The 288358-nt window shown below is 41.4% G+C and overlaps 4 protein-coding genes across 8 annotated transcripts; 3 read left to right on the top strand and 1 right to left on the bottom strand.

The window, feature by feature from the left end:
- Window positions 1–17709: 17709 nt before the first annotated feature.
- TPT1 (tumor protein, translationally-controlled 1) lies at window positions 17710–21445 on the top strand. Of its 3 annotated transcripts, none has more exons than XM_079721754.1 (6): window positions 17710–17850; window positions 18117–18190; window positions 18721–18911; window positions 19289–19394; window positions 20195–20311; window positions 21236–21445. In XM_079721754.1, exons 1-6 carry the CDS (start codon window positions 17823–17825, stop codon window positions 21236–21238), a joined length of 519 nt encoding a protein of 172 aa, XP_079577880.1. In that variant the 5' UTR covers window positions 17710–17822; the 3' UTR covers window positions 21239–21445. The 3 variants fall into 3 exon arrangements, with proteins under 3 accessions (XP_079577880.1, XP_079577881.1, XP_079577879.1); XM_079721755.1 differs by having other exon boundaries at window positions 20195–20315; XM_079721753.1 differs by having other exon boundaries at window positions 21206–21301.
- A 58437-nt stretch (window positions 21446–79882) lies between these two features.
- On the bottom strand, window positions 79883–234477 carry GTF2F2 (general transcription factor IIF subunit 2; the record flags this gene model as incomplete). Of its 3 annotated transcripts, XM_079722059.1 has the most annotated exons (8): window positions 79883–81269; window positions 96172–96315; window positions 110171–110270; window positions 151598–151679; window positions 208595–208739; window positions 209989–210007; window positions 220676–220749; window positions 234412–234477. In XM_079722059.1, the coding sequence occupies 8 exons, from the start codon at window positions 234475–234477 to the stop codon at window positions 81150–81152; spliced, it is 750 nt and encodes a 249-aa protein (XP_079578185.1). In that variant the 3' UTR covers window positions 79883–81149. The 3 variants fall into 3 exon arrangements, with proteins under 3 accessions (XP_079578185.1, XP_079578186.1, XP_079578187.1); XM_079722060.1 differs by lacking the exons at window positions 209989–210007; window positions 220676–220749; XM_079722061.1 differs by lacking the exons at window positions 151598–151679; window positions 208595–208739; window positions 209989–210007.
- LOC307065237 (SIN3-HDAC complex-associated factor) lies at window positions 166611–167335 on the top strand (the record flags this gene model as incomplete). The annotated part of the gene is made up of 1 exon (XM_079722062.1): window positions 166611–167335. The coding sequence occupies one exon, from the start codon at window positions 166611–166613 to the stop codon at window positions 167274–167276; it is 666 nt and encodes a 221-aa protein (XP_079578188.1). The 3' UTR covers window positions 167277–167335.
- Window positions 175030–175809, top strand: KCTD4 (potassium channel tetramerization domain containing 4; the record flags this gene model as incomplete). Its single annotated transcript, XM_079722058.1, has 1 exon — window positions 175030–175809. One exon carries the CDS (start codon window positions 175030–175032, stop codon window positions 175807–175809), a length of 780 nt encoding a protein of 259 aa, XP_079578184.1.
- Window positions 234478–288358: the final 53881 nt, after the last annotated feature.

The following is a 288358-nucleotide window of genomic DNA, read 5'->3' as shown; positions in this document are numbered from 1 at the left end:
GTGGGATCCTCCCGGACCGGGGCACAAACCCGTGTCCCCTGCATCGGCAGGCAAACTCTCAACCACTGCGCCACCAGGGAAGCCCTGGCAGGTGGATTCTTAACCACTGCACCACCAGGGAAGTCCCCCTATTTAGTTTTATATTTCCAGATCCCAACACAGGGCTTGGCATATGGTAAGTAAGTGGTTCTCAAAATCTTTGGTCTTCAGATCCGTTTACACTTTTTTAAAAGTACCTTTTTACTTTGAAATAATTCTAGATTTATAGAAGAATAGAAAGATAGTACAAAGAGTTCCCATATAACCTTCACCCAGCTTTCCCTAATGTTAACATCTCATGTAACCACAATACATTTACCAAAGCTAAGAAATTAAATTGATCCAATACTATTAATTAAACTATGGATTTTGTTTGGATTTCATCAGTTTTCCCACTAATGTGCTTTTTCTGTTCCAAGATACAATATGCATTGAATTTAACTCTTTACACTTTTAAAAATTATTGAGGGAAACAAACTGTGGTTACCAAAGGGGAGAGGGAAGGAGGGAGGGACAAATTAGGGGTATGGGATTAACAGGTACAAACTAATATGTATAAAATAGATAAGGAACAAGGATATACTGTATAGCACAGGGAATTATAGCCATTATCTTGTAATAGTCTATAATGGAGTATAATGTGCAAAAATACTGAATCACTATGCTGTACACCTGAAAGTAATATGATACTGTAAATTAACTATTAGATTAAAAAAAGTATTGAGGACTCTGAATGCCTTTGTTTATGCAGATTATATCTTTGGATATTTACTATATTAGATGTTGAAATTTTAAAATATGTAGTTGAATAAAATATATTAAATAAAATACATTAAATACATTAAGATAAAATACATTCAATAGAATACATTAACTAAAAGTATTAAAATAACAGGACTTCCCTGGTGGTCCAGTGGTTAGGACTCTGTGCTTCCACTGCAGGGGGTGTGGGTTTGATCTCTGGTCGGGGGACTAAGACCCCATAAGCTGCGGGGCAACTAAGGCCGTGTGCCGCAACTACAGAGCCCATGCACTACGAAAGATCCTGCGTGTCACAACCAAGACCCAACACAGCCGAAAAATAAATATTAAAAAAGAATTATTAAAAAAAAAAAGTGAAGTGCAATAAAACAAGGTGTGCCTGTACTTCTATTTCAAAAAGAAAAAAAGACTCCGTGCTCCCAATGCAGGGGGCCCGGGTTCCATCCCTGGTCAGGGAACTAGATCCCACACGCCACAACTAAGAGCCCACACGCTGCAACTAAAAGATTCCACATGCCGCAACTAAAAAAATCCTGCATGCCACAACTAAGACCCGGCACACCAAATAAATAAATATTTTTTAAAAATAACAATAATAAGCCCATTACATGTTAAGATAGATAGTATTTTATGAATAATAACTATATTTTCCAAAACAGAAGTTAGTGAGAAAAGAGGCATTATTTTACATTTTTTTTCCAAATACCTTTAACAGCTGAGTTCATACCTGCTTTTGCATTAAATCTATTCCAAATATCACACATCATGTAGCCTCTGAAAAACTCTATGGAACATTGTGAGAATATGAGAATGAAAAAAGCAAATAACAGCTTGGCATTATTATGAAAATAGTTTTGGTGTATTAGACTCCTGAAAAGATCTTGGGGACCACACCTTGAGAGCCACTGTGGTAGACACATAGCATGCTTAAAATGTTAATTAAAATGTTCATAGGTGCAGAGCCTTCTTTTTCTTGGTCTGGCTAATTTCTTTCAGACTCTGGGCCTGTGGGGCAAGGATTAAATGTGAATTTGTATGAGAGCTTGTGGGTGAGGCTCCCATCACCATGTTGTAACTTCCCAAAGCACACCAAGGAAAGGATCTATATTCTCTGAACAGGATGCATTCCTTCTACAGCCAAGCAAAGGTCTCTAAGCAACTGGAAACACAAGCAGGTGTCCAAAAGAATAAAGGATAAGAATCACAGATCTGACCTAAGACCACCCATGCCCTATCTCAAAAGCTGACCTCTGCTTGTTTCCAACCTCTGTCACCCCAGGCTCACACTTAGTAGGTTCATGGCCACCTGGAGCAGACCTGTCCCCAAGAACAAAAATATCCATCCCCCCGACCACTCCCAGACTATGTAGCACAGTCACCCTAGGCCTCCTCCCTGACCACAGGCCCAGGGATGGGTACCAACTAGCTCCCTTCTCATCCCACATGCATTCTTATTCAAACCAATTCAAATTAAAGTGGCAAGTCAAATTTCTTCAGATATGGCACTAGCTACCCTAACTTCACAGACATCCTGTAAGGCAGCGGTCCCCGACCTTTTTGGCACCAGGGACCGCTTTGGTGGAAGACACTTTTTCCACGGGGGGCTGGGGGAGTGGGGTGACAGTTCAGGCGGTAATGGGAGTGGTGGGGAGCAACGGGGAGCGGCAGAGGAAGCTTCGCTTGCTCACCCGCTGCTCGGCCCCGTTCCTAACAGGCCGAGGACTGGTACTGGTCGGCGGCCCAGGGGTTGGGGGCCCCTGCTGGAAGGGACCAAAAGGCATAGTCTGTTTGCCGTGGGAATCGTCTTGCCCCGCCTCTCCCTCCACTCACCCACTTGGTGAGTTTGGAAGGATACCCTGGACATATGCGGTCCAACCCCTTCCTCTTTTTCTTCCTCTTGGGGCCTGGCCTACCACTCTTCTCTATGTACTGTGGTTTAGAGGCAAGTTGGCCTCATTTTGGGGTTAAGTATTAGGAAGTCTCTCTCCCACAGATAGAATCTCTGACCTCCAACTGGGCCTTTGTCAGCAATAAAGGTGACATTTTGGTCTCCACTTGCTGACTCCTTGATTTTATATCTTAATTGATGCTGAACCCCAATGAGGTAGAAAGGCATCATCACTGTGCCCCCTCAAAGACCCCAACATGGTCACATAGGTAAATATTAGCAAATTCTAGGTCCCTGCTAAAAGACAGTTATGAAAGGTAGTCTAAAAGTTATAAACTTGCTTTGAGTGTTATCTTCACAGGTGTTTTTTTTTTTTTTTTTTTTTTTTTTTTTGCGGTACGCGGGCCTCTCACTGCTGTGGCCTCTCCCGTTGCGGAGCACAGGCTCCGGACGCGCAGGCTCAGCGGCCATGGCTCACGGGCCCAGCTGCTCCGCGGCATGTGGGATCTTCGCGGACCGGGGCACGAACCCACGCCCCCTGCATCGGCAGGCGGACTCTCAACCACTGCGCCACCAGGGAAGCCCTTTCAGACAGTTTTGATATTCTTTAAAGAAATGAATTGATTTTTTTAAAAAATTATTTATTTATTTTTGGCTGTATTGGGTCTTCATTGCTGCGCGCGGGTTTTCTCTAGTTGCGGAGAGCGGGGGCTACTCTTCATTGCGGTGTGCAGGCTTCTCATTGCGAGGGCTTCTCTTCTTGCGGAGCACGGGCTCTAGACACACCAGCTTCAGTAGTTGAGGCTCTCACGGGCTCTAGAGCTCAGGCTCAGTAGTTGTGGCGCACGGGCTTAGTTGCTCCACGGCACGTGGGATCTTCCCGGACCAGGGCTCGAACTTGTGTCCCCTGCATTGGCAGGCGGATTCTTAACTACTGTGCCACCAGGGAAGCCCGGCTTGTGGGATATTAGTTCTGTGACCAGGGACTGAACCCGCACCCTCGGCAGTGAAAGCGCAGAGTCCTAACCGCTGGACCGCCAGGGAATTCCAATTGCTATTTTGATTGACTTTTATCTGAGTTAGATGCTGTCAGCAGCATTCTGACCTTCCCCTACAGTGAGGCTTAGGACACTATTACAATTTGCATGTTTAATCTCCTGTCTGCCCCCCTTTTCCTTCAGAGCAAGGACTCTGTCCTGTTCATGTGGTCCATCTAGCAGGTAGCTGCCTGCCATGCACAGAGTAATTGCTCCATATACACGTGCTGAATGAACAAATAAAAAATTAATACTGCTTGAGTCTCCCCAAAAGCTCGCATGCTAATAATTTTTTTTTCCTCTTGGAAAAGAACCACCTTTGGGAAAAGACTTTAACAAATCGTCTTGTAATAAGAGTGAGGGACATGGAAAGAAGGAGAAAGACATGGTTAAGCTGCCTCTGCCTGAGAAAACAAGAGGGATTTGTCTCTCTCGCTCTCTTTTTTCTTCTGACGGGGAAAGTGGGGGATTGGGGTGGAGAAGAGAGAAGGGCCAGGAACTGGTCTGGCTGGGGGATGAGGGAAGTCGGAGTGGGTGGCTAAGGATATTTTAACAACAGAGACCCACAGAGTGCAGTCTGAAGCTGCAGTGCTGGGAGGTCATGCACTCTTTTTCTCCCCTACATTTTGCCAGTGACTATGAGGATGATATACACATCACCAGAAATCTTGGGGAGGGCTTTGGATTTCCTCAGAGGGTACGTGCCAACCTTATCTGGGTTTCCTGGGGACAGGGGATCCCAGCAGACATATGTGTTACAGAAACAATACGTGTGGTACGTTGCTTGAAGAATATTCTGTCCATTGCAGATCATACAATAATTTTATCTCTGAATGAGTCCAGACCTCAGAAAGCTGAGAGGCGGGATCCCCTTGTTCCACCTGCTAGTATAATTATTTCTACTGAATTGAGTTTGAACATAAGGACTGCACTGAAGGAGGCTATAAGAAATAAGCCATAGGGAATTCCCTGGCGGTCCAGTGGTTAGGACTCCGTGCTTTCACTGCTGGGGCCGGTTTCGATTCCTGGTTGGGGAACTAAGATCCTGCAGGCCACGTGGTGTGGCAAAAAAACAAACAAACAAATGAAAACCGTATGAATAACCCATTACTACATGTACTGATTTACTGTAGGGATATTTACTGATGAGGACTCATGGGAGAAATGCCTTGTGTGTCTCATTATTGGACGCTTTAAAAAAAAAAAAGGTTTTTCCTAGAAAAAATGATTTTTTTAATACAAAAACAATGGTGGAAGGACTTCCCTGGTGGCGCAGTGGTTAAGAATCTGCCTGCCAATGCAGGGGACACAGGTTCGAGCCCTGGTCCGGGAAGATCCCACATGCCACGGAGCAACTAAGTCCGTGCGTCACAACTACTGAGCCTGCACTCTAGAGCCCGCGAGCCACAACTACTGGGCCCACGTGCCAAAACTAATGAAGCCGGCGCGCCTAGAGCCCATGCTCCTCAACAAGAAAAACCACCGCAACGAAGAGTAGCCCCTGCTCGCCGCAACTAGAGAAAGACCGTGAGCAGCAAGGAAGACCCAACACAGCCAAAAAAAGATAAATAAATAATTAATTTTAAAAAATGATGGTGGATCTTATAACTAATTAGATTCTCCCTCCATCCTGTTTTTGGTTGCTAAAAGCTCCTGACCAAATTTTGAGGCCACCTCTGATGACTGTGCAGAGCTTGATGGCTGACACTCAGTTTGATAGCATCCTTACCCCTGGCTTCATCTTACTGTCTTACTCTCATTTTCTGTTTGCACTTATTGCCGCATTCATTTTTAAAGGTGCTGTGTGCTACACAGAACTCTACAAACTGCTACTGGTAATTTTTCAAGCAGGGCAAAGTGTAAGGAAAAGAAATGAATCTACTCTCCAAGTTATATTATCTCTAATTCCCACGCCAGTGTGCTCTCGGCTTGAAAGAATGGAAAGCCAAAGATAAGCTATCTTCCTCCTGCAGCGTGTTAACAAGCCTCCACCCACCCCTCCCTCACTGCTCCCTAATAAGTACTTGCTGCTGTTTTATTTTTTTTAATTAATGTATTTATTTTTGGCTGTGTTGGGTCTTCGTTGCTGCGCACGGGCTTTCTCTAGTTGCGGCGAGTGGGGGCTGCTCTTCGTTGCGATGCGTGGGCTTCTCATTGCAGTGGCTTCTCTTGTTGCGGAGCATGGGCTCCAGGTGCATGGGTTCAGTAGTTGTGGCGCACGGGCTTAGTTGCTCCGCGGCATGTGGGATCTTCCCGGATCAGGGCTCGAACCCATGTTCTCTGCATCGGCAGGCGGATTCTTAACCACTGCACCATCAGGGAAGCCCCTTGCTGCCGTTTTTTAGTCAAGTAATTTATGGGTCAATTTTTTGGATCAAAATCAGGCTAGCACATGCACACACGCACGCACCCACACTCACACACACACGCTCTATGCTTATTAAGTGATCTGAAAACGCACTGTCTCTCGCTGCACGATTCAGGAATAGAGAGCCCATAGCTCTTCTAGGTACATATGCTTCTTATTTCTGTAATGCATTTTCGTTATACACTGTCTATAAATAATATAAGAATTTCCCCCATACTTTAAATAAATAATACAAATGTATTATTATGTTTGGTATCTAGGAGACAAAGAATGTTTTAGAAATTAAATGTGAAATTGTATGTGAAAACATCCTTGTGATACATTACAATCCAAGCATCACAATGAGCACCGAAGCTCCCCTTAACCATGTTTTTCTGCCACCCCGATGCCTCCCAAAGTTAGCCACTGTTATCAGTTTGCTGCATATCCTCCTGGACTGTCATCTACACTTTTGCAAATACATGCACGTATCTATAGCAACGTGCTGGGTATATTATGTGCGCCTGGGTGTTAAATGTGCATTCTGCTGCACATGTCCTGCTGTTCTACCACTTGCATTTTTCCCTGAATAGTATGTCTTAGAGCAGTTTTCCTGCTTCAAGGGAAGAGCTCTTTTCTAGGTTAACTTATCCAAACAGCTTCCTCTAGCCACTAGCTGCTGTTCTTCCATCTTTATCTTTTGTCAATGGCACTGCCAAGAACCTAAATTGCAGGTCATAAAGGGATTCAGAAAAGCTGATTACACAAATGTGACTACCTCATAGGGTTGCTGCGCTGGAATATAAGACTAAACCTATATTAGTTACTATTATTAGTCTTGATCTGAGATCCATTCTTTCTTTTTTTTTTTTTTTTTTTGCAGTACACGGGCCTCTCACTGTTGTGGCCTCTTCCGTTGCGGAGCACAGGCTGCGGACGCGCAGGCTCAACGGCCATGGGTCACGGGCCCAGCCGCTCTGCGGCATGTGGGATCTTCCCGGACCGGGGCACGAACCCGCATCCCCTGCATCGGCAGGCAGACTCTCAACCACTGCGCCACCAGGGAAGCCCTGAGATCCATTCTTTGACCAGTTATTGACTGGGTGTCTACACTGTTCTAGGCACTGGGGATACATCCGTGAGCAAAAAGGGCAAGCTCTATTGCTCTGGTGTCCTGAGGGCAGGCAGAAGATAAAAACCAATTAAAAGAAATAGTATGTTGGTTGTTGATAAGTGCTACAGGGAAAAATTAGAGAGAAAAGAAGAATGGGGATTTCCAAGAGGAGATAAGAGATTACAATTTTAAACATGGTGGCCTTTGGAAGGCCTGTGGAGAAGGTGACAATCTCAGCCCAATTGTACCTTTAATTTGTGTAGACAGTTAGTTAGTAGCTTCTTTTTCAGCGAGAGATAAAAAGAGTAAGTGAGGCATTTTCAGCAATCTCTTTCTCATCATTCAGCCCTCCCAAGGTTGGCTCACCCTCCAAACCTTGACTGTTGAGCAATTCTCTTCTGAGGGGTCAGGATGATCATACTCTGTCAGCCTGCAGACAGCAAGCTCCAAAACCACTTAGCTGTTTTCTCCTTCTGGCTTCCTTTATCAGGCACTTGTACTTTTAAAAGATATCAAGTTGCTTCTCTTGACCATTATTTTGAAAAACTCTCTTATTAAAATGCCTTAAGACAGAGATTCTCAGCCTTGGCTGCATACTGGCATTACCTGGAGAGCTTTACAAAATTCTGATACCTGTGTCCCACTCACAGAGAACCTAATTTCTTTGATCTGGAGAATAGCCTGGGCATCAGGATTTTTAAAAGTTTTCCAGGGCTTCCCTGGTGGCACAGTGGTTAAGAATCTGCCTGCCAATGCAGGGGACACAGGTTCGAGTCCTGGTCCAGGAAGATCCCACATGCCGCGGAGCAACTAAGCCCATGTGCCACAACTACTGAGCCTGCGCTCTAGAGCCCGCGAGCCACAACTACTGAGCCCGTGTGCCACAACTACTAGGCCTGTGTGCCTAGAGCCCGTGCTCTGCAGCACAAAGCCACTGCCATGAGAAGCCCGCACACCACAATGAAGAGTAGCCCCCACTCACTGCAACTAGAGAAAGCCCACGCACAGCAATGAAGACCCAACACAGCCAAAAATAAATAAACAAGAAATAAATAAATTTAAAAAAAAGTTTTCCAAGTGATTCTTTTTTTAAATTTATTTATTTATATTTATTTATTTCTTTATTTCTCATCACAGAATTGTAACGAGAAAGACTACTTGGAAGTGTATTTCCTCATCAACATAGAACTACTTGTTACAAATCTAATTCTCGTCATTTTGGGACAGTTTTTGAGAATGGTGTCAACTTCTATACCTATACTAAAGGATATACAATATAGGGTAGGACAAAAATGGACCAATAAAAAATTATATATTCATGGTCATATATATTTCTATAAATATGTTTACATTGTATATATAACTTATGTATAGGAATATACATGATATATTTATTTTATTTTTATAATATTTCTATTTTACATTACATACATTTATAGTTTTATATCATATATATTTCAGGTTAATATATTTTAAATATATTTATATTTTATTAACATAATATATATTCCTATATACATTTCTATAATTTTAGTTCTTGGACTTTTGAATACATTTTTACATATCTGATATTTCAAATAGCAATAAATTGCTCTAAAAGCAGTTATAAATTACTATGCCTTAGTGTGCCCTATGAGCTCTAAAGAAAAAATTAATTTCTTTTCATTGTTAACATTCCAGTGACCCCAGCTAAGGCAGCCTTGAAAAATTACAGTTGCCATGCCAACAGCTTAATGAAGAGGTCTACTATTGTTTTCTTCCCTGTTTGTCTCAACTATGTGATAAATTTCAATATGAATTAGACCAGCTAAATACTGTCTCCGAAACATCCTGTTTTGGATTTTCACTTTTTTTTCATTGCTGCCCTTCTAATACAAGTGTTGGGTTAATTCATTCTAAAAAGCTTGAATTCTGGTGTCAGAATTCAGAGTATCTAGCCATATTCAAGCATTTATTCATTTGTTTATTCAACCAGAAGGACCCCATTGGGAGCCAGAAGTCCATAAAGCTGGATCCCTCCCCTCTGCTATCCACTGGCTGTTTGTCCTTGGGCAAATCACTCGTCCTATCTGTGCCAAGTATAAAAATGCCAAGAAACCCAAACTACAAAGTTTTTTTAAAGATCCAAAGCAAAAATGAGAAAAATAAGGACAACATAATGTATTTTTCACAGAATTAAGTGTATTCAATTTAGAGGATCACCCATTACTTAGAGACTATGCCCTTTGATTCATGAAATGGCAATTGTAGACCACAGTTGTGTTTATACTTTTAATGGCTTTATTGGCAAACTTATATGGAGACTCAAATTTCTTGGAAATTTTTTTTTTTTTTTGGCTGTGCTGTGCAGCTTGTGGGATCTTAGTTCTCCGACCAGGGAATGAACCCGGGCCATGGCAGAGAAAGTGCCGAGTCCTGGCACTGGACCTCCAGGGAATCCCCTGGAAATGTTATTGGTACATAAACTCCCAAAGTTTGGGAAGCACTGCACTATAATATTTTAATTTAATTATAAAAGTAACACATATACATGTTAAAGATTCAAAGAGTACTACTGGGTATAAAATTAAAAATAAAACTCTAACCCTTCTCCACATTAATCCCGATCACAGTCCCCATAGTAATCACTATTAATACTTTAATATGAAACACCTGAAAAGTTTTATACACGTGCAAAGAGATATTCTTTTCCTAAAAGGGATACTGATACTATTTATACTACTCTGTAACTTGCTTTGTTCTCATAATGAGATTTTACTACCTTCAGGCCCTTTATTTCAAAATCCTAAATTTTCTTTGATATTCTAAAATGGTATTGGAAAAAAAAATGGTATTGGATTCCTACTATGTGCTGAATTCCATGACTTATTATGGGGAGGGATGGGCAGACGGGCAGGATGCACCAGGAAAGGAGAGGCCATGTAATGAAAAGAGGAGTAAGCCGGACAACAAGTCAGTGATCTGGAAGGGAGACAGCAATAAGTATGGAAATAACTCTACTATTTGTTTATTCATTTGTTCACTCATTCATTCATTCATGATGACAAAGTACTTCTACATCCAATGTTAATTCTGTGACACAAGATGGAGAAACTGAGGGAAAAGTCAGCCACTATTTCATAGCCATTAAATTTTTCTCTGACTTGGGGCTTCCCTGGTGGCGCAGCGGTTGAGAGTCTGCCTGCCAGTACAGGGGACACGGGTTTGAGCCCTGGTCTGGGAGGATCCCACATGCCGTGGAGCAACTGGGCCCGTGAGCCACAGCAACTGAGCCTGCGCGTCTGGAGCCTGTGCTCCGCAACGGGAGAAAGCCCTCGCACAGAAATGAAGACCCAAAACACAGCCAAAAATAAAAATAAATAAATAAATTTAAAGGTCATGTGAAGTTCTTTAAAACAAAAAAAAATTTTTTTTTCCTCTGACTTAATTCTGTGCTTTCTCCTCCCGTATGCCACAGAACACGGAAGTGCCAAAATGGCTATGTTTGAGACTGCTCATTCTTCCAACTCCCTATCCATTTTCCAACCAGCATAAAGAATATATTTCCTAGCCACCCTTGGAGCTGAGGGCTCTGTGATTAGGTTCTGGAAATAAGATAAAAGAAGTGAGTGATATGTGCAACTGCTGGGTCAGGCCCCAAAGGGCAGGAGTAGACCCTCCGATTTCTGCTTATTCCTTTCTTACTGGAATGTGGATACAGACGATGTGGTTACCTGAAGGGGGTATTGGTGGGGAGGGGGAAGGACCTCTGGAAGGAGATAAAGGAGGATAAAGTAGACTTCAATTTTATCTGTAATTTTTTTTTAATTTACTTTTGGCTGTGTTAGGTCTTCGTTGCTGTGCGCAGGCTTTCTCTAGTTGCGGAGAACGGGGGCTACTCTTTGTTGCGGTGCGCGGGCTTCTTATTGCAGTGGCTTCTCTTGTTGCGGAGCATGGGCTCTAGGCGCGCGGGCTTCAGTAGTTGTGGCTCGCGGGCTCTACAGCACGGGCTCAGTAGTTGTGGCGCACGGGCTTAGTTGCTCTGCGGCATGTGGGATCTTCCCGGATGAGGGATTGAACCCATGTGCCCTGCATTGGTAGGTGGATTCTTAACCACTGTGCCACCAGGGAAGCCCTGTAATATTTTTATTAAAAAAAAAAAACTTTAAGCAAATATGAAAAAATGTTAGCAGTTATTTATTGTGGTTGGTGGGTACCTGAATATATATTTTAAAAGATTTTTTGTGCATCTCTGTGTTTCCCAATTTTTGGATGTATAATTTAAAAATAAATTATAGTACATTCATCAGTTGGAATATTTATAATAATTTTAGATGGCATTTTAGATGAAGAGCTACTGATATGGGAAAATATTCATAATAAATGAAAAATACTTGAACAATTTTCTGATAGACGTAAGAGAGATTTAGAATGGGAAAGCTGGAGTTACCTACCCAGCTCACTGATTAGCCTAATAATCTTTTACTAGAGATATTCAAAAATTCAGTCTAAAAGTAATTAAAAGTAGTCCCAAAGAAGAGATCTTTGAAGTGGGACAATTTTTATTTTAATTTTTATTTGTTTATTTATATTTTGGCCACGCTGCACGGCATGCAGCATCTTAGTTCCCTGACCAGGGACTGAACCCGTGGCCCCTGCATTGGAAGGGCAGAGTCTTAACCACTGGATCGCCAGGGAAGTCCCCCAACCAAGAGATCTTTGAACTGGCTTGTTCATAGATCTCTCCTCTTAGAGTAAGCCTAAAGCAAAACAGACCAATGCCCTAAAGTCTTATGATGGAGAAGTTGCTTTAACATCAGCGGGATCCCACACACCCCCTTTTCATAAATCTACAAACTGAGAATATTAAGACGTCAATACTAGTTATCGGTGGCTTCTTCTATGGTTTATAAATACTCTATAATGTGTATTATTATTTTTATAATCAGAAAAACATCCTATTTTTCAAAGCTAAAAGAAATTTTCAAACATCTGAAAACATCTTAGATTCTAGTGATCACTTTACATTCATCAAAAACACCAATGGGGGGCTTCCCTGGTGGCGCAGTGGTTGAGAGTCCGCCTGCCAATGCAGGGGACACGGGTTCGTGCCCCGGTCCGGGAAGATCCCACATGCTGCGGAGCGGCTAGGCCCGTGAGCCATGGCCGCTGGGCCTGCGCATCTGGAGCCTGTGCTCCACAACGGGAGAGGCCACAACAGTGAGAGGCCCGCGTACTGCAAAAAAACAAAAAAAACAAACAAAAAAACACCAATGGAAGTTACATTAGTTATGTTGCTTGGTTTCACTTAAGAGGATAGGAACCTGTACTCTGAGCTAGGCCTACATGTTCCTAGGAGCTGGCCTTGGTATTCTCCTGTTGAGCATAAACATCTCACAGAACATAAGGCCGCAAGAACCTTGTCCAAAAGGGCAACAGAGTCAAAAATAAGTGTTCACTGAATCTTGGGGTGCATTCCACTAAAAGATGCTGCCAAGAAATAGATTTGAAAAGAAAATTTGCCTAAATCAATGATTTCAAACCTCTTGGGCCGAGAGTCATGTGAAGAAATACGTCTTACATTGAGATCCAGTGCATATATACATGTATAAATCTAAGACAAAAGTTTCATGAAACAATACTCATCTTTACCACATGTGAGTCTATGTTCTTTTTTATCCTATTTCATTTTTAATAAAGTTAGTCACTATTCACTAAATTCTCAGTTTGAAAAGCACTGTGATACCAGGTTTTGGATATACAGTATGCTAAATCCAATTAATCAACTGAGTTGGAATTAGACTTAATCTAATTAAGAGAAATGAAGAAAACGTCATCTGTTCCACTCATTGATCAATAATTATTAAGTCAGGCCCTGTTCTGGTTCCTGGGGTTCAGCAGTTAACAAAATGACATCCCTCACCTCATAGAGCTTACATTACAGAGCTCTGCTGCCCAGTAAAGTTACTAGCCATGGATACCTAAATTTAAATTAATTAAAGTGAAATAGAAATAAACATTCAGCTCTATAGTCACACTAGCCATAGTTCAAGTGCACATAGCCACTTGTGGCCTAGTGGCTACGGTGTTGGACAGAGCAGATACAGAACATTTCCTTGTCCAATAAAGTTCTTTTGGACAGCTCCACTCTAAAGCAAAGAACCTTGCCTTGTAACTTGACTAAAGCAATGATTTGTTAGCAGAGTATGAAGACGAGCAAAAAAGAGCAATAAGAATTCTTTAACACATCTCCAAAGGAAGGGGTTCAGACCACACACAAGAACAGTCCAGCTTGGCTGGTTCATTCCTAATCACCTTCTGTCACAACCATATGCTGCATTCCAACCCCCTCTGCTTAATTCCTTATTGATCAAACCACGTTTTCTGAAACATAACTACTTTCTACACTACACCTAACCAGCGAGGAATTTCTCATCCTAAATTAACAGTATTCTGGCAAATCAATCTGTTATGAGCTTGAACCTGACCCCCAGTGAGCAAAGTGGACACTTCTAGGCTGAGAACCAGACCCTTTGCACTGTGGGTACAACAGGGGCTTCTAGCTGCCTCTATTCATCCCTAGTAATAAAATCCTGATTTTATTCCTAGGGTGGTAATGAGCCTATCTCAATGAACAAGCAGACTACAGTTTGCTGCCGTCCTTGTAATTGCTCAGTGGGGCTTCTAGAATAGCTCTTTAGAAGGTAGATAGAATGCACCCCTACGGTCCTTCCCCTCTTCTGGCTGTCTGCAAGATGGATGTGATGGCTGGAATTCCAGCATCTATTACAGATCTCACGGATGATGGAGAAGAAAGGAAGATCCTGGGTTTGCGATGCCCATGAAGCCACCACGGCTTCATAGCTTCCGTCTGACTGCATCCCCCATCAATGAAAAAATGCTGCCCGCTATATCAGTAAACAAAGGATGCTGCAGCCATCAAGCCACTACAGCCACCTTGGACGGTGAGCCTAGAGGGAACTCAGGATGGAGACAAACGGGCTGCCCGATGCCAAGCCCTCAGTCACTGCAGCCCTCCACCCCCGCTCTCCCTCCCCAGTGATACACCCTGAGGAGACTCAGGATGAGAAAGCAGAGGATACTGGCCCCAGAGAGCTGAGGAGCATGTCAAAGGAATGATTTCAGTGAGCCCAGACTCTTGCATCTTCCCATACATAGAAAAGCGCTATATTCCTTAACTTGAGATCCACGGCTTCTTTAATTAACAGAAATCTACCCGGGTCTTTGTTGCGAAAACTCCTTATATCCTGGCTCCTCCCTTACCTCTTCAGAGCAGTCCCTCAGAGCTGTCTGAGAGGCTGTGTCCCAGGCTTAAGTCCTCAGTTTTGTTCGCCAAATAAAACCTAATTCTCAGCTATTAGATGATGTATTTTTTTTCAGTCGACACCCTTGAATTTCTTTTTATAAGGGAGAATAAACCCTTATGTGTTTAAGCCATGTAGTCAATCCCTAACTGATAAAATGGAGAGCCCTCCTGAGCTGCTTTTCTCATGTGAGGACTTGTGTGTGAAGAGACCAGAAGACATTGTCTTTGAAATCTCTTTAATTGTAAGAGATATCAAGTCATATTCAGCTGTGAAATCTAGGACAATCTTAGATTTTGTTAGAAATCAATGACTGTAAGGAAAGAAATGTAATAAAAATATTCAAATGATCCCTAAGTAAAAGCCAATCAGCCTGGATAAATGCAATTTTGTCAGTGGCTTGCAAGCAGTGACTATTTTCCCCTCAACTATTGGTATCACTGGTGTTCTAAGTAGATATTTTCAAGGTACAGCACAGATTTCCTAGACCACAAGATGCAGTTTATGAAATACCCTAAAATTTAAATCAGATTTTCCTAAGATTTTATTTTTAGGATGTCTAGTCACAGAATTATCGTGAGCTATCAAATATGAACCTGAGACAGAAATCTTTTAAGGACACAAGTTAAATTCTTTCAGGGATCCACTATGAGTGTTGTGATTAAATAGAAGAATGTCTTTAGTACAGTATCTATCAACTAAATCCTCCAAATACTTCCAAATAACAGAGGGTTAATGGAATAGTTTCAGGAATATTTTGAAAAGTATTAAAATTTGGGGAGAATTATGCACCCAAATTCAACTAATATTTACTGATAACCTATTGAGGATGCTAGGCATTTTTTTTTAATCTTATTTAACTCCCCAAAACCCTTTTTTTTTTTTTTGGCAGTACGCGGGCCTCTCACTGTTGTGGCCTCTCCCGTTGCGGAGCACAGGCTCCAGACGCGCAGGCCCAGCGGCCATGGCTCACGGGCCCAGCCGCTCCGCGGCATGTGGGATCTTCCCGGACCGGGGCACGAACCCGTGTCCCCTGCATCGGCAGGCAGACTCTCAACCACTGCGCCACCAGGGAAGCCCCCCCAAACCCTTTTAACTCACAAAAATTCCATTTTATACTTAGGCTTAGGGAGGCTGACTTTCCCAAGGTCACAGGACTAGTACCAGATAAAGCCAAGATTTCAACCTAGGGTGCTTTGATTGTAACTTCAGTACTCTTTTTCACTGTAGCTATCTTATAAAACTTGAAAAAAAGCTTTTAACTGAACATAAAACTGGAGAGGAGTTGAGGGAATAATGTTTGACGGTACTGCATGGGTGATGGGAAGATTTCTGAATAATTTGAAAATGTTAAAGTTGAGGAAAACAATTAAATTGTGATATGCCTGGGATAATAATGTTCCATTCACACATCCCAGAAATAAGAGGTTTGAGCGATCCTTAGTCGACCACCTCTCAGAAGACGTCCATTTGTTTTCAGATCCCCTTCATCCCAGTTTTAGCTTCCTTCCAGTCATCCGGTGACTCCTGGGGTGTCCAGTACAGCCCCACACCCCATCTTCCAGGGAGGATCCCGTTTCCCGGCTCTTTTTCATCTTGACTTCTCCATCAATCTCAATTCACTGTCTCGTGCCCTGCTCTTTCACAAAGGTTGCTCTCTCTTATTGTGTGGAATGCTTTATTGTTGGATCTGGGGTACATTGTTAATGTGTTGTAATTGCCTGTTTTTGATTTACTAGAATGAAATTTTCTGTGCGGGTAGGACTGGATTTAACTTGTTCACAATTGGGACCTCTTGCAAAACCCAGTGCTAGGGACACAGTAGAGCACAAATATAGTTGTGGAACGGAACAAGCTCTCCGGTTTCATACTGGTATATATCTTTGCCTTTAAACCAAAGACGTGACTAAACCAGGCTTTTTTGTTTTTGTTTTTTTTTTTTTTTTTGCGGTACGCGGGCCTCCCACTGCTGTGGTCTCTCCCGTTGCGGAGCACAGGCTCCGGACGCGCAGGCTCAGCGGCCATGGCTCACGGGCCCAGCCGCTCCGCGGCATGTGGGATCCTCCCGGACCGGGGCACGAACCCGTGTCCCCTGCATCGGCAGGTGAACTCTCAACCACTGCGCCCCCAGGGAAGCCCTTTTTTTTTTTTTTTTTAAATACCGAGTAATTGGGTCTAAAGTCCGAATAAAATTTCGGCCGGTGGGAAGCTCCTACCTTTTATATTTAACCCTCTAGCGCCTGGGTTATAACTTCGACTTCACCTTAAAGTGACAACATACCCTTTTTTCAAACAAAGGACCTAATTCTAAACCAAGTGCAAAACAGAAACATGAAGATTTTATGGCTGTCTTAGGAACCGCAAACTTCCAAATACGGGACCAAACTGAGAGATGGGAAACCTGTGCAAACTCCCTTGACACCTTCCTTCCTCTTCAAGTCCCTTCCCACAGACTCTACGCCCCCCACGATTATTCCCAGGGGGCAGGCGGGACGACCTGGATCCCACAACTCGGACTCGGCTCTGCCCCACAAAGGCGTCAGAAAACTCGAGGTGGGGCAGCCCTGGGGGCAAACGCTGAAAAGTTCTCCGAGGCTCTCAGAGCTTACAGAGGCTGATCGTAAGCCCAGTCCCCTGACCGCATCCTCGTGGACAGCCTCGCGGTATCCAGACCTCGAGGGGACCCTCCGTAAATGCAAAGTTCTTTACAACAGCGGACACTTTTGCTCCCAGAAAGGGTGGGAGTTTGCGCTGGGCGAAGCCTGGGGCGGAAACTTGAAGAGACTTCATCTAAGCCTCACCTAGGCCCAGCACCTTCTAGGGCCACCCTGAAGTGTCGGGACGGGCAGGGCCCCAGGCGCCGCTTCCACCACTAAGGGCCCGGGAGCCCCTTCCTCCTCCCTCCGCCGCGCGCTCCTCCCCCTCCATCCCCCCCTCTCCAAGCCCTCAGACATTTTCCCTCTGCCCCCTCCTCTCCCCTCCCCTCCCCACCCCGCCTCCTCTCCCTCGGCCGCCCCGGATCCCAGCGGAACGCGCAGCACTGTATCCCGGGGCCAAGTTCCCGGATGCTCGCCTGTCCTCCCCTCGGCCCGCGCAGTGGCCCTGCCCACCGCGTGGCTCTGCGTGCCACGTCACCGCTTGCGGCGCTTCCGGAGGCGCAGCGGGAGATGACGTAGGGGGACGTGCCCTCTATATGAGGTTGGGGAGCGGCAGAATCGGCCTTTTCCGCCCGCTCCCCCCTCCCCCCGAGCGCCGCTCCGGCTGCACCGCGCTCGCTCTGAGCTCCGTGCTCCTAAGCTAGTGCCACCGTTGTCTCCCTCCAGTCGCCATCATGATCATCTACCGGGACCTCATCAGCCGTGAGTCGGGACTGCACTGCCCCTAACGCCGCGCACGGGGGACGGGGGTGTGCGTGGGGACGGGGAGGCGGCCGCCGTCGCCGTGTCGTGGGCCTGGGGGATGCCGGCGCCTTCCTGGGAGCGAGAAGGGTCGGTGCTTGGGGCGCGCGTCGGGGTTTCGAGCGCCCGGGGAGGGGCGGGGGCCGCGTGCGGCCGGCCGGCGCGGGAAATGGCGCCCGCTCGGGCCTCGGGCGTACCGTGACCGGCGGATATATGTCCCCGAACAGATGATGAGATGTTCTCCGACATCTACAAGATCCGGGAGGTCGCGGACGGGCTGTGTCTGGAGGTGGAGGGGAAGGTGAGTCGACTGGGTCGCGGCGCGGGGCTGGGTAGGCTCGGGTTTCCGCCGCTCCCCCGCCCGGGGGTTGTGCAATCCTCGCCGTTGCCTCCTGGCGGAGGAGACGCTCTTTCCGGGCTCGGGTTTTTCTAGAAAAGTGGAGGCGGAGCTGAGCCTGGAAATAGGTCCGCCGCTTCGGCGCCCATCCTCCTCCCAGGCGGTGCGGGACAGGTTGTCTCCGGTTTGGGAGCCCCAAGTCCTTCAACGTTTGCCTTATCCCTACTTGCTCTTCAACCCGACAGTCCACGCAAAACTTCCACTGGGTTGTAAATGACCCCCTTTTCGTTCCGGTCAACAAAGAACTGTTGAGCTGAGGTGTTTCAGGAAATCGATTTTAGAATTTTTTCTCCCATAATGTGTTCATGGTGTTCGACAAGATCTAAACGTTTGGTGGAAGGATGACGGGTACGTGAGGTGCCAGTATAGATTTTTTGGATGCGTTTATGGTAAAGTCGAGGATGTGGTAGCAACTAAACTTTTTCTTAATGCAGATGGTCAGTAGGACAGAGGGTAACATTGATGACTCGCTCATTGGTGGAAATGCCTCCGCTGAAGGCCCCGAGGGCGAAGGTACCGAAGGCACAGTAATCACTGGTGTGGATATTGTCATGAACCATCACTTGCAGGAAACCAGCTTCACAAAAGAAGCCTACAAGAAGTACATCAAAGATTACATGAAGTCGTAAGTGATCCCGGCACACCCCAGTCGAGGTCTGAAAATCCTTTAGGATTTAGGGGTTGGCTAACTGAGATTTTTAGCGGCAGGCGTGCTTGTCAGAGGTCTTTTTATTAATGAGCTCAGAAGGGTGGTTGTTTTTCTATAAGTAAAATAATGTGAGCATACTGGAGCATGTGGTTTGGTTTTACCTTTTTAGATGAAATTCCAAGTTAGAAACAGTCTTGTTGATTAAAACATCCCTCCTGTGAACTAGTAATTTCTTGGTTGCGTGCGCCACGTTATTTTGCTCAGTGACAGCTGGTTTCAGTTTGTAATTTTTTACTTAATGAAAATATACTTTGCTCAGAACTGAATAACCTATCAATAAAATGTTGTTTTAGAATCAAAGGGAAGCTTGAAGAACAGAGACCAGAAAGAGTAAAACCTTTTATGACAGGGGCTGCAGAACAAATCAAGCATATCCTTGCTAATTTCAAAAACTATCAGGTAAATAACTTAAATATTTGGACCGAAGGATTGTACAATTTTAACTGAGCAAATAATGAGTTGCTTGATGAATCTCTGATGTAATTAAGCTGTGGTTATTTTCTCGGTCTTTTGAACAGTTTAAATACTTCATAGATTGAACTCCAGTAGTCTAGGCTGTAGGAAGTAGCTTTCTCTGCTCCCAAGCATGTTTCCAGATCTTGTCTTCTGGTTCCAGAATCTTATCTGTACTCAGATAACATTTCCCAGTTCTTTCTCTTGAATTGCTTGTTAACTCCTAAGTAGTCTTCCAGTTTTCTCTTTGCAATTCCAATGTGTCTTGTAGCCACTGAAGCCCTTTCTGATCTGAGCTTGTCCTATTGAGAAACTTCAGTGACCTTCCTTTACCCCTAAAAAAAAAAACGAACACAACCTGGCTCTTTAATTTTTTGGTTTTCATACATCCTCTGGCTATAAGATAATTTCTCATGTGATATGCTCTCGTTGCTAGCTTTATGTTCCCTGTGCTTGACTATGTAAAAAGCCTTGTTTGTAGGGTTTGGAAATGGATGTGTGGGGCTGAGTAAGTTTCCTGAAAGCCTCCTGTCCCTGGATTGCTCTGTACTTTTATTTGGTTATTATTAGTACTTTGAGTGAACTGAAGTTTGATTAGTGAGCATTTTTTCTCCTAGGCATCAGAGCCTTTAGTTGCTGAAATCCCTTGATTTAAATAGCGGTGTTCTGAATCATCCTTTGATTTATTGTTTTGATACAACACATCCGTGTGTAATCTAATTCTGAGTATTTGTTTGCTTCTTAAGTTCTTTATTGGTGAAAACATGAATCCAGATGGCATGGTTGCTCTGCTGGACTACCGTGAGGATGGTGTGACCCCATATATGATTTTCTTTAAGGATGGTCTAGAAATGGAAAAATGTGTAAGTATAAAGAAGTGGGTTGAATCATTAATGTAAAAATGGAGATATGCTAGGCATAATCCTTGTTTTGCCACTAGGATAGTTAGAATGGATCCTACAGTATTTTAAACTGAGGCTCTAGGTCTTATTTCTCTTAGGTACATAAAGAGGGTGTTTCACATGTAAAAGATTTTTATGGTACAGAAAGGCTTTTAGAGTCTTTATCTGCAGAAAACTTATAGGTGACATTACAAAGCATAGCTTAAATACTGAGCTCTAGAGATCAGAGATAACACTCTATGTTTATCTTCCCTATAGAAATGGCTTGTTGAAATCAGACTGCCTTTCTCTTCCTATTTTGCTGCACATATACATGAGTATTAAAACCTTTTTGTAAAGAAACCGTTCACCCTTATTTACTGATAATTGGCAGCTGGTCCTGAAAGCCTTGATGTTACTAGCTTCTAGTAAATACAGTTTAGAGTTGGCTGCTGATCCAATATGCCAATTGCTTTACTAAAATTAAATGAATGTCTGCTGTGCAAGGAATTGCTAGAGGCGATATAGAAATGAAGGCATTCATTATCCTAGCTTTCAGGGGCTTCTATGTAAATTAGGAGTAAGATAAATTTAAGGCTACACTAAACAGGATTGGGGCAGCAATGAACAAAAATGTCTAAAGGGACTCAAAGAATGTGTGAGGCTTTTGTTAGAACAAAGTGAGTGGAACTTTCTCAGAATGAGACATTTCTGCATCCGCTGATAGACCTTGAACAATCTGCTGTTGTTCTTTTGGTTTGCACTAGGATGCAAAAGAAAAATCCCTGCGCTTTCTGTCTGTCTTTGTGGCAGCCCAGATTGAATAGGGGAATACATTTGCAGCCTAGAAATGTTAAATATTTTCATATTGGAAAGGTGTTAATGGGGTCTTCCTTGTTTTTACAGTAACAAATTTGGCTGTTTGGATCTATCACCTGCTCGTCATAACTGGCTGGCTGCTGCTTTTCATCCACACAACACCAGGACTTAGACAAATGGGACTGATGTCATCTTGAGCTCTTCGTTTTGATGTTGATTTGTTTGGAGCGGAGGCATTGTTTTTGAGGAAAAACATGTCATGTAGGTTGTCTAAAAATAAAATGCATTTAAACTCAATTGAGAGAATGCCTCTTAGTTTAATATGTAATATCTAAATCCATCCTGTGTAGCCTTCCTGGAGAAGCTAGAACCTGGTTGTAGACCACTACTAGAAAGCATAAGACCATCTTCAGATAACTTCTGCAATGAAAACCACTTCCGGGACTTGGAATATAAACAAGAATCAACAGTAATTGAGTTGAAATAAAGGGGAAGACCATGCTCATAGCAGTGCCAACATTTGAAGTGGATGTCTTACACATTACATCACCTACAAATGGAAGTAGTTAACTCTGGAAGAAATTACCAAAAGAATAAAAAGAGACTTAACACAGTTGGAAGCAAAGTATTGTCTCAGCTTATTTACAAAGCAAGTAGAGCCAAGTTCTAGAGAAATCTAGACGTCTCCTGGAATACTTGTGTCAAACTTCTTGGAACAGGGTTGGCAAACTGGCTTGTCCTACCACCTGTTTTTGTGTGACTAAGGTGGTGCTTACATTTTTAAGTGGTTCAAAATAGCTAATGGGATGTGAAAAAATACAAAATCTAAGTTTGTGTCTAGTTTTATTGCAGCACTGCCATGCCCCTTTGTTTATGTATTGACTGGCTCTGACACTGCAAGAGCAGAGATTAGTGACACATCTAAGGGCCTGCAAGCCCTAAAATAACCATGTGGCCCCCTACAGGAAAGGTTTGCTGGCCCGTTTTAAAGATGAAATTACAGATGGAGTGTGGGATAGTTGGTGGGCAGAGGAAAAGCAGGTGCTAGTCAAATTGTATCTGAAAAGGCTGTGGGTATCAGAACAAGGGTATGAAAATGCATCTATTTGACATGCCTGGAGCAGTTACTGTCTGCTAAGGTTTCAAATACAGATGCAAGAAAAAAGTGTCCTTGCGCTTTCTGTCTGTGGCAGTCCAGATTGAATGGGGGAATACAGGAAAAAAAAAATCGCAATTCACAAATAACAGTAAAAGCCTCCAAGATTCCAAAGAATTCATAAGAGTTTACAAGAAAAATACTGGAAAATTATTCCCCTACACCCTTGCCTTCTGATTTCACTTTTTAAAAGCATAAGGGTTAAGTCTAAAGGCAAGCCAGTGATTCTTTTATGTGAACCCAGGGTGCAGCCAGTGACTTCAACAAGAGACCGAAGTGTGGTTCAGAGCCTGAGACAAATGCTAATCAGGTTGGTAGTGCCCCCTGGTGACTGGGGAAAGCATACCCAAATACTGGAAACTGCAGTCATGCTGAGGGTGGTTTTGAGCACCAGTGATCTAGGAGGCCACTTGCCTGCCTCTGAAACATACTATCGGCAGAGAATTTTCAGGCAGTGATCAGTGCTGTGAAGGTGAGGACAATCTGGTAGTGGGAGAAGTCTTGAGGTAATGTAAGCTGCAGCCTGATTTAGTGAGCTCGTGTGGAAAAGACTGGAAGAACAGGAATAGCAAGGCAGAGGCTTTATATAGGAAGCAAGTTCAGGTAGTTGCCTAAGAATGCTTATTTTGGATCTTTTTCTAGTTAACTCCCAGTTAGAGCCAGGTTAAGATATCTTGTGCAAGAATAACAGGTGGTGAGTACTTTCTGTGCATATCAGAAGGCATGTGTTTGTATCACTGCTGCCTAGTTTGAAACAAGTACATTCCTAGTGGACTTGAAGCTCTGGGCTACGTGTATGTAAAACAGGTGGAGAAAGGACTCTTACATTATTGTCTAGGGAGGCTTTTGAAATGTGATAACTTGAATAGGAAGCTGAAAGCAAGGAAGGAGTTTATGTGGATATCTGGGGGCAGAGTATTACAGGCAAAAGAGCAAATGTAGTGTCTGAAGTTGTGTGGTTGACATGTTCAGGTGAAAAGGTGGCCAGTGTGGCTGGACCCAAGATGGCAAGAGGAAAAGCTGAGGTAAGTACAGGAAAAGTGGAAACCAGATCAGGCAGGGAAGCCGCCAGAGGGCTTTGGAACAGAAGGGTGACATGATCTGACCTAACTGTAAAAGCAAAGAGAACAATGATGTATACTATTTTTAGGTGAGAGATGACAGTGGCTTAGTCTAGGGTGATACTTGAGGTGGCTGGAAATTAGAGAACAGGACTTGCAGATGTGTTGAATGAGGTGAAAGAATGGATTTAAGGGTGATGCCAAGTGTTTTGTCCTGAGCATCTGGAAGAAAGGAGTTAACACTGAGATGGGGAAGACGGAGGATAGGAAATCAAGAGTTCAGTTTTGGATAAGCTAAATGGAGATGCTGGGGCTTCCCTGGTGGCGCAGTGGTTGAGGGTCCGCCTGCCGATGCAGGGGACTCGGGTTCGTGCCCTGGTCCGGGAGGATCCCACATGCCGCGGAGCGGCTGGGCCCGTGAGCCGTGGCCGCTGAGCCTGCGCGTCCGGAGCCTGTGCTCCGCAACGGGAGAGGCCACAACAGGGAGAGGCCCGCGTACCGGAAAAAAAAAAAAAATTTGAGATGCTGACTCTTGACTGAAGTGAACTAGGTAAGCAGTCAGGAGGAGAATTGGAGAATTTAAGAGATACAGGTTTCCCCAGCATCTGAAAAAACAAACCTTCCTATGAAACCTTTCTTAAGCTGAAATGGTATAAATCAAAGAAGCAATTACCTTAGGACACATCTTGCTTAATGGATACACAAAATAAACTGAGATAAGCACAGATGCTCACAGACACAGCTCAGAGCTATGGTAGCTTGATACAGATGCTGAGTGTAGTTCTGGGGAAGCTGCTTGGGGTGCACGCTGCCTTTGAGGCCTCACTGCAAAAGAAATGCTGAATGCTGTTTTCAATTTTCTCCCTTTTTTTGTAAAAGGAAAAATTCTCTTCGGGTTTCTTTTTTTTTTTTTCTGTGGTACGCGGGCCTCTCACTGCTGTGGCCTCTCCCGTTGCGGAGCACAGGCTCGGGACGTGCAGGCTCAGCAGCTATGGCTCACGGGCCCAGCCGCTCCACAGCATGTGGGATCTTCCCGGACCAGGGCACGAACCCGTGTCCCCTGCATCGGCAGGCAGACTCTCAACCACCGCGCCACCAGGGAAGCCCTCGGATTTCTTTTGATTAGCGGGATCAAGTACTAGTTTAGGTAGGTCTTTTGTAAAAGCGAAGTGGTGTAAAGTGAAGAATATCTGCTGGGAAGATATAATGCATGATACCTGAAGCTAGAACAGTGAGGTCACCTAGGCAGGATGGACTCAGCCCTCCAACATGGATTGGTCAGCGCGATGAACCCACAGAGTGATTAAGAGGGAACCGCCCCTGAGGTAGGAAAACCAAGGGAGAGGCCTGGAGGTCAAGTGGGCAGCATTTTAGGAAGGAGCAAGCAAGTCCACAGGGTTACCTGTTGTAAACAGGTCAAGTAAGATGAGCACTGAGAAAATGGTGGACTCGACAGGTGTTTGGTTTGAGTTGTAGGGAAGAAAGCCTGATTAAGATCGGCTGAAGAGAACAGCAAACTCACAGGCAGCATATTGTCCATGAAATGTCATGATGCAAGATACATGTGCATCTGCTTAAGCAATAGTGTAAATGACTCATTTGAACCATTAGACATTTTTTTTCTTAAAATCTAATCAGATCACTAGTAAATAGTGCATGGACAGTAAATTCCATCTGAACTGCAGGTTTTATCCAAGAACTCTACAAACTATACTGGTAAAATTGCAAGAAGAGTAGCAAAAGCCTCAACCAACTTGAAAAAATCCTGACAACAAAGCCTCCTTGTAAAGTTCTGAGCATCTGTGTGTGCATGTGCTTGGGGCTGTGACCTGGGCTACCAGCCAGGATACTCTCAGTAAAATGGAATTTAAGCCAGAGGGACTTGAACTAATAGAGACTACATCTTAGTGACTGGTGACTTGCACTTAGTAGGTCATACTATACAACTCTTAATTCTATGGTAAAAGTCTGGCTAACGACCCCCTCATGGGCCACAAACATTCCTGTAAAAGCTCATTTTGCAGCCATTGGTGAGTGTTTCCAGAGACTTTGTCCATAAAAACTGAGGGCCCAACTTGCTGGTTTTTGGGTAGATTATGGTCCTCTGGGGCTATGGACCATACTTAAAAATCACTTCATTGAAAAAGTTTTCTTTTGCTACTGCATAAAACTGTGAGCTACTTCTTTGGATATTTGGTTCTTTTGGTAACATTTAATATTGCATTATTCCAAAGGAAAAGTCCTTGACTGAAATACTTTAACACACGCAAGTAAAGGATGCTTTACACCTTTCATTGTATTAATTAAGTTTTGGGGTTTTTTTGGCTGTGAATTTAAAAATCTTAAAGGAGGGACTTACCCCGGCAGTCCAGTGGTTAAGAGTCCGTGCTCCCACTGCAGTGGGCGCGGGTTCGATCCCTGGTCTAGGAACTCAGTTCCCACAGGGCGTGCAGCATGGCCAAAAAAAAAAAAAAAAAAAAAAAAGTAAAGGAAAAGCACTCCTGTGTGTCTCCTTTACACTCAGTACTCCACTTCTGGTCACCAAATGTGTGTATGTTTTTCCCCTCACCAAGCAGTTCTGCAACACCACCTGGGTGTCCTACCATTCAACTCAGTTCTGACACTATCTACCTGGAGAGATACCTTGCACCACTCAGCAAGTGGGATCTTAGTTCCCCCACCAGGGATCGAGCCCGCGCCCCCTGCATTGGAAGCATGGAGTCTGGACCACCAGGGAAGTCCCTCTAAAGTCGGCTGTTATGACAGCCATCTCAAATAGGATAGGTTCTTTAAACTTAGAGTTTGCAGATGAAGTTAAAAATGATAATAATGCTGCTAGTTTATATTTATCCTACTGAAGTCCTCCAAGTCCATCCCTTAGTTCAGCGGTGGTATGTTGGACTGCATGCTTGTTGGCTGTCCAAAGCAGATTTCCACTACTGTGGAAAACATGCGGGCATGTTTTCAACTACCAGCACGTTCCAGTTTGTTTGAGAGCTTGTACATTGTGGATTTGTGCTACTATACGTGGTTTCGTACATTTAAGATTTAAGATTTCTCCTTATGCTGAGCCCTGACAGCCTCAAGTGGATGTGGTTTTTGCAGGAGTCCACACAATTCAGTGAGAAAATTGCCAGCTATGAGGCTGGGTGGGGATTCTTTCCAAAGTAATGTCTTGCTCAATGATTCCCTCAATGTGACCTCCCCCCTCCCACTCCAGGATACACTTGACATCTGCTTTCATTTATAAATGCACGGTGCTCTTTTCTGAGCTTTGAGGTCGAGTGGGGACCAGGAGACTGGGGGATGGGGGAGACACCATATGCAGTGCTTCTGCATGTGTGAGTCACCATTTAGGAGAAATGAGAATTCAAACACTAGGTGACTCACTTGAGGGGTTCTCTGGGAGAGGACACAGACCACAATTGCCAGTCAAAAGATAACAGTATTTTCCTTGAAAAACTAAAAATAGGGCTACCATGTGATACAGCAATCCCACTCCTGGTCACATATCCAGAGAAAACCATAATTCAAAAAGATACATGCACCCCAATGTTCATTGCAGCACAATACGATGGCCAAGACATGGAAACAACCTAAATGTCCATCAACGGATGAATGGATAAAGAAGATGTGGTACATGTATACAATGGAGGACTTCCCTGGTGGCGTAGTGGTTAAGAATCCGCCTGCCAATGCAGGGGACACGGGTTCAATCCCTGGTCTGGGAAGATCCCACATGCCACGGAGCAACTAAGCCCATGCACCACAACTACTGAGCCTGTGCTCTAGAGCCCGTGAGCCACAATTACTGAGCCCACATGCCACAACTACTGAAGCCTGCGCACCTAGAGCCTGTGCTCCACAACAAGAGAAGCCACCACAATGAGAAGCCCGCACACCACAACGAAGAGTAGCCCACGCTCGCTGCAAATAGAGAAAGCCTGTGCGCAGCAATGAAGACCCAATGCAGCCAAACATAAATAAATAAAATAATTTATATATATACAATGGAATATTACTCAGCCATAAAAAAGAACAAAATAATGCCATTTGCAGCAACGTGGATGGACCTAGAGATTGTCATACTGAGTAAAATAAGTCAGAGAAAGACAAATATATGATAGCGCTTATATATGGAATCTAAAAAAAATGGTACAAATGAACTTATTTGCAAAACAGAAATAGAATCACAGATATAGAAAGCAAACTTATGGTTACCAAGGGGGAAAGTCGGGGGGAGGGATAAATTGGGAGATTGGGATTGACATATATACACCATACAAAATAGATAACTAGTAAGGACCTACTGTATAGCACAGGGAACTCTACTTAATACTCTGTAATGACCTATATGGGAATAGAATCTAAAAAAGAGTGGATATATGTATATGGATAACTGATTCACTTTGCTGTACAGTAGAAACTAACACAACATTGTAAATCAGCTATACTCCAGTAAAAATTAATTTTAAAAAATGATAAAGATTACAGTATTTTAAATAGCCTCATAGACCTACTAGACGTCATTCAGTCCTGAGTTTCTAACATTTAGTATGACACTAGAAATCCAGTCATGTACTTGGCCATTTTCTTCATGTGTAGAGACAGCAGGAAACCCTAGTTCATTATCAAACGCAGCTTGCTATGGCCTCATCTACAGTGCAGGGTTATAAAATTATTCCACCAAGTTCATAACCTTCCATTCCCTGAGCAGCTGGTAGAAATTTGGCAAATCACAGAGAGTTGGTATTTGGTGGACATCTATTCAAAACAGAGCTATACATGTAATTTCCTTCTCCTTGAGTACATTAATTTGGAAGTCTCCCTCAAGAACCTCCAGTTTTTGAGTCAAATACCCAAACTGATATTCAACCCAGGGGGAAAAACTGGCAAGTGAAAGGGGGACAATTATTGCACATGAAGTTAAAAAGAAAACATACGGGACTTCCCTGGTGGTGCAAGGGTTAAGAATCCGCCTGCCAATGCAGGGCACACGGGTTCGAGCCCTGGTCCGGGAAGATCCCACATGCCGCGGAGCAACTAAGCCCGCGTGCCACAGCTACTGAACCTGCACTCTAGAGCCAATGAGCCACAACTACTGAGCCCATGCACCTAGAGCCCGTGCTCTGCAACAAGAGAAGCCACTGCAATGAGAAGCCCGCGCACCGCGACGAAGAGTAGCCCTCGCTCGCCGCAGTTAGAGAAAGCCTGTGCGCAGCAATTAAGACCCAACGCAAAGATAAATAAATAAATAAATTTTTTTTAAAAAAGAAAGAAAACATACGCCTCTTTTGACTACCTCAGGGAGGTGAGATAATGTTTATCAACAGATGGCAAGTATAAAACTGGAAGCCAAGTCAACTCAACTCTTGGTCTGATGCATTATAATGTCTTTCTCCATCACCGGGCAAGCACCCCATCCTGCCTAAGCCTCCTCCATTGTGTTAACTCCACATGGATGGATTCTGTCAAGTGGAACACGGGCTGGGTGGCAGTACCCTTGTTGGCTGCCGTAATATCAGCGGGACGGTAAATACCAACTGCTGGCATCTATTAAAAGCAGAAGTGACTAAGCTTTTGAAAATTGGTTAAGTAATGTGCCACCTGTTCTCTGCTCCACAGACAAGGGGGGAGGAGGACTGGGCGTGAATGTGGGAGCAGCAGAGATTTTAGCATCCCAAGAGCCATGTGGAGGCTTGTTTTTCGGAGGGAGTTACTAAACCCTATGGTTTATGGGGATGAGAGGTGTGCAGAACCCCTTGCAGCTACTGCTAGGCTTCGTCTGTCAATATCCTCTGGTAATTTTGCTGAATATTCTCTTCTATCCCCTCAGGATGCCTGAAGCTCTTTCCCACTCCCCCTACCCGGTCTGCCTGCATTCATGCCTGGGCGGAAGGGAGAGGGGAGTATACTGTCAGAGGCTGGTAATCGGTGGCAAGCGGAGCTGGTCAGGAGAAATGGAGGCGGCTTGTTGGCCCCAGTGAATTTTGTTCTCTTGTGCAGATAATAGGCAGCTGACCAACATATAATCAAATTTGCTCCTGTGGACTGAAAGTGCAAATGTGAGCTCTGACTAGGTGGATTTTGACATGTGCCTCTTCTCCAAGGGAGAAATGTGAGAATAGCTGTAGACTCTCACAAGGAACAGGAGGGTTTTAGAGGTTGAGCACACTCTACCGGCCTTCACATCCCAGACACAGATTTTTGGTTTTTTCTAAATCACGGCTAAGGCCCGTGAGCACACAACCCAGGAATGACCCATTTGACGGAATGACCAATAGGGAATTTCAATAGGGTTATTCACCAAGAGGGTGTATCCAAATTGCCAGCTGGCCACTGTGCATTTACTCTTTCTACTTTGTATCTGGGTGTAGAACTTGGGATGGTGCAAATGGAAAGCTGTTTTTTTTTAAGGAACACACCATTTCCTTCAACATAAAGCTTTAAGGAAATTCTGTACAAAACCCTTCATAGCTGGGCCACTTGCTTACCTGTTCAAGCTTACCTGCCTCTCCTTCCCATCTGCCCTCAGCTGCCAGGGGGAACGCAGGTGACGTGACTCTGACTCTTTGCACGGAAGTCTGGTTCTTTTCTACAGGACTGCGCTGCGTTTCATCTTGGAAGAGCTTACTGATTTCTGCATCCACCCTCTTCCGCTTTACTGAAGTCACTGAATTCCTTTTCTTTGCGTCACTGTTATTCCTGAAAGCAAGGAGGGGGGTTTTGTCAGTCTTCCTTCTTTGCCGACGGCATTCCGTATGGATTTGCTGATGGAGTAAATAGTGAGTTTTCACGAGTCCCTGAAGTACTCTGAACCACACTTCCCTGTGCTGCTCCTGTTCTCAAATGCAGTCTCTAATTCTGGAAAAGTGGGTAACCAGACAAGAATGTTTGGTCTGAAAGAGAGCAGTATCTTCTACCTGAAGTGCTTTCCGCATGAGTCACTTGTCCTGGCAGTTTGCTAGTTGAGTCAAAGGCTGAGGTACCTAATCGCAAAGAATGCAAAATGCTTCTCTTCTGCCTTAATGGTGAAATGATTCTTTTCAGAGCACCTCATGTCTGTAAATGCTTAGCTTTCTCTAGGGTCTAGAGTTAACTGTAATGCTTTTTGCATTTGCTACTGCATGAATGGCTTTTTCTTATCCTACTCTAGATTCCAAAGTTATGTCCAATGTGCGATTCCATGGTGGGAGATGTGGCATTTTGCTGAGTCTTGGAAAAATGTAACACCCTTGTCTCATCCCTGGTCGCGCTTCAGAATTACCTGGTATGATTTTTAAAAATACAGATGGAATTCTTTGCACACCACATTACAGACAGAGGAGTTTTTATATGTTAAGTTAGAAACTGTAAAGAATCTGAGACTTTACCCTATTTTCAAGCTAACAAGTTAGCCTACCATAGTTCCATATACCTTTTATGAGAAGACATAAGAGCTCTAGGTCAGAGATAACCTCACAGCAAAAACAGCAGCCAGAGCAGCATCTTGCATTGGGTCCCACCTCCACCCCCCACAGGGTGACATACTGAGGGCCAGATGCTTCCTGCACTTGCAGTGGGGAGCACTACAGCAGAGGAACCCTGAAATTAGGAAACTTTGAGCTTACAAGGCTGCTAACACATCTGCCCATCCTTCCTTCTGGATAAGCACATTATTCATGTACCTGGAATGTAGGCAAATCTCTGGGGAAAGAGGGAACGTATCTCTGGTTTATTGCTCTGAGGTGTCTCTGAGGAGGTACATCTCTAAATCTCTTCAAAGGGATACCTTATCTCTAGCTTCCAAGGATGTGTGTTATTTAAATATATCCTTTGCAAATTTGAAGATAATTCAAATAAATGGAAAGATATCTCATGCTCTTGGATTGGAAGAATTAATATCGCTGAAATGGCCATACTACCCAAGGCAATCTACAGATTTAATGCAATCCCTATCAAATTACCTATGACATTTTCACAGAACTAGAATATATAATCCTAAAATTTATACGGAATCATAAAAGACCCAGAATTGCTAAAGCAATCCTGTGGGAAAAGAATAAAGCTGGAGGTATAACCCTCCCAGACTTAAGACAATACTACAAAGCTACAGTAATAAAAACAGCATGGTATTGGTACAAAAACACATGGATCAATGGAACAGAATAAAATATCCAGACATAAACCCACACACTTATGGTCAATTAATCTTTGATAAAGGAGGCAAGAATATACAATGGAGAAAAGAGTCTCTTCAGCAAGTGGTGATGGGAAAGCTGGACAGCTGCATGCAAATCAATGAAGTTAGAACACTCCCACACACCACACACAAAAATAAACGAAAAATGGCTTAAAGTTTAAATATAAGACATGACACCATAAAACTCCTAGAAGAGAATATAGGCAAAACATTCTCTGGCATAAAATTGTAACAATGTTTTCTTAGGTCAGTCTCCTAAGGCAATAGAAATAAAAGCAAAAGTAAACAAGTGGGACCTAATCAAATTTAAAAGCTTTTGCACAGCAAAGAAAATCATAAACAAAACACAAAGACAACCTACAGACTGGGAGAAAATATTTGCAAACTATGCAACAGACAAGGGATTTTAATTTCCTAAATATACAAACAGCTCATATAACTCAATAGTAAAAAAAAACCAAACAACCCAATCAAAAAATGGGCATAAGAGGGCTTCCCTGGTGGCGCAGTGGTTGGGAGTCCGCCTGCCGATGCAGGGGACGCGGGTTCGTGCCCCGGTCTGGGAGGATCCCACACGCCGCGGAGCGGCTGGGCCCGTGAGCCATGGCCGTTGGGCCTGCGCGTCCGGAGCCTGTGCTCCGCAATGGGAGAGGCCACAACAGTGAGAGGCCCACATACCGCCAAAAAAAAAAAAAAAAAAAGGGCATAAGACTGAAATAGACATTTCTCCAAAGAAGACATAGAGGTGGCCAATAGGCACATGAAAAAATGCTCAACATCACTGATTATTACAGAAATGCAAATCAAAACTATGGTGATGTATCACCTGATGCCGGTCAGAATGGCCATCATTAAAAAGTCTACAGGGACTTCCCTGGTGGCGCAGTGGTTAAGAATCTGCCTGCCAATGCAGGGGACATGGGTTCGAGCCCTGGTCCAGGAAGATCCCACGTGCTGCAGACCAACTAAGCCTGTGTGCCACAACTACTGAGCCTGCATGTCGCAAGTACTGAAGCCCGTGTGCCTAGAGTCCATGCTCTGCAACAGGAGAAGCCACCTCAGTGAGAAGCTCATGCACCACAATGAAGAGTTGCCCCTGCTTGCCGCAACTAGAGAAAGCCCATGTGCAGCAATGAAGACCCAACGCAGCCAAAAAATAATATAAATAAATAAAGAAAGAAAGAAAGAAAGAAATAAGAAAACTAATTTCTACCTTTTATAATAAATGCTGGAGAGGGTGTTGAGAAAAGAGAACCCTCCTATACTGCTGGTGGGAATGTAAAAAATTGGTGCAGCCACTATGGAGAACAGTATGGAGTTTCCTTAAAAATCTAAAAATAGAGTTACCATATGGTCCAACAATCCCACTCCAGGGCATATATCCAGAGAAAACTCTAATTTGAAAAGATACATGCACTCAATGTTCATAGCAGGACTACTTACAATAGCCAAGACACGGAAACAACCTAAATGTCCATCCACAGATGAATGGATAAAGAAGATGTGGTGTACACACACACACACATACACACACACACACAAATGGAATACTACTCAGCCATAAAAAAGAATGAAATAATGCCATTTGCAGCAACATGGATGGACCTAGAGATTATCATACTGAATGAATTCAGACAGAGAAAGACAAATATTGTATGATATCATTTATAGGAGGATTCTAAAAACTATTATAACTGAACTTATATACAAAACAGAAACAGCCTCAGAGACATAGAAAACAAACTTATGGTTACCAAAGGGGAAAGGGGAGGAGGAGGGATAAATGAGAAGTCTGGGATTAGCATATACACACTACTATATATAAAACAGATAAACAACAAGGTCCTACTGTATAGCACAGGGAACTATATTCTGTAATTGTAATAAACCATAATGGAAAAGAATATGAAAAAGAAGAAAAAAAATATGAATCACTTTGCTGTACACCTGAAACTAACACAACACTGTAAATCAACTATATTTCAATTAAAAAAAAAACCCCACCAAATATGCCCTTTTGTCAGAAGACCCAGACCATACAGGAATATGAGAAATTCATGGACACCTCCTAGAGAAATGGAAATAAAAACAAAAATAAACAAATGGGACCTAATGAAACTTAAAAGCTTTTGCACAGCAAAGGAGACCATAAACAAGACCAAAAGTCAACCCTCAGAATGGGAGAAAATATTTGCAAATGAAGCAACTGACAAAGGATTAATCTCCAAAATTTACAAGCAGCTCATGCAGCTCAATATCAAAAAACAAACAACCCAATCCAAAAATGGGCAGAAGACCTAAATAGACATTTCTCCAAAGAAGATATACAGACTGTCAACAAACACATGAAAGAATGCTCAACATCATTAATCATTAGAGAAATGTAAATCAAAAGTACAATGAGATATCATCTCACACCGGTCAGAATGGCCATCATCAAAAAATCTACAAACAATAAATGCTGGAAAGTGTGTGGAGAAAAGGGAACCCTCTTGCACTGTTGGTGGGAATGTAAACTGATACAGCCACTATGGAGAACAGTATGGAGGTTCGTTAAAAAACTACAAATAGAACTACCATATGACCCAGCAATCCCACTACTGGGCATATACCTTGAGAAAACCATAATTCAAGAACAGTCATGTACCAAAATATTCATTGCAGTTCTATATACAATAGCCAGGACATGGAAGCAACCTAAGTGTCCATCAACAGATGAATGGATAAAGAAGATGTGGCACATATATACAATGGTATATTACTCAGCCATAAAAAGAAACAAAATTGGGTTATTTGTAGTGAGGTGGACGGACCAAGAGTCTGTCATACAGAGTGAAGTAAGTCAGAAAGAGAAAAACAAATACCGTATGCTAACACATATATATGGAATCTAAGAAAGAAAAAAAAAAAAAGGTCATGAAGAACCTAGGGGCTAGACGGGAATAAAGACACAGACCTACTAGAGAATGGACTTGAGGATATGGGGAGGGGAAGGGTAAGCTGTGACAAAGTGAGAGAGTGGCATGGACATATATACACTACCAAACGTAAAATAGATAGCTAGTGGGAAGCAGCCACGTAGCCCAGGGAGATTAGCTCAGTGCTTTGTGACCACCTAGGGGGTGGGATAGGGAGGGTAGGAGGGAGGGAGATGCAAGAAGGAAGAGATATGGGAATATATGTATATATATAACTGATTCACTTTGTTATAAAGCAGAAACTAACACACCATTGTAAAGCAATTATACTCCAATAAAGATGTTAAAAAAATAAAAAAATAAAGAAATTCATGGAAAATTGTTTTCCAACATTGCAAACCAATAAGAAAAAGAACAGCAATCCTATAGAAAAATGAGCAAGGGGTATAATCAGAGAGTTCACAGAAAAGAGACTCCAGCTCACTCAGAATACAAGAAATACAAGTTAAAATTGCACTGTTATAATTTCTTTTTTTTTTTGCGGTAGGCGGGCCTCTCACTGCTGTGGCCTCTCCCCCTGCGGAGCATAGGCTCCAGAGCACAGGCTCAGCGGCCATGGCTCACAGGCCCAGCCGCTCCGCGGCATGTGGGATCCTCCCAGACCGGGGCACGAACCCGCGTCCCCTGCATCGGCAGGCGGACTCCCAACCACTGCGCCACCAGGGAAGCCCCCTGTTATAATTTCTGATCTATTGAATTGCAAAGATAAAACACTTTGCTACCCCTCTGTTGTGGAGGCTACGGGGAAACAAGCACCCCCAGACATCACGTCACAAATGCATGTAACCACTGACCAGGTCCTTCCACTTCTAGGAATTTAATCTATTTATATAATCACTGAAAATGAACAAATGTGTACAGAAAGCTGTTCTCTGAAGTATCATTTGTGATAGCAATGGAGGGCTGTTTGAATAAATTATGGTACTGTCTCAGTCTATTTGGGCTGCTATAACAAAGTACCATAAACTGGGTGGCTTGAACAACACAGTTGTTTCTTATAGTTCTGGAGGCTGGAGCATATTTGGGTTCTGGTGAGGGCTGACTTCCTGGTTTGTAGACGGCCAGCTTCTCACTGTGTCCTCACATGGTGGAAGGGGTGAGAGAGCTCTCTAGGGTCTCTTCTTATAAGGGCACTAATCCCATTCATGAAGGCTCCACCCTTATGACCTAATCACTTCCCAAAGGCCCACTTCTAATACCATCACATTGGAGGTTAGGATTTCAACATATGAATTTTGGGGACACACAAACATTTATCCATAGCAGGTGTTATGTATATTGAAATATTCTGTATATTGAAATATTATGCAGCCATAAGAATGAAGAACTCTTTGTGTACTGCTATGAAATAATCACCACAAAATATTTTTATGGGAAAAAGCAAAGTGAAGAATAGTGTGTTCAGGAAAAAAAAAAAGCTTATTTGCTAGTATGGGCATAGAAGGTCTCTAAAGGATACACAAAGATAGAAAATCTCTGGAAGGAAACTGGAAACACTCCAGAAAGGAGGCTCTTCACTGTGTACATTTTGTAATTTTTGAATAATGTGAATGTGTTACCTACTCATTAAATGAATTCAGTTTTTTACAATGCCGAGCCCCATACCAAACCTACTGAATCAGAATGTCTACATTTTAAAAGTCCCTCTGGAGATTCTGCCACCAGTTAGGGGTTAAGGAATCACTCTTGTCGCAGGAACTATGGGCAGGAAATGACTTCATTAGATAACCAAATAGGAAACAACCAACACAGCTGGTTCACAGTTCCCACCCTCTTGCTGGAACAAAATATAAAGCACCAGAGTGGAAAGAAGCCTCAAAAGTCAACAAATGCTCCTGCCCAATGCTCAGGGCTCTCAACCTACAGCCCTCTTGACCAAGGTGCCCTGAGAGCTTTGCATTTCTGCAGGGGGCTTGGCTTCATTTTCCACAAGCTATGTTAATGTGATAATATTTTTTTGGGGGGGGCCTCTCACTATTGTGGCCTCTCCCGTTGTGGAGCACAGGCTCTGGACGCACAGGCTCAGCGGTCATGGCTTACGGGCCCAGCCGCTCCGCAGCATGTGGGATCTTCCTGGACCGGGGCACGAACCCGTGTCCCCCGCATCAGCAGGCGGACTCTCAACCACTGCACCACCAGGGAAGCCCCGATAATATTTTAATGAAGCCTAAACTTACATTTGGAGCGGGGTGCGGTTAACAATATCACACAGGTGACTCATTTTGAGCTTTCTACCAGCTGAAACTCCTAAGTCTTTCTTCATGACTGCCACTGCAAGCCAGGTATGCCCCACACAGACACGGGTGCAGCTGGGTTTTGGCTGCACATGCAGGAACTGACATTGTGATACTATTTTCTCACTTTGAACACCAGATGTTTCAGCATCTGATTTGTGCTGTACACAGTTTCCTTCTTAATTCTTTTTTCTTTTTTTGAAATTCCATTTTAGCTCTGCTAAAATAAATGAAAGATGATACCGTCTTGCATCCATTTGGCAAACATAAGAAAAAAGTCATTACTTCAAATTCTGGAAGAAAGCATGTAGGATGAATGCGGTGGTGACGTTTTGAAATCTGGGTTCTAATTAAAGCCCCACCACTTACTAACTGTGAGAACTGCCACATCTTAACTTCTCTAGGCCTTAGTATCTTCATCTAGAAAAGGGAGACTAATACCTTGTTGGCTGGTTCAGCAAATGGAGGCTGTCATAGGAGTCTTTTTACCATAAGAAATTCTTAAATTCTGGTCTCTACTGTGAATCAGGTGCGAAATACAGGATGCCCATTCACATTCTCTTTTATGTAGCCCTGAGAAAATGTTTCAAGAATTGTTTTAGCTCATATGCATACTGCCTGGTCACGCCCTCAATCCCTATTTTCACTCAAAATCTCCTTGCCATCACACATTTAGTGGTTTGGGAGATGGCTGGCAACACAGTTCTGTGGAGTAAACCCTGGATGGGGAGCCATGAGTCCTGGCTCTGGTGCTGACCCAGATCCTCAAGACCACAGAGCCATCATCCAAAATGAGATGATTAGGTCATTTCCATCTTCTATACATTTGTACTTCCTGACCCTTTAGAGCCTTTGCTTCTTTATTAAAACTTGTCTGAACCACTCCGAGATTCTCACTCAGGGTTAACAAGTAGTTAGATGTCACTTTAAAATGGGTGAGCCTGGGACTTCCCTGGTGGTTCAGTGGTTAAGACTTTGCGGTTCCAACACAGGGGCCCCGGGTTTGATCCCTGGTCAGGGAACTAAGACCACACATGCTGTGCAGTGCAGCCAAAAAAAAAAAAAATGCAAACTTGATGCCAGTCTTGAAGGCTAGTGCCTTTGCTCTTGGCCTGGTTCTAGGAGAAGCGCTGGAAAGGTGCATGAAAGGCCCATACATGCTGTTGCACCTGGGGCTGGAGACCCCAGATCAAAGCTCTTCTTGCAGACGCCCGGACTGGGAGGGGGGTGGAAAATATGTGTCCAAGGACTGATGGAATAAAATTCATATTCTGTGGCAAGAGGAGAAATTTTTTTTTGTTTTTGTTTTTTGCGGTACGTGGGCCTCTCACTGTTGTGGCCTCTCCCGTTGCGGAGCACAGGCTCCGGACGCACAGGCTCAGCGGCCATGGCTCACGGGCCCAGATGCTCCGCAGCATGTGGGATCTTCCCGGACCGGGGCAGGAACCCGTGTCCCGTGCATCGGCAGCGGACTCTCAACCCCTGCGCCACCAGGGAAGCCCGAGGAGAAATATTTAAGCATAAAAATTCTTCTCTGCCCTTTGGCCTCTTCTCTTCCCCCTACTGTGCATTCTGTGTCTGCATTATGCATTGACCAAACCTCTCCCATCGGCAGAAATACCTGCTCAACCATAAAGAAAAACGTTCTCCTAGCATTGACGACTTCTTAAAGATAACATTCCTTCTTGAGCTTATGGGGGGTGGGTCATGACCCACCAAAATGGCGATTAGATCTAGATTGTGCAAACTGTCAATAATACGTCATTTGATGCACAGCCCTCTCTCTCAAAAAGCTTATATAAACTGCATCTTGACTTCTGATGGGCAGAACAGTTCTCAGAGCTTTCTGAGAATCTCTTTCCAGGTTATAATCCTCTAATTTGGCTCGAATAAAATTTTCCAATTCTTTCTTAGATCGACTGATTAATTTTTGTCGACGTGGAGAATGAACACCTAGTTGGATAACGCTAAAGACATCTAAGGCGACAAATACAGTTGTCCTCTCCCTTCTGAGAATCTGAGATCTAAGGAGACCCAGGCTTAGAGTGCTGCGGGAAGAGGGATTTATGATAGGAAAAAGCAGGAATTTCCTAACTTCCACCAGGCTATCAGGCACTGACATGACTTGCTAACAAGGTTTTATGGGATGATTAATGTGGCAAAGCTGGATATCATTGTGGAAAGTTTTTCACATGTCCCTTCATAGAGGCAAGGGGCTGCGTGAAAGCACGCGGTGACAGGTGGGGCCTTTCAGCCTGTGGTTGATGGATTCTCCAGGCCTCATGATGGGTTACAGAGTATTGTTTCCTTCCTCTTCATGCTTGGGTCCTCGAAATAGATGTTCTCACTTCACTCTGTCCTGATATTCTTGGAACCTGCCTCCCTCCCCCCAAAGTTCTCACTGAAGCCAAAAATTGGACCAACCTCACTTATTTCCTGTCTATCACAGGCAGATCTTTTTTTATAGTCCTTCTTAGAGAGAAAAGATGACTCCAGACTTCAATATGGCTGGGTTGAAAATGTTTCAGAGTTGGAACATGTGGTAAATTGAATGAACGAAGGCCCCAATGGCCCATCAGGACCCCTGCCCTTGGCAATGTGACTCAGTAGCTCCTGTCATCAAGAGATGAAGTCTAGGGTCTTCCCTGGTGGTCAGTGGCAAAGAACCCACCTGTCAATGCAGGAGATTCGGGTTTGATCCCTGGTCGAGGAATGAAGATCCCACCTGTCTCAGGGCAACTAAGCCCTCGTGCCTCAACTACAGAGCCCACGCGCTCTGAAGCCCATGCCACAACTAGAGAGAAGCCCACGTGCTGCCACGAACAGCCCACGTGCCACAACAACAAAAGGATCCGATCCCGCGTGCCGCAGTGAAGATCCCGCATGCCACAATGAAGACCCAATGCAGCCAAAAATAAAAATAAATAAAATAAATATTTAAAAACAACCTCTTTGTTAAAAGAAAGAGAGAGATGAAGTCTATTGGCCGTCCCTCCACCTGCAGCCTTGTGACTTGCTTTGACCATGAGAATGTGGCAGAAGCATCAGTGTGACAGTTCTAAGTTTAAGCTTCCAGAGACCTTGAGCATTTCTGCTCTCTGGGCACACTGCCTCCACCAGCATGGTCCTGGGCTAGCTGCTGGAAGATGAGAGACCAAGTAGAGTAGAGGTGAGTCATTCCAGCTGAGATCATCCTAGAACAGCCAGTTGACCTGCCCGCTGATGCAGATGCACGAGAAAACCTGGCCAGAATGAAACAAGACCAGAACTGACCAGCTAAGCTCAGCCTAAACTGCTGATCCACAAAAGCTTAAGCTAAGCAAATGGTAGTTGTTTTAAGCCACTAAGTTTTGGGTTAGTTTATTATGCAGCCTTATTTTGGTAATAATTAACCATTTCAGGAGAAGACAAAGGAATGGTTCCGATAATTAGAACTATGATTCCCACATTTATACCACCAGCCACATCTTCTCCCTTGAATTTCAGACCCATATATCCAACCACTTACCCAACAATAATACCCCCAAATTTATTCCTCCTATGGCCACAGCCTTCCCTATCTCAACAAATGAATAACAACTCCATCTTTCCAGTGGTTCAGGCTGATACCTTGGCCTCATCTTTGACTTTTCTTTCTTTCACATTCTATGTCCAGTTTATTAGCAAATCCCATGGGCTCTACCTTCAAAATACATCGAGAATCTGTCTACTTTTCACTGCTTCCATGGTTACCACCTTGATCTGGGCCCTCACCATCTCTTGACTGAATTATTATAGCAGCATGCTGACTGACTTCTCCGCTTCCAGATTGGCCAATCTACAGTCTAATCTTAACACTCGTCAGAGTGACCTTTCTAGAACAAGTCAGATGATGCCTCTTCTTTGCTCAGAATCCTCCAGTGGCTCCACATCTCTCTCAGAGTAAAAAGCCAAAGTCTTTACAGTGTCCTGGGAAGTCCTTCAGGAGCTGGACCCTCACTACCTTGATGACCTCATCTCCTTCTCTATCTTGATTACTACACTCTTCCCACACCAAATATCCCTAATGCAATTTGGGACATACTTATACTAAAAAATTGTTCCTCTTTTATCTGAAATTCAAATTTAACTGGGTATCCTGTACTTTACCTGGCAACCTTAACCAGGCATGCTTCCCCTTGAGTCTTTGCGCTGGCTGTTTCCTCTGCTCAAATGCTTTCCCAGACGGCCACAGGGCTCATCTCTGACCACCTTTAAGTCTCTGCTCAAAGGTCATTTTGTCAAAATCAGAAAGGTCTTCCCTGACGAGCACACTTAAACCTACACCCACACCCTGGTATGTCCAGCCCCCTTCTTTGCTTTATTTTTCTCCACAGAACTCATCATCATCTATCTTACTTGCTAATTTATCACCAAGAGAGCTTGGCTGGGCTCTATTTTAGTTTGCTCACTGTTGCATCCTGAGTGTTCAGAACAGTGTCTGGCATTTAGCAGGTAGGTGCTCCATGCATGTTTGTCATAGGATTAAAAGAATGACAGGATATACTACACATACTGTGCTGAATGTGGCCTGGACAAGCTTCTTTTTTTTTTTTTTTTTTGCGGTACGCGGGCCTCTCACTGTTATGGCCTCTCCCCTTGCAGAGCACAGGCTCCGGACGTGCAGGCTCAGCGGCCATGGCTCACGGGCCCAGCTGCTCCGTGGCATGTGGGATCTTCCCGGACTGGGGCACGAACCTGTGTCCCCTGCATCGGCAGGCGGACTCTCAACCACTGCGCCACCAGGGAAGCCCCAAGCTTCTTTTTAAAGAAGTCAAAGTATTTCATAGCATAGCTTAAATTGTTGATTAATTAATGATTATAGCAAAAAAATCAGTCCCTTGCTCCACCTCATTCCTCCCTACTCGCTACTTTCTGCTCATACTGTTCCTTCTTCTTTTTTTAAATCCTTATTTCTAAATAACTTGCTTCAACTATTATTTCTTTCTCTTTCTTTGGCTGCACCACACGGCTTGAAGGATCTTAGTTACCCGACCAGGGATTGAACCCACACCCTTGGCAGTGAAAGTGCCGAGTCCCAACCACTGGACCACCAGGGAATTCCCTCAACTATTGATTCTTGATTTTTCAGTGTCAGAGTTTAGGTATTACTTTTTGACTTTCTCCTTGGAAGATGAGGATTCGCTTTCTTGCTGTCCCTCACTCCCATCTCTCCTCTCCTCCGAGCCCTGTCGCTTCTCCCTCTCCATCCTCCCATACAATTATCTCACAATTTAGTTAAATTAACAATCATGACAGGACTATGTATTTTTCCAAATGGAGCCATCTGTTTTTTAATTTTTTAAATTTTTGTTGGAGTTAATAACTCTCATATTCCCTGCTTTGTTTTCTAGCTACTCATCACTAATCCATTCCCTAAGCTCTCTGCAAGAAATGTAAATTTCCTCTCAAAACTTGAAGTGCTCCAGCAACCTACTAGGCCCACTTTTTAATTTTCTTGGAGGGCTCCCTCATGGAGCCCGTTTTCTTCCCGCTCCAATCCACACTGGTATCCACGCCTGTTGCCTGTGGTCACATGGAGACCTCTCTGCTCAGCCTGCATTCCCTTCACTACTCACCGAAATTCCGTCTTGGTGAAGCAGCTCTCTAATGGCTTATTGGGAGGTTAAATTTTTTTGGGACTTTGCTTGTATAAAATATCCTTATTCTCCTATCACACTTGATTGATAATTTGGCTAAGTATGGACTTGCAGATTAGGAAGAATAATCAGTCAGATTTTTGACATTGTCCAAAATCCACTGTTGGGAATTCCCTGGTGGTCCAGTGGTTAGGACTCTGTATTTCACTGCTGAGGGCCTGGGTTCGAGCCCTGGTCGGGGATCTAAGATCCCACAAGCTGCACAGCGTGGCCACAATAGAAAAATAAAGTCAAAAATCCATTGTCTTCTAGCTTCCAGTGTTGCTACTGAGAAGTCTGCTATTCTAATCGTCAGTTCTTTGCACGACTTGCTTGTTTATTTATTTATTTATTTATTTATTTATTTATTTTGCGGTACGCGGGCCTCTCCCTGTTGTGGCCTCTCCCATTGCGGAGCACAGGCTCCGGATGGGCAGGCTCAGCGGCCATGGCTCACGGGCTCAGCCACTCCGCGGCATGTGGGATCTTCCCGGACCGGGGCACGAACCCGTGTCCCCTGCTTCGGCAGGCGGACTCTCAACCACTGAGCCACCAGGGAAGCCCCGACTTGCTTATTTTTGTCTCTGGAAGTTCTTAGAATTTTCTCTTTGTTACTGGTGTTCTTAACTTCCTTGGTATATGTCGTTGTAAATGACTGACAGTCATTTCCACTTAGATATATGTTTTTAATTTCTTAGGGATTTTCTTGAAAAAAAATAGTATTTTCTTTCCATCCTCTCAGTTCTTACTTTCTGGATTTTTTATTATTCAAATGTTGGGTCTCCGGGGCATACTTCTTGGGAATGAAATTCAGTGTAACCTGGATGTCACACAGCTAACAGTGCCTCCGGGGAGGTTCACATACAAGGCATCAGGAGGCTACGGCATGAGAGCAGCACAGGCCAGTACCTCACTGCTTCTAGTTCAGGACTTGAATATGAAGAGACCACCTTGTTAGCATGTGGCTGGGTGTTGAGAGTCTGCAGGTAACACTGGGGTGGTGGGTGAGAAAAAAAGCACACAGAAGCTTATGAGAACATAAGCTAGGGGACATTAGAATGTCTTCCTCAGATTGGTACCATGTTTATGGATTGAAACACATTTTTACATAGTTTATTTAATTTACATAATTTATTTCACATAATATGGGTCAAAGTCTCGAAATCTTGGCTGCCCTCGAAGAGTGGTGAACCTGGACCCAGGCAAACTAGTCACGGTTTTCAGTCCTCAAGAAGATAATCTTGTTTTCTATGCTAAAAGGACTATTTTTTTTTTTTTTTTTTTTTTTGGCTGTGTCGAGTCTTAGTTGCGGCTCACAGGATCTTCTTTGTGGCATGCGGGATCTTTCGTTGCAGCGTGTGGGCTTCTCTCTAGTTGTGGCACATGGGCTCTAGAGTTTGTGGGCTCAGTAGTTGTGGCAATGGGCTTAGTCTCCCTGCAGCGTGTGGGATCTTAGTTCCCCAACCAGGGATCAAACCCACGTCCTGTGCATTGGAAGGCAGATTCTTAAACACCACAAGTTTCTTAACACCAGGGAAGTTCCCAAGGGCTGTTTGCTTTTTACTGATCATGTTTTTGCCTTGGGAATGTGTCTGTACCCGCTTCTCAGTGTGCTCTGTGCAGTCACACAAGCTGTGTATTGTGGTGCCAGGCAGCGAGGCCTGGAGGAGGGTGTCTGTTATTATATAACATCACGGTGCACTGTTAGGCACACAGCCCAAAACCTGTCACCTACTCCATATGGGAGTTATTACACAGTGATGGTTCCCTGCAGTGTCTTGTTACATTAGTCTTTCCTTTCATTTCTTAGATTTCTTTAAATAATTTCCCTTATGTATAAATAATTTCTTAAAAAAATTTAAAAGTAGCTATAATCTTCCAGATTATAGCAGGAAGTTAGCGTTAGAAGAAGAAAGCTTCAATTCCCCCCCACCCCCCGCTTATTTTGTTCTTCATTTGTTTAATAGCAGCCTAGACTTTAATCTGAATATATAGTACAAGGTTCTGGGTGCACTGCAGGAGTCTGAAACCAATAGCCCTGTCATTAAATGGCTATTTTAAGTCCCGCTTACCCTTGCCACTCACACTCCTTCCACATTTCCACACCCTGGGCAAACCAGAAGTTTCTTTTTTTTTTTTTTTTTTTTTTTTTGCGGTACTCGGGCCTCTCACTGCGGTGGCCTGTCCCATTGCGGAGCACAGGCTCCGGACGCGCAGGCTCAGCGGCCATAGCTCACGGGTCCAGCCGCTCCGCGGCATGTGGGATCTTCCCGGACCGGGCCACGAACCCGTGTCCCTTGCATTGTCAGGCGGACTCTCAACCACTGCGCCACTGGGGAAGCCCCCCAGAAGTTTCTTAAAGCCAACTTCTAATTAGTGAGCACGCTCTCTCTTTTCCTCTCCTTCTCTCCTTTCCCCAATAATCTAATGTAAACTATCAGACAAAAATCTTGTTTTGCATTGTTCCAACTCTAGTCCAGTGCTGCGCAAACTGTCTGTGGTAAAGGGCTGATTTCTTTACATTTCTAATCGGTCGTAAACTGGTAACTTTGTAAAATATAATAAACGTGAATTAGTAGAAAAGTGAATTTAAAAATCTAAAGGAAAAGCACTCCTGTGTGTCTCCTTTACACTCAGTACTCTACTTCGCTTCTGACACGCCTGGTCACGAAATGTCTGTAGGTTTTTCCCCTTACAAGCAGTTCTGCAACACCAGCTGGGTGTCCTACCATTCAATTTGGTTCTGACACTATCTACCTGGAGAGAGCATCAGATTCCAAAGGCTAAGGGCTCAGTCCTACAAGACTGCTCCCCCCACCACTTCAGGTGGCAATCACAGGTTCAGGCTACTGACTGGCTATAAATCAGAGGTTCTGATCACCCCCTCCATGGGTTTGATTAATTTGTTGGAGCAGCTTACAGGCCTCAGGAGAATATCTTACTCTCTAGATTACCAGTTTGCTAGAAAAGGATATACGGTCACTGCTCCATATCCACAGCTTCCACATTCACAGTTTCAAACCAGCTTCAGATCAAAAGAAAAAAATTCCACAAAGTTCCAAAAAGCAAAACTTGAACTTGCAGCATGCTGGCAACTATTTACATGGCATTTACATTATATTTACAACTATTTACACAGCTTTTACATTGTTTTAGGTATTAAAAGTGATCTAGAAGTGATTGAAAGTATATGGGAGCAGATAGCCTCATCCACCAGAGGGCAGACAGCAGAAGCAAGAAGAACTACAATTCTGCAGCCTGTGGAAGGAAAACCACATTCACAGAAAAGGCAGAGGACTTTGTATGAGATGAAGGAACAAGATAAAACCTCAGAAAAACAACTAAATGAAGTGGAGATAGGCAACCTTCCAGAAAAAGAATTCAGAATAATGATAGTGAAGATGATCCAGGACCTTGGAAAAAGAATGGAGGCAAAGATTGAGAAGATGCAAGAAATGTTTAACAAACACCTAGAAGAATTAAAGAACAAACAAACAGAGATGAACAATACAATAACTGAAATGAAAACTACACTAGAAGGAATCAATAGCAGAATAACTGAGGCAGAAGAACGGATAAGTGACCTGGAAGACAGAATAGTGGAATTCACTGCCACAGAACAGAATAAAGAAAAAAGAATGAAAAGAAATGAAGACAGCCTAAGAGACCTCTGGGACAACATTAAACACAACAACGTTCTCATTATAGGGGTCCCAGAAGGAGAAGAGAGAGAGAAAGGACCCAAGAAAATATTTGAAGAGATTACAGTCGAAAACTTCCCTAACACGGGAAAGGAAATAGGCACCCAAGTCCAGGAAGTGCAGAGAGTCCCAGGCAGGATAAACCCAAGGAGAAACATGCCGAGACAAATAGTAATCAAACTGACAAAAATTAAAGACAAAGAAAAATTATTGAAAGCAACAAGGGAAAAATGTCAAATAACATACCAGGGAACTCCCATAAGGTTAACAGCTGATTTCTCAATAGAAACTCTACAAGCCAGAAGGGAGAGGCATGATATATTTAAAGTGACGAAAGGGAAGAACCTACAACCAAGATTACTCTACCCGGCAAGGATCTCATTCAGTTTTTTTTTTTTTTTTTTTTTTTTTTTTTGCGGTACGCGGGCCTCTCACTGCTGCGGCCTCTCCCGCTGCGGAGCACAGGCTCCGGACGCTCAAGCTCAGCGGCCATGGCTCAAGGGCCCAGCCACTCCGCGGCATGTGGGATCCTCCCGAACCGGGGCACGAACCCGTGTCCCCCGCATCGGCAGGCGGACTCCCAACCACTGCGCCACCAGGGAAGCCCCTCTCATTCAGTTTTGATGGAGAAATCAAAAGCTTTACAGACAAGCAAAAGCTAAGAGAATTCAGCACCACCAAACCAGCTCTACAAGAAATGCTAAAGGAACTTCTCTAAGTGGGAAACACAAGAGAAGAAAAGGACCTACAAAAACAAACCCATAACAATTAAGAAAATGGTCATAGGAACATACATATCGATAATTACCTTAAACATGAATGGATTAAATGCTCCAACCAAAAGACACAGGCTCGCTGAATGGATACAAAAAAAAAGACCCATCTATATGCTGTCTACAAGAGACCCACTTCAGACCTAGGGACACATACAGACTGAAAGTGAGGGGATGGAAAAAGATATTCCATGCAAATGGAAATCAAAAGAAAGTTGGAGGGCTTCCCTAATGGCGCAGTGGTTGAGAGTCCGCCTGCCGATGCAGGGGACACGGGTTCGTGCCCCGGTCCGGGAAGATCCCACATGCCGCGGAGTGGCTGGTCCCGTGAGCTATGGCTGCTGGGCCTGCGTGTCTGGAGCCTGTGCTCCGCAACGGGAGAGACCACAGCAGTGAGAGGGCCGCGTACCGCAAAAAAAAAAAAAAAAAAAGAAAGTTGGAGTAGCAATACTCATATCAGATAAAATAGACTTTAAAGAATGTTATAAGAGACAAGGAAGGACACTACATAATGATCAAGGAATCAATACAAGAAGAAGATATAACAATTATAAATATATATGCACCTGACATAGGAGCACCTCAATACATAAGGCAACTGCTAACAGCTATAAAAGAGGAAATCAACAGTAACACAGTAATAGTGGGGGACTTTAACACCTCACTCACACCAATGGAGAGATAATCTAAAATGAAAATTAATAAGGAAACACAAACTTTAAATGACACAAGAGACCAGATAGATTTAGTTGATATTTATAGGACATTCCATACAAAAGCTGCATATTGCACTTTCTTCTCAAGTGCACACGGAACATTCTCCAGGATAGATCACATCTTGGGTCACAAATAAAGCCTCAGTAAATTTAAGAAAATTGAAATCATATCAAGCATCTTTTCTGACCACAACACTATGAGATTAGAAATCAATTACAGGGGAAAAAACGTAAAAAACACAAAAACATGGAGGCTAAACACTACACTACTAAATAACCAAGAGATCACTGGAGAAATTAAAGAGGAAATCAAAAAATACCTAGATACAAATGACCATGAAAACACAACAATCCAAAACCTATGGGATGGAGCAAAAGCAGTTCTAAGAGGGAAGTTTATAGCAATACAAGACTACCTCAAGAAATAAGAAAAATCTCAAATAAACAATCTAACCTTACACTTAAAGGAACTAGCGAAAGAAGAACAAACAAAACCCAAAGTTAGCAGAAGGAAAGAAATCATAAAGATCAGAGCAGAAATAAATGAAATAGAAACAAAGAAAACAATAGCAAAGATCAATAAAACTAAAAGCTGGTTCTTTGAGAAGATAAACAAAATTGATAGACCATTAGCCAGATTCATCAGGAAAAAGAGGGAGAGGACTTAAATCAATAAACTTAGAAATGAAAAAGGAGAAGTTACAACAGACACCGCAGAAATACAAAGCATCCTAAGAGACTATTACAAGCAACTCTATGCCAATAAAATGGACAACCTGGAAGAAATGGACAAATTCTTAGAAAGGTATAACCTTCCAAGACTGAACCAGGAAGAAATAGAAAATATGAACAGACCAATCACAAGTAATGAAATTGAAACTGTGATTAAAAAACTTCCAACAAACAAAAGTCCAGGACCAGATGGCTTCACAGGTGAATTCTATCAAACATTTAGAGAAAAGCTATTCCCCATCCCTCTCAAACTCTTCCAAAATATAGCAGAGGGAGGAACTCTCCAAAACTCATTCTATGAGGCCACCATCACCTTGATACCAAAACCAGACAAAGATACTATAAAAAAAGAAAATTACAGACCAATATCACTGATGAATATAGATGCAAAAATCCTCAACAAAATACTAGCAAACAGAATCCAACAACACATTAAAAGGATCATACACCATGATCAAGTGGGATTTATCCCAGGGATGCAAGAATTCTTCAATATATTCAAATAAATCAATGTGATACACCACATTAACAAATTAAAGAATAAAAGCCATACGATCATCTCAGTAGATGCAGAAAAAGCTTTTGACAAAATTCAACACCCATTTATGACAAAAACTCTCCAGAAAGTGGACATAGAGGGAACCTACCTGAACATAATAAAGGCCATATATGACAAACCCACAGCAAACATCATTCTCAATGGTGAAAAACTGAAACCATTTCCTCTAAGATCAGGAACAAGACAAGGATGTCCACTCTCACCACTATTATTCAACATAGTTTTGGAAGTCCTGGCCATGGCAATCAGAGAAGAAAAAGAAATAAAAGGAATACAAATTGGAAAAGAAGAAGTAAAACTGTCACTGTTTGCAGGTGACTTGATACTATACATAGATAATCCTAAAGATGCCACCAGAAAACTACTAGAGCTAATCAATGAACTTGGTAAAGTTGCAGGATACAAAATTAATGCACAGAAATCTCTGGCATTCCTATACACTAATGATGAAAAATCTGAAAGAGAAATTAAGGAAACACTCCCATTTACCACTGCAACAAAAAGAATAAGATACCTAGGAATAAACCTACCTAGGGAGACAAAAGACCTGTATGCAAAAAACTATAAGACACTGATGAAAGAAATTAAAGATGAGAAAAACCATGTTCTTGGATTGGAAGAATCAATATTGTGAAAATGACTATATTACCCAAAGCAATCTACAGAGTAAATGCAATCCCCATCAAATTACCAATGGCATTTTTTACAGAACTTGTACAAAAAAATCTTAAAATTTGTATGGAGACACAAAAGACCCCGAATAGCCAAAGCAGTCTTGAGGGAAAAAAACAGAGCTGGAGGAATCAGACTCCCTGACTTCAGACTACACTACAAAGCTACAGTAATCAAGACAGTATGGTACTGTCACAAAACCAGAAATATAGATCAATGGAACAAGACAGAAAACCCAGAGGTAAACCCACGTACCTATGGTCAACTAATCTATGACAAAGGAGGCAAGGGTATACAATGGAGAAAAGACAGTCTCTTCAATAAGTGGTGCTGGGAAAACTGGACAGCTACATGTAAAAGAATGAAATTAGAACACTCCCTAACACCATACACAATAAACTCAAAATGGATTAGAGACCTAAATATAAGACTGGACACTATAAAACTCTTAGAGGAAAACATAGGAAAAACTCTCTTTGACATAAATCACAGCAAGATTTTTTTTGATCCACTGCCTAGGGTAAAGGAAATAAAAACAAAAATAAACAAATGGGACCTAATGAAACTTAATAGCTTTTGCACAGCAAAGGAAACTACAAACAAGACGAAAAGACAGCACTCAGAATGGGGGAAAATATTTGCAAACGAATCAACAGACAAAGGATTAATCTCCAAAATATATAAACAGCTCATGCAGCTCAATATTAAAAAAACAAACAACCCGGGCTTCCCTGGTGGCGCAGAGGTTGAGAGTCCGCCTGCCGATGCAGGGGACGCGGGTTCGTGCCCCGGTCTGGGAGGATCCCACGTGCCGCGGAGCGGCTGGGCCCGTGAGCTATGGCCGCTGAGCCTGCGCGTCCGGAGCCTGTGCTCCGCAACGGGAAAGGCCACAACAGTGAGAGGCCCACATACCACAAAAAAAAAAAAAAAAAAAAAAAACAAACAAACAAAAAAAAACAACCCAATCAAAAAATAGGCAGAAGATCTAAATAGACATTTCTCCAAAGAAGACATACAGATGGCCAAGAAGCACATGAAAAGCTGCTCAACATCACTAATTTTTAGAGGAACGCAAACCAAAACTACAATGAGGTATCACCTCACACCAGTTAGAATGGGCATCATCAGAAAATCTACAAACAATAAATGCTGGAGAGGTTGTGGAGAAAAGGGAACCCTCTTGCACTGTTGGTGGGAATGTAAATTGATACAGCCACTATGGAGAACAGTATGGAGGTTCCTTAAAAAACTAAAAATAGAATTACCATATGACCCAGCAATCCCTCTACTGGGCATATACCCAGATAAAACCATGATTCAAAAAGACACATGTACCACAATGTTCACTGCACCACTATTTACAATAGCCGGGTCATGGAAGCAACCTAAATGCCCATTGACAGACAAATAGATAAAGAAGATGTGGTACATATATACAACGGAATATTACTCAGCCATAAAAAGGAATGAAATTGGGTCATTTGTAGAGACGTGGATGGATCTAGAGACTGTCATACAGAGTGAAGTAAGTCAGAAAGAGAAAAACAAATATCGTATATTAACGCATATATGTGGAACCTAGAAAAACGGTAAAGATGAACTGGTTTGCAAGGCAGAAATAGAGACACAGATGTAGAGAACAAACATATGGACACCAAGGAGGGAGGGGGGGTGTTGGTGGGATGAATTGGGAGATTGGGATTGACATATATACACTAATATGTATAAAATGCATAACTAATAAGAATCTTCTGTATAAAAATATAAATAAAATTAAATTAAAAAGAATAAAGTATGGGAGGATGTGTGTACGTTATACTGGGTTGGCCAAAAGGTTCATTCACTTTTTTCCGTAAGATGGCTCTAGTAGCAGTTAGATGTCTTTAACTTCATTCGAAACAATTTTGTTAGATTGTATGTGAGAGCTGTCATATCAGCATGCATTTAAAAGAATACATCAAAATTTGTGAAATTTTGTGTAGTCATTTTAATATTGAAGATGGAAGAAAATAAAGCAACTTTTTCGGCATATTATGCTTTATTTATTTCAAGAAAGGTAAAAACGCAACTGAAACGCAAAAAACATTTGTGCAGTGTATGGAGAAGGTGCTGTGACTGATTGAACATGTCAAAAGTGGTTTGTGAAGTTTTGCACTAGAGATTTCTCGCTGGATGATGCTCCACAGTCAGGAGCAAATGTCAAATCAAGACATTAATTGAGAACAATCAGCGTTATACCACACAGGAGATAGGTGACATACTCAAAATATACAAATCAAGCGTTGAAAATCATTTGCACCAGCTTGGTTATGTGAGTCTCTTTGATGTTTGTGTTCCACGTAAGTTAAGCGAAAAAAACCTTCTTGACCATATTTCTCCATGCGATTCTCTACTTAAACGTAATGAAAACGTTACATTTTAAAAACAAATTGTGACGGGAGATGAAAAGTGGATACTGTACAATCATGTGGAATGGAAGAGATTGTGGGGCAAGTGAAATGAACCACCACCAAGCACACCAAAGGCCGGTCTTCATCCAAAGTCATGTTGTGTATATGGTGGGACTGGGAGTCCTCTTTTATGAGCTCCTTCTGGAAAACCAAATGATGAATTCCAACAAGACTGCTCCCAATTAGAGCAACTGAAAGCAGCACTCGACGAAAAGCGTCCAGAATTAGTCAACAGAAAACGCATAATCTTCCATCAGGATAGTGCAAGACCGCATGTCTCTTTCACGACCACAAAAACTGTTACAGCTTGGCCGGGAAGTTCTGATTCATCCGCCGTATTCACCAGACATTGCACCTTCAGATTTCCATTTACTTAGGTCTTTACAAAATTCTCTTAATAGAAAAAATTTCAATTCCCTGGAAGACTGTAAAAGGCACCTGGAACAGTTCTTTGCTCAAAAAGATGAAAAGTTTTGGGAAGATGGAATTATGAAGTTGCCTGAAAAATGGCAGAAGGTAGTGGAACAAAAGGGTCAATATGTTGTTCAATAAAGTTCTTGGTGAAAATGAAAAATGTGTGTTTTTACTTAAAAACCGAAGGCACTTTTTGCCCAACCCAATATATAAATACAGGTCATTTTATATAAGGGGCTTGAGCATCCATGTATTTTGGTATTCAAGGGGAATTCTGGTACCAATCTCCCACGGATACTGAGAGAAGACTGTAATTTGGAAACAGCTGGATGGAAGAGATGCATAGGGCAAGGTACGTGGGAAGGGGCACAGAGCTTCCATGCCCTCTTCGGGTGCACCACCTCCCAGCAAGTGGATGTGTTCGCAACCTGGAAGCTTTTGGAACCCCTGTCCTTTTGGGCTTTTATGGAGGCTTCATTACATAGGCATAATTGATTGCATCATTGGCCACTGGTGACCGAACTCAACCTCCAGTCCCTCTTCTATCCCTGGTGGTCTGGGGGTGGGGGCAGGCTGAAAGTTCCAACCCTCTAATTGCATGTTTTTTTCTCCCCTGGCAACTAGCCCCTATCCTGTGGGACTTTACAAAAGTCATTTCCATTAACATAAAGTCAGGTGTGGTTGAAACGGACTTGTCATGAATACAAAAAACACAGTTGGAGAATTCCCTGATGGCCCAGGGGTTAGGACTCTGCACTTTCACTGCTGAAGGTGTAGGTTCAATCCCTGGTCGAGGAACTAACGTCCCCCAAGCCCCGCATGGTGGCCAAAACTGAACAAACAAAACAACAACAACAACAAACCACTAAAACACAGTTCACCTTTATCCTCTGGAGCTATTTTGGGAGCTGTTGAACAAAAGATGCCCCTAATGCTCTCATCACTTAGCAAATTACAAAGGTTTAAGAATCTATGTGGTGGAGGGCTTCCCTGGTGGCGCTGCGGTTAAGAATCCGCCTGCCAATGCAGGGGACACAGGTTCGAGCCCTCGTCCCACATGCCACGGAGCAAGTAAGCCCGTGTGCCACAACTACTGAGCCTGAGCTCTAGAGCCCGCGAGCCACTAATGAGCCTACATGCCACAACTACTGAAGCCTGCGCACCTAGAGCCCGTGCTCCGCAACAAGAGAAGCCACCGTAATGAGAAGCCCGCGCACCGCAATGAAGAGTAGCCCCCGCTCACCGCAACTAGAGAAAGCCCGCGCGCAGCAATGAAGACCCAACACAGACAAAAATAAATTAAAAAAAAAAATCTATGTGGTGGAACTTGTGGTTTGGACGTCCCCCTGCCGATCAGCCTAGAGCAGGTTCTAAGATCGCTGTTCAGAACCACACCCATGGCGCTGGAGGAGCACAGATTCTGTCTGATGGCCGGGTGCCCCTGGGAAGTGCCTTAGCCAGAGACCCACTACCTGCACCCCAAGGCCGTTGCCTCTTCCCGGTCCACGTATCCAAAGCCAGTGCCACCTCTGCTGTCTGCAAAGAGGAGGGGAGCTGGGACCCGAAGGCACTGAGCTTTCCCCTTGCCCTGAATGCGTGTTTCCGGGCTGAGAGCGTGAGGACGTCGGGGAAGGAGGCACAGGCAGAGGCGGAGGCGGAGGCGTGCGGCGGGGGTCCCGGGGGACCACAGCAGTCTGCGCACCACTGCTGTTAAGCAGAAGACAAATGCTGCTCAGGAGACGCCCCCACCCTTTAGCCTCTTCTGTACTGCCTTTTCCTAGCAGAATGTACTGGAACTTGTCCAGATTTAAAAAATGGCGGACTTCCCTGGTGGCGCAGTGGTTAAGATCCAACTGCCAATGCAAGCAAGAGACACGGGTTCGAGCCCTGGTCCGGGAAGATCCCACACGCCGCGGAGCAACTAAGCCCGTGCGCCACAACTACTGAGCCTGTGAGCCACAACTACTGAAGCCCACGCGCCTAGAGCCCGTGCTCCGCAACGAGAAGCCACCGCAATGAGAAGCTCGTGCACCTCACCGAACAGTAGCCCTCGCTCGCCTCAACTAGAGAAAGTCCGCGTGCAGCAACGAAGACTCAACACAGACAAAAAAGAGTCAATCATCAGCATTATCCACCTTCTCCTCCTCCTCCACCCCGTTTCCGGGGACTCTGATCCGCAGCGGCTTCTCCTGATTACAGAGTGTGGGGCACAGCCGCTGCAGTGCTTGTATAAGCCAAACGGCTGATCTCTTAGGCTCGGGAGAATGAAAATGAACTCCTGACAGACAGTCGGGCTTGCAGCACAAGCCGCTTAACGGCCCTGCCTCTCGCCTCTCTCCCGCGAGTCCGCGTATGGGAGATGTCGCCGGGAGGGGGCGCCTGTTGCGCGGCTGCGGCTCTGAGATGTATGGAAGCGTCGCTACGTCCCTGTTGGGAGCGGTTCAGGGCAATAAAAAGAATAAAGGTCAGGAGGAAAACCACAATGAAGAGCATCTTTTTGATATAGTCAAGTCTCCTTCAGAACCAGGACTAAGCAGACATTTTTATAGCCTGCTGGAGAAGAGCCCGGACTTGGCCTGTTGCTTAGCAACGTAAAGTTAAAGTGTTAATAAAAACCATTAAGGTGAACATTTACAAAGGCAGGTGGTCCAAAGTAAATGGATGCCACTCATCTCATAATTGAAATGCTTGAAGGCTAAGTGGAGACAGAGTAGATTTTGCTTCCAATACCTCTCTGCAGAAAGCTACCAAACATTCCCTTGGGAATGAATGGAAATGGAGCTGTTGGTACATTAAGTTCAGTCTAACTCTGTTCTTAATTTATGGTGTGGGCATTCTAAGACGGCCAAAGTGGTTAGCATGTTTATTATGAATTTGTTCTTTCCGAAGATATTAAGTATTGTACAGAGCCCACGTGCATCACCACGGAATTGTCTTTATGTAAAGCTCTTCATACCTACAACTGTTATCACCCTTTTATATCTTGTAACTATATTTTGCCCTATTCCTGCTCTTTCCTACCCCCTCAAAAAAGGCAAAGGCAGGAAAGATGATGACTTGGTAGGGGTGCAGGTTGGGGAAGGAAAACAAACTGATAGTTAATACCTGAAATCTTGTGCCAGGGGCTTCTGAAACCAGCAAAAGTGAAACTAAAAGAGAAGTTGAGTCAACCATTGCTATTCTATCTCTCAAGAAAAATTTAATAAACTTTGAAACCAGTTCTCCAAGACTTCCCTGGAGAATTAGACTGGGCAATGGATTGTTATGATTTTATTAAAATTTGTACAGCTGATAACTGTAACCCATTCGTCGCACCATTAAGGTACAGATAAATGTGAGAAGGAATGAAAAATATCTGCAACTGGTTAAAAAAAAGGTACGTAGGTAAAAATTTTCTTTTTGGGGAAATCACACTCCCTGCTGCTGCATCCATAATATATGTATAGAAAATGGACTTGGATTAAATCCACATGTATGTGGCCAAGGTACTTAAGGGCCCAGAAATGCACGGGTGGTGTAGTTCACAAAAAGGCCACCAGAGGGCGCCCAAGCTTGCTTCCTACAAAACTGCAAGTTGCACTTCAAAGGACAGACTAAGCCCATGGAAGTTCAACACTTAGAGGTCTCCTTCCTGGAAAGTGGTGTGGAGAAGTAGGGCTGATAACCTCAGGACCATCAGTAGGAACTGGAAGATGGCTGGGCTAATGCTCACTGGTGGATGAGAAAGTCTGGACCTTGTTTTCAGTTGTGGTTTGCTGCCACTTGGTAGGAATTTCTCTCTCCCCTCCCTCTCAACTTGTCCACCTCCAAGGGTACTTACAGCAATGGTGGACAATGACAATCCCAGGAAAGGTGTAATTACAGCCTAATGGATATATAGGTATGAATGAGGGGATGTGTACATCTACAGAGGAGAACAGTGAGTGAAATCAGCTCTACCTAATCAGGAGAACTTTGTCATATTCTAAAAGTTAAAAGTTTTGAATGAATACAGGGATTCCTTTCATTTTCAAATACACATCGGAATCTATTTTGTCTTGTTTACTGTGACTCACTGTATTACCTATTGCTGTGTTACAAATAACCCCCAAATTTAGCATTTTAAAACAACAATAAACGTTTATTATCTTGCAGTTTCTATAGGTCAAGGATTCAGGTGTGATAGCTAGATAGTTTTAGCTTGGGGCCTCTCATGAAATTGTTGTTGTCAAGATATGAGCTGAATCTGCAATCATCCGAATGTCTGACTAGGCTTGAGGATCCACTTCCAAGAAGCTCACTCTCATGGCTGTTGGTAGGAGGCTTTAATTCCTTGCCCTGTGGATCTCATCACAGGGCTATTTTGAGTGTCTCGACAACAGGCAGCTGGTTTTCCCCACAGTGAGATCCAACAGAAAGTAAGGTAGAAGCCACAATATCTTTTGTGGCCTAACTTTGGAAGTCATACACCATTATTTCCTCAACATCCTAAAGGCTACACAAGTTAGCCTTATACAATGTGGGAGGGGACTGACTATCCAAGGGTGTGAATACCAGGAGGTCATAGGAGAGCCTCTTGGAGGCTGGCTACCACTCTGTTTTCCTTTTTTTAATTGTTAAAAAATAATTATTTATTTATGGCTGTGTTGGGTCTTCATTGCGGTGCACTGGCTTCTCATTGTGGTGGCTTCTCTTGTTGCAGAGCACGGGCTCTATGCATGCAGGCTTCAGTAGTTGTGGCACGCAGGCTCAGCAGTCGTGGCTCGCAGGCTCTAGGGTGCAGGCTCAGTAGTTGTGGCGCACGGGCTTAGTTGCTCCGCGGCATGTGGGATCTTCCCGGACCAGGGCTTGAACCTGTGTCCCCTGCATTGGCAGGTGGATTCTTAACCACTGCACCACCAGGGAAGCCCCTCACTTTGTTTTCAAAATGCATATTTAAACATCCTTTCAAATGCACATTTTACACGTTTAATGTTACTATTCCTGTTTTTAAAATGTGTATTTAAACAAATTTTTTAAAAATTAATTAATTTATTTATTTTTGGCTGCATTTGGTCTTCATTGTTGCACACGGGCTTTCTTTAGTGGCAGCGAGTGTGGGCTACTCTTCATTGCGGTGCATGGGCTTCTCATTGCAATAGCTTCTCTTGTTGCAAAGCACAGGCTCTAGGCATGCGGGCTTCAGTAGTTGTGGCACATGGGCTCAGTAGTTGTGGCTCGCAGGTTCCAGAGCACAGGCTCAGTAGTTGTGGCGCATGGGCTTAGCTGCTCCACGGCATGTGGGATCCTCCCGGACCAGGGCTCGAACCGGTGTCTCCTGCATTAGCAGGTGGATACGTAACCTCTGTGCCACAAGGGAAGCCCTAAACAAATTTTTAAATGTATACCAGTTTATTTTCCTATGAGTACAAAGACCTCCCTCCTCTGTGGATCAGAAAACGATTTCTAAAGGGGTGTGTGTTGGGTGTGTATGTGTGTCCTATCATATATATATATATATATATATATATATATATATATATATATATATATATATATATATATATATATATATATATATGATGTCTCACAACTGTAAAAACGGATGCGTTAGGGAGAAGTTGTCTACTTTCTGGATGGGAATGCTCTCGTTGCTTTCTGCATGCAGACTTTCTAGAAAATGACAAGTTATATTAAACAGTAAAATTCAATAAAGTCATTCAGGGAGTTACTGGATCACTTTGCTTCATAATTAACAATCCCAAGACTTTTCTTGTATGACATGACACTAGCCATCCCTGAATAGTACCTGGAATGATTCTTATGTTCTCTTTTCACAAATGATGGCTCTAAGGCAGAGAAGTTCTAAGCAACCTCAGAACTGGAGAATGGCTGAGAACTCAGTTCTAATTCACAGCGACCTTGGATGACATTAAAAAGTTAAGGGAGAAAGGCTCTGACAATCACTCAGCAGACAGCCTCCACTTCTGTCAACAACATAGGCAGTGCCCAAGCATCAGACAGCTCTGTCACCGACCCCAGCACAATACGGTGCTACAACAATTCCAGTAGAGTAGCCCTCAGCTTCAGAAACATACCTGAGTGCAATGCCCTTTGCATGGAGCTTTGGTGGGAAAGGGCCTGAAAGGGTAATGCCAAGCCAAGAACTTTTCTTTGTGTCAAGAAAGTCAAGCTTAACAAACAGCCAGGGAATCTGGCTGTTTCTTTTGAGGATAAAGAATAAGGCTGAATAGAGGCTAAAAGCAAGGTTAACTCTCTCAACATTAAGATCCTACAATTTCTATATAAGACCTGAACAAAGATCCTTCAGTGGGGAAGGGAGGTAAGCCAAGCTCCACCAAAACCATCCACCTCTTGTGGTTAGGAGCATATGACTTTTGGAGTTAGAGAGACCTGAGTTTAATTCTCCCTTCACTTCGCACTGGCTGCCTGACCCTGGATGCTTTATTTAACCTCTCTAAGGCTAACTGTATCCCTCTGAAACATGGAGATAATATTTACTTTCCTAGTTAGTTGTGAGGTTATCTACCTATCTATCTACCTATCTGAAACATAACATGACATTACATAGGATTTTTCTCTTTAAAAAACTGGATAAACTCTGGGGAAAATCAGGGCAGTGGGAATGTGTGATGTCCCATATTTAGGTCCTCCACATGCTGGCATTTCAAGATCCCCAGAACCATGGCCAGGTTCCCAACCTGCTCGCCACAAAGCAAAGTCTGTTAGTTGAAAGTCCTGCCCACACACACAGAGCTCCAAATCAAACATGCAATTCCCTTGTTTAAAAAATGTGAATAAGCAAGAATCATCAAGAAAGCCTTTGGCACAAAATAAGGACAAACTTCACAAGAAACAGAAAACAGACATAATTCAAGGGACAGAAAAGAACCATAACAAACAGCAATACCCTCTAATTAGTGTCCTAAGAGAAAGTCACAAAGGTAGAGCATCTGTGAAAGAAGAACACGATGCTATGAAATTCGAAAAATCAAAGAACAGAGTTTTTGGAGATGGAAAAATAGTGATTAAAACATCTTCTTAATTGAAGGATTGGAAAATAAAGATGAGTGATGAGAGAACTCCCAGGAGGGCAGAGGGATAATCTAGTTTGGAGAAAGATGACTGATGGTTCCAGATGGGAAAGAGGAATTCTATGGAATTATTAGCATGACTGAGAACTTGAAAACACTTGAGGGTTAAGATAGAGAGGGGAACAAAAAAGGCAATCTTAAACTCCAGGAAAACAAAAAGCTGTAGAAGGCATGGTCTAGATAAAGAGATTGGGAAGCAGGAGGTAGGCATGGTGCGGGAACTGCTGCTTTTCCTCCCAGGTCCTCTGTGCTAGTTGATCTTTTAACCACACACATAGTGGTTTGATGTCAATATTTATAGCTACATCAAGACGTAATTTTTTTGTGTGTGTGTGGTACACGGGCCTCTCACTGTTGTGGCCTCTCCCGTTGCGGAGCACAGGCTCCGGACGCGCAGGCTCAGCGGCCGTGGCTCACGGGCCCAGACGCTCCGCGGCATGTGGGATCTTCCCAGACCGGGGCACGAACCCGTGTCCCCTGCATTGGCAGGCGGACCCTCAACCACTGTGCCACCAGGGAAGCCCAAGACGTAATTTTTTAAAGGAGTTAAGTGTTCATAGTTGTATGGGTTGAAATAAGGAGAAGCTGATTCCTTCATGCAGGAGTTGATTCTACAGCAAGATTCTAAAGCAAAATAAAAATATGGGGCTCCCCTGGTGGCGCAGTGGTTGAGAGTCCGCCTGCCGATGCAGGGGATGCAGGTTCGTGCCCCAGTCCGGGAAGATCCTATGTGCCACGGAGCGGCTGGGCCCATGAGCCATGGCCTCTGAGCCTGCACGTCCAGAGCCTGTGCTCCGCAACGGTAGAGACCACAACAGTGAGAGGCCCGCGTACCGAAAAAAAAAGAAAAAAAGAACAGGCAGCCAGGAATGGGAAGATTGTGAGCACATCCAAACTCTGAGAAGAAAATGTAAAAAGTAAAAACCTGACCTTCAATAGGTAGAAATAAACCTATTTCTGGTTATCAGAAAAGGAAGAGAAAGCTCACTGCATGGAAATTTGAAGTGAAGGTGGGTAAACAGGGGTTGGAGGGATTGGTGATCCTAGTCTTTATGGAAACCTGGCTCCTCATGAACTTTTGTAGCAGATTTGCAAACTGTTTACATGGGGGCCCCTGAAGTATGAGTAGAATCAGGATGGAAGTCAGGTCTGGACACACCACCACTGTGACTGCCAGATCCTCCTAGAGACGCTGGCCCCTTATTCAAGGATGGCGCCTTCTAAAATGGGTGTGGCCACACCACACAAGGATCTGTGGGCAAGGATGTTCAGTGCAGTATTGTTTATAAAGTAAAGCAGAACAAAATGAAACCCAAGCCTGGAACACCTAAAAGAGGCAAAACATTTAAATAACTTATGGTACATCCTTATCATAAATCCTATGAGGCGGTTAAAAGGAGGCTAAGCTTTATAAACGAATATGGAAAGATGTCCACTATACATTAAGTAAAAAAGGCAACTTGCAGAAGAGTATACACACTGAGTCTATTTGTGTTAAACATATGTACATATACACCTACAAAATGTACTTTTATAAGTACATTTGAAAAAAAAACTAGTTAGTAAAATAAACTGCCTGAGGTCTCTCACTTTTGTCATCAATTTCTCTGGGGAGTGAAGCAGGGAGTCAGGGAAACAAGCAGGTCAGGTTAAAGGCCAGAGAGGAAAAGCAAGAAAGGCCAGGGAGGTCTGGAGGGTGAACCAGAAAGAACTGGCAGAGAGCCTGGCAGTGAAGCACAGTGGTCAGTGAGGAAGAGCAGATGGAAAAGGATCCCCAGGACCAATCTGTCCTGAGGGAGGCCACCAGCACTACGGGACCCAAACCTATTTGTTCACCTTCCACGGGGAGCTTGTTCAAATCCAGAGGCATTACCAGCACCCGCGGCAGTGGTTCTCTGTTGTCCTGCCTGGTGAGACCTTCCCGGGGTGCTGAGCTGGCAGTGGACGACAGTAACAGTCACCCCTCACCCCGTGTACTGAGCATGTAATCATAATAACTGCTGCCACTTAGTTGATACCAATGCCTATTATTTGTTAAGCTCTACTATGTACTGCGAGCATTAGCTCATTTTCTCCTCAATGCTACATGACGGAAGCAATATCACTATTATGCGGACAGGCCTAGAGAGGGTAGGTAAGTGGCCATGGGTCACACAGCTACATAGGAAGAAGCAGGGCTCAGAATTAGGGACCAAATGTTAACCTCTATGAAAACACTTAAGTACTATCTACTTATTTCATAGACGATCTTTTTTCTGCCTCTCTTCACGTTTCTATACTTCCTCAGTTTTCTACAAGGGACATGCATACTTAAAAAAAAATTAAAGTAGACAAAGTGAGAGAGTGGCATGGACATATATACACTACCAAACGTAAAATAGATAGCTAGTGGGAAGCAGCTGCATAGCACAGGGAGATCAGCTCGGTGCTTCGTGACCACCTGGATGGGTGGGATAGGGAGGGTGGGAGGGAGGGAGACGCAAGAGGGAGGGGATATGGGGATATATGTATACGTATAGCTGATTCACTTTGTTATACAGCAGAAGCTAACACTACTGTAAAGCAATTATACTCCAATAAAGATGTAAAAAAAAAAAGTAGGGATTCCCTGGAGGTCCAGTAGTTAGGAATTGGCGCTTTCACTGTTGGGCCCCGGGTTTGATCGCTGGTCGGGGAACTAAGATCCTGAAAGCCACACGGCGTGGCCAGAGAAAAAGGTTATTATAAAACATTGGCTATATTCTCTGTGCTGTACAATATACCCTTGTAGCTCATTTTATACACAGTAGTTTGTACCTCTTAGTTCCCTAATCCTATCTTGCCTCTCCTGGGGCATAGGTTCTTGATTGGCAGGGGTGAGGAATCAGTTTAAAAATTAAATTATTCCCAGTAACTTCCAATCAGAGGGGTTCTGAGTGGGAAGATGCTCCAGGCAGCTGGGCGCAGGGACTCACGTGATGCTGAGGGAGCAGCTGGGGACCCGTGGGAGGGGGAGGGCTGCGGGGAGGGACACTGGGGCAGGAGGGGAGTAGAAGCTGGGGTCAGACGCTGAAGGAGAAAGCTCTGATGAGCTAGATACAGACACAGGGACCAGGAAGGGAGCCGAAGGGAGAGAGGAGGGGCTCTGTCCAGGCCTTGGGCCCGGCTGGACGCTGGACCACAGCCAGCGGCTGCTCATGATGCCTGGCTCGGCCCCTCTGCCCCAGGCTGCCCACTGGCTGCTGGCTGGATTCCTTCAGGTCAGGGACTGATGGGCAGGCAGCTGGGAAGGACTCACCTCCCTTTGGAGGGTCTCAGTTTCTTCCAACAGAGGGAAGAATTAACCTTCTACAGAGCTGTTGGGCACGGAGACAAGAGCTAAACTGGAGTTTCACATTTTAACCTGCCCAAGACTCCCAGTACCCTCTCACCCAAGGAAACGCAGCAGCTCCAGTTCCTCAAGTCGAGTTAAGGGAGACAAAGGTTTGTCCTTCCCAGAAACCCATCAGGAATGCTCTGGAGCTGAAGTGGGCTATACGGATACGAGTGTGCCCGTCACTGCTGGACACAGCTTTGGCACGTGGCATGAAGCAGGGGCCATTTCCGAAGAACAGTGGGGGAACGTTTCCACTCCCTTTCCACCCGGCCCGGGCTTCCTGCATCTCTACATGAAAACATCATCACCGTCAACCACCACCGCCGATCCGATGGCGTCGGTTTCCTGCCAAACTCCTCCGGTCTCTCTCCTCTGCTCACCTCCTCCACTTCCAGCAACTGTCACCTCCGTGTCACTGCTGCCTCCAGACCTCCAGTCTCTAGTGCCACACCTTCAACTTCAATGCCCTGACTGCAGCCTGGTGTCATCAAGTCCAGATGGGAATCGCCAATGCTTTTCTCTACCAATCCGTAGCAAGTAAAGAAAAAAATCCAAAATCGGGGCTTCCCTGGTGGTGCAGTGGTTGAGAGTCCGCCTGCCGATGCAGGGGACACGGGTTCGTGCCCCGGTCTGGGAAGATCCCACATGCCGCGGAGCGGCTGGGCCCGGGAGCCATGGCCGCTGAGCCTGCGCGTCCGGAGCCTGTGCTCCGCAACGGGAGAGGTCGCAACAGTGAGAGGCCCGTGTACCGCAAAAAAAAAAAAAAAAAAAAAAAAAAAAAAAGCCAAAATCGTTATTTCATCTTGGATCTTTCTTCTCCCTCATCCCCCATATGTTACTAACTCTGGTTATTTCTTTCTTCAGAACATCTCTGTTCTACTCCTTATCCATTTCCATCTTAGTTCTCAACTTTATCTGTTTATTCATTTAACAAGTCTTTATGAAATGTCTCGTGTGCCAAGCACTGTGCCAGAGAAGGGTCAAACACTGATTCCAAATGCCAACCTGGTAGGAGGACCCGCATGTGGCCTTCTCACCCAGCAGCCTGGGGTCTCCCTCTTCCACCTCCCCCCACCGCTGACCCACCAGGCCAGGCAGTCTGAGCTTCAAGAGCAGTTCTGTTCACACAAATTCTTGCCCAGGGCCTACGAGTCTTAGCAGTGCCACTACTTCACAATTCTTGTATCTCCCTAAAACCTGTTACTCTGGAACCATTTCTTGAGGAAGGAAATTTAAAACATCAGCAAGAAGAATTCTCCTGAGTCTCCTTGGGCATGTTTGCCAGCAGAGTGATACCAGGGAAGAAGAGGTCAGGGCTCTAAAAGCATGGAAATTTGAGAAAGAAGACACAGGGGACAAGCTCAGCACTTGTACTGAATCCGTCTCAGAATGCAGTGAGCTGGAGTGCATGAACTTAGTTCCTTATTGATAAGCCTCCAATAAATTATAACACTGTGGAATGAGTGTTCAAGAAACGGGCCTATAGGGAATTCCCTGGTGGTCTAGTGGTTAGGGCTCCGCGCTTGCTTCCACTGCAGGGCACGGGTTCAATCTCTGGTCGGGGAACTAAGTTCCCACATGCTGTGCAGTGCAGCCAAAAAAAAAAAAAAAAAAAAACCCCAAAACGGGCCTATAAACTACATTATTACACTGCTGCATTTCTATCCTTTATATTTGGGTCCATGGGGCAGATTCATTCTATTTTTTGCTTAAGCCAGTTTGACTTTCTGTCATTTGCAACTCAAAGAGCCCACACTAATAAAAAGAATTAACATTTACATATTCTTTGACAGACTATGGTTTTACCCTTACAGGAAACAACGTAAGGTAGGCACTTTGTTGTACCCTTTATAAGGAAGAAATGTAAATGCAGAGATAGAGGCTGTCCCCAAACAGGTGAAATTTGAGCCAGAGTTCCTGCCCCAGAGCCTCTGATCTTTTCTATTGAACCCCCTTCTCTCATCTGTGCGGGAAGTTTTTTAAGTGGTCTCAAACGTTTTCTGAGGATGGGTGTGGTTCACATTACTTACACATGATAAACTGAAGCAGTGCAATTTGGAGCTATGTTTTCATTGATTTTTTTTTAAATGATAGTGCTTTTTAAAAAATATATATTTATTTATTTTGCCTGCGCCGGGTCTTAGTTGCAGCCCACGGGATCCTCGTTGCCACATGCGGGCTCTTAGTTGCGGCGTGCGGGATCTAGTTCCCCGACCAGGGATTGAACCCGGGCCCCCTGCACTGGGAGCACGGAGTCTTAACCACCAGGGAAGTCCCTTCACTGATCATTAATTTGAATATTCCCACAGTCTGATTTCTTTAGGTCCTTTTAATTTCTTTCAAATTCTGGACAATGGGGCCTGACATAAACGGCAAAATGCGAGACCCCAGACTTCCCTTTACACAGGTTTAGTCAAAGCCTTAAAGGAATCGCTAACTTCTCAGCCAGGACACTTCCTTTCTCCTTTCCCACTCGAGAGGCATGAGCTATTTCTGCCCCTATTATCAAGTCTCTCTGCAGCCAAGTGAGGGGATGGTGTCAGGGGCCAGGAAAACTAGAGGAGGCTCCTGCAGGCCTGACGGAGCTTCTAAATTTCCTCTGTCAGGGGTCAGCGGCTGACTCCACTGCTGGCTGGATCACGCTCATTTCCACCATCCCGAGCTCCGAGGTCAGTCCGAGTGTTTTCAGCCCGCCTGCTGGAATTGCTATTCAACCCAGTTTAGATTAATTTGGCAAGTCAGTCCTCATGAGCTGTGGCTTCACCACCCTCTTCAAGCCCAAAGTAGATCATGTAGGTGTAGCCTCTGCTTTGATAAATAACAGAGTTGTGCACTCAGTTCATGATGAAGCGGCAAACTGTTTTCAAGATATGGTTTGTTCATCATTAAAACAAACATGATCTGGAGATAGGTTCTCATATCAAGCTCGTTCAAGGTGTGAGAAGCCGACCACTGCACCAAAACAAAGATGTGTCCAGACTCCTTGTTACCCAACTAGGTGAGGGTCTCCCCTGTTCAGAGGCGTCTACATCTCCCTGTGTGTCACCAAAGCGAGTGACGGCACCAACCCAGTGAGAACTCCGAGCATCACACACTTTCTATTTTCCACCACTGTGGACCCCAAAGCGTGCAGGGCTTAAGGGTACACCTGAAAGTGCCTGCCTTCCAGGGAGGGACCATGAAGAGGCATTTTCTCCATCTATTCTTACTTAGTGCTCTTATCTCCTGAGATGTACAGAGCAGACACTGAAGGAAACGAGGGACCTAAAATCCCAAATGACTGGTGTTTTGGAGGGTGAGTTTGTGCACAGCACACTGGGTGGGGCGGGGACAAGTGCCTCCTCCTTCCATTGTTTACACTGGGACACTCACGCCAAGGAGGGACTTGATAGGAAAACTGACAGGAGGTGTGGGATCCAGGCCTGGACAGACTGGCTTGCCCACTCTGGTAGCCCTGCTGGGGCGAGTGGAGGTGAGGGGAGACCTGGTCTTGGGGCACCTGAACCCACAGGGTTCTACACCAGTTAGCGAGGCTTGAGGGCCAGTCAATATTTACCTTTGTTTTATCCCAAACTGGAGTTAATATTTGGCCTGTTTGATGAAAACAATTGCCATCATCCAATATTGGATTTCCTAGGTCTTCTGCTTTTCATCCCTGTTAATGGTTTTGGCCATTAACAGGGATGAAAAGTGCAGGTTACCTTTATCATTTAGTGACACTATCTCTGGAAACAGATTCAACAATAAACATTTTTGAACATATACTATGTGGCAGACACTGAGACACACGAGCTACAAACTCTCAGGTGACCCTCCAGTCCCGGTTGGAAGTATTCTCATCTTTGGACTTCAGATGAGAGCAGGGAGGCCTCATGAGGTGTCCACGTCATACGGTCAGTGTGGATTCACCCTCAGGTTCTCAGGGTAGGCTGTGTGGGGTGTGATGCATACATAATGGATACCACGCACTTTTTCAGGAAAGCTGGAAACTCTCCTACAAGCCCTTCACGGTCGGGAAAACACAACCTCCCTTATTTGTTCTGGGGTTGGAAATTTTGACGAGCGCAGCTGCTTCCAGATCTGGCTTCCCGTCAGAAGTAACTGTGGAGGGGCTTCCCTGGTGGCACACTGGTTAAGAACCCGCCTGCCAATGCAGGGGACTCGGGTTTGAACCATGGTCCAGGAAGATCCCACATGCCATGGAGCAGCTAAGCCCATGCGCCACACTACTGAGCCCACGTGCCACAACTATTGAAGCCCGGGCGCCCTAGAGCCTTAGAGCCTGTGCTCTGTAGCAAGAGAGGCCACCACAGTGAGAAGCCCGCACACCACAACTAGAGAAAGCCCACGCGCAGCAACGAACATCAATGCAGCCAAAAATTAAAAAAAATAAAAAATAAAAAAAGAAGTAACTGTGGAACCTCATTAAAATACAGAGCCAGGGCCCCACTCCAGGGATGTTTCAGTTCTTGGGTGGCGCCCAGCAGTCTGCATTCTGCACACCCGCTCCCGCCACAATGATTTTGATGACTAGGGAGGTTCAAGAGTCCTGGGGCTGCAGAGACCACGGCGCTGGGGACGGTTCACCTCTCTGTGCTTTTCTGTGTCTGTAGAACGGGGACAGAAAGGGCTGTTAAGCTGTAAGAGATGCTAAAAGTGCCTTTTCGGTGCACACTAGCAGTGTGTAAATACAGGTATCACCCCAACCTTCTCAGAACTGGAAATCAAATATTTTAAAACTTTTGCTAATAGTATGTGTGAAATGGTCCTTTATTAGCTGAATCTGCACATAAGCATGTCACCCTTCTCTTCTATCGGTTGAGTAGTCTCTGTTCTTCTGTCTTTACAGGGGAATCCCAGGAATTTAAAGCCGGAAGGCCCTTTTCTCGTAATTCTCACCGTTACCTGAGCTTCATTGGTGCATCTTTTCCCAGTGCCCTTTCTCTTCAGCTGTGGGACTCCAGGCACAGACTCTCACCAGAGAGGAATACACTGGAGCAGAACCCCAGGATTCTTCTATCCCCAGACGTGCATTCCTGAGTGACTCTGTTGGGAGGGCACCACGGTCACCTTCGGGGGTGCTCGGCTAGCAGAACCGCTTCCTTGGGAAGCCCTCCTGTCCCCGCACTGGCGGGGGCTCTGTGGACACACGCTTCCCTCCACTGGTCAGATTAGGAGCCGGCAGCAATCAGATTCTTGCAGGAAAGCTGGAGATGGGACCCGGAGTTAGAGTCAGTCAGCTGTGGGAAGCCGGGCTGAAAAGTCATGGAGAAGTGAGGCTGGAGCGGAAGATAAAGCAAAGTGCGTGCTGCAGTTCTGGGGGAACGTGGACCTCTGGAGCGAGGGAAGCCTGAAGAGCGCAGGACAGAGGCAAACCAACGGCAAAGACCACACGGCCCCTAAGCAGGAGGGAAGAAGGGCCAGTTCCCCGGAGGACTGTCCTTCCTGCCTTGGAGCCAACTTGAGTGGATTTCTCCTTCTTACAACTAAAGAGCCCCGGGTAGGACGGAGTTGAGTAAGGACTGGGTGACAGATATCTGAGTATTTCCGGGAGCGGGCAAGATGTGCAGAAGCAGGGGGGCCCGCAGTGGGGGGCAGGTGATGCTGTGAAGCCAAGTAGCGAATGGTCTTTTCCCAGAACACACATGCCTGTTAGTGCCTGCCATCCTGTCCACAGTGGGACATGGATGTGTACAACTCAGCGTGTGTGCTGTAGCTGGGGCTGTACCATGTGCAGAAGCTGTGAGGGAGAATAAACCCCGTCCCAGTCTCGGGATGGGCAGGAGTGACGGGCAAGCCCGGCCAGGCCCACGGCTTAGACATACGGAAACCTAACACCAGACGGGACGCTGGAGATCATCCTGGCCAACTGCTCACCAGGTACAGATGCCCTCTTCTGTTGATCAGTCTCCCTCCAGCCACTTGCCCTAAACCACAAGTTTCTCTGGCCCAGAATACTAGTGATAGCAAACACCTAAAAGCATCTGGCAAAAATAAGTATTAGATATGATGGAGAATGTGAAACCCCAATTCTAACTTCCTGGCCTCTCTCCTTGTTCTTTTTTAGCAGATAATACCCCAGCCTCGACTGACATACTCAGTATTTTCATGAGGAAATCAACTACTTGGGCCCAACAGAAAAGTGTTTTTAAAAATGTTATTTAAGATAATGCTGGGTTTTTTTTAAAGATATTTAGTTTTGGCTGCGTTGGGTCTTCGTTGCTGCGCGCGGGATTTCTCTAGTTGCGGCGAGCGGGGGCTACTCTTTGTTGTGGTGCGCGGGCTTCTCATTGAAGTGGCTTCTCCTGTTGTGGAGCATGGGTTCTAGGCATGTGGCCTTCAGTAGTTGCGGCACGTGGGGTCAGTAGTTGTGGCTCGCGGGCTCTAGAGCGCAGGCTCAGTAGTTGTGGCTCGGAGGCTCTATAGCACAGGCTCAGTAGTTGTGGCTCGCAGGCTCTAGAGCACAGGCTCAGTAGCTGTGGCGCACGGGCTTAGCTGCTCTACGGCATGTGGGATCTTCCTGGACCAGGGCTCAAACCCATGTCCCCTGCATTGGCAGGCGGATACTTAACCACTGCGCCACCAGGGAAGTCCAATAATGCTGTTTTTCTTTCCTGTCCTTTCCCAGTTGATTACCTGGTAACCATCTGCAACAGCATTTAACTCGAGACATCCACATGCAGAGGTATTCTCATTTCAATGTACTAAGCTTGCAGGCAAAGGTTTGTGGGCTTTCAGATGAATCTTTGTGTAGGTGGTTAACAGAATGCAATCTCAGTGCTGACTGACTGATGCTGTTAAGGTTTCACTTGCCAATGCTATCTGAAGGTGATTAATAAGAGTTTTATTTTCTGAGAGGATATAAAGCTTGGTGAGTAATAAGGACTCTACCTCCAGAAGCTGCATCTGAACAGGTCCATTTGCCTGGGCTCACTGCAAGGCTGGCCTGCACCCAGCAAGCGAGGGGGCCCTCGTGCTCCTCTTAGACCCTTGGCTCCATGCAGGGATCAGGCTGCTCACCCGGAGGCATGAGACGTGAGAAGGTGGATGGTGCAGGGCCGGCAACATTAGCAAGAGCTTCAGCTCAAGCTGACTCGAGTTCTAGCCTCAGCTTTTCCACAGTCCCACGGTGACATGCTTGAGAACTTATCTTGGTTTACTCTGCTTTAAAAACAGCACATCTCGGGCTTCCCTGGTGGCGCAGTGGTTGAGAGTCCGCCTGCCGATGCAGGGGACACGGGTTCGTGCCCCGGTGCGGGAAGATCCCACATGCCGCGGAGCGACTGGGCCCGTGAGCCATGGCCGCTGAGCCTGCGCGTCCGGAGCCTGTGCTCCGCAACGGGAGAGGCCACAACAGTGAGAGGCCCGCGTACCACAAAAAACAAAAAACAAAAAACAAAAAAAACACAGCACATCTCTTACCTCCTCTACTACAGTAGGAAATAATTGTTCAAAATTGCTTTCTCATACATTCAGCAAATCAAAGAAGCGAGGGGTTTCTCCTTCCTCAGTGACACTCATCTTCCAAATTTATTGTGCGTGTATAAATGACTCACCCACTGCTGACTTTTTGTGGAGCCTCTCCCAGTGGACTTACTTCAAGGCTTTCATCGTTGCACATACTGGGCACTTTCTTCCTTTTCGGAGATGGAACTGACCTCTGTTAATCCTAAGAGAATTTGTCAAGGCAACAGAGAAGGCCTCTCTCAAACACTCTAAAAGGGTACTGACCCACTTCTCATGTCCTTCCCTGACGGAAGCGATCCACAGACCCCCGGGCTTGCAGTGCAGGATGAGGATGGAGCCTCATTCGGCTCCCCCAACCCAGCAGCTAGGGTGGCACCTAGGACGCAGCAGGTGAAATTCAATAATTGTCTGAAGTGCAGTTAGCCTCTCTCCCACATTTAGTCCTCTAGGGAGAGGTTCTTCCTTGATGGCTGGACTTGACGTATTCTCTAACCCTATTGTCCAGTGGGGTAGAAATGAAGTAGGGTGTATCGTTGTAAGTTAGTCTATTTCATAAAAGGCATGCTCTCCTTTTAAAATATAGGTGGTGTAATATATATACATACATATATATAAAAACACATATTCAAATATTCAAGTCAGTAATATACTCACTCTCATTATAAAAATACAGCCATCCCTCGGTATCCAGAGGATTGATTCCAAGAGCATCCTCGGATACCAAAATCTGTGGGTGCTCAAGTCCCTGATAAACAATGGCGCAGTACAATGCATACTGACAGAGAGGACTGCCTGTACACACAGAAAGAGAAACCTTCCCCTTACCCTTCTCCCTGTTCTAGTCTCCTCCCTAGAGGCAGCTCTGTTAGAGTTCGGTGTGTTTCCTGACTTTTCCTTGTTTATATACGTGTGCTCATGTAGAAATACATACTTTGTTTTGCTTTTATTAACAGAAATGGGACCTTACTATTCACACTGATTTGAAACTTGCTTATTACACTCAAGAATACTGAACTCTTTCCATGGCAGTATACATTCTTGTATCTTTTTTTTTTTTTCCCCCCGGTACGCGGGCCTCTCACTGTTGTGGCCTCTCCCGTTGCAGAGCAGGCTCCGGACGCGCAGGCTCAGAGGCCATGGCTCACAGGCCCAGCTGCTCCGTGGCATGTGGGATCTTCCCGGATCGGGGCATGAACCCGTGTCCCCTGCATCGTCAGGTGGACTCTCAACCACTGCGCCACCAGGGAAGCCCCTGTATCTCATTTTTTAACTGCAGCAGACATTCCATAATATGGATGAGTCATTGTTTAACCTTTCCCTATTGATGGTTATTTTTTCCCAGTTTTCATCCAGTTTAATTTTCTAAAGCCAGGTGTATTGAGGTATAGTTTATATGCAGACAAATTCACCCTTTTAAATGTGCAGATTATGTTTGAACAAACACAGTCATGTAACCGCCACCACGATCAGGAGTTCCATTACCGCAAAAGTTCCCTTGTGTCTCTTTGTAGTAAACCCGTTCACGCACCCTCAACCCCAGGCAAATACTGACCTGTTTTTATCCCCATAGCTTTGCTGTTTCCAGAATGTCATACAGTCAGAATCATACAGTATGTAGCCCCCCAAGTCTGGCTTCTTTCACTTGGCACAAGGCATTGGAGATTCATCCAAATGGCTGTATCATTCGGTCCTTTACTTTCATTGCTGAGTTGTATTCCACTGCATGCCTATACTACAGTTTATCTAGGCACAAGTTGGTGGACATTTGGGTGGTTTTCAGTTTCTGGCAATTAGAATTAAATCTGCTTAAACATTTGTGTACAGCTGTTTGTGTGCATGTATTATTTTCATTTCTCCTGGGCAGATACCTAGGAGTGGGATTGCTGGGTTGTATGGTGGTATGTTTAGCTTTACAAAAAAAATGTCAAACTACTTTTCAACGTACCTGTATACTTCTGCATTCCCATGAGCGATTCTCACGTGTGAGAGTTCTGGTTGCTCTGCATGCTCATCGGCACTTGGTACTGTCAGGTTTCTAAAATGTTAGCCATCTTTGTAGGTATGTAACATTACCTTGTTGTGGTTTTAATTTGCATTTCCCTAATGACCAACGATGTTGAGCAGCTTTTCATGTGCTTCTTTGACCATCCATAGCTTCTCGGTGAGGTGTATGTGTACATCTATTGCCCATTTTTAAGTTGGGTTGTTTTGTTATTATTGAATTGAGAGATCTTTATACAGTCTAGATACAAGTCTTTTATTTGTATTTTATAAACATATTCTCCTGTATAGAATTTTTAAAGTCTCCCTTTCAACATCACTGATGAGAGATCATTACTTATTTCTGAAGTGCTATCAGCAGTTTCATGCTATATTGCTCTCTCTTTGGAGATCCACATGTGACAAATGTTAATTGAACGTATGGCTGAATGAATGCTCACCAGTGTCTCAGCTGAGTCCCGGGGGGAATCGGGCAGTACGCTGACTTAAGGAAGGGACTCATTTGAGAACTCTTTTGGTAGCTACCATTCCATCGTACGTAAAGCCCATCTTCTCTGTTTCCACCGAATTAACAAAGATTCCTTAACAGTGTATCAAACAGCTCTGACACAGCTGTATTCCTCTGTTCCCATCCTCCGTTCTTCAACCCCTATGTTCACTCCTCATGGGGTGAGCATGCCAGGCTGTGCTTGCTTCTGGAAAGCCCAGATGTTTTTTGACTTTATTATTTTTAACTGAAATATGTCTGACATAAAATCACTGTGTTAAGGTATACAACATGACTTGATAATTTATATACTGTGATATAATTGCCATTGTAGTGATAGTTAGCTCCTCTATCACATAATTACTCCTTTTTCTGGCTGGTATAATTAAGATCTAGTCTCTTTGCAAGTTTGATGATTATTAATACAACAGTGTTGCCTATACTCATATCAGCTCTCTAGGACTTATTTACTACTAGTTGCAAGTCTGTACCCTTAAACAGCATCTCTCCTACCCCATCCCCACAGCCCCTGGTAACCACCATTTTTCTGTTTTTAGGAGTTTAGCTTTTTTACGTTCCACATGTACGTGATATCATACACTACTTGTCCTTCTCTGACTTATCTCATTTAGCATAATGCCCTCCAGGTCCATCCATGTTGTTGCAAATGGTAGGATCTCCTTTTTCTCATGGCTGAACAATATCCCATTGCATACATATGCACTACGTCTTCTCTATCCATTCATCCATTGATGGGCACTTAGGCTGTTTCCATATCTTAGCTATTGTGAATAATGCTGCAATAAACATGGGGGTGCACATATCTCTTTGATATCCTGTTTTCATTTTCTTTGGGTATATACACCCAGAAGTGGGATTGCTGGATCATATGGCAAATCTATTTTTAACTTTTTGAGGAACCTTGGTATTGTTTTCCATAGTGGCTGAACCAATTTATATTTCTACCAACAGTATACAAGAGGTCCCTTTTCTCCACATTCTCACCAACACTTCTCATCTCGTCTTTCTTGAGGACAGTCCTTCTAACAGGTGTGAGGTGAAAGCTCACTGTGGTTTTGATCTGCATTTCCCTGATGATTAGTGATGCTGAGTATTTTTTCTTGTATCTGTTGGCCATCTGGATGTCTTCTTCCAGCTTCTCCAGATTTTTCACCTGCAAATGGTTAAGTCAGGCCAAGCAACAACCAGTGGCTGGCTAGTCGTCACTAACTGAGGAGAAGGATAAGTAAAGAAAGCTCTATTTCAGCCTCAGATCTTAGCTAGGTCCTCCAGTCCAGCTAGGAATTAGTGGGCCTCCAAACGAAATCATTTGACCCCTTTAGCTCTTATTCCCTATTTATCTTTTTTTTTTTTTTTTGCGGTACGCGGGCCTCTCACTGTTGTGGCCTCTCCTGTTGCGGAGCACAGGCTCTGGACGCGCAGGCTCAGCGGCCATGGCTCACGGGCCCAGCCGCTCCGTGGCATGTGGGATCTTCCCGGACCGGGGCACGAACCCGTGTCCCCTGCATCGGCAGGTGGACTCTCAACCACTGCACCACCAGGGAAGCCCCCTATTTATCTTTATTGATTAGTTTGCAGTGGTGAGGGGCAAATGATTGGAACCTCAAACCTCTAACACATAATTCACTAAGGTTGGTTTGGACTGCTACTTTAATAGGCCCACACTAAAGAAATGTGTTCAGGAATAAATCAATGTGAAAAGCATGCTACAAATAAGGGAGCAACTGCGTCGTCTGCATCATTTTGAGCTTGTGTGTACAACCAAAGGAGGCGAGCCCTGCCTAAATCCTCATCCATTCCACCTGGGCCCAGGGTGCGATCACCTGACCTCCAAGTTCTGCCATGAGACTGAGGCTGGACTCAGCTTGTCCAGCTACACTCCTCTGTTACTGAGCCATATCTGTAAGAACACTGAAGGGGTGTGTGGGTTCTCACTCCAACTACCTCGTGAACGAAGGCTGCTCCAAATGTCCTTACACTTGTTCTTTCTGTATTTCCTGCCTCTTGACTTTTATTAAACTCCTAGACCCTTCAAAACCCACTTCAGATATCAAGTCCTCTAAGAAGGCTTTCCTGATTCCTCAAAGACGTAATCAATCATTTCATGCTCCGTACTACCTCTGTATTTTACATATTTTGTACATGACAAAGTTGATACTTATAAAGTACTTTCTATGTGTTATGCAGTGTTCCAAGTACTTTACATATATTGACTCATTTAATTTTCATCACATTCTATTCAGTAAATACTCTTAATATTCCTATTTTGCAGATGAGGAAACTGAGGAACAGAAGGTAAACAACTTGCTGTAAGTCACAGGCTTTGAATCCGGTAGCTCTTAAAACATTTTGCCATGTATTTCTACTGCTGCACTTACTACACTATATTGCCATGTATTTGTTTCCAAGTCCTCTTCAACACTGTGAGTTTTTTAAAGCAAGGACCTGTCTCATTTGCTCAGCTCTGTACCTGCAGTCTTATGCTGAGGAACTTCCTTTGTGCTCACTAGGCCATGGCAGAGACCCTCAACTGTGACCGACCAAGTCAGCATCTTTCTCATGAGCCTGGGATTGGACATTCACTGGGCAGTCGAGAATGTAAGCAAATCAAATGCACTGGCCACCTGCATTCATTCTGGGAAATACCTCATCTGAATCTAGAGCAAAAAAAGGAACTTCATCCCACAAGTAAGAAACTCTAGAACCTGAACAAGAATTGGAAATAAATCTCTGAAGACAAAACAAATCAGAAGAGACTTTGCTGCCCATTAGTTAGAAGTCAAACACAACTTATATGTCAATTATATCTCAATAATAATAATAAGAACAAAGCAAACAAAAACCTCCCAAACATGGGCAGGTGAATTACAGCTTTGGGTAATCAGCAGCGCAGCACCCATTATCAACACAGGACAGTTACTAAGAGCCTGCACTGCAGAGTGCTGCTCTGGGATTTGAATCTGGCAATGCCTCTGACTGCTGTATGACCTTGGTCAGGCTTGTTAACCTCTCAGTGCCTGGAATTCTACATCTATATAACAAGGGTGATAAGAGAACCCATGCTGTTGTAGGGTTGTTAGGATTACATGAGTTATAGGAGTCGAACGCTTAGCACAGTGCCTGGCACATAGTAGGAGTCCAATAAACACAAGCTATTCTTCCTGCTTATGTAGTAAGGTAGGCAGAGAACTGGTGGCATGTAAGGCACATTATCACAAACACCACCTTTACCCCTGGAGCCTGGCATACAGTGGGCAGTCAGTGGGTTTTCACTGAATGAATGAACGAATAAACAGCTATAGTGGTTGGTAGCCTTTTCTTCAAGGATAAATTAGAATAGCAAAAAGAAGTAATGCTTAAATGTCACGAGGACTAGCCCAGTAAGCACTTTAGTATTCTATTAACAAGACTGATGTATTACAGACATCCACTGTATGTGTTCATAATAATGATTCTTAGGCATTGTATAAATCCTTTTGTGTCTTAGGAATTATCAATGGTTATTTTCAAAGGAGTTTAAAAATTAAGTATATACTACTGCATCCAGATGCTTTAGAAATTGGAAATCCACGTAGAGCATAAATGGCAACATGAATTAACTGGAATATCCTGATGGATTGTAACACTTAGTTCACACTTCTGTGCCCACATGGTGTTATAATCCGTCTACATTCTCTATTTCCAACTAGACTGTGAATGCCTATAATGCCTAGCACTCTTATATCCACAGCGCCTGGGATATATTCATGGTCAATTAATACTTGCCAAATAAACAGCCACTATGTTCCATAACCCCACCAGATTAAAGTTTTTAGTCCAGCAACATACTCTTTTGGTGTACTTACATTTACAAAACAGTTAAAAACTCTTATCTTCTTAATACCTTTTAAATACAAATTTCAACATTTAAAAATATGGTATACCTTAAGAAATCATTCTTTTTTTTAAAAAAAACCAAACTTAAAAAAAATTTATTTTATTTTTTATTTTTGGCCACGTTGTGCAGCATGCAGGATCTTAGTTCCCCGACCAGGGATCGAACCTGTGCCCCCTGCAGTGGAAGCACGAAGCCCTAACCACTGGACCACCAGGGAATTCCCAAGAAATCATTCTTTAAAACCCTAAAATTTAAGACTAAATGACTTGACAGAATTTAGTTTAAACTGGAAGCTAGAGTATTGAAAAAGTCCTTTTTAATTTAGATGATTTCTAACAAAATCAGATAAAAGCTGTTAATTTTCTGTTTTTTTTTAAATTAAAAAAATTTTTTAACCATTGATAATTAACCAATTATCAGTAACCAATTATTGATAATTATCAATTAACCACTGATAATTCCTAAGACACAAAAGTATAGTTGCTTTTAATTTTCTTATATTAAACCATTAAAGACTTATACTGCTGTCTGTCAGATGTTACATCATACTATTGGATAATCAATGGTGGTACCTGCTCAAAGGAAAGGAAGTAGGAAGAAGAAAGGACGGGAGTATGTGGAGAAAACTAATGTTAAAAAGTGACCTCTGCTCCCTCCTCTTACACACTATGAAAATGATATTAGGCTCAGGAACCTGCTCTGGACTCACACAGCAATGAAAACTGAACCAAAAAGATACCCAGCTTACCACCTCCTGGACTGTCACGCAAATGCCAGGGAAAATGGCCAATGCATTGGCCATCAGCTAGTGCCTCGTCCTCCTGTCACATTCCACTGCCATCCTGAACTCCTATGCAGGTCTAAGAGTCCACTCTAAAGCTGCATACCCTACCTGGGTGCTTGAAGTGTAATAGGGATTAAAATGTCAGCAAAAGGAGCTTGACTTTAAAGGAGGGAATGTAATCTTCATCCTGTGGGTAAGGGAGGTTTGGGTGTCTGGATTCAAGCAGGGATGCCAGAGACAATTTGGCTGCCGTTTTGATAGCCCTTTTCCTGGTATGGAGATAAGACTGGGGGGAGGGGGGGCATGTGTGGGCTTCTGGGAAAGTATACTCTGGTATTCACTTTACCCCAAGGGTAGAATTCCCCTAAAGAGGGATCAGTACTCATGATAATATGTTGGGCAGGAAATGGTTCTATAAAATGGACATTATCTACCTCTTACTTAGCACTAATTCTTTTTTTTAATTCAGTTTTCTTTTTATTTAAAAAACAAATGGTGCCCAGTTCCTCCAAGACCTTATAACCCAGGAGAGATCTGATTGCATCTGCTGAAGTGTGTCATTACTGAACTGCTGCAATATGCCTCTCTATGTGTAATACCTGGTCATTACACTACATATCTCTAGATCGTTTATGTAGTTACATGAGCCCGTGTTACCTACAAAATTAAGCAAAGTTTTAATAATAAAAAAGAAGCATTTAGTCAATAGCATAAAATATCTGTAAGAGGGAGTGGTTAACAAGCTTATTAATAAGGTTAATAAGCACATTAATAAAGTTAATATGTTTATGCTCATCAAGTTAACCGCTTGATGATACTGACGGTGTTTACTGTAGAGCAGAAGGACATCTAGTGATTAGACCTAAGAATATGTTGAATCATTAGTTTCTTTTCATTTCAGAGACATAGAAATGGATTTTAAACTAGAAAGAACCTGACTATCTCTTAGGCAAGAGTAACTGAACAAATACTGTACATGTCATTTCAATGTCTCTGTATAATACGTGTTCATTTTTAGTTTATAAAGAGGTTATAAAAATAAAATGACAAAACACTATATTAACTGATGTAACAGTGTTTATATAAGGTATACTTCTAAAATTAAAAAAAATAAAAATTATGTCTTAGCACTAATTCTGAGGATTAAATGAGATAATATTTTAGAGCATTTAGGCCAGGCACTGTTTACTCTTATTATCACTAATATGTACGAACAATGATGAAAACAGCTTCAAAGAAAATGTATTCACAGACCATTAGGAACAAATGCAACTCTGCAGAAATCCAGGAGAGCTGCTTCTGTTACAACAGAGCAAAACCTGTTTACTTTTTAAAGATATATCACTTTAGATGTTACTGTGGCAACATGTGATTTCAAAGCTTTCCACTGCCCAGCAACTATAATCTTATTACATTCTGTCAGTTAAAATATCCCCAAAGTGGGTGCACTAGTTGAGTTTAACAATCTCATTTGTTACATATGGCCTTCCTGTCCTCTTACGATGTGACATCTTACCAGATGTGTATCTCCCTTATCAGCCTTCCTCTCTCTCCATCTCACAGTGGTTATAAGGGTTTAGGATGTTTGGCTGCCAAAACCATGTTTATCAGGGCAAGAGAATCCTGGAATAAAAGAAAAAGGGAACCCAGGTGGAAGGGAGAGTCTCCTCCACGGCCAATAGCTGTATTTTTGTACTAAATAAGAAAGCAATTTCAAAAAAATTAATCAGGAACGGCACCAGTCAACCACCTAGATTAGCTATCCTACTGAATAGATAACAAGTTGTTTAAGAGACACAAGCAGATACTATCAGGTGTGATGAGGTACAAGGTCACTAAAACAAGCTAAAGAAACGAGGTTTGCAGAAAATACCAAAGCACAGCTTCAAACGAGACAAAGTTCTGCCCTGGAAACTCTACCAGCAGCCAGCAAGTTCAATCTGGCAGGTGTTGTCACCACAAAAACAAAAGACAGAGGTAGAGGAGACACAGGTCTGTTTCAGGGCAGTACCATACCTCCAGAAAGACAAGGTTTGGGGGGAAGGTATATACTATGAACAAAGCTCATGACAGGTGTCCAGAATTCTCAGCTCTATACGGATTTATCACTCCATTGTCCATCTGCTTTCTGACACCGAGGCTTAAGTAACTAGGAACTGAAAGGTAATGGGGATACAACATTTGGTTCCTGCGCCACAACAAGGCAGGATAAGACAACTGGAGGTGGGGGAGGAAATGGGACCACCCTCCTCAATCAATTTTATTTTACGGTGGGAATGCAAGGACAAAATTTTTCTTAATGCAGTGGTACCCAGCCTCAGCATTCCGGTGCTCTGCTGCTAAAAATCAAATAATACAGGAAAATATTTATCTCAGTGGATAGATTATTTCCTTGATTTGCTTTAATTACATAACATTAACAAATTTTGGCATTTGCTGCTTCCTGGTTGCAGCTGACAAAATTAACAAGTAAAAAAGACGCTTTTCATTGTGTTTAGTTTGCTAAAGCTTCTTTGGTTCTGGTGGTCTTGTTCATGGGTATGCTTTTGGATTGCCTAATATATAACATTTTGTACTAGAAAGACTTTAACCATGGACATGTATTGCTTTTATTTTAAATTAATTAAAGAGAAAAAGAAGCACTTTCATTCCCCAGGGACTGGCATCAACCTTTCTGTCTGTACCTATCAGCCTCACCCCTACAACCCGCATCTAGTCTGTAAACAGCAAGAGTCAGTGCACGCCCGCCGAGGATGCAGGAAAAGCTGGAGGGCAAAGTCAGTCTTTGAGAAACTTATAATCTGGGTGGGGGATAAATACCTTGAACCGGAAAAGTATTTAATTTCTAATGATTTTATTCTTTTTTTTTTTTGTGGCCACACCATGGGGCTCGTGGGATCTTAGTTCCCCGACCAGGGATCGAATCTGGGCCCTCAGCAGTGAAAGTGCAGAGTCCTAACCACTGTACGGCCAGGGAATTCCCAATTTCTAATTATTTTAAAAGAAGAAAGAAAGAAAGACTAATTGACTGTGATTTTTTCCATTTCTCATGTCACTATCGCTAGGGTAAAATAAGCTAATGATGAAGACAGCTATCTTAGTACAAACATAAATGCTATCCTTTCATTAATGTATGTGAACATGAAACACAGCCACCTGTTAAAAAAAAAAAGACAGCTTTGTTTTTCGACAATTTCAGAATAAGGAACTCTTTTTAATTCCTTTTGAGAGTTTCTGTAGTTGACTACTTTTTTCCTGCTATGCCATTCAGTTTGGATCTGTATTACCTCAGCTCCTCAGAGAGAAACAAGTACAGGGAGTCCTCATTTAGAAAACATTTCCTAATTTTACATTTTAAAAGTTAATATTTAAAAAGAAAAACCTTCTTCAACTCCCAACCCCATCATGAATAATCTGATAAAGTACATAAATAAATGTGTTCTTTTTCCTCAAAAATCACTTAAGCAACTTGACAAGAATTATTGCTTAAAAAATTTACCTAGAGAGAAAAAAAAAAATTTACCTAGAGAAATTAAAGTACCAGTCATTTTCCCCCTATAACAGATGGTGCTCAAGGATTCACATATCAAGGCCGTTTGCTTAGCACAACACCCTTTAGTTGTTCTGTTGGCAGGCAGGCTTCGAGTCTTCTTAATCACTCTTTTCTTCTACTTGATAATGTCTGTACTCTGGCTTCAGCTCCCATGTGTTTTTGTGGATCCCTTTTACATTTTGAATACCAATTTCTTTTAAGATTTCCTTCAGGTACGACTGAAAAACAAAAACAAAATAACCTTGACGGATGAGATTATGAATGCAGGAAACAAGATTTAAAATAAAATGATACACCAAACCACATTTTTATTAGTAATAAAAATTATGATCCTGAAAGCTCAACAAGATTTCTCTATAAAGAAGTTCAATAAAATGCTGTTTTGATTCCATGCATACAATACATGAAAACTGTATTATATATATGATCATTTGCATTAAAGGAGTTGGAAGTCCTGAAAGCCAGCAACCTTGAGAGCTAAAAAAAAAAAAAAAAGAAGAAAAAAAAGTCTAGATGAAAATACACTAGAAAATTTGCTGGTGCTGAATTCATTAAGATTACACAGCATACCAAGTGTAATCTGTCCTTGAGTTAGTTCAGTGGCATCACGGAGTTCACAGTCAGATAGGGTTATTCTTGGATTGGAAACAGTTGTTTCAGAAGCAGGAGCATATATTAAAAAAATGACATATATCTTTGGGACATTAATATTCTATGAAGCAAGCACATGATAGGTATCCAGAATTCTCAGTTCTAAGATGAGTTCTCAAACTTGCTATTGGGCCACTTATTTTTCTTCTGGGGGCTGCAGCTTTCTTGTGCTTGGCTCCATCAAAGGAAAGAGGTGAGTGATGATGGAGGGCAGAACACTGCATTATGGTATTTCGGGCACCTGAAAATTCAGTATTACCCAAATGCTTACTACAGTCATGAAAATGATGGTTATGACAAATGTAATATCAAACCCCACCTTTGCTTGCCAATGCCCAAGGTGAAAAAGCATTTCACTATAAACTGATCAATACAAATTACAGTACTTCCTTCTTGGGGAAGACAGAAAAGCTAATCATTTAAAACGGACTTTTTTTCTTCTTTTTTTGCTGCAGAACAAACCAACCCAACAATAATTTTTATGTGTATGCTTCAAAGAACCAGTTACAGGTACATTACAGTGACTCATCCCATGGATGGAAGATGTAATATTATGTAAATTTTTAAAATTTACTGAAATGAGGCACTAATTAGAAAAATGGCTGATAAGCTCTTACCTTGATAATGTTTAAGGCAGTGCCTTTCTCAAGTGTGGTGCTAGACTATCTGCATCAGAATCTCATGGGGAGCCTGTGAGATAAGTCTCATTTTAGAGCTAGTGAATCAAAATCTCCGGAGCCAGGCACGGGACTATGCATTTCACAAGCCCCCAGGAGCCTGATTCAACTACACTAAAATCCACAGCATCTGCTTAAGGGACTCTTCTGGCTCTAACAGTCTGGCACCTTTGGGTCCTCGAAGTGTTACTTAGTTTTCTCAGCCTCACTGTTGCTGAAAAGTATGCGTGAATCAACGTCACCTAACACCACCTTACACAGACTGGTATAATGCTCTACAGCTGATAAAGTACTTCCATTTAGGGCCACCTGTTTAGCACTGGTCCCTCAAACAGCCCTGGATGGCTCAGCTCTCGCTGGAGCAGCCTCCCCATCCCGGCAGCCAGGTCCCAGCAGGTGGCAGCAATGAACCGAAGGAGGCCTGGGTTTCCCCAGGAGAAGGCCTGCTTGCCTCCCACACCTTCTGCAGCTGGCTTCACCGAAGGACCCACCCGTAATGAGTAAGCGAATTACTCAGGTGAGCTTCAGACAGCCAGGTAATGTGCACGCCTGCCATCTGCTACTTTAGATTGCATCGAAAAAAATGGGACACTGTTCGTAAACTACTTTCTAATTAAACAGGATTCATAAGTGGAAAATGATGGGTTGGGCTTTGATTTTCAGTTTAGGTGCCATGAATGACTTCTTTGTAAAATTCCAAAGAATGGTTTATTGTGAGAATGGCCAGACCCTGGGCACAAACAATCATGCAACTGTGGATGCACTGTGATGGGTCAAAAATGAACAGAGCAAATGCCAGGAGCATGGTGGCTGCCTGACAGACGCTCTTCACTTCAAGTCTAGCAGGGTCATTTATAATCTGGATACAGAAGATGAAAAGCCTAGAAAGGGTTAAACACAAAATATTAAGAAAGTCTTAAGGGTACAAATTCAGTTGTCTTCATGTATAGCCCACTCTCACTTTATTAAACTATCAATAGTAAAATAAGGTTATGGAGTATTTGTTTTTTATAAAGATGTCACTCTTTTTTCTTTTTTAACAATAAGAATGCAATGAGACAGTCACAGTCTGTCAATCTGTCATGTAACAAGATGGGATTAAGGTCACGATATCTAGCATGGTACAGAAATCTTTTGGGGAGGGAGGGGCAAACTTCTGAAGTTTGAGAATGTTCCAAACTGCAACCTAAGACCATTCTACTATAACTAAATGAATTAACTTGGCACAAAGCATTTGCAGAGAAAGTGGTAGTAATAGTAGAGAAAAACAAGGTCAGAAAATCCTTGAAGGAAAGACATAGGTAGAGAACAGTGAGATTATGTCATTTCCCTGTTTAAAAATTTTCTCTGACTTCCCATTTGGCCTACAGGTTAAATTCCAAATTCTTTCACAGGCATCCACCCTGGTCTGTCTTTGCCCTTTGGCCTCTTTCCCTAATACCTCCCCATACGCGCACGTGCCATTTCTGCGTCTGCGTGTTCTTGGTTTTTTTCCACATGCCCTACCCTTTCCCTGTAATGCGCATCCCTTTCTCTCAGATCTGAACCCCTCATCCTTTCCGACTCAGCACAAATGTCACTTTCTCAGAGAAACTTTCCCTAACGGTCCTACCTCTCAGATCTATATTTCACACTGTACCTACTTCAGGGAGAGCCCTCAACTGTACTATAACTTTGTGTACATGTCTATCTCTCCCATCAAACCCTGTGCTCCCACTGCAGGGTCCGACTGCACATCAGAGCTGCAGCGCACTGATGCTGAGTGAACTGGGTGTGCTTGAGAGTAAGGAGCTAAGAGGGTTTTGGAGGGTGTGGTTGGTTGTGGGGAGATCACTTAGAAGGCCCAAAGGAATAAACCTCTAATTCTAGTTGTTTACATTTTTCATCTCATTAACATATAGGGCAACGACCCGGTTTGAGAAATAAAAATTGATTAAACTGTATTACCTGAATCTGAATGACATTTACTACTAAAATCTGTATTACAGTGTTAAAATATTATTTGAAACAAAGCCAACTGAGGTGGAGTTTTTTTTTTTTTTTTTTCTTTTTTTGTGGTACGCAGGCCTCTCACTGTTGTGGCCTCTCCCGTTGCGGAGCACAGGCTCTGGACGCGCAGGCTCAGCGGCCATGGCTCATGGGCCCAGCCACTCCGCGGCATGTGGGATCTTCCCGGACAGGGGCACGAACCCATGTCCCCTGCATCGGCAGGAGGACTCTCAACCACCGCACCACCAGGGAAGCCCGAGGTGGAGATTTTAAAGGTTTTAGCAGGATTGAAGATTAATTGGTAATCTAACTTTCCTTTTAAAAAATGTATACCTTCACACTAATATTTATTCTAGTATCAGGCTGAGTGGCACACAGTCTGCTGTCATCCTCAAAGAGTTCACAGTTTAAGATCAGGGTGTTAAATGGGGGAAACAAAGGCATATAAGCAGGCAATCATAAACTAAAACAGAAGCACAGTAATAGGACAAACACGCAGCACATTATGGGAGCACTTGGAAGGGGCACCTAACCCAGCTGGAGTCAAGATATTAGGTTCTTTGAGGGTGTACATTTGATCATTTGAACTGAAAGGCGAGTCTGTGCAGGGATCAAGGGAAACTAGTTCTCCTCTTACTAATTCTAAACATTGATTTTGCAATTTAATCTTTTGCCTCATCACTTGTATTTTAAACACCAGATTCCAGAACTGAGTAGATCACCTTTATGTCACATAGGATTGGAAAGATTTCTCATTACCAACTGTGGGCAGTTCTGCAGAACAAGATCTGAAATAATAAACTAGCTCAGGTCCAGCAATTCTTCATCAAAGAGATGTGTGGGAGGGTATTTACAGCAAGCCTGAATGCAGAGAAAAAGGGGATAGAACATTACAGCTTCCTTGCAAGGGAAAGGCAAAGCACATACTGGAGCAGAGAGGTCTAGTGAGTAGGAGGTGCTGTGCATGTGTGGATCAAGACAAAATTGTGGTGGCCAAAAAGATGGAAATTCACAGATCAAATTCCTGGTTTCTCCCCCAAGATCAAGACAAACCTATGTAGTAGAGTCACAAGGCACAGTAGCCTACTATTTTAGCCTCTCTTCTTCTCCCTCCTTACCAGCTTCCACCCCTGCCATTTTTCATATCATCTTTTCCTCTACAGCTCTGCCAGCCAAATGGAAAATTTATCTGCATTTCATTTTATCGGGAATTTTAGTGTTAAGCATTAACATACATACATAATAAACTAACTATAACTAAATTCCTAGAAGTTGATTAAAAAAACATGTATCTTTTATTTTATTTTATTTTATTTTTGCGGTATGTGGGCCTCTCACTGTTGTGGCCTCTCCCGTTGCGGAGCACAGGCTCCGGATGCGCAGGCTCAGTGGCCATGGCTCACGGGCCCAGCCGCTCCGCGGCATGTGGGATCCTCCCAGACCGGGGCACGAACCCGTGTCCCCTGCATCGGCAGGCGGACTCTCAACCACTGCGCCACCAGGGAAGCCCAAAAAACATATATCTTTGACAGAGAGCTGATCACCAAATAATAATGCTTTAGATAAGCTAAAGATATAACCCTACTAGACTTATCATCACAAAATCTTCCCAAAAAGGTTGGAATAAATGTGCATCATGTAAATCAATACCAAAGATGGCACTGGTTAACAAAGTCACCAGAGGGAAACTGCTATCTGCTTTTTATAAAGTGACCCAGGAGGCAAGGGCATTCATGATCAGTTATGTGATAATTTCAAACAAAGTATCACTTCATATTTATGTGATTTTCATGTGACTGTGACTCCTTTAAACAAGGTTAACAGAACAGAGGACTTACTGATGAAGATGTTAGTGGCTCCAAGGCACAAAATTCTTTCATTAAAAAAATAAACAAACTGCACATTATACATAAGCTGTGAACCAATGCATTCCTTTAGACAGAACTGTGAACAGGACAGGGAAGATGATACTGAGGGCATCTCTGGAACATGGGCCATCTCAGCACTTTTCTCCTCTTTTCCTTCTGGTTTCACCTCTGTTTTTATACTAGTCTCCACCCTGTCCTCCTCTCAGGGTCCCACAGGCTGCATTCCTCCCTTTGTAAAACTCAAAGAAGCAGAGAGATGATCGGTAATGAAATGGCCAAGCCACAAACTCTACCCACCCCCAGCCCTAGTTTATGGCTTAATCCAAATTCTAAAGAAGAAATTTATTACTGCATTAATATTCATGTGCTGGTAAATCATCTTACTTTTAGTTAACACTTCATCTGTCCAGCAGTGGCAAATGATTCACATACTTCCATATTTCAGATAAAGTGTACTTCCTTTGGGCCAAAACTTTTAATTTTAACTATATGTTTAAAGACATGCTTTCTAAACTGTATTAGTTTATTTGTATGCTAAACATAACTTAACCTTGGAATACTGCAAGGTATTCCAAGGCTGGGATATGATGGCTTCCAACTGGGGGAAAAAAACATACATATATTCATATAGTTAATGTTAAAAATGTTAATTAGGAAAATACAATCAAAGATACCTAAAACTTAATAAAGATGAAAAAAATTCCTATTGAAATATAAATATAAATTCTTGCATTTAGAACCATGGAAACTACCTATTAGTGCATCTGGTGTGACAAGTAGTTTAGAATGTACAAAAAATAAGAAGATATCAATTGGCAGAGTTATTATTAGTCCACTTGAAAATATTGCTAGAAATTAAATGGCAAGCAAAGAGATTCTTTAGGTATATATTTTACCATAAAGAATTTTTAGAAAATTAGCTAGTATTCTCAACAATGAAGCATTATTCACCCTTAAAATACTTGAAATAGATAGTAAAGTTTTACTTTAAGGCAATAGTAGATAAAAGGTTTGCTGGCTAAGGATTAAAAAAAGGATTGATGACAATCTGGCAGTTCCTCAGATTAAACAGAGTTACCAAGTGACCCAGCAATTCTACTCCCAAGAGAAATAAAATATATGTTCACACAAAAACCTGTATATAATGTTCATAGCAGCTTTATTACAGTAGCCAAAAAGTGGAAACAACCATCTATGGGTGAATGGATAAACAAAACGTTGTATATCCACATAATGGTACACTATTTGGCAATAAAAAAGAAGAAAATACTGATACATGCCAGTACATGGATGAAATTTGAAAACATTATGCCTAAATAAAAGAAGCCAGTCATAAGAGACCACATATTATATGATTCCATTTATATGAAACATCCAGAATAGGCAAATCTTTAGAGACAAAAAATAGATTAGTGGTTCTCTAGGGCTGGAGAGGGGGTGGGTGCATAAGGGAGTAATTGCTAATAGGTATGGAGTTTCTTTGTGGGGTGGTGAAAATATTCTAAAATTGCTTGTGGCAATGGTTGTACAGCTATGTGAATATATGAAAATCCACTGAACTGTAACTTAAAAAAAAGTCTAACTTGTACTGAAAATAAGGTTTTAAATTGATGGGGAAAAAAGAAGACCTCTCCAGCTCATAACAAATTAAGATAACACCATTTTTTATTCCCAAATTACCATGGATAAACTAACATTTCCAATTAACAGCGGATATCCTCTGGTATCTCAATTCCCCTGCTGAGTTAGAGAAACCAGGAGGCTTCAAACACTTATCTAAATACACAGTGTAATGTTTTCTCTTATACAGAGACCAATGAGAAGAACATGACTTCTTCCCCAAGATAATTCCCATAAGGATGGCAAGCTTAAACAAGTCCTTCCTTCTAGCTTGCTCAGGGACTAAACAAAGAAATCAGGAGAAAGCAGTTAATGAGCTTAAACATTTACTTTTCCCTCCCTTTAAAATTAAATGGGACTGGAGGGTAGAGAAAGAGATTTTATGAATAATGACATTTTTCAGAATAAATATAAATTGTGTGGCCTACTGTTTAATTAAAAACTCTATGTAAATTCTGTATGTAAATAATGCCCAATTTTGCTTACTGGGAGCCTATGTCAAATATTGCTTTTACCTTCGTAATATCTCATGTAAAATATGGACTCAATTGGTTATGTTAGTAAATTCACCCCCAGTTTTACCCCATGCAGAAATAAGGTAAAAAAGAAAAAACAGTAAAAAGGCTAAAACAAACCGTACAATAAATTAAAAGAGAAAACGTTACTATTTCATAATAAACTTATTAGTAGTAAATCTATTAGTTATTAGAACCTTCTACTCATAAGGAAAGCATTAAAATTTCATAAGTGTGTTTAACTTTTATATTCAACATAGTTAATAATTTATTTTAGTATGACATTTCATATTTTAAAACTTTTAATTAAGGCTCAAATTCACAAGTAAATAATCATTTTTTAGCACCACATTCTAACCAACTAAGTTAACCGGCCACTGCAAATAATTATTTTTTAAAATGGAAGTCTCAGGACTTCCCTGGTGGTCCAGTGGTTAAGAATCTGCCTTCCAATGCAGCAGACATCGGTTCGATCCCTGGTCGGGGAACTAAGGCCCCACATGCCGCGGGGCAGCTAAGCCTACACGCCGCAACTACTGAGCCCGTGCACCACAACTAGAGAGAAGCCCGCACATTGCAACAAAGAGCTGACGCAGCAAAAAAAAAAAAAAAAGTCTCACAGACAGCTGTCACTAGCTAATATGCTCTGCTGGGAAATTGGTGGTCTTCTTAGTTTTGGTAGTACCATTCAAAAATCAAAACTTCCAGTTACAAGAGACATGAGGAGAGAATGGAAAGGAAATATGTGAACAGAAAGGAAATGATAAAGATTCAGGGGAAAAGAAGAAAAAGGAATCATGTAAAAAAGGGAAAGCATATGTCAGAACAAGACATTACAATAAAAACAGCATTATTTAGTAGTACATTTGGGAATGAACTTCAAACACTTAAAAAAAACCCATTTTGGGAACTTCCCTGGTGACGCAGTGGTTAAGAATCCGCCTGCCAATGCAGGGGACACAGGTTCGAGCCTTGGTCCGGGAAGATCCCACATGCCGTGGAGCAACTAAGCCCATGTGTCACAACTACTCAGCCTGTGCTCTAGAGCCTGTGAGCCACAACTACTGAGCCTGCGTGCCACAACTACTGAAGCCCGTGCGCCTAGAGCCTGTGCTCCACAACAAGAGAACCCACTGCAATGAGAAGCCCGCACACCGCGATGAAGAGGAGCCCTCGCTCACCGCAACTAGAGGAAGCCCGCGTGCAGCAACAGAAGACTCAACACAGCCAATAAATAAATAAATAAATAAAAATAAATTCATTAAAAAATAAATTTTAAAACCCATTTTTACTTTGTATTAGAAACTGAATGAGCTAAGATAAAGCTTAGATTCCATTCTCTATGTACTTAGCTTAGGTTAACGATGATTCTTTTTTTTAAGTTGGTTTCTACTTTTTAATGATACAATTTTTAAAAATTGATTAATTAATCAATTAATTTTTACTTTTGGCTGCATTGGGTCTTTGTTGCTGCATGCGGGCTTTCTCTAGTTAGGGCAAGCAGGGGCTACTCTTATAGTTGCGGTGTGTGGGCTTCACTGTGATGGCTTCTCTTGTTGCGGAGCACGGGCTCTAAGCGTGCTGCAGGCTTCAGTAGTCGTGGCTCGCGGGCTCTGGAGCGCAAGCTCAGTAGTTGTGGCGTACGGGCTTAGTTGCTCCGCAGCATGTGTGATCTTCCCAGACCAGGGCTCGAACCCGTGTCCCTGCATTGGAAGGCGGATTCTTAACCACTGAGCCACCAGGGAAGCCTAGTGATTCTTAATAACACAGACATTTGAAAGCAGTCTGCCTGAGAAATTAGCTTCCCCCCTGCTCATTAAAAAGGGGCTCCTAGGGCTTCCCTGGTGGCGCAGTGGTTGAAAGTCCGCCTGCCGATGCAGGGGACATGGGTTCGTGCCCCGGTCTGGGAAGATCCCACATGCCGCGGAGCAGCTGGGCCCGTGAGCCATGGCTGCTGAGCCTGCGCGTCCGGAGCCTGTGCTCCGCAACGGGAGAGGCCACAACAGCGAGAGGCCTGCGTACAGCAAAAAAAAAAAAAAAAAAAAAGGGGCTCCTAAAAAAAAAAAATAAAGGGGGCTCCTATTGTCAGAAAAACATTTTCTTTGCTTGTCTTTGGTTGTATACACATGTCTGAATAGAAGAGGCAATGTGGTAAGAGATGCCTTCAAGCCACTAGGCAACCTCCTTCTCTGGGACTATAACTTAGACTAGATTATCTCTAGGGTTACTTTTATCTTTTAAGATCCTGAGCCAGAGATATATAACATATATATGATATATATGTACCGTAATGTGTAATATAGATATCATGAAGAGGAAACAGGAGTACAGATGTCTGACTTGAGCAACTTGGGGAATGGTGGTGTCACTGCAATGGGGAAGTCTGGGGGGTCGGGGTTGGAAGGGTGTAGAAATCAAGAGTTCTGTTTTCAACAAACTAAATTTGAGATAACAATCAAACGATTATGACTCATCAGGTGCTACTTCTGTACCAAGCAGTGTGGCACAGGGTGTGAGAGGCAGTGGGCTCGGTTGATGGACTTCTGTACCCTTGGCTCAGGAATGAGCATACAACCCCTACCAGGGCAATTAAAATCCTCCCTGAGCTTCTGCTGGAATCATCAGGACAGATACTGTCTTTCTGCTTTGAGGCTGCTAGCTGTGAGGTGCTTCAGGAGGCCACTTTGGTTACCACATGGCAAGATCCTGCCTAAGCACACAGAATGATGAGGAGATATGTGGAGAGATGGGGAGGGACAGTTCTAACTAAGTAATATTAGTAGCTGCATCTAGCCATGTCTAAAGCAAGATGCATTCCTGAACTTCCCAGCTACAGGAGCCTATAAATTCTATTTTTGTTTAAGCTAGTTTGAGCTGAGTTTCTCTTTCTTGCAGCTGAAAGAGTCCCTACCAATTCACAGATCTATAGGAGCATATATTTGTAAATAAAATTTTATTTTTTTGACAGGAGAAATGCTCAGTATATCAAATTCCCTAGCTATTTTATCCTTTAAAAAAGCATATCTTGGGCTTCCCTGGTGGCGCAGTGGTTGAGAGTCCGCCTGCCAATGCAGGGGATGCGGGTTCATGCCCCGGTCTGGGAAGATCCCACGTGCCGCGGAGCGGCTGGGCCCATGAGCCATGGCCGCTGAGCCTGCGCGTCCAGAGCCTGTGCTCTGCAACGGGAGAGGCCACAGCAGTGAGAGGCCCGCATACCGAAGGAAAAAAAAAAAAAAAAAAGCATATCTTCTTGTATCTTACTGATGCCAAATTTCACTTATTTCTGTTCAAGCATTTATTTAGGCCTGTCTGGAAACAAACTGAGGATTATGTTAACACTACCTTATTGCTGCATCGGTTTTATTGAAAGCTTACTTTGGGCAAATAAACAAGTCTGTTCAGCATTATTTAGTGCTGGGCAATTTGAAGTGTGGGCACCAAGCTGCTTCACAATCAAAGCCATGCAAATCTCTGCCTCATTTTTCTTGTTGATTTGAACTTACTTTATAAAAGCATGCAAATTGTTCAATTACATACACTGAATTAAAAAGTAAATGGTCCACTGGGTCGACATGATTAGGGCTGCTGATTTAGAAGGGGTCATCAATAATTAAAGATAAACTTCCCTGAATCTTGACGTGAAATTGAGTGGATTTAGAGCATAAGGAAATGAAGAGGTTCAGTTATAATTAGAGCTGATTTTCGACAACACTTCTAATAGGAATGGATGTTTAGAGAAACACTGGGAAATGGGTGCTGTGTTAAGAGAACAGTATGCTAGGGCTCAAAGTGGTCTTGGCAGTTTGGTGTTTCAAAGGGAGCAATTATATACAGTTCCTAATGGTTTGTATTTTTGAAGGAAATGATATTATGCTTCTATTTTACAGATATAATAAAATATGAAGAAAGACTAGACATAACACATTCAAGGTGAAAGAGCAAAGACTGCCAGGAGAGAAATAATAGGCTTCCTCTGATAGTTTACTTTAGAGAGGGGGAAAAAAAGTCAAAATTTAAACTGCATAAAAACACTTCTTGAAATGGATACCGTGTTTCCAACTTTTCATCAGTTACCAGAGCCTGGCATTTTAATAAAACTGGCGTATTTGCCCTTAATGAGTAACTTTAATTCTTTGGTTGCTTATGCAAATCACACACCGGCGAATGAGAGAAAAAGGCTAGCCCTTTAAGGGCAGTTTCTCTAATCAATAATTTTGCTTGTAGAAGTGAAGGTTTTTAGGAAGAAGAATATAGAAGGGAAGGAACTGGAAAAACAAGAAAATACTTCAGATTCACTCAGAATGTCAAAAATGACATTCTAAAGGTCAGAAAGCAGATGGTAACTTAAGAATATAGTAGTAGTGTTAATAACAAAGAGGATGTATTAAAGCAATACACTTCATGGTTAGAAACTTGGTATCAGAAGTGGCATTGGGGGCCATCAGAAAACGAGAGCAGAGGGCTTCCCTGGTGACGCAGTGGTTAAGAATCCGCCTGCCCATGCAGGGGACACGGGTTCGAGCCGTGGTCCAGGAAGGTCTCACATGCCGCGGAGCAACTAAGCCGGTGTGCCACAACTACTGAGCCTGCGCTCTAGAGCCCACGAGCCACAACTGCTGAGCCCATGTGCCACAACTACTGGAATCCGTGCACTCTAGAGCCCACATGCCACAAATACTGAGCCCGTGGGCCCCTAGAGCCCATGCTCTGTAACAAGAGAAGCCACCGCAATGAGAAACCTATACACCACAACGAAGACCCAACAAAGCCAAAAATAAATTAATTAAAAAAAGAAAACAAGAGCATGTCATTAAATGCATATACTAAAGAACTGATTAACACAAAGAAGATCTCTTTTCTTCCCTTTTCCACAGGGCTCAAAAATTTGTTTACTAATACTATTAATAATAGTAAAATACTTTGCTGTTGACAAATGCAACTTTCATAAACATTAATTATTATAAGGATCCTGTAAACTAGATATTTTAAAAACATATTTACAAAGTATAATATGATAAACATTTAATTTGAATATATTGGTAAATTTTATATTAAGAATGTCATATATTAAGTAAATTAAATATTAAATTATATAATGTATTAAACATTAAATGCATTTAAATACCTAGGACTCTTTGGCTAAATGGCAGGGCTGGGACTTGAACTGAGATCCTATTACTTCCAGTCCCGTGCTCTTTCCATCATACCAGGAAATCTCTTTCCTGGATCACTGACCTTCATGCTACACTGGGTTCCTTCATTCTCTTGGTATTGCTCAGACTAAAATCAAATTAATAAGGGTATATTCATGACCATTAGTACAGACTGACTTATGCCCTGTGAACCTTTTAAAGGGGATAGTTACCTACACAGAGGAGAGCTGGGCTCTGGCCACTTTCTTTCTAGGTCAAGGGGCTTTGCCAACTCAGTTCAAATGTGAGTGGGAGGTGGAGAGGAGGAGATGAAATAGGAGAAAGAGAGAATCACAAATGGAGAGCTGGAAGGGCTCACAAGGATTATCCAGTCCAACTCCTCAATTTTAGCAATGGAAGTGACTTCTCTAGATCCTACTGAGGTAAATGGCAGGACAGGACTGGAATCCATGCTGACCACTTCCTGTCCTCTCCTCCCCTCTATGCAAGGATAACGGTAGCTCTGGCATTCCATGCTTTCTTGAGATGGCTCTTTCTACCCTGCTCCTGCCATAAATGACATGAGGCCTGTCAAAATCCATCTGAGGAAAATATGGTGGTCCTTAAATACAGAGGATGGGCCATCTCCTGATTCTTAAGTCAATTACTGAGTTGCTACTATGTTTGTGTTGTGGAATGTATGAATATTTAGGGATATGAATAATATACAAACCTGCCTTCAAAAACTTTACGCTTGCCGAGGTAATTTAGTCCCTAAATAATAAAACTATTATAAAATAATTGTTTCTAGATCAGTGGTTCTCAAGCTCTTTGAGGTTCCCAGGCTCTCTACGAGAATCTGATATAAACTATAAATCTGCTCCCCAGAAAAATCCACACGTTTTTGTACATATTCAGGGGGTTGCTGGATCTCCTAAAGCCCATCTACTGACCATGAATTAAGAAGCTCTGTTATAAGAGATTCACTGAGTTCCACCACGTAAAAATTATCTGAAGAACAAAGATTGAGAGAAATACTAGTTATCCCTTTTCTTTGATGCAAAATGAGTAAATTTTAAAAATGTCATCCCATGTTAAGGGCAAAGAAAGTGCTTTCCCTAGTATCATCTGAAAGGCCCTCTACAAACACTTATTTTCCCATATCTAATTTTGTGTGTGTGTGTGTGTGTGTGTGTGTGTGTGCGTGTGCGTTATTCTATGAGAATATATTGTTTGCATCCAGAATTTCTGGAATGGCCTTTTCATGTATATATAAAATACAAAGGTAAACTTCATTAAAACCAGAAGAAACAGAGCTTAGCTTATGAATTATTCTATTTCAAATTTTTTAATCTAGCTTGGAATGCTGTTTCTAAGGCTTTGATGCTGAAGGGAGCAAAGTCATTAAGATGAGTTGATAATACTGCCGGCACGAGCACTTTCCTCCTCTCTGGTAAAAAAAAAAAAACAACGAAGTACTTAGGTCTTTCGGAATTCAAATTTCTTTCTTAATGAAAAAATGAAAGGATGAAATATAACAGTAAAGAAATCTCTACAGAAATGGGAAGCTGTACCATCAATACTGAAGTTTCAGAAATAATTTCCTAAAGCTTTGAAAAATCAGAAAAAAATTATACCAAGCCGTTTATGTTAAAATATTTTACAAAACTAGTTATCTCGTTACATATTCTGAAGCAAATAAATGAAGCAGTTAGAATTAACATATTCTTGAGTATCCTGGCAAAGTGGACAAAATGATAAAGCAAAGTGGGTAAGAGGACAAAAGTAAGGGGGTTTCCATCTAATTTTTAAAAACCTGTAAAGTAAAATACTTTAAGTAAAATACTTAAAATACTAAAATACTTAAATACTTAAAATACTAAAATATAATTCAATTTGATACTTTGCCAACCTCAGGTGTGAGAAAGTTAAATGGAAGGAAATGTGACCCAAGGCTGGAGAAAGGGTTTAGATCCCTTACTTGTTACCAACATTTTAAATGGATTAGAAACACAAATTATTAGCAGATTGGCAAGAGAATGGAGAAGTGATTAAAAAATGATTATAGAACAAACAAAAACTTTCTAAAACATCAATTTATTAAAATTTTCCTTGAAAAGGGAGAATAGCCCAATGCAATCATAATCTCAACAAGCATTGTGAGGCAGTACAGCTCAAGTTTAAAAAAAAAAAATCCACAGAGAACAGTTCACAAGAGAGGGATAAACGTTCACCGTGAAAGACTCATACAACTCTTCAAGTTGAGCTTTTTTGGAGGGAGGTAAGAGAACAAAAGAAAGACTAGAAATGATATAAACAAAGAGACTTCAGGCTTAAAGTCAAGGATCAGTCAAAAGGAGGACAAATCCACATTTTCTTCATAGGGAACTACTGATATTAAATGTATTTAAAATTGAAAACAATGAAGCTGAGGTAAAAAAACAAAATGAAGGAAAGAAGGAAGGAAGGATAAAAGGGAGGGAAGGAGGGAGGGAGGAAGGGAGGGAGGGGACAAAGGCTACATTGAGACATCTTTTCCGTGTTGAAACAAAGCCTGACATCAGCATAGGTGCAAGTGAACTTATTCATTTACAATACACTTCTCTTCAGTAAAGCTGTATTAACGAAGCAGGACGTATTTAAAGGATCAATGTGAGCGTATACATACCACAGGCTGTTTTGTGATGTCCACCAAGTCCTTGAGATTATAATACTGATGTTTCTCAAAGGCCGAAAACAACATGTCTAAAACGTGTTGTTTATCAGCTCGAGCTCGTTTCCCATCTTCTTTCTTTTTCCTTTCATATTCAATCTATGTGCAAAAAGCAAAAAAACACGAAGGCATTAATTCAACATGCTCACTCTGAAACACAGGCACTCTCTTTTCAGTCCTCTACGTGACTATTAGATTTTAAGCTGCAAAGCAGCAGGTCAAAGAGTGGTGGTTCAATACCTGGGGTCCTCACTGCTCTCAGGACTCCTCAGACCTTTAAGGCTCCAAGAAGGTATTAAAGCCCATCTGTAAACCGTTTTCATTATTCCCTAAAGCTTTACATAATGTGTCCATTTCCTCCCCAAAAGCCTTTCTTTACCGAAATTATATCAATTCAGCATGGCCACCAGTGAGCTCATGTTGATCACAAAGTCTAATTTGCAGTTCTTTGTTTTTGATTACCCAAAATTCAGTAAAATAGTTTATCTGCTACATGCAGTTTGGTAGGCAATATCTTTCAAAATTGGAGTTTTTCAGGGCAGGAAGAGGGTTGAGGGGCAGGCAGATCACAGAACAGGTTCTCTGGGGATGAAAAGTTTGGGAAACATTGGTAAAAAGGAAAGCACATGGGAGGTGACAGGAGGCCTTTTCTCCTCCCAACTGTGTGACCTCTTTGAACTTGCTTCTTCTGTAAAATGAAGTAAGCAGTGACACGAAGAGAGCGTATAAACTCTCTCCTAGTGTTACCGTCCAGAGACGTGTGCATTTGTAAAAAAATTACCTTTTTATTGAAAACGTGCAACTTACTTGCATTCACGTCAGTTGATTAAGCTTTTAACTTTTTTTTAAAGAAAAACTTTATTTTGATAAAGCCTCAGGAACTATTTGTTATAGGACATGTATATAAACTGCAGCAGCCCACCTGGTAAATACAGCATCAGCAGGGGGGGTGAAAGCTGCCAAGAGAACAATCTTCTGTGCATCTCTATAATCTAGAGACTAGCTTCAAAGACAGTGAAATACGTTTCAAAATGTACAACTAAATAAGGCACAAATTCCAGCTTCATAGAGTTAGGCTTATTCTCTGGATTTTAACAATAGAGATGTAAAAAGATAAAGTCTAATTTCTACTGATGTCAAGACTAAAAATGTATCAGAGACTTTCAAATTAGAGGCAAGAAGTAACTCTGACAACAAGTATCTGTCTTTCAATTAGATAAAATTAGGAGCTATACAAGGAGAAAGGATTAAATTGAATGTCTTAATTTTTATGATATGTACATCTTGGGAGTAAAACTCAAAGTCCATTCATCTCCTCAACAGATTAAGCATAGATTAGGTGCTTGGTATTGCACCAAAATATGGGGCAAATAAGACACTCTCTTTCAAAAGGTATCCCTTTCTTAGGGCTTGTGTATTAAAATGTATAGACAGGGCCATGAGCATTTTAAATGTAGTAATAGTAGTAATGTAGTAATAGAGAGCACAGAGCTACCTAGAACAAGATCATGATGCTGAAAAAAAGCGCAAATGCATGGCACAGACTGTATTGTTGGGGAGGAATGAAATCTAGCTAGTCTCAAGATTTTCTGGGTGGAAACAGCCTGAAAGAAAACAACTGTGGGCAGCTACAAAGGATTTGTTAAAGAGCAGAGTGACTAGAAGAGCTAGAAGCAAGACTGGAGAGGGGAGAGACCAGAGAAACCCATGACCAAGGGGGAAATCCACGCCTTCTCAATTTGAGGAAGATGGAAGAACAGATGAAAAAAAAATGCACTTAAGGAAGAAGGCAGAATTACAGATTCTGCCCCAATTCTGAGAGGAAGGAGGCTGCAGAGATAGCCAGGACCAACAGAGATCTACCTGAGGGCCACTCAAGGAAGAATTTTCTTTCTCTCGGGTCAAAAGAAGGATAGAAAGAACTAAGACAGTGGCTGTATGATGGAGAAAGAAATCATGACAGACCAGGACAAAACCCACAAATCCAAACAGTCATTGGATTAAAAAGAAGAATGAGATCATGGAATGCCTTAAGGGATTAATCTTTAAGCCTTGCTTTGCTGACCAAGGTCTCAAATATGTCATTATTTCCCCCTGTTTACATTTGTACTTAGTTTGCATCCTGACATTTCCTTCCACAGTTGCACTGTATTTGAAAGGGTTTGCTTTGTCCACTGTGATGGACAGTGTAGAAAGGAGGGCCTGGTAAAAGAGTATGAAAGTCTGGACCACGGGATGAAGATGTTAGAGCCCTTTACTCTGACCAAGTGGGGGATAAGAGAAACTTAACTTGGTACCTAGAAAATAGAGGGAGATAGAATCAGACTAAGGAGGAGTGGGGAAAGCCTATTCCCTTCCCGCAGGCTTGAGTGGGATGTGGGATCTCATTTAGGGAAAGGCCATTGGTCCTCAAGAAAAACAAGACAAAGAAGTGGGGACCTAGCAAAAGACCAGTGCTAGGCTTTTGTACTCTCAGTATGGAGCTACAGTTGTATGATATTCTGTCTTCTCTTCTGTCCCAGCTTTAATTTATGCTGAAAGAAGATGGAAAAAATTAAATTAAGGAAATAGGAAACAGAAGTTATGGTATATTCAGCTTCCACCTTTAGCCATCTCTTCCTTGTGTAAAATGACTCGAGGGCTTCCCTGGTGGCGCAGTGGTTGAGAGTCCGCCTGCTGATGCAGGGGACAAGGGTTCGTGCCCAGGTCCGGGAAGATCCCACATGCCGCGGAGCGGCTGGGCCCGTGAGCCATGGCCGCTGAGCCTGCGTGTCTGGAGCCTGTGCTCCACAACGGGAGAGGCCACAACAGTGAGGGGCCCGCGTACCGGGAAAAAAAAAAAAAAAAAGACTCGAGAAGCTAGGAAGATGAACAAGAAAAATGTTTTCAAGTAAAGAAACGTGCTGGTAAAGCAAGATGGCCCAGTTCAGAGAGGGCATACATTCTAGCTGGCAGTGGAGAGAAAAACTTAAGTGTTTGTTATCAAGTTGTCCCAACCCTAAAGCCATATGTCAGACCCAAAAGGACTGAAGAAAATAATTTAGAATAAATTAGAAAGAAACTTCAAATAAGGGACTTCCCTGGTGATCCAGTGGTTAAGTATCCGTCTTGCAACACAGGGTACGCCAGTTCGATCCCTGGTCGGGGAACTAAGATCCCACATGCCTCGGGGCAACTAAGCCCATGCACCGCAATTACTGAGCCCACGCGCTCTGGAGCCCTCGCGCCACAAGTAGAGAGAAGCCTGTGTGCTGCAACGAAAAATCCTGCGTGCCACAACCAAGACCCGCCAAATAATAATATAAACAAATAGATATTAAAAAAAATACTGAGGATAAGATTAAGAGTCAGATTAGGTTGTGATTTGTAATGTTAATGAGTAGTGAGAAAAGTACCAATTCTACACAGAAATTTCTTTTTAGTTCTTGGTTTACATGTTTCAATCTCAAAACACTGCATTTAACATTGCTGCTTTCCTTCTTTAAATTGCAGAGAAAACAGACTAGACTTGTATGCTTGTCTTTCTGTGTTAACCACGTCTATCAATGGCTCAATAACCCAGGGGACAGTGCAGCCTAACTTTACTTTTGACTAGTGAAATAAAAACACTGAAAAGCGCACCTGAAACTAACACAACATTGTAAATCAACCATACTTCAATCAATCAATCAAATATTTGCAAAAGAAAAAAAAAACACTTAGAAGTGTAATCTGAAAACCCAGACATATATCTCTTTAATGCCCTCAGGGCCTGTACTATAGGATAACCTACAGAAAAGATTGTTTTAAAACAAAATTTCTGCAGTACAGCATTATTTAAATCTTTTTTTGATAATGTCCAAGATAGGCTCATAACCCAAATTCTGCTCTGTGGTATCAGGTAGTTCCAATATATGTGTAATTATAAAAAGGGACTGAAATTACTTCCATGATCATTTAGTTACTAATAACTGTTATACTCAGGACAAAACTAAGATCCCTGAGGTAACTTTTCTTTTTTAAGCCAAACTGTGTAGAAATGGCAATCTTAATATTGCACTTACAACTTTGTACTACAAATAAAATTAACTCTACAAATAAGCTACAAATGATATGAACTAGTCTGTTTAGGAGAAGACTACTGTTTTGAGATAATGCTATTTCTTCTCATTTTAGCTCTTTTCCCTTTGGGCATTTTGTTTTGTACTGGCATTATAAGGAAATGACACTCAAAGCAGTCATTTCTAACTTCTTAGCAGCTACCACAAAATATCAGTAGGAGAGGTACTGGACTAGAAATAGCTTTTATATTATATGAATTTTAATTACTGATCTTATATCTGCCCCCAATGACCACAGACTACAGTGTAACCAGCTGCATAGAAATAAATGTCAATTCAGAAAGAACATGAAATTTAATCTCCAGTTACAAATGTTTACAATCCAAAAAATCCATCATATACAATTTTACTTTCAAAATAAAAAACAAATTATTCAAGATTAAAACGCCACCAAATGTTGAAAATCCATTGTGGATGTGGTATAGAGCTGTTCAACCATCATCACTGAAACAATAATCACTGACTAAGATTATAAATGCCACCCACTGCCAATTAAAACATTATAATACAGATGTCTGTAAATTTCTAGATTGTTGTTTGCAGAAATACTTTGATTGCTTTGTCAAGGCAGTCTTTGTGGAGGCTTTTATTTTAACTTTTAAAGTGAGCATGACAGCCTTGAATATCATGGTTTGCATTTTAAATCCTTATGAAAGACTCCCTCCCCCCCAATGCTCCTGTTTCTGCTTAGTGTGTTGTTATCTCTTGGGAGGAAATTAGTTCTTTAGAGTTGATCAGTCCTTGGTGTGCAAATTCAAATGAACGAAGCATGTATCCTTATACTACACTATATACTACAGTAGGCAAATACTGCCGAAAGGCCTTTAGATACAGTCCTGCAGGCATCCATTTTAATCAGCAAAATTCCAAATTTATACAGATACCTGAAAACAAAACAAAAAGCCAAGCCAAACCGCCCCCCCACTGCCAACAACCCTAGCTCTGAAGACTAACACAGTTGGTTGCCACACAGAAGGAAACAGAGTATGCATAAAATAAATTTTCTTTTTAAGTTCCTGGGGGTTTACTTCAAGATTTTATGTAATAGTTCTATTACCTCCAACAGTAGTTTTCTAGTTCAATTTTTCCAATTCTCTATCATTTGCAGACTAAGAGCTCTTGCCAGGAAAAAAAAGGGGAAGAGAAATCTTTTTTCAAGCTGGGGTGGGTGGGGCACAGAGGGGGATTGATGATAACAGAGACAAGAAGATACTAAACCTTTTTAAAAGCCTTAGGTTTAGTGGAAAGAGACTTCCTGGTCTCCCCCGGGCATCATTTTTGCTCCCTACCCCAACAGGAGATGGCAGACAGAGCTATAAAAAATGCCTATAACTGTGGATCAGTGGCGGAATGCTAGAATTACCTAGGGAGCTTAAAAATTTAAGAGAGTTGGCCTCCACAGTAGATCAATACAATCAATCTCTGGAGGTATTTTTCTTTTTAAAAGCTTCCCAGGTGATTCTAGTGTACAGCCAGCATTGAGAACGACTGTCTAGACAACAGAAGACACAAATCCTTATGAGAAAAGGGATTCCTTATGAGAAAGGTCATATGATGGAGACTGCATATAAGAATACTGTGACATTTACACAGGCTGGATGATGATGTCCACACGTCAACCAGAACACACATACACAAGCACCCTTCTTTGCAATCAGGGATGAAGGGAGTTGAAAGGAATCTTACACATCAGCCGACTCTGTATTTTGATTATACAACTCTATCAGTAAAAAAAATATTTTTTTTCCCTCGCCACGCAGCTTGCGGGATCTTAGCTCCCTGACCAGGAACGGAAGCCAGGCCCTCAGCAGTGAAAGCGCTGAGTCCTACCCACTGGACCACCGGGGAATTCCCAATCAGTAAAAAATGTAAAGCATGAACTATATGAATATCTATTTGTAAATTGTTAAAAAATGTACTTCTGTATTAATATGCACAGTTATCTTTATAAAGCATACAAGAAAAATTTAAAGAGATGAAATAAAAACATTTTAGGAATAAGTTTTAATTTAATTCGTCAAAATTACAAAACACTTTTTTTTGTTTTGCTCTCATAATACAGTGGATCCGTCTTCATGTTCTGGATGCTTAGTCTTTAAATGAATTGCAAACTGCGATGGCTTTGAACCAGCAACAGCTAATACACCTTACGGTATAACACAAAGGTCAAGGGTCACTATGTCAAATTATTTCCAATAAGCCTTCAGCTCCCAGCCTTGGTGGCGGTGGTGGCGACAGCAGGGGACTGTAGGCCACACTTCCGAGACCCCCCTGCCAGCCTGTTCTCAGCTGGGGCTCTGCCAATGGAAGAAGGAAGCAGGAGGAAGGGCGGTTTTCTTCTCTTGTGCTGTGGAAGCACCTCTGGAAGCGGCAGCTTCCTCATCTCTGGCAACCTCAGCCCTTCCATTTTTGTTATTCCATTCTGTAAACCATTTGTAACCAGTTTCCTACTTTAAGTCCCTTTCGGCTTGAAATATCTGGAGTTGTTTCTGTGTCCATGATAGACACTAACTGAATCATCATTAAAGACAGGGGATCACAAGCCATATTTAGAATGATAATTTCCTTTTCGGGAGGGCCAAGTTCTTGTCAGATTTGATCACGTCATCACTGTTTCTACCTCACAAAGTTACTGATAAAAGAGATTTTTTTTTTTGGCCGTGCCACACCGCTCACGGGATCTTAGTTCCCCGACCTGGGATCGAACCTTGGGTGCACAGCAGTGAAAGTACCGAGTCTTAACCAGTGGACCACCAGGGAATTCCAAGAGATCGTTTTAGAAGAGAAGTGTCAGTTTTGCCACTTTCATGTTGATATATATTTGCTTCATTAGTATTATCTTTAATCTACAGTTTCTTTGTTGGAATCTTTTTAAGCCATTTATTCACCTTTTGAGATTGTATTTAGTTAATAATAGATACTATAATCTGTAAATCCTTAAATTTAGCACCAAACCTAAAATGCTGAAAACAAAAGCGTGAGGCGCTGAAAGCACCAATGCCAACCCCTCTGTGTTGTACTATTTCTTTCTCTCTTTCTTTCTTTTTTTTTGGCCACACCATGTGGCATGCGGGATCTTAGTTCCCCGATCAGGGATCGAAACTGTGTCCCCTGCAATGGAAGCTTGGAGTCTTAACCACTGGACCGCCAGGGAAGTCCTTGTGTTGTACCACTTCTACTCTTCTAATGAAAAATGACTGATTAGCACAGGGACTGCATAAAGGTACCAAGGTCAATACACATTGTAAATATTTTTAGAGCTCAATTTCTTTCCTTTATTAGGTAAAAACCAAGAAAAATATAAGTTCCAAACTCACCCCCTCCCCCAATGGGCCCTCTTGTAAATCCTATTTTGACAGCCATTATTTTTCACAGTTTGTTTTTGCTACATGAAAGGATGAGGGATGGGGAATGTGATGTTCAAATGTTTACAAAATGCAGGATTAAACAAATTCCTAGAGGTTCCCAACTTTAGTATATTAAATGCAGTGTCAATATTGAAGGGGAAGGATATAATCAGAATCTACAAGTTCTTTTAACACACAATTCTTTTTACACAACTGTTTTTTTCAAGGAGATTCTCATAACATTAGTGTTTCAAAAAACTTTCCCTGGAAAAAGTTTCAGAAACTTAATGATGATCTAATAAGGCAGAGGAAAGGCCACGAAGGGAGAAACCTGACAGGTCACATCCTAGTAAAGGGTGAGTTTTCATGGCCAAGCTTTCAAGTAAGGACTATTCTAAGAGATAATGCTACTAATATAATTCTTTTTGGCTCCCAAAATGCTTTCTGAATGACAAGAATGGTAGGTATCGTATCCCAGATAGTTTGTGAACCAAAGAGATAAATTTGAATTTAATGCTTAGAAAAGCTCTATGTACAAAGTAGGAATTCAAATATTTGGAGATGATCATATATACCAAATGTAAATTTACCTAGGTGTCATAGGTGAGTGAAAATGTTTCTGGGGGTAAATGCAAAGTGGTTTCTTTCTGATCAAATGTATGTATGGATATTCTTTTACAAATACATATGCCATTTCCACCCCCTTTAAAATTTTTTGTACAAAAATTTCCCCCCTTATTTCTATCCTGAAAATTGCATTAAAAAACCTCAACTGTTAAAATGAAATACTGGGCTTCATGTTTATATAGCACCACCTGGCAAAAGTTTGAGAACATTTCAACCTCATATTGAATTTAAAACTGAACATCATAAACACACCTAAGGAGACAAAAGACCTGTATGCAGAAAACTGTAAGACACTGATGAAAGAAATTAAAGATGATACAAACAGATGGAAACAGATATACCATGCTCTTGGATTGGAAGAAACAACATTGTGAAAATGACTATACTACCCAGAGCAATCTACAGATTCAATGCAATCCCTATCAAACTACCAATGGCATTTTTTCACAGAAGTAGAACAAAAAATTTCACAATTTGTATGGAAACCCAAAAGACCTCGAATAGCCAAAGCAATCTTGAGAAAGAAAAACAGAGCTGGAGGAATCAGGTTCCCAGACTTCAGACTATACTACAAAGCTACAGTAATCAAGACAGTATGGTACTGGCACAAAACCAGAAATATACATCAACAGAATAGGATAGAAAGCCCAGAGATAAACCCACACACCAACGGTCACCTTATCTTTGATAAAGGAGACAAGAATATACAATGGAGAAAAGACAGCCTCTTCAATAAATGGTGCTGGGAAAACTGGACAGCTATATGTAAAAGAATGAAATTAGAACACTCCCCAGCACCATACACAAAAATAAACTCAAAATGGATTAAAGATCTAAATGGAAGGCCAGACACTATAAAACTCTTAGAGGAAAACACAGGCAGAACACTCTTTGACATAAATCACAGCAAGATCCTTTTTGACCCACCTCCTAGAGAAATGGAAATAAAAACAAAAATAAACAAATGGGACCTAATGAAGCTTAAAAGCTTTTGCACAGGGGCTTCCCTGGTGGCGCAGTGGTTCATAGTCCGCCTGCCGATGCAGGGGACACGGGTTCGTGCCCCGGTCTGGGAAGATCCCACATGCCGCAGAGCGGCTAGGCCCGTGAGCCATGGCCGCTGGGCCTGTGCATCCGGAGCCTGTGCTCCGCAACGGGAGAGGCCACAACAGTGAGAGGCCTGCGTACCGCCAAAAAAAAAAAAAAAAAAAAAAAGCGCTTTTGCACAGCAAAGGAAACCAAAAACAAGATGAAAAGACAACCCTCAGAATGTGAAAAAATACTTGCAAATGAAGCAACTGACAAAGGATTAATCTCCAAAATTTACAAGTAGCTCATGCAGCTCAGTGTCAAAAAAACAAACAACCCAATCCAAAAATGGGCAGAAGACCTAAATAGATATACTCTGAGAAAACCATAATTCAAAAAAAGTCATGTACCACAATGTTCATTGCAGCTCTATTTACAATAGCCAGGACATGGAAGCAACCTAAGTGTCCATCGACAGATGAATGGATAAAGAAGATGTGGCACATATATACAATGGAATACTATCCAGCCATAAGAAGAAACGAAATTGAGTTATTTGTACTGAGGTGGATGGACCTAGAGTCTGTCATACAGAGTGAAGTAAGTCAGAAAGAGAAAACCAAATACCATATGCTAACACATATATACAGAATCTTAAAAAAACAAAGGTTCTGAAGAACCTAGGGGCAGGACAGGAATAAAGACGCAGACGTAGAGAAGGGACTTGAAGGCACGGGGAAGGGGAAGGGTAAGCTGGGACGAAGTGAGAGAGTGGCATGGACATATATACACTACCAAATGTAAAACAGATAGCTAGTGGGAAGCAGCCGCATAGCACAGGGAGATCAGCTCAGTGCTTTGTGACCACCTAGAGGGGTGGGATTGGGAAGGTGGGAGGGAGACGCAAGAGGGAGGAGATATGGGGATATATGTATATGTATAGCTGATTCACTCTGGTATAAAGCAGAAACTAACACACCATTGTAACGCAATTATACTCCAATAAAGATGTTTAAAAAAACCACAAAAAACTGAATATCTTAGTACTTTCCCTGGTGGCGCAGTGGTTAAGAATCCACCTGCCAATGCCGGGGACACGGGTTCGAGCCCTGGTCGGGGAAGATCCCACATGCCATGGAGCAACTAAGCCCGTGCACCACAACTACTGAGTCTGCGTGCCACAACTACTGAAGCCCGCGCACCTAGAGCCCGTCTTCTGCAACAAGAGAAGCCACTGCAACGAGAAGCCCATGCATCGCAATGAAGAGTAGCCCCCGCTCACCACAACTAGAGGAAGCCCGCGCGCAGCAACAAAGACCCAACGCAGCCAAAAATAAATTAATTAATTAAAAATTTTTTAAATAAATAAATAAAATTGAACATCTTGATTACATAACCTCTAAGTCATTCTTGTTGAATGAACCACATTGATGTTTCTCAATCACTTAAAAATAATGTTCCTGACAACAATAACAAAAGTTTTATACTCTTCTTACAGTTGGCATTACAATACTGAATATCCTTTTAAAAGCTATGCAGATGCCTTCACCCATTTTGATACACTCCCATGGAAAAAATTCACTAAACATTCAAATAACATAATGTGGTAAGTTACAGTCAATCTTTGTTAATCAAAGATTACTATATGACTCATCACTGTAATTACATTAATATTAACGACTCATTCACACTATGACAACCTTAACAAAGGCTGTTACCATGAACTGAAATGTCACTTAATGTTAAAAAGAGTCTTTAAAGTGGATGTGATAGCTTTTTAAAATTTTTTTAAAAATAGATCTGTATTGGAGTATAATTGCTTCACAATACCGTGTTAGTTTCTGTTGCACAACAAAGCGAATCAGCCATATGCATACACTTGTCCCCATATCCCCTCCCTCTTGAGATGTGATAGCTTTATATCCTAATGAGTGGTTTAGAATATACAATATATTTGTATTTATTTTAGCAGTAGAAAGAAAGCAATGAAAAACATTCTAAAAATGACATTTGGAATGTATCTTCTATACCTGACAGGTATATATAGTGCCAATGTCACTCTGTATATGAATTAGATAGAGGTCAGAGCTTTAATACTAGCAAAGGTGCCAGCTTTGACTGACCTCAGAGAGATTTTCCTTTTGCCTCAGAAATGATGGTATGTGGTAGTATAACAAGAGTGACCCTTATAATGGAATTTAAGAAAAAACAACTATAATATACAAATGTGGACTCACTAGGTCAAAGGAAATATAGATTATGCCCCAACTGGGTCTGAAAGGCATGACCAGAGAAATTGAAAGAAGTGGTAGCTCCGTGAAGACAGGAATTTTATCTATTTGGTTCACCAAGAGCAGATATCTCAGGCACAAAGCACGCATTAAGAAAATATTATTTTTGTTGACAGAAGACAAATCTTAGATAACTGTGGTAGGACATTGTCATGGCTAAGTACTAACACTCTTCCCTAGCTTTCTTCCCTTTCCCATCCCAACAGAAAAGTTTTACTGCCCACTGTAACAATTCAGACAATACGTGCTCACTGTGACAATTCCAACAATTCAAAAAAGATTTCATAAAGAGGAAAATTAGGATAAAATCACTCTAGAGCCTACCATCAAAAAATAACAACTTAAAGTACTGAACTAATCCTTATTTTGGGACAAGTGTTTCTGACCTTTTCCTATCTTAACCAATAGGGAGAAACACTACTGCATATACATCTTTGGCCACTTGTCTTACTATGATAAATTCTTAGATACAAGACTGCTAGATCAAAGGATGTATCCTTTTATAGTGCTTCTGACACAAATTACCAAACTTCTCTCCAGAAAGGCTATATCTTTTTATAGCCTATGGAAGGTGTGGTCTTTCTTGTCCTCACTGCAATAAAAACTTACACAAGAGTAGAAACGGGTATACAGAAGCCTGACCCATAAGTGGAGAAAAAAGCATAGTCAGGGGCTACAGGAGAAGCATATTAATGAAGAAGAGAGGCAAAGACAAGTAAGACCTATCCTATGTTATTTCTCTATTTCCACTTGGCTCCAGAAGGTTGTATGTATTCCCATCTAAGAGTAGAAAAGACTAGAATAGAAGAGGACAAAGAAGGAGACTTCTACTTACTTGTCTCAATCAACAGACATCATAAAAATACCTCTCGGATTATCTTATGTTTGTCCACACTTAGCTTGCCTATCCTCTTTTTTAGTTTACTTTTCCCCTGACACATAACCAGAGGCTATAAAACGGAAGCCTGCATGGACGCAGCTGAATTGTGACTTGCTTGACTAAATCCACACAGTGTAGCAATTTTTAACATCTGAATGTCTTTAGAAGGGGCACATACACTCCAGTTCATCAGTCTCTACCATTTACCTTCTTAAATTTCAGCATCCCACCCAGAGAGATGCCTGCTTCGTCCTGGAGGCACTTGCAGTTGCTACCTTTCACATAAAATAACTGAAAGAAATTCAAGTATCATAAAGCAGTGGTTTGGCAGATACTATCTGCGTCACTGAATAAGCCTGGAACTTAAGGCCAGTCTTAAAGAGTGTTTATGTCTTCCTAAACTCAGTATCAAGGGGAATCTTAAGCAACAAAGTAGGACACAGGTTATCAACTCTTAATTGCTACTTGACTTAACTTAGGCTTCCTTTTATTTTCAGAAAATCATCACATTTCTCCTGATACTGCAGGTACTTCAAGACCCAGAACCCTTAGCCCTTTTAGCACTGCTAATGATGTGCAACAACACAGCACAGTGGTTCATTAAGAGTAAGGCTCCTACTCACAGGCACAGAAAACAAACTTATGGTCACCAAAGAGGAAGTAGGGGGAGGGATAAATCAGGAGTATGGGACTGACAGATACACACTACTATATATAAAACAGACACCCAGCAAGGACCTACTGTATAGCACAGGGAACTATATTCAGTATCTTGTAATAACCTACAATGCGCATAACTGCATCACTTTGCTGGACACCTGAAACTAATGCAATATTATAAATCACCTATACTTCAATTAAAAAAAAAAAAAAGTAAGGCTCTTAAAACAGACTATCTGATTCAACACCTGGACTGGCTAATTACTGGCTGTGGACCTCAAGTAAGCTAACCTCTCTGTGCCTCAGTTATTTCATCTGTAAAATAAGGATAGTAGCAGTAGTTACAATAGTAAGAACAGTGCCTGGCACAAAGTACACATAATATGTATACATGTGTGTATACTATTTTTATACACACAGAAAATACATACTGTGTGTGTATATATATATATGCTGTGTATATATATATATAATAAATATAGTATATATGATATACTTCAATAAAAAAAGGTTTAAATACACACACACACACACACACACACACACACAGAGGCAGTCCTTGCTTTGAATGGTAGTGTGAGGCTGTAAAAATGCCCATAAAAGCTGAAACTACGCAAAGCAATCTTAATAATCAATGGGAAAAATTATCATTGTTTCATGACCTTTAAATTTTTTTGTCAAAACATTAAAAACTCCCGGTTATAAAGGTATTGAGAAAAAACAGCAAAACTAGTATTTATTAAGGACACTAAAACATTAGAAACATTGAAAAATGAAGTGTTTGATTTCTTTGAAAAACTTTTCAGGAGTCATTTGAAGAGTGGTTGCCTTCTTCTCATCGTATGATTTAGGATACACAGTGAACATCTTTTCTATGCTTGGCAAACTGTTATCTTCCTCACTAAGTCTAGATAACTCAAGCGCCTGACAGCAAGGTATGTGACTACTGAGGTGCTTTCAAAACCTAAGAGTCTGTGATATTAAAGACAGAACAGAGTGAAGAAAGACATGAAGACTTACATTGTATTGATGATTAGCAACAGGTTTGTAATTGGTTGTCACAACTTTGTCTAGTTGCTGTGATAGCCTTACAGGTTTGGAAGATTCTTCTATTTGTAATCTGAAAAACAGAAGGCATTATTAACAAACTTACTTGTTTACTGGAGTGAAACCTGAAGAGTTATTCCTGTAATTCTTCAAGACTAATACTTAATATATAAAGAAGATACATCAGTCTTAATACTTCAAAAACACACTGAATATGAAAATAATGTAGAAACCAGACCATCAGCTAAACATACAAACCATGTCATTTAATTCTACAACTTCCTTCTAAACCTATACTTTACAGTCAAGCTTCAAGTTTTAAAACAAAGAAGCTAATCAGTTTTAAATTTCTGGAAAATAATTTGCATGTAAAAATGAATTATCTTAAGTTATATGGTCTAAAACTAATCAAGGTATTAATCCAAAACTTCTATTCATTTGATGAGATAAAAATATGATAAAAAGATGACACATCAGCACTCAGGATCTAGTGGCTAGTAGCTGCTTTACTGGACAATGCATATAAATAACATTTCCATCATCACAGAAATTTCTATTGGACAGCATTGGTTGTCCAACTGTAGGACTCCATCCATCTAAATTAAAATATAATTAAAAATATCACTTTTGGAAAAAGAGCCATAAAATAAACCTATGACACTAGGTATAGCATATTATAAATATATATATTCAAATAGCAATCTGAGGAGATTTTGTTTTGGACTAAATATTACCATACCCAGTGACTCACATTCAATGATTTACTTCTTATTTTAAAAATTAATTCTTTGGTATATGAGCACAGTAAATCTAAAAAATGTTTTAAGGGGGAAAATGGTGTAGCTTTCAAAATGACTATTTTTTTTTTTATCAAAGTGACTATTTTTTAAAGGACAAAAGGTACCACTGTACCTCTATACTTCTCATCAGCAAGATATCAGAATACAAGAATACATTTGAAGTACTATAGAAAAAAAATTGCCAACCATGTCTAGCTAAATTATAATTGAAGAGTAAGAGTGAAATAAAAGTATTTTTGTACAAAAACAAAGTTTATCATTCACAGATCCTCACTGAGAGAACTACTCAAGGATTCATTTTAGCACAAAGTAAAATGAACCCAAAAGGAACTAGTGAGATGCAATGGTCACAGCAAAGAAACTGAGAACCATGTTAGAAAATTACCTACTTGATACGGACAAAAAAAAGAAGGTGGGTTTTTAAAGAAAATGGAACTTAACATGAAAGAATGGGAAAAAAGAGATCAGAATGAATGCATTTAAGATTTCCATATGCTTTCTAAATTTTCTGCAATAAGCATCTATCACTATCATAATCAGAAAAGGAAGTATACTTTCTTAAAGGAAAAAGAAAAATCATGTCTTAGTTTGAAAGCCTTAAAAATGTTGGTCATTTAAAAATAATACATGTTGAACATCATATTACTTTCTTTTAATGGGACTTTAAATTCTTTGGTTCAACAGAACAGGAACTAAAAATTTTCATTTAAAATTCCTTCAAAAGAGAAAAACAAATACTGTATGCTAACACATATATATGGAACCTAAAAAAAAAAAGGTTCTAAAGAACCTAAGGGCAAGACAGGAATAAAGATGCAGACGTAGAGAATGGACTTGAGGACACAGGGAGTAGGAAGGGTAAGCTGTGACAAAGTGAGAGAGTGGCATGGACATATATACACTACCAAATGTAAAATAGATAGCTAGTGGGAAGCAGCTGCATAGCACAGGGAGATCAGCTTGGTGCTATGTGACCACCTAGAGGGGTGGGATAGGGAGGGTGGGAGGGAGATGCAAGAGGGAGGGGATATGGGGATATATATATATGTATAGCTGATTCACCTTGTTATAAAGCAGAAACTAACACACCACTGTAAAGCAATTATACTCCAATAAAGACTTTAAAAAAATAAAAGTCCTTCAAAGGCACAACTTGCAGTATAAAAGGTACCTGCTTTTATAACATTCTTATTATTTAGTTACTTGGTTGGAGTTATTTCTCTGTTTATTTCTTCCTATTTTTAGGGATATAATACCAAATTCCTCAGAAGATATTAAATATCTACCAATTGCTTTTTTAATTTGAAAGCTATAAATACTACAGGTTTTATTTTTAACTATGATCCCCAAATTGAGTATAGACATTTCTGTATTAAAATATAAATATTTTAATTCTTCCAATTATTCATAAATCCATATATATCCTTTAAATCCATAAATTCATTATTTTATGAAGTTAAAAAAAGTACTTTAGAAATGTCTTTAGAAACTTACTGTATATGTAACCATAAATCATATGTAGTTTGTTACTTTGCTTTCATGGGCCAAATATACTTTCTATGAACCAGGAAGAAGGCACTAGCTAGAGATCTAGAAGGGAGATGTCCACCCAAAGATGGCCTTGGGCTAACAATCCTTCAATGGCCTCTTAACTGTTCTTGGGTGACACATAAGCTCCTTTACATGACTGCATGTCCCTCTGGGATCAAGTCCCTGATATCCCTCCAGCTTAATCCACTGTTCTCCCACATCTGCATCCCCATGGCTACAGCTGTGCCATGACCAGACTTTAGAAGGAGCCTCTTACAGGCAATCATCCAGCAAATGATTACTGGGTGCCTCTCTCTGAAGAAAAGGCTTGATTAGTGGAAGACAAACAAACGCTTATCTATAACTGATTATCTGCAGGACTGAAGAGGGACAGGGGGTTGATATTATGATAACTGACTGCGTGCTGCTATGAAGTAAAGATTAACTCCAAGATGTGCACTTGAGGGTTAGCTGGAGCACGGCAATCCTAGCTTGTAAGAGGTGAGGCGAAAAAGACTGGGCAGAAATCACTCCTCCAAGCTGAGAAGATGTCTCAAAGTGACTAGGAGATAAGCGTTTAGAGAGAAAAGAATGATTGAAGACAGATATAGGAACGTTTACAAAGAGGTAGAACTAAGCATGTGTATGTAACTCCTTGAAAAAAGGGGGAAAAAAAAAAAACATAACCAAGTGGCAACCTGTCTCTGAACACCTCTCTGTGCTCTAACCTTAGCCCCATCCCCTTAATGCAATCAGTTCTCAGGGGTCTGGCCTCTCTAAATGGTAATCTACGTGTTATGCTGCCACTAAATTATCTTTCCTGCTTCAATCACCTCACTCCACAATTTGATCTTATGAGACATTCAAGGAGGGAGGCATGCGCTAGCTTCTTCCTTCTACATTAAATGATTGTTCCCATTACTTCACAATTTGAAAATTCCTTGGGGTTTCAGTTTGTTCAGGTAAGTGCATTTTTATAAACGGCAGCTTATTCTTGTCATGCTCTTACACCAGAATTTATTTTCAGCCACTGCATCCTAATTCAGGTTCATGTGGCATACTTCCCTTTCAATTCCAATACAAAAGTTCTAAAAGCCAATTTCATCATCCGTAGAGTGTCATGCCATTTTTATCCTCAAAGTATTTAATCTTTTAAATATATAAAGGAAAACACTGAATTAACTTTTAAAAAAATAAAAAGCTCACATTAAAATTTAACCTTTTTATTATACATTTAAAAGGTCAACTCTAAGGGTTTTGTTTTAATTATAAGAGGATATCTTTATGATTCAAAACTCAAAAGGTGGGACTTCCCTGGTGGCGCAGTGGTTAAGAATCCGCCTGCCAATGCAGCAGACACGGGTTCGAGCCCTGGTCCTGGAAGATCCCACATGCCGCGGAGCAACTAAGCCCGTGCACCACAACTACTGAGCCTGCGCTCTAGAGCCCGTGCACCACAACTACTGAGCCTGCGCTCTAGAGCCCGTGCGCCACAACTACTGAAGCCCGTGAGCCTAGAGCCCGTGCTCCACAACAAGAGAAGCCACAGCAATGAGAAGCCCACACACCGCAACGAAGAGTAGCCCCTGCTCACCGCAACTAGAGAAAGCCCACACGCAGCAAGGAAGACCCAACGCGGCCATAAATAAATAAGTAGGTTAAAACAAAACAAAACAAAACACCTCAAAAGGTTAATCTATGGACTGAAAATATAACATATTCTTAAAGAACTAAATCTTAAAATACTTTAATTAACCTGAATAGTTTAAAATAATTTATTAGGGTTCTTTACTTAACATTAAATTAATTCATTTAACATTACCTCATGAAGCGTCAGAACAATTTGCAATTCCACTTCATCACTGAACAAAGCACCAAATTAAACATCACTGACCTCAACATGCCTTCAAAGTCAAAATGAGGTTTAAAACTAGGCTTGTACAAAGTAATATAATTTGGAAATATTTGGTTTGTACAGCTGAACAGCAAACTACATACAGAGGTTTTATGCTGGACTGGGAGGAAGCTAAAAGTTTTACTGTTCCAACCATTTAAAAAATTGGGTCTTAACTTTTTCAGAAAATTTAAAAACATGGTGTTATTTTCAAGAAGTAATAGAAAAATATTACTATGTGATCATTTAGACACAGCTAGGCCCTGTTTTACAAACCATTAAAAAAAATACATGTTGCTAATTATTACCACCATTTCAGGACAATTTAGAATACACATTCACATTCTTAGAAGACTAGGACTCAATGAATTACCAGTCTTTCTAAAATTATTATTTAAAGAGTCAGTTTTACCTCTCATTTTTTCCCATCAAAGAAAAAGCTCAAGGGCTACATGACCCAAGAGCTTAAACACTAATAAAATGACAACTATAATAAATAACAGACATTTAAAGCACTTAGTATGTTACTAGAAACTGTGTTAAAAGCTTTACCTACATCTTCTCAATGTTGCTTTTTCCTTATAGAAGGCAAAACAGAACTGGAACTCAGATCTTTTTTTTTTAACCCAAAGGTTCAAGCAATTAATCTATACAGTCCCTAAAAGGCCATGTAATAGAATAACATCTCTAATTAAAAGCTTATTGAGTTTACATCAAAATAAGTACTTCTCTTATAATAACTATAAATGGAATATAACCTTTAAAAATTGTGAATCACTTTGTTGTACACCCGAAACTTACATAATATTGTATGTCAATTATATCTCAAAAAACACTTAATTCTCCTTGATGCTCAACAACCTGCCTTCAACTGGCCTAATTCCACACACACACAGAGAGAGAGAGAGAGAGAGAGAGAAAGAAGAGCACATTCTCCTTTATAACACTGAAAAAAATATCCCTATTAAGTCAATGTCACTAGTCACTAGGCTATAATCATGGTGCATAATCACCCTTATTAAAGTTACTTAAAGATCTTCATTATACTTTATTAAGATTTATGCACTACAGTGGGAATTCAATTCTCAAATTATTTAGTATATTTTGAAAATATAAAATTCATTTAAAAAAAGTAACATAAACATCCCCAAATATTTTAAAGTATGAACATTGGTAAGATCTAACAAAACAGAAAAAAGCCAAATTCTACTGCTCTAAGCTGTTGGCAGATTGGGGAAGAGAAGTCTACAAATTTTAGTCAACAGATCTTTTGTTTACCTCACTGCTACATATAATGCTTCTTATGTAAAAGTAACTCAAAAATATTGGCTAAGCAAATGAACAAATGACCTTTATTGGACACCTTTTTTAGATCACAAAGGCTGAATCCCATATTAACAAATTTCCCAATAATGCCTGATTTTATACATATAGACTATTCTCCTGCCTAAGCAAAATACCTTAAGTAATATTGCCTTGCTAATCTGGTTATTAACTACAGAGTTAAACAACTACAAAAACAAGGAATGACAAATGTTTCCATCAGCAGCTGCCAATGTAGGAGTCATTTTATAATGTAAATATCATTATTTTAGCAATTCATCTATCCTTTGTGCTCTAGCTGCGTTTGACTGCAATTTATTCTATTCTTAAAATGACAGGTTTCCAAAAAAAAAATGACAGGTTTCACAAAAGAAGGTAAATTTTCTTAAGATGCTGATTTCATTTTTGAAAGGGAGAGAGTAAAGCAGTGAAGGAGGTAAACAGTGCCTCCCAAGGGGGAGAAGGAAGCTGATGTTTGCCGGGTGAGAGAGAAGAGTCTCTGGGCAAGGAGAAGCAGGAACAGCCCGGAGCGCTGGGACTGCCTGTGAAAACACCCACTAAGTCAGATAACAAAAACAAGTTTCAGAAGAAGGCCCAGCTTGGGAGCAGGTGGACAGAAGGCTGGGAGAAAGGCCAGGTGAGGGGATAACCAGGTGTATGCTGAGCTGATTTACTAACACAAAAAGGTTCTGATGATGCCTAGTTTTAAGACAGTACATTTATAGGAAGCTTCAATAGGACAGAGAGCTTCTCAGAGGAACAGTAATAGTAACACATTTTAGTCTATTAGAATGTGGATTTGAAAAAATTTTAGCACTTGCAGTTGACGACTAATCAAATATACCCTTATCTGGCAGAACTACTAGAAGGATTACAGACAGTAAATATTAAAATTAAGTATCTCTTAGAAATATTTGTTAATTATTTGTAAGCTTCATGAAAACAGGGACCTTGCTCATATCCCTACGGCCTAGAATGGGCATGTGATATAAACATGGTAAGTGAGGAAAAAAAGGATGAGAAGAAGAAAGGTTTTAGGCTGCATTTAATCAGAGGTGGTAATTTGGATGTAAAATCATAAGACTTACAGTGATATATGCTAACATTTAGATCTGGCATTTAAGAGAAGAGACTGTAAAATATATTCAGGTTTAATGTTCACTCTGTAGGAAACACCCAATAAAGGGAAAAACTCCATTATCTGCTTGCACTGTCCAATACAGTAGCCACTAGCAACATGCAACTCTTTAAATTAATTTAAATTAAAATCTCAGTTCCTTAGGCACACCAGCCACATTAAGTGTTCAACAGCCACATGTGGCTACCATACTAGACAATACAGATATAGAACACTTCTATCATTGCAGAAAGTTCTACTGGAGAGTGCAAGAGAATCACAAACGCAAATGTCTACAGGGGCCTGTCAAGTAAAGGAGAAAGTAACAGGGAGAGGTGAGGGTTGTGGTGAACTGGAAACAGAGCACAAGCTCCACCCCAAGTGGGCAACTAGTCCTCAGCACCAGGTTACTCTGCAGGAGCGTAAGACTGCTATTACAAGATTGCCTAATTATTCAAGAAAATGCAGAGTCAGATTTTTATGTGAAATCATTCATTAGACACTGCCAACTAATTCAATTTTTAAAAAAGGGCAATCCTCCTCCCCCAAAACAAAACAAAACCCCCCATAAAACCAAAAAACACATACACTAGGAATACCAGGCCTCCGGTTAGCAGTCCTCTGATCCATATACCTATATCCCAGGGGTTTTGTTTTTTGTTTTAAGCAAAGCAGCAGCAAAGATCTAAGAATTATAACTAGAACTAAGAAAGCCAGGACACAAGTGCGTCATAAACACTGGCATCAAAACTACACAATTTTGTTGAAGGACCCGCAATTCCCTGCACCTCCAATCCCACGCTGCCATCCTGAGATCCATGAGCTGGCTGATGGACTCTCCCAGATTGCTCTTAGGAGAGGGCATTTTAGCTCATGCTCAAACAGTCAAAAAATATCTCCTATATAAGACAGAATTTTGATCATTTTTGGCTTTTTATAAAACTAGCAATTTCATATGATTCAACCTAACAGCTCCCTCTTTTTCTCCTTCTCCCTATGATTGTTTTTTTAAATTTTATTGAAGTATAGTTGATTTACAATGTTGTGTTAACTTCTGTTGTACAGCAAAGTGACTCAGTCACAGATATATATACATATATATTCTTTTTCAGATTCTTTTCCATGATGCTTTATCACAGGATACTGACTACAGTTCCCTGTGCTACCCAGTAGGACCTTGTTGCTTATCCATCCTGTATATACTAGTTGGCATCTGCTGACCCCCAACCCCCAATCCTCCCCCCGCCCGCAACCCCTCACAGGCAACCACAAGTCTGTTCTCTAGGTCGGTGAGTCCTAACAGTTCCCTCTTAATGAAAGACTTAACACTGAATTGAATTCTTCTACATGAGAGTAATATAATTCAAACCACTAATTAAGTCCCAGCGTGAGGGTGACTTGCCCATGATCATACAGCTTGTCAGAAAGGGAAAAAAATTCAAGATTCCTTGTCCAGTGCTCTTATATCACTGCATCTTAAACATAATGAAGCAATCCAGATGTCTTTTCAAGTTGGTAAACATATACTATCCCAATTTAAAATATTTATAGCTATTTAAGAAAATATATTATGTCTAAAACGTGTCCATTACATTAGCTAGCAAGTTGTTCGGAAGGGACCTACATCTGGTGAGGGAAACGATAATTCACAATGCACCTTGTTTTCTCCGAGATTCATTAGAAACAACAGCCATCCGCAAGTTTCTGGTATGTGTCGGGTAAGGTAAAATAAATGACAGTGTAATGAAGACATTTTATGTGTCTTAGTTTAATTTTTGCCTAATTTTTTGTTTTTCACCAAAACACTGTAAGACTGTCAATCAAATTTTCACTTCTCCAGGCAGAGCATATATCACCAACATTCAGAGAGTATCTATTTACTTAATCTGTTAGCTAAACAACACAATCTCCACTCAACAGTCCAAAATATAAATATCTTACCTGATGGCCAGAACATTTTTACTACCTTATGTAGTTTCCTTTTCTCTCATAGTCCTTCCTTATGTAATCTACTTATTATCGTGAACTTGAAGGCACCTTCAGTGGATCCCTTTAGCCTAAGCAGTAGCATTACTTCCCAGTCACCAGTGCTCTGGTTGCGTGCCAGTACTACAGATGTCCAAATGGGAGGAAGTGGGTCAGGAAGACGGCACATGCAACTGGTTCTTAGGAGTCTGGGAAGCAACAAGGTACCTAAGGTTTGCACTGCCTGGAGTTTTTGTTCAAATAATTATAAACTTTGGTCACTTGAAATGTTTTCTTTGCAATGTGTTTTTTCTTTAGTCCAAGTAAGGCATGACTTCTTATATCATCTCATGAAAGCAAATTGTTTTTTACCTTAGAAAGTTGTGATTTCAGTGTAAGAGTGTGTGTGACAGGGAAGGGGAAAAAGAAGGGGGGGCAGGGGAAGGGGGTGGGCAGAAGGAAGCAAGAGCATTTGATGTAAGAAACCCTTTACTGCTTATGCTTTTCCTGTTAATCAAATACCCTAGTCAATATTTTGGTACAGGCGCGAAGCAGAAACACATGAGGAAAAAAGTTCAGCTAATCAGGGACCATTTATTGTTTCTCAATACATGTCCAAGTAGCTACTCTTTTTTTTTTTTTTTTTTTTTTTTTTGCAGTACGCGGGCCTCTCACTGTTGTGGCCTCTCCCGTTGCGGAGCACAGGCTCCGGACGTGCAGGCCCAGCGGCCATGGCCCACAGGCCCAGCCGCTCCACGGCATGTGGGATCTTCCCGGACCGGGGCACAAACCCGTGTCCCCTGCATCGGCAGGCGGACTCTCAACGACTGCGCCACCAGGGAAGCCCAAGTAGCTACTCTTTTTATGCTAGAAATGAAATTACCCTAAACGCCAATGGATGATGAATGACAAAAATACTTGTTTCATTTTTAAGAACTTTTCATTTTATTTCCCTTCTCCATACTCCAAGAAAAGTAAAAAGCCTAAATAATTTGGTATGATTCCCAGGGGTGGCGGGTAAAAGCTTATCTATCAAAAGGACTAGGGGGCTTCCCTGGTGGCGCAGTGGTTGAGAGTCCGCCTGCCGATGCAGGGGACACGGGTTCGTGCCCCGGTCTGGGAAGATCCCACATGCCGCGGAGCGGCTGGGCCCGTGAGCCATGGCCACTGAGCCTGTGCTCCGGAGCCTGTGCTCCGCAAGGGGAGAGGCCACAACAGTGAGAGGCCCGCCTACCGCAAAAAAAAAAAAAAAAAAACAAAACAAAAGGACTAGGAACCATATTTATAACTCAATACAGTCGGGTCCTCCATGTGTGAGGATGCAAAACACATGGATAACAAGGTCCAGCTGTATTATGCCATTTTACATAAGGAACTTGCACATCTGTGAATTTTGGTGTCTGCAGGGGGTCCTGGAACCAATGTCCCATGGATACCCAGGAATGACTATTTTCAAAAAGGCAACAAAGAAATACCTTTTGTATTCAGATTCATGGGGATAATTTCCCATTTAAAAAAAAAATCAGAGATTAAGCAAACCTATGGCACACAGAACAACTCTGAACAATGCTTAGTTTAGAAAGAATATACCATATAATGGTATGGCAGGGTCTGAACCCAGACTCCAGTTTTAAGGTCCAGTTCTACTATTAGGTGTTACCTTGGTCAAGTTAGTCAATCTCTTCAACACCTTGGTGCTCTCATGGGAAAAAATGAGAATTATAACAACAGAAATAAGTGAGATAATCTTTACAAAACATTTAATAAATGGCCTGTCCCATGGTACGCATTCAGTACATTTTATTATTATTTTACTTACTATAATCACTTCAGTAGCCACACTAAACAGAAATGTATGGAAGTTATTTGAATAAACATAACTTTTAATAATTATCTGCTTCACTAATTAGATTTATGGAATCTGTGTTCACCTTTTACCCTGATGGGGGATATCTGGCTACATCAGATAAAAAGCACTTTCTTTGATCTCCTTTGACATTTTCAAGGATAAGAAAATTTCTTTCCAAATGCCATTCAGCTGCAGGTAAAATGTGTAATGCTCATGGAAGTGCTAATTAGAACTAATTATAATTTAACCACAGCAATAGGGTAGCTTACAGTTTGGGGTAACTGTTCATATATCAGATTTTTAAAATTTACTGAATTTCAGATGTAGTCAAAATATTTTTGGAGTTAATCCTTAGGGCACTCAAATCAATCTCTCATATATGACCTTCAACCATTAGTGACCAGAACATGAGTTTGAGTTTAACAACAAAGTAGAAAAATGCATTTGAGCAGACCATCTTCCTAAGTTACGCAGATACCTCACAACCATTTTAAAACTAAATATTAGTTTCAAAATTATCTTTCCCCATCTTCCTCATCATATTAAAGCATGATTCAAGGAGGTTATGTGAATATTTTTCTTCCCAGGAGACAGGGTCACCTCCAGACAAACTGCATAGTGGGTGTACCTGAATGAAGTAACTGTTTTATTCCTCTCCTTCCCTTGATTGTGGATATCTATTTCACTTAGGTGAGTGGCCCTATTTTTCCACCTCCTGGACCTTTTTAGTCCTTGATTTTCTCTAGGTTTCTCTAGGATCCCTTGATTTTCTCTAGTTTTTCTAAATAGCTCTAGATTATTCCATATACATTATTCTACCTCATCGGCCAAAGAGGCTAATGCCTGCAGGAAACATTAAACAATAATATTTGGGCCCCTTTCTGCCCATAATCGCTAAGGAGTAGTTTAGGATTTTATATCCAACATTTATCCACACTGACCCGCGTACACTTCTGTGTGAGGCAGATCCATTTAGATGGTGTTCAGAGATCTTCCTGACATCACCGTTTCACTCATGCCACTCAGATTTCACCACCCATCTCTTCTCCCAGATTATTTTCATCAACAGGAGGTGGGTGTTGCCTAAGTACTAATTCTAGGGGCTGCTGCTGCCTGAACTCTCCTGCCTGGCTCAGGAACTGACTCCCGCCTTCTGTTTCCTTGTGCAGTCCCCATGAGCAACAAGAGCCCACAGAATCCCACAGGGATGTGTGACTCAGAGGACGACGGGATGAGAGAATTGCGGGCCAAACAGTCACTGTGGCAGCTCAGCGTGGTGTACTGGGGGTTGCCAAGCCCTTGAATAGTCTCGAATCACATCATACACATCTTGTTAAAAACACTTTAATAATCAAGTGTTTAATAAACAGAATGCAAAAGCCTTTTCTTTTCATCAAGGATTGAAATTTATTCATTAATTTAAAGTTGAATTTGGTTTTGAGAGCTTAAGTCTCACACAGGTTCTACCTTTTTTTTTTTTTTTTTTTTTTTTTTTTTTTTTGCGGTTCGCGGGCCTCTCACTGTTGTGGCCTCTCCCGTTGCGGAGCACAGGCTCCGGACGCGCAGGCTCAGCGGCCATAGCTCACGGGCCCAGCCGCTCCGCGGCATGTGAGATCCTCCTGGACCGGGGCATGAACCCATGTCCCCTGCATTGGCAAGCGCACTCTCAACTGCTGTGCCACCAGGGAAGCCCCCAGGTTCTACCTTTGTGGATAAAATTCTTTAAAAATTAAAAAGAGAAACTGCTAGAAATTACCATTAATATAATAAAATTAACTCCGTTTCATAGTAGAAACACTAATGCTCAAATGTTCACCACATTAATAAAGTGCTGAGAGCAGTTATTACACTAAGGTTTTCTATTTTCACAATTTTGTCAGTTCATGTTGCCAGCCCTCTCAAGAGATATTCAATCCCCACTTTTTTAAGCTCCTAAAACCTATCCACTGACTGATAAATAGGCTTCTGGTTTGGTATCATGTGGTGGGGAATTGTGAACACTGACATGACCTGGCTAACATGCAAGTTTTCTCTTATACAGAGCCTATGGATAGATTTATTAAGAACTGAGGGACTTCCCTGGTGGCACAGTGGTTAGGAATCCGCCTGCCAATGCAGGGGACACAGGTTTGAGCCCTGGTCCAGGAAGATCCCACATGCCGCAGAGCAACTAAGCCCGTGCGCCACAACTACTGAGCCTGTGCTCTAGAGCCCGTGAGCCACTACTGAGCCCATGTGCCACAACTACTGAAGCCCACGCACCTAGAGCCTGTGCTCCGCAACAAGAGAAGCCACTGCAATGAGAAGCCCGCGCACCGCAACAAAGAGTAGCTCCCCCCTCCCCCAGGGCTTCCCTGGTGGCGCAGTGGTTAAGGATCCACCTGCCGATGCAGAGGACACGAGTTTGAGCACTGGTCTGGGAGGATCCCACGTGCCGTGGAGCAACTGGGCCCGTGAGCCACAACTACTGAGCCTGCGCGTCTGGAGCTTGTGCTCCACAACAAGAGAGGCCGCGACAGTGAGAGGCCCGCGCACTGTGATGAAGAGTGGCCCCCGCTTTCACAACTAGAGAAAGCCCTAGCACAGAAACGAAGACCCAACACAGCCAAAAATAAATTAATTAATTAATAAACTCCTACCCCCAACATCTTAAAAAAAAAAAAACCTATCAGAAAAACAGAAGTGCAGGAACTGGTCAAGACTAAATGTGAAACAGTATCCCCATTCTTTAAAAAAAAAAAAAAAAAAAAAAAAGAGTAGCCCCCGCTCGCTGCAACTAGGGAAAGGCTGCACGCAACAATGAAGACCCAATGGAGCCAAAAATAAATAAACAAATACTTACTAAAAAAAAAAAAGAATATATCATTTTATGAGTTTAATAAAATAATTTTTCTTGCTATTAGTAGAGGGAAGAAGGCAATATAGAAATGCTTCAGTCTGCTTTTTCTAAATATATAAAACACTACCTGGTTCAATTCAAATCTAGGTTTTTTATAGCTGGTCTTAGTACAAAGACAATAAATTTACCATATAGGAAAACGGTTTCTAAACAAGATGTGGGCAAAAACAGTATTGATGCTTTATGGATTTATACTCTATGTCATTTTACTTGTATTACTAGCTCATTTAAAAGTAGCTTTACCGGGCTTCCCTGGTGGCGCAGTGGTTGAGAGTCCGCCTGCCGATGCAGGGGACATGGGTTCGTGCCCCGGTCCAGGAAGATCCCACATGCTGCGGAGCGGCTAGGCCCATGAGCCATGGCCACTGAGCCTGCACGTCTGGAGCCTGTGCTCCACAACGGGAGAGGCCACAACAGTGAGAGGCCCGCGTACCGCAAAAAAAAAAAAAAAAAAAAAAAAAAAAAAGTAGCTTTACCTTTTAGTCACTTATTTTATAGCCTATAACTCCTATAAAACATTAGGGATATCAGGCTATTCTTCATGTAGCTCTGGTTAGTCATAGAATGACTACTATTATGGGCCCCAAACAAATGTATAAAAACATTTCCTGCATCATCAACATGCACGGATGATACAAGTTATTACACAGGCTACTTATATGGACAAAATCCACTTTATTTTGCTAATGTGTTGATATGATGATCTGGGTCATTAATCTTTGTAAATGTTGCTTTGGTAGACATCCTGAATGAGGCTGAATAGCAGTAAGAAAGCATAAACTCCTACATTATTTTTTCCAGTTGTGGTAATGGTTTCATACCAAGCTATTTCACCCAGTTCCTTCTAGTGTTACTAGCTAAAGGTGAGGGCAAAATCTGTGTCCGTGGAACAATCCAAGGTAACATGCTCAAATAGCAACTGACCATACAACCTTGGTCTCCTCGTGAATCCATTCAGTAACTGAGTTAGGCAGGAAAAGGTGAAAAAAATATGTATGTATGTATATGTACATATATATATTTGAATAAACACATTCTAAAATATGCCCATGTTTCTTCAGGTTCAATATTCAGAGCCAAGAAAGAAATTAGTAAGGATTTGAGCTTGCTGCATTTTTATACAGATCAAAACGACATTATAGATGACTAAAGGGAAGTGGGCATCTGTGGGTTTCACTCACTCATTCGCAAGGTAGGGGTTAAAGTATAGAGAGTGTTTGATAAAAGCAATTTAGGTGTGAAATGAACTTGGTGGTTTAAAGTGAGCTTTTACATATTTTAAAACAGATGGTACAGCAATAATTTTTTATCATTTAAGATGAGATCAGATTTTTTAAACTGTGAACTCTATCACAACAAACAGGCTACACCGTCTTCTCCAAATAATGTATATTAGAGAATGTGTATTTTCTGCAAGGTACATGTTTAGGCTATGTGAAATCTGAAGAAAACACATTTTAAAAGTGAAAATAGATTTACGTAACTTAGTTTCAGTGGTGACTGAAGGAACTTAGAGTGGGTGTGTAGGAAGGGTAATATTCGAATGAGGTAATGCAGTTCAAAGAAGCTGACCTAACAGAAATCAGACAATAAAAGACTGGAAAAATTACTGTGAGAAGTACTTTCCAATTTTCACATTTATTATACTGTAGCTTGAATTCTTATAACCAGAATTATTTAAAATGGTTTTAAAGCTAAGCATCCAAGATTATCAAGCAGCCCCAACTGCTAACCTCTGATCACTTTCTTTTACTCCTAAAAATATTTAGGTTAGGGATTTAATAAGCTGCTTATGATGATAGATGCAATGTTTCTCTAGCCAGTCCCTGTGATATATACTGCAAGTATGAATCATTTTTCCAAATTAAAATGTCTATGAGCCTGTGACTACGTGATGGGTGCCAAGAGAATACAACAGTGGAATCAAACAACTTCTATTCAGCAAATTTAAAAATACCATTCTGCAAATTTCCAGTTGCCTCTGAGTAGAAATCAGAAATATTAGCCGCGTACCATGTCAAACTGTAAGAAGCGACCCAGGCATACATGAACCAAGACACTGTTGCTATGGTGACTAAGCAAATACAGCAAATGGCTACTTCATTAGTGACTCCATGAAACTATAAATGCTGGAATAATAGATGGGAAATATCTGGCAGGATGTGGCCATCAATGTGGGCTGGAATTCAGAGGGAATTTCTGAAAAAATGAGGTAAATTTTAATATGCTGTTTTAGCAACCTTTGAAAAATTAAAAAGTGAGATTAATTAGCACCAAATGAAGCCGGGGGTAAAATCAGAGGAGTGGTTAGGTTCAAGAGAGAGTGCTGTGTTTAGGACCAGCTGCTGTGGTACTGATACTGAAGAGTGAGAGACCCTTAGACCATCATTTAGGACGGCAAAGGGAGGAAGAAGGACTCCCTATTGACTCACTGCTTCAGACTTTCCATTGTGAATGGGGTTCCAGGCCATATGGTCTCACTTTCTCCCTATCAAGAACATTAATAGAGGGAGGAGAAAGAATATTTTTGCCTGTGTTTCAACTTTGAAGAGTTTAAACTTTACGTTCAAGAATGAAAATAAAAGCTGGACATGAACTTTCTGTAACACAGTTACAAAAGATTAATGCTAGAATTAGATTTATCTCAAAGAATTTAAATTATCCTGCATTCCACATACTCTTACTTAATCTTATAAAAACAAAGGCTGGAAACGAAAAAAACCCAAATGTTTTTGTCTTTTCCTCATGAATTTACATGGCCTCTAAGAACTTTTAACTGCCACTGTATAGGAACTAACTAAAGACATGTTTATATTTTAGTATCTTCTAAATTCTAGTGATATAAGTAATATGTTATATTAATATATCATATTATGTTTGTTACATAAATGATGTTAGTTATATCCTGATCTTTATTTTAAATTAAAACATTTTTATTGAAGTATAGTTGATGTACAATATTACGTAAGCTACAGGTATACGATATAGTGATTCACAATTTTTAAAGGCTATACTCCATTTATAGTTATTAGAAAATGCTGGGTATATTCCCCTTGTCGTACAACATATCCTTGCAGCTTATTTTATACCTAATAGTTTGTATCTCTTACTCTCCTACCCCTATATTGACCCTCTCCCTCTCCCTTTCCCCACAAGTAACCACTAGGTTTGTTCTCTGTATCTGTAAGTATGCTTCTTTTTTGTTATATTCACTAGTTTGTCGTAATTTTTAGCTTCCACATGTAAGTGACATCATACAGTCTTTCTCTATCTGACTTATTTCACTTAGCATAATGCCCTCCAAGTCCTTCCAAGTTGCTGCAAATGGCGAATTTTCATTTTTTTTATGGCTGACTTCCAATAAATACTAGGCAATGCTATGCTTATTTTTATCCTTGTTTTGATTGGTGTAAACATCAAAGTGTAAAAGCCACACTTACTAGATACACCTCAATTTATCCTCCCAGATTTCGATTAGGACTTTCTAATCCTGTCCTATTTAGCCCAGTGACTTGTGCACACCACACCACACCACACTCTGCCCTTACTTTCTACTTGAATGGGTTTTTCATCAGCATTGCTCAAGACACACAAATTAGATTGGAATCACCTTTTTATGACAAACTGAGCTATCAGGAATCAGTTGTTAAAGCACGGGAACTACAGCAAAGGATTCACTGTAAAATGAAGATGAATTCTGGCAGCGATATGGAGAATGAAGCAGGGTAAGGAGAGACTGGTGTCAGGGAGAACAATAAACAAGAGATGAAGAGAAGTTACACAGTACCAGTGAGTGGAAGGGCAGAGCAGCATGTGAGTACAGTAAGTGTACATATGATACTGAATTCAAGAGGGTTCTGCAGGGCCTCCCTGGTGGTGCAGTGGTTGAGAATCCGCCTGCCAATGCAGGGGACATGGGTTCGATCCCTGGTCCGGGAAGATCCCACATGCCGCAGAGCAACTAAGACCGTGGACCACAACTACTGAGCCTGTGCTCTAGAGCCCGCGAGCCACAACTGCTGAGCCCACGTGCTGCAACTACTGAAGCCCACGTGCCTAGAGCCCGTGCTCCACAACGAGAGAAGCCACCGCAGTGAGAAGCCCGCGCACCGCAACGAAGAGTAGCCCCCGCTCACCGCAACCAGAGAAAGCTCCGTGCGCACAAAGACCCAACACAGCCAAAAATAAATAAATAAAATAAATAAATTAAAAAAAAAAAAAAGAGGGTTCTGCAGACCTAACATACCTAGGCCCAGTGTCAGGTACTGGAGGAGAAACAAATATGAAAAAGCTACCAGCTGCTGGAGGAGTAGGCAAGACAGGCTGCTACCCAAACAAAACAGCCTCTAGAACTTCTGAGGATCCGCTGGCATTTGCCACCTTCTTTTCTATTCTTACTCCTCCTTTTCTGCCTGGCAAACTCCTTCCTGGGTCATCGCCTCTCCAGCAAAGCCAGCCCTTAGTCCGGAGGCGGCTGCTCCGTCTCCCATGTTCTTTACTCATGGCTCACATACTGGAGGGTAACAGTATTCCCATAGGCACCTGCGAGGTGAGTGCTGACAGCATTGTACTAAAGAAGGAAAAGCAATCCAGTGTTACTCAATTACATTCCGCCTAATACATTCAGAGTGTCTATTACCTGTCAGGGACCAAGGTAACTACTGATCTGCACTCCTTTTCAAGTTCATTAGCGAAAACTGTAATAGAAATCTTCAGTGAAAGCAAATGAAGGCAAGACTATCAAAGAAGAAACCTGACTCAAGCAAAGGTTCTGTGATACTGTTTTTTAAAACAGTTTTATTGAGGTGTAACTGACATACAATAGACTGCACATACTTTACGTGCACAATTTGATAAGTTGTCACATACGTACATACCTGTGAAACCATGCAATACTTGTTTCAGAAAAACCACCCAGCCTTACAACCTAGGCTCCTCCATGCTGAGATTTGTATTCCCCGTGGAGGAATCAATAAACTCAAACTGAATTTTTTTTTTTAAGCTACTGTCTATTTCTGATCAATAATCTCAGGAACTTAAGGACACAGAAGTTTTATTTTGTACTTTTAATATAATGATAACTATGGATATATATATTTATATAAAACTCTTCTAAATTTCATATGCTAATGAAATGTCAGTATACGTTTGCAGGCAACATAACTATATACTTTAAAAAAAGAGAAACAGGGCTTCCCTGGTGGCGCAGTGGTTAAGAATCCGCCTGCCAATGCAGGGGACATGGGTGTGAGCCCTGGTCCGGGAAGATCCCACATGCCACAGAGCAACTAAGCCCCTGCGCCACAGCTACTGAGCCTGCACTCTAGAGCCCACGAGCCACAACTACTGAGCCCATGTGCCACAACTACTGAGCCTGCACTCCAGAGCCTACGCGCCTAGAGCCCGTGTTTCACAAGAGAAGCCATCACAGTGAGAAGCCAGTGCACCGCAACAAAGAGTAGCCCCCGTTCACCGCAATTAGAGAAAGCCCGCGCGCGGCAATCAAGACCCAACGCAGCCAAAGATAAATAAATAAAATAAATTTATATAAAAAAAGAAACAACTGAACAATGATAGACTAGAAATAGTGCAAATATACAAAAGTAGCTTTCTTATATTCTAGCTATATAATATTTTTAAGGGAAAGCAGTTACAATAGCAACAAAAATATAAATACACAGGGCAACCCTTACCAAAAATGTTCAACTCTATATGAAGAAAACTACACATTGTTACTAAAAATATAAAGAAGGCTTGAATAAATGGAGAAAACAACTGCATTTCTGAATAGGAAGATTAAATATGCTAAGAAGCTGATTCTTCCCAAACAATTTTATAGGTTTAAAATACAAATTTACTGGAATTTTTTGAATTTGGAAAAAAAAACTGTTCTAAAATTGACACGGAAGACTGAACAGGTAAAAAGAATTAAGAAAAACATTTTCAGGGACCTAATTAAATTTAAAAGCTTTTGCACAGCAAAGGAAACCGTAAACAAAACAAAAAGACAACCTACAGACTGGGAGAATATGTTTGCAAACAATGTAATGAACAAGGGATTAATTTCTAAAATATACAAACAGCTCATACAGCTTAATATCAAAAAAATAAACAACCCAATCAAAAAATGGGCAGAACATCTAAACAGGTATTTCTCCAAAGAAGAAATACAGATGGCCAACGGGCACATGAAAAGATGCTCAACATTGCTAATTATTAGAGAAATGCAAATCAAAACTATAATGAGGTAACACTTCACACTAGCCAGAGTGTTCATCATTAAATAGTCTACAAATAATAAATGCTGGAGAGGGTGTGGAGAAAAGGGAACCCTCCTACACTGTTGGTGGGAATGTAAATTGGTGCAGCCACTATGGAAAACAGTAAGGAGGTTCCTCAAAAAACTAAAAATAGGGCTTCCCTGGTGGCGCAGTGGTTGGGAGTCTGCCTGCCGATGCAGGGGACACAGGTTCATGCCCCGGTCCGGGAAGATCCCACATGCCGTGGAGCGGCTGGGCCCGTGAGCCATGGTTGCTGAGCCTGCGCGTCCGGAGCCTGTGCTCCGCAATGGGAGAGGCCACAGCAGTGAGAGGCCCGCATACCACAAAAAAAAAAAAAAAAAAAAACTAAAAATAGAGTTACCATTATCATCCTACAATCCCACTCCTGGGCATATATTCGGAGAACACTCTAATTCAAACGATACGTGCACCCCTATGTTCACTGCAGCACTATTTACAATAGCCAAGACATGGAAGCAACCTAAGTGTCCATCAACAGATGAACGGATCAAGAAGATGTGGTATATATACACAATGGAATATTACTCGGCCATAAAAAAATAATGCCATTTGCAGCAACATGGATGGACCTAGAGATTATCATACGTAGTGAAGTAAGTCAGATAGAGAAAGACAAATATCAAATGATACTGCCTATATATGGAATCTAAAACTGTGATACAAATGAACTTATTTACAAAACAGAAGGAGACTCACAGACATGGAAAACAAACTTAATGGTTACCACAGGGTAAAGGGGGGTCAGGGGGAGGGATGAATTAGGAGGATGGGATTAACAATATAACACTACCATATATAAAAGAGGTAACAAGGACCTACTGTACAGCACAGAGAACTGTACTCAATGGTTTGTAATAACCTATAAGGGAAAAGAGTCTGAAAAGGAATATATATATATGTGAATCACTGTGCTGTACACCTGAAACTAAAATGATATTGTAAATCAACTAGACTTCAATTAAAAAACAACAACAACAACGAAGTCTCCCCTAGACATCCAGATCCTCTCCTTGGAGGCAACCACTGACACAATTTCTCACATATACTTCAAGATGCATTCACTGACACTTTATTTCTAAAGAAGCTGTTGGGTGGAAATGTTCTGCCTGTATGCTAGCGCTCTAATAACTGTTATCTTTGGGAGACAGCTTGTCATAGGCCACTGTTATTCTCATGGAAAAGATTAATTGTTGGTGGGGTATTCAAGAGAGAAGAAACACCATACTTAGATTTAATCATAGTTTCCAGTAATTTTATCTCAACGTAAAGGTAAAAAGTAGAAACATAAGCCAGTGATTTAAAAAATAGACTCCTGAGATAGTTTAGATTATAGATGAAATATTGATCAGGTTAAACGCAGAAATACATTGTTCTTGTCTACATACTATTTGAAGACTGTACCTCCTTGTTAATAATTCCTTATCAGCCAGGCACATATTTGTCAAAATGTGCTCTCAGGACCACTTACATCAGAATCATCAGGCTGCCTATTAACAATGCATATTTGTAGTCCCAACTCAAGACCTACTGAGACAAAAACTCTGGAGGCCAGGTCCTGGAATCAGCATTTTAAATAAAGTCCCCAGGTGATCTGTATACACAGGTAAAAGTCTGAGAGCAACTGGGTACTACATAAGCCCTATAAAAACAGAAACCCTGTTTTCCTTATTCATTTTAGGCATACTACCTAGGATAATGCCTGACAAAGTACGTATCCCATTATATATGTTGGCAGTTTATTGAATGTACACTGGGCCTAACTGCAGAGTATCCTGATATGCTGTCAACACTTAACGGATTTTGAAACTGCATACTTCATCCATGATAGAAATTTGAATTTGGAAATCAACAGCTTTTAGAGATCATTAAGTTGTATGACTCAGTTTCATGGCAAAGCACTTGGAAAGATGTCAGCGAATTTAATTAGCAATACTTTATTATATATCTGAATTCCAGATAGATGGTACAGTGTACCAAGGACCAAGTGATCCAAAGGAAGGGTTCCAAATTCTACATATTTTCTATTTTGTGATTTATTAAACACAGTGACATCTGTCCTAACTAGTACCAGAAAAGAAGCAAAAAAGAGCATCTCAGCAACCAAAACATACGTCACAAGGCCAAGTATGACAGCTCTGGGCACTTGACTCATAGGCGAGCCCATTAGACCTTCACTCATAGTCTATTCAGCCCTCTTTTACACACATTATTCATTCTAATAGAATTTTAAAACTGGTTCCCCAGCTCACAGGAAATTAAAAACACTAAATCAGAACAAAGAGAGGGGCTGCAACTGACAGTAACACAATCAACATTACAAAATGATAGCTGCTAAGAGGGGAGTGAAGAACTACATAAAATAATCAAAAGAACTCACAAAGTACAATACTCTGTGGCCATCTGTGAAAGGGTAAATAACCCACTCTTCTTGATGTATCTGGAGGCAGCTACCACATAATTCAATAATAGGCATTCATGAGAAAAAACAAGGTAAAGAGAAGGCTAAATTATGTTCCCAATAAACTTTGTGAGGTATGGATACAAGTATAACGTGTAATATATTTTAGAAAGATTTTCATTCATGAAGCTAATTTTAAAAATGTTAAAGTTACAAACTTTTAAAAACAGTTTAGTAACAGTTATTTGGAAACCTATTAGAAACAACTCATCTCTCTAAAGTTCCAGGAATAAAAAGGATACTAATGCACCAGACCAACAGAAGTAATTTTCAAAACAAAATGTCCTTGAAGGGCTTCCCTGGTGACACAGCGGTTAAGAATCCAACTGTCAAGGCAGGGGACACGGGTTCGAGCCCTGGTCCGGGAAAATTCCACATGCCACAGAGCAACTAAGCCCGTGCGCCACAACTACTGAGCCCACATGCCACAACTACTGAAGCCCATGCACCACAACAAAGAGTAGCCCCGTTCGCCCCAACTAGAGAAAGCCCGTGCGCAGCAACTGAGACCCAACGCAGCCAAAAATAAATTAAAAAAATAGTCCTTGAGGCGACTTCCCTGGTGGCGCAGTGGTTCAGAATCCACCTGCCAATGCAGGGAACACGGGTTCGAGCCCTGGTCCGGGAAGATCCCACATGCTGCGGAGCAACTAAGCCCATGCGCCACAACTACTGAGCCTGCGCTCTAGAGCCTGCAAGCCACAACTACTGAGCCCATGTGCCACAACTACTGAAGCTCGTGTGCCTAGAGCCCATGCTCCGCAACAAGAGAAGCCACCGCAATGAGAAGCCTGCGCACTGCTACGAAGAGTAGCCCCTGCTCACTGCAACTAGAGAAAGCCCACGCGCAGCAATGAAGACCCAACACAGCCAAAAGTAAATAAATAAAATAAATAAATTAAAAATATATATATAATGATTATGTCTTTTAAAAAATATAGTCCTTGAAAAAAATAATGTTATCTCTTGGTTGACATGGTCAGCAACAGTTATTCCTATTTTCCATATTTGAAGGACTGTATAGCACATATCCTGTCATTCAGTCACCACTTAGAATCCACGTGGGGGTTATTTCTGGAAAAGTCAGGGTTCTGTATTCTATGAATTATTTTCATCTTGAAGCATAATATTTTATGAAAAAGAAATATTTAAAATTTATATTACAAAAAATAGTGCTACTGAAATGCACTAAAGATAACACAAATAGAAGTATAAACTCCTAGTGAGCTGCAATAAAATGCCATATGGCATTCAATGTAATTATGTAAAAAGCATTGAAAATTCTGTGAACAATAGCATTTGGCCACCATCACACCCGCCCCCTCCAAAACTGGTGTGTGTACCAGACAGTACTGGTAAACAACAGATTTATAAATTAACTTTAAATATTTCACATTCATGTTAGCTTCATAAAGTGTATGTGTGTGTGTGTTTCTTCTATACAGCAGCATCGTTCTGGACTATGCAGTAAGGCTTTTTAAAAGCTAGAAGATAGAGTGTAGTTCATAAAGTAGATTTAGTATTTTTCTTTTGAAACTACACAGAATGTTGCATATAAAAGCACAAGCTTTCTAAAGTGAGCAACTCAAGGACAAGTAAAGTGTCTGGTACATAATAGATGCTCAATGTTTACTGAATAAATGATTTTACATAAACTTGTGAAGCTTGAGCTGTGAAACCTTTGGTATTATGATGTAAAATACTGATTCTGAAAGGGAAAACTCTACTCATTCTATATTATTAACTTCACTTTCAACAGGTAATAGCATCTTTAATTCCCTGTCCAAGCTATAGTACATATAGTATGTGTCATACCAAAGACACGCCATTTTAAAGAAAAAATGATTTCTTTGAGATTTTAAAATTAACTTCGGAATATCTGTAAATTAAATATAAATGAATTCAATTTTATGAGAATTCAACAAATAAAAAAGTATTAGAACTGAACAAAGGAATAAACCCTGTCGATCTTACGATAAATTTCCAAAATGTAAGAGGGTAAAAAGATTATGAAAAACATTCATTCATGCAACAAATAATTATTGAACATTATCCTGTGGGAGGCACTACGCTAGGTGACAGGGACACCGTCCATAAGTCATAGCTAATAATTAATAAAGATAGTGCCACACAGTACTAAGTGCTAAGAATACAATAAAACTGGGTAATGGTGTAGCAAGTATCGGGGAGGAGGCTATACTATTTCATAGGAGTGGTCAGGAAAGGCCTATCTCAGGAGGTAACATATGACCTGAGAACTGCATGATGGAAAGGAGGCTGACCCTTTAAGATTTGGTGAAAGACTCGTGCTTAGGCTGAAAGAGCCCTCAAATGGGACTGTTCTTGTTCTGAGGGACAAAAAAGTGGCCATTTTGGCTGCTCCCTAGGGAATGAGAGAGGAGTGTGGTAGAAGAAGAGGTTGAAGAAGCTTCAGGATCACATCACATACAGTCTGGAAGGCCAGAGCATGGAGGATTCCTGTATATTCTAAGCAGGCAAATGGTATGATCTGATCTACTCTGATGACTCTGGCTGCTATGTGAAGAATGGTCTATAGGGGGAAGCAGGGAGCCACTAGTTAGGAAGCGTCTGCTATAGCAGAGGGAAGGCCAGCTTTACTAGCAAGGGCCCCATGCAGTCACACTGCGCCTGCACTTAGAAGGGCCTTGCGCTTGATTCAATGCAATGCTGTCACCATTTTGAAATTCTTAATAATTTATGAACAAGGGGCTCTATATTTCCATTTGGCAACAGGCCCTGCAAATTAGGTAGTCAGTCCTAAATATAGCTGAAGAAGGCAGCTTAGAACAGTGTAGCGGCAGGGGTGATACACAGTAGCTCAGGGTGTGTAGTGTTGGTACAGCTGACAGACCCTGAAAATGGACTGAATGTGTCTTGTCAGGAAAAGAGGACTCAAGGATAACTCCCAGGTTTTTGATCCGACTGAGTGAGTGGAAATGGTGAAGAGTGGGGAAGAACTGCATTAGGGGTGGGAGGGTGGGTAAAAACCAAAAATTCAATTTCTGGCATGTGAAGTTAAGATGCCTGTGTGATATCCAAGTGGTGTTATCAAGGGGAATGTTGTACATGTATGAGTATGAAGGTCAGGAGAGAGGTCTGGGCTGGAGATACAAATTTTGGAGTTACTGTGTGTGTATGGTGAAAGGGGATGGGATCACTTAGCGAGATAATGTAGGGGGGGAAGAGATCAAGACAGAAGCAGGAGCTACAAAGACCATTAAGGCTAGAGGAAAACTAAAGAGGCCACAGTAACAAAGGGAGGAGAGCGTGCCAAGGACAGAGCTATGAAGGAGACCTGGGACCTCCCTCAGAGGGAATTATGCTCCATCAGCTGATTCACTGGCTCGCCTGCCTGTTCAGTCTAACACTGCATTTCCCTACAATCAGCCCTCTGTCTAATCTGCCAGGCTGATCTACTGTGTTTCCTAAAACACTCCTACTGATTTATCTCACATTATGCTGTGCTGTTCCACCCAGAATCCCTCCCTCCCCCTCTTCATCTAGTCAAACTCTATGACTCCTTTCTCTGACTTTACCAAGTCAATATTTTCTGAAACCTGATATTTACTGCTTGTGCCAACCTCTCTTTCATGCCCCTGAATAACTGTGGTAAACAAACACTGCCAACAAACATTAGACGTAGAGCATGAATCAGAAGTGAATTGCTTTAAGGCCTTGATTTTAATCATGTTGGGCTATAACCTGGCCATTCCAGCTGATATGAACCTCTTAGTTAGCAGCTAATTTGTTACAAAGATCTACAGGAAATTCTGCATCCGAGTAAGCCAGGAGGAAATCCATCCTGGTAGATCCTGAAATCTGTGTAATATAACATTCGTGATTCTTCATGTAAAAGGTGATGTGACCCAAATGGTTCAGTCCTTTCTAATAACAAAAATTATGCTTTCTTGAATATTTGTGCTTTGTAATACAAGTCACATCGTAAGTACAAAGAACACAGTTTTTGGAAAATAAACTAATTTTTTCTCAAAAAATATGATTATAAAAAATTATAATCATATAATACTCTAACTTATTATTTAGGACCCATATATGATCCATTTCCCAAAACGAATAAGCTCTGGTTGCTTTATGTTGCACTGCTTAGTATACATTAGATGCTCAATAAATACCTGTTGAGCGAATGAGTAATAAATGACACTGTGAAGCTATGAAGCATGGGGAAGTGACAGAAGTAGATAGATTAACTTGGCATGCAACAGCTTGAAAAGGCATGGCTCATTGTCATCAAAGTCCTAGGCAGCCTGTGAGACAAAACCTAAGTCTCATGCCTTCCTTTCTTCATTCGACAAATATTCACTGTGCACCTACTAGGTGCCAGGCACTCTTCCAGTCATTAGAGATACACCAGTGAATAAAGCAGACAAGAAGTCTTGCCCTCATGGAACTGCATTTTAGTGGGAATACCATTCATTGGCATATTTTGTTTTGTATAAGCTTACTACTAAGCCCACATCTTTCTCCCGTTTTTCCCACATGTCTACTATTTTTCAGTTTGAAAAGTTTCTGCCTGAACATTATGATTATTGTTAATTCCATATTTTCAGTTTTCCTCAAATACATAACACATTACAAAAAAAAGGGTTTTAGACATTCTGAGGCCTTCAAAGTCACATACAGATCAGTATACAGTATATGACAACTGTAATACTAGGGTATATTAAAGAGAACTAGATCTTCAAAATGGTACAACTACTAGTTCATCAAAAGTACTCAAGGGATTACAAAGTTCACATAAACTTCACAAAAGTAAAATAATAAACTTCATAGACATAAAATCACTTAATCCTCTACCTCTCTTCTACAGATATATGGAGCTTTGAAATTCAAGCAAGTTATGCTACCAAAGCTCATTTTTAAGTTGTAGAACCTGAAATTTGATTTAAAAAATCTAAACTGAAACAATGAAAGCCATTATTATTTTATATATAAATCCATAAATGTTATCCTATTATAAAATGAAATAGAACTATGGTACTAACAATATTAGTTTAAGTTGTGGGGCATCAGGGCAATGATCATCCAGTGCAAGAGAGGAGAGAAAGAGAACAAGCTCCCTTCCCTTTTCCTACGGATAAGCCAGGCAACGTTTTGAAACTACAAAAGCCAGAAGAGGCAGCCAGCCACCTAACACATTGGAATCAAACAGATCTCGGTTCAAATTCCAGCTTTGCCGTTTACAAACTGTGAGCTTGGGTAAATCACAACTTTTCTCTGACTCTATGATCATTTGTGAAAATGGAAAAAAGACTAAAAAAAAACAGTAACTAAAATAAACATCTAATTAATATAAATATGAAGCCATTTAAGAGTGTGTGACCCTAAAATCAGTTCCCCAAAACAGTCTTTTAAAATCTGTAAACAAACAAACAAAAATAAATAAAATAAAATCTGTAAACAATATCTTCTCTTTCTCTACTTATAAATTGAAAGATTCTTTTTAAAAAATCCAAGTTTTCTTTACAAATACGTCCCATGGCAATTGCATTAGAGTCTCAAGCAAAAGAGACAGTATATAAGATGTTTATGAGTCAGGTTTTCTTGTACTTTGATTGACTAACTACTAAGAATATTTAAAGCCTGATCATCCCAAAGTTTAAATTAGTTTGTCCTAGCAATAAGTTAAAGGCTTGATTATCATTATTCCTACTGATTCAACATACTAAATGGGACCCTTGTTCCCTAATAAAGGAACATGTGGTATATTTCCTTAGTTTTCAAGTGCTTCAGGGAATCACAGACCAAGAGATGAAAATCCAGTGCCTGCAAGGACCGGGCAAGCAACTTAAATTTTAAGCCAACTGGTAAGAAAATAGGACCTGAAGGCCTGCAGCAAACCAGAGAGTATAGCTCCTTCCCAGGTTTGTCTGTTTAGCGTGTACAATGATGCCACATTCACATCAGAGACAGCAAAGATTTGTGTAATTATTGTGACAATTTTCTGGCAGATGGTAGTAATGTCTTATGTAACAAAATATGTAAATTACTATGATTTTCTGACAGATACAAATAAAAACACTTGAGGAAGGATCACCTTTAAAAATGTGTACAAGGCATCATACAGACTAGTGGTGGTCTTGATCCTGCCTAAGGACATTTGGCCACTTCTGTGGGTCACATTCAGCAGTAAGTTTTAAATTCTCAGAACAGATCTCCAACAAACACAGCTAGGCCAGATCTACCCACTTGGGCCAGGAAGCACAGATGGTTATCCTGGTGATAAGTTCCCCTGACAAACGAAAAGGCATACTTAATCTGTGTTTAGGGCCAACCTATAAATGCTATAATTTCAATGACTTTTCTTCCTTTCTCGTGAAAAAAATGTGCCTACTCAAATACCTTGAACAGGTAACCTGATGGCTATTATTTCACATTTAGTAAGAAAAGGTTTAAAATCAAATACCCAGTTTGACTTAGGCCCATTCAATCTTAAAATATATTCAGAATTGATAGAATAAAAAAGATGAGAGGGCTTCCCTGGTGGCGCAGTGGTTGAGAGTCCGCCTGCCGATGCAGGGGACACGGGTTCGTGCCCCGGTCCGGGAAGATCCCACATGTCGCGGAGCGGCTGGGCCCGTGAGCCATGGCCGCTGAGCCTGCGCATCCAGAGCCTGTGCTCCGCAATGGGAGAGGCCACAACAGTGAGAGGCCCGCATACCGCAAAAAAAAAAAACAAAAAAAAAAAACAAAAACAAAAGATGAGAGCAGGATAAAAAGTAAATAGATGCGTAAAGACAGCATTACTAAGAGGAAAAGAAATGAAAAAAGGAGATGCTGGGATAATAAAGATAAACTTTCCATACTTCACAGTTTTGCCTAAGGTTTAGCCCTGCTGATTTTCAATTGTGAGTGAACAAAGAGAAACTGTGTACTGAGGTATTCTTATCCTGCAAAGCTGTGAGGCTTTGTAGAAACACCACCACATGCCATTACTGTTTCTCAGGACCTATAATTTGAATCTTAAATACAGCTAAATGCATTTTTAAAAGAGTATTAATCCTGGAGAGATTCATTAATTAAGGTACACTGTAAATTCTTAACTTTAAACTACTGATTTTTGGTCAATTACTCTACTAGCATTTATTGAACATAAAGCTGTTGGAACAAACAGTAGAGACAAACACTAATCACTATCTAGTAGAGATATAAACAAAAGTAATAAAAGTAGAATGAAAAGCAAAATGTGATTAGTGGTTTATTAGAAAAAGTATAAGCAGGAGCTTGGTGGAATGGTACTTATCTTGGGTGGAGAGAAACAGTTGTGCAGGTTGACATTTGAGCTGAATCTTAAAGGACGAACAGGAGTCTGGAAAGCAGGAAATCAAGGAAAGAGCACAGCAGACAGTGGGACATGAAAGCACATGGGGAAGACTGAAAATGACTGGTTTTGCTCTAGTGCACACTTGAGCTGGAATGGCAGCAGCATAAGAAGGGGTCAGAAGCCCCAGGAACACCAAGACAGCGGGCAGAAGAGGTGGGGAATTCCAAAGACAAGCTAGGTTTAGGGTGAGACAACGGTACCCAGATACTGAAAAAAATCCCTCTCCTCCTACAATCTTAAGGTAAAAATATCTGAGGACTTGAAAGAAGGATTATATAGAACCTTTGTTTGTTGTTTAATTATGCCAATGGTTTAATTTTTTAATATATCAATATATTCCTGATAACTTTTTATAATCATTTGGAAAATCCTTATTTCATCAGAATAGTAAATCTTTAGGAGCAGTCTACAGCTCAAGGGCTGTGGGGACAGCTGCTATGGCTCTTCAGAGGGAAAAGGGACATCTTTACTATCAATCTCCCTAAGAAGTCTTTCTTACACCAGGAATGCCCTGGCAACCCAGTGGTTAGGGCTCAGTGCTCTCACTGCCGAGGGCATGGGTTCGATCCCTGGTCAGGAAACTGAAATCCCACAAGCCGCACGGTGTGGGGGAAAAAAAAATCCATTATTGGGACTTACCTGGTGGCGCAGTGGTTAAGAAACCGCCTGCCAATGCAGGGAACACGGGTTCGAGCCCTGGTCTGGGAACATCCCACATGCCGCAGAGCAACTAAGCCCGTGCGCCACAGCTACTGAGCCTGCGCTCTAGAGCCCGTGCACCACAACTACTGAGCCTGTGCTCTAGAACCCGCAGGCCACAACTACTGGGCCCGCAGGCCACAACTACTGGGCCCGTGTGCCACAACTACTGAAGCCCGCGTGCCTAGAGCCTGTGCTCCGCGACAAGAGAAGCCGCCACAATGAGAAGCCTGCGCACCGCAACGAAGAGTAGCCCCCGCTCGCCCTAACTAGAGAAAGCCCGCGCACAGCAACAAAGACCCAATGCAGCCAAAAATAGAAGGCTTCCCTGCACCAAACAGCATTCCCCATGAAGAGCTGTCTTTTAAAAAATTCTTGATAAAACACATGACTACCTTTTCATGGTAGTTTTATCCCACTGGTATTTTTGCATGTTTACTGCAGTTATCTATTTATAATACATTTAAAAATTATTGTACTTCAATGAAGACATCCAGCTTCTTTCACATAATGCTGCAGTTTTAAATGGTAGTTAAAAAGGAGCAGTTCAAGGTGTAAGGATGTGAGAACAAGGGCACACTTACGGCAAAGAAGGTTAACTGCCTTCTTGGGTTAGCTCTTTAGGACTTCCTGTTCTCTGGCCTTTAAAAAAAACTTTGATGAAGAAGATTTACAGCCCCGCATTTTTTTTTTTTTTTTTTTTTTGCGGTACGTGGGCCTCTCACTGTTGTGGCCTCTCCCGCTGCGGAGCACAGGCTCCAGACGTGCAGGCTCAGCGGCCATGGCTCACGGGCCCAGCCACTCCGCGGCATGTGGGATCCTCCCAGACCGGGGCACGAACCCGTGTCCCCTGCATCGGCAGGTGGACCCTCAACCACTGCGCCACCAGGGAAGCCCCAGCCCCACATTTTAAAAATCACACATTTGGGTACCTCAGGAGAGTCATCAGCTAAAGTATCACTGCAGGAGGGGACGATAAGACTGTTTCCAAAGATAACTTGGGAAAATTTCAGGATCAGTAACCTTTACAATTTCCATAAAGATTCTGAACATCCAGTAGAAGATTTATAAGCTGAAAATCCATGGGTTTCTGATCTATATATGGTGGTGGGCACGTTAAGGAGTTCTTGAGGGCAAGAACAGGGCAGATGAAAAGACTGTGAAGAGAGGGTTAGCTCAGTTCCTTGGGTCTGAATCTCGATAATATCTAAGAACTTCTAAACCACTACCTTCAGGGTTTTTGTTTTGAAAAGAGGATTATTATCATGAACTCTATAAAAAAAATCTTCAGATTCTTTTTCTTAGCTCTAGTTCTCTTTCTGCTCTATTTCCAATTTAAACTTGATTAAACTAATTTATCTACTTCAGGGCAGGAATTCAAAAAGAATCCTTGTGTGCAAGTCTCTTTTATCAGGAGAACTAAGACAAACCGGGTTGGGCTGGGAATATCTCCAGAGGATTTTAGGACAGGAGTACTTACTCAGGCAACTGTCATAAACATAATGGGTAATATTTATTGAGTACCTACTCTGTGTCAGACACATCATGTATTATATAGTATTATTTAATCATTATCATAACACTGAGATAAATGCCACTGCCACATTTTACAGATGAGGAAACAAAGGCACCGAAAGGCCATGTACTTTGCCCAGGATCATAGAGCCAGTAAATGGGGAATCCAGTCTTTGAAACCAGGCAGTGAGACTCCAGAGCCCAACCTCTTCACCATCTTACCCTATTATTAAGGCATCTTCACAGAGTTGCTTTCTAATAAAAGTTCTGACCCTCTTTCAAGAGAGAAGATGGTCATTTCTCAAGAGAAGCAATGAAGGGTGCGAATGTCCCTGATGAGTGTTTCTTACCCCTAAGATGCTTTTCTGGTAAAAAGAGTTTTGCTGTTGATCTTATGATTATCTCCCTAGCACCCACCCTGTCCTTCCCCTACTGAGCAGCAGCCACATGTTTTGTTTGATGGGACTGACCCTCCCTCCTGTACATTTCCACAAGTGGGCCCTAAGCATTAGTGCACACTTCCCACCTTCATTAACACAGTTATTGGTTTCTGAAATAAATTCAGAACCCATGTTGGCCCACAGAAGGAAGTGAAGGGTTCTGTTTAATGGTTGGTTGAAGACAAGGTCACTTAACTCCTGGGGCCCCATATAAATAATGAGGCAGATAATCCTGGGAGCTGCAAGTAGCCACCTTGCTACCAGGAGAAAAGCCAGTCTGAAAACAGGCAAGCTGGAGAAAGACAAACCCAAGAAAATTCAAAACAGCTAGAACAGTAAGGACGTTGAGAAGAAAAGGTAAAGCCTAGGTAAAGCCACAGCTAAAGCCCACAACACCACTGGATTCAATTTACGTGAGTCAACAAATTTCTTTTATTTTTAAGCCAGTTTGCACTGGGTTTTCTGATACTTACAAATGAAAGCACCTAATTAATACAAGTATATTAACCATTAACCTCAACATTCACCAAAAACTCTGTTCAATAAAATCTGTTTCAAATAAGATCACCAGAAAGCTAAAATCCGATACTGTATTTCCCTGGTCATAAAATTATCTTTATTGAACCCTGAGTTACTTCTATAACCTCATCTTTTATTTAGGATTAACAGAAAACTGATTTTCTGTAAAACTAAGTTTAGTTTATTATTCATTTTGCTGTTTAATAAACTTTATCTACAAATTTACATTAAGATTATACAAATATACATTTAAACGTTAACATAGCACTGTCACATGCCCAGCTTTGGGTGGCTACTGGGACTCACACAACAGTTTATGTTCAGCTATAGCAGTTTCTATTCTAGATTTTCTGATATATGCTTCCTAATTGCCAGAACTTTCATTATTTGACTCTTTAAGTTCTCATTTTAAAGTTAGCATTTTAATATATCCAGGCTATTCACAATAAGGGTGATCTTACATCACAGTTTATGTGGGACAGTTTACACTGCTGTCTCAGTGTGGCTCTCAGGTTAGGCCTACTTTCATTCTTAAAAGTATCCTGTTTTAAACGATAAATTATATAATTACCCTATTTACAACTCATCTTGTACTTTTTTAAATATAAAGGGATATAGCTATAAGATAATCATCCTAATATATAAGAAATATCATTTATAAAATAATTATTCTTTATGTAATTTATATATGAAGAAAAATAAAAATTACAAGGACTAAATATATTCAAAAACTAGTTTAAATATGGTGAAAAGAAAATGCTTCAGTGCTGTTATTGCATTAAGCAAAAATTTTATTTGCAGAAACTTCTCTGGGCATGAATCACATCACCCACAAATTACGTAAAGATCTACTGAGTGAGAGGGTCCTTTCCACTTCCCTTACAATAAGACATTCTAAGACATCATTTACCATAATATGAAGCATCAGGAATCTAGGCAGGTACATCAAGGTAACTTCTCCCCAGGAGAGAATGTGAATCACAACTTGCTTCCTCTGTCTGGTGTCTTAGCATAGAAAAGAAAACTCTGCTTTTTCTTTTCTCCACCCCTCTACAGCCAATGTTCTGTTCCCAAAGGGAAAGGCTTTTCTTATTAGGTTTTTGAAGAAAACCCACAAACACTGAAAGAACTAAAAATAAAAACTTTTGAGACAAATATTTTTAGATGACTTAGTGACAAAAACATGCAGAAGTTAAAAAGCTATATATTTTCCTATTACTAGGATTTCCTACACGAAAACACGTTAGGATGATTGTCTTATATTTATGTCCCTTTACATTTAAAAAAGTACAATATGAATTATAAATAGGTTGATTACATAATTTATCATTTGACTATTAAGGAAAAACTAAAGATGCTTAATAAAGTTACACTTAATGAAACAATACAAATTAAATTTTAATTACATAATACATCAGATATAAGCTATTTTAAATATATTTACATTTAGCAATTCAAAATAAATTTCCTCCTAATAAAATATCATTCAGATCCATCCAAATTTATGTCAGATAAAGGGAAAGTACTAGAAGCATTGGAAAATTTTTTTTCCCATTTGATTTTTAGATTTTCTTGAGTGGCTAAATGGATTTTTGTAAAATTTTATATATGTGATGGGTTTGGACAAAAGAAAATTATAGCACAGGATTCATTTCTTTCTTGACTTAAATTTCACTGATTCAAAGGTTTACATATTTCTTGGGTTTACTGCAATACTAATTTCCATCTTCATTTAAATGAATTACAGACTCTTACAAACTAACAGAATCTTACTTACATTTGATTAATATGGGAGTTATAATTCTCATAACACTTGGCTAATTTATCAGCTAAATTTTAATAACAGAGAGCTGTAATAAGAATCTACTACTAAAGTTAAATTCCCACTAAAGCAACACATCGTTCTTAGAGAGTATTAGTTATAAATATAAAATACACTTTGTATATACCCATTTACATTACTAAGAGTACAGTTCAGCTGCTATTTGCTAAAATATAATACAGTAAAATCTCACTGATTTAAGGAAAAAACCTCACTCAATTAAGTCAAGGAAAGAAAGGTCTTCTTTGATACAAACGCTTTCTTTTCTAGTCCTCTGTAAATGGAAGACTATTCAATTCTTATTTTATACTTTGAAAAACTTTTTCGTTGTTGACGAAATGTTTCTATATTTGTTTTACAATCACTTTCTTCTCAAAGCAAGAGATGTGTGTGTATGTATGTGCACACACATGCACATGTAAATGAACTGAGAAATCAAGTCCAGGTTTCAAGTGTAGCTCTGAGTAAATAAAGAAAGAAAGAAAGAAAGAAAGAAGCTGAGTGCTGCTGATTTCCGTGTTTCCGTACCTAGTTTTGCCATTCATTTCTATTTCAATCAATTTCAACCCAACAGATACTTCTGGATATTTATATATTTGTAATGTGCTACGCCAAGTGCTGAGATACAAAAAGGAAAGGAGGAAGGAAAAATGGAAAAGAAAGGAAGAAAAGTAAAACTCACAGTTCCTGCTCTTATGAAGTTTATAATCTTGTAGAAGATGCAACTATGTACACCTAAGTAGTAGGAAACATAGACATTTATATATACCATAAAGAAGAACAGTATGTGGGAACATAGGAAAGGGGCAGGGGATGCAGATCCTGACTGAAGTGGGGAGTGGAAGATATGAGAAGGTTTCTGTGAGTAAGTGACACTTGGGTTGGTTTTAAAGGCCCTTGGGAGAAGGTAGCTAAGGCCTTCCAGATAAAGGATGCAACATATCACACAGCCATAAGATGTACAAATGCTTAGTACACCTGGGAAAACAACTTGTAGTGTGATATAACTATCGGACATCTATGTAAAGGAGAAGAGCTGAAAATGAAGCCAGGAAGTGAGACAAGAGCCAGATTATCAAAAAAACCCTGAATGCCATTAAAGAGTAGGCAGTCAGAAGAAGTCCCTGATGGAAGATCTAAATAGACATTTCTCCAAAGGGAACATACAGATGACCAAAAAGCACATGAAAAGATGCTCAACATCACTAATTATTAGAGAAATGCAAATCAAAACTACAATGAGGTATCACCTCACACTGGTCAGAATGACCATCATCAAAAAATCTACAACCAATAAACGCTAGGGAGGGTATGGAGAAAAGGGAACCCCCCTACACTGTTGGTGGGAATGTAAACTGGCACAGCCACTATGGAGAACAGTAATGGAGGTTCCTTAAAAAACTAAAAATAGAGCTACCATATGATCCAGCAATCCCACTCCTGGGCATATATCGGGAGAAAACCATAATCTGAAAAGATACATGTAAGCCAATGTTCATTGCAGCTCCATTTACAATAGCCAGGACATGGAAGCAACCTAAATGTCCACCAATGGATGAATGGATAAAGATGTGGTACATATATACAACACAATATTACTCAGCCATAAAAAAGAACAAAATAATGCCATTTACAGGGACATGGATGGACCCAGAGATTGTCATACTGAGTGAAGTAAGTCAGAGAAAGACAAATATCATATGATATCGCTTATATGTGGAATCTAAAAAAATGGTACAAATGAGCTTATTTACAAAACAGAAATAGAGTCACAGATGTAGAAAACAAACTTATGGTTACCAAAGGGGAAGAGGAAAGGGAGGGATAAATTGGGAGACTGGGATTGACATATACACACTACTATATATAAAATAGATAACTAACAAGGACCTACTGTATAGCACAGGGACCTCTACTCAGTACTCTGTAATGACCTATATGGGAAAACAATCTAAAAAAGAGTAGAGACATGTATATGTATAACTGATTCACTTTGCTGTATAGCAGAAACTAATACACCACTGTAAATCAACAAAAAAAATTAATTAAAAAAAAAAAGAAGAAGAAGGCCCTGAAAAACTTTGAGCCTATGTATGAAATATCTAGGTACAGGATATCTGAAATATTGAATTGCCAATTCTGTCCTCAAACACTTCCACTTTGATATCACCCACATCTGAAAATCTGTCTTTCCACTTTACATCAATAGTACCACAACATTTCTATTCCTCCCCCACTACACTGTCAATAAATATTTTTAAATAATCCGCTGTGTGTGTTTTCTTGACGTTCAAAGACTGAAAGCTCTCTAGAGCAAGAACAGTATCTAGTGATTTTTCTAAAATTGAATCTTACCTTAGTGATCACAACAGACACTGGAAAATGTTGAATAATGATAAACAAAACACATGAGATACAACTTATGACTTAGATTACTTTCCTATTTTGATAATTTACCCATTGGTACGCTTCTTGAAGTTTAAATACTTCCTGCTTTTTTAAGTTTTTACGTAAATTGTCAACCAGGATTTAAATTAAACTATAAGGACTTCTTTATCCCTCTGACCTCGTCAGTGCATTGCACAGGATGGTATGGAGCCAGTCTGAGACTCACAGCAGGACGTGTATCTAGGCCACAACACAAGAGCCACCACCATCAGTCTGGTCCTAGAGAAATCCCCTGTCCCACAACTATGGAAGTTTTAATTAATTAATTAATCTATCTATCTATTTATTTATTTATGGCTGCAATTGGGTCTTCGTTGCTGCACGCGGGCTTTCTCTAGTTGCGAGTAGCGTGGGCTACTCTTCGTTGCGGGGCACGGGTTTCCCACTGTGGTGGCTTCTCTTGTTGAGGAGCACGGGCTCTAGGTGCACGGGCTTCAGTAGCTGTAGCTTCAGTAGCTGTAGCTTCTGAAGTAGTTGGGCATGCAGGCTTCAGTAGTTGTAGCTCACGAGCTCTAGAGCGCAGGCTCAGTAATTGTGGCGCTTGGGCTTAGCGGCTCTGCAGCATGTGGGATCTTCCCAGACCAGGGCTCGAACCCAGGTACCCTGCATTGGCAGGTGGATTCTTAACCACTGCGCCACCAGGGAAGCCCAACCATGGAAGTTTGAGATGAGTTTATCAAGTCCCACAAACTCTACCTCCAAATATCCTCAAAATGTCATCTCCGTTCTGCCTAGAACCACCTTGTTTAGTCATTCTGACATTTTGTACCTGGGCTATTACATCAGCCTCTAATTTATCTCCCTGGTTTCAATCTCTGAACTATGGCCAGAATGACTGTTCTAACACACAAATCCCTTCCCTTTCCATCAGCTTAAAATCCTCCAGTGCCTCCCTAATAGTAAGAGCACACGAAGTCCAAATTTCTTACCACAGCATATAAGACCTTTTAACAAGTAATTTAACAAGCATATGAGACTAACATTTCAACTTTTCTCCTGCCATTCATTCACTCAACAAATATTTCCTGGGACTTCCCTGGTGGCGCAGTGGTTAAGAATCCGCCTGCTAATGCAGGGTACCTGGGTTTGAGCCCTGGTCCGGGAAGATCCCACATGCTGCGGAGCAACTAAGCCCGTGAGCCACAACTACTGAGCCCACATGTCACAACTACTGAAGCCTGCACGCCTACAGCCTGTGCTCCATGACAAGAGAAGCCACTGCAATGAGTAGCCCCCGCTCACTGCCACTAGAGAAAGCCTGCATGCAGCACTGAAGACCCAACACAGCCATTAATTAATTAATTAATTAAAAACAAAACCAAAAAGAAAAAAGCAAACAAAAAAACACAGATATTTCCTGACTACCTGCTACATGTCATGAACTACTGTAGACACTTGGGGGTATGCGTGTGTGTATCAGTGAACAAAGTAGGTGCACATACAGACAGAACAAAACAAAAAACAAACTATGGGAGCTTAAACTGCACTAGGGCAAAGCTGGTAATAAATATAGTAAATAAATTACATTAGGTGATATGTGCTATTGAAAAAAATACAAGCATAGAAGGAAATAAGGTGGTCAGGGTATGCCTTATTGAAAAAGTAGAATGTGAGAAGAGACTTGAAAGAGGCGAGGAGGTGAGCCATGCAGCTATCTGGAGAAAGTGTGTTCCAGGTAGGAAAGAACATCCAGTGCAAAGACCCTCATATGGAAGTGTGCCTGTGCTCGTGGACTGTTACGAGATCAGTGTGGATGGAGCAGAGTGAGTCAGGGGGAGGGAAGCAGGAGGTTCGAATGGGGAGAAGGCGAAGAGAATGGTAGGGAGATCATGTAGGTTCCTGTATACAATTATTAAGGACTTGGATTTTATTCTGAGTAATACAGGAAGCACTGAAAGTGACCTGTGAGCAGAGGAACAGCACAACTTGACAGGTTTTAAAAGAACTGCTCTGGCTACTGTGCTGACAATAGACTCCAGTGGGGCAAGGGTGGAAGCAGGAACTCTGCTAGGAGGCTACCGCCGTGATCCAGGTGAGAAACAACCGCAGATCATGTGGGTGGTGAGAAATGGTCAGACTGCAGATGTATAATATTTTGAAGGTACAGTCAGGAAGATTTTTCTGACACACTGGATGTGGGGTGTGAGAGAGGAGTCAAGAATGCAACCAAGGTTTATGGGTTGAGAAAAATGGGAGGACAGAGTTGGCATGAGCTCAGATGAGAACGAATGCTGGTGGAGCAGGTTTGAGGGGCAAGACTGGGAGTTCAGTTTTTGACATATTTGAAATGTCTACTGGACATCCAACCAGGCTTTTGGATATTTAAGTTCAGAGTTCAAAAAAGGGCTGGAGCTTCTGCTTGTTCTGCCCCAAACAAACCCTGCATTCCAGGCTTGCAGAACTACATACAGGACCCTGATGTCTTCCCCGGGTCTCTGTACCTACATGTCTCTCTGTGTAGAAAGTGTTCTTACTCATGTCTTTTTCCACTTGGTCAAAAAAAATCTCAGCCTTCAAGACTTATGTCATATAGCATCTATTTTATGAAACTCACATAATTATCATCTCCTGAATCACCCTGTTTCCTCAAGCCACTGAAGTAACTGAAATATATAATGGCTGGTCTTTTAGTATACTCCAAAAGGCTAAACAATTTTAATGTCTTTTTTGGTAAGGAAAAGGCAGCCATTTCATAAACACAGCAGGTGACTTGCCTGATCTCAACATCAGAAAATTTTAGAAACTTTTAAAGAAAATTAAGACCACAGAAAAATATCTTAGCAAGCAGCTGAGTAATCAGATTTTGCATTTTCCAATTTCAGTAGTTATTTGAAGAAAAATTCTCAAAAAGACTTGTATTATATAATAAACTTTATAGGCCCAAAACAAAAGAGAAACAGCTGCCTGTGTTCCAAAGTTATTTACTGTTATAAAAATTTTTCATTTTGGGCTTCCCTGGTGGTGCAGTAGCTGGGAGTCCACCTGCCGATGCAGGGGACGCGGGTTCTTGCCCTGGTCCGGGAGGATCCACATGCCGCGGAGTGGCTGGGCCCGTGAGCCATGGCCGCTGAGCCTGTGCGTACGGAGCCTGTACTCCGCAACGGGAGAGGCCACAGCAGTGAGGGGCCCGCGTATCGCAAAAAAAAAAAAAAAAAAAAGTTTTCATTTTGATTGTCATCCTTTTATTTGCCCTGGGGAGGCACTGAAATTAGAGGAATTATTGGACAAAGCCAGTCTCTCTGTTTCATTCCCAGGAGACAGACTTCCAATCTAATGGAGAAAAGGGGAAAAATTTTTAAAATATGAAACGGAGAGCTGATCCAGCTCAGCCAGTTTGGATATCCATAGGGGCTGCTGCTGTCACTTGAAAGTGTCCTCCCAACTACCAGTTCTGAGCAGCTACAATCTTCTAAAATATAAGTTCCATGAGGGTAGAGATTTTTATTTGTTTTGTTCACTACTATTTCACATAGTAAGTGCTGGGTAAATGAAAAAATGTGTAATTCTAAACTACATGGGGTTGAAATACATTCAATATAAACTATAAAGCAAGTACAATAAATACATTTCTCCTGGGTTTAAAAATTGTTGACTCTTTGAAAGTCACAAGGTTTGAAGTATCAAGAATTCACGATCATAATCTTTAAATATTAATTACAAAATGTTAACCACGTACTAAAGTGGGGAGGAGGAACCCCAAAGCAAAATCTCTAACAAAGTAATAAGTTTCTAAAAAGCTCTTTGTAGATTAAGAGAAAAGGATGGTATTCTAGCAACTAACTATACTTGCTTTTTAATGTATAGTATTTTAGATACATATTCATCATGGGAAAATTATAGCCCTTGAAAATAAAATAGTACAAAGATCTTATTACATGTCTTTGGAGAATCAAGATTTATAAGGACAACTAGAAAAAGACATTTAAAAATTTTGAGTCCAGGTTATATTAACACAGTAGCTTAATATACCCCAAATTAACAGCCCAGGTTCTGAAAGTTCTTTTGCCAAAGAAACTCTTACTTGAGTTTTTAAAAAATTGAGGTATAACTGACATACAACATTATATTAGTTTCAGGTGTACAAGAAAACAATTCAATAGCTGTATACATTGGGAAATGATCACCACAATAAGTCTAGTTAACTTCCACCAGCGTAGGTAGTTAAAAATTTTTTTTTGTCTTGGGATGAGAACTTTCAGGATGTATTCTCTCAGCAACTTTCAAATGTGCAATAAAGTATTATTAACTGCAGTAACCATGTTGCACATGACATCCTCATGACATTTACTTTATAACTGGAAGTTTGTTCTTACTTGGTTTTAAAACCAAACAACCTTTGAAGAAAACACTTTCAACAATAACCATAGTTTTCATGCAGTCTATAGACAATCTAATATATGTATTTCAATCCCAAAAAAGAAATAGCAGGTATTATTTTAAAGTTAAAAAACACCAACCTCTTTAATCTCATGTAGTTTTCACTGGCAGCAGGTCGGCATTCAGCTCTTTGTACCACTATTCCTTCCAGTGAAAGCTTATCTTGAATGGAAAGACAAAAATTAACAAATGTATTGAGAAATAACATTGATCATGTTCAAGACTGTATTTTGACATACTAACCAAGGTAACAATGATTACAATCAAATATAGTTAATAATAAAAATCAAGGAAAGAAAAGGAATATTTTTAAGTTTACAGTAATATCATTGGTCAGAATAGAGAAAAACTTTATTCTTGGCTAGTAAAAAACTGGGCTCCTGTCAGGTTTATTTATTGGGCTGCTGCAGCCCCTTGCCAATAACAGCTTTTATACACTTAACTCTTCCTAAAGAGAGTGGCTTAAAAGGGCATAAAAATCAAGTAAAAATTTGAAGGGTGTGGCAGCTATATCATCTTTGGCAGAGAAGTAAGTTCTGAAAACACAGCTAGCCTAAAGCACTAAATCAAAAATTCATACACACACATATATGCATGCACGGGCACACACACATATATGTGCAAAAAAGAAAATTCTAGAATACACAGTGACTGGAACAGCTAGCTTAGAAAACACTGTGAAACTAGGCAGGTCCTTGGTTGGGTTATACTGTGTACCAGTTCTGCCTGCCAGTTGCTCTGACTTCTATTTTCCAGCAAAATGATTAATATGGATGTGTCTAAACTAGAGCTTTAACTGCTATGAATATCTGTCCAAACAGAGGGGCAATTTTTCTCACCATTAGTAAGAATTCTTATGGTGACCCTGACACAAAATTCAAGAGAAAACAAAAGTTAGCACCTACTGCATACCTACTAGGCACCAAGTCACTTTAAGACCTCATCTTATTTGTTAATGCATGTATGACTGACCCACGATGGTACCTGCTTTACTGCAGTCTGGATATATACGACTATGGTTAGGAATAGTTATGGTTCAGTCGTATTTCCAGGAGAGATCACCCAGGTTTCTGGAAGAGATTCAGGAACTCCTCTGGCTCATCAGCAATGCATTTATGATCCAACTTTGCAGGGTGAATGACCTCATGCATTCCACAAACATTAACTAAATGCCTACAATGTGAAGGGAACCATCTAGGCACTGCAGAATCGAAGATGACTGAAATACAGTACTGTCTTCAAGAAGCATACAGTTCACTGGAGGAACAGATAAGTTGACCAAAACATAGAATGTAGATAGAACCATGCCCACATGATTTATGTTAGAAAATTTTTCTTATGGTGACCATTCTCGATTTTGCCTCCAAAATCTAGAAACTCCTTATTATAGCCCCTAAGTACTAATACACACAGTAACTCAATAGTTCAATGTAACATATGCAACAAACCTCAAGTAGAGGCTGACAGATGACTGAAAAGAGCAATGATGAGAAGCACGTCTACCTTACACCAAAATATGCCAGGAAGGAAATAATAAGAAGGCCGCAATTATTTTATATTAAATTTAAGTTTAAATATCTAAAAGTAGTTTCCTCTTATTAATGAATTTAATAAGATTAAAATTTGAATTTTCTTAAAGCAAAAACAAATATTATATTTGAGCGTGCCTCTCCACTGAAGCTGACAGTTGTATCTAGAAAAACTCTTGCCATACCAATAACAAGATTTGGGAAAGATTCCAATCTATAGTGTCTTAAATGCATGAGAAAAGTTCACTTTTTTTTTTTTTTTTTTGCGGTACACGGGCCTCTCACTGCTGTGGCCTCTCCCGCTGCGGAGCACAGGCTCCGGATGCGCAGGCTCAGTGGCCATGGCTCACGGGCCCAGCCGCTCCGCGGCATGTGGGATCTTCCTGGACCAGAGCACGAACCTGTGTCCCCTGCGTCGGCAGGTGGACTCTCAACCACTGCGCCACCAGGGAAGCCCTAAAAGTTCACTTTTTAAACATAAATTAATCCCTTTTAAAAAACAAAATAGATCTGGAATACTGTCTCTGAAAATAATTTAGTTACATATCCAGGTGTTTACTAATGCTGAATACTAAAAAGCTACCTTTCAATACCACCTGTGAATGTTCCCCACTTATTTATCTGTACCTACTCCTGGTGGACAGGATGAGTTTAATTTCTAGTTAAAGGTTTCTGCTGTCATCGTTCCACACATAATACCTGAAAGGGTAAAAGCATCCAAAGCACCTGCCCATTTCAACTTGGCCACCACTCATCACTCTTCTTCAATCAAGGTCACTCACACAAAGCAGTAAAATTCACTTCCCCAAACCATGATTTTCTGCCCATCATATCCCCTTTTCAAATCTAAAATAGCCTTCAAATGCTTCTCAAATAAAAGGAAAAGTCTTCATCAGCAGCAATGAAAACTTCTACCAATTGGCTGCTCTTAAATAACCCCACATCTCTGTTAACTCTTTGATGTTCCCACTCTCTTCCTAAATAAGTTTTTTAAAAACCAATTTACTTATAATACAGCCCCCTAAGCAAGATTTAAAGGTGTCACACACTTTTTAAAGCCTCACAGGAACATGTTTTCATATTCTTTCCACTAAACCATGCTTCTCTTCTTCTCCAAAACACTGCTTAAGATTTCAGGGGAAAGCTATTAAATTATCGCATTTTAAGGCATTTGAAAGCACCCACTTGCACACCACTGCTGTTAATTACAGATCATATTCATTAATACAGGAATCGTGACTTAAAACTACTTCGTTGGCCCAGTTTGAAAGACTGTAAATACTTGAAAAATAATCTTTTTATTGCTCATATATTTATGAAATATTTACTAAGTGCCTTTATGTAAAAGATAATGCAAAAACACATCAGGAATAACAAAGATAAATGAAACTTGGCTCCTGCCCTCAAGCAGTACAGGCTAGAGCAGCCATTCACAAACGTGTGGCGTATATGCCTGAAAAGTAGTGAGGAACCCCAAAGAACCTTTTACGTGGGTTTACTACTGATATTGATTACACTAGAAACTAAAACTGAAAAATGTTTAGAAAATCAGAGTGAAAAAGGCAAAAAGGCTTGGTATTATTATAAAAATAGTTTTGATTTCACAGGCCCCTTGAAAGGGTCTCCAGGACCCCTCTACCCAGTGGTTTCCAGATCACATTTTGGGAGCCTGTGGTCTAGTAGGATGATGAGATAGATATATAAATCACTTTAACACACTAGAAGCACTTTTGGTAGACCTCCACTTAGCCCACTTCTAGATGACCAAGGCTCTCAGTTCCCCTCTTAACTACGGTGACAGATGCCCACAGCTCACTATACACTAGTGGGTAGTAGGTTAATCTCTACTACGCCCACACACTTCTGTTCAAACTATGCGGAACTTGTTTATGCTAGTTTTACTGTTAGTAATTATGCAATTTGATTATACATTACATAATCTCATTAATTAAGAGTATGGGGAAGGGAGATGCTTCTACAAAAACTAGGTTTAATGCTTTGTAAGATGGGATATAAAGATAAGTTGCTAAACATCTGTCAAATTAGGTACTGGAGAGACAACTAGAGGTTAGAAGAGAAACATAAAAGTCTAGAAGGATTCTGCATTCATATTGTTTCACAGTGTCTACGTTTTTGCTCCTTTTTAAAGAAACCAGAACTGAAAATCTAAACTAAATTATGGGTTTGCTTTTCACAGGAAAGAGAAATCAGATGCTCAATCAGCACCCTATACTGAAAGCAAAGGCCTGTGCTACATGTACACTGGTGACTAAATGTACATTTGTGGGTCTTAAAATGTTTAAGGCAGTAGGAATATATACTATTATCATTTTTATGATTCCCTATCTTTTAATTTAACTACTGGGAGGACTACTGGTCCTTCCATAAAGGCTGTGGGATCCACTGTACTATGCAGAATTTGCCATGGTTTATGAGGGTTATAATCTAATGACAGAGACACAGAGTACTGGGATTAAAACACATAGACACAGAGAATATGTCTAGCTGGGGATTAAGAAGAGCTTTGATAGAGAAAGCAATGTTTGTGCTGGACCTGGAAAAATGGGTAGGATTTAGAGTGGGAGGTGAAGCAGAAGGGCACCGAAGGTGGTGTGAACAGCATGAGCAATGGCTTTTGTCTCTTCTCTGTTTCTCTGTCTGTCTCTCTCAGAATTTTAAACTAAGGGACCCATACCAGAGTCACTCCACCTCAGAAATCTCTAGAAGGACATGGTCACAACAGCACTCTGAAGAGAAGCCACATAGGCTCATCCTACTGAAAGCCCAGCCATGGCTTGGTTCCTATCTTTCCCTAGGCTTGGCCGTTCATTCAACTCTTCTTTAGATTCTGGGAACTATTCCAGGATCTTTTTCTAAATTTTCTCACCTCCCCCGCTTTTGGGGCTAGACTGGTTTGCTTATTGGTTTCTGCTACTTGTAACCCAAAGAATCTTCATGACTATGAACATACACCTTTGGTGATGGTATTTTATTGATCTATATCCTGCCACCTAGTTTCAGAAAACAATTGAGAGAAAGTTTTAAAGGGTAAGTTACACAAAGTGCATCCTATAACAAGAATGGAAGTGTTCTAGTTCTGATTCTGTCTCTAAACAGCGGTGTTACTTTGGAGAAGTTACTTTACATCTCTGGGCCTCAGCATCTATACGTATAATAAAGTCACCGGGATCTCTGAGATCTCCTCCAATTCTCTCTCACTAAAATAAACAAAACAAAACTGGCCTTCCCCTCCAACTGAGGATGTTTTATTATATCATTAGTATTTATTTTGTCTGCCCTAATACTTTCTAAAAGACCTAGATATAATTAAATTTTCTTTGAGTAGAAATTAGAGAAAAACTGTTTCTTGGAATGACAATGAGAAAATGTTGAGAAGCTGTCGAAGACTTGAAAATATACAAACTTCTGTTCTAAGCCGGACCTTCCAACATACTCTATGTTGAGGAACCCAAGAGAAACAACTGACTGGCATTTTTTACAAGTTAAGGGCCTGGCTAGTTTGAAAGTTAAAGTGGAAGTAAGCAGGAAGGGTGTCTATGAGCACTGACATGTCAGTAATGAGAAGTAATGTGTTAAGAAGATGGTGGGCATCAGGAAGTTACAGGCGTTCATTTCCACAAGACCACTCAATCCAGTTCAATGTGGAGGCCTTTAAGAGCACTTCCAACTCAAGTTAAAACACAGAGAAGGTTAGAACCAAGATTTTGGACTGATCCTTGAGATTTGAAGCTACCTTCCTGATTCTTCCTTACATCACACCTGTGTCTACCCTCGCTGGAAAAGGACTAAAGAAATAATATTTCAACAGAGCAAGAGCATTTAAAAGATAAACCATTTTTAGGGCTTCCCTGGTGGCGCAGTGGTTGAGAGTCCGCCTGCCAATGCAGGGGACACAGGTTCGAGCCCTGGTCCAGGAAGATCCCACATGCCTCAGAGCGGCTGGGCCCGTGAGCCATGGCCGCTGAGCCTGCGCGTCCGGAGCGTGTGCTCCGCAATGGGAGAGGCCACAACAGTAAGAGGCCCGCGTATCACACACAAAAAAAGATAAGCCATTTTTAATATTCCTACCAGTCTCCACTGTTCTCATTTAAAATCTTTTCCTAGCAGTTTCTGCCTGTGGTTCACAAGGCAAGGCCTATTAATACATGCTACATGGCATCTTAACAAACCAGTTGGGCAAAGCTGCAATCCCTATGTTATTAAGAAGGTGTTTCTTACTGTATTCAAATTTGTCAATTGATGTTCTGATCTCTATCTAATACTCAGGGATTTTAGGAATAAAAGATCATGCTCAGATATCAATAAACCTACAGAGTCAGCATTTGATTAATTACCTCAAAAGCAACAAAATGAGCAGTTATATAAGTACTCCCCAAAATTATCTGTTTATGCAATATGTTTTCTTATAATGATATTCAAATTACAAACATGCCTAAATAGCTAGGAATTCCCAATTTTAAACCAAATACTGAAACCATAATTTGAGGACTAGACTTAGGATTAGAAAACATCTCGGCTTCCTCACTCCTACTACTGTTCTTCAACTTTTCCCCTACGGACTGGGAGAAAGAAGGTTTACATACATTCCTATACAAGGGATGTTGTAATGCTCATCAAAGAGTACCTGTGAATGACAAGACTGGCTGTCCGGAAGTAGAAGAGTGGTTACGTAAGGTACAAAATCGAAGATGGAGGCCTTAAATGTACAAAGGAGTTTGGATTGTTCTAAGAGTCTACAGAAGCCATGACAAACTTTTCGTCAAATAAATAACTTAGAGAACATTTTAAAAACAAACATTTGTATGTTTTACTGTTTACAAGGCAAGTTCACAAGTTATCATTCCTCCTATACTTCACAGTAGTCTCCTTTTTGCTTGTTATATATAATTAATCAATAAAAATCCTCAAATACAGATGTGGGCATAATGTTGTAATGCTATACAAACAGACATAATCCCTAATCTAAAAGTTGCTTTCATGAATAAGAGGTTGGCTCTACCTCTCCACACCAGCTTCCTAGTTCCCAGTTCCCTCTTCCTCTTTCTCCTCTTGCCCTTCCAGTCCTCTAACTCTGAGTCCCCAGAACCAGCCTCTGGCCCCATAGATGTATGGCCGCCCCACTGCAGGACCTCTGGTTTGCTGGCAGCTGTGTCTCAGAAAAAGCTGTCTTCAGCAAGTCAGAAGCAGTTCCCTGCTGGTATTCCCAGAGTCTGGTGGAACGCCTAACACATACCGTGTGGCTGACAGGTTCTTGGTGCTCCCGCCAGGTGTCAGGCCTGAGCCTCTGAGGTGAGAGAGCCAAGTTCAGGACACTGGTCCACCACAGACCTCCCTGGTAGTATCAGTTGGTGAGAGCTCTCCAAAAGATCTCCATCTCAACGCTAAGACCCAGCTCCACTCAACGACCAGCAAGCTCCAGTGCTGGACACCCCATGCCAAACAACTACCAAGACAGGAACACAACCCCACCCATTAGCAGAGAGGCTGCCTAAAATCGTAATAAGTTGACAGACACCCCAAAACACATCACCAGACGCGGTCCTGCCCATCAGAAAGACAAGATCTAGCCTCATCCACCAGAACACAGGCACCAGTCCCCTCCACCAGGAAGCATACAAAACCCACTGAACCAACCTTACCCACTGGGGGCAGACACCAAAAACAACGGGAACTATGAACCTTCAGCCTCTGAAAAGGAGATGCCAAACACAGTAAGTTAAACAAAATGAGAAGACAGAGGAATACAAAGCAGATGAAGGAGCAAGGTAAAAACCCACCAGGTCAAACAAATGAAGAAGAAATAGGCAGTCTACCTGAAAAAGAATTCAGAGTAATGATACTAAAGATGATCCAAAATCTTGGAAACAGAATGGAGACAATACAAGAAATGCTTAACAAGGACCTAGAAGAACTAAGGAGCAAGCAAACAATGATGAACAAAACAATAAATGAAATTAAAAATTCTCTAGAAGGAATCAATAGCAGAATATCTGAGGCAGAAGAATGGATAAGTGACCTGGAAGATAAAACAGTGGAAATAACTACTGCAGAGCAGAATAAAGAAAAAAGAATGAAAAGAATTGAGGACAGTCTCAGAGACCTCTGGGACAACATTAAATGCACCAACATTTGAATTATAGGGATCCCAGAAAAAGAAGACAAAAAGAAAGGGACTGAGAAAATACTTGAAGAGATTATAGTTGAAAACTTCCCTAATATGGGAAAGGAAATAGTCAATTAAGTCCAGGAAGCACAGAGAGTCCCATACAGGATACATCCAAGGAGAAACATGCCAAGACACATATGCATCAAACTATCAAAAATTAAATACAAAGAAAAAATATTAAAAGCAGCAAGGGAAAAGCAACAAATAACATACAAGGGAATCCCCATAAGGTTAACAGCTGATCTTTCAGCAGAAACTATGCAAACCAGAAGGGTGTGGCAGGACATATTTCAAGGGATGAAAGGGAAAAACCTACAACAAAGATTACCCAGAAAGGATCTCATTCATATTCGGCACAGAAATTAAAACCTTTATAGACAAGCAAAAGCTAAGAGAATTCAGCACCACCAAACCAGCTTTACAACAAATGCTAAAGAACTTCTCCAGGCAGGAAACACAAGAGAAGGAAAAGACCTACAACAACAAACCCAAAACAATTAAGAAAATTGTAATAGGAACATATATCGATAATTACCTTAAATGTAAATGGAATAAATGCTCCAACCAAAAGACATAGACTGGCTGAATGGATACAAAAACAAGACCCATATATATGCTGTCTACAAGACACCCACTTCAGACCTAGGGACACATACAGACTGAAAGTGAGGGGATGGAAAAAGATATTCCATGCAAATGGAAATCAAAAGAAAGCTGGAGTAGCAATTCTCATATCAGACAAAATAGACTTTAAAATAAAGACTATTACAAGAGACAAAGAAGGACACTACATAATGATCAAGGGATCAATCCAAGAAGAAGATATAAAATTGTAAATATTCATGCACCCAACATAGGAGCACCTCAATACCTAAGGCAAATGTTAACGGCCATAAAAGGGGAAATTGACAGTAACACAATAACAGTAGGGGACTTTAACACCCCACTTTCACCAATGGACAGATCATCCAAAATGAAAATAAGGAAACACAAGCTTTAAATGACACATTAAACAAGATGGATTTAATTTATATTTATAGGATATTCCATCCCAAAACAACAGAAAACACTTTCTTCTCAAATGCTCATGGAATATTCTCCAGGATAGATCATACCTTGGGTCACAAATCAAGCCTTGGTAAATTTAAGAAAATTGAAATTGTATCAAGTATCTTTTCTGACCACAATGCTATGAGACTGGATATCAATTACAGGAAAAAGAAATACAAACACATGGAGGCTAAACAATATGCTACTAAATAACCAAGAGATCACTGAAGAAATCAAAGAGGAAATCAAAAAATACCTAGAAACAAATGACAATGAAAATACGATGACCCAAAACCTACGGGATGCAGCAAAAGCAGTTCTAGGAGGGAAGTTTATAGCAATACAATCCTACCTCAAGAAACAAGAAAAATCTCAAATAAACAACCTAACCTTACACCTAAAGCAATGAGAGTAAGAAGAACAAAAAAAAAAACCCCAGTTAGCAGAAGGAAAGAAATCATAAATATCAGATCAGAAATAAATGAAAAAGAAGTGAAGGAAACGATAGCAAAGACCAATAAAACTAAAAGATGGTTCTTTGAGAAGAAAAACAAAATTGATAAACCATTAGCCAGACTCATCAAGAGAAAAAGGGAGAAGACTCAGATCAATAGAATTAAAAATGAAAAAGGAGAAGTAACAACAGACACTGCAGAAATACAAAGGATCATGAGAGATTACTACAAGCAACTATATGCCAATAAAATGGACAACCTGGAAGAAAACAACAATTTCTTAGAAAAGCACAACCTTCTGAGACTGAACCACGAATAAATAGAAAATATAAACAGACCAATCACAAGCACTGAAATTGAAACTGTGATTAAAAATCTTCCAACAAACGAAAGTCCAGGACCAGATGGCTTCACAGGTGAATTCTATCAAACATTTAGAAAAGAGCTAACAGACATCCTTCTCAAACTCTTCCAAAATACAGCAGAGGGAGGAACACTCCCAAACTCATTCTATGAGGCCATCATCACCCTGATACCGAAACGAGACAAAGACGTCACAAAAAAAGAAAACTATAGGTCAACATCACTGATGAACATAGGTGCAAAAACCCTCAACAAAATACTACCAAACAGAGTCCAACAGCACATTAAAAGGATCATACACCATGATCAAGTGGGATTTATCCCAGGAATGTAAGTATTCTTCAATATACGCAAATCAATCAATGTGATAAACCATATTAACAAACTGAAGAATAAAAACCATATGATCATCTCAACAGACACAGAGAAAGCTTTTGACAAAATTCAACACCCATTTATGACAAAAACCCTCCAGAAAGTAGGCACAGAGGGAACTTACCTCAACGTGATAAAGGCCATATATGACAAACCCACAGCCAACATCGTTCTCAACAGTGAAAAACTGAAACCATTTCTACCAAGATCAGGAACAAGACAAGGTTGCCCACTATCACCACTATTATTCAACATAGTTTGGAAGTTTTAGCCATAGCAATCAGAGAAGAAAAAGAAATAAAAGGAATCCAAATCTGAGAAGAAGAAGTAAAACAGTCACCGTTTGCAGACGACATGATACTATACACAGAGAATCCTAAAGATGCTACCAGAAAACTACTAGAGCTAATCAATGAATCTGGTAAAGTAGCAGGACACAAAATTAATGCACAGAAATCTCTCGCATTCCTATACACTAATGATGAAAAATCTGACAGAGAAATTAAGGAAACACTCCCATTTACCACTGCAACAAAAAGAGTAAAATACCTAGGAATAAACCTACCTAAGGAGACAAAAGACCTATATGTAGAAAATTATAAGACACTGATGAAAGAATATTAAAGATGATACAAACAGATGGAGAGATACACCGTGTTCTTGAATTGGAAGAATCAACATTGTGAAAATGACTATACTACCCAAAGCAATGTACAGATTCAATGCAATCCCTAACAAACTACCAATGGCATTTTCTACACAACTAGAACAAAAAAACTGCACAATCTGTATGGAAGCACAAAAGACCCCGAACAGCCAAAACAATCTTGAGAAAGAAATATGGAGCTGGAAGAATCAGGCTCTTGGACTTCAGACTATACTACAAAGCTACAGTAATCAAGACAGTATGGTACTGTCACAAAAAACAGAAATATAAATCAATGGAACAGGACAGAAAGCACAGAGATAAACCCACACACCTATGGTCACCTTATGTTTGATAAAGGAGGCAAGAATATAGAATGGAGAAAAGACAGCCTCTTCAATAAGTGGTGCTGGGAAAACTGGACAGTTACATGTAAAAGAATGAAATTAGAACACTCCCTAATACCATACACAAAAATAAGCTCAAAATGGATTAAAGACCTAAATGTAAGGCCAGACACTATAAAACTCTTAGAGGAAAACACAGGCAGAACACTCCATGACATAAATAACAGCAAGATCCTTTTTGACCCACCTCCTAGAGAAATGGAAATAAAAACAAAAATAAATAAATGGGACCTAATGAAACTTAAAAGCTTTTGCATAGCAAAGGAAACCAGAAACAAGACAAAAAGATAACCCTCAGAATGGGAGAAAATATTTGCAAACAAAGCAACTGGCAAAGGATTAATCTCCAAAATATACAAGCAGCTCAATATCAAAAAAACAAACAACCCAATCCAAAAATGGGCAGAAGACCCAAACAGACATTTCTCCAAAGAAGATATACAGATTGCCAACAAACACATGAAAGGATGCTCAACATCATTAATTATTAGAGAAATTCAAATCAAAACTACAATGAGATGTCATCTCACACTGGTCAGAATGGCCATCATCAAAAAATCTACAAATAATAAATGCTGGAGAGGGTGTGGAGAAAAGGGAACCCTCTTGCACTGTTGGTGGGAATGTAAATTGATACAGCCACTATGGAGAACAGTATGGAGGTTCTTTAAAAAACTAAAACTAGAACTACCATATGACCCAGCAATCCCACTACTGGGCATATACCCTGAGAAAACCATAATTCAGTAAGAGTCATGTACCATAATGTTCACTGCAGCACTATTTACAATAGCCAGGACATGGAAGCAACCTAAGTGTCCATCAACAGATGAATGGATAAAGAAGATGTGGCACATATATACCATGGAATGTTACTCAGCCATAAAAAGAAACGAAATTGAGTTATTTGTAGTGAGGTGGATGGACCCAGAGTCTGTCATACAGGGTGAAGTAAGTCAGAAAGAGAAAAACAAATACTATATGCTAACACATATATATGGAGTCTAAAAAGAAAAAAAAAAGGTTCTGAAGAACCTAGGGGCAGAACAGGAATAAAGACACAGATGTAGAGAATGGACTTGAGGACACAGAGAGAGGGAAGGGTAAGCTGGGACGAAGTGAGAGAATGGCATGGATATATATACACTACCACTCACTTTGTTATACAGCAAAACTTACACACCATTGTAAAGCAATTATACTCCAGTAAAGATGTTAACAAAAAATAGACAAATGCGGGGCTTCCCTGGTGGCGCAGTGGTTGAGAATCTGCCTGCTGATGCAGGGGACACGGGTTCGTGCCCCGGTCTGGGAAGATTCCACATGTCGCGGAGCGGCTGGGCCCGTGAGCCATGGCCGCTGAGCCTGCGCGTCCGGAACCTGTGCTCCGCAACGGGAGAGGCCACAACAGTGAGAGGCCCACGTACCGCAAAAAAAAAAAAAAGACAAATGGATAAAGAAAAAAAAGATAAGTTGAATAAAACCCAGAAATAAAATATAGTTTTATTTTAAAAAATGAAGTAATGCTGTGTTGTAATAATAAATGAAAAGGAAAATCATAGTACAGTGATAGTTTGTCTTAGTTAGACCTTCATCAAAGGGTGTGATCCAGCTTCAGCTGTTGCACTTGAAATTAGAGAGAATTCAAAACCAATAGCAGGGCTTCCCTGATGGCGCAGTGGTTGGGAGTCCGCCTGCCGATGCAGGGGACGTGGGTTCGTGCCCCGGTCCGGGAAGATCCCACATGCCGCGGAGCGGCTAGGCCCATGAGCCATGGCTGCTGAGCCTGCGTGTCCGGAGCCTGTGCTCCGCAACGGGAGAGGCCACAACAGTGAGAGGCCTGCGTACCGCAAAAAAAAAAAATAGCAAATGTGATTAAATGGACAGAAAAACAAATCCTTCTAGGAAAGATTAAGTCTCCTGGAGAAAAGACTTTTACTATAGTGCTTCATTACAGTTAAATAGTGCCAAACACTGTGCTAGATGTGATGAGGGGTACAAAGGAAGAAAAATATAGACTCCTGCACTTAGAAAGCCTGTAATATGGTTGAGGGATACAATATTAATATAGACCATCTGATGACACATTTTTAAATCAACTGAATATGATTCAAGTTTCATTACTTTCATCCTCAATAACTCCTGTTCTCTTCACTATGTTTAGGAATAGTAGTAAAACCACATACTAGTTTAGTTCTTTACAATTTTCAAGACACTTTAATAGTAAGTGATCCTCATAACTACAGAGTAGAAATTATGCCCTCATCATTAAGAACTCCTTTGAGGGCTTCCCTGGTGGCGCAGTGGTTGAGAGTCAGCCTGCCGATGCAGGGGACGCGGGTTCGTGCCCCAGTCCGGGAGGATCCCACTTGCCGCGGAGCGGCTGGGCTTGTGGGCCATGGCTGCTGGGCCTGCGCATCTGGAGCCTGTGCGCCGCAACGGGAGAGGCCACGGCAGTGAGAGGCCCGCGTACCGCAAAAAAAAAAGAACTTCTTTGAGATAAGTTCCCCTTCCTGAGCTCATCAATTTCCTGAATATGGTTGGTCTTCAACTCTGCTTGATCCTAAGAATCACCTGGGAAGCTTTTTTTTTTGTGCTATGCGGGCCTCTCACTGTTGTGGCCTCTCCCGTTTCAGAGCACAGGCTCCAGATGCACAGGCTCAGTGGCCATGGCTCAGCGGCCATGGCTCATGGGCCCAGCCGCTCCGCGGCATGTGGGATCTTCCCAGACCGGGGCACGAACCCATGTCCCCTGCATCGGCAGGCAGACTCTCAACCACTGCGCCACCAGGGAAGCCCTAGGAAGCTTTTTAAAAACTACTGGGCCCACTGTCAGAGATTCTGCCTTAATTGCACTGTGTGGGCAAGAGGTGTTTTTACAACCTCGCTAGATAATTCTAATATGCAGCAGCCAAGGTTGAGAACTACTGCCCTGATATTTCTCTCCTCCTCTCCCCTACATTTTTTCCTCTTGCTGTATCTCTGGTAATTTTATTTTCTGGTGGTATGGGGATAACAGCTTATAGAACTGCTCAAATATTTCATCAAATCTAAGATACCATCAATTGCAATAGTCACCATCATTTTATGTGCCACCAAGAAAGACAAAATACTACCATGAAAATTTTACAAGCCAATGATTTTAAGACATACCCTGATTTCAGAAATGTTAAACGTGAAAAATTGTGCAATATGATAGACTTCTCCATCCCTGATTTGCAATCACTCTACTCTGTGTAAGAAACTCCGTTTCCTCCTATGAACCATGATATCCTGTCCTGCTGGTTCAGGACCCCCTCTCTCCTCAACACCATGTCATCACTGAAGACACAAGAGAATCTAAAATCAAGATGACAACAGGACGGACATTGGTAGGGCACAGCGTCAGCAGCAGAGACTCTTTGGGTTACTGATTTCATAACAATATTAATTTTACAACTTTTCAAAGTCATGTCCCTCATTTTGAGATTGTAGACAATGGCTATTAACTTAAGACATCTCCTTCTGAAAGAGGAGGCAAAATCCCATCTTGCCAAATAGCACTATAAAAATGAGTTCTACACAATATAATTTCAGTGTTCATTTGATGGCTCATAGAAGTGCTTTGCTCATCTAGTTACAATAAAATTTTCCAGTGAATAATAATGCATAGTCTGCACTTCAAAAAAAAAAGCAAACTCATTTTTAAAAACTTAAATGACTTCTGCCTACAGAATTATAAAATACAGGTTTCCCTGAAATACTCATCTCCCAAAATACATTTAAAATATGAATTAATGTGATGTGTAAATTGTTTTCAAGATTACCTCTGTAATGAAAAGCAAAGAAACTTGGAATGGAATTTTGTCAGAACTTCTCATTTAGTCTGTCATTTTTATTTGTGCTCCTTTTGATACAGAGTGTTTTCATCTTTTCTACACTCCTCAAGTGAGGTTTAAAAATTTGCTGATGATCTAGACAAGGCAGTTGAGGAGGAGGGAGCGATTGGGAGGTGGGCTTGGCTTGGTGTGCGCTCCGCACCTCGGGAACGTTATTGCGCGTGGAACGTCTGCTTTTGGCAGATTATCGCCCAGAAGAAAAGATGTTTGGTTTTCACAAGCCAAAGATGTACCGAAGTATAGAGGGCTGCTGTATTTGCAGAGCTAAATCCTCTAGTTCTCGATTCACTGACAGTAAACGCTATGAAAAGGACTTCCAGAGCTGTTTTGGGTTACATGAGACTCGTTCAGGAGACATCTGTAATGCCTGTGTCCTGCTTGTGAAAAGATGGAAGAAATTGCCAGCAGGATCAAAAAAAAACTGGAATCATGTGGTAGATGCAAGGGCAGGACCCAGTCTAAAGACTACCCTGAAACCAAAGAAAGTGAAAACTCTATCTGGAAACAGGATAAAAAGCAACCAGATCAGTAAACTGCAGAAGGAATTTAAACGTCACAATTCTGATGCTCACAGTACCACCTCAAGTGCCTCTCCAGCTCAATCTCCTTGTTATAGTAACCAGTCAGATGATGGCTCAGATACAGAGATGGCTTCTGGCTCTAACAGAACGCCAGTGTTTTCCTTTTTAGATCTCACATACTGGAAAAGACAGAAAATATGCTGTGGCATTATCTATAAAGGCCGTTTTGGGGAAGTCCTCATCGACACACATCTATTCAAGCCTTGCTGCAGCAATAAGAAAGCAGCTGCTGAGAAGCCGGAGGCGCAGGGGCCAGAGCCTCTGCCCATCTCCACTCAGGAGTGGTGACTGAGGTTGATGTAGAAGGGGAACAAAAAAATGAGTTAAATTTTGGAAAACACCAACAAAATGACCCTCCTATTTTTAACTTGGATACCTGTTATTCTGCCAAAAGTTGATTTCTAGAATAGTTTTGAGTGGGTTATTTTCCCTCCAGTTCCACAAAGTCTGAAGCCAGTATCTAGCTTACTAAAAGAAAAAAAAAGAAGTGTACATAATATTTAAGATGCTGAGTATTTCATAGGAAAGCTGAATGCTGCTGTAAAGTGCTCTTTAAGGCTTTTTAAAAAAAAAAAATCCCCTTCTAATGAATGAAATTAGGGGAATTTAAGGGGACAGAGATGGGATTTGTTGTATGATAAACGTATGTAGTTTTAGTCTTTCTATATTGAGAAGCGGTGGTTGGGGCATTTTTTTTTTTTTTTTTTTTTTTTTTTTTTTTTGTGGTATGCGGGCCTCTCACTGTTGTGGCCTCTCCCGTTGCGGAGCACAGGCTCCGGATGCGCAGGCTCAGCAGCCATGGCTCACGGGCCCAGCCGCTCCGCGGCATATGGGATCCTCCCAGACCGGGGCACGAACCCGTATCCCCTGCATCGGCAGGCGGACTCTCAACCACTGCGCCACCAGGGAGGCCCTGGGGCATTTTTTAAGATGGCTGGCTACACTTGTTTTCCTTCGTTATAATAAATTTGTCATAACTCAGTAAACACAGACTTGCCCCTAGAGGTAGTTGTTAATAACTTTGAAATATTAAGGTGTTGCCAAGGTTCTGATGATTCAAACCTGTACTACTGAATATTAAGCAGGACGGACTAAGCTCTCTAGTGCGAATATCTTGAAGGAGTAATTTCTAAATATACAGAGGTAACTTGACTGTATATGTTGCATCCTGTGTCACCTCCCTCCATACTGATATTTGATAAAGTTTTTAATTTATATGAAACTTCTAAAGCAGAATCAAAGTTCCTCTTGGGGAAATGTCAAATCTTTAGGATAGGCAATCCTATATGAATAGTACCAAAGCATTACCCCTTGGTAGAGAATGCACTCTATTAAAAACGTTAAATTATCTGAAAAATAAAATGTGCAAGTCTTCAGGATGGCACATGAAAAAAACAAAGGTTAATGCTTCTTGGGGCACATTTCTCAGAGGGCTTGCAAGTGTGTAAATAATTTGTTTATGTTACATGACTGGTGACTTCATTGAAAATCTGCACAACTCAGTTTTAGCTCTGGATTACTTCGGTTGACCTTTGTGAAGGTTTTATCTGTGTAGAATGGTTGTTTGACTTGTTTTAACCTATTAGGGTTTTGGGTTTTGGGTTTTTGTTTTTTGTTTTTCATTCTATATTAAAGTAAAATTCTACTAAAAGAAAAGAGGTGTGTGTTAATGCTGAGTGGGTTGGTTTTGGTTTGGTTTCTTTTAGTCAGGCTTTCTGAACATTGAGGTGTTAGATTATACATCCTAAACGTGGAGCTCTTCAATTGTAAAACCTTCATTAAAAGCTTTTTACTTGAACCCCCCAAAAATAAATAAATAAATAAAAATTTGCTGATGCTGCAAAGTTTCCTGGGCTTCTTTGAAGACTCAGTTCAACACTGCAAAACATTTACAAGCTTATTCATCTGACTGGAATTACACATCCACATCACCTTCCTGCCAAAAGCTATACTGAATGTGTCCTAGGAGGACTTCAGCACTCTGCACAGGTGGTGAGGTACTGTGGTCAGTCAGCTCCATAAGGTAGTGAGGTAGTACTTGTGGGGATGGAAGCCCAGTACAAGACAACATCTAATTTTGCAGAAAAATTTTATATTTCAAAATGAAACTAAAGTGTGTTTTTTTTTTTGCGGTACATGGGCCTCTCACTGTTGTGGCCTCTCCCGTTGCAGAGCACAGGCTCCGGACGTGCAGGCTCAGTGGCCATGGCTCACGGGTCCAGCCGCTCTGCGACATGTGGGATCTTCCCAGACTGGGGCACGAACCCGTGTCCCCTGCATCGGCAGGCGGATTCTCAACCACTGCGCCACAAGGGAAGCCCGAAACTAAAGTTTTGATGTTCAAATAGAATTAGATTAACACAGAAAAATCCTTGATTCTTAAAATATGTTAATACATTACACTGTGTAATTTATTTATGTTTTTTAACACCAAAAAAGAGGCTAAAATAACATGATTACAGCTGAATATCAAAGTGAATATTTCTCACATTCAATGCTATCAACGGGAGGCTATGAAGAACAAGAAAGCCACACATTAAAAAAGAGAGGGGCTTCCCTGGTGGCGCAGTGGTTGAGAGTCCGCCTGCCGATGCAGGGGACGCGGGTTCATGCCCCGGTCGGGGAAGATCCCACATGCTGTGGAGTGGCTGGGCCCGTGAGCCATGGCTGCTGGGCCTGCACGTCTGGAGCCTGTGCTCCGCAATAGGAGAGGCCACAACAGTGAGAGGCCTGCGTACCGCAAAAAAAAAAAAAAAAAGGTTCTGGGAGAGGGCTTCCCTGGTGGCGCAGTGGTTGAGAGTCCGCCTGCTGATGCAGGGGACACAGGTTCGTGCCCCAGTCTGGGAGGATCCCACATGCCGCGGAGCAGCTGGGCTCGTGAGCCATGGCCGCTAAGCCTGCACGTCCGGAGCCTGTGCTCTGCAACGGGAGAGGCCACAATAGTGAGAAGCCCGCGTACCGCAAAAAAAAAAAAAAAAGAGAAACTCAGCTTGTGAAAGAAAGGTATAGGAAGATCAAGGCAAAAAGGAATCAGAGGACATGAAAGTCAGATGGCCAAAGGTTAGCCAGATTTTGGAAAATGAACAGATAAAGATATCACTGCAGAATCAAGTAGATGGGTATAAATTCAAGTGAAGAAGAAAGACACAGATCAATAAGCCTTAAAAAATCTGCAAAAGACCAGGGCAGAGACATAGTGCCAGCTTTAAGTGAAAATTGACAGCTACTGCTCTTTCTGTAGTTGGGTTTACTTTCTTCCTAAGGTAATAGGAAATAATCTTTTTTTAAAAACAGGCATTAATGTATGCAGGTGAAAATAACCGAAAAGATTTGGTAGAGACAGAGAATGAGGAAACAGAAGCCCAGTGTTTTTAATAAAGGCAGCTTCTGAGACCATCCCTTTTCCTTGGAAAGGAGTGCTTGAATTTCAGAAAGTGATCTGTTGAGTCTAGGGGAATTATCAAATCTTCTATCTTCCAACCAAGAGAGATACCTTCTTGGTAAGGTTCCACTTCCTTCCATGGCAGGAGAGTATCTCTGGCATATAAATGGAGCAAGTATATATTATGGTCATGCTCTGTGTCAATAATGTTGATGACGATGACCTCGTTTCCCATCAAGAGTTGGTAGATAAGATAGGAATTCCCATTGGCCTGGAATAAATTCTGCCTAATGCAGACAGTGGAAGATGAGCATCACCATATTGTGGAAACGTTTTGCTAAAATTTGGTTAGGCATTGGGCCTAACCAATGAATATACTCATGACAAGAACCTGACAATGACACTGTTTACATCCTCAAAGTTGGCTATCATCAACAGGAACACAAATAACAAATGTTGGCAAGGATGTGGAGAAAAGGGAATCCTCATACACTGTTGATGGGAATGTAAATTGGTGCAGCCACTGTGGAAAACAGTATGGAGGTTTCTCAAAAACTAAAAACAGAGCTACCATATGACCCAGCAATTCCACTCCTAGGTATATATTCAGAGAACACTCTAATTCGAAAAGATACAGGCACCCAATGTTCATAGGAGCATTCTTTACAATTGCCAAGATATGAAAGCAACCTAAGTGTCCATCAACAGATGAATGGATAGAGAAGATACACACACACACACACACACACTCACGCACACACACACACACACACACACACACACACTGGAATACTACTCAGCCATAAAAAAGAATGAAATTTTGCCATTTGCACAACATGGATGGACTTGGAGGGTATTATGCTAAGTGAAATAGGTCAGACTGAAAAAGACAAATACTATGTGATATCACTTATATGTGAAATCTAAAAAATAAAACAAAACAAAACAAAACAAAACAAAAAAAGAAAGGCAGATAACACCAGGTGTTGGAAAAAATGTGGGGAAACAGGAAACCACAGGCACTGCTGGTGAGAGAGTGCACTGATAGAGCTGATCTCGGGAGTCATCTGGCAGTTCTAAGTGAAACTGAACATGGCCAGTAAGCCCTCAAATTTCCAGACACCCATAAGAGGACATGCTTGAAACTGTTCATCACAGCAAGGGATTGAGGCAGCCTGGGTGTCCATCACTAGGGAATCAAAAACAACATTTATTGGGTATGTAAGTGTGAAATACCATGTGCCATCCACAAGTAGTGAAACAGATGTATACATGGCAGCATGAACTAATTAAAAAAACAGAGTTGAATGAAAGAAGTAAGAAACAGATATATATATATATATATATATATATATATGGGAAAATACATCTTCAAAGTTGACTAAAGGGCTCTTTTATATGGGTGATTACAGATGTCTATGACAGACACTTTTTAAAAAATATATCTTTCTGCCTGCAAAGCGGATGAAATCTTCAAGTCTAGTGGTCAAGAGGACTAAAGCGAGCTACTCTTTTTTTTTTTGTGGTACGTGGACCTCTCACTGTTGTGGCCTCTCCCGTTGTGGAGCACAGGCTCCAGACGCGCAGGCTCAGCGGCCATGGCTCACGGGCCCAGCCGCTCCACGACACGTGGGATCTTCCCGGACCGGGGCACGAACCCATGTCCCCTGCATCGGCAGGCGGACTCTCAACCACTGCGCCACCAGGGAAGCCTGCGAGCTAATCTTTGATGTGTAGGTTAAGTCCTTCTGCTGAAACCACTGAACTGATTACTTCCAGTTTGTACCTGCAGTGAGGCAGAGAAATGTAGTCACATAAACCGTGGATGTTTGCCTTGGAATAGTTATTGAAGCACCATTTTTACAGTTTTAGGGATGTGTGGACTTGATTGACATGACTCTCCCCACCCTACAGCCCCCAAAGCAGGTAAATACAAGCTTAAAAAAGACTAAAAAGAAGACAACCTGGCTTTCTCCTAAGGGGCATATGAACCACCACAGCAGCAATGATCAACAAAGCCCCGTGATTTCTGTAAACTGCAATCATCTTGCTTTAATGGGGATGGAGTGGAGTAATGCAGAGAAGCTGGGACCTACTGGGTACCATTTTTCTTTCTTAAGACCACAAGTTGGGAGCAATAGGACATAAAAGAAAAGTCCTATGGATTCTTATCAGCTTCCAGTCAGTCAAGGCTTCTGTTACACTATTGTTGCCAGGTCACAGCTGGCAAACAAATCATACAGGTCAGGTCTGCAGAAGCCAGGAACATCAGAGGGAAGTCTAAAGAGAAAGAGCGGTCAAGGGTTAGAGGCACATGATAGGGTGGTTCAGAGTCTGTCAAGGCAAGCCAGCAGAAACAAAGAACACACACCAGCAATTTTAAAAACCAGAAAGCAGAAACCAGAAGTGAGCAAGTCAGCAAGTGTAAGGTGGCCCCGGGGGTGATGGCTGAAGGGATCAGTAGTCCAACTTCCTCCAGTCCTGCCTGCCTCACCTCCCCACCCCACGGAAGCAAATTCTCCAGCAGCACTAGCTTTAGGGCTCCCCCAGGAAGGCATCTATAAACAGGCCAAACAGTGTATAAGGAAGTAGACTAAGCCTTACATAGAATTCAACTACATCACTTTATTTAAACATAGAAAGAAAATTCTAGCACAGTCTCCACCACTATACTACAGTTATGTTCTATCGATTCTGGTGTCCCACAAAGTTCACTGAAACAGGACTATAACTGTAAATGAAATTGGCATGCCTCTGCTGGTTTTGCCATTACATGGTGCTACTCATGTGCAATGACTATTAACACAAGAATTCTGTTTCTAAAGTTGTACCCCCCAAATCTATTCAATATTTCAGAAGAAGTCATAGCCATAGGTAAGACCTGATTCCAAAACCACAAAATCAACACACATGAAATGATTAGAATATAATAGTTAAACTCTTCTTAAATGATGCAGTACTGAGAGGAAGCTTTAGTCAAAATGTTGGCTTACTATGAACAAGTTGTAAAGTTCTACATAAAACACTAAAAACTCTCGAGAAGTCAATCTTATCTTTGGTTCAATTTCATGGTCTCAAAGCAAAAACTCAGCCCTAAAAATGTTATGTCTTAGATTCCTAGTTTAATTTCAATGAACTTTTGATAAGCTCAAGGATACATAAATACTAAATTCAAAATGCACTATAATTAAAAGTAAAATTTTTATATCTGAAGAAAATCTAACATTGTTTACAGAAAATGCAAGGCAAGCATTTTTAGAAGAATCTGCACCAATATTTCTATCAACACAAAGTTGAAAAAATTTCAAATACCTTTAATGTAATAAAAATATAAATCAATTTAACAAAATCTGAAGTTTAATTCTGAGGATAATGCAGTTCCTCAGAATAATTTGGCAGGTAGATCAGCCAAATAATAGTGTACTGGGGACAATGCTCACATTTCTTACCACTGGGTCTTTAAATTCTAGAAATGAAAACTCAAGATCCCTAAAATGTTTTGGAAGGCAGGTTACAGCGGAAGGAGAAAAAAAAAAAAGAAAGGGGAAAAAAACCCACCACACTGACACTGTTCCAGCTCCAAAAAAAAAAAAAAAGGCAGCTAGGCTTTGGTCTTTTCTCTCCCTCTATGTGAACATTGAAAAAAAACCGACAGCGGCAAAAGAAACCCAACTAACTTGGCCCATGACACTATTTTACAGCAGGTATTTTGAATGTGTTTCTCTGTTATCTTCTCGAGGGAGCACATGCACACACGCACACACGCACAAACACACAGACACACGGTTACAGTATTTTCCACAGCAGTCCAAGTCTTTGTTCAGCAGCGAAGCACGTTTAGGGTGAAACAAGCTTATGAATATTCCATAGGCAATCTTAACCAAAAAAAAAAAAAAAAAAAGATTACTGTAAAACCTGTATATTTGATTTTTTATCTTTAGGGTAAAAAGCCAAAATAACAGAGACTTTTGTTAAAGGACATGAAGAAAATTTCTTCTCACTTGCTAAAGATCCACAAAGCAGAATCACAGGCAAATCCAATTAAATTCAAGTACAATGTCACAAACAACAAGTTTAAATATTCTCACTTGTGTCTCTAAAATGACTACACCACTTGTGAAATGTGTGGCTTTTTTTAGGAGAAAAAATTCTATACACCTAAGTCCTTTCTCTTTGGGTTTCCTACTTATGATTTACTTTAAAAAATGATACTAATTCAACATACATTATTCTCCAAAAGCTGACACTATTATTCAATATTAAGCCTGCCTGATTAATAAAAGACATTTAGAAGTGGGTAAAAATTCACACTTAGCTGGAGAATAAACATATGTAACTGCTTAACTGCCAATAGGAAATTCAATTTATTCAATAACTTTCATTACTTCAAAGAATCTACATGAAAACCTTTTCACAGCGAGTTCCTTCCCTGATACAGTTAAATGCAAATTATCTTTTTTCCCTCTTACTCCAGAAAGCTCCTGCATACATAGCTGATACGCCACCTACTGCAAAACCGAGCTGACAGCACAGGCAATGCTGCCAGCATTTCCATTCCATCACCAGGCTGGGGCTGAATAAAGGCGTGTTTGTGTGGTAGTGTTTCTTTTTAAAAAATCTCAACGCCAAGAAGAACAAGCTGAAATAGCATTTTCAAAAATGGAGCGTAAAATAAACAGAAGAGAAAAAGAAAAGGAGTATGAAGGGAAACACAACAGCCTGGAAGATGCTGACCAGGGAAAGAACTGCAAATCCACCCTGATGACCCTCAACGTTGGTGGATACTTATACATTACTCAGAAACAAACACTGACCAAGTACCCAGACACTTTCCTTGAAGGTATAGTAAATGGAAAAATCCTCTGCCCATTTGATGCCGATGGTCATTATTTCATAGACAGGGATGGGCTCCTCTTCAGGCATGTTCTAAACTTCCTACGAAATGGAGAACTTCTACTGCCAGAAGGGTTTCGAGAAAATCAACTTCTCGCACAAGAAGCAGAATTCTTTCAGCTCAAGGGACTGGCGGAGGAAGTGAAGTCCAGGTGGGAAAAAGAACAGCTAACACCCAGGGAGACTACTTTCTTGGAAATAACAGATAACCATGATCGCTCACAAGGACTGAGAATCTTCTGTAATGCTCCTGATTTCATATCAAAAATAAAATCTCGCATTGTTCTGGTGTCCAAAAGCAGGCTGGATGGCTTTCCAGAGGAGTTTTCAGTATCGTCAAACATCATTCAATTTAAATACTTCATAAAGTCTGAAAATGGAACTCGACTTGTACTGAAGGAAGACAACACCTTTGTCTGCACCTTGGAAACTCTTAAGTTCGAGGCCATAATGATGGCCTTAAAGTGTGGTTTTAGACTGCTGACCAGCCTGGATTGCTCCAAAGGGTCGATTGTTCACAGCGATGCACTTCATTTTATCAAGTAATTACCTGTGTCACGAACAAAGGCAACAAGCATGCAGCCAGCAAGCTTCGGAAAACCACAGCATCAAAGGCATCCCAAATAACGTGCCCAGCTAGCTCTGTACTCAGAGACCGGCTGCTAAGCAATTACTGTGAGCTAACGGTATGTAAATTCTATTGCTAAAGATGTCCTTCTCTAGGGTGTTCCTGCTGATCAGACTCGTACACTTAAAGTGAAAACAGTGATCTTCTACATATTGTAAATAAAGACTGAATGCTTTTGCTATTTGTTTATTTTTCCTTAAGCTGTCTTTCAATCAGAATGTCTTAAGTATTTGCACAATGAACAAGCATGTACATTATCTATCATTCCTTCAAGTAAATGGTAATAAAATATTTTAAGGGACTGTAAGATTTTAAATCCTTTCTACTTATGGCAAAAATCTACAAAGAAACTGAACTGGTAAAATTAACCATTGAGACCAAGACAGATATGCAGATCTACTAAAACAGAGCTGTGGTGAAACAAAATGAGATTGTAAGAATTAAAGTTATGGATTTGATTTTTAATGGTAGGCACCAAAAGCTTGATCATAGTTTCTGTATTTCATACTAGAATTACAGCTGAATTGATATATTGCTGAAAATTCCTAGAAAACTGCTTGATGACAATAATAAAAAAAAGAAAGCACTACTAACTTCTTTGCTTGTATTAATAATTATAGTAAAAAGTTAAATGTGTCACTTTTAAAACAAATAGTACCTTTTGATGACTTCACACAAAATTATGCATTGATGTGGTCAACTGGCAGGCTGCAGTAACCCTGGCTGGACTTGCAAATGACAAAAATCAGCCAATTCATTTCTTTGCAGGCTGAGCTCCAACACAGCATGGATAACTTAGTCTCAATACAGTAGTACATGGTATTAGAATAATGAAAGAGTCCATTTTCAGAATCGTCCTATCTATTCATTTTTCAAGCTCAAAAATATTAGATGAACATTACTAAACATCCTTATGAAAGAACTTTATTCTTCTCAGCACCACTTTTGATGCTAAACCTCAGACTCAGTGAGTTGTGGTAATTTCTTTGCTTCATACCAAATAAGAAGGTATTTTTAGAAATTAAGTTTTATATACGGCTATCTCAATTAAATAATCTAGAAACTTAGCTTTAAATGTGAGTGTATTTTTTTCCTCCCAAAGAACAGCTAAATCATCTATTTCTATGTCACTTATTTTCTTTGGTTTCTAAGAACAAATTACATTTTAAATTGGCTCCTTTAAAATTTAACCATTAAAACTGATAATTAAACCTTAACTTTAATAAACTTCAACAAAATATTTTTGAAAATCTTAACTGAGGTTACATAAGTTAGCATATAAGCCAAAAGTTTGCTTACACATAAAAACTCAGCAAAGCTAATATTCATTCTCAGAAGTATAACTGACTTCCCATTACAACATCTGAGGTAATACAAATGTTGGCTGTACATACTAAAAGAAATATTTAAAAACCTCTTGTACAAAAAAGTCCTTTAAAAATTCACATTAAAAACAAAAATCTCCACATCAACCACACAATCTTCTTTTTGTATTACAAGAAAAAATATTTCTATTAAAGCATCAAAATATCTCTTATGTACTTAAAAAATGGCTTAATCAAGATTTAAAAGAACTATGAAAACAGAAAAAAATAATAAAATCTATTTTAGCAGTCACTATAATTGAACTGTTTATATACCTCTCCAGCTTACAAGTTGACTTTTCCTTGGCATTTAGACTTTGTAATGAAAAAAAGGATAGTGATTTAATGTCAAAGAAAGATTTTCTCAAACAGGGTTTCATTACAGATAATAAAAATAGCCCTGACATCTCTTTCTACAGGAAATATAGCTGAACAAATCTCCTTAGAAGTATTATAAGTGAGGTTTTTGCATCAGTTCACAAAAAGAAAATTTAACTGTTATAACAAAATTATTGATGGAAACCATTACTTACAGAAATTTGTCACTCGTGTTTTTGTACATCTCTAAAAAATCGTTTCTGGAATGCATTTAATTTTTCCTCAAGCTTTTGATAAATCATATCCTAAAACAATTTAGGAATCTACAAGGAAATATGGCTAGATTGATAACTCTTGTGTAACTTTTCATAAATGTACCTTTTTAAATTCAAAATTACTTGCACTTGTATTTACATATTCAAGAGCCTAAATATTGTAAGTGTACAGAAAATATCTAGTTTTAAAATTTCACTATTTAAAAAAAAAACTTAGAAATACTTTCCATTCAAAAAATTCAAGAAATCATACAAAATGCCAACTGTAAGTCAGAGTGAAGCTGTCATAACATTTTTGTTTGCAGTCAATGAAGAATTTCTTCCTCAAATCTTTTCTCGTAAGTAAATATTGCTCCAAAGAATAAATCACAGGGCTTCCCTGGTGGCGCAGTGGTTGAGAGTCCGCCTGCCGATGCAGGGGACATGGGTTCGTGCCCCGGTCCGGGAAGATCCCACATGCCGCGGAGCGGCTGGGCCCGTGAGCCATGGCCGCTAAGCCTGCGCGTCCGCAGCCTGTGCTCCGCAACGGGAGAGGCCACAACAGTGAGAGGCCCGCGTACCGCAAAAAAAAAAAAAAAAAAAAAAAAAAAAAAAAAAAAAAAAAGAATAAATCACGAAGTGACTCGTCATCTTCTTTTTCAGAAGAAAGGTAATAAAAAATAGGTTACTGTACTTGCCCTGAGACAAACATATACATGCCTGTATTTGGAATTACACCACACAGTGATTCTGGCATTGCCCTTAAAATATTAAAAATAAACACATAGCTTATGGTGTACTATATTTCTAAAATGTGTGCAGTGTGCAGAACAAATGAAGGGAAATATTTATGAGACTTTTCAAATGATACAAAAAAGATGACTACCATCTCAGACTGAAGATCATGATACCAATTAAGCTTGTTCAGTTATTTTTTTAAAGAAAATTACTTATATTTCAAGTGCTATTTTTAAGATGATAAAAAGGTAACATTTATTATTTTATTACATGCCAGGTACCATGCTATGCACATATATTATCTCAATTAATTCTCACGATGACCCTAAGACAGGTACTATTTTTTCCTTCTCACAGATGAAGAAAGAGCCTAAGAGGGCTAAGGAACCTGCTAATAAGATCATACAGTTATTGAGAGGTAAAGGTGGAACCAACATTTGAAACCCAGCTATACCAGTTCCAGAGCCAGCAGGAACTATATCTGCTTTTGCAGGCCACTTATCTCTCTAACACCCGGAACCTGGTGTTAAACAGGTGAAAACAGGCATTCATGAAGAACATGCTAAATAAAGAATACCAAAATACAGGTTTGCCTCACTTGATAAAAATCTCACAATGCAGGTATTCTTAAAATGTTAAGTAAAACAGCTGAATTTTGGGAAAGCAAATAATATTTTAAATGTCATGTCGTGTCATTTAAAGAACATCAGATGAATCATCTCACAAGAATAAAGAATATCCCGAATCTGTATATTGGCAAATCTAGATTTTCACATGTCAGGTTTGCTGAAAAGGGGGGTTACTTTTTATGACTTATACAGTCCAAAGAACTGACATATTTTTCCTCATAGGAAAAAAATATGGCACAGTGAAACACACATGGGCTCTGGAGTCAGACTTGGGTTCAAATTCAATTAACTTCCACTAATTTGCTTACATGACCATAAATAAGATGCTTAACTTCTTTGACCTTCAACATCCTCACGGTAAAATGGAGATAATAATAACTAGTTGATAGAGCATTTATAAGGCTTAAATTCTAAATTACATGTAAAATGCCTCACCCATCACAGACTTCCCATAAGCACTGGTTATTATCTTATCCAGTGTAAAGGTTCCTTCATGAGATAACCATGAAGAACAGGCACAAAAATGCACATTTACATTAATTAGGCTTTCAACTTAGACATGAACAGAACAGAGGACTTTTGACAAATGCATGCTTAATACTGTGATGAATATTATAAGATACAAGAATCTACTTTAAATTAAATTGCTCCAGGCAAATGCAGTTTTCAACTTCATTAGTTTAAAAATACATATAATGAGTTTTTCTTGGGACTTTTATCTTCTAGCTTCATGCACAAAATCTACAAGATCAAAATAATCATTGCAGGGCTTCCCTGGTGGTGCAGTGGTTGAGAGTCCGCCTGCCGATGCAGGGGACACGGGTTCATGCCCCGGTCTGGGAAGATCCCACATGCTGCGGAGCGACTAGGCCCGTGAGCCATGGCTGCTGGGCCTGCGCGTCCAGAGCCTGTGCTCCGCAACGGGAGAGGCCACAGCAGTGAGAAGCCCACGTAATGCAAAAAAAAAAAAAAAAAATCATTGCAGCTGTTTTATCAGCAATTTAAACTCAGTCAGCAATAATATATGATACCATACTCTTAAAGATACCCCTGCGTAATAAATTATGATCAAATGTCTTAAATTGCAATGATGTCAGTCAAGGTTAAAATCTGAGTATCTGAATCATAATTATCTTGCAAATAAAGCAGAAATGTAATATGGCCTATCCAAAACAGCATGCAACTTAGAAATTATTTGTATTTAGCTTTTCAATATTTTTAATTTAAGTATAGTTGATTTACAATGTTGTGTTAATTTCTGCTGTACAGCCAAGTGACTCAGTTATACACATATATACATTCTTTTTTATATTCTTTTCCATTACGGTTTCTCCCATTATACTGAATATAGTTTCCCGTGCTATACAGTAGGACCTTGGTGTTTATGCATTCTATACATAATAATTTGAATCTACTACCTCCAAACTCCCAGTCCATCCCTCCCCTCTCTCCCCCTCCCGCTGTATTTACCTTTGAAATATATAATGGCTACTTCTGTAGCAGACATCTTCCTAATCATATTTTGCTTAAGCTAATATTAAAATTAATTTGCTTCTGTGAATAAACACCAAGGGGGTGGGGATAAAGGAAGATGTGCTGGACAGAGGGAAATATCTAAGATGAAATTTTATTTATTTATTTGTTTGTTTATTTTTAACATCTTTATTGGAGTATAATTGCTTTACAATGGTGTGTTAGTTTCTGCTTTATAACGAAGTGTATCAGTTATACATATACATATATCCCCATATCTCTTCCCTCTTGCCTGTCCCTCCCTCCCTCCCACCCTCCCTATCCCACCCCTCTAGGTGGTCACAAAGCACCGAGCTGATCTCCCTGTGCTATGAGGCTGCTTCCCACTAGCTATTTATTTTACGTTTGGTAGTGTATATATGCCCATGCCACTCTCTCACTTTGTCACAGCTTACCCTTCCCCCTCCCCATATCCTCAAGTCCATTCTCTAGTAGGTCTCTGTCTTTATTCCCGGCTTGCCCCTAGGTTCTTCATGAACTTTTTTTTTTCTTAGATTCCATATATATGTGTTAGCATGCAGTGTTTGTTTTTCTCTTTCTGACTTACTTCACTCTGTATGACAGACTCTAGGTCCATCTACCTCACTACAAATAACTCAGTTTCATTTCTTTTTATGGCTGAGTAATATTCCATTGTATATATGTGCCACATCTTCTTTATCCATTCATAAGATGAAATTTTAAATTTGCCTAATTTATAAAGAGGTGACTGTATTCCTACTTCTTCTCTTTGCAAAGATACACAATAGTTCAAGAGTTTCTATTAAACAAAAGTCACTGATAGAAGTCTTATAAGCTATTATAAATAACTTACATTTAATTAAATCTTTCCAATAATGCAAAAACTATACAATATTAAGCATTCTGTACATAAAATATGGCAATTCTAAATTTATCTAAATTACTACTTATTTTAGAAAAAATACTGAACTGGATATTAAAGAGTTAGACAATTATAATATACTTCTTTATTATCTGTCTTAAAAAACTGTTCCCTAGTATAAAATATAACACAGTTAACCTAATAGTACAGCAGGTTTTTCCAAACCAAGGATTCCAGAATATTCAGTTACATTTAAAAGCAAGTTTTACTAGTTATTATTTTTTAAAGATCTAGTTAATTTTATAAATTTCTTTTTGAAGAAAGGCCCAACTTTTCAAAAGTAATTTTGACTATGGCCTTCTAGAATCTTTAGCACATATTTTTCTACATCATTAAAGTGTAAAATTGGGCAAATTTACCAATTTTTTAAAAAAATTCCACCCTACTGATTTTGCCTCGTTATAAAAGAGATTTATTAACTAATTTTAAAGGTTCTTAAAATTGTTGAATGATACTAACTTTAACCTCAATGGTCGCTTGAGTTTGATAACCTTCTATGACTTAATGTGGTTTTACAAAGGACTACAACATTTAGCATTTACTTCAGGTACCATACCATTTGATGAATTTTTATTTAGATTTATTTTTAAAAAACATAAAATTAAATATACATGCAAACATCCTAAGAAAACTACTTTGAGGTTTGCATATCTTTTCTATCCATGTATAGATATTTTTAAAGAAACCACCATGGAAAGAAAAAGGAAAGACGCAGGGCGCGGTGGGGCGTGGGGTGGGAGGGAAGCGCAAGAGGCAGGGGATGTATGTACACGTACAGCTGATTCACTTGCTTCTACAGCAGAAACTAACACAGCATTGTAAAGCAATTATACTCTAATAAAAAAAAGAAAAAGGAAAGACTACATACAGCTGTGTGCAGAAATAATTATTAATAAAGGTTGATGATTACTGGAGAGAAACATCAAAAGAATCTAAAAGTCACAGGTGACTGATTTATAAAACAACAAAACCAAAACAATGCAACCACAGGCATTTATGACACATATATGTTTACTTGTTACAACACAGCCAGAAAATAACACATTGGGATTCAATATATAAATATTCAGCTCCTTTGAAAACTGGAGGCAGGCTTTATCAAAATGTTATTTTGGTTCCCAGTTATATATCCCTTCCCTCTTTTTTCTATCTTATCAAAATTTAGATTATTTGGATATAAGGCAGATTGTACTTAATAAGAGGCAAGAAAAGAAGGCTCGACTATAGCTCTATTATAGAACAAAAATCTGTGTATTGTAAAATTCACTACACGATGAATATATAGAAAAACAGTAAAGCTTGATATAAAAATGTGGTGGTTAACAATGAGGTGTTTTAATGAAGCAAGGCTAATAAGCATAAGTAAAATCATTCCCAATCTTCATTCTGTATCACCCTAAGACTTTCCATTTAACTAAAGGATGTAATAAAAACATTTTTAAGTGGAATTCTCTTTATTAAAAAAAAAAGAGTATGTACCAATCAAAATAAAAAAAGACATATCAACTCCACCAATGTTAAGAACTGCTAATGAAGCAAAAAAAGATGAAACTTCTACAGAGACTAATGGTTTTCCAACAAGGGAACAACCACTACCTACCTAGCTCTTCCCTTCAAAGAAATCATCTGTGGTTGTTTCTGTAAGTTTCAGCTATTGTATTATGGTATTATAAAAGATCACTACCCTGAAAAGTATATGAATGGGTGGAAAGGAATAAGAAAAAGTGGGACATGCTGGTAATCTGACCTTTTAGCAAAAGTCATAAAAATGCCTGGCATTCACTGAGGCGTTAAGATTTATCAGTCAGTACTTAGTACTTTATTTGCCTTATCTCCTTTCTAGTAGAGCTACACAGATTGCTTGTTACTTCCCCAACACTCATTCTTCCCTTACTTGTTAGTAACTGAACCCTAATTCCACTGAGGTGGCAACTGTACCCAGATAAAAACGTGTATTTCCTGTTATGCTGTGGCTGCAAGGTCAAGTTATCAAGTTCCGGCCAATGGAATATAAGCAAAACTGAGAGGGTGTGACTTTTGGATATGGTCCTCTCACAAAGCTGGGTGAGCCTTTCTGCCTTGCCCTCCTGCCTCCATTTTGCTGCCTGGAATGTAGATGTGATGTTTATAACCACAGCAGTCATTCTGGATCACCTTGAGAATGGAAGCCACAAACTAATGATGGCAGACAGTTGCTGATAACCATGGAACCGCCATACCAGACCTGCACTTCTTACCTCGGAACTTCTGTACAAAGAAGAAAAACGCATTAAGTCATTGATACTTTAGATGGAGGTGGGTGGTATTAAAGCCCCCGTTTTACAGATGAGAAAAGAGACCCACAGAGTTAAACAACTTGCCTCAGGCGCACCACTAGCAAGCAATCTCCAACCACTGTGTAAGACCACTTTCACCCAGGCACCAGGAACTGAGTGGGAGACTCAGCAAAGGACGTGAGCCTTGAAAATGGGCAGGATAACGTTCAAGGGAAGAGGGCATCTCCACTCAGTAGACTATGCCAAAACCTGGTTTAAAATACTGGAAGACGCCAAAGTTAATGAAAAGGGCATCCAGTCAGCCTGGTGAGTTGCTACAGAAAAACCACACTAGAACAGAGAATCCATTGATGAGAAGTGTGGGGCCACAACCACAGAAAGGAAAAGGGGTAACTGATAGGTCCGGGAATGAGTGTAACCTGGAGAGAAACCTCTGTGAGCCAGGCAGATTTTTCCTCATTCAGGTACAGATTCATTACTGGATTAAATCCAGAAGAACAGCTACCTGGGAATAACCACCAAACTGATTTCTAAAAATGAACTAAAAATTCTTAATGGGAACATCTAAGAAAAAGTAGAATATCTTTATGCAAATAGGGGGAGAGGAAGGGTGTTTATGTATCAGGTAGGCACAGGAACAACTTCACAGATTTCTGAGATATAGTCAACTTTTATACTACCACCCCCTCCCCTGCTTTGGGGGTGGAGGGGGAGTGTGAGGGTGCAATGGAGAAGAGCATAATCCCCCTGCTTCCCTGCGGTATCAAGCAATTAAAATACTTAGGATGAAAAAGCATCTTGCATGCTCTGTTTTAGAGTCTTCTGGGAGGGAATGAAGTAAAAAAAAACTGAGAAAGAGAAACAGTCTGAAAAACTAAACTTGTGGAAGCTGGGAGACAGACATGATCATTTTTTTAGAAACAGTAAGGGATGAATGAACGAAGGGTTACATAAAGAGCCACCTCCAGACACAGAGAGGGGCCCGAGGCTTTAACCAGCAGGGCGGCTGTTTGTTCCCTAAGTAGCTAGTATTATCTTCAATTTTCCAAATTAATAAGCTTGTAGTAAACTACTCAAATAATTAGACATTTTCCCCAAGAACATGTTAACAGAAGGATCAGGAAAAGCTACTGCTAGCTTTTTTACACTTAAGTTAAAATACTGGAGCACAGATGATAAAGCTCACATACTTTTAAAAATAACCAGATAAAAAGTGACCTAAAGGACATGGATAAGTGAGTTTTTCTGGTTATATAACCCAAATTTGACGATCCCTTAAGAGGCAACACATACTCATGCACATATTAACAGATTCATTTTATATTTGCTTCTAAATACATACTACTTGTTTTTGTATTGCACAACTTCAAAAGATAAAATACAGTTATTGTTGCTTAAAACCTTCTTTTACACAGCCACATGGGAGGCAAATGATTTATAAATCATTAGAAGACTTAAACACAAGAACACAGCGTAAAAGAGTTCGTCAGAAAGAAAAAGTATTTCGAAAATTAGTAAACAAATAAATGAAAGATGTCAACTAAGACCAATACAGTTAAATAGACCCAAATGTTGCCTTTCATCTTTTACCTTCTAGTCACTTATAGTGCATTAAATAACTAAACGGATGAGGACAGACAGAGAGATGTTCTTATTCTAAAACATTCAAGGAAGATGCCCGCTACCCTAGTTCCCTACCAGTCTTTTATAAAATTAAATAGAGAAGCACAGGACCAATGTCAGTGCATGGTCAATCTTTCTGGATTGAACACACACCTAACTAAAGCTGCTAATAATATCTTCTGCTTGGCTTCACATTAATGACAGACTGCTTTTAAATTTTCTTGTAATCTGATACAGGCCAAAGCAATTCATTTTCTTAGACCCATATTTTTAATGTCTTTTTTTTTTTTTTTTTTTGCGGTACACGGGCCTCTCACTGTTGTGGCCTCTCCCATTGTGGAGCACAGGCTCCAGACACACAGGCTCAGCAGCCACGGCTCACGGGCCCAGCCGCTCTGTGGCATGTGGGATCTTCCCGGACTGGGGCACGAACCCGTGTCCCCTGCATCAGCAGGCAGACTCTCAACCACTGCGCCACCAGGGAAGCCCCAGACCCATATTTTTAAAACATATTTACACCGGACACTTATTTAAAATTGTCTTTGTAGCTGAAGATCCTTACACCTTTAAGTTTATTGCTCAGCTCTGTTCAAAATCCTAGCCTGCACAATTACAGGCTCATATTATACGTGTATAATAATAATAATAATAATAAAATTAAATTAAAATAAAGATGAATAAAAGGTTAAAATGAGCATTAAATCATGCCAGGCACTCAGCTAAAAACATTGTTATTGCTACAACTAATTTACAAATGGAGAAACAGAAGTCTGGCAAAGAAGTGTGTCAAAGACTTCAGATCTCCTAATGAGAGATTGAGGAGGGTTTTAATTCAGCAGTCAGTTTCTAGAACCCATTCTCAATCACTACCACATACATTCTGTCGACCTACATTCTCCTTCTAGCTTTGAAAAGTAGAAAATTGACTTTTTCCTCCATCTATGAAAAATAGTGTTCATCAAACAACTTAAATCAAACAACGTAAATATGATTCAGAGGTGAGGTGCTCAGCTCATCAAAAAAGTGTTTTTAAGAACATTAGAGATGTTCACAATGTAAGTAATTGACATTTTTTAAAAATTAATTAATTTATTTATTTATGGCTGTGTTGGGTCTTTGTTTCTGTGCGAGGGCTTTCTCTAGTTGTGGCAAGTGGGGGCCACTCTTCATCGCAGTGCACGGGCCTCTCACTATCGTGGCCTCTCTTGTTGCGGAGCACAGGCTCCAGACGCGCAGGCTCAGTAGTTGTGGCTCACGGGCTTAGTTGCTCCGCGGCATGTGGGATCCTCCCAGACCAGGGCTCGAACCCGTGTCCCCTGCATTAGCAGGCAGACTCTCAACCACTGCACCACCAGGGAAGCCCCAACTGACACATTTTAAATAGTCTTATAGCTATTCATTCGAAGATTCTCCCCAAATCTCTCTGGGCCAAGCTTTTTGACTCTGATTTATTATTTTGAAATAATGACAATGACTTTCCTTAAAACTACTATGAATTGGGACTTCCCTGGTGGCGCAGTGGTTAAGAATCTGCCTGCCAATGCAGGGGACACAGGTTCGATCCCTGGTCCAGGAAGATCCCACATGCTGCGGAGCAACTAATCCCGTGCGCCACAACTACTGAGCCTGTACTCTGGAGCCCGAGAGCCACAACTACTGAGCCCGCATGCCACAACTACTGAAGCCCACACGCCTAGAGCCCGTGCTCCGCAACAAGAGAAGCCACCACAATGAGAAGCCCCCGCACCACAACAAAGACCCAACACAGCCAAATATAAAATAAATAAAATAAAGTAAGTAAAAAAAAAAAATAATAATAATAATAAAAGAATCTGCCTGCCATTGCAGGGGACACGCGTTCGAGCCCTGGTCTGGGAAGATCCCACGTGCCGCAAAGCAACTAAGCCCGTGCGCCACAACTACTGAGCCTGCGCTCTAGAGCCCACAAGCCATGACTACTGAAGACCGCGCGCCTAGAGCCCATGCTCTGCAACCAGACTAAACGAAAAGTACAAATCTATTTATACAATTAATACTAAGGTTAAATAACAGGAGAATTAGCTACAGAACAGAATGTTAATCTTAATAAAGTGAAAATACAACCAATGAAATTTGAGAAATTGTGTTTTGAGGAAAATAATTTCCTAATTTTTCATAACAGAGAACAAACAGATTGTCAAAAAATGAAACATGGGGTTAAAAAAATAAACAACGTAATAACTCCAATCCCTTAATTTCTCTCCCCTCACATCCACACCTCCAACCCCCAACTTTAGAAGGAGCTCTTGGGAACTCATAGTTTCTGTGGAAAAGAAGCATTTATCTGACATTCAGCATTTCTTTCTGTTATCTTTCTTCTGTTAATTCAAGTAAATTAACTAGAGTTCTTCCTATTCCCTATAATGGTGGGCTAAGTTATTTAGATCCAATCTCACACCAAAAACAACTGTAAAAGCTGAATAAAATTTTGAAAGTACTAAAAAGACTACAAGATAATAAGTAATCACCAAGCTCCAAAGATAGGGAAAACAAGACTCCCTGAGGTCATGGGCCAATCCGAAGAACACGAGACCCTTTGTTTAGACAGACGTCCAAGGCAAGTGTGGGGGGACAGAAATCAACGTCCAGAGCGTGCACAAGGTGGAACGCCTAAAAGAAGTTCCTTACTTTAAAAATTAAAATCCCAAAAGACTATACCCACGGGGTGAGAGTAAACAGGATGTGGAAAAGTCCCCTAATGTTCTATAATTTAAAACCTGCCCACTCAGACTAATCAGTGAATTCTGCTAAATATTTAAGTTAGAAATAAACCCAGTCTCACATAAGTTCTTCTTGGTAACAAAAAAGGGGTTCACCTCCCCAATTCATTTCATGAAGACAGTATAACCTCAACACACCAAAACCTAACAAGAATATTAGGAGAGAGGAAAATTATGGGCCAATTTTACTCATGAACATAAATGTAAAAATCTTAAACAAAAGATAAGCAAACTGAAGCTAGCAATATTTAAAATTATTATAAATCAAAGCTGAGTTGGGCTTATTCTAAGAATAGACGTTTGATTACCAGTAAAAAAAAATCAACATAATTTTACACATTAATAAGATCAACCTTATAATCGTCTCAATAGATAGAGAAAAGGTATTTGATAAAATTCATCCATTCATTGACACGCCTAGCAAACCAGGAAGAGAAGGGAACTTCCTTAATCCGATGAGGACTAACTACCAAAAACAGCAAACTAACTAAAAGTTACAGCAAACAAAGTTAAATGTTAAACAGAAAGTGACCTCATCACTTCCCCAACTAGTAAAACAGAGCAAGAAAAAGAAATGACAGGTATAAAATTTGGAAAGAAAGACATAAAACTGTGATTATATTCACAGATTTTATAATTATGTAGTTATAAAATTTTTTTAAAGTCTATAGATAAATGAGTAGAATGTATAAAGGCAGTTTGGAAAGGTTGTTGGACATAAGATCAATGTTAAAATTCAACTGTATTTCTATATGCCAGCAACAAAGAGAGGATAATCTTTTTAAAGATACTTTATACAGCAGTGTCAAAAATATCAAATATATAGGAATTATAATTAAAATATATAAGAAATCTACAGAGAAAACTATAAACATTACTGAGAACAATTAAAGAAGACTTCATAAATGTACATATATTGCAAGAGTCAATAAAAGATGTCAATTTTTCCTAAGCTGCTATAGAGGGTCAAGACACCCCCCGCCCCAGCCAAATCCAGTCAAATGCTTTGTGGAAAACTTCAAGATGATTCTAATTTATATAGAAATGGAAAGGGGCCAAGAATAACCAAGAAACTCCTGAAGAAGAACAAGGTGGGAGGGCTTGCTGTCCTGGATATCAAGAATTATTAAGCTAGAATAGGAAAGAAAGTGTGGTATTGCACAAGAATAAATGAATTGACTAACAGAACGGATAGGAAGTCTAAAAACAGACCTGTGCTTCAATAGATACTTAAGGCAAAGATAGCACTGCATAACAGTGAGAAAAAGATGGTTTTTAAAAGTATGTGATATTCATCCATAAGGAGGAAAAATAAAATTTGACCCCTATCTCACACCATACAGAAAAAACAATTCCAGGTAGATTGTAGATCTAAATGTGAAAGACAAAACAAAAGAGCTTCTGGAAAATGATATGAGAATACCTTTATGATCTTGGAAGCTGAAAGATTTCTTAAATGGGACACAAAAAGCACAAACCATAAAAGAAAATACTAATAAATTGGACTGCACTAAAGACAGTAACTTCTGTTTATCAAAAGACACCTTTAAGAAAGTGAAAAGGCAAATCACAAAATAAAAGACATTTGTAACCCATGTAACTATGGGCTATACCCAGAATATATAAAGAATTACTACTCAAAAAGAAAAAGTCAATGCAATAAAAAATAGACAAGAGGGCTTCCCTGGTGGTGCAGTGGTTGAGAGTCCGCCTGCTGATGCAGGGGACATGCGTTCGTGCCCCGGTCTGGGAGGATCCCACATGCCACGCAGCAGCTGGGCCCGTGAGCCATGGCCACTGGGCCTGTGCATCCGGAGCCTGTGCTCCGCAACAGGAGAGGACACAACAGTGAGAGGCCCATGTACCGCAAAAAAAAAAAAAATAGACAAGAGATCTGAACAAGCATTTCACAAAACAGAAAATCCAAATGGACAATAAATACATGACAGGGGTTCAACTTCATTAGAAATCAGGGAAATGTCAAATCAAACCACAAAGACAAGTCACTACACATCACGATACCAGTTAACATTAAAAAAAAAAAAAAGGACAATACCATTGGAGAGGAATTGAAACAAAAAGAACTCACATACACTGCTGATGGGACTATAAACTGGTGTAACTTCTTTGGAAAACAGTTTGGCATGATCAACTAGAAGTGAACATAAACTCTGTGACCAAAGTCCACACTTAGGAACATACCTTTAAAATTTCATATACCAGGGCACAAGTATAAACATGTGACAGCAGCACTGTTAATAAGTCACAAATATCCAGCAACAGTAAAAATGGATAAACTGAGTTAAATACACACTGTGGAATACAGCAAAGAAAATGAATAAACTGATGCTATATATAACATGGATTAGTGTTAGAAACAATGTTCAGTGAAAAAGCCATGCCAAAAAATAGTGCATACTCTGTGATTCTATTTAACATTCAAACACAGGCAACATAAAATATATTGCAGAGGGAGGAAGGCTTAAATGACGGGAAAAAAGTGATTAACATAAATGTCATTGATAATGGCTACCTCTTTGGAGGAAGGAATGAGCTATGACAGAGGAAAGATATCCATGTTCTATTTCAACTGCTTATGTTAATGTATTTTTTCTATATGTTAGTGTCCACATTTAAAAATGTTTTTTGGGACTTCCCTGGCAGCTCAGGGGTTAAGAAACCGCCTGCCAATGCAGGGGACACAGGTCAATCCCTGGTCCAGAAAGACCCCACATGCAGCGGAACAACTAAGCCTGCGTGCCACAATCACTGAGGCCACGCACCACAACTATTGAAGCCCGTGTGCTCTAGGGCCCGCATGCTGCAACTACTAAGACCGTGTGCTGCAGCTACTGAAGCCCCCGCACCTAGAGCCTGTGCTCTGCAACAAGAGAAGCCACCGCAATGGGAAGCCTGCGCACCACAACGAAGAGTAGCCCCCGCTCGCTGCAACTAGAGAAAGCCCGCGCGGCAACAAAGACCCAACGCGGCCAAAAATAAATTAAAAAAAATTTTTTAATGTTTTTTAAATTATCCATATTGTTATTTTTTAAAATAGCCACTCTGAAAAACAGTTTGGTAGTTTCTCACAGAATTTAACATGCATTACCATATGACCCAGCAAATGCCTTCTCGGGCTTAAATAAAAACTTACGTTCACACAAAAATCTATACACAGTGTTCATGGCAGCTTTATATGTAACAGCAAAAGACTGGAAACAACCCAGATATCCTTCAAAGAATGACTAGATAAACCATGATACATCCATACTATGGAATATTCAGTGATAGAAAGGAATAAATTATTGAGACATGCAAAACCTTGGATGAATTTCCAGGAAATTTATGCCAAGTGAAGAAAGCATTTATATAACGTTTATTTACATAACATTTATGACACTTTTTAAGTGATAAAATTATAGAAATGGGGAACAGATCAGTTGTTGCCAGGGGATGACGACGGGGCTGGGGTAAGCGGGGGCTGGGGAGTGGGAGGAAGGTGGCATGGTTACAGAGAGTAACACAAGGGATCTCTGTGGGGATGGAACTTTCTGTATATTCATTACGGCAGTGGCTACATAAAACTACACGTGATAAAACTGCATGGAACTAGACACACGCAAGTAAGTACAAGTAAGACTGGGGACAGCTATCTGAATAAGATCAAAGGATGTCAATATCAAAGTCAGTGGACGGTACTATAGTTTGGCAATATATTACCATTGGGGGAAACTGTGTAAAGAGTACACAGGATCTCTGTATTAGTTTTTACAACAACATGTGAATCTACAACTATCTGAAATTAAAAGTTTAATTAAAGTAATTTCAAAAACAGAACAAACACAATTTCTCTCTCTCTACCTTTCTTTCTGTCTCTGTGTATCTTTATGATGTACAGTTGGGATGATGTTCACCAAGTGATAATTACAATACTTATTTCTTGATGGTGTAACTCTGGGTGATTTGAATGTTCCTATACTGTTATAATATTTTTTATAACAGGCATCTCTTTTTAGAAAAATAACAAGTCATTACTTATTTTTTTTAAAGGCAATATAGTATGAAACTTATGCTCTTAAGATTATAAGACACTATTAAAAAATTAAGAAGACCTAAATTAATGAAAAGACATCTATGTTCATGGATTGGAAGACAATATTGTTAAGATGACAATACTCTCGGGCTTCCCTGGTGGCACAGTGGTTGAGAGTCCGCCTGCCGATGCAGGGGACACGGGTTCGTGCCCCGGTCCGGGAGGATCCCACATGCCACGGAGCGGTTGGGCCCGTGAGCCATGGCCGCTGAGCCTGTGCGTCCGGAGCCTGTGCTCCGCAACGGGAGAGGCCACAGCATTGAGAGGCCCAAGTACCGCAAAAGATGACAATACTCTCTAAATTGATCCACAGATTCAACACAATCCCTCCCAAAACCCCAGTTGGTATTTTTGCAGAAATTAACAAACTGATCCTAAAATTCACAGGAAAATTCAAGGACCCAGAATAGGCAAACAATCATGAAAAGTAAAATGAAGTTAGAGGGGCTTTCCCTGGTGGCGCAGTGGTTGAGAGTCCACCTGCCGATGCAGGGGACAGGGGTTCGTGTCCTGGTCCGGGAGGATCCCACATGCTGTGGAGCGGCTGGGCCCGTGGGCCACGGCCGCTGAGCCTGCGCGTCTGGAGCCTGTGCTCCGCAACGGGAGAGGCCGCAACAGTGAGAGGCCCGTGTACAGCAAAAAAAAAAAAAAAAATGAAGTTGGAGAACTCTCAACTTCCCAATTTCTTCACAATTTCTAAATTTACTACAAAACTATAGTAATCAAGACTGTGGTACTGGCTTAAGGATAGATATATAAAGCTATGGAACAGAATTGAGAGTCTGTAAAAAAATTTCTGATTTTCCACAATGGTGCCAAGACAATTCAATGGGGAAAAGATAGTCTTTTCAAAAAATAGTGCTTGGACAACTGGATATCCACATGCAAGAAATGAAGTTGGACTCTCACTTCATACCAAATACAAAAAGTAGACCATAACCGAAATGTAAGAGATAAGACTATAAAACTCTTAGAACAAAGCACAGGAGTAATTCTTTATGACCTTGAGTTAGGCAAAGCCTTCTTAAATATGACACCAAAAACAAAAGCAACAAAAAGGAAAAACAGACAAAGTGGATATCCTCAAAATTAAAAGTTTTGTGGTTTAAAGAATACCATCAAGAAAGTGAAAAGAGAACCAAAGAATGGGAGAAAATGTTTGCAAATCATATAACTGATAATAATACACATGTATACAGCTCTTACAACAAAAGACAACCAAGTTTAAATATGGCAAAGGATCTGAACAGAAATTTCTCCAAAAAACCCAAAAAAAAACAAAACCCAAAACAAAAAACAAATGGCCAACATACACATGAAAAGATATTCACATCATTAGCTATCAGGGAAATGCAAATCAAACCCACAATGAGACCACTTCACACTCACTAAGATGACTATAATCAAAATGACAGACAGGACTTCCCTGGTGGTCCAGTGGTTAAGACTCCGTGCTTCCACTCCAGGGGGCACGGCTTGACCCCTGGTCGGGGAAGTTCCACATGCTGCACTGTGCGGCCAAAAAACCCAAAAAACAAAAAACAGACAGACAATAACAAGTGTTGATGAGGATGTGGAGAAATCAGAATGTTTATATACTGCTGGTGGGATGAAAAATAGTACAGCTGCTGTGGAAAACAGTCGAGCAGTTCTTCAAAAGGTTTAACATAAAGTTACCATACGATCTAGCACTTTACTTCTACGTATATACTCAAGAGAAATGAAAACATAAGTTCACAAAAAACTTGTACACAAATGCTCACAGTGGCACTATTCATTACAGCTCAAAAGTGGAAACAATCCAAACATCCATCAATTGATGAATGGATAAGTAAAATATGGACTATCCATACAATAGAATATTATTCAGCAATAAAAAGGAATGAAGTACTGATTAATGCTAAAACATGGAGGAACCTCTGAAGCATTATGCTAAGTGAAAAATGCCAGTTACAAAAGACCAAATATTATATGATTCCATTTACATGAACTACCCAGAATAGATATATCTAGAGACAGAAAGTAGATTAGTATTTGCCTATGTGATGGGGGTTTGGGGTGAAAATAACAAGTGACTACTAATAGGTATGGGGTTTCTTCTTGTAGTGATAAAAATGTTCTAAAATCGATTGTGGTGTTGGCTGCACATCTCTGCAAATATACTAAAAAGCACTGAATTATAGTATATTCTAAGTGGGTAAATTGTTACTAAGTGAATTATATATCAATAAAGCTGTTCTATTTAAAAAGGCAATATAATGCAAATACTTTTTCATTTACAAGACCACTAAAGGACATCACATTTACTTATAGACGAAATAGGGAATTATGAAAAATTCAGAAATTCAATACAATGTTTAAGCAGAAAACAGACGAGTTTTCATTTTGGAGCTATTTATTATTTTATTTTATTTTAAATAGGAGGGATAAGAGCAATCCTTAAAGAAGGAGTAGGATCTGAGGACCAAACTAACATATGCACAGAAAAGGCGATAAACCTGGAATTTGCTTTGAAGTAATCTAGCAGTGGATAAGGGAGGTAGGAAAGGGAGATAAAAAATGTAACAGGACTGGCTGTTGTCAGTTTTTGAAGCTAAGTAATAAGTATATTGAGATTCATTTATTACTCTCTCTACTATGTTTGAAGTTTTCCATTAAAAACTAAAAAGTATTTTTCTAAAAATAAATCAATAATTATATTATATTCTAATATAATATGTTATAATTTACTTCAGCAGCTATTTGTTTTTGGACATCACCTCTGTCCAATTCCATTATTAGTATGAATGCTGGGTAAACAGTCCCCAAATCACTTAACGCAGACTTAGGTGGACCACGCACTTTGGGAAAGAAGGGAAGATCAAAGGAAGCAGTAGAGGATACAATTAAGGTGCACATTGTTCGCTTTTGCCCCACCCTCTACCTGGTACTGACAGATATCCAGTTACCCCATGGTTAGCTCTGGAGGTTTTGAGATAGACTCTTATGATGATAATACATTAATCATATCAGAAAAATAAATAAATAAAATTAAAAGTATAACCTTAAGCACCAAACTTCCGAAGAATTATTTAAAATATTACAGGGACTTCCCTGGTGGCAGAGTGGTTAAGAATCCGCCTGCCGGGCTTCCCTGGTGGCGCAGTGGTTGAGAGTCCGCCTGCCGATGCAGGGGACATGGGTTCGTGCCCCGGTCCGGGAGGATCCCACATGCCGCGGAGCGGTTAGGCCCGTGAGCCATGGCCGCTGGGCCTGCGCGTCCGGAGCCTGTGCTCCGCAACGGGAGAGGCCACAGCAGTGAGAGGCCTGTGTACTGCGGGAAAAAAAAAAAAAAAAGAATCCGCCTGCCAATGCAGGGGACACAGGTTCGATCCCTGGTCCAGGAAGATCCCACATACCACAGAGCAACTAAGCCCGTGTGCCACAGCTACTAAGCCCACACATCGCGACTACTGAAGCCTGCGTGCCTAGAGCCCATGCTCTGCAACAAGAGAAGCCACTGCAATGAGAAGCCCATGCAACACAACGAAGTGTAGCCCCCGCTCACCTCAACTAGAGAAAGCCCGCACGCAGCAATGAAGACCCAACGCAGCCAATAAATAAATAAATAATACTACAAACTCAGTTTTACAATGATATCTATGGTTCTGCAGAAATGGTACAAATGGTTTTCAAATAAATCTGATTTCCTAAACAGCTTAGACAGCACTATAGTATCCTCCACAATAAGGCAGAGTGCTTTAAAATGGAAATTCTTACCAACTTATATCAAATATGTATCATCTGATTAGATCTAAAGCAGATTAAATGTGTTTCTTACTATTTATAAAACATCACTACATCCAGCTAACGATTTGCATAGTCAATTAGACAATATATCAACCAAGACAACTAAAAACTGGCTCCAGGAACTTCCCTGGTGGTCCAGTGGCTAAGACTCCATGCTCCCAACACAGGGGTCCTGGGTTCCATCCCTGGTCAGGGAACTAGGTCCCGCATACCACAACTAAGAGTTCTCATGCCGCAACTAAAAAAGGTCCTGAATGCCACAACTAAAAGATCCCCGCATGTTGTAGCTAAGACCCAGAGCAGCCATAAATAAATATATAAATTTTTAAATAAATAAATAAATAAATAAATACTGGCTCCAAATAAGGGCTAATGATTAACATAACTGAAAAGGATCTTAAACAGAATTATAAGCACTAGCAAAGCTAATTCTTTTCACTGAAGGGTAATGCCATGAAACAAATGATCATAAAATGTGAAATCCTTCACAAAAGTATTCAAAGCAAATTAAATTTTAGAATGACAAATATTCAAGTGCTACAGTATGAGAAGTACTGTGCATTGTCTGAATAAAAGTAATGAGAGATAATACTGAAAAACAGTCACCATTCGTGAAAGAGGCACTTAAAGAAAGATAATAGTTGCTTTTGAAAAATACTGTACCCCCAAATGATCAAAACATTCCTCATTCTTCAGTATGAGCAATAAGAAGATGAAATAGAAATGCATATAAAATATTTATAGCTGCATGACAATTAACTTCAAAATGATACTGAGTCTCTCATGAGAAAATGGCAGCCCCCAAAAGAATGAGCCCCTTTGGAATTACATGTCTGACAAATTCCAGGCATTAAATATCACGTCTCTTTTCCCCTCCTTTCTTCAAACTTTATTCTAGTAGCACTGCTCAGTCTGAGATGTTCTGCACCACAGCCCCTCCCTACCTCCTGGACTGTGAGGATGCTACCAATCTTTTATGCTCCCAAAGCATCTTCACCAAGATGCACACACTTCCAGGAGCTATCATTTCCCTTTAGCAAAGCAGGGGAAAGCAGTCATCATAAGAACTCGACTCACTCTCTGATGTGTATGCACATCTAGTCCCAAGTCTCCTCACTCCGTGCCTCATCCTTTACACTCGCAAAGTTCCAAACCCATCCTGCTCTCGCACCTCTGCACACGCTGTTTCCGAAGGCCACAGGCATGCTTTGCTTGCTCAAGTAGAACCCCAACTAATACTTCAGGTCTTAACTCCGGCTAGGTTCTCAGCGAAGCTTCTCTCACTCATCCAGGATAATCTGCTGCAGCTTCTCCCTTTTGCTCCCAGTAAACCACCCCCATTTCAGAAGCGAACTCTCTGAGGTCAAGAACTTTGTGTCTTTCCAAAACATTTCGTTCTCAGGGCTTGGTACAATGATCTCATAATAGGTGGTCAAATTATATCTCCTTAACCCACCTTGAGTTATTTATTTTTCCTATCAGAATTCTTGAGGGTCATGTGATAGTACTGCAAAAGTATCCTGTAAAAGCACTGTACAAATGATGGGTTTGTATAGGCTGTACTTATCTTTTAGACAGTGAATCACTGCTTTTCATCCTAAATTATAGTTGGGAAATACAGACACCCTGTTAAGTCTCTACTGTCAAATTTCTTAATTCCCTAACCAAATAAACTAAACGATTCCATCCCTAAGATGGATCTGACAACCTTCAGGAATATTAAGATTCCCACTCCAGGAATTTTTTCTTTTAATTTCCCCTAGGGACTTCTCTGGGGGCACAGCGGTTAAGACTCCGTGCTCCCAGTGCGGGGGGTCTGGGTTCAATCCCTGGTCGGGGAACTAGATCCCACATGCATGCTGCAACTAAGAGTCCACATGCCACAACTAAGACCCAGGGCAACCAAAATAAATAAATTAAATAAATAAATAAAGTTTAATATCCCCTAACCTCAGATATAAAGGAAAATTTATAGTGTTTATTATTTGCCTCAGAGGTGCAAAATGAATAGCAAGGCAGGACCCCTGAAATCACTTAAACCTGTTTCTTTCCAAGTTTTGTCTGGACTCCTAAAGCAAAAACTACAGAGCACATTATCATTCTGTCCTGTGTCCAAAGAGATACAACTTGGCTTCTTACTCATCTCTTCACTTCTTTCCTATTCTTTCAATGGCAGGAAGGACATGGATACAGAATAAGAAAACTGGCCTCTAGTTCTATTTCTCAAAGGCATTCAAAACAATTTTGCTACCTCAGAAAAAGAGACTGGAAAAAAAAAAGAAAAGAGATACTGGACTAAAATTAGGCAGTCTCAAATTGGGGCAGGTAAAAGAGTTACGTAAAACAACTGAGTAGTTAATAAGGAATAATGGTTACTATCCTGGCCCTCTGGAGAAGAAATGTCCTGCCTAAAAATCTCAGTATTCACTAAAAACAAAACAAAAAGCTAGCCAAATAAAATACACCTGAAGGCTGGACTCAGTTTCTTTTTTTTTTTTTTTTTTTTTTTTTTTTTTTTTTTTTTTTTTTTTTGTGGTACGCGGGCCTCTCACTGTTGTGGCCTCTCCCGTTGCGGAGCACAGGCTCCGGATGCGCAGGCTCAGCAGCCATGGCTCACGGGCCCAGCCGCTCCGCGGCATATGGGATCCTCCCAGACCGGGGCACGAACCCGTATCCCCTGCATCGGCAGGCGGACTCTCAACCACTGCGCCACCAGGGAGGCCCTGGACTCAGTTTCTTACACCAGCAGTATTTTAGTAGCCATAACACACATAAATTAGCGAGTTATATTCGTGAGTTCCTTACTGATCCTGATAATCTTTAAGCACTGCCTCTTCTACCTTTGAAGTTTAACCAAAAAAAAAAAAAAAAAAAAAAAAAGGACCATGAGAGCCATGTTTTCCAAATTAAAGATATTATGGCTGGGAGATAGTTTCAACAGGCCAGAGTTTGCTGGTCCCTATTTTACTCTAATAATGAACCAATATCTTTGAATGTCTTGTCCTAAAACATCTTTGGCCTAGTACTAAAACTCTACCTTCAGTCTATGACTTTTTATTCTCCCAATATACTCTCCTTTTTTGTTTTAATCGAATTGTATACTTTATTTATTTTTAATTAATTAATTTTTATTTTTGGCTGTTTTGGGTCCTCGTTGCTGCGCGTGGGCTTTCTTTAGCTGTGGCGAGCAGGGGCCACTCTTCATTGTGGTGCGGGGGCCTCTCATTGTGGTTGCTTCTCCTGTTGCAGAGCACGGGCTCTTGGCGCATGGGCTTCAGTAGCCATGGCACATGGGCTCAGCAATTGTGGCCCACGGGCTCAGCTGCTCCGCGGCACATGGGATCTTCCCGGACCAGGGCTCGAACCCGCGCCCCCTGCATTGGCAGGCGGACTCTTAACCACCGTGCCACCAGGAAAGTCCTATACTCTCCTTTTAACTATGCAGCAAAGCCACCATCCTTGAATGTCGGAATTACAATACCTTTATTCGTAAACTAAGGTCTCTTCCAACCAATATCCCAATACCAACACAACCCCACACACACACACGCACACGCAACTCCTGTTCAGAAATGGTCTGGTTCATAAGGCGTCTTCCTCTCTACTAATAATGTGAGAAGATTACCATTTAAATAGCACACCTTCTAATTCTATAAATTCAGCCAATATGATTCTATTGGTTGAAGTATATACTATTCTCCAATGATGCATAAACTATGGGACAGACATAATCTTGTGCTGCAGAGTCATTCTTAGGTTCCCAATCAAATGTCGTAATATCGTAACCCACAGGGTGAGCTTCTGGAGAAATCCAATCAAGACAAAAATAGTAAACTGTAACTCTACAGTTAATGTACTCTGCAGTTAGGGTGGGCCCTAATGCCACACGACTGGTGTCCTTTGGTCATGAAGAGACACAACAGGGGTGCATGTTCACAGAGGGATGACCATGTGAAGAGGCAGCAAGGGGGCGGCCATCTGCACGCCAAGGAGAGAGGCCTCAGAAGAAATCAAACCTGCCAGAACCTTAATCTTGGACTTCTAGCCTCCAGAACTGTGAGAACATAAACTTGTTGTGTAAGCCACTCAGTCTGTGATATTTTGTTACAGCAGCCTTAGCAAACTAATACAATGTGATTTAATACCTGAGATCAAAAATTTTTGAACAAACTAAAGATGTGGTTGCTGGATTTTTAGAAAAATGTGTTTTCTCCTTGTGCTTTGCTTTCTTTGTTAATAAAATTTGCACTGAAATATAACTTACGTTTAATAAAAGTATACAAATCATAAGTTTCCAGCTTTGATGACTTTTCACAAAGTGAACACATTCATGTAACCACCACTCAAAATAGATCAAAATAGAAAACACTGGGGCTTTCCTGGTGGCGCAGTGGTTGAGAGTCCGCCTGCCGATGCAGGGGACACGGGTTCGTGCCCCGGTCTGGGAAAATCCCACGTGCCGCGGAGCGGCTGGGCCCGTGAGCCATGGCCGTTGGGCCTGCGCGTCCGGAGCCTGTGCTCCGCAACGGGAGAGGCCACAACAGTGAGAGGCCCACATACCGCAAAAAAAAAAATAGAAAACACTGGTAGCTGTGCTTTCTGAATTCATGGATTCAAAACTGAATTTTCTATACTAATTGCTTACATATCTTGAGTAACTTTGTTTCCTTCCTAATACAGATTGTTTTTTATCTTTCAAGCATAGGTCTTATTGGACACAACCAGTATTGTTTAGAAATATTGCAATATCAGAAACATTAAACTTCTTAAGGACTAACATGTTAAAAAGAAACCAACCAGAGTCATGGCTCCATCATTTTATCTATCTATCTATCTATCTATCTATCCTTTTTTTAACGGGAAGAGACTGTGGTTATCTTTGTGAGACACACAGTCTGGTAAACTTATCACATAGGCTCCAATTAGTTTTTCTTTCTCCCACTTAACATCTTTTAACATTTTTTTCCGACAAGACTTCACAGCAAGTAAAGGCTTTTGTGGAAAGTGAATGTCAGTTGAAGCAGTGATGCAGTTAATTTATTTGAATTACTTTTCATGAATTTTTATAGTCTTGAGATGAAATCATTTCTAACAAGTGATAGTTTTTTCAGCTAATGAGGCACCATGTATTATTTTCCCCTTAAAACTGTCTTCCTGAGTAAATTATATTCTAATGGAAAAGTTCTACGGTTTTGAAGTAGTTATTTGAAAAAGCTGGAGAATACAGAGAAACTGCATAAATGAAAAACTAGATGCTGAAATCCCAAAACAATCAGAGGCAGTCTCTAAGAGAACTTTATTGGAATCATAACCACAGTTCATGGAGGAATTGGAGAAGTCCAGATGAAGAGAAGGGCCGGGATGAAAAAAGACAGGATTACCCTGGGGGACTGAGGGGAGACGGTGGTAAAAGCCCAGTGAAGGCAACAGCAGCGTGATCAGTCATCCTGGTGGGAGCAGAGGCAGGCGCGGAAGACAGTGGTCAGTCAGATCGGTAATGGGCAGTTGACGGGGACAGGAGCAGAAACAGGCAGTGATTTGAGGCAGTGACACAGCGATAAAAAAAACTGGTGTGTCCTAAAATTACATCTTGACTTCCTATTTAAAATCTTCCTGAACCCCAGTCTCAGGATATTTGGGTCTATTAAAGTCTGCTTTATGTGTGGTATCCCCAGGAAACACATTAGGGTTTAAAATCTCTTGGACGGGGCTTCCCTGGTGGCGCAGTGGTTGAGAGTCCGCCTGCCGATGCAGGGGACACGGGTTCGTGCCCCGGTCCGGGAAGATCCCACATGCCGCGGAGCGGCTGGGCCCGTGAGCCATGGCCGCTGAGCCTGCGCGTCCGGAGCCTGTGCTCCGCAACGGGAGAGGCCACAACAGTGAAAGGCCTGCGTACCGCAAAAAAAAAAAAAAGCAGTGATAAGAAAAAAATTCAAAAAAGAAGACAGCTGTAGTTTGAAAGCTATAAAGCACACACAGATACACATAAAGCTTAATTCAAACCAACTGACTCCCAACAAACAGGGGAAATGCACCAAGCATTATTATAATGTGTCCAGTGGTTAACCAAGTGTCACATCATACAGCACTGAACTAATCTGATTAGCAAAGAGAAAGTAGAAGAATCATCTGTGCCAAAATAAAAATATAATGAGCAAGAAATAAAGTAGGGAACAAAGGAATTTAACATTCAATTTTGAACCTCAAGTGTCCTAAGAAAAAGACTTAACTTTGAAGGAAGAAAATCTATCCTTTTGTCACTAACAAGCCATCTCACTTAAAAACATGCTAAAGAGTACCCTTAGAGTATTAGTAATTCTTAGGAGAAAATAAAGGAAAACAAACTATTTCAACACACATTTGCTTTAACAAGCCCATGTGCTATGTGCTCAGTCCTACACTAGACACTCTGGAGATAAGCATGAGCCACAGTCCCCTGCCCATAAGGTTTAATTCCAGGACAAGATGAGTAATACAAGTGTTACTGCCATACAAGTCCAGATGAAGGAAGAATCAACAAAGGCTACAGCCATGAAGGGCAGAATGGCTATGACTGTAAAAGGCAAACAAATCCCTGGCAGAGGAAAACAAGGGGAAAAGGAGAGGCAGCAGGGCCAGGAAGCTACTGCGAGAGAGAAGGGATTCCAGGAGATCAGACTAGAAGAGGGTAGAGAGGATGGGTGAAGTTTTCAGAGGATTTTGGATTAAGTGGTATCGAGAAATGTGTATGTGTGATGTCTACTGTAGGAATGACCAAGTGGGCAACTGACTGAATGTGAGAGTCAGAGGAGGCTAAGGACTATCATGGCCCAGAGAACAGAAGAAAGATGTTATCACTGGCAGAAATACAGATACATAGAGAATAAAGGAATGCAGAAGTCAATTTGATTTCGTAACTTCTGAGTTTCAGGTGATAAGAAATCCAAGTGGATTGTCTGTTAAGACAACTAAAGATGGGATGAACATCAGATGAGAAACTAGACCTTTGTCACTGCTGCCACACTGGTCCAAGTCTCTGTCACGTCTCCCCGGATTACTGCAATAGCCTCTAGCTTCTACCCTTGTCCTCATGGTCTCTTCTCAACTGGCCAGAGAGGGCCTTCAAAATGTAAGTCAGAGTATATCACTGCACTGCTCAAAACCCCCCAGTGGCTCCCCATTTCACTCAGTAAAATCCGAAACCCTTATAATGGTTCACAAATCCCTTCATGATCTGCCACTGCCAACACCCTTCCTCTCCAGCCTAATGGCCTCTTCCCCCTGCCCATCGATTCTGCCCACACTGACTTCCTTGCTTCTCCTAGAACATTCCAGGCTTGCTCCCACCTTACGGCAAATGTGTTCCCTCTGCCTTGAAAACTCCTAGCTGGATAACTAACTCCACAAGGCTACTGCCTCTTTCAAGATTTAGTTCAAATCCCACCTTCTCAATGGACCCACCTCTGACCACACTATTTAAAGTCTGAAGCCCCACCCTCAACCTAGTACTCCTGATCCCACTTCCTGCTTTTTTCCCAGAGAACTTACCACCTTCTAGGCTGCAATACAATTTACTTATTATGTTTACTATTTGTTGCTGTCTCCTCTTACTAAAATGTAAGCACCATGAAAGCTGAGATTTTGCTCACTGAAGTATCGCAGGCCTAAGTAAAAGAGGGCTTGCAAAAACTAGGTACAAATACCAACTTTTTGAATTAACGAGCTGCTAAAAAGGGGTCAAAGATAATGAAAACTGGGGCTTCTCTGGTGGTGCAGTGGTTAAGAATCCGCCTGCCAATGCAGGGGACACGGGTTCGAGCCCTGGTCCGGGAAGATCCCACATGCCGTGGAGCAATGAAGCCCGTGTGCCACAACTACTGAGCCTGTGCTCTGGAGCCCATGAGCCACAACTACTGAGCCGGAAAGCCACAACCACTGAAGCCCGTGCGCCTAGAGCCCGTGCTCCACAACAAGAAGAGCCAACGCAATGAGAAGCCCGCGCACCGCAACGAAGAGTAGCCCCCGCTCACCGCAACTAGAGAAAGCCCACATGCAGCAACGAAGACCCAACGCAGCCAAAAATAAATAAATAAAATAAATAAATTAAAAAAAATAATAATGAAAACTTAGAGCAAAAAAGTCACCTTGTCTCTATCAGCTCTAAGCCTGCCCATTTCTTCCAATACTTTCTAACTCAGTAATGGTTTCACCATTCAACCAGATTCTCAAGTCAAAGAAGCTTGGAAACCATCCTAGACTTCTCACTCTTCCAGTCCCTGCCCAGTCAATTCATCACCAAAAGCTGTCAAATTTCCTCTAATATCTCTAGAACAGGAGCCCTCTTTTCCACTGCCACTGTCCAGTACAAAGATTTTCATCTCTAAACTAGACTATGAAATCCACAACTGAGTTTTTTTGCTTTGATCTAACCAGGACCATTGAATGGATTTTAGATGATGACAGAGTATGACAGGTAGCAGGAAGCTGAGTGAAAAACAGGATACTTGAAGGTGAGAGAAATAAATTTTATCTTCACTTTCTTCCCTCCTATTGATGTGCATTTAGTCATATATTTGAGGTCCAGCTCAAATATTTTCTCCACTTTTGAAGCTTCTCCCAGTTCCTTCAGGCAAAGTACATACTCTTTTTTGTACATAACTCTAACAAAGCACTTTCTGTAGCAATTATTTTTTCACATATCAGTTGCCCAACTGGACAGGAGTCGAGTCTTATTCTAGCGTAGAGCATAGCATCAAAAATATCTGTTGAACAACTTTTAGTCTAGAATTGGCAATTGTAAAATGAAAACATAAGTTTGAGCAAAGGTAGTGGTACAAAGGACAAAGAAACAGAAGTTATCTGGTTATCAGAAAACAGTACATAAAAATACTAAACTGAAGACCCAAGTTAAAAAAAAAAAGGCCAAACACATGAGGCTTTTCCATGTAGATGAGGGTAGAGAGATAAGCTAATAGAGATCCCCATGGAAATATTTAATAGAGAAAATAGATTATCTGGAACTTCACGGAGAAATCTGGAGGTGGAAGAAGGGCTAATCCAAATGGCCCTTAAAAATGAAACCCATTCTCTGAGATAGGAATGCTCAACTAGAAACAAATGAATTGTGTTCATCAAATGCTCATAAAATGCAGATTGTTTTAATTAAGGAGAAAGCATAGTAAAACATATCATCAGGCCCCTCTAACCCCATCACCCCAAAGACACTCAAATATGTAGAATTCAACCATTAGAAAAACTGGCTCAAAAGAGGTCTCTCAAAAACCAACAAAAGTATGTTAACTGAGAAAATAAAGCTATTGAAATTAAACTCAACACATTGAACTTAAGTGAAGGTCTAATCTTTTCTTATAAAATTCTGTTTTATAGACCTGGGCACTAGTAAAAAGAAATAAAGAGCCCAGAAAAGCAATTTTTTTAATAAGAAGGTACAGTTCTATGCTTGAGAGAATAATGGAAAAATATTCAGGATAATGTCTGCCTCCATGTATATTTCAATGTAAAATAAATGGCTTGCTCATTGTAAAATGACTCAGTTACTTAACACTCTGGCAGGTTCATGACAAACCAAGCTAATACAAGAGTGGTGGCTCTTTAGCTTTTTTGGGTCCCAGATCCCTCTGAGACCCCAATGAAAGCTAGGGTCCTGTCCTGCAGAAAAACATGCAGATATACACACTTAGCTAGCATTTTAAACATGTCACAGCAGTCTCAGAGCCCCTGTTGTCTATTTATGACTTCCTAGAGAGCCAAGGAACCCAGTTGTAGAACTGATACCTTAATGAGTAGAAATAGCAAATGACGCCAGGCTCAGAAAAGGAAATGAACTGTTAACAATTCCAGAGCTTTTCTCTTGGTCCTCCAGGCAATTAAAAACATTGAACATAAAAATCTCTTCTGGTTGAATTTTATCAAGTGATATACACCCAGATATAGGTAAAATGCATGCACACACCTTAAAATATATTTGAAACCTAAAGTGTTTAAAAGTAAAATCTAATATTAATAATAGTAATAACAGCTAATAGTTACTGAGCATGTACTATATACCAAGTATTATTCAAAGTGTTTTAAATATATTCATATTTATGCACTAATGTAAATAACTATTATCTGTATTTCATAAATAAGGAAATTAAGGCATAAAAAGGTGCAAAGAGAGTTAAGGAACAATGACATGAAACAGAAATGACTGAGATTAGGCAGCAAAGACCTCCCTTATAGTGTGCACCATCTAACAGCAACTTAGACCTGCACTTGTATTATCACAGTTCTACAAAGCAAGAACATATTGTACAAACTCCAGAAGAAGGATGACAATCTTCATCTTTTTCCATATTCCTGGCAAGATAATCCTTATAATACCATGTTCACTTTGGAGTACACTGTAACCAGAAATGTGAATACAAAATGTTCAAAAAGATCACAACGCTAACTGAAGGATTTACGAGATTAAAAATGAAAGATTAATTTTGAGGATAACAAACCTTAAGCTTTCTAAACCACTGTCTTCTGCATATGTACCAGCAATGAATCATGCTTTGGAAAAATTAGCAACTTGATAAGAGGTAAAAAATCTGAAACAGGGTACCTTTTTCTACCAAGGAAGTTCAAGTTTCCCTACCTCAAGCTTTCTTCCAAACTGCTTCCTTTTTATCATCTTGGTGCCAACACCTCTTCTACTCCAGGGACAAACACAAAAGTAGAGAAAACCTCACAGGTTCAGTAGGTCTTATTAAATCCCATCAGTTGCAAGACTAATTCAGATTCCTTGGATGTGCCTACGCTATGCCCTGCACAATGTAGCATACAATAGATATTTGTTGAATGGTTGAATCTTCTCCAGGAGAAAATGCGTACGTTTAACATTTTCTACTTCTCATAATACTACACTACAAATTATTATGGTAACAGAATAATGTAATAATACAAATCTTTTACCTTACCATTTTTTAAATTCTACGTCCCAAGGGAAAAAAAAAGACTAATTTTTTTGACATCAATTTACGCAGCTATTGGCAATCCAAGACACCACAAAAAATTTATCTGAGTACAGGTGACGCCTGAACGACATGGGTTTGAACTGCACAGGTCTACTTATATGTGGATTTTTCTCAATGGTAAATACTACAGTGCTACACAATCTACAGTTGCTAAATTTGAGCGCACAGAACCACAGATATGGAGGAACCTTGCATACAGAGAGCCCACTGTAAATTACATGCACATTTTCAACTCTGTGAGGGTTGCTGCCCTTAACCTTCCCATTTTTCAAGGATCAACTGTATATTCTATTTAAACAATAATGTTCTTAACATATTATAATTTCTTACAGCTTTCTTTTTTTTTAACATCTTATCAGAGTATAATTGCTTTACAATGGTGTGTTAGTTTCTGCTGTATAACAAAGTGAATCAGCTATACATATACATATGTTCCCATATCTCTTCCCTCTTGTGTCTCCCTCCCACCCTCCCTATCCCACCCCTCTAGGTGGTCACAAAGCACCGAGCTGATCTCCCTGTGCTATGCGGCTGCTTCCCACTAGCTATCTGTTTTACATTTGGTAGTGTATATATGTCCATGCCACTCTCTCACTTCATCCCAGCTAACCCGTCCCCCTCCCTGTGTCCTCAATCTTACAGCTTTCTTTGTAATGTTTAATGAAAATACAACAAAACCATGGATGTTTTTCTTTTAAACAACCAATAAACTTTCTGAATCAGGTAAGAGAAATTAGTTCTGTTAAAGTGAGGTGGCCTGCTGCTTTACTAGTAATATGCTAAATTCAGTGAAGCTTAAAAACCAAGAAACAATGAAAATAAACATATACTCTTACATATGCCACAAAAAAAGTTCCCTTTATATTTAATTCACAAACTGAAACACCTGCTCTGATTTACTGAACTGTTAAAACATCTGAGAGCAAACACACAAAATTAAAAACTATATACAGTTTCTTAGAAGTTGATATCAATTAAAAGAAATTAATCCCTATGCATTAAAAAGTATAGAAAGCATACAAGAGCCAAAATATTCCCTCTATTTTGACTAAATATTCCCTAATATTAAGCAGTATTTTTTTAAGACACAACTTATAGTTACTGAATATTAATTTACCAAAACAGGCAAGGATGACCTGATCTTGGCAAAAACCGTAACACTGTTTCCTCAACATCCTAGAAGACAGCTTGATGCACCACACTCTTCCATCTGCTTTGTGCTATTTCTTCATGCCCCAAATGCAAATTAAACCCGTCCAGGAACAGCCAAAATTTCACCAATCACAGGAAAGTACTTAGAGCAGAGAAGTAGTATGATATGAATAAGATGTAGAAGGAACAATAGGTGGAGCAGCCCTGGTAATGACCTTAGAGTACACGCTGAGAGAGAAAACCTACACAACATGTAGGGGAATTGCATTTAAATAATTCTATTCCCACCTACCTGATGAGCTCTCAGTAAACACCGTTAATGTCTGTCCTCCAACACTTTGCAAGACAAATGGATGTTCTCTAGGAGCACTGACTGAAGCTGGTTTTCCTCCAATATCATGAATATTTGCAAGATCCTCATTCAAAGTAAATGACACCTAGTAGACACATTAACCAGAGCTTATTACAAGAGACTTTTGTATTCAAAGTATCCGTACAGAAATTCTAACTATAAATCAAATACTTTTTTTAATGTGAATCTTTTCCAGTCATTTTATTAAGCATTTTTAAAAACTTTATCAAAAAATCTTTAATAATTAGTCATAATAAGAGAATCTATCCCCATTTGTCAGAATAATGGGGCTAATCTACCATTATATAGACAGCTTTAATATGTTTTCTCTGGTCTATGGCTGAAAAACTTCTATTTATAAAATAGAAAAAAATTTTTTTCCTAAGGTGTCTGAGGTCAAGGAAGAAACCATGTCTTGTTATACTTATACCCCTAAATAAATTAGATAAGTATTAGGTGGATGGATGGATGGATAGATTGACAGATAGATAGATAGACAGACAGACAGACAGATAGATAGATAGATAGACAGATCTATCTGTCCATTCATCCATTCATCCATCCATCTCCTAGCACAATGCCTGGCACACAGAAGGAAAACAGTATTTGCTGAATGACTGAACATTTTAAAAGTATTAAGAAAGCGACTGTACTTAAAGCAGGGGGAAGTGAGCTATTTACTCAGGAAGCTTAAACACTCCCATAAGCAGAAGATGTCTTTCTTTTTAGATCCAGTAACTGTATGAGTACACGGTGCTGTTTTACTTTTGAATATTTCAATACAACTAAATATTCAAAAGGATAACTCAATATTGAGGTTTAGAATAAAAAGACACAGTAGGTGTTCTTTCAAAATGATTTTTACCATATCTGCCCGAATTTTACATCAAAGGGATTTATAAACTTAACAAACTGATCTCTTAACCACTTAGAAAGATTATGAAGCATTATTTAAATATCTCTCTACTATGCGACAGGTACTGCAAATTATGTCCTGGACTTAATGGGTCAAAATCTAAAGCCTTCAAAAATCCAAATCAAATGCATTTGCCACACTGAAATAATGTTTAAAGTATTACTGAAACAATACTAATTTTCATAGTACCAAAAGAGGGGATATTTAGGTCAAAGTAGAAAAATGCTAAGCATGAACAACTAAAAAGGAGCCTATTCATTCACATAAGAGTGGCATTTATACTAGTATGTGTTCCTGACCAGCCACCAGTTTGATGTGGAGTTTTCCAGAATGTAAACACTACCCTCTCTTTACTATTACTAACGCATAGTAAAATAATCTAATGTTTTAAATAAAATTTCCATAGAAATAATCTTACCTCGGTCCTTCCTTGATTTCTGAAAGAGAGGAAAGAAAAAAATTTCAATTATTTAATTTCATTTTTTTTTCAAATGTAAGCTAAGAACTAAAAGAAATAATACTACATATTTACATAAAAATATTACATTTACAGAGATTAACTAATATTTATCCTTGGCTCTCCTAAACTATTGTTTGTAATCCTATAGGAAAAACAAATACACATTAATCCCACATGAGTATTTTAGATATTATGAGTTTGTGTCTCTTAACACTATTACAACCTGACCTGATAATATTTTATCCAAATAATGATCTTATTACAATTCTTATTTTAATTTCTGAGTATTTTAATTTATTATTTATTTATTATTTTTGGCTGCGTTGGGTCTTCGTTGCTGTGCACGGGCTTTCTCTAGTTGCGGCGAGCGGGGGCTACTCTTCGTGGCGGTGTGCGGGCTTCTCATTGCGGTGGCTTCTCTTGTTGCAGAGCATGGCTCTAGGCACACAGGCTTCAGTAGTTGTGGCACACGAGCTCAGTAGTTGTGGCTCGTGGGCTCTAGAGCACAGGCTCAGGAGTTGTGGCGCATGGGCTTAGTTGCTCCACGGCATGTGGGATCTTCCCGGACCAGGGCTCGAACCCGTGTCCCCTGCATTTGCAGGCGGATTCTTAACCACTGTGCCACCAGGGTAGCCCTCTGAGTATTTTTAGCATTCAGCAGCATGTGAATGGCATATTTAATACCAGATATATAGAACTTCAACAAATTTTACTATTTATTTTGTCTAGCTGAAGAAGTTTTGCTTACCTAACAAAATCTTAAAGATGAAAAATTATTTTTAAATACAAGCAATTTTCTCTGCTATAAAAATAATGTAGAGGGCCTCCCTGGTGGCGCAGTGGTTGAGAGTCCGCCTGCCGATGCAGGGGATACGGGTTCGTGCCCCGGTCCGGGAGGATCCCATATGCCGCGGAGTGGCTGGGCCCGTGAGCCATGGCTGCTGAGCCTGCGCATCCAGAGCCTGTGCTCCGCAACGGGAGAGGCCACAACAGTGAGAGGCCCGCGTACCGCAAAAAAAAAAAAAAAAAAAAAAAAAAAAATAATGTAGAAATAATTTTATTACAGACAAGCCAAAAGTTTTAAATTAGCCAAGATTCTACTGTTAACATCTACTGTTATCTACAGTAAATATCCTTCCATACGATTTTTTATTTATTTGAATTACATTTAAAATTTTTTTCTTTTTCTTTTTTTTATAAATATGGGATCAATGTACACCCTAATAATAGCCTAATAAAAAAAAAACATGTATTAAGTACCTGCAAAGTACTGCGTGGAAGGCCCCTATCCCCAGCCAGCAGAAGATATAAAAGCTAAATCCATAACTATAAAGTGAGATAAATTTTAATTTTAATTAAGAGAGCCACAATGTGCTAGGATTAGGTAGGAGGACACCACTTCTTCCATTTTAAGAGTTAAGGATTGGCTCAACAAGAGGCAGCTTTTGAGCTATAGTATCAAACGTAAAATAGATAGCTCGTGGAAAAGCAGCCGCATAGCACAGGGAGATCAGCTCTGTGCTTTGTGACCACCTAGAGGGGTGGGATAGGGAGGGTGGGAGGGAGGGAGACGCAAGAGGGAAGAGATATGGGAACATATGTATATGTATAACTGACTCACTTTGTTATAACGCAGAAACTAACACACCATTGTAAAGCAATTATACTCCAATAAAGATGTTTAAAAAAAAAAAAAAAGGTAAATAGCTAAGTGGGACTTTCCTGGCGGTCAAGTGGTTAAGACTCTGCACTTCCACTGCAGGGGGCGCAGGTTTGATCCCAGGTCGGGGGAACTAAGATCCTGCATGCTGTGTGACAGGGCCAAAAAAAAGAAAAGTAAAGCAAAGCCAGGAAAATGTGATCAGATCTGGCTGGGAGGGAAAGTACAAAATAAAGAATGGTAGGAGATGAACTGTAAAGGAGAAGTGGGGCCAGACCGTAGAAGATCTTGAATATCACAGCACAGAGCATGGACCTCACTCTTTAGGCAACGGAGAGCTACAAGCATTGTTTGAACAAAAGTATAACAAGTACAAAGACATGTTCCAAGAAACTGACATCAGAAAATATACATAGAATGGATATGAAGACCAGTTAGAAAACTACTATTTCTCTGTAACACCCCGGCTGAGTTCCAACCTGTCTTCCTTCCGTGGTTCAGTCATTCACTGTCATTAAGTGTCTGCGATACATCCACTAGGCACTGTGACAAGTGCATCGTATAGTATGAGTATAGGTCTTTATCCTCAAGAAGGTCCCAGTCTAATGAAAAAAAGACAGTGCCAATCCATGAACAACTACAAACAGGGCAGTAAATTCAAGACAGAGGTACAACAAACTGTCATAGAAATGCAGATATGAAAGCTAGGAAAAGATGAACTGAGTGGGGGGTGAGATCGACAACAAGCAGCCATTCCAGGCTAAGAGAAGAATCCAACTAAACACCAGAAATGAGAAAGTATCCAGCATATTGTTTCTAACATCAGTGAACGGTAGGCTGGAGTCAAGTGGTAAAGAGCCTTTTAGGCCAGACTAAGGATTCCAGATTCTTACAGAGATTTGTTTACTGTAGGAATTCCCAGTCTTTCATACATTAAAATACAATGTCAATCTTCTTTTTGTTGGGGAAGTACCTAGAACAGAGGTGAAAAAAGTTTAAGATTTCACATAAGAATAATGAATTTGCAGCTTCTCTTACAAGACCGGAAGATCTGGCAACAACGTGCTCCCAATTCAGCATGACAACAATCCCCTCAACGTGCATAGTCAGGCACTGAATTCACTACAGTCCCTTCCCTATCTCTCCAGAACTTTCCTTCTAGAGGAATTTAATTTAGCTACCCTAAGAGAGAGGCACTGTAGGCAAAGCAAAGGTAAAGACACAGAAGGCACTCACGTAATGTTTACTGAATTGAACTGAGGCTAATGCAGAAATGCATATAAAAAGTAATGAAGGCCTGAACCAGACAGCTGTAGAATGCAAGGAGGAGTGCGTGGCAAAACCGATAGAAGAGGAAATGACTGAAAGTGGGCAGCAAAGGAAAAAGGATGGATTAAAGATCATGCTGCCATTTCCCGTCAGTGACTAGAAATCACCCAGCTGCAATTAGGGAACACAGGAGGGGAGGTCGACTTCCTTTTCATATACAGTTGACCCTTGAACAATGCAGGGGTTAGGGTGGACGACACCCTCTGTGTTCATGGTTCCACGTCCATGGATTCAACCAACAGCACACCGTGTGGTACTGTAGCATATACTGACTGAAAAAAACCCATGTAATCAGTGGACCTGTGCAGTTCAAACTCTTATTGTTCAAGGGACAACTGTATATATTATAATAGCACCTTAGTTGGAATGATAAGAGATTGATCAACTGTGGATGAGTTAATTTTCTAAAATAAATATTAACCCTTGAAAACTTAAAATTTATTTTACAAGGATTATGTATTGCTTTGTCTTGGTATATGAATGTATGAAGTATACATGACCTTTTGTCATTCTACATTACAACTAAAATATACCCTTTCCATGATGATCTGTGGTCAAAGTTATAAACATCCACTATGGTAAAACACAGTAATATCTTCAGAAATGGATGAAGTAAACACCTGGCCCACCCTTTCACTGAAAGTCTCATAATGTTTCTCGTTACTCTGAGTCTGTTTCTCAATACTCCACAGATACTTCTTTAGACTCCAACCTCGTTCCTCTTGCCTTTTTAAAAAATATTAATGTCTTTCCTTTTTCTTACACTTTTAAAATACATCTTAGATTTGACACCAATGGGGCCAGACTTTTCACTAATCACTGATAACCAATAAATCACCTGCTTCTTCAGGATAAGAAAACCAACCAAATAATAATAATAATAACCCTGTGCTCCACAGGATTTTTGTGGTTTTTGTTTTGTTTCACTTTGAATTCCTATTCATATGTCCCCTTCTTGAACAATATAGCTCAAAAACCATTAGGGGAGGCCAAGCAAGGTAGGCATCTGCAGAGTGGGTTGAGCAGAGTAATCATAGCCCAGGTGGAAAGGAAGTGCCTGGGGTGGAGAGGGCAGGCCGGGGCAAGGTGCCAGAGCCCAGTGGGGTAAAGGAGGGCACCCCATAATGGAACAGCTCAACAAGAAATGGGTCAGAGCCTAGTGGGGCAAGGGCATCCACATGGAAGGAGAGCCTGAAACAGGCTGTTGGAGCCCTAGCGGGGTAAGGAGGCATGGCTTTGAGGAGAGGGCAGCCTCAGAACAGGGGGTGGAAGCCTAGAAGGGCTGAGGAGAGAGAGCATCCCTGTGGAGGGCAGCAAAGGTTAACAACAGCCTAACAAGGGCTGCTATAGCGCAAGGAGGGTGAGGAGGGCAATCACCAATGCGGGGAGAAGTGGGGGACTCTGAACAAGTAAGAACAAAGGCCTGAACAAACAACCCAATCCAAAAATGGGCAGAAGACTTAAATAGGCATTTCTCCAAAGAAGATATACAGACTGCCAACAAACACATGAAAGAATGCTCAACATCATTAATCATTAGAGAAATGCAAATCAAAACTACAATGAGATATCATCTCACACCAGTCAGAATGGCCATCATCAAGAAATCTAGAAACAATAAATGCTGGAGAGGGTGTGGAGAAAAGGGAACACTCTTGCACTGCTGGTGGGAATGTGAATTGGTACAGCCACTATGGAGAACAGTATGGAGGTTCCTTAAAAAACTAAAAATAGAACTTCCATATGACCCAGCAATCCCACTACTAGGCATATACCCTGAGAAAACCATAATTCAAAAAGAGACATGTACCAAAATGTTCATTGCAGCTCTATTCACAATAGCCCGGAGCTGGAAACAACCTAAGTGTCCATCATCGGATGAATGGATAAAGAAGATGTGGCACATATATACAATGGAATATTACTCAGCCATAAAAATAAACGAAACTGAGCTATTTGTAATGAGGTGGATAGACCTAGAGTCTGTCATACAGAGTGAAGTAAGTCAGAAAGAGAAAGACAAATACCGTATGCTAACACATATATATGGAATTAAAAAAAAAAAAAATGTCATGAAGAACCTAGGGGTAAAACGGGAATAAAGACACAGACCTACTTGAGAACGGACTTGAGGATATGGGGAGGGTGAAGGGTAAGCTGTGGCAAGAAAGAGAGGCATGGACATATATACACTACCAAACGTAAGGTAGATAGATAGTGGGAAGCAGCCGCAGAGCACAGGGAGATCAGCTCGGTGCTTTGTGACCACCTGGAGGGGTGGGATAGGGAGGGTGGGAGGGAGGGAGACGCAATAGGGAAGGGATGTGGGAACAGATGTGTATGTATGACTGATTCACTTTGTTATAAAGCAGAAACTAATAAAAATAAAAAAAAAATAAAAATAAAAAAAAAAGGCCTGAACAAATAAGTGAATATATTAAGAATAACAGGAACCAGGTTTCTCACTTTCAGAAAGAGGTACAAATATGAAAAGGGAGGAAACTAGAACACACCCTGTAGTGCTGAACTGGAACTGGGTATTGGTATAAATTCATGATTTTCAACACATGTAAATATAAAAATAAATGTAGACCTAGAGGTAGGTATGTGTACATATACACCCACTTAGAGGGTCTGGGAGCAGCCATGAGCACCTGTGGTATCCAGAGCTTAGTTTCCAAATCCCATTTTCCTCTAGAGGAAACCAAGGCTCTTTGGAGAAATGACTGACTCCAGGGCTCAGACAGAAACGTACAAGATGAGTCTAAAACATCTTTCCTTAACAAAAAGTAAGTGCTCAAAGAATGATGAAGACATGCCCAAAGTCTATGGGACTTACACTATTGAACTGTACACTTAAAAATGGTTAAGGTGGTAAATTTTATATGTATTCTTTACCACGACAATGAAAACAAAGATCATGAGTGCCAGCTAGAAGGAGCTTCCATTGGCTCAACTTTGGACAATTTGAACATCAGAATAAATGATGACAAATTGAGTCTCTCAGTGTCTTTCTGTAAGGGCAGCACCAAGAACTGAATATAATGCTTGCACTGTGAGCTAACTGGCAGAGGAAACAGTGGGATTATTATTCTACTTTGTTATGATCAGCAGTGTGTATCTGTGCCTGTGTGTGTGTATTATATACGTATATATACGTATATGTGTGTATGTATATATGTGCATTCATATACATATATGTTTTGCCAGACTGCCCTTCAGAAAGTTTGTACTGACTGAAACTCCTATCAACAGTATAACACTGTTCTAAACTTAGTCAGTTTTTATAACAAAAAATTATCTCACTGATTTTTTTATTTGCGTATTTTCTATTATTAGTGGGCCCCGATATGACCTCGGAAGTTAAGTGTGTTTAGAAATAAAACTAGAAATTAAACGTCTCTGAAAGAAGCTGTATTAGTACAAACTGTATGACTGTCAGTAAAATATGACATGTATCAAACATTTTGAAAACTGAAGTTTTCTGAGGCAGGATGGTAATGTAGAAAGGCTGGTTTTGGGGCTTCCCTGGTGGCGCAGTGGTTGAGAGTCCGCCTGCCGATGCAGGGGGCGCGGGTTCGTGCCCCGGTCTGGGAAGATCCCACGTGCCGTGGAGCGGCCGGGCCCGTGAGCCATGGCCGCTGGGCCTGCGCGTCTGGAGCCTGTGCTCCGCTACGGGAGAGGCCACAGCAGTGAGAGGCCCGCATACCGCAAAAAAAAAAAAAAAAAAAAAAAAAAAAAAAAAAGGCTGGTTTTAAAATTAAACAAACTAAAGCAAAACTATAAACCAATTAAAATGCAGTACACATCAGATGTCCAAAGGTGTAAGAATAGTCCAAGTACAGTGGTTTAGGGACATGGCATGAATTGTTTGACGAAAATGGCCCAAATGTTACCAACTGTTGAAAGAAGCTGTTACTCTCATTTTATTCTGGACTCTCCCTTTTTCAGGTATTAAAAGAACCAAATTTGGGAAGAGCTGCATGTGTTCCCCCTCCCCTCCGCCTCTCTTGATTCCTTTACTCCACAGTGCCTGTCTCTGCTGGAATCAACGTCCACACCATGTATTTCTTCCTAGCTTCTGGCCTACTGTACAGCAAGCTGGTGCCGCTGCTTAACTCTGGGAGAGCTGACGGGGAGGGGAGGTGCCAGGCATGATGCAGGGTCTACTGCCTGTACTTTGTGGTATGTGGGGCATGACAGCAGGTGAACACTTACGGAGTATTTTACATGCACTTAACCTATGAGGTATTAATACCATCTCCTTTTCACAGATGAGGAAACAGAGAGGGTAATAAGCAACTTCCCCAAAGTCACATAGCTGGTAAATGACAAGGCCCGGATAAAGCCCAGAGGTGACTGACTCCTGAGTCCATACTCATTATCGGTATACCACACTGCCTTTTTAAAACCTTAGCTATTTTTCATTTTTTACCCAAATATACATTTTTTCAACCACACAGATAACCCACCAAATGGTTAATCTGCCTCTAAGGATCAATAGTTGATCATACATCTTCTAGTCCTTAAAAATATTTGAAGACAGTTTCACTGGTTTGCCCTAAGTCTTCTCTTAAACAGCCATTGTGCCTTCAAATGATGGTTCCTCACAGGAAATTGATTTTAGTTTTCTCATTGTCCTAGTCTCACTCCACTGAATGAACTTATTTGTCCATGTCTCTAAGTGCAGCACTAAAAACTGAACACAAAGTTTGCTCTGGAAGCTCACTGGCAAAGAAGAGTGGGGTTAGCATCCCACTTCATTCTAAACAACAATCATCTATTAACGGAGCCTTTTGTTTATAGCCACAAAACCTTGATGAGTCATATTTAGCTGAAATTAAAGTATCGATAACCTAGTCACAGGCACTGCTAAGCCATTCCTTGCTCATCCTACACTTGTTTAATAGTGAATCTAGTAATCAGTAAAGAAGAATGAAAACTAAGTAAATTAGAAACATAAATAAGATAGCCAGTAGACCTACTCCAGAACAAGCTGGTTTCAAGCATTTCCATAGCAATCTTAGGATAGCAACTGCTAAAAATCTGTTCCCACCATTAAAAGCATCTAGCTCTTCTACACGGCAAGATTATATTTCATGTTAGGTAGAAAATCTGCTAGATTTTTTATTTACATATAAAATACACATACACACATCTGTTAATATTAAGGGCAAACATACAGTTTATTGCCCAAACCAGGACACTCTGGAGAGTGAAAGAGGAGACACTATTAATAATTACACAGGAAAAATATGTAAACCAGCACTGTAAGACATGTAAACGGGTCATGACCTAGGGATACGGCCTCCCTGTGCATATTAGATGTAACTATGTAAAACATCTGCTTTAAACTAAGGACAAGCTTGAAATTTTCTTCCAAACAAAGGGTGATCAAGAAAAGGTGATCACAGCACACCCATTACTGTTTATTCAGCATGCTATCTTTAATATTTACCTTAGGGATGAAAGCAGTACTTAGGGCTTACATAGGTTTCCCTAGAGCTTGGCTCCTTTAACTCTGTTTCCCATAGCGGCTCCGTCCTCCCCACACCAAAAGATTTTACATTCCTCAACTAGGTATTTTCTTTACACAGAGGTTTTCAGGAATGCAATATTCATGGTAGGGAAAGGTAGCGAATCTAAACTCAGAAGATTAAGTATCTGTCCAAAGTCTCACTGATAGTAAGTGACGGAGCTGATACTGGAACCTGTTGGAGTTTTCTTACTACTCAAAGGACTGAATTTAAGCCCAGTTCTGCTATTAAATGTGTAGCTGTTTCTTAAGAAAAGAAGATATTACTTCTCTCTACCTAACATTAGAACTTTGGATATAAAAGCATGCCCATTTCCAATAAATATCTTGTGAAAACAAAAGGAAGAATTAAAAGATTTGTCTGAAACAAATGCAAGTAAGACAAAGAACAAAAATATTGATATTTAGGGCATAAACCACGAAAGTATCAAAGCGTCTTACTTTAAAGGCACAACATCATCCAAGAACACAGGATTGCTCCTCCAAAGAACAAAACCCAGAGGGTGTCCAAATAACATTTAGAAATTGAGAAGATGAGAAGGAGCCAGCAAGAGAGTGATGTCTCAAAAGTGAGGTGAAAAAAAAGGGTTTGAGGGTAGAAGTGATCAACTATGTCAAATTCTGTTGAAGGTCAATTGAGAAGAGCTGTTGGTTGACTCTTAGATTTAACAATGTGGATGTGGTAGGGGCTTCCCTGGTGGCGTAGGGGTTAAGAATCCGCCTGCCAACGCAGGGCACGTGGGCTTGAGCCCTGGTCCGGGAAGATCCCACATGCCGCAGAGTAACTAAGCCCATGTGCCACAACTACGGAGCCTGCACTCTAGGGTCCAAGTGCCACGACTACTGAGCCCACGTGCCACAACTACTGAAGCCCGCGTGCCTAGAGCCCGTGCTCCACAGCAAGAGAAGCCAATGCAATGAGAAGCCTGCGCACCACAGCGAACAGTAGCCCCTGCTCTCTGCAACTAGAGAAAGCCCGCGCACAGCAATGAAGACCCAACACAGCCAAAAATAAAATAAATTTTTTTTAAAACTTAAAAGAAAAAAGAATGTGGATGTGGTAGATTGTAAAAAAAAAAAAAAAAATTTTAGGACTACAAATTATTTGCCTCAAATCCCATCAAGAGGTAGAGTCTACTGCAAGTTACATTTACATTTGGCAAACATGATGCAAGCACAAGCTTGCAAAGCGCTCGTGTAGTGGGGCTTCCCTCTCTCTTGCTACTAGGAACTCTTTCACCACCACGTGAAGGAGCATGCTGGAGATGAAAAACACATGGCAACTGCCCCAGCTGACAGCAAGCCAACCACCGGACACGTAAATGAGGCCATTCTAGCCAGGAAGACCAGCCAGGTCAGCCTCAACCAGAACTGTCTAGAATGGCCCCATAGAATTATAAGCTAATAAAATGGTTTTGTTCTAAGCCACTAAACTTTGGGGTGGTTTGTTATGAAACAAAAACTCAGTGATAAAGAGGTGGATATTAGTGGTATACAAGAGCCATCTGAATGGAGTAGTGGGCATGGAAATCTGATTAGAGCTGGATTAAGAATGAATGGACAGTAAGAGGGGAACACAAGGCCTATGGCTGACACCAGCTGAGCTATGGAGGCTTCCTTTTCTAACAAGGTTATTTTCTCAACCAGGAAACAATACTCTTACATTGTTTACCAGATGTTCCCTACCCTCTTCCAAAGCCTCTATAAATAGGTATGGTGGCACAATGGAAAAATCCTTCTCCTGAAGCCCTTAACTTGGTGCATCCAGTTATGCCCAACTCAAGCGTACCTCCTCAAAGATGCGGAGCAGATAGATGGATGAGGTAACTACATACTCTGCTACTTCACTGCCAGTAGGCTTTACCAATAAATTTTACTTGATATTTACACCTTTCATTAAAGGAATGAGTGTGTGTGTGTGTGTGTGTGTGTATACACATGCGTACACACGAATCCTTACAGGGCACCTAATCATCTCTTGACAAGCCTTGGCATGCTCATTACTTCTTATTTTTCAGGTAAATTCTCTGTTTGAAAAAGAATTCTAATTACATTTAAAAGCACTTGTAAAAAAATTCATAAAAGTTTTATAAAATGTCAAAAATTCATAAATAACTTACTTGGCAATCCGCAGTTTCCCAACTTCACCTCTTCCAGGGGCTTTAGCCCATTGCTGTGACAAATATTTAGGAACCTAAAACAAAGTAAGACACTATTAGACTATGTTTTAGATGCTAACAAATCTTTTTAAACATAGTGATATATGGCTTCTATATATACTTTCTGTCTGTAATAATTGCTAATTAAGTAGCAAGCTCTCATTATATGTTTTGCACTAAAGAGGTACTAAGATACGTAAGAAATGATTTTAGCTCTCAAAGTGTTTAAAGTCAGTCGAGTTGATGACACAAAACTAAAACTGGTCATATAAATTAACAATAATGAAGTGCTAACTTATGTCCCCAGATAAGTCCAATAAAAGTTCAGAGATGAGAAAGGCTACCAGAAGACGCTTCTTGGAGGAGCGTAACACTCTGACATGATATTATTATTATTATTATTATTATTTTTATTATTTTTGTGTGTGTGGTATGCGGGCTTCTCACTGTTGTGGCCTCTCCCGTTGCGGAGCACAGGCTCCGGACGCGCAGGCTCAGCGGCCATGGCTCACGGGCCCAGCCGCTCTGCGGCATGTGGGATCTTCCCGGACCGGGTCACGAACCCATGTCCCCTGTATTGGCAGGCGGACTCTCTACCACTGCGCCACCAGGGAAGCCCTGACATGATATTATTTAGAGACACTACTGAGCTTAAGATGATTCAAAAGTCATATTTTATATTTTTATATATTTTACATATATTTATTATGTATAAGATTATAACTCTGACCAATATGATGAAGGATCTGCTGAAATAAATTAGTCAATATAACAGCTAGCAGTTATATAATAGTACTTCCCTGACACTTATATGCACTTTTCTTTTTTTTTTTTTGTGGTACGTGGGCCTCTCACTGTTGTGGCCTCTCCCGTTGCGGAGCACAGACTCCAGATGCGCAGGCTCAGTGGCCATGGCTCACGGGCCTAGCCGCTCTGCAGCATGTGGGATCTTCCCGGACGGGGGCATGAACCCGTGTCCCCTGCATCAGCAGGCAGACTCTCAACCACTGCGCCACCAGGGAAGCCCTATATGCACTTTTCATACATTTATACCTCACATCTCTACAGGGAATTTTTTTTTAATTAATTAATTAATTTTATTTTTGGCTGCATTGGGTCTTCGTTGCTGCATGTGGGCTTTCTCTAGTTGCGGTGAGCAGGGGCTACTCTTCTTTGCAGTGCGCGGGCTTCTCATTACAGTGGCTTCTTGTTGCGGAGCACAGGCTCTAGGCATGCTGGCTTCAGTAGTTGTGGCACGTGGGCTCAGTAGTTGTGGCTTGTGAGCTCTAGAGCACAGGCTCAGTTGTTGTGGTGCACAGGCCTAGTTGCTCCATGGCATGTGGAATCTTCCCGGACCAGGGCTCGAACCCGTGTCCCCTGCATTGGCAGGCAGATTCCTAACCACTGCACCACCAGGGAATATCCCCCATTTTCCAGATTATGATTTGGATCACCCAGGGATTTTAAAATTTAGCCAAGGGTATATAATTAGCAAATGAGGAGCCAGGATTCAAACCCAGGCAGTGTGGTTCCAGTATCTATGTTCTTAACTGTGTTGTGTCTGAAATTAGATATATGTAATCAGAAGGGTTTTAATTCTCAAAAAGATTAAGGGAATATATGCTGAATGTCTACTATGGACCTTATCTCATTTCTTCTAACAAGTAGTTTGAACTCGGGAATCCGTACATACTGTTAAGGTATGCTTCATACTTTATACGTACATATAAAGTATGAAGCATAATGCCTCACACAAACAAGCACTCAGTGAGTATCAGGTGTCATTATTATTTCCCACAGTAATCCTGGAATGATAACATGAACATGAATGTGTAACTGAGCCAGAGAGACCTTCCAGGGCTGGAAAGGAAAAAAAAAATCTAGCACAATTTCTTTTGCAAAAAGAACCACTTGACCATTAGTCAAACAAATAGCAGTGCTCTGGATATAGTAAAAATTCAAGAATAAAAGAAGATCCTAATGGTATTTGTTCATTCTTTACACTGAAATATACTGAACAACTACTGTGTCAGACAATATGCTAGAAAAGATGAAGGGGAAGGGAGCCAACAGTGTCAGGTACAGTGCTACACATTTTCCACCCACTATGCCATTTAATCCTCCCAATCACCCTGCAAAATTTGCTACCGAAAACCGAGGCTCAGGGGGTTGAAATGACATGGTTAGCTAGTATCAGCCACAAGAGGACTCCAGATTGGTCAGATGCTCTCTTTGTTATACAACTAAATAAGAGTATGTAAAAGATCCTAAAGGAAAAGGGGTTTTGAAGATTCCACATCTTAAAGTTTCAACTACACTGCACTCCACTTATTTATGCATGCTTAGAGGACTTGGCAAACTCCTTCTGATAACTGTATCTACCTATTAGGTCTCCTTTGATTACAAATGAGAAGAAAACCCACTTGGGCATACAGAGGATTTATTGGCAAAAGTAACTAAAAATTCCAGAGGTAGTTTTAAAGTGGCTTGATGAAGGGCTCAAATGATGGAACCAGGTCTCCTTCACCATCTCATCTCTTCTCACCACACTGACTCACTTCTTTGACAGCCTTCCCCCTTGTGTAGCAAGATGGCTGAAGCCGCTTCTGAAGAGCAAGAGTTCTCTTTCCCCAAATCCCCAGCAAAACTGTAACTGTCTCTCGTGGCTCTGACTAGGTCATGTGTCCTTCCTTGGGCCTATAATTGAACCCACAGATGAGATCCTTGCACTGTCAGCCTGAGTCAATGACACCTCTGGTGAGGGACAGTCAACACCATTAGAATCACAGAAACTGAAAAGAGGGAGCCCTAAGCAAGTGCTGTTACAGCACTTACTGTAGACGCAGGGTGCTGTTACAGTGTCAGAGCAAGAGGATACTGGTTAGTCAAAGAAGCAAATGTCAACATTACCTGTCAGAACTAAATACAAGATCTGAAACTGATCTGGACAAATACTGTTACAACATCAAATAAAACCCTGAATCCTTGAACTATGTAAATTATTACCTCATGGCCTCAATCCTGAAATACTGCCTAACAAGTAAGCCTTTGCTTCTTGCTTGCCTTCGATTTTTAGCCCCAGGGAACCTTCTTGTCAATTACTCTAACACAAAGAGAAAACTCTGTTCTACAGATAGCAGCCTACTCTACCAAGTGATCACAAGCTGTATTCCCTAACAAAGTCTTTAGGGGAAAGATGGTGGCTTTTCTTCATCATATTCCAAGTTACTGATTCAAACGAGCCCTACATTTAGATACTGTAAGACTTTCTCGTTATCAGTAACAGTACCCCTTTCCGCAAACTGTATTTCAAGGAACAATTCTGACCACCACCTCCTAACTTCCCGGCCCTTTCCTCAGTACTTCGACTCCAACAATTCTTCCATCCCTCCAATCATAGACTCTACATCTGTCTGCTTATGTCCTCACGCCTCTCTTTAACGGAGCTACACTTTACAAACCCATCATTATAACCATTCTCTTGCCCCTAACTCCCTCCATCATATTGGCCTGGCAGAACCTAATCCTGATTAAAGCCAAGCTATACGACTACTTATTTTATTAATTAATTTATCTATTTATTGTTTTATTTGATCGTGCTATTCTTCCTCCACACTTGCACCTGAGCAGCTGAAGAAAAACAATCATGCTCAACGGTCTCCCTTGAAATACACGGCTACTAACATCAAGTAAGCCCTTCAAGATGCCAGGCAATGTAACGCCCTCTCCCTGGTCAATTCTCACTTGCAGTGGGAAAGCCACTGCAGACAGGTCACATGTTCTCTTCACTCCTCAAATATGTAACACTTCTTCGTTCCTCTTCCACTGAGGAAAGATGAACAATCAAAAGGATACTTCCAAATCTACCACTTAGGACTTCCCTGGCAGTCCAGTGGTTAAGTCTCCGAGATTCCACTGCACGGGGCGCGGGTTCGACCCCGCATGCCTCGAGAACTAAGATCCTGCATGCCATACCGCTTGGCCAAAGAGTCAATCAATCAATCTACCGCTTAGCCACACGTGGGGCTTTTACTCTGCTTCCCCCCTCCCTTTTTATTTATTTATTTATTTTTTGCGGTACGCGGGCCTCTCACTGCTGTGGCCTCTCCCGTTGTGGAGCACAGGCTCCGGACGCGCAATCTCAGCGGCCATGGCTCACGGGCCCAGCCGCTCCGTGGCATGTGGGATCTTCCCAGACCGGGGCACGAACCTGTGTCCCCTGCATCGGCAGGCGGACTCTCAACCACTGCGCCATCAGGAAAGCCCTGCTTTCCCCTTTTAACAGATGAACTATGTACGGCCAATTCCTCCAGGGGTGCACTGAATTTTTCCCTGTAGTCTAATCAAGGACATCTTTCTTTCAATTCTACCCTTTCCTCCACTCCCTTTACGTAATTATTCCCCCATCACAGTAACAATGATGATGGTGATAGCTAACACTCAGAGCGCTTACTAAATGTGGCAGAAGACTCTAAGATGGCCCCCAATGATCCCCACCTCCTGATATTCGCACCCTTGTGTAACTGCCTCTCCCTGGGTGAGAACAGGGCCTGTGACTTCCTTCTGGTCAATGCAATATGGCAAAGGTGATGAATGGGATGTTACTTCTGTGATTAGGTTACATCAGATTGTGATCTCTGTCTTGCTTCGAAGCCCATGTGGCAGGAAACTAAGGGCAGGCTCCAGCCAACAGTCAGCTAGGAATTTAGGCCCTCGGTCCCACAACCTTAGAGGAACAGAATTCTGCCAGCCACGGAACCTTGGAAACAGTCTTTCCACAGGCACAGCTTCAGCTGCGAGTCCAGCCCTGGCTGACACCTTGACTGCATCCTGTGAGAGGCTCTGAAGCAGAGGACCCAGCTAAGCCACACCAGGACTCCAGATCCACAGAAACTATGAAATAATAAATGCACACTATTGTAAGCTACTAAGTCTGTGGCGATAATGTTATATAGCAATAGATAACTAATACATGAAGTGATGAGCACTCTTTTAAATGTTTTAAATATATTAACCATTTAGCTCTCACGCAATCCTTTTATCGTCTCCATTTTACAAATGAGGAAACTGAGGCACAGGGAGGTTAGCAAAGTGACTCATGATCACACACCTGGCAAGGGCAGGCTGTATAATTCTTTCCACCCACTGTCCTGTCTCTCCGCCTCTCTATACAGCAAAGCTCTTTGAAGAGCCATCTCTGCTGGCTGACTACAGTTCCTCCTCTGCCACTTTGTTCTGCTCTAGACAGGCTTCCCCTCTACAACTCTGGTGAAACTGGTTCCCATGGTTACAAAAGCTCGCCATATCGCCAAGCCAATGTTTAGTCCTCGTCTTGCAGACCTATCAACAATATTTGAGAACTTACTGCTTCCTCCTTCTTCAAACACTTTCTTTACTTGGCTTCAAGTCACTCCAATCTCTCTTGATTTTCCTCCTACTTCTCTGGACTCTCCTTTTTTGGTCTCCACACATCTAGATTCTCATCTTCCTGACCTCTTAACTTCAGAGGGCTCTGATTTCAGTCCTCAGACCTTTCCTCTTCTCCATCCACACTCAATCTTATGTAATCTCATCCAATCTCTTGACTTTAAATACCCTCTGTATAATGACAACTCCCAAATGTATAGCTCTCCCCTCCAAATCCCAACTTGTATATCCAACTGCCTACTCAAACTCTCCATCTGAATATTCACTAGACATTTCAAACTCAAAATATCCACACCAGAACTCTTATTTCTCCCTCATAAACCTGTTCCTCCTGCAATTTTCCTATCTCAGTAAAAGTCGACTCCGTCCTTCCAGGCACTCAGTCTGAAACTGGAGTTACCCTGAATAGCTCCTTTTTTCTCACATTCCACATCCAATTAACTGACATAGCCTGTCAGCAACACCTTCAAATTATATCCGGACTCCATGTCCTTCTCACCAATTCCAGGGTTACCAGCCTAATCCAAGTCACCATCATCTCTTGTAATAGCCATCTCTTACTGTAATAGCCTCCTGATTCCCTTGCTTCCACTCTTGCCCATGTACACTTTAGTCTCAATACAGCAGCCAGAGCGACCATATTAAAACCTAAGTCACATGATACTGTTCTGCTCAAAGCCTTTCAATTTATTTAACAGACATCTACACAGTGCTTAACACGTGCCAGGTACTTTTCTAAGCACTTAAAATTTTTACTTCACTTAATCCTCATAACAGCTCTATTATTATTCCATTTCGCAGATGAAGAAACTAAGGCACCATAAAGTTATCATTTGTCCAAAGTCTCACAATTACTGGCGGTGGGAAGCCAGGATTCTAACCTAGGCAGTCTAGCTCCACAATCAGCATGCCAAGCTGCCTCTCTAGGGCTACTCGATTCCCATGTCACTCACTGTAAAAATCCTCTATAATGTCTTAGGTGATTCAGCCCTCTGCAATCCATGGCCTCACGGATCTATGGATTCATGACCCTCCTACTGCGTTCACTCACTCGACTCTAATCACACAGATCTGTGAACATTCCCAACACCATCCCATCCGACGGCCTTTGATTCGCTGTTACTTCTGTCTGGAATGCTCTTCCTCCAGATATCTTAAGGGCATCCCCATAACTTCCTTCAGGTCTCTGCTCAAGGCCCACCTTATCAGTGAGGCCCTTCCCCACGCTATTAAAATAGCATCCCCAGCTACCTTCTACACCTTTTACCTTGACTTGTTTTTCTTCAGAGCACTTATCACCTGCTATATACTTATCTGTTTATTGTCCATTCTCGCTCCCCGTTAGAATGCAATCTGCACGAGATAGATATTTCGTGTGTTTTGTTTACTGCCACATCCCTAGCATCTAGAATAGCCTGGCACACCGTAGGAACAGAGTTATTATTTTAATGACTGGATATTGTTGAAGAAATGTTAATGTAATGACAATGATGGTGTTATTAGGATAAATCCAGGATACAGAATTTAATTTTAATAAATCTCACTGCATTCTCAAAGGGAAACCTTATTTCAGAGATCTACCTTAAAATAAGGGGAAAGAGAAGAAAACACCAATAGTAGAGTGGAGCATTTTCCAACCTGCCACTGTCCCCTCATTGCTGGTTCCCTGAAATGTTATTAAGATAAAGGGAAGACAAGAATGTTCTGGAGCTCTTGAGGCTTCCCTGGTGGCGCAGTGGTTAAGAATCCGCCTGCCAATGCAGGGGACACAGGTTCGAGCCCTGGTCCAGGAAGATCCCACATGCCACGGAGCAACTAAGCCCATGCGCCACAACTACTGAACCTGTGCTCTAGAGCCTGCGAGCCACAACTACTGAGCCTGCATGCCACAACTACTGAGCCTGCGAGCCACAACTACCGAAGCCCGCGTGCCTAGAGCCTGTGCTCCACAACAACAGAAGCCACCGCAGTGAGAAGCCCACGCACCACAACGAAGAGTAGCCCCCCCTTGCCACAACTAGAGAAAGCCTGCATGCAGCAACGGAGACCCAATGCAGCCAAAACTAAATAATTAATTTTTAAAAAAAGAATGTTCTGGAGCTCTTGATGAGACCACTGTTCTTCAATACATTAACCAGGTCAGAAGATTCTATGATCAAACTGCTGGAGACTACAATTTAAGCCACCAAACAACAAGACAATAGTTCTAAGTATATATCATATACTAAAACAAATTTAAGAATCAAATCCAGTACAATAACTGTATCTAATACAAGCAATTGCCAACTTAAAAAAAGATTACATCCCAGAAGTTAATTGATAAAAACAAGTTTGGAACTCATACTGCATTGTCATCATTATTATAATCAAACTGTAAGTTCCCATGGAACTTCCCTGGTGGTCCAGTGGTTAAGACTCTGCGCTTCCAACTGCAGGGGGCACGGGTTCAGTCCCTGGTCAGGGAACTAAGATCTGGCATGCTGCGGGCAATGCGGCCAAAAAAAAGAAAAAAGTAAGTTCCCAGGTAAGCCTACCAGCTTATTTAATTCAAAAGGTTACCAAAACACTACACCCTTGTAATGAAAAACAGAATACAATGAGGATACTATGTCAATCATATATAACTTTCTACACCAAGAGCTTACGGAAATGGGCTTCCCAGAAGTCCCAGCCCATTAAGTTGTGAAAAAAGACGTAGAAGGAAAAGGAAAAAATAATGGTATATATGGTTTCAAGGCTCCAAAATACTTTTTTTTGGACAGCTGATATTTTTATTTTTATTGTTTTTTTTCTTTTTTTAAGATTTAATTTTATTTATTTTTGGCTGCGTTGGGTCTTCGTTGCTGCATGCAGGCTTTCTCTAGTTGTGGCGAGCGGGGGCTACTCTGTTGTGGTGTGCAGGCTTCTCCTTGTGGTGGCTTCTCTTGTTGCCCTAGGCTCATGGTCAGTAGTTGTGGCGCGTGGGCTCTAGAGCGCAGGCTCAGTAGTTGTGGTGTCTGGGCTTAGTTGCTCCGTGGCATGTGGGATCTTCCCAGACCAGGGATGGAACCCGTGTCCCCTGCAGTGGTAGGCAGATTCTTATCCACTGCGCCTCCAGGGAAGCCCCTGGACAGCTGATATTTTTAATTAAAACATTATATTTTATTTTTAAGGTGTACAACATGATGACTTGATATATGCAGTGAAATGATTACACTAGTCAAGCTAATTAACATATCGTCTCCACACATAATTACCTTTGTTTCTGGATGAGAACACCTGAATTCTATTCTTAGTAAATTTCCACAAAACACTATTGTCAACATGTCACTTGTGAGATATCTGTGTTGTTTCCACTGTCTACACATTCATTAAAGAAAATGAGATAGAGACAAGATAATGGGTACAGGGATGTTTTCTCAGATTTCCCAAGACCAGAAAATGACTTACTTAAGCATTATTTCCTCAGGGAAACTCCCTTGACCTCCCCGACTAAGTCAAGTTCCTTTGCTATCCACACTCACAAAACAGTACTCCTTGCTTCAGTGCCCTTATCTGTTTGGAACTGTCTTCATTAGGACGTGACTGATGTCTCTCTCCAGCAGCAGACTACAGATCCTAGTTTACAGAGCCCAGGCCATGTCTGTTCTTGCTCACCATAACACACTCAGAGCCTAGAACAATGACTGGCCATCACTGAAAGCTTGTTGGATGAATCAACCCGCTCGCTCAAGCTACAGGTCAATTGTAAGGTCAACAGTGCCTTTGAAGCCAAGGTGCTAAGGTGATATATACAGTAGTTACTCCCCTAAGCTTGTTTGCCAACTTTGCATCATTAAGTATCTAGTTCCCCAACTACTAGTCTCTAAAGCCCTGTTTCTCCCAGAGTATTGGACACTGTATTAGACACTGATGTGACACCCTTTTCCTCGTTTTGGATTGAAGGCCTTATTCCCCTAGCTGCTGGGAGCGACCACAGAGAGCCCTCAGCTGTTAGCTCTCTGTGGAATTGCCTCCACTGAAGACAGGCCCTTTGGCCACAATCGCCCACTGTTCCTGGGGCAAACCATGCTGTGCCCAATCCTGCATAAGTCCTTTTTCTTCCATAGGTGATGATCCCAGGAGCACTCCATAACAAACGTCTGCATGCTAACCTCCTCCTCAGAACCAGCTTCCTGGGAACCCAATCTATGACAGGCAGCTTCTACTCACACGTTTTCTTGAAGGTCAACATATGGAGCTGACAAGACCCAAGGCCATAAAAACAAAGTCCCCCACCTCACCTCTGGTCTCCAAGGAGATGATTCATTAAAGAAAACCAAGGGGAAAAAAAGACATTTCCTATTCCTGGCGTAAGCTTTCTAGCCAAGCAGACCTAAATCTGAATTACTGTTCTATGCTTGGGCAAGATAATTAACCTCCCGAAACCTCAATTTTATCATCTGAAAAATATAATTAGTACCTACTTCACAGGTTTGCTGTGCAAAATACTTGGTACATTATAAATGTAAGTTCCTTTTTCTCCTGCAAGACTTTGGGGTATCACCCATTCCGGTTTCATCTCTCCCTGGTACACAGCTTTCTCTCTGGCTGCCAATGTCCAACTGTTTAACTGTCTGTGAAAAAATAAAAGTTGAGCTTGGTGGCATCTGAGTTGTTGAATGGAGGACCCAATACTCACAGGGGATGGTGTCCATCCCTCCTGTCCTGATTCCCTCCTCCAACAAGTATCAATCAAAATGCTTATAAGAGGAAGGCCGATGGAGTGTGAAACACACCTTTTTGCTGGCTAGGAAGCTGTTGGTTGGACCCACTGCAGCGCTTGTCAGTACCTCCACCTGTCCATTTCCCTCAAAAGATAGCATTTCTTATCATTCAAGCTCCAGTATGACATTCATTACTTACAAAAACCCCACCACTCCTAAACACCCTGCCAGCTTTATCTCCCCCTCTTCCTCATCAGGTACCCTACCCTCCTGCCAATCATAACTAGATAAGATGATTTTTTTTTTCCAGAAGTCTAAATATGAGAAGCCGGGCTTCCCTGGTGGCACAGGGGTTGAGAATCCACCTGCCAATGCAGGGGACACAGGTTCGAGCCCTGGTCCGGGAAGATCCCACATGCCGTGGAGGAACAAAGCCCGTGCGCCACAACTACTGAGCCTGTGCTCTAGAGCCAATGAGCCACAACTACTGAGCCCACATGCCACAACTACTGAAGCCCACGTGCCTAGAGCCCGTGCTCCGCAACAAGAGAAAACACTGCAATGAGAAGCCCGCGCACCGCAACAAAGAGTAGCCTCCACTTGCCGCAACTAGAGAAAAGCCTGCGTGTGGCAACGAAGACCCAACGCAGACTAAAATAAATAAATAAATAAATAAATTTAAAATAAATACATAAATATTGGAAGCCAAACAAAAGAACTATGCTAAAAACATTTTAAATATCATTTTTAGATCCTGACTTGGTACCAGGTGTGTAGTAGTAGTGTGATCAGCTGGCAACCTAACAGTGGCATAGACTAAGCAACAGAAATAGGGCAATGCAAACTACAAGGGACTAGTTCCCTGACCAGGTAAAAACTGCAGCTGTTTATGTTTTTTAGCAGGTGACATCTATTGTGAAGTTAAATCCAATCATGTCTATTATCTATCAAAACTTATTTAGATCATCATTCTCTTGTAGATTTAAGATATTCAAAACTCCAGAAATGGCATTTCATTAGGCCAGAACAGTTACAGGTAGTGGATATTCTGGTACACAATCTTCCACTATATTTACCTTTTCCTGAACACACTCACCAGCCCTGCTGGGAAGTCTTTTCTAACTAATCAACTCCATAGGCTCTTCTTAAACGTCACCTTCCCAAAGTCTTCCCTGTTCCCACCTGACAACTTTTTTCCTACTTAAAACTCTCAGAGATCTTGTATGTATAGTCCTTACTGTATTTATCCTTTTCCATACCTGTCTAGTGATGGAATTAATCAAATATGAACAAAATGGCCCATAAACTTGCAGTACTCTAGGAAGAAACTCATGTATTTTACAACAAATGATCCTCAAAGATCAGAACTCAAGGCATTATTTATAAGAAATATTAATGTGTACTGAAAAGATTTAAAGTTGTATGTAGTTCTATTCACAAATTCTAATTGGGTAAGAATGAAAATAAACTCTATAAACAACATGTTATATTTTAATATCACACAAAGAAAGCTGAAAATGAAATTAACCATTACAACTTGAAGCTCTCATATAATTTATCCCTATAATTCAGAGATAAAAATCCAAATATGCTTAGGATAAGGGCAGGAAAATCATACTGGATGCTAATCCCAGCGCAAATGAAACAAATTCAAACTATCTGACAGGTGTGCAAATCAAACCTCACTGCCTACTAGCATTCCTTTAACTAAAGCAGAAATAAAAGTTGTCAAACAAAGAGGGAACATGAATGGATTTTAGAACAGAAAGTATTTGATAGCAATTCTCATCCTCTTTAAGAGACAAGGTTGTCAGAGAACAAGAACTGGCCAAAAAAAAAAAAAAAAAGTCCTTTCACACTCTGGAAAGATGCAGTATTTGCAAGCCTGTTATTTTTCTTTAATACATAAGGTTAGAAAAAGAAGAAATAATGCAGGTCAAATTGATGTAAGGAAACAATGATACAGCAAACAATAAATAATTGAAACATTATAACTACCTTTATAAAACAGAACAAATCATTAGTCTGAGGTGAATTCTTTTTAAAGTGATAAAATGTATTCAAATGGCCATATATGAAAGAACACTAAAATTTCTTAACTTTAGATTCATTGCTTTCTTTCACATCCTCATTTAGTCAGTCACCACATCCTGACAACTTTTGCTGAAAAAGTTTCCCTAACTCCTCAGAATTCACTATCAAATGCCTATGATCCTGTGATAATTTTCTAATTTTGACTAATTTTGTTATCTTCCCTTCAAGGTTTTTTTTCCCCCTAAAAGAATCATTTGCATCCCTGCCTTACTCAAAAACCTCCAAAAGCTTCCTCACTTTTTGTGGACTAAAGTTAAAACATCCGCATTTCACAATGTGACAGTATCAGTATACAGTCCCAAGCCTCTACTCTAGGCATAATAATCTCCTCTTTGATTTCCAGGATACTAAAATCACACTGATATCGCCATGATAAGTCAAATGAGTACCAGAGACTAAGGCTAGCAATGAAGAATAAGAGTTCATTCATTCATTCATCACATATCTGAGCTATTACCATGTGCCAAACACAGTTCGGGGTGTGACAGGCAAGGAGCCTAGTCTCGCGAAATATGACTGTGCATGTGCTGGGGAAAAGGAGGTAACCAACACTGAACACAGGATCACTTTGGACTCTGGCAAGTGCTTTGAAGAATATAATACGGGTTCGACTGGCTAGCGAATAAGCATGAGAGCTACTTCGGAGAGGCAGACAGATTTTCTTCAGAGAGACAGGGCCTCTCAGATTTAACTGATGAAAACTCAGCCACGTGATGTAAGTTTTTAAAAATCTAACAAACCAAGGTCCCTACATTTTACTTGAGTTTCGGATACTGTCACAATCACATTTTGAACATACATATGTCTTATGAAACCCTCCTAAAAGACAACACTCCCCAATATGAAAAAAGTAAAGCACAAATACTGTGCTCACTAAGGGCTAATCAAGATTGCTGTCTTTACAAAACAAAACAAAACGAAAGACATTTGCTGACAGTTTCACGAGACCAGGTCATGCTCTAAAAGAACACTCCAGTCCACGGCCTCTCCTTCCCTGAGTTCAGAGCTCTCTCAGCTCTCCTGAGAACTTCATAAGAACCAACAACCTAAAAGAACACTTTAAGGGTACGCAAAGACCAGTTCTACTTTCTGGCTGAGAAAATTCTAACAGGAAGCAGACACTCAACTTCCTTATACAGACTGATAACTAAAATCAGTTTCACCAAGAGAAGATGCAGAAATTTTTCAGTTTGGGGTTAAATGCACCGCTCACATTGGGGGACACCAAGACAGGGCCCCAGAAAAACCAGGTCGTGGGGAAAGGAGATCCACGCCAGGCAGGTTCGGGCTCTTAATTGGCTGAAAAACACTGGGCGTCCCTCAACTAATCTTCTCGCCTGCAAACGAGCATAACAATGAGTCTTGCTTCTCAAGATAACTGAAGCTCTAATGAGAAGGCCGTAAAGAGCTTTAAAAGGCGCACGGGGTGGGACAGTCTCAAGTCACTGAAACTACTTTGAGGAGCGCAAGCGGGAGCCGCGCAAACCTTACCTTGACCAGCCACACTCCGGTGTTCTGCTTGGCGCCTGTCAGATCGAGTTCCCCGCGCTCGGCCATGGGTCTGTCGCCGGCGAAGGCGTGCGGGCCAGAGCAGCGGCCCCGGAAGCTGGGGGACTGCGGGGCGAGGGACCGGAGCACAGGGTAAGCCGGAGCCGGAGGCTGACTGTGAAGAGTCGCGGTCCACTTACTGGGACGCTGGGATCCCGGGAAAAGAGGAACACGCCACCGGGAGCCGGGAACTGCGCCTGCGCGCTGCTGCCGTCAGTACGGCGCGCTGCTGCGGACAAACTTCCTGAACGGGCAACTTCTTGAGTGGGTGTGGCTACTGCCGTGGGCTGTGCCCGAGTGATTAGAGCATAAGGTGGGATGGGCCAAAACCTCAGCAATACTTTCAAAGACTAGGTCAGCGTAACTGAAGAAAGAAGGTGTCAAAACAGAAAAATGGGGTTCAAAGAGACAAAGGCTGTCAGTATCTGTCCAACCCTGGCCAAGGAGAGAGAGAGACAGCATTTGGAGGACAGGGTAGGAGTAATAAAGTGAATTAGCACAAGTGGTCTCAATTGAAAGGCACCCTGAGCACCTCCAATTAAACAAGCAGAGTACACCCCTTTTAGACTCCAAAACCCGGAGCCCTGTAATTAGGTCAATGACAATAGACATGTAACAGACAAATCTGATTGTTAAACTTCCCTGCTTATAGAATTTCCTCTCTCTCTTCCTGCCTCTAGAATAAAATTCAATCGTCTCCACACAGGCCCTCTCAGTTTGATCCCTGCCACTCAATGCACCACACATCCAACCACCCCTAACCCATCAGACCTCCCTGAATACAGCAGGATGTTCCTCAATTATTTCAGAGCCTCTGCACACTGGATTCCCTTTACTCAGATGCCCTATTCTTCCCTTACCCTCATTCTCACCTCTGTCTTCTGATTGGCAGACTCCTACTTAGGTGTCAAGACTAATGGAAATGTCACTTCCTATGAGATCTTTTATCAACTCCCCCAGAGGAAGTTTCATTTTTCTTCACATCACAGTGTGCGATACTTAGCACGATGCACTATAATATACATGTTTACATGCTGCCTTTGCTTTCTAGACTATGAGCTCCTCCTAGGCAGAAATAGTGTTTTATTCGTTTTTTATTCACAGCATCTGGCACAATGCTCGACACCCTGTCAGATTTCAATAGGCTTTGGCTGAATGAACATTTGCTGGAAGAGAAACAGACAGTAAGATATTGTAAGAATGGCAAGTAATGTATTGAATCCTGCATCAGAACCGTACACATAATTGAAGAAATTCCATGTCTGTGCACCATAGGGCTAGGAAAAGCTGTCAGGTCTCTGAGATCAGCTGGGAAAACTAACAGGAAAAATAGGAGACGAGGCATGTGTTAAAAAGGAAGATTGCATTCTTGTGTCACAGCTTGGGAAATGGCCTTAAAAGATATAAAGGACAAGTGGATAAAGCGAGCTGCTTTAAGCTTTGATCAAATAGAAGGAATAAATTAAAATATGAGACCATAAGAAAAGAGACTTAATGTAGCCTGGATGACCCTAGTAATGAACTTTAGAGTAAAGAATTAGAACCTTGGCCTTAATCTGTGGCTTATGGGAAGCCTAAAAATGTGTGTGTGTGTGTGTGTGTGTGTGTGTGTGTGTGTTTACAGGGATTGGGGGAGAACAAATAGCTAAAGAAGAAATGCCTAGAGAAGAAAGGAAAAAGTGAAGATTTAAAAATGATTATATAAGGAAGAAGAAAAAAAAAACAACTTATTGAGCACCTCATCCTCCTACATTGCTGAATAAAGAACAGACTTCTCCTATCTGTCCTTTTCAAATTTCCTTCCAGCTTGAAGAGGATGCTTATGAGCTGTGAGAGGAAAGGAGAATGTGGGCTCCATGAAGCAGATTCACAGATTTACTTTGGAGACCAGCAGGGTAACATATATTACAGCTAGATCCTTCACCCTCCTAAGGGCCTATTATATGCCAGACATCGATAATTTTGGCCCAATCCAGCTTTATGTTCTTTCCACCATGATCCCATACCCTTAATATCCATTCTCACACAGGTTCCATGGATTTCTGCTTGTGGTCAATTAGGCATATCCAGTGCAGATATTTTAGGTATCTCTATTGCCCAATCATGCCAGAGACCATTACTGTTCTCTTTACTACTTGAAATAGAGTCATTAGCATCTTTAAATCTAATTAGATTAGACGGCCAGTTCCAAAAACCCAGAACCAATTTAGGAAAGCCTATCCTTAACATCCTGTTCCTCTAGGATCACTCTCAGTACCAAAATCAGTATTAGTCAGGGTTCTCCAGAGAAACACATGATAGATAGATAGATAGATAGATAGATAGATAGATAGATAGATAGATAGATAGGCATTTACTGTATAGGAATTGGCTCACATGATTATGGAGGCTGAGAAGTCCTAAGATCTGCATTTGGCAAGCTGAAGACCAGGAGAGCCAAAGGTATGTTTCTAGTCTGAGTTCAAAGGCCTGAGAGGCAGGAGAGATGATGGTGTAAGTTCCAGTCCAAATCTGAAGGCAGGAGATGATTAATGTCCCAGCTTGAAGACAGGCAGAGAGAGTGCATTCTCCCTTACTGAACCTTTTTTTCTACTTCGGCCTTCAACTGATTGGGTGAAGCTCACCCATATTGGGGAGGACAATCTACTCACTCTACTGATTCAAAGGTTAATTCATCCAGAAATACCCTCACAGACACACCCACAATAACGTTGGACCAATATCTGGGCAAACTGCGGCCCAGTCAGGTTGGCACATAAAATTAACCATCACAGACAGATACAGAGGTCACCACGCAAAAAGGAAACTCACAAATTCTTTACTCTCCCAGATGATTGACTAGTCAAGTTTTTTTTTAATGGAAAATGTCAATATCTTATTTTATTATTATTAATGTAAGTATGTGATGCCAAAGAAATGAAGGTAATTTTACAAACTCAGAATTTTGGCAAATACATGAAATTTCCATTTTATTACAGTTTTATACCACATTAGTTCAAATGCATTTCTCTACAGCTCCTTCAACAGAGCTCTTCTGGAATTATTTCAGTCATCCTTAACATGTGACTTTACCAAAGACTTTGAATGTAAAATAAACGTATAAAATTTCAAATTAGTAACTTTTAATTATGAATGGGATAAGAAATAAAGTCATCAGATGATGGCTGGGGCCCAGTGTCCCTCTAGGCCAGAGATTCTCTTTGTTCATACTTACTCAGAAACATTCTAGCAAGAGGAAGTATTACCTTCAGCGACATTCATATAGGCAGAAAAACACCATCACAAAATGCTTCTTTTTAAAAAAATTTTTTCTTCCAATTTTATTGAGATATAATTGACATACAGTACTGTATAAGTTTAAGGTATACATCATAATGATTTGACTTACAACCTGAAATGATTATCACAATAAGTTTAGTGAATATCCATTATCTCATATACATACAAAATCAAAGAAACAGAGTAAAATATTTTTCCTTGTGATAAGAACTCAGGATTTACCCTCTTGACAATGTTCATATATAACATACAGCAGTGTTAACTATATTTATCATGTTGTACATTATATCCCTAGTGTTTATCTTATAACTGGAATTTATAACTTTTGCAAAATCCTTCTCAATAAGCCAGACTTACTCTGTATTGGTTATTAACATAAAGATTTTCATTCAAAAATTACAAATGAATGTGGCAATGTGCTCATTAATTAGATTTCCCCTACACTAGTGATGGTATAGGTCGATAATTTTGCTTCGATATCACACCAGGCCTATATGATCCCATCAGTAAATTCTCCCTGCCTCTCCCTTTGTCCTCTCAGTTCTCTCTTTCACAGAATACCTGCCTTCCCTGGCAGAGTCCTTGCTTCCCCAGTCATCCACAAACAAAAAGAAATACTCCCTGCAATAGTTTCCATGTTGTTAGCACGAGCAAACTGTTGAGCATGAGCTGTGGAGTCATGGCTTCAAGTTATAGCACTGCTGCCTACTACCTTAATTATTTCATCATCTCGGCACCTAATTCCTAGCTTATAAAATGGGATTATTATGCCTACCTTGTAGAGTTCCAACATGATTAAATGTGAAAATAAATCAAAAAGACTTGGGCTTCCCTGGTGGCGCAGTGGTTGAGAGTCCGCCTGCCGATGTAGGGGACATGGGTTCGTGCCCCAGTCTGGGAAAATCCCACATGCCGTGGAGCGGCTGGGCCCGTGAGCCATGGCTGCTGAGCCTGCACGTCCGGAGCCTGTGCTCCGCAACGGGAGAGGCCACAACAGTGAGAGGCCCGCGTACCAGAAAAAAAAAAAAAAAAAGACTTAACACTACAACGTGAAAACTATGTGGTAACTGCATTAATTACATTGGGTCAAATAATTGAAAGGAAACACAAAAGATTTACTATAGGCAGTGGTGTGCTGGCAAATGTATAACAACTGGCTTTTTCTAACCCCCAGAAAAATCCCTGGTTTGTAACGTTTGCCTGATTTTTTTTTTGAGGATTCAGTTTATTTATTTATTAAAAAAAAATTTTTTTTTTTTTGGCCACACCTCACGGCTTAGTTCCCCAACCAGGGATCGAACCTGGGCCCCCTGCAGTAGAACCGCAGAGTCCTAACCACTGGACCTCCAGGTAAGTCCCTGTTTGCCTGATTTGCAGTGTGAAGTTGGATGAGATGCATATTAGCATGGCATGGTATAGTATTTTCACCCTATGGCTACATTAGATGTAAATAGAGTGCATAGACAATCGTAAAATACAGTAAAATAATTGGGAAGTGATGAGTTTTTGGTTTTATTATCTTGGTGTTCAGTATATTTATTTAATCATTAGTGTTCTGGAGAAAAGGGAGTAGCATGAGAACCTGCTGTATAGCATAGGGAACTCCACTTTGCTGTACAGCAGAAACTAACACAACATTATAAAACAACTATACCCCATTTAAAAAAAAGGGAGTAGCATCTGCAAACCCCAAAGGGACCTATGTGCTGGTGTCTGTGCAGCGGGGGGATGCCAGCTGGCAGGGCACAGTGAGTGAGTGACAAAGCAGTGACAGTGCCACCAGTTGGAGAGGGAATGGGAGGTCAGCCCATGCAAGGCCTTGCAGGCCTTGTTCAGATCAAATATAAACTTGAGGAAGTATTTTTTTTTTGGCTGCGCCGCGCGGCTTGCGGTATCTTAGTTCCCTGACCAGAGATCAAGCCCAGGCCCTCAGTAGTGAAAGCGTGGAGTCCTACCCACTGGACTGCCAGAGCATTCCCTGAAGAAGGGTTTTAAACCTGAGTATAAAATAATCAGATTTACATTTTTTTTTTTTTGCGGTACGCGGGCCTCTCACTGCTGGGGCCTCTCCCGTTGCGGAGCACAGGTTCCGGATGCGCAGGCTCAGCGGCCATGGCTCACAGGCCCAGCCGCTCTGCGGCATGTGGGATACTCACGGACTGGGGCACGAACCCGCGTCCCCTGCGTCGGCAGGCGGACTCTCAACCACTGCGCCACCAGGGAAGACCCAAGTTTACCTTTTAAAAAAGATCTCTTTAGCTACTGTGGAAAAAAAAAGTGAATAGGAAGGGGCCAGAATGGAAACCAAGAGACTAGTTCAGACATTACTGCACTAATCCACGTTGGAAGGAGCAGTGGTTTGTATGAGGAAAGTGGAGATAAAGAGAAGCAGATGAACTGGAAACATATAGATAGATTTAGGAGGTCGAATTGACAAGGCTTTGTGATTCCTTGCTGTGTAGCAAAATAGGACCATTTACTGGACAGAAGACCTGAATAGATATTTTTCCAAAGAAGACATACAGATGGAAAATGGGCACATGAAAAGATGCTCAACATCACTAATCATCAGAGAAATGCAAATCAAAACCACAGTGAGATATCACTTCACACCTGGCAGAATGGTTATCATCAAAAAGTCTACAAATAGGGCTTCCCTGGTAGCGCAGTGGTTGAGAGTCCCCCTGCTGATGCAGGGGACACGGGTTTGTGCCCCGGTCTGGGAAGATCCCGCATGCCACGGAGCGGCTGGGCCCGTGAGCCATGGCCGCTGAGCCTGCACGTCCGGAGCCTGTGCTCCGCAGTGGGAGAGGCCACAACAGTGAGAGGCCTGCGTACCGCAAAAAAAAAAAAAAAAAGTCTACAAATAAAAAATGTTGGCAAGGATATGGAGGAAAGGGACTATACGCTGTTGGTGGGAATGTAAATTGGGGCAGCCACTATGGAAAACAGAACGGAGGTTCTTCAAAAAACTAAAACTAGGGACTTCCCTGTGGTCCAGGGGCTGGGACTCTGCATTCCCAATGCAGGGGGCCTGGGTTCGACCCCTGGTTGGGGAACTGGATCCCACATGCATGCCGCAACTAGGAGTCCGCATGCCACAACTAAGAGATCCATGTGCCACAGCAAAGATCCTGTGTGCCACAACTAAGACCTGGCGCAGCCAAATAAATAAATTAATTAATTATTAAAAAAAAATTTTTTTTAAACTAAAAATAGGGACTTCGCTGGTGGTTCAGTGGTAAAGAATCTGCCTTACAATGCAGGGGACGCGGGTTCAATCCCTGGTTGGGGAACTAAGATCCCACATGCCATGGGGCAACTAAGCCCGTGCACCACAAGTACTGAGCTCGCATGCCTCAACCAGAGAGCCTGAGTGACACAAACTACAGAGCCTACGCACTCTGGAGCCTGCGCGCCACAACCAGAGAGAGAAAACCCACATGCCACAACTAGAGAGAAGCCCACATGCCTCGACAAAGATCCCACATGCCACAACTAAGACCCCATGCAGCCAAATAAATAAATAAATAAATAATAAATCTTTTTTAAAAAACCTAAAAATAGAATTACCATATATGATCCAGCAATTCCCCTCTTGGATATATATTTGAAGAAAACAAAAATACTAATTCAAAAAGATACATGTGCCCCAATGTTCATAGCAGCATTATTTATAGTAGCCAAGATATGGAAGAAACCTAAGTGTCCATCAACAGATGAATGGATAAAGATGTGAGACATATATATATATATATATATATATATATAATGGAATACTACTCAGCCATATAAAAGAATAAAATTCCGCCATTTGCAACAACATTCTAGATCTAGAAGGTATTATGTGTACTGAAATAATCCAGACAGAGAAAGACAAATACTGAATGTTATCACGTACAAGTGGAACCTAAAAAATAAAACAAAGAAATGAGTATAACAAAACAGAAAAAGACTCACAGATAGGGCTTCCCTGGTGGCGCAGTGGTTGAGAATCTGCCTGCCAATGCAGAGGACACAGGTTCGGGCTCTGGTCTGGGAAGATCCCACATGCCGCGGAGCAGCTGGGCCCGTGAGCCACAACTACTGAGCCTGCGCGTCTGGAGCCTGTGTTCCGCAACAGGAGAGGCCGCGACAGTGAGAGGCCCGCGCAGCGCGATGAAGAGTGGCCCCCGCTCGCCGCAACTAGAGAAAGCCCTTGCACAGAAATGAAGACCATAAATAAATAAAATAAATTTATTAAAAAAAAAAAAAAAGACTCACAGATATAGAGAACAAACTAGTGGTTACTGGGGGGAGGGGGGAGATGGGGGGAGGGGGGAGATGGGGAGGGGGGAGATGGGGAGGGGGGGGGAGATGGGGGGGGAGATGGGGGGGAGATGGGGAGTGGGGGGAGATGGGGGGGAGATGGGGAGGGAGGGGGGAGATGGGGGGGAGGGGGGAGGGGGGAAGGGGGGAGATGGGGGGGGAGGGGGGAGATGGGGAGGGGGAGGGGGGAGATGGGGAGGGGGAGGGGGGAGATGGGGAGGGGGAGGGGGGAGATGGGGAGGGGGAGGGGGGAGATGGGGAGGGGGAGGGGGAGATGGGGAGGGGGAGGGGGGAGATGGGGGGGGGAGGGGGAGATGGGGAGGGGGAGGGGGAGATGGGGAGGGGGAGGGGGGAGATGGGGGGGGAGGGGGGGAGGGGGGGGAGGGGGGGGAGGGGGGGGAGGGGGGGAGGGGGGGGAGGGGGGAGGGGGGGGAGGGGGGGAGGGGGGGGAGGGGGGGGATGGGGGGAGGGGGAGGGGGGGAGGGGGGGGAGGGGGGGGATGGGGGGAGGGGGAGGGGGGAGATGGGGGGGAGGGGGAGGGGGGAGATGGGGGGGAGGGGGAGGGGGGAGATGGGGGGGAGGGGGGAGATGGGGGGGAGGGGGGAGATGGGGGGGAGGGGGGGAGGGGGGAGATGGGGGGAGGGGGAGGGGGAGGGGAGGGGGGAGATGGGGGGAGGGGGAGGGGGAGGGGAGGGGGGAGATGGGGGGGAGGGGGAGATGGGGGGGAGGGGGAGATGGGGGGGAGGGGGAGGGGGGAGATGGGGGGGAGGGGGAGGGGGAGGGGGGAGATGGGGGGGAGGGGGAGGGGGGAGATGGGGAAAGGGATTAAGAGATACAAACTATTATATATAAAATAAACCACAAGGATATATTGTATAGTACAGGAAAATATAGATATTATTTTGTAATAACTTTAAATGGGGTATAATCTATAAAAATATTGAATCACTGCATTGTACATCTGAAACTAATGAAATGTTGTAAATCAATTATACTTCAATGAAAAAAAAAAAAGGACCATGTACCAAGTGATAACTCAGTACAAGAAAACAGAACAAAGCACACACACATAAACACACGTAGCTTTGCTCCTTCTGGGAGATGAGACAAGACTCTGCATGTATTTTCCCTGATGGATAACACAATTCAGTTGAATTGCTTTTGTTAAATGTCTTATGTCTGATGTAACATATGGTTACTGTGGCCTGCTAAAAGCCCTCAGTCTCAGTAAGTCAGTTTAATTGCCCATTAGGGATTACTCTGGGAATAAAGTGTTAAATAAAGCATGAGAAAATTTAATTTGTCATTGCTGTAATGAAATCCAATTTGCTTTCATATATGATTTACCAAAACATTTATATCATACTTTATATATTAAATAAAATTATAGTTAGGAAACAGCACTGAAACCCTTGATCAAAGTGCCCAGATAAAAATCACAAATAACAGTAAGTCCTAAAATATCATATTAAACAGATGGATCCTCACTAGTGTTCAGATTTCAAAGCTAGGGAGGCCACGTGTGCTGAATATCAATGAGGAATTATGTCTATAATCATGCTAAGAGCAAAAGCGAGGCCCTTCCTTATTGATGGATCTGACTTCCCACCCAAATACACAAACATCAGGGACAGGAATAGTTTTCACATGCAGGGTGAGGTGAAAATACTAGCTAAAGCAAGGATGTGCCTACCCATCAATGGGTAGAGTCGAAAGTTCAGTTTAAGGCTCCTTTCTATAAGTAGCGCTCTTGCAATAGCTTTGTCAATGCATTTTTTACTTCTCTCTCGTGTCACAACTGAGATGATGATGTCTCTGCTCCATGTACTTGTTGGGAACCTAGGGTTCTTCCATCTTATTATTTTGTCATCTCTGGGGTGTTGTCCTCCTCTGCATGATGGACCACAAAGTCTGCATCTTCCAAGCAGCAGGAAAAGGAAAAGGGGAAAAGAATTATACATCACTTTGGCCAGACCTTCAAAATATTTTTTTTTCATGGCAGCATTATTCACAAGAGCCAAGAGGTGGAAGCAACTCAAGTGTCCAAGAATGGATGAATGGATAAACAAAATGTGGCCTATAAATACAGTGGGGTATTATTCAGCGTTAAAAAAGGAATGAGGGGCTTCCCTGGTGGCGCAGTGGTTGAGGGTCCTCCTGCCGATGCAGGGGACACGGGTTCGTGCCCCGGTCTGGGAGGATCCTGCATGCCGCGGAGTGGCTGGGCCCGTGAGCCATGGCTGCTGGGCCTGCGCGTCCGGAGCCTGTGCTCCGCAACGGGGGAGGCCACAACAGTGAGAGGCCCGCGTACCACACACACACAAAAAAAGGAATGAAATTCTGTCACCTGCTGCAACACGGATGAACCTCGATGACATTATTCTAAGTGAAATAAGCCAGTCACAGAAAGATAAGTATGTGTGATTCCACTGACAAGAGGTACCTAGAGTAGTCAAACTCATAAAAACATGGTAGAAAAAAAGGTAGAATAGAGGTTGCCAGGGGCTAGGAGGGGGAAAGGGAGTTGTAGTTTAATGAGTACAGAGTTTCAGTCTTGCAAGATGCGAGAATTTTGGAGCTGGATGATGGTGACGGTTGCACAAAATTGTGAATGAACTTAATGCCACTGAATGGATAAGATGGTAATTGTTCTGTATATTGTACCACAATTTTTAAAAACACCTAAAATTAAAAAAAAGTTGTAGTCTGAATGGGGATCCAAATAAGGGCCATATGTTGTGACTGGTTGAAATGTCTCTCAGTTCTCATTCTCTCTCTGTCTTTCTCTCTCTGTCTCAGTCTCGTTGTTAAAGAAACTAGATTAGTTTCTTAGATATAGTTCTTTAACTATACACTTTTCTACCTTCTGTATTTTACTCATTGCATCTGAGGGTATCATTTATGATGTTTCTCCTTCCCTTTTATTTCCTACAAACTGCTAGTTAGATCTTGAGGCATGATCAGACTCGGGCTTGATTTTGGTGGAGGTGAAGATGATTTCCTTCCTGTGTGCTCTTGTGCACTTCCAGCCAGAGAAAGATCACATCTAGCTTTCTTTCTTCTTGCGATGTTGGCAACCATCGATGAGTATTGCTTAGACCCAATAATTCATTAGGGATTGCAAAACTGTTATATTCCAGGTGCTGGGCTGAGTTGCTGCTGTCCTGGGACAGAGGCTGCCCCAGAGGAGCCAGTGGGGACCAGGGCTGAGGGGTTGAGGCACATTAACCACCGACCCACCCACCATTGGCTTACGCTCCCCATGTGGATTCATTGACACAATGGCTCAAGGTTACTGTGTATGGGTTTATTTGGATGGACTCTCTCTTAGGTACTACATTAAACATTTTAACCTACATTAACAGAGACACTTTTAGGCTGGAGGAGTACTCCAGGGAGTTCGGCTCTCAATCCACCTATAGTACTCTGATGCCCAGTCTTGCATCCTCTTTATCCTTCAATCCCAAAGCCATAGCCTTTTCTGTTTTATTTTCCTGCAACATCCTTTGATCACCCACCAAGAAGAGCTTCCATGGCCTATTAAAATTGGAGCTCCCAAATTTGCTACTGGCTGATTGCCTAATTGTTTTTGTTTTTACACATAATAGATTTCTACAGCATTTGCCTCTCAAGCATCCAGAAGGAAAAGCACTGTCTTTGCTAAACTAAGAGAATCAAGTGCAGGGTAACTCCATTCAACTTGTACAAAAGTTCGGCTCTGCGTGGGGATAAACTAGGCTGGGTCATAAGTCTGCTCTGTAAGTAGCTGCCCCATGTGGACACATCTCTGCAATGCCTCAGGACCAGTAAACAAGCTATTTGTTTACTGTCCTCTGGGAGGACAGAACTGATCAAGACAGAATGACTCTTGAGAGGAGTCAGTAGTTAGTGATATTTCTGTTCCACTGCTATTTTATTTTTCTGGCTTCAAGGCTCAGATTCAACTCTAGCAGGAGAGAAGGCCCTTAGCAATTACTTATTATTTTATATCCTTTTGTTCCTATGTACTCTTCATTAATAAGATAATCAGAATTTGCCTATTTCCTGAATCCAAAGAGCATTATGTAAATCACACTTTAAAACTGATTTTGTTATATTGATTCTTTTGCAGTTCCTTCCAGCTTGCAGAGACCTTGAGCCATGAATGCTTTCTTGTGAAAAGGATGTTCATTGCTTTCCCTGGGGTCAAACACGCTCTTTGTAAATCAGGAATCCAATACTCACTAAGAACCCAGATGAAGAATTGACCATCCGTCTTACAAGAGTTGTAATTGAGCATTTTTTATTTAGCTCTAATGCAGATTTGTTTTCAATGGATTTTTTTCTCTTCTATCATCTTCTAAATAAAATAATTACTGTGAATCTTTAAACTCAGATTATTCATTTATTGTATGAGAATTCTTTCCAAGAATCTCTTCCCTCAATGACTAAAACATCTCTCTCTCTCTCTCTCTCTCTCCCCCACCCCCCGCCCCCATCTGTCTGTCTTTTCTTGGGTCACTGATGATTTACAAGGTGAACTTAACAGTCCTGATTTTCCGTATTGGTTGTAGTGGTGGGGTTGGCAGGTCGTAGAGAGACAAATGCCAGGATAAAAATTCCTCTCCATATCCAGACAGATTTAACCAATATCCTCTTGTGTGACTAGGCAGACTAGAGCAAGTATGTTGTACCTGCTATGTTACTATTTGAATTTAGATGAACTTTCTACGTACTATTTAAATTCCACCAGGCAAGAAAAAGGAAAACTATAATACATCTATTGAGAGGATGCCAGAGCAAGCTACAATTGGACGTGAGTTACTGCCTATCTTCCTGGGCAACTCCTATTGGTGCCTTTGGCTATGACTCTGGAGTGGCTTTAAAATATATCCCAACCTAATCGAACTTACAAGCTTTTGCACAGCAAAGGAAACCATAAACAAAATGAAAAAACCTACAGAATGGGAGAAAATATTTGCAAACAATGTGACCGACAAGGGCTTAATTTCCAAAATATAAAAACAGCTCATACAACTCAACAACAAAGAAACAAACAACCCAATCAAAAAATGGGCAGAAGGCCTAAATAGACATTTCTCCGAAGAAGAAATACAGATGGCCAATAGGCACATGAAAGGATGCTCGACATCGTTAATTATTAGAGAAATGCAAATCAAAATTACAATGAGGTATCACCTCACACCAGTCAGAATGGCCATCATTAAAAAGTCTACAAATAACAAATGCTGGAGAGGGTGTGGAGAAAGGGGAACCCTCCCACACTGTTGGTGGGAACGTAAGTTGGTGCAGCCACTGTGGAAAATAGTATGGAGGTTCCTCAGAAAAGTAAAAATAGAATTACCATATGATCCAGCAATCCCACTCCTGGGCATGTACCCAGACAAAACTATAATTCAAAAAGATACATGCACCCCAATGTTCATAGCAGCACTATTCACAATAGCCAAAACATGGAAACAACCTAAATGTCCATTGATAGATGAATGGATAAAGAAGATGTGGTACATATATACAATGGAATACTACTCAGCCATAAAAAAAGAATGAAATAATGCCATTTGCAGCAATGTGAATGCAACTAGAGATTATCATACTAAGTGAAGTAAGCCAAATACCATATGATATCACTTACATGTGGAATCTAAAATATAGCACAAATGAACCTATCTACAAAACAGAAACAGACTCACAGACATAGAGAACAGACTTGTGGTTGCCAAGGGGGAGGGGGTGGGGAAGGGTAGGACTAGGAGTGTGGGATTAGCAGATGTAAACTATTATATACAGGATGGATAAACAATAAGGTCCTACTGTACAGCACAGGGAACTATATTCAATGTCCTGTGATAAACCATAATGGAAAAGAATAGTAAAAAAATAATGTCTGTGTGTGTATAACTGAGTCACTTTGCTGTACAGCAGAGATTGGCACAGCACTGTAAATCAACTCTACTACAATAAAAAAAAAATTAAATTAAATTAAAAAGAAAAAAAAATATGGCACAAATGAACCTATCTATGAAATAGAAACAGAATAACAGACATAGAGAACAGGCTGGTGGTTGCCAAGGGGGAGGGGGCTGGGGGAGGGATGGAGTGGGAGTTTGGGGTTGGCAGATGTCAGCTTTTATACAGAGAATAGGTAAAAAAAGCAAGGTCCTACTGTAGAGCACAGAGAACTACATTCAACATCCTATGATAAACCATATGGAAAAGAATATTTTAAAAAGAATGTATAAATATGTATAACTGAATCACTTTGCTGTAAAGCAGAAATTAACACAACATTGTAAATCAACTAAATTTCAATAAAATAATATTAAAATTGAACAATAAAGTAAAATATATCCCAATTCTTTGATACTCCTTCCTTCAAAATGTGAAGCCTAGGACCCCTACCCATTGATACAGTGACTCACTTCAAACAAAAAGAATGCTATGAAAGTGAAATTATATGATTTCCATGGCTAGGATAACAAGGCTAGCTTTCCACCTGTTCCTCTCTCTCTCTCAGCAACTAGATGAGTCAGTTTATTTAGTATGCATACGGTCCCCAAATGCTCATTTGTAAATGCAACAATCATAACACAATCCAATTTAAAAATCTCTACTCTAATGAATAAAACAAAATAGCCACTACCATAGGAAAATTCAGCTGTGTATGTTTTAAGATGAAAATACTAATGGGAAGTTTAAAATTTATGGTTTAGAGCCTCATTATTCAAAGTGTGGTCCCCAGACTAACAATATCATATCACTTCAGAGCTTTGTGAGAAATGCAGAATTTAAAGCCCTACCCTAGACCTACTGAATCAGAATCTGCACTTTAAATATCCCCAGGTGATTCATATGCACTTGAAACTTTGAGAATGGAGGTGGGATGGGGGTGGTTAATTCATATACTCATTATTCAATAAATATTCATTGCACTGGGGATAGAGCAGTGAACAAGGCAAGTCAGAAACTTTCAGTTCTCTTCCAGCTCTAAAGCTTTACATTTTTAAAATCTAATTCTTTGACAGGTAGAATTATTTTTCTCTAGCTTTTCTCCTTCCATCACATGGTGACAGTACCATGAAACTCTGAATAGAAAAACAGGTGCCAGAGAAAGCGGGGTGGGGTGTGTGTGGAAATTCCTTCAAGATTATAACTCTACCCTAAAACTGGAGTAGAAGTATGCGCATATACATTAAAACACCCACTACTGCCGCTGACAGCTTGCTACAAATTGTCTCCTTAAGGATTCCAAGGTTCTCTGACTCGAATTTCAAAATTGCTCCACAAATCGCTGTGAAAGTTCACAGTATTTTGGAAACAGTGAGATTCTGACAGCATGTCAGGCATACACTGTTGTGTCTTGCAAAGTTACATCTCTAATGCTAAGCCATGGTGCTAGAAAAAATGGCAGAGGTTCACCTATAACAGCAAAGCCAAAACTTGCTATTTGCCACTAGCCACACGTCTAGAAACATTTTTTATCTTTTAAATTTCATGAATAGGCCTTTAGGCAGTAAAAAAAGAAAATGGAGAGGAGAATAAAAGGACAGAAAAAAGAAAAAGAAAGATGAAAAAGAAGTACAGTACATCAGAACTAACCTCCATTCCTATTCACTGGTCCCAGGTGCCCCAGGCTGCCTGCCTTTGGTCTAACTCCTTCATTTAGCAGTCGTGAAGAAAAAGCTAAAGCTATTATTTTAAAATGTCATTTCCTTTCCCTCAGAGGTCAGCTTTACAAGACGACTCTTTTTAAAGGCTGAAGGAAAAAATTGATTTTTAACACAAAATACTTTGTCGGTTTTATAAGATCGCTTCTTTTTTAACCCTTGCAAAGTGTTTTCCGCTTTTTATGCATATGAGAAGCAGGGTGCTATTTGGCTGTAACATCTTTGGTCCTGTAAATCTATACAAATGTGATTAAACAACATGGTTCAGATTATTTGTTGGGGGAAATTTTTGTCATAATAATTATACCACTGTTTAACAGTCCTTTAAAGTTTTAATGAGCACCTGACATATATTAATATCAAGAACATATCAATAAATATTTGTTAAATAAATAACTGAAGCAGAGTTCCAAAAGACAACAGAAAATATAATACAGACCCCCATCTGTCAAGGACGACTCAGCAGTTGGTTACATGACCAGTCACCGCCTGTTACCACAGCAAGGCTATTTTAATGAAAAGGGATTAACATTGATTATACCCTTTGGTTTCAGTTTGACTCCAGGATTGCTCAATATTTAGGTCTTTGGGGAAGCAAGACTGTTAAAAGCAATGTTGGATGAGGCAAACATATAATGGTCAAATGACTATGTAACTGAAAAATCCTCCCAAACCAAACATTCACAAATGAGCTTGGTTTGTGGGTTTAGAATTATAATGAAGAGAAGTCAGTGTTTGAAGCCCTAAACACTGTGTGTGTGTGTGTGTAAGCAATGGCTTCTGAAGCACACTTTACAAAAGTACGCTTCAAAGGAGCGAGCTGAATGTTTTATGTTCACTGCATGCTTGTTAGTAACTGCCCTCATTTCTCCTGTTTACTTCTTTTCTTACTGATCTGAAGGATGCAGTTAAAATCCCAGTGACTTGTGGTTTCTGCCAGAGAGATAAACAGTGCCTGACCCCATGTGATCTGTCGCACGAATCAGGATTTCATCTTCTAGCAACTCAATTTTGGGTGGTTGCTAAGGAGACTATTGGCATCTCTGTGTCCTAGGTGCCATATTGCTTGGAAAGAATTACAGCAGCTTCGCCTGTTACTTTCCCGGAGAGAAAACCTGAAAACTCATTAAGGCAGCCAACATTTTAAAATTCTGCTAGTCTCTTTGATGTTTTGAGTGCCTCTGGCCTTGGAGTATAGCTTGTGAACATGTTGGCATCTAAATGAGAACACTCTCAGAAATGACAGTGCAGCCTGGCTATAGAAAATAGAAGCATGAGTGGTCTGGCTGTGGGTACCAAATTCTCCAACCCAGCCTATAGCACAGGCCTGGTTTGTTTTCTGTTTCTTTGTTTTTTTGTTTTTTCAGTTCTACTCACCCTCCTTCAAGGTCAGTTCCAACCTTATTTTTAACAAGCCATAAGGTCCTGGGCAAGTACCCTCTCTGACCTTCAGTTCTCTTCTCCTTAAAGGCAGAAAAATAGTGATGCCTCACAATGGTGTTCATGGTGATTAAAGAAGGTACTGAGAACATGAGGTCAAAAGCTACTTGTAAATTGCAAAGCATGTGTAAATTACTATTCCTGGGGACAGTATGTTTTGCACGAATCCAGATTAGCTCTGAAGCTAGAATGACCCTTCAGGATTGTCCCAAATAGGGCTAATATGGCCAGGCCTTCTTTCCCCTCTGTTATGAACTGAATGTTTGCGTCCTTCCCAAATTCATTGTCAAAGCCCTAACCCCCATGCGATGGTATTTGGAGGTGAGGCATTGGGAAGGTTATTAAATTGAACTGTGATTATGAGGGTGGCACCCTGTGATGGGATTAGTGTGTCCCAGAGCTCTTTCTCTCCCCACTGTGTGAGAACACACTGAGAAGGTGGCCATCTGCAAGTCAGGAAGAGAGCTCTCACCAACAACCTGACTGTGCTGGCACCCTGATCTTGGACTTCCAGCTTCCAGAACAGCAAGAAAATAAACGTGTGTTGTTTAAGCGACCCCGTCTATGGCATCTGTTATAACAGCCCGAGCTGACTCAGACACCCTCTGTCAATCAGTTATTGGATGTGGGCTGCCCCAGGAAGGGGCTTGACTCCTGTCTACACAGTTCAGGTAATCCCTGAAGGGGCTGATTAGCTGAAGGCCGTCTGTGGGTACACACCACAGTGGACATGCAATCACTGTTATTATTTCTCTCTCCTCCCTAACAAGAAACCCCATTCTGTCTGGCTAGTTTATGTCAAGCAGTAATAACAAGCTGACTTCACCTTTCATTTATTCATCTCTACTGGCTCCACTCCTCACCTCTTTTGCACAAAATCTTTTTAAATAGCAGGTCTCAATCACCTTTTCATTTGTACTGCATCCAGGGATACAACACGCACCAATTAGCAATGGTAGCCTGTGATTTTCCCCAGGTGGGAACAGTGGGATATGGGCTCATTCTTCCTCTCAGGGCAATATATTAGGATCTTGGAAAAAATAACTAATCACATCCATTCCGTGTGGAGTATAACTCTTACTATCAAGTCTTGGGGCAACTCACTGTTACTCTTATGTAACAAAAACAAATGGATTTAAGCAGATGAACACCATGGTAAAACCTGCAGTTTAGAAAGATTCCTCAAACTAGAATGTGGACCAGGTGGGGAAGCCTAGGAGCAGGGAGGTAGTAGAAGGACTTGCAGTCAAACACTGGAAGTGTTAACTACACGTTTATTTCCTATTTTGTCTTCCCTCAAATTCCCACTAAAAGGAGGTTACCTTTAAATATACATATTTTTAAATTTTTATTTTTTTTGCAGTACGCAGGCCTCTCACTGTTGTGGCCTCTCCCGTTGTGGAGCACAGGCTCCGGACGCGCAGGCTCAGCGGCCATGGCTCACGGGCCCAGCCGCTCCGCGGCATGTGGGATCTTCCCGGACCGGGGCAGGAACCCGCGTCCCCTGCATCGGCAGATGGACTCTCAACCACTGCACCACCAGGGAAGCCCTGGACTAACTTTTTACCCTTGCCACCCCAAATGATGTGAGTTCATAAGATCAGATTTGTTATGGGATACGATGGCCTAACATTCTCTTCATACATCTGAGTGCTGTGTGAGCGAATTCACAACCCTAACACAGGTGAAGAATAAACATTTATCAGTGTACCATAAACATCCTTTCAGGTCAGAATATATACATCCTGGGCATTCTTGTGTGAATGTACTGCCATTTATTTAACTATTTTCTTATTTATCCATAAACAATCTCTCTCTGGTGTTTGCTATTACACCAGCACCTTGAATATGTATCTAGATACCCTTCTGAGAGATTTTTCTATGGCATAGAGCCTCAGCGGGGAGGATTTCCAGATATAAGAGGGAGCATATTCAACCACTGATAGATCCTGGCAAACTTCCTAAAAGATTTCCTGATACCATAATTCTATCAATAGTCAGGGCACGCCTTCACAATTATTTCAGCCTGCGTATGATATACACTACAGTTGCACACATGTTATCTAATTTTTGTGTAAAGTTTTTTCTGATTATAGAAGTTGTATGTGTTTCAGAAGATGGACAGAATTTCTTTCACTTGACCTATCAAGGAAAGCACTGTGTATGCTGGGATGAGATGCACGATGCATGGGCGAGGGATAATTCCCCCCCTGGGATGTTCAGGTGAGAAACTCCCTCAGGAGGATGGGCTTCCGCCTTTGCTGAGCTTGCATTTCATAGTAAGCCCTGAGCCAGAACGGAACTTCCTGTGTTCCAGAGGGGAGAATTTGAAGCTGGCAGGTGGGATGGGGATTCTGAGAGGAAGGTCCCCGAAGCCAGTGACAAGAAAGCCTGTGCAGGGGAAGGAGAGAGACGTAAACCCTGGACGCAGGGTAAGTAGAAAGGATTTTGGAAGTGAATGTACCATTTCCTAGAGGTCATAAATTCCCTTCTTTTTTGTGTTAGTTGTGCCTCAGAATATTTAACCTCTTATTAGAGATTTTGTGAGTTGATGAGTTCTGGCCTTTGTCCCAGGAAGGCAGCTGCACAGCTTTCATGAGTTGTTTCAACACAGTGAAGAGAAGCCAGGAGAGCCAATCTCTGATGGCTAGAGTGGAAGAAGGTGAGGAAAGGTTGCCACCGATGGATAAGAAAGCTTATCTAGGGGCTTCCCTGGTGGCGCAGTGGTTGAGAGTCCGCCTGCCGATGCAGGGGACACGGGTTCGTGCCCTAGTCCAGGAAGATCCCACATGCCGCTGAGCGGCTGGGCCCGTGAGCCATGGCCGCTGAGCCTGCGCTTCCGGAGCCTGTGCTCCGCAACGGGAGAGGCCCGCGTACCACTTAAAAAAAAAAAAAAAAAAAAAAAGAAAGCTTATCTGCAGGCTTGCTCTTGGTACTGCTCTAGGGAACACATCTAAATCTGCTTTGTCCTCCCTTCAAAACCCAGGTGAGCAGTGAAGGGGCGGGGGATCACTTACCTGTAAGACTGAGGCCCAAGGTTGTAGTCACACCTCTGGGAAGCGGTCTGGGAATCCTTGTAGACGGTCCCAGAAGGGTTTAGGTATTGTGCACCTGTGCAGACGAGATGGCCAGGGACGGCTGGGCGTCACCAGAAAATGCAACAAGGAGCAATGGGAGAAACAACCTGGGAAGTGTGAGAGCCACTGGGGAAGTAGGGGCCACCTGAGAGCAGGGAGGGCCTGCCTCTACCTGGGCTGGTCAGGGGAGTCTTTCCAGAGAGCACAGCACCTGAGCTGAGTTTGAAAGATGGACAGCAGATCTCCATAAAGACCGGGGTGTGGAAGGGTGAATCTGATCCCTAGGGCTGCAGTCACAGAAGTGTATTCTGTCACAATTCTGGAGGCCAGATGACCGAAATCAAGACGTTGGCAGGTCGAACACTTCCCCGGAGGTTCTGGGGGAGACTCCCTTCCTTGCCTCTTCCACCTTCTGGTGGTTACTGGCTTCCTTGGCTTGGGGTCACATTACACCAGTCTCTGCCTCCATCTTCACGCTGGCCTTCTCTTCTGTCCCTTTTAAGCACACTTGTCATTGAATTTAGGACCCACTTGGATGACCCAGCATGACCTCATCTCAAGATACTTAAATCAATTACATCAGCAAATAAGGTAACATTCACAGATTCCAGGGGTTAGGATGTAGACAAGTCTTTTGGGGGTGGGACACCATTCAACCATCAGAGGGTGCTCCATTCAGAGCGTCTCTGGGAAGAACACAAACTCCTTAACAGAAGGTCCTGAATGATCATGACCCGGCTATCTTTGAAGTCCTAACACCCACTATTTCCCCTGACCTCAAGGTGTGATTAACTGCTTTTATTTCCACCAATGAAAGGTTTTTCCATGTCTGCATGTTTTGGACATGCTGTTCCCTCTTTCCATTTCAGTGAATCAAGTTGGATGGTGGAAGGAAAATCAATAGGATGGAATGCTTACAGGGAGCAGGTTTAGGGGGTGAGGCGAACAGGCTTTGTGCCTCCAAATGTTCATATCTCCTCAGCAGAATCCTCTTTTGGACAATCTAGCTACGTTCGGGAGGTCCCTTTACCATTTTGTCTGGCTTTAAGAAAGTCACAATTAAAAGGTTTATTTGGGTGAAATGTTAAGAGTTCCTCTCTGAAATTTGATTTCATGTCTACTCATGAATAGCAGCTGCTCTCAAGAGGTTCACTTTTGAGTAAATTAGAAGTCTGTCTCTGAACACATAAATACCCTAAAGGTATTTGTTTTGTTTTGTGTTTGTTTTGTTTTGTGTCTCAGGAGAAGTAAGTAGGGCAGAATGAGCTGGATATTCATAAGGCTGCAGGTAACTTGTTTTGAACGCTCTCAGCAGACTGGAGAACAGCAGCTGAAGTGGAGCGAGAGATGCTTGAATTTCACTGGGAATTGTCAACACGAAGCGAATGACAAAGATGCCAGCCACAAGATCAGTGTCCTCATATCTTTCTTTTATTGCCTCATTGTAATTAAAGCCTAAAGTGAATTATGAAAATATACAAACAAACATCTTCTGCCTTGGATTTATGCCTGGCGTGCTGTGAAATTGTGGTGGGATGATTGCTTATGTATTATGCATGTTATACTACAAAGGAGGGACTTTAATATGTAATATGGAGTTTCCATGTGATAAAAATGGGTCTATCAACACAGAGGCAGATGAAAAGTGCATTGCTTATAAAAGATCATAAATAGATGAGGAGAAGTAAAGAGGCAGGGAACAAAAAGAAGCCAATGTGGGCCAGACACAGAAAAGGTATAGAATATCTGGTGCACAATCAAAGGCACATATTTTGGGGGAATGTTGTACACAAAATTCTAAGATGACCACCCAATGGCCTTGTATAATCCCTCCTTTTGAAGGTGGGCAGGATCTGTGAATATGACGTGTGTCACTCCTGTGGTGAGGTTGTGTACTTATGGCGAAGGTTAAGAGATTTTGCCCATCAGTTGATTTTGAATTAATCAAAAGGGAAATTACCTGGGTGGATCTGAATCAGATGAAACTCTTGAAAGTGTAAGGTTCTCCTGCTGGCCTTGAAGCAGCCATCATGAGTTCTATAACTGCAAGGAGAATTTTGCCCACAACCAGGTAAGGCTGGAAGAGCACCTGGAGCCTCAGGTGAGACTCCATCTCAAGGCACTGACACCTGATCGCAGCTTTGCGAAACCCAGAGCAGAGGACCCAGCTATGCCACATCAGGTCTCCCGAGATACAGAAACTGTGATCTAATAAATATGTGTTATTTTAGGGTGCTCCATCCCAGGTGATTTGTTACACAGCATCATGCTAAGTGCCGGGGATACGATGGTCCCCAAGGCAAACACAACCCTGCCCCGCAAGGGACACAACAAGGAAAGAGATGACCATTAGCTGATGTGTGAGGAAAGGGAGGTACTTTTCAATTAACTCCCCCTATTACTCCTGTAGTGATTATTTCACTGCAGACCCTCTGCCATTATGCCCGCAGGGAAGCGGAACAGGGAATTTGGAAAGGAAGGGAATATGACGTGGGGGAAATCCCTGCCGGGCAGGCAAGGGAAGGAAAAAATCCTGTTGGGTTCTGAGAGGTGAGGCAGAGGAGAAAGAGGGCACGGAGGGCAACCACGTGGGCTGGTCCTCCCCTCCTTCATCCTCCCCAAAGCTGGGGGAGAGGAGAGGTTTTAAATAACCGGAAAAGTTCTGGGGAGATTTCAGAGTAAGGGTTATTGTTCCTCTCTTTTCTGGGTAAATACTGGGACATCATTAAGTGCCCTTAGGTAAGTGCTGAAGCCATCGCGCCCCTGCTTAGGTGGTAAGCTGGAAATAGATCTAGGCAGAGGGATGGCCAGAAACAGGGCCCGTTCCCTCCTCCCAGGTCTGCGACCTGATCAACAGTCAGCTCATTCAGTCCCACTTGCTTCTCTTGAGACACAAGATAAAATAAACCTTTAGGATGTTTATGTGCTCAGAGGCACATAAAAGTGAACAACGTTTGTGAGCAGCTGCTATTCATGAGTAAACATGAAATCAAATTTCAGAGAAGAATTTTCCACATTTCACACAAGAAAGAGATGGTTTTCAACCAGAAGAGAACAGGGTACCTTTAACTAGCAAGCTGAAGTGTTTTCTCTCAGTAGTGTGATGGTGGCTTGAAGGCAAGATCAGACCACTATTAGCAAATAATGGAATCTTTTTCTTCTTCTTTTCCTTAGCATCTGGGGTATAATTGGCCCCAATATAAGCAGTACCTTAGAGCGGGGGGTTTTCAGTGGGTGCAATTTTGCTCCCCAGCAGACATTTGGCAGTGTCTGGAGACATTTTTGGTTGTCAGAACGGGGTGGGGGGATGGTTGTGCTAGTGGCATCTAGTTGATAGAGGTCATCAGTGCTGCTAAACATCCTACAGTGCACAGGACAGCCTTCCTCACTAAAAGCTATCCAGCCCCAAATGTCAGTGATGCCACTGAGAAACGCTGCCCTGGGGAAAGCACGAGTTGCTAAGGAAGCATGGATGAGGATCCCCCACTCAGATGAGGGTGAAAGGGAGGACAAGGGAAGGAAGGGTACAGACAGGGACTGGCCTGAGCAAAGGTCGTGGGGTACCTAGAGTTGGAGGCGGCAGAGAGACAGGAGACCTCTGCAGACGTGAGCCCTGCACAGACTCTGGACTTCATTCCAAGGACCTGGGGGAGACGTTGGGAGGTTTTAGGCACAGAGCAAGTTTGCCCTTTACAGCTTACAAAGGAATTTCACCTGCTTCTCATTGGATCTTCATAATAACTCCGTGAGGAAGGAATTGAATCTGTTATTATTTCTATTTAAAAAGATATCTGTATTTCTTGACTTTCCTCACACAAACTGCCCTCCTGCCTGTGACAGGAGGAAATGCCGACGGAGAGAAGAAGGGAGAGATGCTTTCCTGCCTTTACGTGTGGAAGTGGCAAAGCTGTACATTAAAGGATGGTAACTGCCTGATGCTCCCACGGACCATCAGTGTGTTGATCTTGTTCTGCTTATTGTCCCTTTGGTGAACCACGACTAGGCAATAGCTACTTAGAACCACACAGTTAAATCAAGTTCTGCTCTGGCAACTGTCTGCACAAGAATTGTTGTGGGATTAGTGGAAATAAAAATGGACTATGAGTTCATATAGACATAAGTAAAATTATCACTATGGGAGCATGATTAGCTTGTCAAAAGTCAATGGGCAGCGCACTATGGAGAACAGCATGGAGGTTCCTTAAAAAACTAAAAGTAGCGTTACCATATGTTACAGCAATCCCACTCCTGGGCATGTATATGGAAAAGATGAAAAGACTAATTCGAAAAGATACATGCACCCCAATGTTCATAGCAGCACTGTTTACAATAGCCAAGACATGGAAGCAAACTAAGTGCCCATCAACAGAGGAATGGATAAAGAAGATGTGTTACATATACACAAGGGACTATTACTCAGCCATAAAAAAGAATGAAATAATTCCATTTGCAGCAACATGGATGGACCTAGAGATGATCATACTAAGTGAAGTAGGCCAAAGACAAATATCGTATGATATCACTTATATGTGGAATCTTAAAAAATGATACAAATGGGGCTTCCCTGGTGGCGCAGTGGTTGACAGTCCGCCTGCCGATGCAGGGGACACAGGTTCGTGCCCCAGTCCGGGAAGATCCCACATGCCTCGGAGCGGCTGGGCCCATGAGCCATGACCGCTGAGCCTGCGCGTCCGGAGCCTGTGCTCCGCAACGGGAGAGGCCACAACAGTGAGAGGCCCACATACAGCCAAAAAAAAAAAAAAAAAAAAAAAAGATACAAATGAACTTATTTACAAAATAGAAACAGACTCACAGACATAGAAAACAAACTTATGGTTACCAAAGGGGGGAGGATAAATTAGGAGTTTGAGATTAACAGAAACATACTACTATATATAAAATAGATAAGCAGTAAGGTCATACCATATAGCATGGGGAACTATATTCAATATCTTATAATAAACTACAATGGAAAAGAATATGGAAAAGAATCTGTATATTTATATATATGTAAAACTGAATCACTTTGCTGTACACCTGAAACTAACACAACACTGTAAATCAACTATACTTCAATAAAAAGAAAGTCAATGGGCTGTGAAACCTTATTGAACCAGATGTTAATTAATCAGTGTAGAAAGATAAGCTGCACAGAAGGACAGGTTACCTTATAAATGGGGTGAAATACTGGTATTCAGATAGAAGAAGGGTAGCACATTTAGAGCACCCTGCTTAAAGTAGGGCTCGTTCACATCACTGACTTTCAGAGCATCTCCTACTCTTTGTCTGCAAGCAGACTGCCCTGAATTTGCAGTGTGCTGGCTTCTCCTGGGAGGCACAATGCAATGAGCCTTCTCCACAGACTATTTATAAAGTCCTCCAACCGCGCAGCAGGTGAAGGTGTAGTGTTTTGCCTTCTGTTCTGCAGGTGGTGAAGAGGAGGATTCTGTGTATTCACTGTCCAGGGCAACGACTGCTTAACAGCTTCTCTGATATATCTGCCAATAAATATAAATTAAGTGAAAACCAGAATAAATTCAAGAAATAATTTCCATCAGGAACCATGATTGTTTTTCATCGTTTAACTTTGGGGACTATGCTAAGTCCTTTGAACTTATTTTCCTTAACTGTAAAGGACACATGCAACACCCCTGTGCTCTGGAACCTTCAGGGGCTCCCTCCAATGTCAAAATTAAATTCAAATGCCAGGCACACAAAATATTTTACAATCTGACTCCAACTACTCTGCCTTCCTTCCTCCCCATTTGGGACCCCAATATGGAAGCAGTGCAGAGGCCACATCAGGGGCCCTGCCACCCCTCCCTTGCGATGCCCATTTAATGCCTCCTTCTTTCTGACAATGTTAGACAATGTTAGAAACTGCCCTTCCAGACATCTATCTGGAAGGTGTCTCTGGATCACTTCAAATCATGAATTGGTTGAGGGTGTAGGCAAAATGACTGTGCTTGCAAACCCAGATTTTGGGCATCAGAGCCAAGCTCCTTGTCCTTTGACCGGTACATGAATGTCAGTTTGATTCTTTTTATTTTTATTTTTTTAACATCTTTATTGGAGTATAATTGCTTTACAATGCTGTGTTAGTTTCTGCTGTATAACAAAGTGAATCAGCTCTACGTATACATATATCCCCATATCCCCTCCCTCTTGAGCTCCCACCCTCCCTATCCCACCCCTCTAGGTGGTCACAAAGCACCAAGCTGATCTCCCTGTGCTATGTGGCTGCTTCCCACTAGCTATCTATTTTACATTTGGTAGTGTATATATGTCAAGGCTACTCTCTCACTTCGTCTCAGCTTCCCCTTCCTGTCAGTTTGATTCTGACATTGGTCATTTGCAAGTACCGTTCAGCTCACAAGGATCCCCTGCTTTGGGGAACTGCCATCCCGATCCACAGGTCTCTGGAGTGGAGCTGTGGCAGCTGTATTTGTATCATAGGATCCATAGTTTTTAGAGTAGCACTTGATCCTGTAAAGGAATCTCTTTTCTGGACATTTTTAATTGGGATCCAGGAAGAATTAGGTCGTACACATTAGGTGGCTGGAGCTGCAACCTACAAATTTAACAGCCATGAAGCAGCCACCTTCACTGTGAACCTGCAGAGGATGCAGAGGAAATAAGTCCTCGGAGAGAGGAGTGTAACAAATCCATATGGAGAAGCAGAGATGAGAGATGGAGAAAGAGACCTAGAAGCTTTGCAGACCTTAATTTCAGTAGCTTTCTGAAGCCCAGCCCAGCCACATTCCTGTGCTTGTGGACCAGGAAGTAACATCATTATCTTTACAACAAATCCTTGCCTTTTCATTTCTGTCTTACTCAGTTGCAGATCACAGCACACTAGGCTCATTTAATGGTGCAAATCCCCACTCCTTTTCCTCTTTCATCTTCAACCTCCATTTTATTACCTCAATTCCACTGCTTAATAGCAATCCATTGTGACTATAACACAAGTTGTTTATCCATCTTCCAATGGATGGACATTTAGATTGCTTCCTTTTTATTTTTGTTTTTATTTTTTAAAATTTTGGCTGTGACATGTGACTTGCAGGATCTCAGGTCCCTGACCAGGGACTGAACCTGGGCCACAGCAGTGAAAGCACCAAACTCTAACCACTAGACCACTAGGGAACTAGGCTGCTTCCTTTTTAAAAAAATTTTTACATTTCCTTTTTTGCTATTTCAAAGAAAGCTGCTAACAATATTCTTGCATATGTCTACAAGTGCACATAATTAAGAATCTTTAGGGTATATTTCTAGGAGTGGAATTGCTAAGTTGGAAGTTACATATGGTTAACATTACAAGATAATGTCAAATTGTTTTCTAAAGCATTGTACTAGCTTGTGCTCCCACCACCATTACTAATCAATAAATGCCCAATAATATTTACTGAGCATTTATCATATAACAGGCAGTCACCACTGGTAGAGGTTTAATGTTGCCCACTCTTGCATTCCTAGGAAAAACACTGCTTGATTATGATGTATCTTATTTGTAATATACTGCTGGATTTAGATGGTTAATATTTTATTTAGATTTTTGCATCCATTCTCAGAAGTACAAAGGGCCCAGATTTCCTTTTCTTGTCCTGATACTGCCTGGGTTTGAAATCAGAGTTATACCAGCCTCAAGAAAAGAGGTTATCCCTCTTTTTCTATTTTTCGGGGATGATTGTATAAATGGTTATTTTCTGTTCCTTGAAAATCATCAAAACTCAACAGTAAAACCATTTAGAGCAGGCATCTTTGTTGAGGGTAAGATTGGGGATGTCTTTGATAACAATGTCAATTTCTTTAACTATTATCAGTCTCTTCAAATTTCTTTTCCCTCTTGTATCAATTTTGACATTTTTGGTTTCTTTTTCAGAACAAATCTCTTTTATCTAGGTTGTCAAATAGTTACTCATTTTATTATTACTTTAAACTGCGGTGTTTGCAGTTACTTTTCTGTTTTGTGATTTAGTTGCTTCTTGTCTACTGTTCTCTTGATCAGTTTAAAAAAAAACAGCTTTTAGTTTTCTAAAAGCTGATGTTCTCTGCTTTTATTTTTATTGATTTCTTTCTTCTGGTTTCTTTGGGTGTGACCTGTTGCTTATTTTCTGACTTCTTAAGCTCATGTGTTTTTAGTATTTTGGTTTTTGGTTGTCTGTTTTCTTATTTTTCTGCTTAGAACATCACCCCCACCCCCCACCCAGAGCTCCACAAAGCTCTCTCCCCTCCTTCCAATTGTCATTTAAATGTCACCTTCTCAGCGGTCTTCCTTGCCCACTCTATTCGAACTTGCAATTCTTCCTCCCTCTCTGTTCCTCTTCCCTGCTTTATTTTTGTCTGCAGTACTTATTACCGTCAAACATAGCATATATTTTCCTTCTTTATTACTTATCGTCTATTTCCCCACATTAAAATGTGAGTTCTTTTTAATGCCATTTGCAGCAACATGGATGGACCTAGAGATTTATCATACTGAAAGACAAATATATGATATCGCTTACATGTGGAACCTAAAAATATGATACAAATGAACTTATGTACAAAACAGAAATAGACTCACAGACATAGAAAACAAACTTATGGTTACCAAAAGGAAAAGGGGAGAGGGATAAATTAGGAGTTTGGGATTGAAACATACATACTGCTATATATAAAATAGATAAACAGGGCTTCCCTGGTGGCGCAGTGGTTGAGAGTCCGCCTGCTGATTCAGGGGACACGGGTTCGTGCCCCAGTCTGGGAAGATCCCACATGCCGCAGAGCGGCTGGGCCCATGAGCCATGGCTGCTGAGCCTGCGCATCCGGAGCCTGTGCTCTGCAACAGGAGAGACCACAACAGTGAGAGGCCCGCGTACCGCAAAAAAAAAAAAAAAAAAAAAAAAGATAAACAACAAGGACCTACTGTATAGCACAGAGAACTATATTCAATACCTATAATGGAAAAGAATCTAAAAAAAAGAATACATACGTGTATATATACGTGTGTGTGTATAACCGAATCACTTTACTGTACACCTGAAACTAACACAACATTGTAAATCAACTATATTTCAATAAAAATTTTTCTTAAATGTGAGTTCTTTTAATTTGGTAAATTTATGGACCAATCATCATCATATCTAGAACATTTTCTTCATCCCAGAAAGTTTCCTTGTGCCCCTTTACAGTTAATTTCCCCTCCATCCCAGTCCCAGACAACCACTGATCTCCTTCTGTCTTTATAAATTTGGAAGATAGGGTTTTGACTGTTTTGCTCACTGCTACACCTCTAGTATCTAAAGCATTTGGCACATAACAGGCACTCAATAAATAATTGTTAAATAAGTTTTTCAAATAATCTTACCCCTCCCCCCATATGCTCTATCAGTTTCTGGAGGTGTTGTATTTAAAATCTCCAAAAATACTTGTTGATATATTTGTTTCTCTCTGGGATTCTGTCCATTGATGCTTTTATATTTTGGAGTTATTGTTGATCTATTGATCTATTGTTCCTTTTTTCAATATGGTCTATTGTTCCTTTTTTCAATATGTGACATTCCCTTTATTGTCTGACATTTAAACTTTGAATCCTATTTTTTTTAATATTAAAATTGATATCTTGGTTATCTTTCAGTTCCCATACCTTAATCTTTTCCCATCTTTTTATGTTTTATCTGTCTAGATCCTTTTTAAGTGTGTCTCTTTGTGTGGTTAAAATGTTACTAGATCTTATTAATTTTTTTAAGACTCTACCTTCTAAATGGTGAGTTCAAAGTTTTCATTTATTTCTGGCTTTTTTTTTTTTGACATTTTATCTTATATTTTCTACACTTTAATTTTCTGGATTCATCTCTCCTTTCCAGGCTTCTACTGGGTAAACTGAATTAAGGCCTTTAATTACATTTACTTTTCCCTAGCACTTTCTTTCACACAAAAAAATGTCTTTCCCCCACATAAGACAAGTATGATACCACATTCTCTCTTTCCTCTTGTTGGTCTCCAGCGAAACCTGCTTCCTTCTCCAACACGCTGGGTATCACCTGGCTTTAGTTCTAGACTGCAATCATCAGAAGAAAGAGAAGATCCCTCCTTCTTTCTGAGAGTCCTCCAGCACCAGATCACAAGCACTTTTTCTCTCTCCCAAAGAGGGAGATGAGAAGAGCTCTCAACTGTCTTTGTAGGTCTCTAGGTCCATACACTTTTTCTCTATAGCATTTATTAGCATCAAAATTCTATATTTTTTACTTATTTATTATCTGTCTCCTCCTATTACAATGTTAAGCTCTTTTTTAAAAATTTAATTAAATTAATTAATTTATTTTAAAATTTATTTATTTATTGGCTGTGTTGGGTCTTCGTTGCTGCATGCGGGCTTTCTCTAGTTGTGGCGAGATTGTGGTGGCTTCTCTTGTTGAAGAGCACGGGCCCTAGGCGCACGGACTTCAGTAGCTGTGGCGCATGGGCTTAGTTGCTCCGTGGCATGTGGGATCTTCCTGGACCAGGGTTCGAACCCATGTCCCCTGCACTGGCAGGAGGATCTTAACCACTGAGCCACCAGGGAAGTCCCCAAGCTCTTTTAATTTTAATAAATTTACAGAATTGTTCCGTCATTATTGTAATCCAGTTTATCAGGGCAGGGGTGGACTGGGAGAGGGAGCTAGCAGCCTTTGCGAGTTTGCCACCTTCTGAAGTTCCATCTTTTTGCTTAGGCCAGCTTGTATTGGTTCTTGTTATTTGTAGCCACAGAGTCCTAAGAGCAGCATCTATCAATGTGCATGTCATAGCATTCAGTTGTAGACACCAGGTTTTGTGGACAGAAAGTTATCATGGAACTACATAATGCACTCTTCTTTCTAATTTGCACATATTCACGGATTTAAGAAATTTGTAATGCAAGCATGCAAGGTTACTAGCACACCCCTTCTGTGACATTTTTACTCTAAAATAGCCAAGGGAAGAAATTACTGAATTTTCTAGATCTTGGTCAACAGCTCTGCTCTGAAAGAGTCATCAAGTTTTGAAACTCTCCTCCCCATTTTCTATAGTATTGACATCAAAGTTCTGAGTAATTACTGAAAAGAGTTGAATTTGGATCTTATAACTTAACTTTTCTAGTCATTATTTTGAAAAGCATCACTTATAGCAAAATAAATTAATGAAAACTTAAGGACAAAAAATTTACAAGGAGGATCCTGTGCATGATGGTGACAGGATGGTGATAGCTAAGCATCAAGAAGTGTCAAGTGAGCACCTTCTCTATGCTAAGCACTGACATTAAAGATACAATGAGAATAAAATATGGTCCCTGCTTTTGGATGGCTTACGATCCAGTGAAGAAAGCATGCATGCATTGTGGTAGGCGTAAATCTAGGACAGTCTCCAAGATACCAGTCCCTGGTGTGCAAACACCTTCTCCCGTCTAGTAAATTAAACAATAATCCAGGTACTGCTGTGAAGAGATTTTGATGATGTAATTAACATCCCAAATCAGTTGACTTTAAAATAGGGAGATTTTATCCAGATGGGCCTGACCTCATTACATGATCCCTTCAAGTCAGTGTCTAGAGGTCAGAGACGGGGAAGTCAGAGACTTAAGGTGTGAGAGTAATTCAGAGTGAAGAAGGTTCTTCATTGAAGATGGAAGGGACCATGTAGCAAGGAATGTGGGCGGCCTCTTGGAGACGGGAGCAAGCCCTGAGAGGAAAGAGGGACCTCAGTCCTACAACCACAAAGAACTAAATTTGGCCAAGAACCTGAATGAGCTTGGAAGAGAATTTTTTTGCCTCTAGAAAGGAACACAGGTGGGCCAGCACCTTGATATACACCATATAAGACCCTGAGCAGAGAGTCCAATCAAGCCTGTCCAGAGTTTTGATCTGTAGAACTGTGAGCTCATAAATGAGGGTTGTTTTAAGCTGCTAAATGTGTGGCAATTTGTTATACAGAAATAGAAAACTACTACAGGCACAAAAAAGAGAATAATACAAGAAAGCTTTTGTGCAAGACATGCTGCTGTATTTGTATTACATGTGGAGCTGTAACCGTCTCCATGTCAGGAGACTATGTGTGCAGATAACGTGGAAGATTCTGGAGGATATTTTGAGAGTCTGTGTTGTTGCATAGTTAAGAGCTTAGGCTTTGCAGTCTACGTGACCACATTTAAATCCTGACTCCATCTCTTATAAGCTGTTTGATGTTCCATAAATTACATACTATCAAGGAATGTTCTGAAAAGTAAATGAAATACAAACACCTACTTGAATGGCCAAAGTCTGGAAGAGTGACAACACCAAATGCTGGTGAGGAGGTGGAACAACAGGAACTCTCATTCATTGCTGGAAGGAATGTAAAATGGTACAGCCAATTTGGGAGTAGCTTGACGGTTTCTTACAAAACTAAACATACTTTTACCATATGATCTGGCAATTGCATTCCTTGGTATCTACCCAAAGGAGTTGAAAACTTATGTCCAGACAAAAACCTGCACATGGATATTTATAGAAGCTTTATTCATAATTGCCAAAACTTGGAAACAATCAACATGTCCTTTAATAGGTAAATGGGTAAATAAACTATAGTACTTCCAGACAATGGAATATTATTTAGCACTAAAAAGAAATGAGCTAACATGTCATGCAAAGAAATGAAGGAACCTGAAATGCATACATGTCATTATACATTTATCCAAACCCATAAAATGTACAACACCAAGAGTGAACAATAAGGTTAGCTAAGGACTTTGGGTGATAATGATGTGTCAATGTAGGTTCACCTTTGGTTAAAAAATACACTATTCTGGGGCTTCCCTGGTAGCGCAGTGGTTGAGAGTCAGCCTGCTGATGCAGGGGACACGGATTCGTGCCCCAGTCTGGGAAGATCCCACATGCCGCGGAGTGGCTGGACCCGTGAGCCATGGCTGCTGAGCCTGCGCGTCCAGAGCCTGTGCTCCACAATGGGAGAAGCCACAACAGGGAGAGGCCCGCGTACCGCAAAAAAAAAAAAAAAAAAGCAGGGTATATGGGAAATTTCTGTATCTTCCTCTCAATTTTGTTGTAAACCTAAAACTGTTCTAAAACAATAAAGTCTCAAAAAAGAAAAAAAAGTAAATGAAATAATGCTTACAGAAGACTTAGTGACCACAGAATGGAGATATTTTATATACTGATATATTTCTAAAAGGAGTATTTATTAAGTTAAATGCTAAATAATTATTGTTTGCTAGAATTTTCCCTAAGAGCTATAGAATGTTTGTCTCGAAAGGCACTCTGTGATATAAGGGTTCTACAGTTCATTTCCCCTCTCCTGTATTGTATTCACAGTGCTCCTGGACAAATTATAGGCTCTGAGAAATCCTGCAGTACAGAAACCTGTTTAACTTTGTTTAACTCCATTATTCATCAAACTTACTTGACTGCAGAACCCTTCAGTCGGGAAAAATATATCATCATCCATGAGAGCAATTTCTGTGGAGCTTACAGATGTAGACAATTCGCTCATTCATCCAAAAACACTGAGCACTGGGCAGCAGGCACTCTGCTGGGGGCTCACAGGAAGAGTCAGGTCTCCTGTTTCTTCACACTTAACACACCAGCAGGGGAGCCAGACACTACCAAATAATCATCAAACACATTATTTAAAACTGCAATAAGTGCGATGAAGAAGTGAAGGAAACTTGAGAGAATAGCATTTAGACTGAGAGAGCGTCAGGGAAGATCTTTTTTGACAACGTGATGTTTAAGCTGAAGTCTGAAAGATGGGTAGAAGCCAATCAGATATGGAGTGGGGAGAAGCATTCTGGGCAGGAAGGGAAGATGGTGTGTGTAAATGCCTTCAAGAATCTGGAAACGGCACGTGCGGGATATCAACAATATTAATGTGCTGAAAAAGATCAAGGTTTCAGGTTTGGACATGATTATCTTGAGATGCTGTGACATAATAAGAAACAGACATTTGTTCTTAGCTCCTGGTTCCTGGCACAGAGCTTCTAAAATCCTGTAACTTCCTTGTTATTCACAATAAGTCCTTCAGCCACACCTGCGTTCATGCTAATGCAGTGACTCTTGGAGGATGGGAGTGGTTGTCAGAAGAACTAACCTTGTGGCCAGGGAGTAGGAACTTTCAGCTCCCCACCCTGCCTCTGGGGAGGGGTGTGGGGCTGGAGATTGACTTAATCACCAGTGGCCAATTAATTAATCAATCATGCCTACTAATGAAGCCTTAATAAAAACCCTAAACAACAGGGTTTAGAGAGCTTCTGAGTTGGTGAATACAAGGAGGTGCTGCTGAGACAGGAGGGAAGGGGGCAGGGCACAACCATTAAAAGAATGACAGAGCTGTTGAGGATAAGACATAAACTGGTTAGAACCAACTAGGCCCAAGATGGAGGAAGATTGGACTTCCAGTAGACCTTGAGCCTCATGATACGCTCATGATAACACATTAGCATCTGCTGAATAACACACTCACAGGTGCCATGACAGTTCCGAGGCCAATCGTAAAAGGCCAAAAAGTGGGCAACGGCCCAATTCTGGGATAGCCCCGCCCCTTCCCCCAAATATTATAGTAGAATAATCCTCCCACTCCTTAGCCTGTGAAACTACCCAGCCTGTAAAAACTGACCACCCACGCACTCCGGGGCCTCTTTTGCCTTCGGAGATGGCCCACACCCTGTCTGTGGAGTGTGTATCTATCTCCAAGGGCTGTTCTCACTTTCTGATATGGACCACATTCTGCTTATAGGATGTGTATCTCTCTAAATAAATCCACTTCTTACCTATCGCTTTGTCTCTCACTGAATTCTTTCTGCGCTGAGATATAAAGAACCTGAGCTTTATTAAGTCCTGAGATGAATTGTGCGGTTTCAGCTGGAAGATTGTGGGTTTGCATCTCATCCGAGGTGCGACTGGGTTCGGGTCCCATCTGGGGTGTGTTCTGTTAAGGAACCGTTGACAGAAACCACCTGCCTTGAAATAGAGACACAGGTGTGGAGAACAAACGTATGGACACTAAGGGGGGAAAGTGGCGGGGTTGGTGGTGGTGGGATGAATTGGGAGATTGGGATTGACATATATACACTAATATGTATAAAATAGATAACTAGTAAGAACCTGCTGTATAAAAAAATAAATTAAATAAAATTCAAATATTCAAAAAAAAAAAGAGAAAGAAACCGCCTGCCTTGGCCAGGCATACTATAACGGCTTGCACGAGTTGTCTCACAATAGCAAGGAGAATTCGGGAGGGGCCATAAGGAGGGAGGAGACGCCAGCCCATAATATGTCCTGCTAACCTCCCAGAAACCCACACACAGGAATCCATCTTGGCTGAGAGATGCACGCACCACCAGGAAGGACCTGAGTCAGACCACATACGGGCAACAAGCAAGATGACTGGCCAGAGATGACCCAGAACGCCAACTCCGTTACCATAAAACCTGAGGCTGTGAGCCATGGGGCAGGGCAGTTCTCCTGGGTTCCCTTACCCTGCTGCTCTCTGCCCAGGCGTCCCTTCTCAGTAAAGTCTTTTGCTTTGTCAGTATGTGTGTCTCCTCAGACAATTCATTTCCTAGTATTAGACAAGAGCCCCTGGAAGGGGTCCCCCCTCTGGTAACAGGTTTCACTGGGAGGGTGGCACACCCAGAGAGGGCACACATCCACCCCTCCCCCCTTACTTCGCCTTATGCATCTCTTCCACTTGGTTCTTCCTCAGTTGTATCCTTTATAAAAAACCAGTAATAGTAAGTAAAATGTTTCCCTGAGTTCTGTGAGCCATTCTACCGAGTTATGCACCTCAGAAGGAGGTCCTGAGAACCCTAACTTCTAGCTGGTTGGTCAGAAGAACAGGTGGTGACCTGGGACTTGTGATTGGTGTGTGAAGTGAGGGCCCTTGTGGGACCGAACCCTTAACTTGTGGCATCTGATGCTAACTCCAGGTAGAGTGTCAGAACTGAAGTGAGTTGTAGGACACCTAGTTGGCGTCCACAGAGAATTGGAAAATTGTTTGGTGTGGGGAAAAGAACTTACACATTTGGCATCAGAAGCAACGTGAGTCTAAAAAATTTTTCCCTTCAGATACTCAAGAGATAGTTAAGGGGAGATGTCGCAGGTAACTGGAAATGAGTTTGAAGCTCAGAAAACAGATTTAGGCTAAATAGTTAAATTATAATTTGCTTATATTTCAATAAAAATCTATTAAAATTATAGTAACTGAAAAAAAATCACTGGTGGGTATATGAGAAATTAATCACCAAATTTTGTGCCTATTCTAACCAGGAGGAAAATGTCTGAGTGTGCCTTTAATTTAGTCTTATTTTCCTTAAAAAGAACAAAGCTTATTCTAGTGATTAAGGCTCTTAAAGCCCCCGGGAGTCCCAGCTGGCAGCCATAGTAGCTGTTCCAAAGCCAAAGAGGAAAAGTGTTTGTGTCTGCTTAAAAATGGAGTAATTGGGCTTCCCTGGTGGCGCAGTGGTTGAGAGTCCACCTGCCGATGCAGGGGACGTGGGTTCATGCCCGGGTCCGGGAAGATCCCACATGTCGCAGAGCGGCTGGGCCCGTGAGCCATGGCTGCTGAGCCTGCACGTCCGGAGCCTGTGCTCCGCAACGGGAGAGGCCACAACAGTGAGAGGCCTGTGTATCGCAAAAAAAAAAAAATAAAAAAATAAAAATAAAAATGGAGTAATTAATGACATGGGAAAAATATATTTTCTTTATTTGCTTTTCAACATGATGGCTTTGCATGATAAAGGATAGAGTGTTAAGATTGAATATGAATGCCACAAGGGAGAAAATATGTCAGCTGATATGTCTGTGTTGTATAAAGAATGCTCAGATGTTTAACAGATATGCTGCAAAGACCAAGATGGCATCTTGAAACATCTAGAGAATTCTCAAATTAAAATACCTAGAAAATGATAACATCTACAGGAGCTTTGGGCATCTCAACAATACTAAGAAAAATTGGGAAACTAGGGCTATTGCAAGGGGATGTGCTGGACAAATTTTCCTGTAACAAAGCAATGGTGGGGATTTTTTTTTTTTCTTCCAGGCAGAGGACATGGGAATATGCGGTCTAGCAGCATTGGAGATAAGAAGTGCTTGGCCCACATCCTTTTTATTTTTTTAAATTTATTTTTTATTTTTTCACATCCTCTTTTTTTTTTTTGCGGTACACGGGCCTCTCACTGTTGTGGCCTCTCCCGTTGCGGAGCACAGGCTCTGGACGCGAAGGCTCAGTGGCCATGGCTCATGGGCACAGCCGCTCTGAGGCATGTGGGATCTTCCCGGACCAGGGCACGAACCCGTGTCCCCTGCATTGGCAGGCGGACTCTCAACCACTGCACCACCAGGGAAGCCCTTCACATCCTCTTTAAGGGCTTCCTATTCATCCTTGAGCTCTCAGCTAAACTGAAAGGAAATCTCACTTGATCTCCAGCCATCCCCTTCCTCTCATCCAGATGAGGCCCCTGTCATAGGCTCTCAAAGAGCCCAGTCCTTCTTTCACAGCATGTGATGCCATTGTAATAAATCATTCATTATGTATAGGCATAGAGATAGTCCACAGCTCAGGCGAGCAAGAAATATAACTTAATTTATACTTCAAGATCCTATTCAACCACAGTGGTAGAAATAGAGTTTCAGTCAACTTGGGGGTCCCCAAAGTTTCTCTAGTTCTGAAGGACTAAAGTTCTATAGTTGGAGAGAGGAAGGGGAGGAAAAGAGTGTTGAGGGTGATCATTTTGTCTTTAGTGTCATCTGTCCCTGAAGCTGTCTGCTAAGATTCCCAGAGTCCTGTCTGGTTCTATTTCCTTAGACACCTCGGCTGTTGAACAACAGCAATCAGAGAGATCCTTGGAAAGCTCTGTGCCCTGCCACACCTCCTCTGGGGCAATGCACACAACCTCACTATTTCAAAGGGAGAAAGCAAGGAGAGGTAAGGAAATCACTAGAGAGAAAACATTGGTTAATATTTTAAAAATAGTAGTTCAAACATATGTTTACTCTCTGGGAATGTGTAGTGAAAGTTGTGTGGGAGATATAATTTGCCAGTCTTTACCTGCTCTGTGAGTCTAGTGTGGGAGCTTAAATCCCTTTAAAAAAATAAAAAATAAAATAAAGGGAAAAATGTTTAAAAATACTATCCAAAAGGTGGAAGCAACCCAAGGGTCCACTGGTGAATAAATAAAGTATCTACACATACAATAAGATCTTGTTTGGCCTTCAACGGGAAGGAAATTCTGGGACTTCCCTGGCGGTCCAGCGGTTGAGACTCTGTGCTTCCACTGCAGGGGGCATGGGTTCTATCCCTGGTTGGGGAACTAAGATCCTGCACGCCACGTGGAGCAACCGTTTAAAAAAAAACTGAATAGTTACTTGACTCTGGATCTCAATGTATAATGATAAATAAAGATGCTTTGAAAAAAAAAAAGGAAGGAAATTCTATCACATGCTACAACATGGATGAACCCTGAGGACATTATGATCAGTGAAATAAGCCAGTCATAAAAAGACATACTGTGTGATTTCACTTACATGAGTGTAGTCAGATTCATAGAAACAGAAAACGGAATGGTGGTCGCCAGGGGCTGGTGGAGAAGGGAGTGGGGAGCTGTTTAATGGGTATAGATTTTCAGTTCTGCAAGGTAAAAGAGTTATGGCAATGGATGTCATTGATGGTTACACAACACTGTGGATGTACTTAATGCCACTGAACTGTATACTTAGAAATGGTTAACTCTGCACTCCTGGATACAGGCTGCTTTACTAAGAGACACAGTATAGTGGCTTAAACAAGTTTCATATTACATGTATATTAATCACAATAAAAAAATTATCCAAACACTTGTGTAATTAGTTGTTTAACATCTTTCCCTGGAGCTAGAGTGGGATCTTGTCCATCTTATTCATTGCTATGTCTTCACCATCTAGTACAGTGCTTAGCAGATAGGAGTAACTCTGTAAATATTTGTCAAGTGAATACATGGTCCTGGGAGCAGGACTTGGGGGCAGATTATGCCTCAGGAAAGCAGTACTCCATATAATGACTGACCTACGAAACACTGGCAGGGGGTCACAAAATTTGCTACTGCTAATATTCAGTTGCCATACCATAGTGCCTGGATGTTTGTGAACATGTATCTTGATTAAATACAGAAAGAGGGAAAATAGGTATTGTGTTACATATCTCTGGTCACATTATTAATCACTTGGTTCCCTATAGAAGAGGGCTTCTTCCTGAGAGAGGCTTTTAAAACAACGATGATTTTTTTTTCAATTTTATAATATTCATTGTATTTTCACAGATTAGCACAAACAAATGACATTTTAGCCTATAAGATTAGACCTAAAATGAACATGTCAGCCTTTTTTTTTTTTTTTTTTTTTTTTTTTTTTTTTTTTTTGTGGTATGCGGGCCTCTCACTGTTGTGGCCTCTCCCGCTGCGGAGCACAGGCTCCGGATGCGCAGGCTCAGCAGCCATGGCTCACGGGCCCAGCCGCTCCGCGGCATATGGGATCCTCCCAGACCGGGGCACGAACCCGTATCCCCTGCATCGGCAGGCGGACTCTCAACCACTGCGCCACCAGGGAGGCCCTATGTCAGCCTTTTAATTATAGAAAATGAAAGAGAGAAAGGATGTAGCAGAAAGTGGGGAAAGAAGAGAGTTATAGGGAGCAAAGGGAAAAAATGTTTGGCTCTGGGAATTCCCTGGCGGTCTAGTGGTTAGGACTCCACACTCTCACTGCCAAGGGCCCAGGTTCGATCCCTGCTCAGGGAACTAAGATCTCACAAGCTGTGAGGTGCTGGCTGTAAGGAAGCTATCAATTGCCACTGAAGATAATACTTATTAAAATTAAAAATTCATATGCCTTTTGACCCAGCAAGCCCACACCTGGGAATCTATCTTACAAAGATAAAACCACCATAAAAACACATGTACGTGGATAGCTATTGTAGCATTATTTGTTGTGACAAAAAGCAGGAAACAAAGCCCAGGGCTGAATAATTTATGGCACACCAACACCATGAATTATTATTCAGCCATTAGAAAGACTGAGTTAAATCTAAACCAATTGACTTAGAGAGATTTTTATGAGATTATTGTTGAATGAGAAGAGAAAGATGCAGAAAAGTGTGTATAATATGATCTCATTTTTGTAAAGCCCCCCCTCCCCGCTGCCCATGACAAAAACCCTCCAAATCTCTGTATGTGCTTCTGTGAGCATGGAGAAAAATGTGGGAGAATGCATACTTGGTTGGTGACCTGGTTTGTGTGTTTGTTAGTGTGGGAATGGCTGGTGTTGGAGGGGTGGAAGAAAAAGAGGAAAGGAAGGAGGAAACCAAGTAGAAAAGAAAAAAGAAAAAGCACTGTACCAAAATAATAATAGCACATGATACATATTTATGTAAAATTATACGTGATATGGAAAGAACTAAGTTAAAAAATTATGCAGGTCTTTCCTTAGGTCAAGGGCTGCTTTTTAGCTTTGATTCCATCATCTCTGAAATATTCATGTTACTAGCAGAGGGAGTGACAGCCTTAAGCAATATTGACCTCTAAGAGAGATTAAGATTCTTGATCATGGCTGGCTTGCCTCTCGCCTGGCTGTGATGGGGGAAGGGCCTGCTGCCTGGCATGTGGGAGCCAAATTACTTATTTATAATAATAGACATTAAGGTGGTCCTCAGGACCTTACAAGAAGCTCCCACAGGTAAAACATGAAAATGGAGTGAGAAGGAAGAAGTATGGCGAAAACTCCCGGCAGGTACCATCTTTTATTCACTCTGAGATCTAATGTAGATCCAGGGCGTGAGAACCACGTTCATCAAAGTGTTCTACTATATGATCTGTGATATATGATGTAAAGTCTACACAGAGAAGAGGTAGATGGTGTGGAAAAACATCATGGGGTGGTTTGGGGGGCTTGCAATCCCCAAAAGCTTGCTTTGGGGCCAAGCAGCCTTGGGTTCAAATCTGCATTTGCTGGCTACAGGCCGCTTTAATAAGAGACACACTACAGTGGCTTAAACAAGAAAATAGTTTAAGTGTTTCTCATGTAATAACCCTGATCATTAGTTGAGGGCTGACCTGGTGGTTAGGGCGATGCTCACCACGTTCATCCTGCTGTTCTTCCATCCCTTCATCCCTGCATCAGTAAAGACCATTCATCATTACATTTGCCTTCCAGGCTGCTAGCGAGAGGAAAAAGAATGGGGAGGATGTGCTCCATTCCTTCTAAGGGCTACACTCAGAAGCTGAACACAACCCATTGGCCAGACTCTAGTCATATGATCGTATCTAGCTGCAAGGGAGGCTGGGAAATACGGTCTCTGGCTGGCATGCATGCAGTAAAACTTCCATTGCTAAAGCATACAGGGAGACAGACATTAAGCCAAAAACCACACAGCTGTAGATTTATAAATCCTACCAAGTGTGCTCGCTTTGGCAGCACCTATACTAATAAATAAATAAATAAATAAATAAATAAATAAATAAAACCTACAAAGGAATGGTAGGGTGAACTCTGAAAGCATAAAAAGGAAGCCCTGTTCTAGTCTGGGGAGTCAGGGAATTGACCTGTTTCAGCACAGATCTACAGGACTTGATTAGATGGAGCAAGGAAGAGAGTTCCAGGAGGAGAGAACAGCATGTACGAAGAAGAGGCACCAGGCATATTTGAGGAATTGAAAAAAGGTGTAATTGAAGCAAATACATAAATCCGTTCTCTTCCCAAGGATCTGAGGCTGGTTAGTGAAATATATTCTAACGTGCATACCTAATGGTCTAAAGAAACCATTTATTTTCTGTGGCTTGGAAATATCCCACCGCGGTTCGTCTGGCAGCCCAGAGAAAGCTGACACTGGTTTGGGAAGGTCTAACTATTCCTCATGTAAGACCTGGGTAAATGAGTGAAATGTTTGAGTATGTTCTTTAGAAGAATTTGACAAAGTTGTGTGCCTGGTTTGTGTTATTTATGATTTTAAGTAACATTAGGACGTGGTCCTAGAATTTTTGTCTATAATATATTGAAATTCGGTGTTTTGAAAATCATTTGCCTTTTTGCATGAAAGGAACAAATTGGCATTTGGGTAATGAATCCATCTTGCTATGTGGGAGGTGAGAGCAATAATAATCTTTGACTCACGCAGACTCATTTCCATACGCTGCACAGGAAAATTGGTTTCATTTACTTTATAATTTCATCTCTTATTAAAGCCTTGTTAAGTGTGAGTCATAGTAAACTTGAGGTCCTAGAATTTGAGAGAGCCCAGTATAAAAAATTCATGAAATCTTTCTGCACTGTTTACTCCACTTTTCCTTACTGCAACTGGGTAATCGTTTTTGTTTTTGTTTTTGAGTTTTAATGTGCTTCTCTCCTTTGCTTTCCCAAGGACATAACTTTCACCTTAGTAAAGGTATATATCTGATTTGGAGGAAATGAAAATCTTTTATGGGAGGAAAGCTGAGAGAAAGACAGGGTAGTTTCCAATTTTTGGAATTCAAAACCAGGATTTGGCAGCTAAGTTATTGTCTTTTTTTTTTTTTTAAGGATTTAATTTTTATTTATTTTTGGCTGCGTTGGGTCTTTGTTGCTGCGCACGGGCTTTCTCTAGTTGCGGCGAGCGGGGGCTACTCTTCATTGCGGTGCGCGGGCTTCTCATTGTGGTGGCTTCTCTTGTTGGGGAGCACAGGTTCTAGGCTTGTGGGCGTCGGTAGTTGTGGCATGTGGGCTTAGTAGTTGTGGCTCCCGGGCTCTAGAGCACAGATTCAGTAGTTGTGGCACACGGGCTTAGTTGCTCCAAGGCATGTGGGATCTTCCTGGACTGGGGATCAAACCCGTGTACCCTGCATTGGCAGGCGGATTCTTTTCCACTGTGCCATCAGGGAAGTCCCTAAGCTATTGTCTTGAATACGGATTTTGTACGTTAGTATGTTTAGCAAACCCAGGAAGCAGGCCCTGGTAGAGTGTAGAAAAGTACAGTGAAATATAAAAAAGGTATCCCTAGGGAGGATCACCAGATAAAATACAGGATGCCCCATTAAATTTGAATTTCAGATAAACAAGGAATACTTTTTTTAGAATAAGTCTGTTCCAAATATTGTATGGGACATACTTATACCAAAAAAATTATTCACTGTTAATGTGAAATTCAAATTTAACTGGGCATCTTGTATTTTTATTTGTTAAACTTGACAATCGTACCCCTAAGATCTAGGACAGCAAGGCAAGTACTACTTATACAGTAATGGGAAAATAAGATGTGAGGGAAGTCTGGGGCATGCTAATCATACTGACCATCCAAACTTTGGAGGCCTTTTCTCTATTTGAGCAGAGCCTGTACTCAGTGTAGAATCAGAAAGTACCAGATACTTGCTTTCCCAGCCTTCCTGAAATATACAAGAGGGCACCACATGCCAGGCAGATACATCTACCCCAACTTTGATTCGAAAGCTGGTATTTGGAAGAAGCAGGTGAGGTGCAGAGTCAGTTACAGTGATGGCTGATGACAGTGACCTTGGCAGCATCCAGTGTCCAGTGTTGTCAGTGGCGTAAGCTGTGGGGTCCAGGGTCCATAGCAACAGCAGTGTCTCTAAGGCCTTATCCTGAACATCATTCCTGGCTGCAGAGCCTCGGTGCCCAGGTTTGGTCCTCCCTGGGACCCTGCAAGTTACCAATGTCCTTCTGATGAGTTCCTTTGCCCCTTAACTATGTCAGAGTCAGTTCTGTTCCTTGCATGTAAAAACTGTGCATGCATAGTACTTGAAGTATGAAATATAAGCCTCCTCAGGCGTGAGAAATTGTGGAGAGAAGAATAAGAGGAGTGAGAGGAGAATAGAGTGGGCAGAGCTGCGCCTGGTGAGGAGATGGAATATAGATCAGTTGGGGAGGCCTTAGAGGATGCTCCCGTGCCGGTCTTCACCCATGGAGCGGTCCTGGGAGTCTGCAGCCAGTTCTGACTGCCTGATGGGGATCGTTAAGGACCAGTGTCCATTCGGACTGCACAGTGTTTGTGCTTGCTGGGCTTTTAAATATTTTCTTTTTATTTTTCGTTTTCTAAAATTGTGGTTAAAAAACACATGACATACAATTTACCTTCTTGGGACTTCCCTGGTGGTCCAGTGGTTAAGACTCCGTGCTCCCAAGGCAGGGGGCATGGGTTCGATCCCTGGTCAGGGAACTAATATCCTGCACACCGTACAGTGTAGCCTAAAAAAAAAATTTGCCATCTTAACCATTATTGAGTTCAGTAGTATTCAGTATATTCACATTGTTGTAAAGCAGATCTCCAGAACTTATTAGTCTTGGAAATCTGAAACTCTCTCCCCGTTAGACAAAACTCCCTTTTCCCTCCCTCCCTCCAGCCCCTTTCTGTTTCTATGAATTCAACTCTTCTAGGTCCCTCATATAAGTGGATTCATACAGTATTTGTCCTTCTGTGTCTGGCTTGTTTCACTCAACATAATCTCCTTAAGGTTCATCCACGTTGTTAGCACGTGACAGGATTTCCTTCCTTTGAAGGCTGAATAATATTCCATTGTATGTATAGATCACATTTTCTTCCTTCATTCACCCATCATTGGACACTTGGGTTGCTTCCACCTCTTGGCTATTGTGTATGAACATGACAGTGCAGATATCTCTTCAAGGGCTCTTAAATATTTTGAATTGCTTGTGGGTGCCACCATTTCATCTTGGTGAGGCAGAGGGAGTCGCCGAGGTTTAGCTGCCCAAAGCCTCCCTCAACTCCAGTACGGCACAGATAAAATCCGAGTGTGGCTGAGGAGCTTGATTGGCAGAGGAGCCGTAGTTCTGCAGCTAAGACCTGTGCAGGGAAGAACACCCAAGCCTGGGTTGATGGCGAGTCACAGACAGACCTCAGAGCAACGGGGGCCCAATGAGGGCTCAGAGTTCAGGGAACGCTGCTGGGCTGGGTCCAGCTGAGTTAGACCAGAGTTGCCATGGATTTTCAGTCTCAGATACCAGCATGGCAGGCAGTACCCCAGGGAAAAGAGATGCCTTCCCAGGTTCTTGAAGTCCCCATCTCTTTCCGGCCATGATAAGGTTGCAAAAACCACGGAACTCAATACTCCTTCAGGAAGAGAAGCAGGGGGCAAGGTGAGCTATCTGAGAACCACAGGTTACCTACGTGGATTGTCAAACTACTGTATTAGATATAGAGTTACTCTGTACCCGGCAAAGGTGTGGATAAGGCAGAGAACGAAGGCTAGATCAGTGGTAGATTAAACAGTTAACTTTTGGTGACCCTGCTCTATTTCCCCACCTCCCCACTGCCCATCACTCCCCCCAGAACTACCCATGCATCATCACTTGGGCTCTGGAAGTCCCTATGGAGTTCTGAGCAAGCAGCTCGGCTGTTGCTGTATGTGTCCTGGAGAAAAATCAATGGTTTCCAAGGTGCCTCAGCTTTGAACCCTGTGGGTTTCTGTTCATTCAGTTCCCTCGGTGTGGAACTCTCCCTTCTCCACTTGAGAAACCACATTCGCCCCTCAAAAGCCAGACCAAATGCCACGACTGGGAAATTCACTGAGACCTGTGCTCCCTTCTGCGTTCCCTCTTCAGGCAGAATCAATCACAGCAGTTTCCCCCTGCCTTTTGTATTTGACGGTCATGTGTCTGTCTGCCTGGCTGGGCCATGAACACGCTGACCACAGAACACATGGTTTTCTTTGTTATACCCCAGCTTCTGACATGAAACTGAACAGGGCACTGTGGGGCTTTCCTGGGAACAGACTGTCTCCATGTCCCCCATCTCTTGTTTGTAGAAAACTTTTAGCTTCCTAGGCCTTCCCCGAGTTCCAAAGAGCAAATTTAATCAGAGAAGTAAGAAAATGAAGAAACAAAGGAAAACAGCCTAGCAAGACAAAATAATAATAGTTTAGCCATAAAACAAAGTCAAGGACCTTTAATTCCTCCTCAAGGGATATAGATAATATCCTGAGCCATACTCTTGAGTTGTTTTGCAGATATTAAAACCCGCACCAGGGGCTTCCCTGGTGGCGCAGTGGTTGAGAGTCTGCCTGCCGATGCAGGGGACACGGGTTCGTGCCCCGGTCTGGGAAGATCCCACACGCCGCGGAGGAACTGGGCCCGTGAGCCACAACTACTGAGCCTGCGCGTCTGGAGCCTGTGCTCCGCAACAAGAGAGGCCGCAATAGTGAGAGGCCCGCGCACCGCGATGAAGAGTGGCCCCCGCTCTCCACAACTAGAGAAAGCCCTCGCGCAGAAACGAGGACCCAACACAGCCAAAAATAAATAAATAAAGCAAACTGTCAACAAGTAAAAATAAACACTATTATATTTAAAAAAAAAAAACCAGGTGGAAGAAGTTAACTGCCTGCTGACCACAAGCAAGCAGGCTCCAGACCAGCTGGAATCAGAAGGTTGATGATGTTAACCCCCAAAACACCACCGTGTCACCTTACCACCAACCAGGCAGAAGCATGTCCACGAGCTGATCATGTACCCCGCAACCCTCTCTCTCATCTTTTTTTTATTCATTTATTTTAATTATCTTTTTTTTTTTTTTTTTTGCTGCTGCATTGGGTCTTCATTGCTGTGCACGGGCTTCTCATTGCAGTGGCTTCTCGTGCTCGAGGAGCATGGGCTTAGTTGCTCCGTGGCATGTGGGATCTTCCCGGACCAGGGATCGAACCGTGTCCCCTGCATTGGCAGGCGGATTCTTAACCACTGCGCCACCAGGGAAGTGCCCCTCTCCCTCATCTTGCCTTTAAAAACCCTTCCCTGAAAGCCACTGGGGAGTTCGGGTCTTTTAAGCATGAGTTGCCCATTTTTCTTGCTTGGCCTTGCAATAAATGCTATGCTTTCCTTCACCACAAGCCAGTGTCAGTAGATTGGCTTTGCTTCGTGTCCGGTGAGTGGACCCGAATTTGGTTCAGGAACAGACATGGAGCGTGTCCCTAATGTTAGCTGAACAAATTGAAGGAGTGCTTGCCTTTGTCTCCCCCTATTTAAATTCCAATCTCACATCTAAATGGCCTTTAATTATATTTATCTTTGATTTAAATGCTGGTGAGATTCCATTCTATTCATTACAGTATTTAGGGAAATAGTTTGCACATAATGGCACTCTGTGGTGGCTGATTGATTGGATGTCTTGGTTTAATATCTGCATTCACAGAATGTCAGAGTTTGAAGAGACCTGAGAAGTCATCTGGTGTAAGCCCTTACCTGGTACGTGAATTTATGATGTCTGCATGCCAATGATTTTATGTCATCCATGTGGGTATCTATACTAATACATCCCTCTGGCTCTACACTATTTCATGGTCAATGCTCTTTGTTCAGTTATCAACAGCATTTAAAAAAAATTAATATTAATTGGAGTATAGTTGCTTTACAATATTGTGTTAGTTTCTGCTGTACAGCAAAGTGAATCAGCTATACGTATACACATATCCCCTCTTTTTTTGATTTCCTTCCCATTTAGGTCACCACAGAGCATTGAGTAGAGCTCCCTGTTCTATACAGTAAGTTCTCATTAGTTATCTATTTTATACATAGTAGTGTATATATGTCAGTCCCATTCTCCCAATTCATCCCACCCTCCTTTTCCCCCCTTGGTATCCATACATTTGTTCTCTATGTCTGTGTCTCTATTTCTGCTTGCAGATAAGTTCATCTGTATCATTTTTCCAGATTCCACATATAAGTGATATTATACGATATTTGCTTTTCTCTTTCTGACTTTCTTCACTCTGTATGACCGTCTCTAGGTCCACCCACGTCTCTGCAAATGGCATGATTTTGTTCCTCTTTATGGCTGAGTAATATTCCTACCAACAGCATTCAGTGTGTGCTGATGATTATGATCATGATGAAAAGTGTTAGCTCCAAGGGAATTTCTCTGCCATCCTCTTGATAACAATATTAATTTCTAATATTTAGTACATGTCGGCTATTTTGAAGACAGTTTGCTGGACACTGGAGGGACAAAAATACCAGGACAAAAAAAAATAGTACTTGCCTTTAAGGAAGTAGTAAGTCTAGAAAAGGAGAGAGACCAGTCAAATAATTATGGTACAGTAAGATAAACTGTTGGATGGGAGTGAGTGGAATGCACAAGAGAAGCCAGGCCGATGAGAGGATGGGGAGGAGATGGGTGGTGGCACAAGCGGGGAGAGAATAGGGAAGAGGGCTTTGCCTGATGGACAAACTGGGGATGCAGTTCCAGAAAGAAGGGATGGAATGGGCCCAGTGAGGAAGCGTGAGTGAAATGCTGGTGGTCATTACGTCCAATCCTGTTTTGCAGCCGTAGCACGAGAGAAGCAGTGGTTATGGAGGCAGAGACGCAAGTGATGAGGCTGGAGAGAAAGGCAGGAGTCAGGTCGGGAAGGGCCTTTCTTGTTATGCAAAGGAACTGGTTTTCATTATGCTAGCATTAGTGAATTTTGAGGACTGGACTGATATGCATATTAGAGACAGCTTGCTGGTATCATTATTGTTGACAGAGGTTGAGGCTTAAGGTAGAGGGAGACCAGTGAGGAGGTGACCTGAATATTTTGAGAGAGAAGGGATGAGAGCCTGGTGGAGGGGCTGGATGAAGAACAGAAAGAAGAGGTATTTTAAGATGTACATGTAAGAGGTCCTGGTGACGTGGGGGAGAGAGAAGGACTGGAGGATGACTTCTGGTTTGGTGACTAGGTGTCCTCGGTGGATGGTGGTAATGAGCTGAGGATGAGGAGTCCACGATCCTCCAGTCAAGATGGTTAATGGCATTTTTATCTACTGCTCTGAAGCTCAGAAGAAAGTTCTGGTTAGAGATGCAGACTTGGGACTTCCCTGGTGGTCCAGTGGGCAAGACTCGGCGCTCCCAATGCAAGGGGCCCGGGTTCGATCCCTGGTCCGGGAACTAGATCCCGCATGCATGCCTCAACCAAGGGTTTGCATGCCACAGCTAAGAAATCCATGTGCCACACCTAAGAATTCTGTGTGCCGCAACTAAGAAACCCACATGCTGCGTTGAGGATCCCGTGTGCCGAAACTAAGACCTGGCGCAGCCAAAATAAGTAAATACTAAAAAAAATAAAGAAATAAAGATACAGACTCGACACTGACAGTCCCCAGGGAGAGGTGATGCAGGTTAAAGATCTCCAGGGACACACAGACATAAGAATAGGCAGTGCGGGAGGAGCCAGCAAAAGAGACAGAGGAAGAACAGGAGAAGGTCATGGCCAGGTGGATAAAGTTAAATGCTGCAGAGAGGAGCAGGACCTTAAAAAAAAGTCACGTATTTTAGCAACTTTGGGGGCCGCTGGAAGAGCAACCGCAGTGGAGTGGGAGTCAGGAAGCCTAAAGACAAAGGTAGAAAGCTTCTTCTAGGAATTGGGTTGTGAAAAGGAAAGAGAAGATGATGAGCAGAGACAGTCAAAAAAAATTTTTTTAATAAGAGAGAACAGACTGGACCTACTTACGTGTTGAGAGGCAAGTGCCAAATGAGAGATGGACTGAGGATCAGGAAGGAAGCAGATAATCAAGGCACCGAGGGATTTGAAGGGACTGCGGGATTGGAGGAAGGCTGATCCTTTCCTCTGAAACATCGAGGAAGGGCGTGGGGACAGGTGCTGATGAACATGTCTGCTAGTAGTGGCGAGAGTAGGGGTTGACTGAGAGATGTTTGAGGGAGACTGTGCCCGTGGACTCTACACTCAGTGAGCTAGGAGACACCATCATTGGAGGGAGGGTGACCACCCCATAGTGGTGCAGACTCCAGGGGCACCACTGGGGTTCACATTCTCTTTCTGCCATTCACTAGCTTATGACCTTGAGAAATTTACCCAAACACCATGTGCCTCAGTTTCCTCATCTGTACAATGGAGATGATAATAATCCTCAATGGATTGTTGTAAGAATTAAATGGGTTAAAATATGTGAAGGGCTTAGAACAGTCTGGGCATATAATCAGCACCGTATAACACTTATTGTTATTATCATCTTCTGCACCATCATTATCTGCGGAGCCAGAGGGTTTCGGGTGCAAGCTGGATGTTGTAAAGATTTGGACCAGCTGTTGAGTAAAATAGGAGAAGGGACTAAGAACATGAAAGAGTGCTGAGTGATGCTGGGGGATACAGATAAGACCAGAAGATAAAACTTGCTAACAGTGTAAATCTTCAGAGGTGTGCAAAGTTATTACCGAATAACCTATAATAATGAGACATGGGTCTTACTTCCCTTTTCTAGATGGGGAAACTTTAGGTTTAGAAAGGTCCAGTCACTTGCCCAGGGTCACACACTGGTGAGTGGCAGACACAAGGGATCTGACTCCAGTGTTCTGCCTTTTAACACCTTGGTGTACAAAACACGCCACAGAGCAGCTCGCAGACCAAACTGTCATCAGGCCTTTGAAGCTGTGGTTGCAGGGGCGATAATGGAGTTGTAACACACACAGGGAAAGAACAAAAGAAATGGACAAACAGAGTGCTTATGAACTTTGTGAAGCACTGCTAAGACACTGGCTAGTGAAAGTTTCCTTCAAAATGAAAACAGGCTAGTTCACATCTCACGTACTGGCAATACAAAGCCAAATTCCGATGGGTTCTGGTAAAGAAGACTTTTTTTTTTTTTTTCTTTTTTGGCCACACCGCATGGCGTGTGGGATCTTAGTCCCCAACCAGGGATTGAACCCAGGCCCCCTGCAGTGGAAGCACAGAGTTCTAACCACTGAACCGCCAGGGAAGTCCCAAGAAGCCTATTGATAAGTACACATCCTTTATTCAAGGACTTGCCTCAACATTAAAGCTGATGGGACAGAGAAGGTATATTATCTGGGATACATATATGGTGGGATCCAGCAGAGTGCCCGGCACACCAAGGTGATTAATGTGTGTTTGCTGATAAAGCGATGGCTCTGGAGGGTGAGGGAGAAAGATTTGGGAGATCCTTTAGAAATTAGTCTAACAGAGGAAGTCCTATCAAAAGCCTTTCTCTCTAACATTTTACAGTATTGGCAGTACCCAGAAATTACTTAATTGTCTGTAAAACACTCGCCTAAATTGAAATCATTCAACCATATTAACTGGCCTTCTAACAGCCAAAGCCTTACCAGCTTCTAGACAGTAATGGCCCAGCTGGTTTAAATGGGTCTCCATGGTTACAGGCATACCCTGGTTTCCATGGTTACATTTCCCAGTCCCTCACAGGAGTTAGAGACATATATTTGAGATTTAAAAGGATTTTTTTCTTTTCTTTGCCAGCCTACACAGAAATCCAGGGTTCCAAGGTCTGGGATGAAAGTTTCAGTGACCTCTTGGGAAGAAAAAGGGGAAATGGTAATAACATTTGTGACAGTTCTATTTTCCTCATTCTCATTGAATGAGGAAGAGAGGATTCAGCGGGGAAATATCGTGGTCGTAGAATGAAATCGCTGTAGTATGGGCCTGAGTATTTTGCTTAATTAGTGGAGGAGGAAAATGGGAGAGGCACCAACATGACATGGCTTCTCAGGGCGGTGGGATGTTTCCAAAGGTGGAGGGGGTCCTTCTGTGTTAGAGTCCCTTTAAAGTGATCATTCCTCTTTGCCATAGCTGTGCCGTAATCGCCTTGCATTAATTTCCCCCTCAGTCCCCTTTTCAAATCATCCCTCTTGGCCCATTCGGGCTCAGCCAGGCATCTGTCACAAGGCATCAGCCCAGGTCAAGACACTTGGATCTGCCTTTTCTTGGCAGAGGGAACCCATGTGGAATTCTAGTGCCTCCTTGTGGTACCTCTAACATTTCCAGCTCTGTTTCACTCTGGAAAAACCTGAAGTTTTTACTGCTAGTATTTAGGAAGCAAAAATAGTTTTTCTCCGTGTATTAATGTATCCATCCATCCATCCATCCATCCATCCATCCATCCATCCTTCCACCCAACCCTCTCTCTCCCACAAACTTTACTGTGTATCTATTATATTTCAGCTAGGCCCTGGAAATGATACTAGTAAGAAATACAGGCTCTTTTCTTCACAGAATTCACAATCTATCGGAGTATAGGGAGGGGACAAAATAAGCGAACAGCTCCTAACAGTACAAAGAGCTATGGGAGAATGACAGAAGGAGGGACCCACTGGCTGGGGAAGCTGTGTAAGCTATCGAGATAGAAGACATTTGTAAGCTGGATGTTCAAGGATGCTGTCCCTCAAGGTTGCAAGGTTAAAAAAAATGACAATATTTCATCAAATAGGGGTTTCTGTTATCAAAATGTAGTAACAGCTGTCTCTATCTGGGTTCATATGCTTGCTACCTTCAAAGCAGCTCTGCAGTCAGAAGCAACTACAAAGACTTAGTGCTGTTGAAAAAAACCTAAACCTGAGAAGAAGCTGTCAATATCAGACAAACTGCAACACAGCATCATCAGCTGACAGTTATGGGGCATCTGGTGCAGAGGTGACAGGCACCTCCTGGGAGGTCCAGGCTGTTCACTGGGCAGAGGGTGCTGTGTGTGTGTGTGTGTGTGTGTGTGTGTGTGTCTGTGCACGTGCGCACGCAGAGTGGCACAAATACAGGTGAGGAGGAAGGCAGACACCGCTTGCCCTCCCCCTAGCGCCGAGGGCTTTGGGAGCCCATTAGAAGAGATGGCACCTTAATCTGAAGGCTATGGAGTCATTGAAAGATTTAAGTAGGGCAATGATATAATCAAGTTTGTATGTTACAAAAGTCATTTTTATGGCATGATATTCATAACCAAGGTCAAGAATGACGCCTAGGGGCCTCCCTGGTGGCGCAGTGGTTGAGAGTCCGCCTGCCGATGCAGGGGATACCGGTTCGTGCCCCGGTCCGGGAGGATCCCATATGCCGCGGAGCGGCTGGGCCCATGAGCCATGGCTGCTGAGCCTGCGCATCCGGAGCCTGTGCTCCGCAACGGGAGAGGCCACAACAGTGAGAGGCCCGCATACAGCAAAAAAAAAAAAAAAGAATGACGCCTAGGCTCTGGATTGAGTGACTTCATTGATGGTGGTGCCCATTCACAGAAAGACCTAACAGTCTAGGAGGAGAGGTTGGAACATGGCAGCTACACCTACTGGTTTCTTGTGTGTTCTTTCAGAGAAGCGTATTTTGATTTAAAGCAGATAATGAATTCTATGTTGGTCAGGGGTTTGAAGTACCTGTAGAACTTCCAAGTGGAGATGGGTGGCAAGCAGGGGATTTGGGGTTAAAGAAAGCAATCTGCCTAGAGATTAGATTTAAGGGTCCTGGGTATCCCAAGGAAAAGCAGAGTCATAGGTGAAAAGAGCAGAATATTTTGAAGAACATTTGTATTCAAAGGGTGAGTAGACAGAAAGACACTTATGAAGGCCTGTAGTGGACACATGGGATTGACTGCCCCCCTTGCTATGTTTACTGAAGGAACTGCCATGTTTGTTTGTTTGTTTTTTGGCCGCGCTGTGCAGCTCGTGTGATCTTAGTACCCTGACCAGGGATTGAACCCAGGCCACTGCAGTGAAAGCACCAAGTCCTAACCACTGGACTGCCAGGGAATTCCCAGTGCCATGTTATTATTATTATTATTTTTGTGGGTGTGTTTGTGTGGTACGCGGGCCTCTCACCGCTGTGGCCTCTCCCGTTGCGGAGCACAGGCTCCGGACGCGCAGGCTCAGCGGCCATGGCTCATGGGCCCAGCTGCTCCATGGCATGTGGGATCTTCCCGGACCGGGACACGAACCCGTATCCCCTGCATCGGCAGGCGGACTCTCAACCACTGTGCCACCAGGGAAGCCCGAGGCCTCTTCTTTACCACCCTTTTTGTCCTCTGTTAGCTTAACCTCCCCAAGATGGGCCAAGCAGCCGCCAGTCCTGAGGCACCCCTGGCTGCCAGTGGCAGTTCTGGGACAGAGGCTGGGAAGGAGTAAAAATGGAGAGGGACAGAGGAATGGAGCCGGGGTGGTGCCCAGAGAGGAGGGGAATGAGAGAAGAAAGCAGGGGAGAGAAAGATGAGAATGAAGTGGGAAGAAAAGGTAGTGGATTCCAATTATTGCTTTGGGCTCCTTTCACGCGCCCACATATTCAACAAAAATTTGAGGGCGTTATCACACACAGGGACTGTTCTGGGCAACCTTGTCCTTGAAGGGAGGTTCATTGTTGCTGTTTTGTTTTTAAGTAGGGGAGAGACTTGAGCAAGT

The sequence above is a fragment of the Hyperoodon ampullatus genome (genome assembly GCF_949752795.1).
Source record: "Hyperoodon ampullatus genome assembly, chromosome: 16".
NCBI lineage: Eukaryota > Metazoa > Chordata > Mammalia > Artiodactyla > Ziphiidae > Hyperoodon > Hyperoodon ampullatus.
Note: the sequence above shows the minus strand (reverse complement) of the source record. Positions and strands in the feature narration are given on the sequence as shown.

Bases quoted from the DNA above. Each gene is read 5' to 3' on its own strand.
- TPT1 (XM_079721755.1), top strand. From the start codon at position 17,823: ATGATCATCTACCGGGACCTCATCAGCC. The intron at 18,912-19,288 runs GTAAGTGATCCC...ATGTTGTTTTAG, and splicing joins ATCAAAGATTACATGAAGTC to AATCAAAGGGAAGCTTGAAG. The intron at 19,395-20,194 runs GTAAATAACTTA...TTGCTTCTTAAG, and splicing joins CTAATTTCAAAAACTATCAG to TTCTTTATTGGTGAAAACAT.